This window comes from Bos indicus, chromosome 12 (genome assembly GCF_029378745.1).
Source record: "Bos indicus isolate NIAB-ARS_2022 breed Sahiwal x Tharparkar chromosome 12, NIAB-ARS_B.indTharparkar_mat_pri_1.0, whole genome shotgun sequence".
Classification (NCBI taxonomy): domain Eukaryota; kingdom Metazoa; phylum Chordata; class Mammalia; order Artiodactyla; family Bovidae; genus Bos; species Bos indicus.
The window spans coordinates 18,303,323-18,591,680 of record NC_091771.1 but is presented as its reverse complement, the minus strand read 5'-3'; the positions used below and the strand labels follow the sequence as shown (position 1 = coordinate 18,591,680).

General features: G+C 43.3%; 1 protein-coding gene and 2 long non-coding RNA genes across 5 annotated transcripts; 1 reads left to right on the top strand and 2 right to left on the bottom strand.

Annotated features, from left to right (window-relative positions):
- Positions 1-61,823: 61,823 nt before the first annotated feature.
- On the top strand, positions 61,824-159,014 carry LOC139186184 (uncharacterized). Of its 2 annotated transcripts, XR_011569689.1 has the most exons (6): positions 61,824-62,116; positions 62,237-62,306; positions 71,499-71,570; positions 91,414-91,489; positions 95,001-95,098; positions 156,112-159,014. It is a non-coding gene; the product is annotated as an uncharacterized lncRNA (long non-coding RNA). The 2 variants fall into 2 exon arrangements; XR_011569688.1 differs by lacking the exon at positions 71,499-71,570 and having other exon boundaries at positions 61,831-62,116.
- LOC139186185 (uncharacterized) lies at positions 127,426-166,519 on the bottom strand. 2 transcript variants are annotated; one of them, XR_011569691.1, is made up of 4 exons: positions 166,338-166,519; positions 156,169-156,248; positions 155,907-155,975; positions 127,426-140,084 (listed from the first exon to the last, which is right to left on the bottom strand). It is a non-coding gene; the product is annotated as an uncharacterized lncRNA (long non-coding RNA). The 2 variants fall into 2 exon arrangements; XR_011569690.1 differs by lacking the exon at positions 166,338-166,519 and adding an exon at positions 159,728-162,285.
- Positions 166,520-224,233: 57,714 nt separating this feature from the next.
- CYSLTR2 (cysteinyl leukotriene receptor 2) lies at positions 224,234-244,513 on the bottom strand. The gene is made up of 4 exons (XM_019971287.2): positions 244,133-244,513; positions 230,080-230,378; positions 227,043-228,077; positions 224,234-224,927 (listed from the first exon to the last, which is right to left on the bottom strand). Exons 3-4 carry the CDS (start codon positions 228,074-228,076, stop codon positions 224,858-224,860), a joined length of 1,104 nt encoding a protein of 367 aa, XP_019826846.1. The 5' UTR covers position 228,077; positions 230,080-230,378; positions 244,133-244,513; the 3' UTR covers positions 224,234-224,857.
- Positions 244,514-288,358: the final 43,845 nt, after the last annotated feature.

Below are 288,358 nucleotides of genomic sequence, written 5' to 3'. Positions count from 1 at the left end.
TGACAATTATCCTTATTAGAAGCAGAAAAGGAGAAAAGACAGAGATACATAAGAAGGCTACATGAAGATGGAAGCAGGGACAGGAGTTCTGCAGTCCCAAGACCAAGAACACCAAGGGCTGCAGAGAAGCTAAGAGAGAGGCATGGGAGGGATTCTGCCTCAGAACTTCCAGAGGGAATCGTCTCTGCCAACATCTTGATTTCTAGACTCAACAAAAAAAATTTGTGTTGTTTTGAGCCAACAAGTTTGTGATAATTTGTTATGGAAGCCCTAAGAAACCAATACACTAGATGTGACTTTGGGGTTAACTAACCCTCTATATTTTAGTCTCTGCCTCTATAAAAAGAAGAGGATATTATTACCTACTCCTAGAGTTATTGTGATGACTCAGTGAGATAATACTTGTAAAGTGCTTCTGGCACACAGTGAGAGCTCCATATGTGTTGGCAATCATTATTACCGTACTTATGGTTCAAGTTGATTTCTAATTTATCAATATTGTGATTACTTGCATAATTACCTCCCTTGCCTTTTTTATTAGGGAGATCTTTTACCTTTAAAAGGAGTAGAAGAGGGAAGGAGAGGGCCCATCATGCAGATGAATCACTCCTCCCAATATTGTTAATTGCAGAAACCATATGGACCCCAGAACTTCTGCTTCTATGGCAAGAGCATAGTATACATTCCTCGAGGGGCTGCCAAAGGCTTGGTTGGAGCAGTAAGGACTTTAAATATTGTTTACAGACTATAACTTTTATCAAGCTAGGTTATTTATATCTCCCCAAGTTGATGGAAATCCCAGCAGTCCTCCAGGGCAAAGATTCATAGAACCATGCTCCTTTCCCCTCCAAAAAAAAAAAACACCCCTGTCTTAAAATTGTGCTTGGGGGAACTATTTCTTTAGGTCTTTTTAAAGAACATTATATTTAATAACAGTCTAAAGTTTTTTTCATAAAGTTCTTATAGATATGTATTACATTTATTCTTAAGTTTCGAGCTTGCTTCTATTTCTAAATTATATTTTCTGGTTTGCTGAAAATTAAAAACATTTTTTTCCTTTTTATTGTTTTTGTTTTTGCTTTTATTTTTACTGAAGTACAGTTGATTTTCAGTGTTGTGTTAGTTTGCAGGAACTAAGATCTGGTGCAGCCAGAAAAAGAAAAAAAAAGTGGTATAAATTGCCTCCAAAATCGAAAATAAAAGCCCACCACGTGTCGTGCCACTTTTTTAGTGGTTGATGGTAGAAGGTGCAGCAACTTGTTTTTCTTTTTGGCCTGGATAGATTTCTCAGCATGTTCTAGTTCATGGGAATCCGGAAACTTAACTGAGGAGATGGGTGCCTGAATTTTCATGGGGTTCATCTTTCACCTTCTGGTTTACATTCTCACACATTTTCTCCATGTCTATGTCAGCACAATCAACAACGCTTGCACTTCTTTAAGCCATTTTCTCCTGAATCACCCTATGTACTTTCCCCTTTTGAACACGATGAGACCTAACCTTGTAGGTACCTGGTGACAACAAGGAACATTGAGGCAAATTCGTCAGGAGGATGAGTGGCACTTTATAAGGCAACTGCCTCAGATGATGTTATTATGGGGTATTCAAGCAAGGAATAGAGAGTCTCCGTAGACAGGAAGGGGCTTCCCTTGTGGCTCAGCTGGTAAAGAATTGCCTTCAGTGCGGGAGACCTGGGTTCGATCCCTGGGTTGGGAAGATTCCCTGGAGAAGGGAAAGGAGTCACACTCCAGTATTCTGGCCTGGAGAATTCCATGGACCATATAGTCTATGGAGTCGCAAAGAGTCCGACCTGACTGAGCAACTTTCGCTTCACTTTAGACATGTAGGGCAGGCTCCTTCTACTGGTGAGAGAATCTCGAAGTGATTTAGTAATGGTGATGGTGGCAGGGCCTGTGTGGGGGAGCTGGTTAAAATTCTCATCTTCTGAACCCAAGCAGACATCTCCATTCCAAACCTCGTCTTATTCTTATCCAATCAATTCCTTTACTTTTACATTAGAGACTTAGGCAGACTGTGAATTCAATTTACATTGTAATTCTGCAACCTGTATTGTTAAATTTTGCATTCAGTTTTCAAAGATATTTGCCTGTGGCTACCAGAGGAAAACAACAGAATAGGAAACACTAGAGATCTCTTCAAGAAAATTAGAGATACCAAGGGAACATTTCATGCAAAGATGGGCTCGATAAAGGACAGAAATGGTATGGACCTAACAGAAGCAGAAGATATCAAGAAGAGGTGGCAAGAATACACAGAAGAACTGTACAAAAAAGATCTTCATGACCCAGATAATCACGATGGTGTGATCACTGACCTAGAGCCAGACATCCTGGAATGTGAAGTCAAGTGGGCCTTAGAAAGCATCACTACGAACAAAGCTAGGGGAGGTGATGTAATTCCATTGAGCTATTTCAAATCCTGAAAGATGATGCTGTGAAAGTGCTGCACTCAATATGCCAGCAAATTTGGAAAACTCAGCAGTGGCCACAGGACTGGAAAAGGTCAGTTTTCATTCCAGTCCCAAAGAAAGGCAATGCCAAAGAATGCTCAAACTACCACACAATTGCACTCATCTCACATGCTAGTAAAGTAATGCTCAAAATTCTCCAAGCCAGGCTTTAGCAATACGTGAACTGTGAACTTCCAGATGTTCAAGCTGGATTTAGAAAAGGCAGAGGAACCAGAGATCAAATTGCCAACATCCACTGATCATTGAAAAAGCAAGAGAGTGCCAGAAAAACATCTATTTCTGCTTTATTGCCTATGCCAAAGCCTTTGACTGTGTGGATCACAATAAACTGTGGAAAATTCTTCAAGAGATGGGAATACCAGACCACCTGATCTGCCTCTTGAGAAATTTATATACAGGTCAGGAAGCAACAGTTAGAACTGGACATGGAACAGCAGACTGGTTCCAAATAGGAAAAGGAGTATGTCAAGGCTGTATATTGTCACCCTGCTTATTTAACTTATATGCAGAGTCATCATGAGAAACGTGGGAGTGGAAGAAACACAAGCTGGAATCAAGATTGCCAGGAGAAATATCAATAACCTCAGATATAAAGATGACACCACCCTTATGGCAGAAAGTGAAGAGGAACTAAAAAGCCTCTTGATGAAAGTGAAAGTGGAGAGTGAAAAGTTGGCTTAAAGCTCGACATTCAGAAAATGAAGATCATGGCATCTAGTCCCATCACTTCATGGGAAATAGATGGGGAAACAGTGGAAACAGTGTCAGACTTTATTTTTTTGGGCTCCAAAATCGCTGCAGATGGTGACTGCAGCCATGAAATTAAAAGACGCTTACCCCTTGGAAGGAAAGTTAGGTCCAACCTAGATAGCATATTCAAAAGCAGAGACATTACTTTGCCAACAAAGGTCCGTCTAGACAAGGCTATGGTTTTTCCTGTGGTCATGTATGGATATGAGAGTTGGACTGTGAAGAAGGCTGAGCGCCAAAGAATTGATGCTTTTGAACTGTAGTGTTGGAGAAGACTCTTGAGAGTCCCTTGGACTGCAAGGAGATCCAACCAGTCCATTCTGAAGGAGATCAGCCCTGGGATTTCTTTGGAAGGAATGATGCTAAAGCTGAAACTCCAGTACTTTGGCCACCTCATGCGAAGAGTTGACTCATTGGAAAAGACTCTGATGCTGGGAGGGACTGGGGGCAGGAGGAGAAGGGGATGACAGAGGATGAGATGGCTGGATGGCATCACTGACTCGATGGATGTGAGTCTGAGTCAACTCCGGGAGTTGGTGATGGACAGGGAGGCCTGGTGTGCTGCGATTCATGGGGTCGCAAAGAGTCGGACATGACTGAGCGACTGAACTGAACTGAACCAGATATAAGAGATTCTTTCAGGGATAGAACAGAAATTACCTGATAATCTGTGACAAGCTGGAGTGTGTAGAGACCTGGAGTCGTAATTTTCTTTCTGTAACTGCTCCCTTTGCACTCAGAAGAATCCATTCAATGCCACAATCCTTGTAGTCAACATAACAATCAAGTGAAGCAATCATTTGTGTCTCCAAAGTACTTCATCCATTGAGAACTTACCATAACCAACCACAGGTATAATTTGATTAACTGTACTACCAATGCATGAATCACTAGTATTCACTCTAGGCACTACATTCAAGCTCAAGGACACAACCAAATCAGTCCCCTAAATCATAGTTTTAATAATTTCCCTTAGAAATTTCTGGTATTAATTCATGTGTAGTTGATGTCTCAGGAGACAGACTTTATACAAGTTATTTTAACAGAGATAATTTAATATAAAGAGTGATTAACTAGGTATTAAATTGATAATTATGTGGGACTTCCCTGGTGGTCCAGTGATTACGACTGCCTTCCAATGGAGGTGGTGTGGGTTTGAGCCCTGGTCACGGGAGCTAAGATTCCACATGGCTCTCAGCCAAAAAAACCAAAACATAAAACAGAAACAAAATGTAACAAACTCAATCAAGACTTTAAAAATGGTCCACATTAAAAAAAAAACTTAAAAAAACATTTATTTATGGCTGTGTCACGCCTTAGAGGCAGCACGAGGGATCTCTGTTGTGTCATGTGGAATCTTCAGTTGCTGCCCCTGGACTCTCTCTAGTTGTAGTACAGGGGTTCCAGAGCACACAGGCTTAGTTGCTCCGAGGCACGCGGGATCTTAGTGTCCCCACCAGGGATCGAACCCACATCCCCTGCATTGCAAGGCAGATTCTGAACCACTGGACCACGAGGAAAGTCCCAAAATAATCTTAAAAGAAAATTTTTATAACTAGGTAACAGAAGAGGTAGAACGAGAACACTAATACATCATGAAGACAGCAACTGGGGGGACAGTTTCCATCTTTGTGGCTGGGCAATCAAAGGGAAGAACCTGGAGTTATTAAAACTCAAAAATTTGGAGGAGACGCCTCCCACCGCCCCCCCAGCTGTGAGTAGGAACTCACACCACTGGGAAGGGGACACAGTTTGTCTGTGACGTCTCTGAACCTGAAGGAGAAGCCCTGTGGAGGTGGGGCCCAGACTCCTGAGGTGGGGACACTAGCCAGTTGGTGCTCGTGCCTCTAAGGGAGTGTAATGAGGTTTGTCTGTGAGTGTTGGAAAAATTGCAAACTCATTGAACTACTGGGACGGGAAGCGACTGAAGCTGCCGGGATGTAGGATGATAGTCACAGGAGCCGGAAACAGACAAGAAGCAAAGAGGAAGCAAACAGGAAGTGCAAGTCCTTTCTTCTTCCTCCAGCCTTGCGGTCTCCCTCTAGTGCTGCCTTATGGTGAGTCTGACAGGGAACCAGGTGGCAAAGCAGAAATGTGGTTTGCAAGGTCCTGGCATGGGCACTACAAAGCAGAGAATGGAAGGATATGTTCGAAGTTATGGGACAACTGTTCAGACCCCTGTTTGACTCTCTTTCTTACGATTTTCTTATTACCCTGAGTGAGTAATACTCTGAGACAGCAAAGCAATGAGAGAATTGAAGAAACATTTATTTACAAACCATTAGCAATAATTATCACTTTAGTAGAGGTAACTATTTACTCAGAAATCCAGTGTTATAAAACAAAAGCCTTTAAAGGATTGTGCTTATTGCTTATAAGAACTGGAATGTATATCCCAATGACAGAAGTCTTGAAGGCTGGAAAAAAGGTAGAATTGAATGGTTTAATTAGAAGGAAAAATAATAAAGAAAAATGCAACTTGGAATTTCATTTAAACATAGATTTATTTGTGTTCTTATTGTGTAATTTGCAGCCATTTGACATTCTACTGATTCCTTATAAAATCTTGAAACTTACTGTGAGAAAACTCTTTTAAAAGGCAAAATTCAAATTTAATTGATACCACACTAATAGAGAAAGGCTCTCATTCTTTATAACTTAAGATACATTTGTTCCAATTCAGTGATTCATAGTAGATTCATGGCTGATGAAGTTCGCCTTAAAAATAAGGAACAAAATATGGAAACATTTTAGTCAGAGAGAAGTTTCCTACAGGGTCTAATTGCAAGGATTCTCTGTAATTAAACTGTTCTTAGTGTTGGCTTAAGTTTTAATAAGCTGATGTCTAACTTTCCCATGATTATCCTTATTCAAAACAAATCAGACTTAAGAAAAATGTTTTTTTTCCCCTGAAACTGCAGTGCATTTCAAAGACAGATATACTTAAAATGTATTCAAATTATAAAATGTAGTACCAAGTGCTGCATTTAGCCCTTAATGCATTTAGTATTTCCAAAGCAGTCTTACAACTTTTTTTTTTTAGCATTGTCATAAATCATAACACAGATGGTGTTTCTTGATATCTTTCAGTCAGATTTCAGTCCTGTGTCATAGCAGCAACCTCTATCAATATGGTTTTTTGGTATGTGGCTTCATTTTGCTGTTGACAAGGCTGATATAAACAAGCTGTGTAATTTACTCTACTACTGAATAAATCACACGTGAACATTTAAGTTTAGCTGTGCCAGCCTGATAGTCTGGCAAGTGTTTTTGTCTGCATAGAGAATATTTGACATTTCAGCTCAACCCAGACAAACAAAAACAAATGCTTGAATTTATTCTCCTGTGTCTGGAGAAGAGTGAAATGTGGTTTAGCTCTAAGTTCAATAATGAGGTTAAGGAGTCATACTTTCTATGGGTCTTTCTAGGCAAGTTGTTTTTGAGGAAACCCCAAGTCTTCTCCTGATAAGGGAAATGATATCTTATGGTGATTTTGATGTAAGCATGAGTCTGTGATTGAAACCTAGGATGCTTGATTACCTATTGGTAAAATGTGTACATCCTGAACTTCTCTTGCTAGGAGGAATTAGTTAAGCACCTCCTGGGTATAGGAATGACACAGGACAGGTATGCCCAGAGTCTCTTACATTATTGAGGAGATGTTTTTGTCTTCCTCATTTCTTTAGATTCTAAGGTGACGGTTGGGTGATGAGTGTGTTGAAAAGATGCACATGAAAATATGCTCAACATCATTAGTCATTAGGGAAATGCAAACCAAAACCATAATGAGATAATACTTTACACCAGCTAGCTTGGCTATAATGAAAAGGAAGGAAAAATAAATGTTGGTCAGGATGTAGAGCAATTGGAACTCTCATATATTGCTGATGGGAATGCAAAGTGATACAGCAGCCCTAGAAAACACTTTGAAAGTGAAAGTTAGTCTCTCAGTTGTGTCTGACTCTTTGTGACCCCATGGACTGTAGCCTGTCAGGCTCCTCTGTCCATGGGGATTCTCCAGGCAAGAGTACTGGAGTGGGTTGCCATTTCCTTCTTCAGGGGAATCTTCCAAAATCAGGGATTGAACCCAGGTCTCCTGCACTGCAGGCAGGAGCCTGCAATTTACTATTTGAGCCACCAGGGAAGCCCAGAAAACACTTCAGTAGTTCTTTAAAAGGTTAAAGATAGAATTAGTATATGATTCTATGTACATACCCAAGAGACCTGAAAATAAATGTACACACAAAAGCCTGTATGTGAATGTTCACAGCACTAGAATTCTTAACAGCCCCAAAGTAGAGACAATGGAAGTGTTAATGGATGAATGGATAAAGAAAAGGTAGATCCATGCAATGAAACATTATTGAGCAAGAAAGAAGAAAGACACATGTATGTGCCAATACATGCGGCAGCATGGTTGAACCTTGAAAACAGAAGGCCAGCTGAAGGAAGCCAGATAGATTGTCTGATTCCATCTATATGAACTGTCCAAGTCTGCAAATTCATGGAAACAGACAATAGATTAGTGGTTGACAGAGATTTGAGGGTTGGTTGGTATGAGATTTCTTTTAGGGTAATGAAAATGTTCTGGAGTGAACGGTAGTGGAGACAAAACTCTGTGAATAATACTGAGAATTAAAGTTTGTAGTTTAAGAGGATGAACTTTAGGGTACTGAATTATATCTTAATAAAGCTAGTACTCCCCCCCCCACTTTTTTCTTTTGTTTTGTTTTGGCTGAAAATCTTACAGGATCTTAATTCCCTAAAGAGGGTTTGAACCCACACTGTCAGCAGTGAAAACACTGAGTCCTAACTACTGGACCACCAGGGAATTCCCAATAAAGCCATTATTTAAAAGAAAAAAATAAGGTGGCATCGGGTGTGAACCCCACACTTGCATGAGACTAGAAGTAAATGCCTCATTAAATTTTGACCCCTGGGTATCTTGCTTGCCTCTCCCTAGTCTGGGCCCCACAGAGACACGATGGAACTCTGCCATTGGCCTGGTATTACATTTTGAGTCTTATCCTTTGTTTACTTGTACTGATTCATTTTCATAACCCTAATTCCCCACATTGCTGTCCGCTGACTGGCCCTCCCCAGAAGCCTATGACCTCCTTTGCCAATCCTGATTGGAAGATGAGGTCTGCACCTGTCTTGTTCCGAGGCAGCCAGGGTGCCTCGTGTGTAGTAGGTGTTCCAATACCTGTTGAACAGAAGCCATTTTCTTAGAAAATGTCATCCAATGACTTCCTATCACTTTCAAGTTAAAATTCATACTTCTTCCTGGGTTGGCATGTAAGGTCCTTGGGACTGTACCCTTATCAGGCTGTTCCATCTCCTGCTGTCTTGCTATTTGGAGCTCCTTGCATAATATTCCTGTTACACTGAACCTTTTGTAGGTTGCTGAATACATCATACTTTGGCCACTTGATGAGAAGAGCTGACTCACTAGGAAAAAAAAAAAAGACATGATGCTGGGAAAGATTGGGGGCAGGAGGAGAAGGGGACCCCAGAGGATGAGATGGCTGGATGGCATCACCGACGCAATGGACACGAGTTGGAGCAAGCTCTGGGAGTTGGTGATGGACAGGGAAGCTTGGCGTGCTGCAGTCCATGGGGTTGTAAACAGTCAGACACGACTGAGCAACTGAATGACGATGACAAATGCTTCATAAGCTTTCCTTTCTGCCTTTGCATTTGTTCCTCCTTTTCCTGGAACATTCTCCCCCAGTAGTAGCTCAGATCCTACTCAATCCTTCTTCCTTCCCCCGTCCCTCATGGATGTCAGATCTGCATCCGAGTCTGTCTAAGGTTTTTTCTGCTGTCTCTGACTTCAGGCTTGTTCTCTTTCACAGACTTTTTCTCCAGCAAACCTCTTGTTTTCCTAATCCTCTTGTGGTATCTGCTTCTCCATGAACTTGAAGTAATAGACTAGCTTAACAGTCACACCTTCATTTTTATTCTTGCACTGGTTTTCACTCCCCCAGAAATTATACCGTGGGCCCTAACTGATCATTCTAAATTTAATAGCTTAACTTTCTTTCCAGATAACATGAAGACTTCTGATTCTTACACTGCATTTGTTCACATTCCTCACCAATATGGTATAAATGTTAAATCTTTGTTTTAAACATTAATAATATAGTATTATTAGTATTATTAATATAGTAATTATTACTATATAAGTATTATTGTTGTTTCATATGATCTTAATTTACATTTATGTACATATTTATTATTTTCAATGCACTTCTTTTCTTCCATTTGCAATCACTTTCTTTTGGCCTGAAGTACATCCTTAAGCTTGGACTGAGGAGATCAAACCAGTCAATCCTAAAGGAAGTCAACCCTGAATATTCATTGGAAGGACTGATGCTGAAGCTCCAATACTTTGGCCACATTATGTGAAGAGCCTACTCATTGGAAAAGACCCTGATGCTAGGGAAGATTGAGGGCAAAAGGAGAAGGAGACAGCAGAGGATGAGATGGTTAGGCAGCATCACTGACTCACTGGACATGAATCTGAGCAAACTCCAGGAGATAGTGAAGGACAGAAGAACCTGGTTGCTGCAGTCCATGGGGCTGCAAAGAGCTGAACATGACTTAATGACTGAACAACAATAATACCTTAGCATTTCCTTCCTTGAGGTCCTGCTAGTGGCTGACTCTTTCTGTTTTTGTTTATATAATGTCTTCATGTTGACTTTGTTATTGATAGGTAATTTCACTGGATGTAGAATTCTAGGATGGTAGTTATTTTCCACAACTTAAGGATGGTGAGAACTGGAGAGCTAGAAGGGTGTGTTTGTTGACTGAATAATCCAGTGAAGCAAAGGGCTTGTGATAGAGAAAAATTTATTGAAATCAAGGAAAATCGGCAATGTCAGTTAGTTAGGAAAGAGGGGGAAAGTAGGTTACATATTGGAGTTGCTGTGGGCAGATAAGAAAAACCTGCTTGGGTGTGGGTGGGTGAAGGAAAAGAATCAAAGAATTTCAATAAGAGATGTTTATCTATTCTTAGAGTGGGAAGATAAGAGCCCAGCTGGAACTCCTATCTAGGCCAACCTAGCTACCTGCACACAGACCTCCTCCCCTCCTTCCTCTTCAGGGGTATTTCTCTCATGTATCATCAAATTTCCCCTTACCACTGGATAATTCTCAATGTTAAAATTTCTTTTTTTTTAAATTATGTATTTATTGTTTTTGGCCGTGCTGGGTCTTCGATGCGGTGCAGGCTTTTCTCTAGTTGTGGCTAGCGGGGGCTACTCTCTAGTCGTGGCGTGCAGGCTTCTCACTGCAGTGGCTTCTCTTCCTGTGGAGCACGGGCTCTAGGTGTGTGGGCTTCATTAGTTGTGGCTCCCAGGCTCTAGAGCACAGGCTCAGTATTTGTGGAGCATGGGCTTAGTTGCTGCTCAGCATGTGGGATCTTCCTGGACGAAAGGGATCGAACCTGTGTCTCCTGCATTGGCAGGTGGATTCTTCACCACTGAACCACCAGGAAAGCCCTCATTCCCATTAAAAAAAAAAAAAAAAAAGCTTATTTATTTATTTGGCTGTACCAAATCTTAGTTGCGACATGTGGGATCTAGTTTCCTGACTAAGGATTGAACCCAGGCCCCCTGAGTTAGGAGCATGGAGTCTTAGCCACTAGACCATCAGGGAAGTCCTGGATCATTCTGATTAGCATTCAAAGAAGTTATAGTGTCTTCCATCAAAATAATTGCCCTATAACTTCCCCATCCCTCTCCAACTACAGCTATGTTTCTCTCTCCCATTAATAATGTTTGACAGAATTGCCTCCACTCACTGTTCCTATTGATACTTTCATTTCTTCTCATCCTCCTTTGAATTTATCTCAATCAGGTTTTTGCCCCATTACTTCACTGGAACAGTTCTTCTAAAGACTGTTATCGATCAACCCACAAATTGCCAAATCTGCAGGTCAATTCTCAGTCCTTATTTTACTTACTCTCTTAGCAGCTTTTGAAAACAATCTTCCTTCCTCCTTGAAACAATGCCTTCCAGCACACCACTTTCTCACTTCCTCTATTCAACACCTCCTCTTAAAAGACTAATGGGTGTTTCACATGTAATATGTACGATATTTAACTTCTGATTTCCGCCTACAAACCTCATCTATCTCTATCCTTCCAGTTGCTCAGGCACTCAAGGTCAACTTTAATTCTTTCTTCATCTCACATCAAATCCATTGGCCAAATCCAATTGGTACCATCTTTCAAACAAATTCAGAATTTGACCACTTCTTCACCTCAACTGATGCCCTGACTGCAGCCACCATGATCTCTTCCCTGGGTTATTGCAAGTGTCCCCTAACTCTTCTTTCTGATGTTACTCTTGGCTCCTCCCAGCTCCTTGTCTTAGTCTATTCTCAGCACAGCAGCCTTTTAAAACCTAAAGATTCTTTTAAAATCAAAGGTTATGTCTTTTCAACATTTTCCATTGGCTTCCCATCTACTCCAGAGCAAAAGCCTCAGCCCCCCAGCCCCTATTACCTCTTTGATCTCTCCTACAGATCGCTGCTGGTCTCTCTGATCATATTGGTCTCCCGATTATCCCTTGACCACACCAAGCCCACTTTTGTTCTAGGACCTTTGCATCTCCTTTTCTCTGTAAGACACGCTTTTTTGCCCTCCAAGAGCCTTATAGTTTACTCTCTCACTCCTTCAGTTCTCTGCTCAGATGTCACATTGTCAAAGAGGTCTTGCTTTTTAACCCTTTCGAAAATGGTACCTCCTCCCTTCACTCTCTTACATTGCTCCATGCTCATTTTATCATTGCCACATGTTATATTTGTATATTATCTGACTCCCCCTTCTACTATGACTGCGTCTGTCTTGCTTACTGCTATGTCTCCAAAGCCTAGAATAGTTTGAGGTACATTACTGGATGCTTTAAAAGTATCTGTTGTATGAACAAATGATTCCCTTCAGAGAGGAAAACAACATTGCAAAGTCACTGAAGTCCTTTTAGGTGCAGTATCCAGGACAACATCCATGGTGTAAGCTTTCCAGCCATGGCCAAGGATTTGGAATCCAGCAAAGTGAACTAAGAGCATGAGCCCCCGAGGTAGTGGGCTGTCCAAGTGTTAGTAAAATAGCTAAAGCTGAATTAGCCCAGTGGAAATCTGAGGAGCTCATGCCAGCCTGTCACTTGTGTCCCGTGTGTGTTGAGTGTGGCTTCTGAGATTCCTCCCTGCAGAACCAGAGTTGCTCCTGCTGTGATGTAGGGACGTTTGGTTGCCAGTACCATTTTGTGTAGGACTGGGGAGATGGGTGCAGTGGGATGCAGTTGAGTTGCTCCCAAATTCTTCTGTGTTGCTACAGTGATGAGATAAAGAAACCAGCAAAGAAAGTGAACAAGGTAGTTTATTTTTAATCAAATAAATATGCTGATCCCTCTGTCTCTTTTTAACATTTCAGCACTATATCTGAGTGCCTTTGAAAATGATGAAATATTATTGGAATTTGACAGCTTAAGGCAACTAATATTTATTGAGTAATTAGCCTTCATCTGGATATTACAAGAGTGGGAATTGAATCAATCAAAATCACTAAACATTGCCTTGAACAAAGCAATATGGTTAAATGTTTTAAAAGACAGAAATAGAACCTGGGTCATTGGTTCATGTAGTCATTGGATGTCCACTGTGGAGACCTCTGTAAGACTGACTGTTGACTTTCTGCATTCCTCGTGCTCAGAGCCTGAAATACTGTAGAGTTCTTTGTGAAATTGTTTTCCAGTCTCCCCTGCTGGTAGGGAGGCTGTTAGGCACTAAAGCCAATCTCTGCAGTGGAGAATGGTTTTCTCTCTAGAATTTTATGGTTTTGAGCAAATAAACCAATACTCAACATTTTCTTTTGTTTCTCTGTAATTCTTTTAGAGATTTACCAACATATCTTTTTGATCTACTGATAACCATTCAATGTATTTTTCAGAGATATCAATAGGCTTTCCAGAGAGTCTACCAAGTTCTTTTCTGAGGCTGTTGATAAATAATCAAAGTAACAACATAAACCTTGTTTATGGCCACCTGATGCAAACAGCTGACTCGTTGGAAAAGACCCTGATGCTGGGGAAGATTGAAGGCAGAAGGAGAAGAGGGTGACACAGGATGAGATGTTTGGATGGCATCACTGATTGATTAGAAATGAACTTGGGCAAACTCCTGGAGATGGTGAGGGACAGAGAAGCCTGGTGTGCTGCAGTCCATGTAGTCGTGAAGTCGGACATGACTTGGTGACTGAACGACAACATAAACAAATTCCATCTCTAGCTCATTCCACTCCCAGAGAAAGGTCTAAGGAACTACAGAATAGACAAAATCTGGTCTGGTGAGGCCAAGAAAAAACTACAAGCAGGCAAATAGCTATTACCTGAATTCGAAAAATGTGTGCCCTCTGGGTAAGAATTAGAAAACCGTCCCATTCTTTCTCCAAGATTGACAGAGCTGAGCCTGGAGCACCCAGTTTGGTGAGTGGAGCCAGACCCATACTTGGCATCCCTTCCACCCTTTCTGGGCTCCTTGAGATCCCTTTGCTTGGGTGTAGTCACATGGTGCTGTTACCAGACCGAACTGGGGTCTGCTTGTTCACTAGGCAGCAAAGTCAATTCACTCACAACAGGTTGCGGTGAAGGAAAGCACAATGTTTATTGTGGGGTCAAGCAAGGAGTACGGGCAGTTCAAGATCAAAAGGTCTGAACTCCTTGATGGTTTAGGTGGAAGAATTTTTAAAGGCAAAATTTGGGGTGAGGGTTGTAGGGTGTGTAATTTTCTTTGGATTGGTTGGTGGTGAAATAGTGGGGTGGTGCTCCAGGAATCTTGTCCTCAGCCTGAAGTTACCATCCTCCCTCTGGGCGAGGGCCTTAGTTCCTTTAGAAAAATTCAAAGACATATTTGTATGTGGATCCCTTGAGGAGGAACCAGGACTCTGTTTTATTGCTGCTCTATTGTTGCACAGCTTTTCCTTTGTTTCTGCATCCCCTTATTTCCCAATTAATAACTGTTTGAATATACCCTTTGGAACTCAAGGAAAGTCTAGAAAGCTGAAGTCTTTAACCTACAGACAAGAAATGGGGCTTTTGTATTGGGAGGGCCCCCCCAGCTTTCAGTGGCTGGAAAGTTTGAGTTTTTGTTCAGCTGCTAACCTGCCAAGGCAGAAGCCACAGGAGATGCAAGTTCAATATCTGGGTTGGGAAGATTTCCCTGGAGGAGGAAATGGCAACCCACTCCAGTATTCTTGCCTGGGGAATCCTGTGGACAGAGGAGCCTGGTAGACTTCACAGTCCACGGGGTCACCAAGAGTTGGACATGACTGAACATGCACGCAAAGACAAATCCTTGGCTGGGGAACAGATAGCTGCATGTTGAAGCTCCTTTGCTGAATTTTTCTCCAACAAAAATCCCAAGTGGGAGACTTCAAGTTGCAGGGCCTTAGTGTGTGCATCACAGGGTACAGTGATCGAGGGAGTAAGATGAATGCTTTGTTCTCAACACCATGTTTAAAATAGCATATGTTACTGTCTTCTCTAGATCTTTCTTGCTTGATCTTTCCATTGCACTCATCTATTTGATGGCCCACCACAGTGGTTCAGTTTCATAGCTTCTGCTTTTTTTCCAGTTTCCTTATAGGTCTGAACAGGTATATTTTATTTTATTTTATTATTTTTTTTTTTTGTTAACAATTCAGGGTTTTATTACATGAATATTTTATTATTCTCTATTTGTTTTTTTTGTTTTTTTTTTTTACTGTCTGGCACAGGCAGCTGTATTCTTTTTTTTTTTTTTATTCAATTTTAATTAAAAAAAAATTATACATGTGTTCCCCATCCTGAACCCTCCTCCCTCCTCCCTCCCCATACCATCCCTCTGGGTCGTCCCAGTGCACCAGCCCCAAGCATCCAGCATCGTGCATTGAACCTGGACTGGCATCTCGTTTCATACATGACATTTCACATGTTTCAATGCCATTCTCCCAAATCTTCCCACCCTCTTCCTCTCCCACAGAGTCCATAAGCCTGTTCTATACATCAGTGTCTCTTTTGCTGTCTCATATACAGGGTTATCGTTACCATCTTTATATATGCGTTAGTATACTGTATTGGTGTTTGTCCTTCTGGCTTACTTCACTCTGTATAATAGGCTCCAGTTCCATCCACCTCATTAGAACTGATTCAAATGTACAGGTATATTTTAATAGACAAGCACATGGCTTACCGATGATCATACACCTAACGAGTGTACAATCCACAGGAATGGGCGCTTGTTCTCTTACGTCTTTTTTCAGAATATCAAGAAGTGTTTGATCTAAAAGCAAGGGTTCTTGATGAAACAAACCTGAGTTCAAGTCTCAGGCCTTTCCCTTACTAACTATGTGATTCTGGGAAGTTGCTAACTACAAGAGCCTCCTTTTCTTCATGAGGATTAAATAAGAAAGCATGTAAGTGCTCTATTAAGCCCAGGGCCTGATGTACAGCAAGCATTCAAACTTTAGAAGCTCTCTCTGTCATCATAGTTAATATAAAAAGTACCCTGCCCATGGCAGATCTTGCCAATCAATCATAGTATGTACTACAGCTTGGCCTCAGAATACTTTCCAAAAGTAGATTTTAAGTAGTCACTACTAAGGGGTTGGCCTGGTCAACCAGGCAAGGTTATTAATACTTGTGTAAATATAAGGTATCCTGTTGTGGGGACAGTGGGGTAGTGTGGGCCAAGCCAGGAAAGGTTGGGGCTAGAAGCCCACTCAGGGACAAGAAGGTGTGTTGGAACAAGAGGGAGGAGACAGACTTGGTACTGTGAGTCAAAAGTATGAGGCCACATCCTTAAAAAACCAAAGACAGAGCTCCTACGTGATCCAGAAACTCCACTCCTGGGCATATATTCAGAAAACATGAAAACTCTAATTCAGAAAGATACATGAGATATGTATGTATGAAAGTGAAAGTTGCTCAGTTGTGTCCAACTCTTTGTGACTCCATGGATTATACAGTCCATGGAATTTTCCAGGCCAGAATACTGTAGTGGGTAGCCTTTCCCTTCTCCGGGGGATCTTCCCAACCCAGGAATTGAACCCAGGTCTCCTGCATTGCAGGCAGATTCTTTACCAGCTGAGCTACAAGGGAAGCTCAAGAATACTGGTGTGGGTAGCCTATCCCATCTCCAGCAGATTTTCCCAACCCAGGAATCGAACAGGGGTCCCCTGCATTGCAGGTGGATTCTTTAGCAACTGAACTATCAGGGAAACCTGATATATATGTATATACCACATCAAAAGGAAGATGTGGTATACGAGTTGAGTTGAGTTGAGTTGAGTTGAATTCAGTCACTCAGTTGTATCCGACTCTTTGCGACCCCATGGACCACAGCATGCCAGGCCTCCCTGTCCATCACCAACTCCAGAGTTTACTCAAACTCATGTCCATTGAGTCAGTGATCCCATCCAACCATCTCATCCTGTTGTTCCCTTCTCCTCCCACCTTCAATCTTTCCCAGCATCAGGGTCTTTTCCAACAAGTCGGTTCTTTGCATTAGGTGGCCAAAGTTTTGGAGTTTCAGCTTCAGCATCAGTCCTTCCAATGAATATTCAGGACTGATTTCCTTTAGGATGGACTGGTTGGATCTCCTTGCAGTCCAAGGAACTCTCAAGAGTCTTCTCCAACACCATAGTTCAAAAGCATCAATTCTTCGGTGTTCGGCTTTCTTTAGAGTCCAACTCTCACATCCATACATGACTACTGGAAAAACCATAACCTTGACTAGATGGACCTTTGCTGGCAAAGTAATGTCTCTGCTTTTTAATATGCTGTCTGGGTTGGTCATAACCTTTCTTCCAAGGAGCAAGCATCTTTTAATTTCATGGCTACAGTCACCATCTGCAGTGATTTTGGAGCCCAAAAAATAAAGTCAGCCACTGTTTCCACTGTTTCCCCATCTATTTGCCATGAAGTGATGGGATCAGATGCCTGGATCTTAGTTTTCTGAATGTTAAGTTTTAAGCCAGCATTTTCACTCTCCTCTTTCACTTTCATCAAGAGGCTCTTCAGTTCCTTTTCACTTTCTGCCATAACGGTGGTGTCACCTGCATATCTGAGGTTATTGATATTTCTCCTGGCAATCTTGATTCCAGCTTGTGCTTCATCCAGTCCAGCGTTTCTCATGGTGTCCTCTGCATATAAGTTAAATAAGCAGGGTGACAATATACAGCCTTGATGTATTCCTTTTCCTATTTGGAACCAGTCTGTTGTTCCATGTCCAGTTCTAACTGTTGCTACTTGACCTGCTTACAGATTTCTCAGGAGGCAGGTCAGATGGTCTGGTATTCCCATCTCTTTCAGAATTTTCCACAGTTTGTTGTGATCCACACAGTCAAAGGCTTTAGCATAGTCAATAAAGCAGAAGTAGATGTGATATATATAATGGAATATTACTCAGCCATAAAAGAGGATGAAATAATGGCATTTACAGAAACACGGATTGGCCTAGAGAATACCAAACTAAGTGAAGTAAGTGAGACAGAGGCAGCTATTATATGATATCACTTATATGTGGAATCTAAAAAGCAATACAAATGAATTTATTCACAAAACAGAAACGGATTCACGAAGAAAACAAACTTATGTTTACCAAAGAAGGATTAATTAGGAGTATGAGTGTAACAGATATGAACAACTACAGATAAAATAGATAAGCAACAAGGATTTACTGTATAACACAGGGAACTATATTCAATATCTTGTAATAACCTATAATGGAAAATAATCTAAAAAATAAAACTAAACTGCTTTTCTGAAAACCTGAAACTAAAACAATATTGTGAATCAACTATACTTCAATCAAAAAAAAAAAATGAGTATGAAGTCATGCTGTTGCTGCTGCCGCTAAGTTGCTTCAGTCGTGTCCGACTCTGTGCGACCGCATAGACCGCAGCCCACTAGGCTCCCACGTCCCTGGGATTCTCCAGACAAGAACACTGGAGTGGGTTGCCATTTCCTTCTCCAATGCATGAAAGTGAAAAGTGAAAGTGAAGTCGCTCAGTTGTGTCCGACTCCTAGCAACCCCATGGACTGCAGCCTACCAGGCTCCTCGGTCCACGGGATTCTCCAGGTGAGAATACTGGAGTGGGGTGCCATCGCCGTCTCCGATGAAGTCATGATTAGGGGCCAAACCAAAGGGACGAAATTAAAAAAGAAATCTGAGAAGGAGAGCCAGAAAGAAGTTTGAAAATTCCTATGATGACTGGGAGTCTGGATGTTCAGTTAAATGCAGGCCCAGGGGAGAAGGAGGACAGTGAAATCCAGACAAAGGACTCCTAGAATGGTGACCTGCAGTTGTTGACGTGAGTGTGAATCCTCCCAGCAGTGCCCCAAGCTATAACTTGGCTTATAGACAGGTGCGGGTAGTCTTCTGACCTTGTTTGCGACTGTGTGAAAGTGAAAGTGATAGTCGTTCAGTCATGTTCAGGTCTCTGTGATCCCATGAACTGTAGCCCACCAGACTCCTCTGTCCATGGAATTCTCCAGGCAAGAATACTGGAGTGGGTTGCCATTCCCTTCTCCAGGAGATCTTCCGGACCCAGGAATGGAACCGGCATTTCTTGTGCCTCCTGCATTGAGGATTCTTTACCTTCTGAGCCACTGGGGAAGTCCTTGTGACTATGTATTACTTACAGTATAAGACACGGCTACTTCCATGACCGGACTGCTGTTAACCCATTTTCTGGTACATAGATGAAAATAGTATTTGTTTAAGGTCAATGTTCCCTTATCTATCTGGATCCTCAGTTCCAAAAGGAATCCATACATTTGATAAACAATCCCACTTTGAATTTCACAGGAAATTGAAATGTATTTTGGTCTTTTGAGCTGGACTGCAATGTGTTTTCCTATAGGCATATGCTTTACTTGGGAGCAAATGTAATCTTAGTGGAAGGATTCTACATTTAAAAATTTGAAGAAGTGTATAACTCAAATATTTTGTCCTACTGTCCTTGAGAATTCTAAGGAATTTTGAATATTCCAGTTCAGTTCATTCAGTCATGTTCGACTCTTTGCGACCCCATGGACTGCAGCACGTCAGGCCTCCCTATCACCGACTCCCAGAGTTTACTCAAACTCATGTCCATTGAGTCAGTGATGCCATCCAACCATCTCATCCTCTGTCATCCCCTTCTCCTCCTGCCTTCAATCTTTCCCAGCATCAGGGTCTTTTCCAATGAGCAGCTCTTCACGTCAGGTGGCTAAAGTATTGAATTGAATATCCCAGATTATTTTAAATCCTGAAGAGGTGTGAAATTTTTTTGAATATAATTACTATAATTACAGTTTAAAAAGATACCTGAAAAATGTTTATGTTTACCAATGTTTATTTGGTAAGTTAACCATTGCACAATATCGGTTCTTTGAAAGAATGACCATGAAGTCGTGAGCAACTGATTTTCAAAGAAGCATTGTTCATTTAGAGAAGATAAACAGTTTGTAGAAAAACAAAGAGTTCCTCTTATAGGCTACATAACTCCATCTGAAGCTAGTTTATTGAAAATGTGGCAACATCATATGAGAAAGAAACCTCTAACCTGTGCATCCTTATCTGTCTCGAGGACAGTTTCTTTCCTTATAAGCTAGTTAGAAGGTTCTAGGGAGCCGGCCGTGGCACAGAGCTTGAGTGTATCCTAGACTAGGTTGCTCTGCCCTTTCCCTGTCCAGCTCTGTTTCACAGGGGCTGATCCCTGAAGCCTGCATCTCCCAGGCTTTCTTGCCTTTTGGTGTCTGACTCGATTTGGCCAAGGGGAGGCTGCGGTGGGAGATAGAAGAGCAGGAAGGAGATGCAAGGCTCTCTTCATCATCTTTTTTTTTTTTTTTAAACATGTATTTTTAAAAATTATTTTCTCACTGCTGTGGCTTCTCTTGTTTCAGAACATGGGCTCTAGAGCACTGGATCAGTAGTTGCGATGCATAGGCTTTGCTGCTCTGAGGCATGTAGGATCTTTCCAGACCAGGGATTGAACCCATGTCCTCCTCATTGCCAGGCAGATTCCTTTCCACTATGCCACAAGGGAAGCCCCCTTCTTCATCTTGACAGTGTCTTCTTTCTCCTCTCCTGGCATAGATAGCTCTCAGCCTCTTCCTGCTCCCTTGTCCCCTTATTCTTTATAAGCATCTCCTTCAATAAATATTTGCATCTCTGATTCCATCTCAACCCCTGCTTCCCAGAAAACCCAGACCAACACTGATATCTTCAGAGACCAGCAACAGGTCAGGGTTGACATTTTTGCTAGGAAAAACAAAACCGAAACATCACCATTCTGTTAAAGAAAGGCTTAAGATTTCACTTATTTTGGTAGTTATGTAACAGAAAGGAAAGGGGCAGGGCACCACTGTTGAAAGAATGACGTAGCCCAAGGATACAACATACACCCATTAGAATCAAACGGGACCAAGATGGCAGACAAGACTAGACCTTGATCCTCAATCAGCAAGTGAAATGACACACCCAGAGGCGCCATGACAGTTCCAAAGTGAAAGTCGCTCAGTCGTGTCTGACTCTGCGACCCATGTACTATATAGTCCATGGAATTCTCTAGGCCAGAATACTGGAGTGGGGACCCTTTCCCTTCTCCAGGGGATCTTCCCAACACAGGGATCGAACCCAAGTCTCCTGCCTGCAGATTCTTTACCAGTTTAGCCACCTGGGAAGCCCAAGAATCCTGGAGTGGGTAGCCTATACCTTCTCCAGTGGATCTTCCCTATCCAGGAATTGAACCGAGGTCTCCTGCATTGCAGGCAGATTCTGTACCAATTGAGCTATTGGGGAAACCCATGACAGTTCCAAGGCACTATCAAAAGACCAGGGAGTAGGCGGTAGCCCAATTCCTGAAAATCTCCACCCTTTCTCCAAAATAGATGGAATAACCCTCCCACTCATTAGCATATTTTACCCAGCCTATAAAAACTAATCACACTGCATTTGCCCTCTTCGATGGCCCATACTCTGTTTGTGGCGTGTGCTTCTCTCTGAATCTGAATAAATCCACTTCTTACCTATCACTTTGTCTCTCACTGAATTCTTTCTGCAATGAGGCATCAAGAACCCGAGCTTCATTAGGTCCTGAAAACAGATACCATGGGTTTTGGTTGGGTTTGAGTCCCAGCACATGTGTTCAAGTTCCAGTCCAAGGTAAACACTTTCAGTTAGACCAGAAATACCCAGATAAAGTGTCATGTTGTTTTATTTTTGGTTTATCTCAGGTCCTAAAGTGTTTAATTTTTCCTCCAACAGTGGGTTGTGCTGTGCACACTTATTGCACGAAGACACGAGGGCACAGCACAGTTTCTACGAGTTCTGCTTTCACTCAAATTGCCAGAGGTGTTGTGAGCAGACATTAGAGGAAAAAGGCAGCTGAGTCAGTGCTGTTTGTCCCAAAGGTCTTTGTGATAGGTGGAAAAAACAGCCCCTCAAAGATCTCCATGTCCTAATCTCTAATACTTGTGAATGTTACCTGCATGGAAAAGAGACTTGGAGGTGTGATTACATCAAGGAACCTAAGATGAGGAGATTATCCTGGACTATCCAGGTGGGCCAGTGAAGTCACCAGGGTTTTATTAGAGAGGAGGGCCAGTCATGTTACACTGCTGGTTTTGAAGATGGAGGAAGGGTTCACAACCAAGGGATACAAGCAGCCCCTAGAAGTAGAAACAAAGGCAAGGAAGTGGCTTATCCTCCAGAACCTCCAGAAGGAGTGTGGTCCTGTGCATACCTTGATTTCAGCTTCAGTTCAGTTCAGTTATTCAGTCGTGTCCAACTCTTTGCGACCCCATGAACCGCAGCACACCAGGCCTCCCTGTCCATCACCAACTCCCAGAGTTATCCAAACTCATGTCCATGGTTAGATGAACCATCTCATCCTCTGTCATCCCCTTCTCCTCCTGCCTTCAATCTTTCCCAACATTTCAGCTTAGTGAGAGTGATTCTTGACCTCTGACCCCCAGAATATTAAGATAATAAATTTGTGTTGTTTTGAGCCACTGCATTTGTGGTGACGTGTTAGAGCAGCAATGGGAAACAAGTACAGTCCTATTCAGGCTTGTAATTTTATCTTCTTTGGCACGTCCTGACATTCAGCATTTACTCACGGGCTCTGAAAAGTTTCATACCAAAGATGTCTCTTGGGCCCATCTCTATGTCATCATTTCATTCATTAACTCAAAAATGTCAATGTAGCATAGTTGATTAAGACTCAACCAGGTTTGCACTTTATGGGCTTCCCCAGTGGCTCAGTAGTAAAATTCCACCTGTGTTGCAGGAGATGCTGGAGACTTGGGTTCAGTCCCTGGGTTGGGAAGATTCCCCTGGAGAAGGAAATGGCAACCCACTCCAATATTCTTGCCTGGAAAATCCCATGGATAGAGGAGCCTGGTGGGGTCGCAAAGAGTCAGATATGACTGAGCGCACACGACCACTGCCATTTCTTGGTTCTGTGACATTGGGCAAGTTACTTAACCACCCTGGGTTTCAATTTTCCCATCTTCGAAATGGGAAAGGGTTTAGAAAATTATGGGCTTTAGCAGCCTGGATGGGAGGGGTGTTTGGGGAGAATGGATACATGACTCCCTTTGCTGTTTATCTGAAACTATCACAGAATTGTTAACTGACTACACCTCAATACACGGAGAAGGCAATGGCACCCCACTCCAGTACTCTTGCCTGGAAAATCCCATGGACGGAGGAGCCTGGTAGGCTGCAGTCCATGGGGTTGCGAAGAGTCGGATACGACTGAGCGACTTCGTTTTCACTTTTCCCTTTCATGCATTGGAGAAGGAAATGGCAACCCACTCCAGTGTTCTTGCCTGGAGAATCCCAGGGACGGGGGAGCCTGGTGGGCTGCCGTCTATGGGGTCGCACAGAGTCGGACATGACTGAAGCGACTTAGCAGCAGCATACCCTAATACAAAGAGAAAAGATAAGAATAAATATTTATTCACACACACACATACACGTGTATGTATACATATATGACATTACGGCTTTTGGGCCAAACCCATCTTCTTGTCTCTTTTTACTAATACAGTTTACCTGGAACACAGCCATGTAATTGGTTTACATATTGTCTGTCTATGACTGCTTCCACACTGTAACAGTGGTGTTGAGTAGTTGTGACAGAGATCATTTGGTTATAGTACCTGAAATATTTACTATCTCACCCTTTAATAGAAAGCTTGCAGATCCCTGAAATAGAATAGATATTATCTACATCATGGCATTTTTATGAAGCTGAAGTTAGCCATGAACTCAAGAGGAGTTCTTGACACATAATAAGACCTTAGTAAATACTAGCTAGTGTTTTTAATACCATCATTGTATAATGTATTATTATCACCGTCATTATTGGGCAATTCAGCACCAACTCGACAGCAGACATTGTGGGTCCTCACTAGCCCTGCTGTCACTGCTGGGACTGACTCCTCCTTGAGTCTGAACTACAGGGTTTCTCCTGGAGTTCTCTCTGTCCACATCAATGCCCACTTCCAGGTTTTGGGCTGCCTTTAGCCTAGACCAGGGGAGACAGTAGGGGGAAATATAAGGGAAATATAATTAATTCACTGTGGATTTGAGGGTACTTTGAAATCGGTTTTCTCCCCTAATCTGCCTACCACTCTTTACAGAATCCTCAAATGACTGCCCCATGCATTCTGTATTCAGTGAAAGAAACAGGTAGCATGTGCTTATTCCATCTTATCTGAAACTAGAACCTCTCTATGCAGTTTAGTATCGTAAATTTTAAGGCAAGATGCTAATTATTTCTGGGATTATTAAAAAATATTATGACTTGGTTCCTGTCTTTAAAAAAGTTTAATGGAGGGATTTCCCTGGTGGTCCAGTGGTTAAGAATTTGCCTTTCAATGCAAGGTCGAAGGTTCAATCCCTGGTGGGGGAACTAAAATCCCACATGCCAAGAGACAACTCAGCTTGAGTGCCACAACTAGAGAAGCTCACGCAATGCAAGGAAGAGCCCACACTTTGCAACGAAGACCCAGTGCAGCCAAAAAAACAAAGCTCGGTGGAAGGTAAGAGGTCAGGATAATCCCCACATGTCAGAGTTTGGTCTTTTTTTTCCCCTGTGTATATGTGGGGAAAGGTTAAAGAGTGGGTTGAGCTCTCAGCCAAATGAAACTAGTAGGGAGCAGGTTAGGGTTAGGGCTATAGTCCATGGGGTCACAAAAGAGTCGGACAGGACTTAGTGACTAATCAACAACACAATAAGCACCCAACATTCTCCACAGTAGGGTTCTCTAGTCAAAAGCTGTATTTTCAAGTGTGGCTTAGACTGGGAGGCTCCAGCAAGGCTCTGGATTCATTTCCGCTTGAAAACAGAAGGGCAGTGTCTCTGTTCATTTGGAATAGAATAGAATGGGCCTGAGAGAGGCCTTGACTGGGCTGTTTCAGCAGCAAACCTTGCAGGCTAGCTTACCTCACAGGTTCAGCAAGAGAAAAAGCCGAGCATGACTATCTATCTTTTATATCGCACAGTAAGTTGGCCCACTATTAAATACAGTGCAGTTAGTATTTAATCTCTAATCAGATTGGCAATTCTCCTTCCCTTTGGGGAGGAGCTTGTAATAAACTGGAGAGAGGAATAAGAAATGTTATTGGACACTCCTTTATCTATGGGAGAATTTGACTTCCCAAAAGGGATGAAAGTGATTTTGTACATTTGAACAGAGAAACTCCAAAGGATATTAACCCATGTTAATACTTCCTGGATTTATGGTAGTAAACATAAATGAATGTCTGTTCCCCAGGCAATTTTGAACAGAGTCCAAACTTCCTCTTTAATACCTATGCTTGCCCAGAATTGTTTTCATAAAAGAGTGACAAACACATCCCTTGGTTGGTTTTCTCAAAAGCCCTCAAGTGAACTTCGATCTCCTCTGCAGGTCACGTCAGAGACAGCTGAAACCTTTAGGCCTTTCTGGAGCTCCTCAGGGCCAAGCTGAGGACAATTTGCGCAGCAGAATAAATAATGATAGTGATTGATTATAATGCATAAAATAAGACAAATAACCAAGAATCCATATTGATGTTAATAAATAATTGAGTAAATAATGAGAGGGAGAGAGAGAACTGCTCTTCCTTATGGACTACCAGTTAAAGAATGGAGAAGGAATGACTGAAATAGAAAAACCACTCTTTTGCAAACACTTCTGTAATAGTTGTTTCAAGTACCATCAGTGGATGGTAAAATCAGCAGAGAAGACATCATGAGAAACAGATATTTGCACAATTTCCCTCTCAAGACATTCTTAATGTAAAAGGAAAATAGTAACTTTTATTTATTTTTTTAAAGACTTTTTTTTTTTGATGTGGTCTATTTTTAAGGTCTTCATTGAATTTGTTACAGTATTGTTTCTATTTTCTGTTTTGGTTTCTTGGCTTCAAGGCGTGTGGGATCTTAGCTGCCCGACCAGGGATGGAACCCACACCCTTTGCATTGGAAGGCTAAGTCTTAACCACTGGACCACCAGGGAAACCCCACATAGTAACTTTTAAAAGTATAAACCTGGCAGAAATCCCTTTAACCAAGTAATCAAAGTTAACATCACCACAATAAGACATGCAGATATCATGTACCTCCTGGTCTGATGCACTAAAAAGGTTGAACTTCTGTATTCTTGCCCCCAAAATGCATAAACTCAACTAATCATGAGAAAGATCAGACAAATTTAAACTGAGAGATATCCTACAAAATAACGGACTCTATTGGATACTTTCATAAAAGTCTGAATGACTTTTCCAAATTGAGTAGACCAGGAGACATGACGGCTAACTGTAACATGGGGTCCTGGCTTGGTTCCTGAACCAGAAAAAGGACATAGGTAGAACAACTGGTGAAACTGAAGTAAGATCTATGGATTGTTAGTTTTATTGTACCAGTGTCAATGTTCTAGTTTTAACCATTTTATTACAGTTATGTAAAATGATAAAATCTGGGGAAGCTGAGTGTAGGGGATATGAAACTCCCTGTACATACAGTCCATGGAATTCTCCAGGCCAGAACACTGGAGTGGGTAGCCTTTCTCTTCTCCAGAGGATCTTCCCAACCCAGGAATCAAACCCAGGTCTCCTGCATTGCAGGCAGATTCTTTACCAGCTGAGCCACAAAGGGAAGCCCTTCTTGAAGTCTAAAATTGTTTTAAAATTAAAAGTTAGAGAATAAAGTCTTTCTGAATTCTGTGAAGAAATTCCCTCTCCTTTAGATTTATGCAATGAAGTAGGGCAGAAATTATACAGAAGATAAAAATTTGGTATATGCCATTAAATATTTTGTAGCATAGATTAGGTATATAATTTGTAATTGATGAAACATAGTCTATAGGTTCATTTTAAAACAAAGTTGGATATTAAACCTTTAATTAGGAATTTAATGCCCTAATATGACTTTAAGTCTGTGAAGAAACAATTTTAAGCTTACATAATTTTGACTTAAGCCACTGTTTCTAGAAAAGCAATCCCTGCAAAATGGGAGTGGTCCACAACGAATTGTATTTGTCAGAGGCTAAGTAAATTGATAGAATCTGACTTGCAGGGAGGTTCTAACCATCTTGATTTTTTTTTCTTTCTGATTACAAATCATCAATGATTTCGATAGATAAACTTAATTGCAGCTAAAGTGTGGCCATCATACTGAAGGACTTTGGGGCATATGTCATTATGCAAGAATGCTTTGATTAAAAACAATGGAAAAGAAAGACAAAACCTAATTCAGTTCTGGCTTCTGAGAATAATTTTTAATCTGAAGGTCTCAGAATCAACAGGGACATTCTTTGGGAAGATTCATTACCTGAAAAGACACTTTTGTTCATTCAGGAGCATGTATTACAAGAACCAAGGAAGACGTATGAGAACATGCCAAGACTCTCCAAAAGGAAATGACATTGGGCATAGACGTTATTCCTGTCTGCTTTGCATGATGAATGTATTCCCAGATCCTGTGCTACAGAATACCAATCTATTGATTTTGGGAAGCACAGAGCCCTTAGTACTGGGTAACAGGAATGGAAATGGTGTGATAGTTCGTGTGATGGTCAGTGTGTATGGAGGTGGAAGTCACTTGCAAATACTCAGGTGAATTTGTGAATTTTGTAAAAATGCTGGTTTATTTTCTTGGGCAACACTAATCATGAGTAGAAGCTAACTTGCAGAGTGCTTGCTACCTGTTAGGCTCTGTGCTGCACACTTTCTGTGTAATTCATGTAATCATCACCGCAACCCTACAGGGTAGATACTAATGGAGAGCTCTACTTTACAGATGAGGAAACTGAGATCTGGCAGTAACTTAACCTGCCAAGTGGGTGAATCTGGGCGGCCTGAGTTATGCTTTTAGCCACTGTACTATATTTAATGTAGGGCTTCCCAGGTGGCACACTGGTGAAGGATCTACCTGCAAGTGCAGGAGACGTGGGTTTGATTCCTGGGTTGGAAAGATCCCCTGGAGAAGGAAATGGCTTCTCACTCCAGTATTCTTGCCTGGAAAGTCCCATGGACACAGGAGCACGGTGGGCTACAGTCCATGGGTCACAAAAGAGTTGGGCATGACTGAGCGACTGAGCACGCATACTTAATACAAACTTCCTTGGTTTATTATGTTCACTTTTCTCTTCTGACCATATGCTAGCCATGTTCTACTGGTTCTGGATATATAGTAAGTACAATCAGCATTTTATAAGCACTTTATAAAAATTAAATCATTTAATTCCCATAACTAACTGGTGTGTGAATTTCAATGTCTTTGTTTTGCAAACTGAGGTTAAGTAAAAGTCCTAAGTCCCTAGCAATTAATTAGCCAAGGTGAGAGTAGCTATTAGAGAGACAGAACTTCTATTCTTCCCTCTCCCCTCACTTTTTTTTTCACACGCGGGATTCTCCTTCCCCCACCAAGGACTCAACCCAAGCCGCCCGCGTTGGGAGCGCACAGTCTTAACCAGTGGACGGCCAGAGAAGTCTTCAGGGCTCCTATTCTTTTTTTCTTATTTTTTTGGCTGCATCTCTTGACATACAGGATGTTAGTTCCCCGACCACGCACCAAACCCTCGCACACTGGGAACATGGAGTCTTAACCACTGGACTGCCAGGAAAATCCCTAGGGCTCTGATTCTTAAACGCTGCTCTGTGCTAACTTTGGAGGATGTGGCAGATTGCTTTTCCTCACAACCCAAGTTTGTTCTCCCCCTTCTTCCCTATTGTGGAGTTTGGGGTGAATAAAAGGCCCTGCTGTAGGGGCTTTGTTAACCAGATGCCCTTGAAGTTAGATTTGGCCATTCAACTAAGCTCTAGCCAATGGAATGTAAGCAGAGGCGAGTCTTAAATTTCCATCAAAAAATTGGCCAGACTTCTCTCTTTCCTGTGGGGGAAAGCAGAGTTGCCAAGCTGGTCTGGATCTGCCGGACTGTGATACCAAATTTGTTCTGACTGAGGATAAGTCATAGCCCTTAAACAACTACTCTCTCCCGCATCATCTGAAGTATTCTAATGACAAATGTTTCCTGCCTTCTGACAAAGATGTTTTGTTTTTTTTCTTACAGCAGCTCAACTTCTACCACAACATCAAATGGTTCAATAGTCAAGTACTAGAACCGAATATAATATTCCAAGCAGTCACCTATGAATTCGGGATCTAAGCATTCTGAGAACAACCGCTGCCTAGAGATGTTCTAGGTTCATTAGTTTGTGGACAGAAATATTGCTGTTCATTCGACTGTGATTTCCCAATGACCTGTGTAACTTTTATCATGCATCCATTAAAAATTATGGGGCAGAATACTACTTAATGACACAGAAGGGAAGATGTTCATGATATTTTCTAAGTGAAAAAAGTGCCTTCCAAAATGATAGGTCAAGTATGACCCCTGGTTTATAATAGTAGATCTCATTACATTGAGTAATTACAGATTTTTACTTCCTCTTTCTTGACTTATTTGTATTACAATATTTTTTTCAATAAAATCATATTATTTTTATTAAAAAATTTAAAAGATGAAATAAAGGTGGAATGTATAGTATATATCTGTGAGTGTGAATATGTGTATATATGCTGGGCTGTGCTGTGCTCAGTTGCTTCAGTCGTGTAGAGCTCTTTGCAACCCTATGGACTATAGCCCACCAGGCTCCTCTGTCCGTGGGATTCTCCAGGCAAGAACACTGGAGTGGGTTGCCATTTCCTTCTCCAGGGGATCTTTCCCACTCAGAGATCGAACCTGTGTCTCTTATGTCTCCTGCAATGGGAGGCAGGTTCTTTATCACCGGTGTCACCTGGGAAGCCCCGTTTGTGTGTGTGTGTGTGTGTGTGTATATATATATATATATATAGCAGCTCTTTATGGAAAAAAATTATATATATAAAATTATGTATATAATGTATATGTAATTATGTGTATTTACATGTGTATATATATATATATACACCTGTGTGAAATAGAGATGCTCTAACAAATTAAACTGAAAAATATCTTGGCTTAGAGAACTAGAGCTTTAGTTCTTGCTCATGTAACGGAGCAGAGAGCAGGTTCCAAGGTGGCTGGTGGGGGCTCTACTCCCTACAGTCATTCAGGGGCTCAGGCTGACAGAGGCTCTGCTTCATTGAATAAGTGGCTTTCAGGTCACCATAGTCATCTTCATTCCCACCAGCAGGAGTGAAGAAAGAGCCCAGAGAAATGCACATGGCAGGTTTTTTAGGGTCAGGCACACATTCTACTCACATTCTATTGTCTAGAACTCAGTCTTGCCACATCCAACCATGCCCCGTCGTCATCAACTTAAGACGCAATATCATAGTTCCCAGTTATTCACTCAGGTTGAATAAATAATTGAACAATATGACTTTTTATTTCTCATTGTTAGATTATTTTTTGGTTCAAACTTAGTGCTGCTAAAAGATAATTTATCAATTTTCCTGTCAATTTTTTTTTCCATAAAGAGCGGGAATAAGAATCTTCTCTCCCCAAAGATTCAGGACCTAGCCTGTTGTACTTCAGCTTTGTAACAATCATATTGATTCACTTTGGTATTATGTTCTAACTAAGTTTCATTTCAGAGCAAGTGGCACCTATTATTTACAGGTCAGGAAAATAGTTGACATTCAGTCCCGTCTCTGGGGTGAAACTAATGAATTGTGAGATTGGGTCATGGTGAATACATTACTCTGAAATTGTGGAATTCAGATGTTTGATATTTTCTTTTTTGAATCTGTTTGCTCTCTGTGACTCCCTGCTGTTTGCCTTTTGATTTTATAAATTGTATGAAATAAGCTCTTTGCATCCTCATATCTACCCTCGTCTTTTCTAACCTCTCCTCAAGTAAAAGGGTAGTTTGTTAAATACTGAACATAATCCAAAGAATCAAGTGAGATTGATTTCCTTGAGTGATGGTTACAATAAATTTCTTCTGATCAAGGATAACTCCCAACTCCTTAAGCAACTTCTCCCTCTCACCCAGTCTGAAATATTCTGATGACAGAAATGTTTTCTGTATTCTGATCATGTTATTCTGATATTGAAAGAGAGGAAGCAGTTAGGAGATGTGAAATTCTGAGTCAGGAGAGTAAGAGTGAGGGATGAATAGCCTTGAAGCTTTAAGAATTAAGGTTAGGAAAAATGAAAGATTATGAACAATGTTTTGAAAGCGAATTCATGTCTCAGAGGACAGTGAAGAAAAAGAACCAAGATCTGAAATGTACAGATGTGAGAGTTGGACCATAAAGAAGGTTGAGCGCCGAAGAATTGATGCCTTCTAACTGTGGTGCTGAAGAAGACTCTTGAGAGTCCTTTTGACTGAAAGGAGAGCAAACCAGTCAATTTTAAAAGAAATCAACCCTGAATATTCATTGAAAGGACTGATGCTAAAGCTGAAGCTCCAACACTTTGGCCACTTGATGCAAAGTGATGGCTCTTTGGGAAAGACCTTCATGCTGGGAAAGATTGAAGGCAAAAGGTGAGATGGTGAGATAGTATCATTGACTCAATGGACATGAATTTGAGCAAACTCTAGGAGGTAGTGGAGTCAGAGGAGCTGGCATGCTACAGTCCATGGAGTCAAAAAGAGTTGAACATGACTTAGCAACTGGACAATAATAACAACTGAAATGTATGGTTTAAACAAATAGAACTGCTTGTAAAAGTGGGTTTCCCAACACTCAAGAACCTATCAAGTCTTGTCTTCCTTCTCATGTCCTCCTTTTCAACATATCCCTCTCCATCATTCATAAATTCTCTTTCTTTTCTCTCCTTCTCCTTTCCCAGACTTTCTTACCTGTTCCTTTCACACACCTGTTTTTTCCTGGCACCATCCTCAACTCTCTACACCTCTTTCTCACACCTTAAGGTAGCCACAAAATGGAATGGTATAATCTAAAATACATACATTTATTTACAAATAATTTTAAGCTCTAAATGTCAGTGTCCACATTAGGATCCGGACATCCAAAGATGAACAAAGTATATTAATGATTCCTGATCTCAAATAACTCATAGTCTATGTGGTCAAATGCTTCCACTCTTTGGGAGTATGAAAGGCAGAAAAGATAATTTTACCAAGGAAAAGCTTCCCTGATTCTCCCTGGAAAATAAGGGGACAGGTAGGCTTAACAGATAATTAAGATTTTCCTAGGTAGAAAAGGAGGGAAGACACTTTCAGGCAGAGGGAACAGCATATAAACTCTTTTTTATTTTTCTTTGAAAAGAGATTTCCCAGTACTGAATGAATTTCTTCAAAAATTATCGAAGAGAAAGGATTTCCTTTCTTATCTATTCTGAGATATGTTACACTGACTAGTGATGTCAAAGCAAGATTTTCCTATCTATAACCCAGTTATTTAGAATTCCTATCTCTTGAGAACACAGCTGAACATCAAGCAATAAGCAGACAAAGATATCAGGGTAGCCAAGAGTTTCGCTGCAAAGTGTCTTGGATTAATGAAGAACCATTCAGTCGGCCTCTTTCTGGTTATTACAGACATCGTTCTAACAAAGCAATCAGAGACAGTCATATGGGGTGAGATCAGAGAAAGACCTGAGAGTTTGACCTATTTCAGGCAGACTTACTAGGAGTTGTTGTTTAGTCACTAAGTTGTGTCTGACTCTTTTTGCAACCCTATTAACTGTAGCCTGCCAGGCTCCTCTATCCATGGGATTTCCCAGGCAAGAATACTGGAGTGGGTTGCCATTTCTTTCTCCAGGGGACCTTCTTGTCCCAGGGATTGAACCCATATCTCCTGCACTGGTGAGCAAATTCTTTACCACTGAGCCACCAGGAAAGCCCTTACTAGGAGCAGTAAAAAGTAATGGTGAGAACTCTGAGAGTCTAAAAAGAATCATAAAAACTAGCAGTGGGTTCCAAAGCTCCAATCACAGCTGCCCTGAGACCACTGCATGAGAAGTCAAAGAAGCTGGCCTGCTTTGGTCCGCTCTGCACAGTTAGCTAGTTGCACTGATGTTCTCAGTGATGATAATGGGTCATTTACAAAGGAGGTTAAATTCAGTTCCATGTGCTCTGCCTTAGAAAGCAGCTTATGATTAATTTTAGAAAAAGCGCCACCTAAGGTAGCTAAAATTTTCTTTTGAAATGTACTGCTGTATCCTAAAATAGTCTGCTCTATTAATTCCTTGCAAGGTTTTCTGATCTTATTATATATTCCTTAAAAATCACTCTACGTACATTTTGCCTTTAAAAAAAAAACTCCTATCTTAAAAAATAACTCTTTTAACTGTCTTTACAACTTAAATCAAGCAGTTAACTGGCAGGGTCGGGGAAAGATACAGGCACCAGAGCCTTCTTCCTGCCCGTTGGAGTCACCACCAAGCTTGGGTCTGCACAGAGATGAGCCGGAGCATGCTGCCTAGGAGAGGGGTAACATTCTAGGGGAAGGACCACATTAAACCAGATAGTTGAACATTTAATTTCAAATGAAAAATCAAAGTATGTTCAAAGCCCTGTTTACATTTAACCACCATTTGTTTATATAAAAGAATCACTGGCAGGGAGCCATCTTGGATTAGACTGAATCCCTGAAGCCTTAGCATGGCCACTTCTGAATATTTTGCTGAAGATCAGAGCCTCCTTGACCACTTCTTTCTGGATTGTTTTTCTGCTGCTCAGTCTTTTGACTTGACTAACTTTAGGGACATGCAACCCATATTTGGAGCTTCCCTGGTGGTTCAGATAGTAAAGAATTTGCCTGCAATGTGGGAGACCTGGGTTCGATTCCTGGTCCGGAAGATCCCCTGGAGAAGGAAATGGCAAACCACTCCAGTATTCTTGCCTGGAAAATCCCATGGACAGAGGAGCCTGGTGGCCTATAGACCATGGGGTTGCAAAGAACTGGACACGCCTGAGCGACTAGCACTTTCACTTTCATACAACACGTGTTCATTTGGGGCTCTATAGGAGAAATAGGCAAGGAAACTGGGGTCCGGGCAGAGATGAAAGAGGCATTTGTCTTGCCCCTCCAAGAGTTTGGTGGGGCCCAAAGGATGTTCACAGAGAATTCAGGTCAAGGTATAATGTGAAGAGCGTGATAAAAACTACAAACAAAATGGTATTACAAGCACTGGTGGAGTGAGATTATTTTCAGCCCAGCAGTCAGTGGCTTAGGGGTTGAATCAGGGAAGATTTTGTAAATGAAGAATATGGAAACTTAGTCTTAAGGCTAGGTATGATTTCAAAGAGGAAAGATGACAAGGAAGACTTCTCTGGGTGCTAGAGGGGACAGTATGTGTGAAAGCATGGGGTTAAGAAAGCACATTATTATTAGAGGCTTCCCTGGTGGCTCAGTGGTAAAGAATCCACCTGCCAATGCAGAAGAAATGGGTTTGATCCCCGGGTGGGGAACATTGCACCTGCCGCAGAGCAACTTCTGAGCCTGTGCTCTAGAGCTGGTGAGTCCTAACTACTGAACTCACATGTTGCGGCTACTGAGCCCATGCACCCGAGAGCCCAAGCTGCCCAACAAGAGAAGCCCCCACAAGAAGAAGCCTGTGTACCGCAATTAGAGAGTGGCCCCCACTTGCAGCAACTAGAGAAAACCCTCCCACAGCAATGAAGACCCAGCACAGCCAAAAAAATAAATGAATAAATCTTTAAGAAAGGACACGTTAGGTTTCAAGAATCAGGTTTTGAAGTGTGCAAAGATGGAGAGGGATTGCTATCGGAAAGAACCCTAGGCAGGGAGCCCGGAGCTAGGCTGTGGGGTGCTATGCCTCGGGCCTCACCTGTGGGCAGTGAGATGTGGGGGAGGAACACTTTGTGGCACCTGCGTTATAGCCAGTGTTGCCGCCCAAAGTGGAAGAGCATCTGCTCCTTTCACGTGATTGGAGAAAGCTGGAGCTGGAAGCTCGAGACTCGGAGCAAGAAGTGAGAAAGAGCAAAACAAATATTGCACAGCAACACATATATGTGGAATCTAGAGAAATGGTATAGATGAACCTATCTCCAAGGCAGGAGTAGGGATGCAGACGCAGAGGATGGATTTGTGGACATGGTGGGGGGGAGGGGAGAGTGGGACCAGCTGGGAGAGCAGGACTGACATATATACTACCAGGGAGAAAGCGGATAGCTAGTGGGAACCTGCTGCAAAGCATAGGAAGCTCAGCTCGGTGCCCTGTGACGACCTAGAGGGGTGGGATGGGAGAGGGGAGGGAGGGGATGTATGTATGCATATGGCAGATTCACATCATTGTATAGCAGAAACTGACACCACATTGTAAAGCAATTTATTTCAATTTTTTAAAAAGAAGAAGCTCTCTCAAGCACCCCTCCCTCTCAAGCCTCCCTTCTATCTCTTGAGGCCCATGGCTGAAGACCCCATGGTCTGGGTGACCCAGCATGGCCTGTGCTCAGCTTCTGCGAAGCCCCTTCTCCACTACGTGCCCCCACTCCAGGAACACAAGCACCTTCATTCTTGAGCCCCATCAACACTGGCCTCTTTGACCACTACCTTAGGGTCTTCTGCTTCATGAATGAACTGATTTCAGCTCCCCCGAACTAGATATAAACTCCTGGAAGGCACGAATTGGTTCTTTTGCTTCTTTTGTTTACCCCCATTTGGTGACAGGTGCATAGTAGGCTTGCAAGAAAAAGGTCTTATTTTGTATACCAGCCCACTTTCCTCCCCACAAAATGGCTGAAGAAAGAGTATTAATACAGCAAGCTACTTAATCCTTTAAAGATTCCCAAGAAAAAAGCTATAGTTGTCAAATAACTTAGATGGTTTTCCTTCAATTAGCAGCTTTGATTGCATGCATATTTTTAGATTTCTGTTGAAGGTATAGAAGTCCCCAGAGTGCCAGTGGCCGCTTATACCCACTTCTTGGCCAATATTTTTTTACCAGGCCCTGAGTCATAGCTCTGAAATCAATTCCGCCCTTTACTGCAAAATCATTACAGGGCCAAGAAAAATGATCCTTGCTGTTTAATCAGCGGGGGTGCTGGAAAATCAGGAGACATTGATACTGTACTGTGTGATAAAGGTCTGAATGAAGTATGCCACCCAGAGACGTGAAGGATGTGATCATGTTCAATCTCAAGCCTGGCTCTAAAATGAACTCAAAGGAAATGGTGTTCTGTTGCACTCTGTGTAATGCACAGAATCACAAATTTTTTGCACATTCAATTTCTCGCAGAGTCTTTTAAATCTTTCTTACCCAAATAAAAAGAACATTCTAAAGATGAAGCATGATCATAAGAAACTGAACCTAGGTATAAAATGATGTCAATCTACTGCCAATTTTTTTGGTGTGCTATCCTCCTTAGTTTAAAAAATGAAGTTGGACTCCAAGAAAACGATGAGAGAGCAAAGATAAAATATTCCCCATGCAATCAGAAAAATCACAGAACTGAGGAGACTCCAGTAGGAAGACATCACTGTTCTTGCTGTATCATACAAGCCAACAGCTATAAGACTAAGGCTAGGGAAAGATGGGAATTCAAGAGCTGGGGAGGAAATGGGTCATTTCTTCATCTTTTCCTGGAAACCCTGATGCCTTAACTGGAGACCCTAAATGAAGGCTTGGTCACCAATTCCCAACTTCAGTACGTCAGAGCCAGGATGGAAGGGACCATAAGACATAAAGCCTGATAGTTTAAATAAGGACCTGCTTCTGGCCTCTTTATTTGGGGGTAGTTTTGGGGCCTGTAGAATCAGAACCTCTGAGCCCATGGTCAGTCTACAACTCCTTCAGGTTCATGGGATTTCCTGCTGTTTGCATTGTGAGTTACTGAGATCAGAGCCCTCTTTACCAAACCATGGCAAATAGATGGGGATACAGTGGAAACAGTGTCAGACTTTATTTTGGGGGGCTCCAAGATCACTGCAGATGTTGATTGCAGCCATGAAATTAAAAGACGCTTACTCCTTGGAAGGAAAATTATGACCAACCTAGATAGCATATTCAAAAGCAAAGATATTACTTTGTCAACAAAGGTCCGTCTAGTCAAGGCTATGGTTTTTCCTGTGGTCATGTATGGATGTGAGAGTTGGACTGTGAAGAAAGCTGAGTGCCGAAGAATTGATGCTTTTGAACTGTGGTGTTGGAGAAGACTCTTGAGAGTCCGTTGGACTGCAAGGAGATCCAACCAGTCCATCCTAAAGGAGATCAGCCGTGGGTGTTCATTGGAAGGACTGATGCTAAAGCTGAAACTCCAATACTTTGGCCACCTGATGCCAAGAGTTGACTCATTGGAAAAGACCCTGATGCTGGGAGGGATTGGGGGCAGGAGGAAAAGGGGACCACAGAGGATGAGATGGTTGGATGGCATCACCAACTCGATGGACATGAGTTTGAGTAAACTCTGGGAGCTGGTGATGGACAGGGAGGCCTGGCGTGCTGTGATTCATGGGGTCGCAAAGAGTCAGACAGGACTGAGCGACTGAACTGAACTGAACTTTCTGGATTGTTCCCATCAATCAGTCTCTTGCTTTGACTAACTTAGGGCCATGGAACAAATACTCATTTAGTACTCTGGGACACACATACTAGGAACTGGGTTGGGGGGAACTAAGATGAATAAGATATTTTTTGTTTGTTTGTTTTTGCCCCTGGGTAGGTTTGGAGTTGGGGATGGGAAAGGATGATCACAGAGAATTCTGTACAAATACCTCTGTAACTAACCTATGCATAGGTTGCTGCTGCTGCTGCTGCTAAGTCACTTCAGTCGTGTCCAACTCTGTGCGACCCCATAGACGGCAGCCCACCAGGCTCCCCTGTCCCTGGGATTCTCCAGGCAAGAACACTGGAGTGGGTTGCCATTTCCTTCTCCAGTGCATGAAAGTGAAAAGTGAAAGTGAAGTCACTCAGTCGTGTCTGACTCTCAGCGACCCCATGGACTGTAGCCCACCAGGCTCCTCCATCCATGGGATTTTCCAGGTAAGAGTGCTGGAATGGGGTGCCCTAAATTAGCCTATGCATGCTCTCTTGCTGGGCCAGTGGAGATACTCTCTTTGAAGATCTTGGCCATGGAGCCCATGGAGAGAGAGGCACAGTAGGGTGACCAGGGAGCTTGTTTATTTCCCCTCCTTGACAATAAGGTACTAATCTTGTTTATCTTTATGGGTCTTGATCTGTGGACAGTGACTGCACATACTGCTCTCTCAGCAATTATTTGCAGTTGCTGCTAATAATAATGGGGCTTTCCAGGTGGCGCTAGTGGAAAAGAACCCACCTGCCAATGCAGGAGACACAAGAGATGTGGGTTCGATCCCTGGGTCAGGAAGGTTCCCTGAAGGAGGAAATGGCAACCTGCTCTAGTATTCTTGCCTGGAAAATTTCATGGGCAGAGGAACCTGGCTGGCTACGGTCCACGGGGCCACTGAAGCACAGCCAAACAACAACAACAGTAATAACCATTTATACGCACCCAGAACTTTTCATGCATTATTTTCAGCAAATCATTATGAAAATCCTTCTGAAGTAGATACCACTATTTTCATTTTTCAGACGGGTCTTTCAGAGATCAGAAGCCCTACAGAGTATCTGGATAGTATGTCCTCGTCATCACAGATAGACAAGGGTATGCTTTGGATAATTTAAAAAAGCATTGGTTTCTAGTTCTTTCATCAATTTATCCATTTAACAAACTCTTATTGAGTGCTAGGACTATGTGCTAGGAGGCCCCAAGATAAGAAATAGAAGCAGAACAAAGTGTTTTAAGACATAGTTCCTTGTTTTGAAAAATTCCTTTTTATGCAAAGGAGATAGACACATGAACCAACAATTTTATTTCAAAGCCCTTAATGGGACTATTGAGCAGAACCACCTGCCTAATTAACAAGTTATGAAAAACACGGTATTCTAAAACATTTGTGATGCTAATTATGAGACTATTTACAAAAGTATCTGAAAATGGTTTAGGTGTAAGGAGATAAGTCTTTATTCTAATTATAAATTTTTTTTCCTGTGATACCGTTTTCTAAGATGATAGTACCGCTGTTGACGTTTAGTTCTCCCGGTGTTTTTGTTTTATAGAAACAACTTGATGGAAACCTAATAGCTCTTTCGAAACACTCTTTAAATTTTCTTCTTGTCATTCTTCCAAATACTTTCTCTCAGCACATTTTTTCTTTCAGATATTTTATGGTCAGCATTTTAGAGACAGCTTCCTTTTTAATTTGGATCTTGGCACCTTAAAAATAGGGCTTGATAAAGGAACGTGCTACAGTTCCTTCTGCAATCTTGAACTGCCTAAGACTGCCCTCTTAATAACGCTTCACATTTATCTTAGTACTTAAGAGTTTGCAAAGTGCTTTCCTATGCATTATCTTAATGAACCTTCTTGATTACTTGATGGGATAGGCTAGAAAGTATTCTTATTGCTGTTTTTATTAGTGCTACAAAAACAATACATGAAGACAGAAAACCACCCAACAATACAGACAATTACAAAATAAAATTTTTTTAAAAAAAAGGGCTTCCCTAGTGGCTCAGATGATAATAAAAATCTGCCTGCAGCGCGGGAGACCAGGGTTTGATCCCTGGGTTGGGAAGATCCCCTGGGGAAGAGAATGGCTACCCATTCCAGTATTCTTGCCTGGAGAATTGCATGGACAGAGGAGTCTGGTGGGCTACAGTCCATGGGGTTGCAGAGTCTGATGACTGAGCGACTAAAAAAAAAAATCTCTTCCCAGACCTTTCCTCATTTTCAACTGCTTTTCTTTTCTCTTCTGGTACTTTTCTCTATAATATCAAATAATAGCATTTGGTCATTTCTTCGCTTGTCAGCCTTAGGTAGAATCTAAGAATCTAAATGGATTCCTTTCTGTCAAAGTGAGAAATTTAGCTTATTTATAATACCTTCCTCTTTCACTCAACTTTTTGCTAGTTATATATTTATTTTAGTTCTTCACTGCATATCTTTATAATACTAAATAACATAGTGCTTAAAGTCTGGAATGCTTCATATTTCAATTTTAGAAAAAATAGATTTACCCATTTTATGGCAGATGAAGAATTTTCACTCTTTACCTCATCAAAGAATATTATCCTTTACCTCATCTCTCTCCCTTTTACTCCAAACTTCTGTTAGTCCTATCATTACTTTGTATGTTAAGAATTTAAATTTTTACCTTGTAAGCTGTAACTATAATTAATTCTTACATGCTTTGTCTATGGGTTGATTAAAAAAATTAAAACATGATACTTATTCTAATAGGATTATGAAAATACCATGCACTGTATATAGTTCATGAGGTCAAAAAAGAGTTGGACAGGACTTAACAACATCTAATTAGTGATTAGTTACACAGCGGTGAAAGTAGTCTTGTAATTAAACCTATGTAATTTAAAGGAGAATGTTTAAGTGTCAAAGTCAAATGAGATGTAGGTGATATTGATTGTCCAAAATTGGACTACAATACCGCAATTTGGATCACATTTGGATCTATTGTTTTCTGTTTTTTTACAGCTTTTTGTTTTTCCTAGAGTTTTAAATTGCTTAACTTTCCCCCTATGTTGTCATTTCACTTTACAGCCATGTCTCAGCTGCAATCAGCATTGGCTTCTAAGAGCTAATAAGTGCCCACTTTTCCAGAGAATTGTCCTGGGCCTAATGGAAGCTGCCTTTCCAGGGAGGTTACCCCTTCTCACACAAGCCTGTAGCTGGTTGACTGTCTGAATGACTGACACTGGGGCAGTAGACCAGTTTACTGGGAGATGGGGCCCATTCTCTCCCGCAATTTGTGATCCCTATTTCCCTGTGGAGTTACTATACAGCTTGTATTGAGCAGAGCCACATTTTCGCTTTTTTTTTTTTTTAATCTTTTATTATTTCCCTCATTCTCCTTCTCCAAAGAGCGTTTCCTCAATAAATCACTTGTAACAGAATCCTCGTCTTAAGCTCTGCTGGCATTATCAACTAAATATTTTTCCTCCTCAAAAATTTTTCTTTTGAAGTCCTGATCCCTACTGTGATGGTATTAGGAGGTGGGGCCTTTGGGAGGTAATTAAGTTCAGATGAGGTCATGAGGTTGGAGCCCTCATGAAGGGATTAGTGTCCTTTTAAGAAAAAAAAAAGTGTCCAGAGCCCTTCCTCTCTCTCCATCCAAACACACCACAAAAAAGTGAGTGAGCAAACAGCAAGAAATTTTATCTGCAAGCCAAGAAGAGGACTCTTACCAGACACCAAATCTGCCAACACCTCAATCTTAACTTCCCAGCCTCCAGAACTGTGAGTAATAAACGTCTGTTGTTTAACTCACCCGGTCTACGATTTTTTGTGATAGCAGCCCAAGCTGATGAAGACAGCTAGGATATCCAGTCCAAGACGGTTTTGATAGAAGATCACAAGTCCTCACCAAATCACTTACAATTACATAGCTGTTTTTTTTTAAACCTTACTATGTATTTTAAAGGGATCCACTTTCTTCTTGAATACATTTTTTGTTAGAATCCTCTGACTTCTAAGTTTGGATCAACTGCTCTCTAGGTATACCGTGGATCTAAAATACTGAAATTTCTTCGCCTCACTTCTGGGTTATATCCCCTAATATTTGTATCATACCGTACAGTTTCCTATTTCTTGGATTCCCTTTTGTGTTAAAAGAACATGTAATAAAATTTACAGCAATTGTCACAAAACTTGGACAGGGGCTTAATTTTGTGAGTCATAACAAGTATGAAAATCTGTTTTCACTGACGTTATGATTGACAGTTTGGCCAAACATATAATTCTTGTTTCAAAATAATTTTCCTTCATCCTTTAAAACGCAATTCTGCATTGTGTTTTAGTTGCTAAGGTTGCTGATGAAAAATCCAATGTCAATCTGATTCTCTGGGGGTGGGTAGGAAATCTATTATTTGTTCCTGAAGTTTAAAAATTTTTTTTATCCCTTTCAGTTTCCTGAACTTTCATCTATTTGGTCACTCAATGGGCTTTTTCACTCTGACAGCTCCAGCCTTTCTTCAGCTCTACGAAATTTCCTTGAATTATTTTTTTTAATTGTTAAAGCTCCTTTGTTTTTTTCTACCTCTTTCTGGATTTCCTCTTAGATGCATAATGACTCTCCTGGATTTATCTTTTGTATTTCTCTTAGTCCCCACCTCCACTCCATATTTTAAAATTATGCTCTACTCTCTGGGAAGTTTTCACAATTTTACCTTCATCTTGGTGTCCTTCTTTGGGGCTGTTTTGATTTTTTTCTCAATTATGAGGACTCCTTAGCTTTCCATTTATATTTATGAATAAAGTACTAGATTATTATTGTGAAGATCTGGCACAACTTGCCCCTGGGGTATGTGCGGTTCATGGAGAGGGAGAAAAGTAGTCTGCTTCTATAATGGATGTTTAGTGTGAGCATGCTCAGTCACTCAGTCGTGTCCGACTCTTTGTAACCCCATGGACTGAAGCCTGCCAGGCTCTTCTGTCTATGGAATTTTCCAGGCAAGAATACTGGAGTGGATTGCCATTTCCTTCTCCAGGGGATCTTCCCCACCCAGGTGAATCATGCTTATTGTCATCTGCAGCTCACTTTTGTTCTCATATCTGCTAACTCTGGGCTTAGAGTTTCTTCTGATCTTACAGGGAGGAACAATTTCAGCTCCTGTCTCTGCTGCAGTCTCCTGCGTGGGTCCTGGGCTGTCACTTCCTCTCTCAACATGAGTCATTTCCAAGGCTTTAGTTTTTGATACTGTTATGGCTGTGTCCTCCTCATACATCTTTATTATTGATCTAAGGGATATCTGGGAGGAGAGCGAGGTCAGCGTGTGTGTGCTTTCTACCCTCCTGAATGAGATCTTGATCACTGCCATTTTCTAGTTCCCAAAACATGGGCACTGAGTGATTAAATGCTTTGTCTAATAACTAGTAAGCTGTGGTGAAAACTAGAATCCCGGTTTTCTGTCACCTAATGCTCTTTCCATTTCTCTGTACCTTTTTACCACCTCTTGTCCTCTCAGTCCTTATCAGTGGAATTTGAGACAGCTGAGCAGGAATGTTTACAAGCAGATTTTTGCGCATGTATCTCATTAGAGCCAGATGTGAGAACAGATAATGTATTTGTATTTGCTCTGAATGTTTTTCCCGAGTCAGTGTTGCTCTCCCTCTCTTCTTGGGCTTACGCACAAACATCAGAGATAAAGAGATTTGGAAAGTTTTTAGTTTTAAAATCATTGTGAGTCACTTGCAATAAGAGCTTTAAAATCAATTAGTTGACTAGGGGGAAAAATCTCTTTAAAAAATCCTCATTATGACCTGTGAACATCACATTTATTAGGGCCTAGTTTGGTTCTAATTTCTGAAAACTAGCTTTGTGTGGGATGAAGGAAAGATATATAAATTACTTTTGTCCACTGTGTAGTCAAAGAATACAACTCCCTTAACCTCATTCAGATCTACCTAATATTTTTCCTCTCGCAACCAGTTTTTGTACCCATTAATTATTAAAAAATGAAAGCTGGAACATGGAATTATGGCTGTTATTAGACACATAGGGCCTATTAAATAAAGTAGATTAAAATTTCTCACTTTCATTTTGAGAAAACTATGGTTAATATGAAAGAAATAGTGGATAAAGTAGGGATTCCTTTACATCAGGGAATCGGAGAGCAGAGAGTAACAATTCACTCATTCAATGAATGAGTATCTATTGAGTATCTCCTACTATATTCAGGCATTGTTGGAAATTTGGGACAAAAACAGATAAAATGGTGAGCATCTAGTAAAGAAGGCCTGTATGACGCAAATAATATTGATGGTCAACACCGAAATCAGATTGATTATATTCTTTGCAGCCAAAGATGGAGAAGCTCTATACAGTCAACAAAAACAAGACCAGGAGCTGACTGTGGCTCAGATCATGAGCTCCTTATTGCCCAACTCAAATTGAAGAAAGTAGGGAAAACCACTAGACCATTCAGGTATGACCTAAATCAAATCCCTTATGATTATACAGTGGAAGTGAGAATAGATTTAAGGGCCTAGATCTAATAGATAGAGTGCCTGATGAGCTATGGAATGAGGTTGGTGACACTGTACAGGAGGCAGGGATCAAGACCATCCCCATGGAAAAGAAATGCAAAAAAAGCAAAATGGCTGTCTGGGGAGGCCTTACAAATAGCTGTGAAAAGAAGAGAAGCGAAAAGCAAAGGAGAAAAGGAAAGATATAAATATCTGAATTCAGAGTTCCAAAGAATAGCAAGAAGAGATAAGAAAGCCTTCTTCAGTGATCAATGCAAAGAAATAGAGGAAAACAACAGAATGGGAAAGACTAGAGATCTCTTCAAGAAAATCAGAGACACCAAAGGAACATTTCATGAAAAGATGGGCTCGATAAAGGACAGAAATGGTATGGACCTAACAGAAGCAGAAGATATTAAGAAGAGATGGCAAGAATACACAGAAGAACTGTACAAAAAAGATCTTCACGACCCAGATAATCACGATGGTGTGATCACTGACCTAGAGCCAGACATCCTGGAATGTGAAGTCAAGTGGGCCTTAGAAAGCATCACTACGCCCAAAAGTCTACAAATAATAAATGCTGGAGAGGGTGTGGAGAAAAGGGAACCCTCTTACACTGTTGGTGGGAATGCAAACTAGTACAGCCACTATGGAGAACAGTGTGGAGATTCCTTAAAAAAGTGGAAATAGAACTGCCTTATGATCCAGCAATCCCACTGCTGGGCATACACACTGAGGAAACCAGAAGGGAAAGAGACACGTGTACCCCAATGTTCATCGCAGCACTGTTTATAATAGCCAGGACATGGAAGCAACCTAGATGCCCATCAGCAGATGAATGGATAAGAAAGCTATGGTACATATACACAATGGAGTATTACTCAGCCATTAAAAAGAATACATTTGAATCAGTTCTAATGAGGTGGATGAAACTGGAGCCTATTATACAGAGTGAAGTAAGCCAGAAGGAAAAACATCAATACAGTATACTAACGCATATATATGGAATTTAGAAAGATGGTAACAATAACCCTGTGTACGAGACAGCAAAGGAGACACTGATGTATAGAACAGTCTTATGGACTCTGTGGTAGAGGGAGAGGGTGGGAAGATTTGGGAGAATGACATTGAAACATGTAAAATATCATGTAAGAAACAAGTTGCCAGTCCAGGTTCGATGCACTATACTGGATGCTTGGGGCTAGTGCCCTGGGACGACCCAGAGGGATGGTATGGGGAGGGAGGAGGGAGGAGGGTTCAGGATGGGAAACACATGTATGCCTGTGGCGGATTCATTTTGATATTTGGCAAAACTAATACAATTATGTAAAGTTTAAAAATAAAATAAAATTTAAAAAAAAAAAAAAAAAAGAAGAGAAAGCATCAGTACGAACAAAGCTAGTGGAGGTGATGGAATTCCGGTTGAGCTATTTCAAATCCTGAAAGATGATGCTGTGAAAGTGCTGCACTGAATATGCCAGCAAATTTGGAAAACTCAGCAGTGGCCACAGGACTGGAAAAGGTAAGTTTTCATTCCAATCCCAAAGAAAGGCAATGCCAAAGAATGCTCAAACTACCGCACAATTGCACTCATCTCACACGCTAGTAAAGTAATGCTTAAAATTCTCCAAGCCAGGCTTCAGCAATATGTGAACTGTGAACTTCCTGATGTTCAAGCTGGTTTTAGAAAAGGCAGGGGAACCAGAGATCCAATTGCCAACATCCGCTGGATCATGGAAAAAGCAAGAGAGTTCCAGAAAAACATCTATTTCTGCTTTCTTGACTATGCCAAAGCCTTTGACTCTGTGGATCATAATAAACTGTGGAAAATTCTTCAAGAGATGGGAATACCAGACCACCTGATCTGCCTCTTGAGAAACCTGTATGCAGGTCAGGAAGCAACAGTTAGAACTGGACATGGAACAGCAGACTGGTTCCAAATAGGAAAAGGAGTACATCAAGGCTGTATATTGTCACCCTGTTTATTTAACTTATATGCAGAGTACATCATGAGAAACGCTGGACTGGAAGAAACACAAGCTGGAATTAAGATTGCAGGGAGAAATATCAATAACCTCAGATATGCAGATGACACCACCCTTATGGCAGAAAGTGAAGAGGAACTAAAAAGCCTCTTGATGAAAGTGAAAGTGGAGAGTGAAAAAGTTGGCTTAAAGCTCAACATTCAGAAAACAAAGATCATGGAATCCGGTCCCATCACTTCATGGGAAATAGATGGGGAAACAGTGGAAACAGTGTCAGACTTCATTTTTCTGGGCTCCAAAATCACTGCAGATGGTGACTGCAGCCATGAAATTAAAAGACGCTTACTCCTTGGAAGGAAAGTTATGACCAACCTAGATAGCATATTCAAAAGCAGAGACATTACTTTGCCCACAAAGGTTTGTCTAGTCAAGGCTATGGTTTTTCCTGTGGTCATGTATGGATGTGAGAGTTGGACTGTGAAGAAGGCTGAGCACCGAAGAATTGATGCTTTTGAACTGTGGTGTTGGAGAAGACTCTTGAGAGTCCGTTGGACTGCAGGGAGATCCAAGCAGTCCATTCTGAAGGAGATCAGCCCTGGGATTTCTTTGGAAGGAATGATGCTAAAGCTGAAACTCCAGTACTTTGGCCACCTCATGTGAAGAGTTGACTCATTGGAAAAGACTCTGATGCTGGGAGGGATTGGGGGGCAAGAGGAGAGATGAGATGGCTGGATGGCATCACTGACTCGATAGACATGAGTCTGAGTGAACTCCGGGAGCTGGTGATGGACAGGGAGGCCTGGCGTGCTGCGATTCATGGGGTCGCAGAGTCAGACACGACTGAGCGACTGATCTGATCTGATGGTAACATAATGAACTAGGAAGACACCATGAAGGGAAAGTCCACACACAGAACCATGGATAACTGGGGGAAGGCAGTCAGAGAAGGCTTTTCTGAAGCAGGGACTAAATGAGTTCTAAATGGGAGGGAGCAGGGTCAAAAGGGAAGAGAATTTTAGGAAAGGGAACAGAAGATGAAAGGGCCCCACAACAGGAGGGGGCATGGTCTAGACTGAGAAGAGCCAGAGCAGCTGTAGAAGGGAGAAGAATCCACAGCACAAGAGCCCGTGAGCCTGGGCAGCAGGGAAAGACACTGAAGATGGTGTGGGGGTCTGACTGGATTTGTGCTCAGAAAAACCGTTCTGTATCATGAGGTACAAGCTGGGGATGGGCTACAGAGGACCTAGCAGGTCAGCTGGAAGACCATACTAGTAATTCAAGTGAACAATGGTGCTGACTTGGACAAAGGTCTTGTAGTCAAGATAAAAATGGGTGGATTCAAGCGATATTGAGACAATAGAATTTCTGGGGCTGGTGGTAGATTGAATACAGAGACAGTGTGCATCTGGACCTCAAGGATGACTGGTTTCTCACAGGTGGAGGAAACACCATATTTTGGGAGTATGGTGATTAAGATGAGCTTGAGAATGGATACTATACCAGCAGTTCAGAATGAGGGTTGGACTGCTGTATTTAAAACGGATAACCAACAAGGACCTACTGTAAAGCACAGGGAACTCTGCTCAATGTTATGTGGCAGCCTGGATGGGAGGGAAGTTTGGGGGAGAATGGATACATGTATATGTATGACTGAGTCCCTATCATATCATTGTGTATCGGCTATAACCCAATACAAAATTAGAAGTTTTGTTTTTTTTAAAGGATGAGTGTTGGGATGAGAAATGGCTTTTTAAGGTAAGGGAAAAGATGGAAACAAAAGACACAGGGGTAATATAACCCAGAGTACAACAAAACTGGAAGAGCATGAGGAAAGGATTAGGGTAGGCGGGAGAAGAGAAATGTGAGTAAGAAGTTAGAAAGGCTGGAAAGATAGGTTAAAGCTAGATTTTTCTAGAGCTGTGAGGGCCATCTAAGGAGTCTTGGCTTTATTTCTAGACAGTGGGCTCCAGAGATTGAGAAGATTAAAGTGAATGGAGCCATGGCTCTAAGATTTCAAGCCTGAGTGTGTAGAAGACTAGTGGGCTATTCTCAAGAATGGATAAGACAGCAAAAACACGTGATTTAGAGGGGCTGATAGTGCTAAAGAATCTGCCTGCCAATTCAGGAGATGTAAGAGAAGTGGGTTCAATCCCTGGGTCTGGAAGATGCCCTGGAGGAGGAAATGGCACCCCACTCCAGTATTCTTGCTGAGAAAATCCCCTGGATAGGGAAGCCTGGTGAGCTACAGTCCATGGAGTCACAAAGAGTTGGACATGACTGAGCATCTGAGCCCTAAAGGGGCTGTCAAGACAGCCAAGGAGAAACATTTACCAGGCATTTGAAAATACATGACTTGAAGCTCAGGATTGGAGGAGTGTATTTGGAAGTCATCTCCAAATAGTTAAAGCTGGGATGGGGAAAGGGGAATGTTGATGAAATCACTAAAGAATTAAGAGTAAGGATTTCAGAAGACAGACCCAGATGAGAATCTCAGGAAATGCATCATTCAAAGGGCATAAAGAAGAAGTGTTGTCAATAACAGGAGTACGGATGAAGCTGACGGAGAGGCAGGAAATGAGTGGGAGGGGAGTGACGTCAGTCAAAGCAGGGGATCAGCTTTGTAGGATGGGGATCAGAATTGTAGGAGGGACAGGGTTAATAGTGTTAAATGACTGTTCAGGTCATAAGATTGAGAAATCTGGGAAAAAGCTCGTTAGGCTTGAGGCAGAGAAGCAGAAAAGACAGGACCAATCAGAACTGAAGGGAGATAGGGACTGGCTCAGGAAATGCTTGTTGAATGAAAGAAGGCTGGAAAGTGGGCCGGCCTCCCTGCCAGGGAAAGCTCTCAGTGGTACCTCTAGAGCTTATTTTTTAATATTTTTCTTACTAACTGTATTCACTTACACTTGGCTGTCCTGGGTCTTAGTTGCTGCACAGGCTTTTCTCCAGTTGTGGTGCACGGGCTTCTCACTGTGGTGGCCCCTCTCCTTGTGGAGCAGGGGCTCTAGGGCACAAGGGGCTTCGGTAGTCGCAGCAGGTGGTCTCAGTGGTTTCGGCTCCAGGCACTAGAGCACAGGCTTAGTAGTTATGGTGCACGGGCTTGGTTGCTCCATGCATGTGGGATCTTCCTAGATCAGGGATTGAACCCATGTCCCCTGCATTGACAGGTGGACTCTTCACTACTGAACCACCAGAGAAGCCCTAGAGTTTTAATTTGTAGCTGCGCATCTTCCATTGTTTTTAATTGTGTTCTGAAGACCATAAAATAATGCAGCCGGAATGATTATTCACCCCTAGGTCTTTTCTGGTCATTGTTTGATATTCAATGTAAAGTTATTGTAAAAGTTGTATTTAATCCACTGACTCAGTGACCTGGGAAGTTTGGCTTCCATTTAATGGCTGCACGAATGACTGATTGGGCTCCAGGTCTTGATGCAGTTGACATACTGATACCTGGCACTTCTTCCCACACAGGCTCCTTAGGTAGCACAGGAAACAGACAGGGATCTAAGGTACCTGTAAAAGGAGGGCTTCTCTGACCATTTGTACTCTTTGGGGTGGATTACAGAAGCAAGGAAGGGAACTTTCAGATGTTACTAGATTACTTTCAGTTTAATAGAGAGTTCTCGTTGGAAATGCATCCAAAGGACTAGGATGAGTAGCTGGCTGTTGTCAGTAGGTGATTTGGTGGCTGCACAAGCTGCAGAATCTGCATAGCTACACAATAAGACATACTTACATTTCTCTATATGTTCTAGAAATGGAAATCTGCAATGGAAATGAAAGAGCATGGTTCTGCTGTAACATCTTCCTGACACTCCTAATCAAAGCACATCATTACAGCTGCAAATATCCATGGAAAGGGCAAAGACAGGGGATGGGGAAACTAGTGTTTAAATCTCTGCCTTGCACCTATTAGTATGACCCTGGGGATGTTACTTCACATTTCTGGGTTTCAGATTTATCATTTAAAAGCAGAAAGTATGGGACTTCCCTGGTGGTCCAGTAGTTAAGAGTCTGCACTTGCACTTCAGGGAACATGGGTTCGATCTCTGGTCAGGGAATTAAGATCCCAAATGCTGCATGCAGTTCAGCCAGTTCAGTTGCTCAGTCTTGTCTGACTCTTTGTGGCCCATGGACTGCAGCACGCCAGGCCTCCCTGTCCATCACCAACTCCGGGAGCTTGCTCAAATTCATGTCCATTGAGTCAGTGATGCCATCCAACCATCTCAAACTCTGTCGTCCCCTTCTCCTCCCGCCTTCAATCTTGCCCAGCATCAGAGTCTTTTCCAATGAGTCAGTTCTTCCCATCAGGTGGCCCAAGTATTGGAGCTTCAGCTTCAGCATCAGTCCTTCCAATGAATATTCAGGACTGATTTCCTTTAGGATGGGCTGGTTGGATCTCCTTGCAGTCCAAGGGACTCTCAAGAGTCTTCTCCAACACCACAGTTCAAAGGTATCAGTTCTTCAGCACTCAGCTTTCTTTATAGTCCAACTCTCACATCCATACATGACCACTGGAAAAACCATAGCTTTGACTAGATGGTCCTCTGTTGGCAAAATAATGTCTCTGCTTTATAATATGCTGTCTAGGTTGGTCATAATTTTTCTTCCAAGGAGTAAGCATCATTTAATTTCATGGCTGCAGACACCATCTGCAGAGCTGCATGGCATGGCCAAAATATATATTTTTTTCATTTAAAAATAAAAACAAGAAGTAACATGTTGATGACTCCCAAATCTACACTTCTCCCAAGCTCACTACCCTGATATTCAACTGCCTCTTGGACATTATGTAGGTGTTTCATGGGCAACTCAATTTGTTTGTCCAAAATCAAACTCATCTTTACCCCTACCCTAGATAAAACAAAGTATTGCTCTTTCTGCAGGTTTCTAACTAATTTCATAAACTGGAAACTTGAGTGGCATCTTTGGTATATCTTCTGCCCCTCTCCATTTTCAGTTCACCACCATGTCTTATCGACATCATTCTCCAGCTGTCTGTCCATCCTGACTTTCACTATAATACTGATGTTTTCCTGTCTGGACCTCTCATCTCCTGCCACTTGCCCTCTTGTATCTTATACTGCAGCCACACTGAGCTGCTTTTAGTCCTTGAGATGTACCATGGGCTTACTTTCCACTTGACCTTTGACACAGTGGTTCTCTTTGCCTGGAATGCTCTGGCCATATTGCATCCTTTTCTATCTTCTGTTTAAATGCTATTTCCTTTGGGAACCTTCACTCATCCCCACCGCCCTCTGGACCAGGTTAGGTGACCCCACTCACCAATTCCATAATACTTGTGATATTGCCCCTACTATAGCACTTGTCAAAGTCTATTTTGGAGACTTGACTAATTGCTTATTTTCTTGCTAAACCCTTAGTTCAGGAATTGTATCAAAAAAAAAAAAAAAAAAAAGGAATTGTATCCATCTTGTTTACTAGTGGGGCTTCCCTGGTGGCTCAGATGGTAAAGAATCCACTTGCAATGCAGGAGACCCATGTTCGATCCCTGGGTTGGGAAGATGCTATGGAGAAGGGAATGGCTACCTGCTCCAGTATTCTTGCCTGGAGAATCCCATGGACAGAGGAGCCTGGCAGGCTACAGTCAATAAGGTTGCAAAGAGTAGGACATGACTGAGTGACTGAACAACAACAGTGGATTTTAATAATACTAAGTAGTATTTTTTGAGTACTTAATACGTATTAAGTACTTTACATGCGTTATCTTGCCTAATTCTCATAACAATCCTATGAAACAGACATATTATTACTGTCTGTATTAGGCAAATAAGGAGAACAAGGTTTAAAGAACTAAAAATAAAAACATTGTCCAAGGTCTTCTCAGCAGTGATTTTCCAAGATAGCTGCCAATGATCCTTCCTTCTAGTGGTAGTACCGTGGTGAAGTCCCCTCTCACACTGAATCAGGACTGACCAGTGTGACCGGTAGAAAATGGCAGAGGTGATGGTCATGCAACTTCCAAGGCAAGATCGTTGTGGCCTCTGCCTTGCTCCCATGGCTCACTTGCTCTGGGGTAAGCCAGTTGCAAAGTCATCAGATCACTTAAGCTGCCTGGGGAACCCATATGGAAGGAAACCAGTCTCCCTGCCAATAGCCTACAGCACCTTGCCATATGAGTGAGCTACCTGGGAAACAATTCCCAGGCCCAGTCTAGTCTTCAGCTGACTGCAACCCCATGAGAGACCTTGGGCCAGAATCACTTAGCCAAACTGCTCCCAAATTTCTGAACTACAGAAGCTGTGGAAGATGAAAAACGATTATTACTGTTGTAAGCCTGACAGTTTGGGGGTAATTTGTTTCACAGAAGTGGATAACTCGTAGACAGTTCAGTGGCACGCGTGTGTGCTAAGTCACTTCAGTCGTGTCCAACTCTGTGTGACCCCATGGACTGTAGCCCACTGGGGTCCTCTGTCTGTGGGATTCTCCAGGAAAGAATACTGGAGTGGGTTGCCAAGCTCTCCTCCAGGGGATCTTCCCAACCCAGGGATCGAACCTGCATCTCTTATATCTTCTGCATTGCAGGAGGGTTCTTTACCACTAGCACCATCTGGGAAGCCCCAGTTCAATGGCAGAACCAGGATTTTCTCCCAGGTCTGACTCCAAAATGCTCTTAACCATGAGCGCTCTATTTTCTTACACACTCATTTTTAACACAAAGAGTTAAAAATGATAGTTATGCAAGCATCTCACAAACTTTCTGTCACAGATGACAAAACAGAGGCACAGAGAGATTTAGAAATTAATTGGTGAATTCAAGTTTTGACATCAGGTGGCCTAATTTTAAGAGCTGTGCTCTTTGTTACCATACTGAGCTAACATTATAATCAGAACAGTCTTTCAGGAAAATTAATCTGGAGTTGGTCTGCTAGATGGAATGGAAAGGAAAGAGCATGAAAGTGTGGTCCTTGACTGGGAGGCTACTGTGATTATCAAAGAGAATATTATTTGAGAGAAATCAAGACCTCTGTCATGGAGAGCAACTCAAACTATTTCTCAAAGTATCTTTGAGTACTATTTTTAAAATAAAATTTTAATCTTTCATTGATATTATTTTTGTTTCTTAAAGAATTGTTTATTTGCTTATATACTTTTGGCTATGCTGGCTCTTTGTTGCTGCATGCGGACTTTCTCTAGTTGCGGCGATCGAGGGCTACCCTTTGCTGCGGTGTGAGGGCTTCTCATTGCAGTGGCTCCTCTTGTTGTGGAGCAGGGGTTCGGGCTCAGCAGTTGGGGTGCATCAGCTTAGCTGCCCTATGGTAAGCGGGATTTTCTTGGAGCTACGATAGAACCCGTGTCCCCTGCGTTGGCAGGTGGATTCTTAACCACTGGACTTCCAGGGAAGTCCTCTTTGATTACTGTTATTGCCTATTGAAGATTTGGATGGGCAGGCCATTGATCTTTAATAATACAATATTTCTCAAATTGCAATAATCTCTACTTATCACTCAGTATTCTAGAAAGAGATTAACCATGATCATTTTCCAACCGGAGAAGGCAATGGCAACCCACTCCAGTACTCTTGCCTGGAAAATCCCATGGATGGAGGAGCCTGGTAGGCTGCAGTCCATGGGGTCACGAAGAGTTGGACATGACTGAAGTGACTTAGCAGCAGCAACAGCATTGTCCAACCTGACCTCCCAAATGGTGGGAGTTGGGCCAGCTGAAGACTGTCGTCAGCATTCTCTACAATGTGTAATTTCTATTTTCCTGCAACATTCAATATTTATTATTAGCTATATTTAATTTATTTTTTTAATTGGAGGATAATTGCTTTATAATGTTGTGTTGGTTTCTGTGGTACAGCAATGTGAATCAGTCATGAGCATACATATATCCCGTCCTTCTGGAGCCTCCCTCCCACCCACCTCCAATATTAATTTTTATATCAAAATATTTGTACTGCTGTTTTTTAAAAAAAAATTTAAGTTTTTATTTTGTATTGAGTATAGCCAATTAACAATGTTGTGATAGTTTCAGCTGAACAGTGATGAAATGAGACTTAGCCATACACATATATGTATTCATTCTCCCCCAAACTCCTCTCCTATCCAAGTTGCCACATAACATTGAGTAGAGTTCTCTGTGCTGTACAATAGTCCTTACTGGTTATCCATTTTTAAATATAGCAGTGTATGCACTCTGTTTTAGATTCTTTTCCCAGTAGGTTATTACAGAGTATTGAGCAGAGTTCCCTGTGCTCTACAGTGGGTCCTTGTTGGTTATCCATTTTAAATACTGCAATGTGTACATGTCCATCCCAAGCTCCCCATCCTGCCCCCAACACCCTTGGCAACCATAAGGTCATTCTCTAAGCCTGTAAGTCTCTTTCTGTTTTGTGGTTCCACTGTTTTTAAAAGAGGAAGGAGAATGGACCAAGATTTTCTGCCTTTAAGGTAAGCTAACAGATCAGTGATAATTGAAATGAGAAATCCTGGTGCAGGAAGAGAACTGATTGTGCTCTGTCCTTGGTAGAGTTTTGAGTCATTCATGCAGTACAGTGTCTGGAGAGTTCTAGTGAGTCATGCATTGCTAACTATGGCAGAAAATGTATTTTCTAAAGCTGTCTGTTATGACTCATGTCTTTCAGTGGGCATCAGCAGATGTTGGTGCCCTGTTGACCGGTGATCTGATAGAAAGTTTCTCAGAGGGATCTGTGACACAGTTTCCCTCTTGGATCAATCTGGCACGGGTCCTTTCATTCGGCTTGCAAGATGCTTGTATTAACATTATTTTGGCCTTGGTGTTAAAAAGATTGTTTAGTAACAAAAATGGAGCATTTGGATATTGTGGCAGCTGGGAGGAAAGCTCTTATTTTAAAATGAAACAACCGAGTGAATGTTTTTTACAGCGATTCATTCTTCATGTGGGGAACATTTCTTTGTATATATATTCTCTCTCTATTGGATACGTGAAGCAGTTTTGCCTTCAATATTTAGGGAGAATTTCCTAGTGAGCGATTTGGGAACAATATCTATAAATGATAAAGATAGGTTCCCCTGCAAAATAAGCAGTATGGAAACTATTAGGATTGAATGTTAGGAACCACTTGGATTCTACTCCTAACTGGGTCAGAGTCTGTGTATAACCTTAAGCTATTCACGTAATCTTTTTTAAACTTAGGTTTTCTGTCTGAAATAGTCAGAAAATTGCTTACCTATTTAGCCAAGGCAGAAACAATTTCCTGATAGGAAGATGACTCAGCAGCCTGAGGAGGCAATGTAGCCTCTTGTCCTGGAAGTCTTCGGGGAGACGGAGGCAGCCAGCTGCCTGGATGGATTAAAGTGTAGTGCTTGAAGACTGGAGACCAGAACACGCAAATGAAGCCTGACCTTTAGGAGCAGTAAAGAGATGTAGTCATTAAGGTCATGTGGTTTGCCAGGCACTGAGCTAGATTCTGAGAGATAATGGTGAACCAGATGTACCCAAAGTTTCTGCCCTTATGATGTTTATTGTTAAAGCTGCTTTGTGCATGTTTGAGATGATTCAGAGAGAGGTTCTATTATTTTTATTATTTTAGTCTCTGGATCTGAGGCTTTTTTTTTTTTTTTTTTCCTTTTAAAATATGGGATCATGCAGGGTCACTGCTCAAGAAATACAATGTGGGAGTCTTACAGGAGAGGAGTCTGATGTTGTGTGGGGTATTGCTAAAACAGGCCTTGTTTACACAGGGCTTAACTACCGCAACTCAGATGGGAGTAATGGAGTCACACTGGCATTGCCAATTACCTGAGATGAGAGTTGGGGGGAGAGTTTAACATATATCACAGGGACTTTCGGGTCAAAGTTAATGGGACCTCCACTGCCCCCAGAGGGGCTTTTCACCAATGTGCCGATGTCCAACTTAGATGATGATTATGGGGCTGCAGGAATTGAACCATGGATTCTGAACACACGAGCCGTTCATTTTCAGTGGTCAGGAGCATGTCCAGTGGTGGTGTCCAGACAGTGTAGTGGTATCACTGGTCTTGCACCAAGGTCTTGTTTAGAGCTCACATCTTGCAAAGCAGTAGTTCTTCCTACCTTAAGAAATTTGAAAGCTCCTTCTCTTGCCTTTGTGCCTGTTGCTCATGCAGGGGAAAGCTGCCACAGGGGCTGAGATGAGGGTGGTGGAGAGAGCGCTGCAGCATCAGACAACAGGTCCTTCGAACAGATATCAGCTGGCTGGGGTATCCCAAGTCTTTCAGTGTTATTGGCTCATTTGTTCCATTATAGTTTTAATTTTTTAATTGCAATATTTGCTTTACTGAAGGGGTCAGAACCGAACCCACGGTATCTCAGAGGTCTGCCTGTACCCCAAAGAATGGGAAGCTGAGTCTCGAAGAGATACTTGTAAACTCACATTCACAGACTGCTATTCATGATAGCCCCAAAGTGGAAGCAACCCAAGTGTCGGTGGACAGATGCTTGGACCAGCGAAATGTAATCTAAACATACAGTGGAATATCACTCAGCCCGAAGTGTTAGTCCCTCAGTCGTGTCTGACTCTTTGCGACCAATGGACGATAGCCTGCCAGCCCCCTCTGTTCATGGAATTCTCCAGGCAAGAATACTGGAGTGGGTTGTCATTTCCTTCCCCAGGGGATCTTTGTGGCCAGGGGTCAGGGACGGCGAGTTAGTGTTTCCTGGGGACGGAGTTTCAGTTCAGGAAGATGAGAAGGTTCTGGAGTTGTTGGTGGTTTGTGGTGGCTGCCCAGCAAAGTCAAAGTACTTGATGCTACTGAGCTGTGCACTTAACAATGGTTAAAATGGTACATTTTTTAAAAATGTGTTTTTACAGTTGAAAACTGCTGCCTGCTGTAGTTCTTCTGGCACAGGTACCCTGGGAGGAGCCCGGCTGGGGGGCCCAGTGGGGCCCTGTGGATCGATGCTCCCTGCTTGGCTCCCACCATCCAAGGCCATGGACTGGCTCCTGGGGGTGCCAGCTCCCTCCCTGGTCTAGTCTAGCAGGATGAGGCCCGCTGGGGTTTGACTGCACCTTGATGTTGGCCTGAGACACCTAGTTGCTGATGGCGCCTTGGCCCTTGGCAAGGACATGCTCTGCGAGGCTAGTCCCAAGAGGCTGTGGCCAGGCCCTGAGCCATGGCTGCTACTGGATAAGCTCACGGGGGAGGTGGCAGGCAATGTGCTCTGTTCAGCCTACTGCATGGACACGTGGCTTGGATGGCTGCGGATCTGGGCCATGCCCACGGGATCAGTGAGGCTGCCCTGGGGAGTGCAGTTCCTGGGCAGAGCCACTCGGGGACAGACCTCGGGGGCCCAGCATCGTGCTCCGGGTTGGCTGGGCAGGAGCGGGGACTGCATGTTCTGAGTGGAGTCCCATATTGTGGCCAGGTAGACTGGGTTCCTGGGCAGGATCTCCTGGCACTGGGTGCACTCGGCTGCCTTGCCCTTGCTGAGGTCGTCCAGGGAGCACTGGGTCAGGTGGTGGTTCTTCTCCAGCACCTTCTGGATGGTTCGCTGCATGATGCCCTCCCCTTTGCCTCTTGGCCTGGCCAGGGACATAGCGGTGGATGCCCCATTATAGTTTTTCAATTAAATGATTTTTAATTATAATTTTTAAATGAAAATGATTCCAAAGCCTATCCTACTTTCTCATGATTATTATTTTTTTTTAAACTGAAGTGTATAGTTGATTCACAGTGTGTTAATTTCTGCTGTACAGCAAAATAATTCAGTTATACTTGTATATTACATTCTCTTTTATACTCTCTTCCATTATGGTTTATTTCAGGACACTGAATATAGTTTCGTATGCTGTACAGTTGGACCTTATTGCTTATCCATTCTATATATAATAGTTTGCATCTGCTTATCCCAAACTCCAATCCATCCTTCCCCAGGCCCCTTCCCCCTTGGCAACCATAAGCTGTTCTCTATGTGAGTCTGTTCCATAAATATGTTTGTTTGTACCGTATTTTAGATTCCACGCATAAGTGATATCATACGGTATTTGTCTTTCACTTTTTGGTGTACTTCATTTAGTATGATAATCTCTAAGTCTCTCTGTGTTGCTGCAAATGGCATTATTTCATTCTTTTTTTATGGTTGAGAAGTATTCTGTTGTGTATGTGTACCACATCCTTCCTATCCATTCATTTGTTGATGGGCATTTAGGCTGTTTCCATGTCTTGGCTGTTGCGCACAGTGCTTGTGAACATAGGGGTGCACGCATCATTTCAAATTAAAGTTTCGTCTGGATATATGCCCAGAAGTGGGATTGCCGGATCATATAGTAATTCTATTTTTAGCTTTTTGAGGAACCTCCATTCTGTTTTCCATAGTAGCTGCACCAACTTGCATGCCCAGCAACACTGTAGAAGAGTTCCCTTTTCTCCACACCCTCTCCAGCATTTATTTGTAGACTTAATGATTGCCATTTGGACTGGTGTGAGGTGGTTTTGATTTGTATTTATCTAATAATTAATGATGTTGAGCATCTTTTCAAGTGCTTTTGCTCATCTGTATGTCTTCTTTAGAAAAATGTCTATTTAGGGCTTCTGCTCATTTTTCAACTGGGTTGCTTGTTTTTGTGGTGGTGGTGGTGGTTGAGTTTTATTCTGTTTGTATTTCATGATTCTTAAGGGTTTACATTTCTGAGATTCTACAACAAATGGTGACTATCTGATACAGGAATGTAAAAAAATCAAATCTCTTGCCAGAAATCAAATATTAAACTATTATCAAGTCTTTGTTCTACACTGTCTTCCTGCTTCTTCTACAACTGGAAACACTAGGCTGTTTCTGGTGTTTGGTGTAAGTGTCCCCAAAACTGTACGTAAGACTAGATTAGGAAAAGTCACCCTCACATCCGCCATCTTTAGAGCTGATAAATCCTGAGTAATGATTTGTAACTGTGAACCTGAAAATTTGGGGACATACTATGCTAAATTAAGGCAATCAAACTATAAACTCATCAGATTAGTTTAAACTATAAACCCATATTAGTCTGTTTGACGATACAGGCTAGTTCGTTGGTATTTGCACTGTGTAAAGGAAGATGGTTTACACAAGGAAATACATTGCAAAGAACTCAGAAAATATTTGAAGGGAAGTTGTTGAGTTTGATAATAACAGCCACCAAAATCATCTCTCTTATTCCTTTGTCTTTGGTTCCTGGATAACAGTAATCTTCCCGCTTAAATCTGACTCTCTAGGTACCACACAGAGACCAGTGGGAAATTCCAGTGTTCTTGATGGTTACATTTCTCAATGAAAAATAATAGATGTTCCAGTTTATATATTATTCTTTTGTGAATTTTATTAATGTTAACTGGAACCCTAAAGCCTAACAGTCTCTAGGCATACCAATAGAACAGACCCTTTAGTCATAAAGTTGAGGACTAGACTCTAAATGAGATGACCAAGGACACTGTCATCCCCCGAGACCCTGACTGGCTCCCAGCCTAGACAAGAGCTCTGTCTCAGCTTTCTTTTACTGCCACGTGTTGGATTGATAACATGCTTTGAGAAGGCAATGTCAGAACCTTAATGTTCTGAGCCAAAATCATCTGGTGGCACAGGCTGGCAACCTGAATATGTTTTTCAGTTGAAACTAGCACGTGGTCGCAGTAGTCACCACAGCAACGGTGTGGCTGGAACCCTTAGGGATTTTCGGCTGAGGAATAGGGCAGCTGTGAGGATGGCTTCTACTGGAATTAATGGTGACTAACTTATAGGATTAGCCTCCTGGGAATCCTTCATGCTTTTTTTCTAGTAGACATAAATACACACTGTGATTGTTCTTCAACATGAAACACTTCTCTTGACTTTCATTCGATACTACGACTCTTTTTCCTCTTCTAGATTTTACAAATGTTAAGTAAATCTTCATAAGGGGCTCCAATTTAAAGAGAGGGAGAAAGGTGAAGACTTTGTTTTAGGCTACAGAAAAACATAGGTTTTATCTCATTTTCAACCCTGCATTCCTGAGTTTTCCTTTTGTTATCTACCTACTGCGTTGTACTTATCTCCAGATTGAAAGAAAGGCAAAAAAAAAGATGTTAAGGGGAGTAGAACAGTGAACTTGAAGAGTTGTTTAGAATCTATTCTATGAAATTAGAGTCTTTTATGTTTTTTTTTCACACTATAGACATACCAGTGCTAACATCAAATTGATAACACTTAAATTCATATCAAAAACCAAAGACTGGGGGAAAAAATCAGGAAAGCTTTATAACAGATTTCAGACATGTATTCAAAATTTTCCGTAATGGCTTAATATTGGGGAAAAAAAGAAAGATAAATAAGATAGGTATCTGTCATGAGAGTGGTGGCTACAAAATTATATGAGAATAATAAGCAGTATTTTTCAATAGATTAGTGTTTGGAAATACATATGGAGTATATTGTCACTGAAAAATATATTATGTTGGAAAGTTATGCTTTTTATGCAGCTCTAAAGATAATTATGATTAGAATCTAGAAAATAGAAAATAACTTTGTTTTCCCCCCTGGCTTTGTTGAGTAAAATTGGCAAATAAAAACTGTATATATTTTAGGTGTGCAATGTGATGTTTTGATATATGTATATCTTTTGAAATGATTACCACAGCCAAGTTGATGAAGATATTCCTCATTTCATATAGTCAGCACTTTTTGTTAGTGTGGTAGGAACACTTAAGATCTATTCTCTTAGAAAACTTTAAGTATGCAATAGTGTATTATTAACTATAGTCACCGTGCTGTACATCAGATCCTCAGAAATGAAGTCAGTGTGATAACCATTTGCTTATTGATTGCATTTAGAATTCAGTCATAACAACCTTTTTGGTTGTTAAGGTGCAGTGACGTTGCAGGTATTACTGTAGTGAATGTGAATAAAATATGCTTAACTGGTACTCTGGGCTTCCCAGGTGGCTCAATGGGTAAATTATCTGCCTGCAACACAGGTTCAACCCCTGGGTCAGGAAGATCCCCTGGAGGAGGGTCATGGCAAGTCACCCCAGTATTCTTACCTGGAGAATCCTGTGGACAGAAGACCCTGGCAGGCTACAGTCCATAGGGTGGCAAAAAGTCAAACATGATTGAAGCAACTTAGCACGCACACAATTGATACTCAAGGAATGGTTCAAATTGTTAAAAAAAAAAAAAAAAACTTCAAGGAGCACAGATCTGAGAATGAAAGGTAAGGACATCTAGACACAGGGCTTATTGATGGTGTTTATCACATACTAATGTAAGTTCATAGACTGAAGTGAGGTGCCATCTTGGTGAAATAGACTATGGTCAACAGGGCAGAGCCAAAGATGGTGACTTATTTAAGGTGCTTGTGACTTAGAGCAAATAATTGACTCACCATGTGGGCTCTTCAACCAGGGATTGAACCTGTGCCCCCTGCTATTGGACCACCAAGAAAGTCCCTAGGTGCTATTTGGAAAGGCTTCAGTTTAGTGATTAAAGAGATAGCCGTGGGGCAGGATAAAGGTCTGTCCATAAGGACTAGCACTAATGATGAATGTGGCCTGTTTCCTAGTTTAGCCTGGAAACGTGGCTTTCAAGTCTCTTGTTTTATTTAGTGTTTAATTATTGCGCCTCTGGAGTAAAACCTCTTTTAGCCCCGTCAGCAGTTGGTGACCCTTAAGTATATCATGCATTGCTCAAATAGCATTCCCAGAGATCAAGGAATTTGCACAAATACAAAATTAACAGGCATCTCTACTGAAAAGTTCACCTACCTGACACTTTCAGAGAATGAGATGGGTTTTCCAAATAAGGTCAGGACCTTCCCCGAGGTGAAGGGCCTTGGGCAACCCAGTCAGTGTAGGTTCCTGAGATAATCAATCACACTGGAAAGGAGACCCTCTGCCAGCATCTTTCATGGGCCTCTTGGATTATCTTTATTCAAGACAGAAATTTTTACACTGAATTTTAAAATGTTCCAAAATAGAAGAGTGTGGTGTAGCACCACCATGGGACCGAGGAAAACTGGGTCCATTGCCCTCCCCAAGGCATGGATCTAACTGGAATTTACCCTGTAAAAGGCCAAACTCATTTTAATTTAGCCATTGTTGTTCCAATATCTGCTCCCACTTCCTGTTAATTGCCTCTTTTCTAGGAAGAAGTGTCCTGAGAAGTTGAAACAATATCGTAAGTCCAGTTTCACTCTAGTAACACAACTGCGTGTGTGTGCTAAGTCTCTTCAGTCATGTCCAACTCTTGGCGACCCTATGGACCATGCCTGCCAGGCTCCTCTGTCCTCGGAATTGTCCAGGCAGGAACACTGGACTGGGTTGCCGTGAGACATAAATCAACCAACCTCACCCCCAAAAGGGCTTACCACTGATTCTTCCATAATTCCAGTTTCCACACGGAAAACTACTTTCAGACATAAATTGCATTTTAACATGGGTTTTACTCATGGTTTTACTCTTTTTATTCATCTTAGATTACTGATATGAATGACTTCAAGTACGTAGTCACTCTTTCAACCATTTGTCTTTGTCTTTCCCAGGTGTATCTAAAGCTGTGAGGTGAGAGAATGAAATACTTGTGGGATGATGACTTGTTCTGTGCTTCCTTTTTATCTAGCCCAAGTTCTCCATCAAAGGATCAGAAACAAGCTTTGAGGAAAAGAAGAAACAAGCTCTGTTTGTTTCAGGTATTTAATAGTTCTTTGTTGGTTTGCATGATGAAGGATGTCAACAACCACTGTTGTATTTTTGTAAAGAAAATTTCTTCGAGTTAGACTATTTGATACTGGGTTGTCGATGGTGGCGGTGGGGGGTGGGGAGCCTGTTATGGCCCCTCCTCGGGGGAGAAGTGTGTATTTCAGCTCCCCCCAACCCCCATACTACAGTCTATGATTTAAGAGTTTCAGATGACAGGAAGAGAAAGAAAAACGTTTGTTCTTTTCTCTTAGGTATTCTTAGAAATGCCAACTCATTTTTCTGGAGTATATATAGCACAGGTTAACAAGAAAATGAGTCACTTCCAGCCCTGCGTGGGAACTATGACACAGTAGTAGCACAGCTTCCTTACTGTAGCCTGCGAGCAACATCCTCTTGAGTTTTTAACGTCACAATTGAATTACCAAATGGAGAGTGAGTGAGGCTAGGAGAAGGGTTGTCATCAAAGTTAATTGGATACACATTTATTATTTTTTTAATAAATATTTATTTTTCTTTTTTTAAAATGGATACACATTTAATAATAACATAAGGAATTATTGTGCTGAATGGCAATTAAGTATAAATGGTGCTCAGTCTACAGAACTGAGCTCAATTCTGAGTATACCGTGGGCAAGTGGGGCTCAATAGGCAAGGATCAGGGTGTGGGGGTCAGTAGATGGAAAATCACCAAAAGGAAACATCAGGGGTACAGAGGCATTCTGGCTAAACCAACTTGATAATATTTTTGCTGAAGGCAGGGCCCTGGGGATGAAGAATTTGTGCAGATATGGAGGGTGAGGTTCTTGGTCAACTAACATGGCAGCATTTTTGCTAAAACTAGGTGATGAAAAGATGGACACAGAATTTCAGTGGTTGGCTCCTAGTTGAGAAGAAAGTTCTGAGGAACCTGACCAAAGTTGGGTCAAGGAAATAGTCTCTTTTTTAAAAAATTAAATAATTAATTAATATATATTTGTGGCTGTGCTGAGTGTTCGTGGCTGTGTGGACTTTCTCTAGTTGTGTCGAGTGGGAGCTTCTCCTGAGCTGTGGCGCACGGGCTTCTTACGGAAGTGGCTTCTCTGGTTGTGGAGCACGGGCTCTAGAGTACACGGGCTTCAGTAGTTGTGGCGCATGGGCTAACTTGCTCCACGGCATGTGGGGTCTTCCTGGACCAGGGATCGAAGCGGTGTTCCCCACATTGCAAGGCAGATTCTTAACCAGTGGACCACCAGCGAAGCCTGAGGAGATGGTCTTTGTCATGCCTCCTGTGTCCTGCCACAGTTCTCTTTTCTCTGAACCACTCACCCATTTCTGCTGATGGTCCCCAGTCTCTATATCAAATCTAAGTCTGGACAAAAGCAATCACAAGAATGGCAAACAGATTTCAGAGAGGCTAGCCCAGCTTGATTGGCAATAGCTTCCAGCTCAAATGAAGAGATGCTATAGGATAGGAAAAGATGCTGCAGCCAGCACCCCCTGGGACATACCAAGGTTGATAAAGCTTAAGATTTGCACAGCTTACAAACAGACGTGACCACACTAACAGATTGTCAGGGCCTTGGAAGGGGCCTTTGCAAAAGAAGGGTCTTAAAGCTTAGCTTCCTGGTAGATCTGCCTCTGACTGAAACACAGACATTTCTCACTCTGATCCACACCCTAGATCTCAGTGGCCCATTGTTCTTGCAACTAATCCAAATTATCTTTCCTTTATGGCTAGTGCTCCTTGTGTCCTCCCTGAGATATCTTTGCCTATCGTGATGACATTTTCCTTTCCTCCTCTCTAATAATCAAGGTACCCAGACATCATTGTCATCCTCCTTCTCCTAGTATTTATTAAAGCCCTGGTGTACACCTGGCAAGGTATTAAGAACTTCTACTGTGTTATCTCTTTTAGCCCTCATAGCCACTTAGATGGCAGATACTATTGCAGTCATTCCTACTAGACTGAGTTGGGCAATGAGGCTTAGAATGGTTGGCCACTTGCTCAGGGTTAACTTGCTCAAGAGCCAGTAAGTGGCAGAACGAGGTTTTAAACCCAAAGTCTAAGTTCTTAACCCACCACGTAGTACTGCCAAAAGAATTAGTTTGGATTTATGGAATCTGTCTGCAGTGCAGAGACCCAGGTTCGATTCCTGGGTTGGGAAGATCCCCTGGAGAAGGAAATGGCAATCCACTGCAGTATTCTTGTCTGGAGAATCCCGTGGACAGAGGAGCCTGGCAGGCTACCGTCCATGGGGTTGCAAGAGTTGGACACAACTTAGCAACTAAACCACCACCATGAAATTTAAGGCAAGAGAGAAGAGAGAAGAGATGTGATAAGTCTAAAGCCCTTCCTTATGACTACATTAGTGGCTGTTTCCTTATAAGACAGTTTGGCCACACTTGAAATCAAAAGTACTTTGCTACCATGAATCTCAGATACGGCTTCCATCATTTAGTATTATAGCTTCAGTTTCTGTCTGTCCCTTTTGATAAATCTTGAGCTCCTTGAAGGAGCTCAGTTATCCTCTTTTATCTAGTGGAGGATTTGGCATCCAGTAGGACTCAATAAAATTTTGTTATAAGAGGGCAGCTGGGGAGTTTACAAGGGTTGCAATCAGAACATTGGTTTTGATATTTAATCCTGCTGCCTACAGGCTTTTTGATACTGGGCAAAGCATTTAACCTCTCTGGGGGTCTGTGCTGCTCCATTTCTAGAATATGGATGATTATTTCTTTAGAGCATTAGGGGATCTAAATGACCACATATATGTGAAGACCTTTTGAAATTGCAAAACTCTACCTAAATGTGAAGTGGGCTTTCCAGCTGGCTCAGTGGTAAAGAATTCACCTGCCAACAACGCAGGAGATGAGAATTTCATCCTGGGTTGGGAAGATCCCCTAGAAAAGGAAATGGCAACCCACTCCAGTATTCGTGCCTGGAGAATCCCATGGACAGAGGAGCCTGGTGGCTTATAGTCCATGGGGTTGCAAAGAGTTGAACACGACTGAGCGACTAAACAATTACAACAAAATGTGAAGTATATCTGAGTATTGCTCCTGTTTTCAATGTCAGCTGCTGACACAATGCCTTTTCTGGCCCAGCATCCTGGGATGGTTGACAGTCTCCTAAGCTCATTTGTCTCCCCAGCACCCGGCAGTGTTCCTTCAGGGTGGTAGGTGCTACTAATCAGTATTGCCCATGTCACACAGAAAATCTGCTTCATTTAGAGTTGACTGTAACAAGATCGATGGATTTGAGGTTTATATTCTTTCATGTCTTCTGCCCACGTTTGCTCTAGGTCCTAAGGAGATGTTAAATGAGCATAAATCTGGGTAACTATTAGGAAGAGGAAAGAAAGTAAGGGTCTACACAGCTCAGGTTGCAGATAATTGGCTTCTTCGCTATTGAAGGTTAAGTATAGTGACTCACCAAAGCACAATGTTCTTCCTAACAGTCTTTATCATCGACATTTAACTGGGTTTGCTAAATGCAGCAGAGAACATAAAAACCTTAGGAAGCTGACATCTGAAAAAGCTTTTAGAAAGGAATGAATAAAAGATTCAAGAATTTCTTCAAATTTAACATTCACCACAAATTCAGCCTTCTTGTGCTTTTATTTTTTCTTATAATCAACTTTTCATTTTGGAGAAAAGTTTTTCTTTTTTAAAAAATTCCTGTAGACTATATCTTCAATCATGACAAATTCTCTCAAGATATTCTGAACACCTACTACTCTGCAAAGATAGGTACGATTTACAACTGTCTTCTTTTCTTTTTAAAGATTTATTCATTCAAGTCCAGATGATGGTTTTACCAAAAGGATTTTAGCTATACAAAGCTAACAATGCTATATTTAGTATAAGCTTGACACTTTCTTTTGGACAATCATATAAAGAACAATATGAATATTGAGAATCATTAAATTGTATGTAGGAAAAAATGTTTACAAAATTATAAAAGTTCTCTTGACTCAGTAATTCTGTTTTTAGTAAACAATCTTGAGGAAATATTGAGGGAGATGGCATTTCGCATAACAGTGAAAAACTGGGAAAAACTGAAAGGCCCAACTTTAGGGAGATGGTTAACTAAATTATTGTTTATTGAATAAACTGCAGCCATTAGAATGCTATTTTCCAAAAAATTAATTACAGGAAAAAATGCTTGCTAACATAATATCTAGTGAAAAGCCAAGTATATGTATTTTTATATTATAGGCATCCTACTTAGAAAATATATACATATTTATGTAGAAAAAAGACCTCTGTCCATGGGATTTCCCAGGCAAGAATATTGGAGTGGGTAGCCATTCCCTTCCCCAGGGGATATTCCCGACCCAGGGATTTGACCTGGTCTCCTACATTGCAGGAGGATTCTTTACCAGTTGAATCACCAAGGAAGCTCAACTGAAAGGAAACCCACCAATATATTAGTGATTGAGGTTATATTATTATATAATATAGTGATATTATATTATATTGAGGTTAACTGTGTGTAAGATTCATTTTTGGTTTAATTAAAAAATTTTTTTTTGTATTTCCCAGATTTTCTGCAATGAGAATGTTTAAAATTTATAATCAGACACATGTACAGGGGGAACACATGTACACCCATGGCTGACTCATGTCAATGTATGGCAAAACCCACCACAATATTGTAAAGTAGTTAGCCTCCAATTAAAATAAATAAATTAATTTTAAAAATTTACAATCATAAAAAAGAGTTACTTTAAACATGCCTAACACAATATTTATAGTTATTACACAGCAGATGGTGACTGCAGCCATGAAATAAAAAGATGCTTGCTCCTTGGAAGGAAAGTTTATGACCAACCTAGACAGCATAATAAAAAGCAGAGACATTACTTTGCCAACAAAGGTCCGTCTAGTTAAGACTATGGTTTTTCCAGTAGTCATGTATGGATGTGAGAGTTGGACTATAAAGAAAGCTGGGCACTGAAGAATTGATGCTTTTGAACTGTGGTGTTGGAGAAGACTCTTGAGAGTCCCTTGGACTGCAAGGAGATCCAACCAGTCCATCCTAAAGGAAATCAGTCCTGAATATTCATTGGAAGGACAGATGCTGAAGCTGAAACTCCAACACTTGGGCTACCTGATGGGAAGAACTGACTCATTTGAAAAGACCCTGATGCTGGGAAAGATTGAAGGCGGGAGGAGAAGGGGACGACAGAGGATGAGATGATTGGATGGCATTACCAACTCAATGGACATGAGTTTGAGTAAACTCCGGGAATTGGTGATGGATAGGGAAGCCTGGTGTGCTGTAGTTCATGGGGTTGCAAAGAGTCGGACACGACTGACCGACTGAACTGAACTGAACTCAACACTGTCAGATTCTTACATTATGATAAAATGTTGAAAGCTTTATATTTCTCCTGAGATGGCTTCCTATACATGTTTATTTCCTGATTTTGTATGTCCACTTGACTGGATAGACCACAGAATTTTCTGGAAGAGTTCCATAAATCCTTCAGCCCAATAAAGCACTTTCCATGTCCCCCTTTGTTGGGTTCTCAATCCCAATTAGAACAGACTGGGGCTGTGTGTAGGAAGGGCAGGAAGGACTGATGACCTAGTTTAGTGAAGAGAGGTTAGTAGCTGGTTATGGCAGGTCATGGGTTTCAATCCCAACTGCATCTGTCACTAGCCACTACGTCTCTGCAGCTCTGTTTCCATGCGTGGGTTAACTGACATAATGGTGGTTAGCGTGATGTCTGGCACTATAGTAAGCACTCAGTAAGAGTTAGCTTTTGCGTATGTGTTGCGTGTGCATGCTCACTTGGTTGCTTAGTCGTGTCTGACCCCCAAGGACCAAAGCCCTCCGGGGGTCTCAGTCCATGGGATTTCCCAGACAAGAATATTGGAGTGGGTAGCCATTCCCTCCTCTAGGGGATACCTTCCCAACCCAGGGATCGAACCCCTGGTCCCCCTGTCTCCTGCATTGCAGGCAGATTCTTTACCACTGAGCCACCAGGGAAGCCCATAAAAGTTAGCTTTTACTGAACTTCAAAAGAAGTAGAACCCTTTCATCAACTCTGCAGGCAAGAGTTAGAACAATCTCAGCAGATGTAGTCAACTAGTTGTCCTCTTGGTAGGAAGGAAGCAATTAATGGGGTGGACTCTTTGTGTTTTGTTGTTATTGCGGGTGGGGAGGGAGGCGGGGCTCAGAAAGCCCCATAAGGGCTGTGCCCGGGGAAGCACAGAGTTGGAGGCGCCAGATCAAGTGTTGTAAAAGAAGATTCAATTTTGGAGGGGCAGTGTAGGGACAGAATTGGGCAGAGCTAGGTGACAAGTGTTTTAGGGACACCCGACTGGGAGTGTGAGAGCTGCTCATGTTCCTGAGTTTCCCAGACATCTTGGCCCAATGCACAAGGAGAGGAGGCCACCCCTGCTCTGGTCACTGTCCCCTCCTCTGCAGCACAATGCTTCCTTCTTCTGAACCTGCCTCTCAGGGAGAGTGAGGCATAGATAATTCTGGTCACACTGATGAACTACTTAACCTGGGGGGAGCCCTCCTCCCACCCCTCACCAGGGTGGAGTGTCAGGGACAACAAGCTGTGGAGAGCGTCACTCCTCCACTTTTTGCTGCCAAAGGTGATGGATGCTGTTTCGTTGGTTCAAAAGTGTGTTCACGTGCACTCAGGGGAAACGAAGCAGCGAGAAGCGTCCAGGCGGCAGAAAAGTCAGGAATTTGACATCTGTGGTTTTGAAGTGCTTAGAAAAAAATCAGTTCCCTGAATGGTTTGTAAAAGAGGATCCTTGTCCTCTGTGATAGGAAAATTCGAATTAAAAAGAAAAGTGACATGCTTTGGTAATACAGCATTGGAGAGTGAATTTTAGAGAAATCAGATTTCCTTTTTAAGGACGTCTGGGGAGTTCCGCTGGTTCTCGGCAGACCCAAGCAGCAGAATGAGGCTAAAATCAGTCTAATCATTTGCCACCTGACTGGCAGCTCAGCGGGACAGGAGAAAGGTGGTCAGCTCAAAGCCACCATTTGGCTTGGCTCATATGCAGTGGGTCAGGGACAAATTTCAGCCTGGGTTGACTTTATTTATATAATTCTTTTTTATCTTTGTTTTTACATTTCTTATTGTATAGCTATACAATATTATATAAGCTCCTGCTGCTGCTGCTAAGTCGCTTCTACAGGTGTACAATAGAGTTAGTTACAATTTATATATTTATATATAATTTATATATATTATAATTTATATTCTCCATTTATAGTTGTTATAAAATAATGGCTATATTCCCTGTGTTGTACAGCATATGCTTGCAGCTTATTTTATACCTAACAGTTTATACTTCCTGGTTGACTTTAAATAGTGCCTGTTCCAGCTGCCAGGCACTGATTCTCATTCTCATCTGAATTTAGTTGTAGTATCCTTTTGTGTGATCAGTTGCTCAGTTGTCTCCAACTCTGCGACCCCATAGACTGTAACCCACCCAGCTCTTCTGTCCATGGGATTCTCCAGGCAAGAATACTGGAGTGGGTAACCATTCCCTTCTCTAGGGGATCATCCTGACCCAGGGATTGAACCCGCAACTCTTACGTCTCCTGAATCTTTTTACCTCTGGTAAATAAGAATTGTTTCTCCAGTAAGAATCTGACATCAAAGGCCCGAATAATAATCCAGGAAAACTCAGGCCTCTGATGGCAATTGTGGAGAATTGGTAGAGGAGGCTATTTACTTACGAAAATATCTTCTTTCCGTGGTTTGTAAATTGTGAGACAGGCAATGTCTTCCTGCTCCCTGACTCCAGGCCTTTCCTTTCATCTGGAAGTCTCCCTTCAGATTGTAACGAAATACTTTGCATTTGAAAAAGCTCTCCTACTGAATACTAACTTCTTTGGGATTTCAAGGCTTTTTCTTTAAGAACTCTGTTAAAATGCATGGGATTCCCAGGTGGCTCATTGATAAAGAATCTGCCTGCCAATGCAGGAGACTTGGGTTCGATCCCTGGGTTGGGAAGGTCCCCTGGAGGAGGAAATGGCAACCCACTCCAGTATTCTTGCCTGGAAAATTCCATAGACAGAGGAACCTGGCGGGCTATAGTCTGTGGGGTCGCACAATTGGATATGACTGAACATGTTCGCACATTCAAATGCAAGCATTCCAGGAAGGAGCCAAGTCTGCAGTGCTGACAGTTAATACTTTATCACCATCAGTCAGAATTACTTTAGCAAACATTTACTGAGTCCTTCCTACCTACTTATTTATATGTTTATTTGTTCATTTGTTTATTTAAAAAGTCGGGTTTATTGAGGTATAATTTACATACAGTCAGGTTTATGCTTTTTAATGTACAGTTAGTTCCGTGCCTTTTGGAAAAAATACAGCAGTCATGTAACTAACCCTACAACCGCGGTATTAAACATTTCACTTTGGGGATGGTCCCAGTGCCTGGCGACAGTGCACCTGTTTTCTGTCCCCTTTAGTTTTGCCTTTTCCAGTCCTTATTATTATTTTTTAATGTTTTATTGGAGTACAGTTGATTTGCAGTGTTGTTAGTTTCTGCTGTACAGCAAAGTGAATCAGTTATACATACACAAATCCACTCTTTTCTAGATTCCTTTCCCACACAGGATATTACAGAGTACTGAGTACAGTTCCCGTGCTATTCAGTAGATCCTTACTAGTTATCTATTTTATACATAGTACTGTGTATACGCCGATCCCAAACTCTGACTTTATCCCTCCCTTGGCCCTCTACCTCTGCTCTCCCCCTGGATAACCATAAGTTTGTTTTCCGTTAGTACGTCTGTGCCAGTCCTTATTATTTATAAAAATAAAACACCCTGTCCTTAAAAAATGACCCCAAACTGTATTCGACTCTGTTTGCAGTCTAGCTTATTAACCATGTCCCCTGAGGAGAGTATGGATAACCCCTCAGACTCATTTCCAGTCTCTATAGCCAGCCAAACACTTGTTAACCGGGGAGCCAGTGAATGGGATCTGGGGAAGGAGAGAAGAGACCAGGGAGGGTGGGCATGTTGGGGGCAGAGCCATTGACTTAGGAAGTACACAGTAAGTCCCTACACACTAACCTTCAAGCTGCAAACTTTCAAAGATGCAAACGTGCGTTCCATCAATGTCAAGCATGAGTGAAATTCCAGCTTACCCTCCTATTGCTGACGACCCTTCAGCTCTACCATCTCTCATCTCCTCTCTCTCCTCCAGCTCTTCTTGCCTGTTCACTTGATGCCAGCCCCTATATGCCAGCTGTTGTATTGTGCTACTATACTTTTCAAGGTACTGTACTGTAAGATTAAAAATGTTTTCCTTATTTTTTATGTTTGTTTTTTAATGTATTATTTGTGTGAAAAGTATTATAAACCCATTACATTACAGTAGTATGTAGCCAATTGTGTTAGTTGGGTACCAAGGCTAACTTTGTTGGACTGAATGAACAAATTGGACTTATGAACGCACTCTGGGAATGCAACTTGTTCTTATGTAGGGAACTTACTGTATTCATCTGGCCGCCAGCCCTGCAGGTGGGCAAGTCACAGAGCACTCTTCACCCGGGCTCCTGTTGGCCCTCTCATCCAAAAAAATAAAGCCAGGTCAGAGGCAGACTGTCAGCTTTATGAGGATGGATCCCCTCTCTTGGTCTCTATCATCCCCTTTTACCCATTTGGTGGCATCTGCTGTGAGTGACTCTGCTTGTGGTGGGTCAGGGACAGAGGAGGGTAGAATCGTTCCCACATTTCTGGCCGCAGAGACTGGGTAGGTGATGGTGCCAGGAATAAAGGAGGAAAATGAGGAGAAATAATATTTTTTGCACTTCTTCCATGTCCCAAGCACACATGATTTCATTTAGTCCTCTCGTGCATCAGATGAGCCTCTGAGCCAGAGGCCAGTCCACGCCAGCTCTGTTCTCCCACCCCATGTTGCGCAGCATCGATCGTGACTGTGACTGTCGGTTTGCCCCTTAACTCCTTCCTCACCCTCCCTCTCTTTCCTCCTCACTGCTCTGTCTTCATTCAGTCTCATCATCTCTTGTCTGGATGCTTGCAATCATCTATTAGGATTCTCTCCACTCCAGCCTGGTCCTCATTTATCCCTTTTGTGGCTACCAAGTTATTTTTCCCAAAAGCAAATTGGATCTTATTTGTTCCCTGCTTAGATTTCCTCTGTGACTTCCCATTATCCTCAGCGAAAAGTGACAACTCTCTGACTCCTGGTAAACAAGGACCCCTGATCCAGTGCAAGCCCCTTTCCCTATCTCCTCTATTGCACCCAGAAATCTGCTAGTTCATGCTCATCTTCTCCTCCTCCCTTTCCTAGCCATTCTCTGGACTGCACAGTTCTTTCTTGTCTAGATGCAATATTACCCTCTCCTGTTCCCTCTCCAAACATACTGTTGACCTCTCCTTCCCTTGTTCTTCACAGCATCTTGACTATGTTCTATTACAGCCTTTGTGTGTGCATGTGTGTTCAGTCACTTACGTCGTGTTCCATTCTTTGCGACCCTATGGACTGTAGCTTGCCAGGCTTCTCTGTCCGTGGGGATTCTTGAGGCAAGAATACTTGGGTGGGTTGCCATGCCCTCCTCCAGGGGATCTTCCCAACTCAGCGATCGAACTCGAGTCTCTTATATCTCTTGCATTGGCAGGTGGGTTCTTTGCCACCAGCGCCACCTGGGAAGCCCCATTACAGCCCTTACCAGAGTTTATTGCACTCATGTGCTCACAGCTCTGCCTTGTGATCACTCTTTTCCCTGCCTTTCTTACAATTCTTAGTAACTGGCAAAATCCCACTTGGTTTTACTTTTTTTAAAGGATTTTAAAAAAACACTTATTTTTATATATTTATTTGGCTCTGCTGAGTGTTAGTTGCAGCACAAAGGACCTTTGATCTTTGTTGTGGCATGCAGGAATTTTAGTTACAGCATGCAAACTCTTAGTTGTGGCATATGGCATCTAGTTCCCTGACCAAGGATCAAACCCAGTCCCCTGCATTGGGAGCGTGGAGTCTTAGCCACTGGATCACCAGGGAAGTCCCTCAAGGACCCATTTAAATTCTTGCTCTCCACAACATGACTATCTCAAAGAGTTAAAGCTTGAACATAGAAAATTGGCTGATACTCAAGCCCATGCTGCTTCTACAGCATAAACTGTAGAGGCACATTTGGGAAGAAAGACGATTTTACTGGGAGTGTGTTGTATTTGAGATGCGTGGGGTCACTGAGGCGACTGTGTGTAGTAGACAATTGGAAAGGACAGCGTGTACTCGGAAAGCAGTTTGGGGTTGGTTTTCAGTAAATAACTCTGTTTGGTAGACCCGAAGCACGCTTAGCTTTGGAGGCTCTTTTCCACATCATATAAAATATATCAAAATAACTCATGTACAATATTTTAAATAGGTAATTATATGAGTTACATTGCAGACCACTCACATGATTTAAAGACTGTTGATTAAACATTAATTTTTTTTTTCTCGTGTTTGGCTGCACTGTGGGGGCATGCAAGATCTTAGTTCCCTGACCTGTGATTGAACCTGTGCCCCCTGCACTGGAAGAGAGTTGTCTTAACCTCTGGACTGCCAGGGAAGTCCCTGACTAAACATTTATTCATTTCAGTTTTCAGTTTTCCCCCCTTCCTCTTTTTTTTCCTTCCTCCTTCCCCTTCTCTCTCAAATATTTCCTTGACATTTGAAAAGATACGGTACTTCTTATACCAGCACCCAATAAGCTGTCCCAAATAAAGAGAGTTATGCCAATACAAGTATCTAGATTCCTCTGTAAACTCAGCCTCAAGGCAAATCTCTACTTCTCCCTGTAGAGAAATTCTGGTGTCTCTGCTGGGTTTGGATCAATGATGTTCCTTTATCAAATGAGAAGACGGCTGAGAAAATCCAAGAGAACCCTAACATTTGAAGTATCTGACAGAGGAATAGGGGTCTGGAGAGAGGGCCAAGAGCCTAGAGGTATACCAGATAGTAAAGGGTGGAGGGTTTCTAAAAAAGAAAAGGTCAGTTTCCTTTTTAGAAAGAGGGAAGAGGGGTTTGGTATGAAAAAATGGAAAATAGTTCCTTGACAGGCAATTTAGGAGCCATTGGTGGGCAAAGCTAGGTCATCTCAAGATGACACAGGAGAGGGAGCTAATTGAGCAGACCAAGTGTAGACAATATTTTAAAGACACTAGACCGTTAAGGGAAGAAAGGAGAGATACAGGGCATAACTAGATGCATTGCAGTTTGCTTTGATTTGTGATGGGGAAGCCAAAAGATGCTGAAGGAGGCTGAGGGGAAGGAGCCAGTGGAAAGCATGAACATGGGTCATGGAAAGCATGAGTTATCCATACTCAGCGCAGGCCAACCCATTTATTTCTACTCAGTCCCACTGCTCCTGTACTCAAGGACATTGCTCCAGTAATGTTCTGTTTCTGTTACCTCCCAGTAAACCTCTTTCAAGGTGTTGTGTTGAGGAGGAAAAGAGAAAGCCAGGCAATGGCTTGAAAGGGGAACATGAATTCCAAAAATTTTGTTTTTAAGATGAGAGAAAACTCCATGGGTTTGTATGTGGCTGGGAAAGATCCAGGAGAAAGGAAAAAACTTGTGAAAAAAAGAAAAGTGAAAGTGTTAGTCACTCAGCTGTGTCGGACTCTGCAACCCCACGGACTGATGCTTCCCTGGTGGCTCAGACGATAAGGAATCTGCCCGCAATGCAGGAGACCTGGGTTTGATCCCTGGGTCAGGAAGATTTCCTGGAGAAGGGAATGGCAACCCACTCCAGTATTCTTACCTGGAGAATTTCATGGACAGAGAAGCCCAGCAGGCTACAGTCCATGGGGTTGCAAAGAGTCATACATGACTGAACAACTAACACTTCCACTCTTCATTTTTTCACAAGTTTTTTTCACTTTTCCTGGATCTTTCCCAGCCACATACAAACCCACTAAGATTTCTTTCACCTTAAAAACAAAATCTTTTGAATTCATGTTCCCCTTTCAAGCCATTGCCTGGTTTCTCTTTTCCTTCTCAACACAGCACCTTGAAAGAGGTTTACTGTATTTATTGTCTCTAACTCCTCATCTCTCATTCTCTCCTGCATTAACTCCAGTAAGTGCTAGTGGGGTCGGGAGGTGTGCCCACCTTTCTATTGAAAGTTCCCCGTCAAGGTTATCAAAGACATCAGGTGGCTAAATTCAGCAGTCAATGAAAATCCTCATTTCCTGCTGATGTATTTGCAGCATTTTAGAGGTGTGATCACTCTTATCCTGACACACTCTGTTCACTTGACCTCCAGTCTTGTCTTTTTTGGTCTATACTCACTTCTATGGTGATTTCACCCTAATCTCCTGATTTAAATACTAGTCTGGACTTCTCCCCAGGGTTCCAACTTGATGTTCAACTTCTCCACTTGGATGTCTAATGAGCATTCAAAACTGAGCTCCTGAAAGTCTACCCCATACCTGATCCTTCCAAGACCTTCCTCATCCCAGCAGATAACAACTCCATTCTTGCAACTGTCAAAGCTCAAAGCTTCAGAGTTATCTTTGACTCTTCTCTTATTCTCATTGGAGAAGGCAATGGCAACCCACTCCAGTACTCTTGCCTGGAAACTCCCATGGACAGAGGATCCTGGTAGGCTACAGTCCATGGGGTCACAAAGAGTTGGACACGACTTATTCTCATGCCCTGTGTCTATTAATTAGTAAGTACTGTTGGTGTCCATTCAAAATATATCCAGCACCTGATCACTTCCTGCCACCTCCACTGCTAACACCCTAGTGACTAGGGACTTTCCAGAGCACCATATCTTTCACCTGGATCTGCTACATCAGCCTCCTAGCTGGGCTCCCTCCCTCTACCCTTGTGTTTTTCAATCTAGTCTCAGCACAGCAGCCAGGATGTTCCTATTAAAGTGTAATTCAGGAACTTCCCTCATGGTCCAGTGGTTAAGAATCCACCTTCCAATGCAGGGGACATGGGTTCAGTCCCTGGACAGGGAACTAAGATCCCACATGCAATTAAGGCCACATGTTGCAACGACTGAGCCTGAGTTCTGGAGTCCGAACCACAACGAAGAGCCCATGTGCTGCAACTAAGACCCAAGACAGCCAATAAATACATAAATACATTAAAAAAATAAAAGTGCAATTCAGATCACATTACTTCTCTGGCAAAACCTCCCATGGCTTCCCGGATCACTCTGAAGAAAAGCCAGCTTTGCCATGATTTCCTTTCATTGGCTCCTTCACATACCTTGAGCGCACATTTGTCTGACTCCAAGGTCTTTGTACTTACTTCTGCCTGAAATGTTCACTCCCTTGCCTCCTTCAGGGTTTTAAGCATCACCTTCTTAGGGTGACACCGACCCCTCTATTCAAAGTTGCAGCATTCTTTCCTGGATACATGACTTTCTATCCTTTGCTTTGTCTTTTCCTCGGGGAAAGGACTTCTATTTTATCCCCTGTGATTGATCCAGCACCTAGGCCCTTGCTTGGCACTTAGGATATTGAACGAATGAGAGCGATCCCACTGGAGGACAGAGGGATTATTAATAGATGAAGGCTCAGAAGGGAGCACGTGGAAAGACAGATGTAAAAAAAAACACTACATTTTTATCTAAAGAGACAGGGCAGAGTAGGGAACCAAGAAAACTCCTGATACCATCATTTGCACGTCGACTGAAGCAGATCAATACCAGTATGTCACCTTTCCTATGCATTTCTATTTTTTTAAGGCTTTTATCTCTAATTGTCGTGGGACAAAAACTTTGTCCCTCTGTTAAAAGAATTGCATGTGCTATTAAGAAGATTGGTGGAGATTTACTCACAAACCACAGAAGCCTTCTTGACCTTGACATTGTCTTACACCTGAGATAAACCAGCTTTATTCTTAAGACCTGTCATCCTGAAGCATAAAACAAGTCTTCTTTTTATTACCATTATTAGTAGTAGAGTGTTGGCTTGCCCAGTTGTGAGTCTGAACTCTAGACATTCTAAGCACTGGTCCCAGTGTATCCTTTCCAGCTTTGGACCCAAGACTCATCATATCCTGAGGAATCAGAGCTAATGTTGCTAAACTCTTTTTCTTCTCTGAGTGTCCCTTTCTTCCCCTTCAACATGAAAATCCTGCCGATAATCCCCACAAACAATCACAAGCCCCAAATCACAGATTTTCTTTGACCTCAGGTCTTTAACACTTAACCGTAAGGGAAGTGAGCAATTACATAACTGCTCAAGGACAACTGTAGGGGTAGGGGACAGCAAAGATGGAAGGAGAGACGACCATGAAGAAGACTGCATGCCTAAAGGAGTAAGCAGGAAACTGAGGAAGCTTGTCTGTGCTTGATTTTCTTCATCAGATTAATTTTGTTCTAAGTTTTATCTAAGTATAACCACGAACCCTCTATAAGAGCTAAGCATATATAAGCCACTTACGATATTGGTTTTATTACTTTGCACTCATCCCTCATATTCTTGAGACTGCATACTTTTTGCAACTAGAAAATAAAGAGGGAGTATTTTCAGGAAACCAAAGATAAGCATGGTCTTCTGTGGGTGAGGTGAATTCATAAAGTTCAAGGGATTTTAACCCTTGCTTCATCAGTAGATTACCGAGTATTTAGCAGGTTTCTGCTGTGAATGACTTGTATTGCTACCAAAGATAGATCACTTTGACCTTTTCATGCTTCTGTTTGTTTGAGCATAGTAACAAATGGGCTTCCCTGGTGGCTCAGTTAGATCCCCTGGAGAAGGAAATGGCAACCCACTCCAGTATTCTTGCCTGAAAAATTCCACGGACAGAGGAGCTTGGTGGGCTACAGTCCATGGGGTCCCAAAGAGTCAGACACGACTGAGTGGCTTCACTCACTTCACTGGTGGCACAGTGGTAAAGAATCTACCTGCCAATTCAGGAGACACAGATTCGATTCCTGGGTCCAGAAGATCCCCTGGAGAAGGAAATGGCAATCCAATCCAGTACTGTTGCCTGAGAAATCCCATGGACAGAAGAACCTGGTGGGTACAGTCCATGAGATCACAAAAGAGTCAGATACAACTTATAAACTAAACAACAGCAAAGGAGTAGCAAATAGGGGTGAGATGACTGTGAGAAGCCATGGTGGTAAAATAAAGCAAGAGACATGCAGGCACCTTCGTTGAGGTTGGAAAGAACGGAAATGATGCAACAAGTTCTCATTGTCTTTTGTTGATGCACCATAAGGACCTATATTAAAGGACTTTTAAATGAACTTGGTTTGGGGTCCACTCTAGTAGTTTTGATGCCAAATAGATTTTGACCTTTAGGTGTCTCCATTTCAGAGAAGAAAATTCTTGGAAGAGGTACCCTCAAAAAGATCAATTAGACAACTCGGGCTACACATCCTTTCTTTGAATTCCAGTAATATCACAGGAATACCCTGTGATTGCTATTTGCTATGCAAAGCCTGCATGGTAGATCTAAGAAGATTGTTCTATTGACAGTAAAATGTGACCATCATAGCCAAGTTCCTTAAAAACATACCAGATCAGAGTTTTCACACAACCCATAATTTATTACTCCGCGCTGCCTCTTTTGTGGAAAATGAGAAGTTTATTTTTAAAACTCCTAAGTATAAAGGGTTATAAAGGTTGTATATTTCAGTTTTAAATACTGAGATTCTATTCTGTAATAGGACACAGAACAATAGTCTTAAGCCTCTAATTGTATAAAATGGAGGCATATTAAAGATTAACCTCATTTGCTTTCCTTACTGTGGCCCGTGTTTTATTTCTAATATTCTTTCCTAGTTGGATGTGGTCAAGATACTAGAGTTCATTCTATACCATGTAGCTGTAAGCCCCACAGTTGTTCCCACTGGCGGTGGACGGCTCTGTGTTACTGGTTTTGGTCACTTCATACTCATATGTAAGCTGTATTATTAATCTCAAGACGATATGAGGTCAAACACACACATTCAATGTTGGATTTGGACCTTGGGTCCTCTGCAGGATTTGAAATGTGAAATTTAATCTTTCAGTATTCTATAAAGGAAAACCAATATTGTTTCTTGTACAAATACAGCCCGAATAAAATTTGAAACTTCAGCTTCCTAGCACTAAGCACCCTCCCTCCATTAAAACATGGTTTCTTATCAAAAGAAATAAACTTGGAAAAGTCAGTTTGGTTCTAGAGAAATCCCGTGGTTTCTTCTTATATTGTATACGTGTTGAATGAGGGACTTGTTGAAAGGCATTGATCCCAAAATAACAAAAGAAGAATGGAGGAGAATTTATTATTCCCAGTGTTCTCTTTACTCTTCTTTCTAAGAGTTGGAGGGAGGGCAGTTTCTGTCTGCATCAGACAGAAAACCAAACAGGTAAATTAGTTGGACATGCTTACTATTAATACTTTAAAGTAGCCCAAAGTCCAGGTTTCCCTGGAGAAATGCCCCAGTGAATATGTTAGGATTCTACAGACAAGTGAAATAGGGAATCCCCTTTTCATGGCTCTGGCCACATGAGACTTAGAAACAACAACAAAATGAGAAGCTACCTCTTGTCTCGTTTTCCCAGGGCTAAATGAATCCTATTTCCAGCTTTGTGTATAGCACCCACTCTGTAGCTATTGCCCTCTAAGCAGTCTATCCTGTCACCCCTACAGGGCAGGGCTCTAGGCTTGATTTCTGACCCTAAATGAGCATTTGAGATGTGAAGGACAATATATCACAGAAATGGACTTTCCAGTGAAAAGGAAACTTATCCTTTCAAATGAATTTGGATTTTACTTTCCTCTCCCCTGTCTCTAACTGTTTAGAAATAAGTTTAGTTTATTTTAAGAAACTTTGCACTTGTATGTCAGTAACAAAGACTCTCAGTTGAGACTTGAAAAATGCTTCCATGTCCCAACTTTTAAAGGAAATTTAGAGTCAACTCTCCATGAACTTGGGAGTAACTAGTTAGTCCAGTGGTTCTTGGGTTCCTTAGATGCAGAGCCTTCCTTAAAGAACCACGCATTTTGAGATATCCCTTTCCTATTCCGAAATGAAATTCACAGGTAATGCGATCTAACTATACAGATAAAAAATAAATGTGAAATACCACCTGTCATATGAAAGAGAAATGTAAAGAATATAACCTGATATGTATGTCAACATGTACATGGCTAAACTGGAAGATAAATTCTACAGATTTCCAAAACACTTCATGGGGAGGAGAACTAAGCTGGGTGAGACCACTTAGTGCTCTGTTCTCGCCCGTGCTGGATGGTGCAACAAGTGATTGACAAGTAAATTCTTTGTGACTTAGAGCAGGTTACTTTTTTCTCTGAGCTGGAGTGTCCTCATATTGAAATGAGAACACTGCTTATTTGTCAGGAATGCTGCCTGTATCACTTACCATCACATACGAAGCACTTAGGACCACATCTAGCCCATAGTAGGATCTCAGTGAATGTTGATTCTCATTGTCTTCTCGGAGGAGTCCAAGTTACTGCGAGTCCAAGTGTTAGTCGTCCTCTTTGCAAGGTTTACCTGGCTGGGCTTAGTGCTTTTCTACTGGGGGAAATGAGAAGTGGGAGTAATTCAAAGACCAAAGTGTTAAAGAAACAGTGACTTTTACTGCTCCCCACTGCTCCCTCCCCTTCTCCAAGTAGGTGAAATTAACATGGGTCAAATTGCCCTTGCGACTCCCCAGCCCAGTCTTTTCATGCTAGGGACCTTATGCAGATTCCAACTACCTGTCATGGGAGGTAAGGGCACTTTGCAAGCTGTTGTTAGGTGGTTGAGGCCTGGATTGTGATTTGGAAAGCAATCTGAAGTCTCTGCTTCTCTAGGATAAAGGTTTATGATGGTGAGCCATTTGTAGGGGCAGGTAGAGCTGGTGGAGAAGAAGAGAGGTGGTAAATAGTTCCTCCATTCTCGGCTATTTATGCTGTTAGCACCCTATGCTAACTATAAAGCAGAAACCAAGGAGGCTTTCTTTTTAATCTCTAGAAACAACATGCCAGTTCCTTTTTAAAACTAGTAGCCTCCAAATAAAATCCTCTAAAATATTTTGGAGGTGAAACATGCAGCTCTCTTAAGAAAACAATTCAGGCTATAGTCTATGTTTGCAGTTTGGGAAAAGATTATTTTTGTTGTTGTTTAGTGAACAGAGAGGAGATTTTAAGGTAGATGTTCTCCCCCCTGTTCATTTAGAGATCCCTGCAAACAGTGATGTTTTAACCATCATGTTTTCATGTTTTAGAAAGCTTAGCAGGATGAAGTCCTTATTCTGCGTTGCCAAACAAGATCCTTTAAAAATTATCTGGAGCAGCAAATGTCATCCTCTATTTTATACCCTCATAAACAACCTCAAATGGATGAAAAGCACTTGTTGGGGGTGGGTGGAGGCAGGCCTCTCTGGTTACTGCCTCTTCTAGGTTTCCCTTCTCTGTCTGATTCTGCTTTTTGATAAGAGATCAGGTAACCATGACAACGCTGCACAGTGGAAGTCCTTTCATTTCTGTGCTTTACATAATTCTGAAAATAAATCTGCTACCTGTTTGACATTTGCTTCCTTTTCTTACAAACTTTATTTTTTTTTTTTCCTTTAATCTTAGCACAGTATCTCCTGAAAGAAACTTGCTACTTCAGAGGATCTGCTTCCACCAATGTACTTCCTGTTGGTAGCAGGGTGGACTTTGCATTCTCTGGGGCTTGGATTCCCACTGGAAATTCTCCCCACACACACTTCAAACTAAATTGTAGCTCTATTATCCAGTTATTGAAGAGTAGCAAGACTGTGATGGTTCACGGGGATCTTTTCTGATTTCAGACTCACACAGTTCAAGTCTATGTCATCCAAAGTGGCAGCTGTTGTTATTAGGCCAGTCCCTAGAACTCAGCATCACAGGGCTGGTTTCATAATGGATAATTCTCGTAGGAATCTTCCTAAAGTCCACGGTGGATTTGAAGCATTGGTTTTACACTCAGATTTTGATAGTGTGAAAAGACAGTTTAACCTAATCTTCCTTGAAACATCAAGACTGAAATATCATTTAACATGTGATTCTTGACCATCTGCCCTTGCAACGAGAGTGTGTATTGTACACACTTGGAAATGTTAGAAAATTTTTTTGGAAATGTTAGAATTTTGTTGTTGCTGTTGTTGTTGTTGTTCAGTCGCTCAGTTGTGTCTGACTTCTGGAAATGCTATGGACTGCAGCATGCCAGACTTCCCTGTCCTTCACTATCTCCTGGAGTTTGCTCAAACGCATGTCCATTGAGTTGATAATGCCATCAACCATCTCATCCTCTGTCACCCCTTTCTCCTGCTGCCCTCAATCTTTCCCAGCATCAGGGTCTTTTCCAATGAATCTACTCTTCGCATCAGGTGGCCAAAGTATTGGCGCTTCAGCATCAGCATCAGTCCTTCCAATGAATATTCAGGACTGATTTCTTTTAGGATTGACTGGTTGGATCTCCTTGCAGTCCAAGGGACTCTCAAGAGTCTTCTCCAGCACCACAGTTCAAAAGCATAAATTCTTTGGTGCTCAGCCTTCTTCGTGGTCCAACTCTCACATTCATACATGACTACCAGAAAAATTTTGAGCCATCCCCAAAGACTGATTCCTTCTTTTTCCCTCTCTCCCTCCCTTCTCTCTCTCTCCCTTTCTCCTATCAGTGAGAAGAAAGATTTGATTCCATGCTGTAAATTCTGGAGACTTCCAGACTTCCCCAGTAATGAAGTCTTCTCCTACAATAAAGGAAATGATTCAGTTTTTTTTTTTTTTTTTGGTTTTGTTTCCTACATTAATGGCTTCATGGAGATTCAGAAATTTGAATGCTGTATAGCTCTTGGTTGGATGGGAGGAAAGTATCATTAGGGTCAGAAGCAGGTCATTGTTTTGAAAGCAGACCTGGTTCTTACCGTTACACACTGATTTGGATTGTGTGCAGGCGAACTGTTATTGATTGGGTTTATTTCCCTAATGGTTGCGTTCTGCTCTCTCGGGATCTTTAATGTACAAGACACATAGAGCTTTCCCCTGCATGTCTGCCGATTAAGTGTTATTGAGTTTAATGAGTCTATTCAACAGCACCCAACTCTCTAGTCTTTACTCAGACAATCTCCTAGGAGTTGGAGCTCAGAGAAAGGACTGCAGAAAGAAACCTACTAATTTGAATAACCTTATATTTGCTTTCAAGTTCAGGCTTGTTCTCCCTGGAACATAAGACAGTTGGTGTGTAATTACATGAAGTGTAATCATATCACTGTCATTCAAAATGACTGGACATTCAAATGACCTTTATTCGAAACGACTGGGCTAAGCTCAGGGTCTCTGTGCATACTGCAGAGGTTTTGCCTTGACTAAAGGTGGTAGCAGAGAGTTAGAGTGAATCTAGCCTATGTCAGCTCAGGGGGAAGGTGCCTTTTTCTAACTCCCCCAAAGACTCTGCCTATGATGGCTTTGGATGAAGTGGTTTTGGTACCTCACTGTTCACATTCAACCACCTGGGTAAACAATGTCTCACTGTTCAGTTCAGTTCAGTCACGCAGTCGTTTCCGACTCTTTGCGACCCCAAGAATTGCAGCATGCCAGGCCTCCCTGTCCATCACCAACTCCCGGAGTTCACCCAAACTCATGTGCATCAAGTCAGTGATGCCATCCAGCCATCTCATCCTCTGTCGTCCCCTTCTCCTCCTGCCCCCAATCCCTCCAAGCATCAGGGTCTTTTCCAATTAGTCAGCTCTTCGCATGAGGTGGTCAAAGTATTGGTGTTTCAGCCTCAGCATCAGTCCTTCCAATGAACACCCAGGACTGGTCTCCTTTAGGATGGACTGGTTGGATCTCCTTGCAGTCCAAGGGACTCTCAAGAGTCTTCTCCAACAGAACAGTTCAAAAGCATCAATTCTTCAGCGCTCAGCTTTCTTCACAGTCCAAATCTCACATCCATACATGACCACGGGAAAAACCATAGCCTTGACTAGACGGACCTTTGTTAGCAAAGTAACATCTCTGCTTTTTAATATGCTATCTAGGTTGGTCATAACTTTCCTTCCAAGGAGTAACTGTCTTTTAATTTCCTGGCTGCAATCACCATCTGCAGTGATTGTGGAGCCCAAAAAAATACAGTCTGACACTGTTTCCCCATCTATTTCCCATGAAGTGATGGGACTAGATGCCAAGATCTTCATTTTCTGAATGTTGAGCTTTAAGCCAACTTTTTCACTCTCCTCTTTCACTTTCATCAAGAGGCTTTTTAGTTCCTCTTCACTTTCTGCCATAAGGGTGGTGTCATCTGCATAGCTGAGGTTATTGATATTTCTCCCTGCAATCTTAATTCCAGCTTGTGCTTCTTCCAGCCCAGTGTTTCTTATGATGTACTCTGCATAAAGTTAAATAAGCAGAGTGACAATATACAGCCTTGACATACTCCTTTTCCTATTTGGAACCAGTCTGTTGTTCCATGTCCAGTTCTAACTGTTGCTTCCTGACCTGCATATGGGTTTCTCAAGAGGCAGGTCAGGTGGTCTGGTATTTCCGTCTCTTTCAGAATTTTCCACAGTTTATTGTGATCCACACAGTCAAAGGCTTTGGCATAGTCAATAAAGCAGAAATAGATGGTTTTTTTGGAACTCTCTTGCTTTTTCCATGATCCAGCAGATGTTGGCAATTTGACCTCTGGTTCCTCTGCCTTATCTAAATCCAGCTTGAACATCTGGAAGTTCACGGTTCACGTATTGCTGAAGTCTGGCTTGGAGAATTTTGAGCATTACTTTACTAGCGTGTGCTGCTGCTGCTGCTGCTGCTAAGTTGCTTCAGTCATGTTCGACTCTGCGCGACCCCATAGACAGCAGCCCACCAGGCTCCCCTGTCCCTGGGATTCTCCAGGCAAGAACACTGGAGTGGGTTGCCATTACCTTCTCCAATGCGTGAAAATGAAAAGTGAAAGTGAAGTCACTCGGTCGTGTCCAACTCCTAGCGAGCCCATGGACTGCAGCCTACCAGGCTCCTCCATCCATGGGATTTTCCAAGCAAGAGTACTGGAGTGGGTTGCCATTGCCTTCTCCCTACTAGCATGTGAGATTGAGATGAGTGTAACTGTGCAGTAGTTTGAGCATTCTTTGGCATTGCCTTTCTTTGGGATTGGAATGAAAACTGACCTTTTCCAGTCCTGTGGCCACTGCTGAGTTTTCCAAATTTGCTGGCATATTGAGTGCAGCACTTTCACAGCATCATCTTTCAGGATTTGAAAGAGCTCAACTGGAATTCCATCACCTCCACTAGCTTCATTCGTAGTGATGCTTTCTAAGGCCCACTTGACTTCACATTCCAGGATGTCTGGCTCTAGGTCAGTGATCACACCATCGTGATTATCTGGGTCGTGAAGATCTTTTTTGTACAGTTCTTCTGTGTATTCTGGCCATCTCTTCTTAATATCTTCTGCTTCTGTTAGGTCCATACCATTTCTGTCCTTTATCGAGCCCATCTTTGCATGAAATGTTCCCTTGGTATCTCTAATTTTCTTGAAGAGATCTCTAGTCTTTCCCATTCAGTTGTTTTCCTCTATTTCTTTGCATTGATCACTGAGGAAGGCTTCCTTCTCTCTCCTTGCTATTCTTTGGAACTCTGCATTCGAGTTCCAAAATATCTTCCCAAAATGGGAATATCTTTCATTTTCTCCTTTACTTTTTGCTTCTCTTCTTTTTGCAGCTATTTGTAAGGCCTCCTCAGACAACCATTTTGCTTTTTTGCATTTCTTTTTCATGGGGATGGTCTTGATCCCTGTCTCCTGTTCAGCTCAGATCAGTCGCTCAGTCATGTCCGACTCTTTGCGACCCCATGAATCACAGCACGCCAGGCCTCTCTGTCCATCACAAACTCCTGGAGTTCACTCAGACTCATGTCCATCGAGTCAGTGATGCCATCCAGCCATCTCATCCTCTGTCGTCCCCTTCTCCTCCTGCCCCCAATCCCTCCAAGCATCAGAGTCTTTTCCACTGAGTCAGCTTTTCGCATGAGGTGGCCAAAGTACTGGAGTTTCAACTTCAGCATCATTCCCTCCAAAGAAATCCCAGGGCTGATCTCCTTCAGAATGGACTGGTTGGATCTCCTTGCAGTCCAAGGGACTCTCAAGAGTCTTCTCCAACACCACAGTTCAAAAGCATCAATTCTTTGGTGTTCAGCCTTCTTCACAGTCCAACTCTCACATCCATACATGACCACAGGAAAAACCATAGCCTTGACTAGATGGACCTTTGTTGGCAAAGTAATGTCTCTGCTTTTGAATATGCTATCTAGGTTGGTCATAACTTTCCTTCCAAGGAGTAAGCGTCTTTTAATTTCATGGCTGCAGTCACCATCTGCAGTGATTTTGGAGCCCCCAAAAATAAAGTCTGACACTGTTTCCACTGTTTCCCCATCTATTTCCCATGAAGTGATGGGACCAGATGCCAAGATCTTCATTTTCTGAATGTTGAGCTTTAAGCCAACTTTTTCACTCTCCTCTTTTACTTTCATCAAGAGGCTTTTTAGTTCCTCTTCACTTTCTGCCATAAGGGTGGTGTCATCTGCATATCTGAGGTTATTGATATTTCTCCCGGCAATCTTGATTCCAGCTTGTGCTTCTTCCAGTCCAGCGTTTCTCATGATGTACTTCGCATATAAGTTAAATAAGCAGGGTGACAATATACAACCTTGATGTACTCCTTTTCCTATTTGGAACCAGTCTGTTGTTCCATGTCCAGTTCTAACTGTTGCTTCAATGTCACAAACCTCCATCCATAGATCATCAGGCACTCTGTCTATCAGATCTAGTCCCTTGAATCTATTTCTCCGTTCCACTGTATAATCATAAGGGATTTGATTTAGGTCATACCTGAATGGTCTAGTGGTTTTCCCTACTTTCTTCAATTTAAGTCTGAATTTGGCAATAAGGAGTTCATGATCTGAGCCACAGTCAGCTCCCAGTCTTGTTTTTGCTGACTGTATAGAGCTTCTCCATCTTTGGCTGCAAAGAATATAATCAATCTGATTTCGGTGTTGACCATCTGGTGATGTCCATGTGTACAGTCTTCTCTTGTGTTGTTGGAAGAGGGTGTTTGCTATGACCAGTGCATTCTCTTGGCAAAACTCTATTAGCCTTTGCCCTGCTTCATTCTGTACTCCAAGGCCAAATTTACCTGTTACTGCAGATGTTTTTTGACTTCCTACTTTTGCCTTCCAGTCCCCTGTAATGAAAAGGACATCTTTTTGGGGTGTTAGTTCTAAAAGATCTTGTAGGTCTTCATAGAACCATTCAACTTCAGCTTCTTCAGCATAACTGGTTGGGGCATAGACTTGGATTACTGTGATATTGAATGGTTTGCCTTGGAAACGAACAGAGATCATTCTGTTGTTTTTGAGATTGCATCCAAGGACTGCATTTCTGACTCTTTTGTTGACCATGATGGCTACTCCATTTCTTGTAAGGGATTCCTGCCCACAGTAGTAGATATAATGGTCATCTGAGTTAAATTCACCCATTCCAGTCCATTTCAGTTCCCTGATTCCTAGAATGTCGACATTCACTCTTGCCATCTCCTGTTTGACCACTTCCAATTTGCCTTGATTCATGGACCTAACATTCCAGGTTCCTATGCAATATTGCTCTTTACAGCATCAGATCTTGAGTCTATCACCAGTCATATCCACAACTGGGTATTGTTTTTGCTTTGGCTCCCTTCATTCTTTCTGGAGCTATTTCTTCACTGATCTCCTGTAGCATATTGGGCACCTACCGACCTGGGGAGTTCCCTCTTCCAGTATCCTATCATTTTGCCTTTTTATACTGTTCATGGGGTTCTCTAGGCAAGAATACCCAAGTAAAACAGTAGGTGTTGAGAGAGGGCATCAGAGGGCAGACACACTGAAACCATAATCACAGAAAACTAGCCAATCTGATCACACGGACCACAGCCTTGTCTAACTCAATGAAACTAAGCCATGCCGTGTGGGGCCACCCAAGATGGCCAGGTCATGGTGGAGAGGTCTGACAGAATGTGGTCCACTGGAGAAGGGAATGGCAAACCACTTCAGTATTCTTGCCTTGAGAACCCCATGAACAGTATGAAAAGGCAAAATGATAGGATACTGAAAGAGGAATTCCCCAGGTCTCACTGTTAGGATGCTATAATGATGAGCAGGGGAAATGAGTAAAAAGATATAAGGTGGAGGTAAAAAGGAAAAATAAATGCACAGACATCTGAATATCATAACACATTATTGACTGGAGACATTAACGCCACAGGCATTGGTTTCTGCAAAAATCCCCCAGTCAATGGTGTGTTAACCTGACTGTTAGATAACCAATATCTGGTTGAATTCCAGATTTGGTGTGACCTGGGGGGCCTCTTTATGTTACTTATGTCTGTGACTTTGATTCCTCATCTTTCCTACCTTATGGAACTGTTGTGGGGCTTCCCAGGGGCACAGTGGTAAGGAATCTGCCTGCCAATGCAGGAGACACAGGAGACTCAGGTTCGATTTCTGGGTCAGGAAGATGCCCTGGAGTAGGAAATGTCAACCCACTCCAGTATTCTTGTCTGAAAAATCCCATGGACAGAGGAGCCTGGCGGGTTACAGTCCCTGGGGTGGCAAAGAGTCGGACACAACTGAACACACACTCACCTTATACAGCTGTTGTGAGGATTCCTTGAGATAATGAACATAGAGCTCTTGGTGCAGTGCTCAGCAAACAGTAAGTGCTCAGTGAAAGTTTTCAGGATTGCCACTCCGCTCTCCCAGTCCCTGACTGTAATTTAGTCTTTACTGGCCACTTTGTAGGAGCTGATAGTCTGTGACACCACATGGGGTACAGGGAGAAGAGGAAGGGAAACTGGAGTGTGGGGAATGAATACAGCATACGGGATGGGACTCGCAGCATGTCGGGCTACAGGGGGGTTTAATCAGCAACACATTTAACCAGGAAGAATCTTTAAAACTCAGACTAGATTTATCTAGGTTTCTGTTCTGGTAATTTTTGTAAATCATATCTTATGATTCTAAATACACAAGAAATCTGCAGATTTCTCTGAAGGTGGTAAAGAGTTTGATTCTGATAATTTCTGCTTGTGAATTCGAAAAGTAGAGGGCAGGTTATATTTACATCTCTGTCTCTGACTACCAAGACTATCGCTCACATCAGAGGAGGAGTAAATCTTCTGTCCCTTGTTGTTCAGTGTGGTCATCTGACCCCAGTGTCCACTATGGGCAGTGACCATATAATACTCAAGGAAACAGGGCTGAGGCTTTCCCCTGTCCACATTTAAATACAGCGTACGTATTTTTGTCTTCCAAACCTAACTGGAAACCAACTGGCTTTACAACTGGATATTTAGCCTTAATGGTTTCCCACGATCACTCTCAATGCTGTACTTATATACTATTTAAGTTCTCTAGTGAGGGGAAATTCGAGGCTTAGAAATATGCTTACTTGCTCTAAACAAAATGCCACAATGCCATCTGAAAACCCTTTGAGAACCATCTGAAGCAAATGTGTCTAACTTGGTTGAATTCAATCCCTGGGTCAGAAAGAGCCCCTGGAGAAGGAAATGGCAACCCACTGCAGTATTCTTGCCTGGAGAATCCCATGGACAGAGGAGCCTGGTGGGAGCCCCTGGTGGCACAGAGGAGTCCATGGGGTCGCAGAGGTCACAGAGTCAGACACAATTGAAGTGACAGAGTACAGCACGTAGGAATCCCTAGTTTTAAGCTAATTTGGTTGTTTGGGGATTTTTTTTTTTTCCAGCCTCAAGAATGACAGGAAGAGCACTGGCCCAGAGTTGGACCTGAGCTGTAGAATCTGATCTGTTTCTAAGTGATCTTGGGCACAGTGTCTTCCAGCCTCAGTTTTGTCAGACGTGAAATGGGAGGTTGAACAATTGTCTTTAATAGGGCTGGCTTCACAATGAGGCCCAGTGTAAAACGAAAATGCAGGACCCCTTGTTCAAATGGCAGGAGCAATGAAAGGTATATAACATGGCACATTTCCTTTCTTCCAAGTGTTCTCAAGTTGTCATGGTGGTTTTTTTTGTTGTTGTTGTATCATGCTTGTTGTTGTTATTGTACTGCATGGCTTATGGGATCTTAGTTCTCTGACTAGGAGTTGAACCTGTGCCCCTTGTAGAGGAAGGGTGGAGGAGTGTGAACCACTGGACCACCACGAAAGTCCCAGAGGTTTAAAATTTGCTTTTAAATTTGCTATTTAATGTCATTCTAAGTGAAATCAGAATTTTAAATTATTAATGTGGATTTTATCATTCGTCTTTACATTATGCAATTTTTAAATACAAATGTGACAGCGTTTAACTTCTGTGGAATCACAATTTGCAATTAGAACATAGGGGTCACATGCGTATGTCTTTCATTCTTAGAATGGTGGGTACAGTGCACAAACCAAACTCAGCTGTTTTCATTTCACTTCTTGATATGAGTACCTCCGATTAACACCTTCTATCTTCACTTTACTGATGAGTAAGAAAGGATGCAAAGGAAAGGGACCCAGGGAGGGTCCTGTCTTTCCCTTTCTTCTATGTCGTCATCTTCAGCGGAAGTAGTGAGCCGATACACGGAAGTTACGCAAGTCTGAGGGGATGGGATAGGTTTTCTTGGTTGCTCCTACTCAGAACTCCTTTGCCATCTTTCTGTGTTGGAAGCGAGTTCCATTTCTAATAAAAAAGGGTGGTATCTCTGGGGCTGTCATTCCCCTCCCCTCACCTACTTAGTTGTAGAAGGAACTCGCTTACCTCCTGGTCCTTCTGAGCCTTGCAGAACCCCCATGCGTCGTGGGTCACCAGAACTCTGTGCTTACGGGACATCAGGATCTTTTTGCTGTGTGTGAAGGGGGCGGCAGGGGACTCTGGACACACATACTGCACGTCCCCCCTCTGCTCCGATATCCTGTGCCCTTCGCTTACAAAACAGAAGTTAAAAGATGAAATAATTAAGAAGTTCAAGACGGATGGCAATCACAGAATAAAACAGAGGGTGGGGCCCTTCTGAGCAGCGGGGCTTTGTGTGGCTCCATAGGTTTCCCCAGCCCCGGGAGGCGGCCCTGATCTGGAAGTCTCTAGATCTCTTATAATCATCTGATTGCATCATGACTTTATTCATTCCTGGACATGTTCTATCTTTGCAGAGTGACTGTTTAGAGTGACTCCAACTTAAGGAATTGTCGATCTGGTCATCACATTAAAGAAAGTCAGCCTATTAAGGTATACTTTATGTAACTTTGTGTGTGTTAGTGTCTCAGTCCTGTCTGACTCTTTTTGACCTCATGAATTGTAGCCTGCCAGACTCCTCTGTCCATGGGATTCTCCAGGCAAGAATACTGGAGAGGGTAGCCATTTCTTTCTCCATAACTTTACATCAGTGTAATTCACTCACTGCAAATGAACAGCTTGATCATTTTTAGCAAATGTATCCAGTTGTGCACCTATCACATCAGTCCAGTTTGAGAACACCGTCATCACGCCCTAAAGTTACTTGTGCCCACAGCAGAGCATTTCTATGCCCACCCAAGCCCAGGCATCACTTCCCATCATGAAATATTAATATAGCAGCCTCTTTGGACAAATTTGCAGTGGCAGTTCTGTGTCTATGAGGCAACTAGTGATTCAGACACAAGGGCATTACAGGAACATTGGCTCACATAAGGATACCCAAGGCATGGAAATTGATTGGAGAGGTTCCTGTGCCACTCATGAAGTACCTTTCAGTGGATTTAAAAACCGTGCCTGAATGCCACAACTAAGCCCTGGCTCAGCCAAATAAGTAATTTTTTTAAAAAAAAAGGTTTTCCTCCTTCAGATAGAGTCAGCTCCATGGCTTAGAAAGCTCAGCCTGGGCTACACTTTTATCTCCAATTCCCCCACGACCTACACTCGAAGCTTGGGGCTCCTTTGTCAGATACAACCTGCAGGTATAGCCCAGTGGTCTTAGGAAAAGTACTGTTATCAAGAGTGGGGAATGGCAGCTTAGACCCCTTCTCAGTACTAAACCTGGGTACCATATTAACTTTTCTGAACTTCTGTTTCCACATCTACCCAGTGAGGACAGTAGAATTTACCTTGCTGAGTTGTGAGAACAGTGTGGCAGGCGGCAATATACATTTAGAGGCTCCAAAATGTGCAGAGTGCTCCAAACTTAGCAATTGTTTTTACTGGCTGAAAAGTATTACAGGTGCTGTTATTTTCAGCACTGTATCCCAGGAGCAACAGCAATCCAGGAGTGTCTGGTTCCCTCTTTAACTCTTAAATTACCAAGTGTTTTCTTTCTTTTTTAAAAAAATACTTATTTATTTAGCTGCACCAGGTCTTCGTTGCAGCACAGGGGATCTTTAGTTATAGCATCTGGGATCTAGTTCTCCAGCCAGGGATTGAACCCAGGGCCCCTGCATTGGGAGTGTGGAGTCTTAGCCACTGGACCACCAGGGCAGTCCTGCAAATGCTTTCAGCTGAGTTCATTGATAGACTCTACTCTCAACTCTATTTCCAATTATAGAACAAAACATTAATGGGTACCTAGAATTTCATTTTAAAAATTCAATCCATGGACGAGTGCTGAAATACAGGTACTCCAGGAATTTACCCTTCATTTTCTCCTTCCTATTTTTCCTTTCATTTAACCAAAAAACTTTGAAAATGCCAGAAAGGTTCTGCCAATAGCTAGTTTTTTCATGCTAGCCAAATCATTTGCCTTCTCTGGGTATCAATTTCTTCCTTTATGAAATGAAGAGTATGGACTATAGATATTCTAAGGGTTTCTTCCGGTTCTAAAATGCTGTGGTCAGTGCTTACCTCTGGGGAAGAAGGAAACACACTCATACAAAGAAAAGCCCTGGTCTATTTAAATCGAATTTCTTTTTACCATGTCTTTCTGTTCCTTTTTTTTTTTTTCTATTTGCAATAAAATTTGTGGGTATTGTACCTGATCAGATCCCAGCTGTGATGTCACAGCAGGAAGGAGCATCAATCTTTGGGTCCCTCTCACTCCCAGTCTTTTCAGATTGTTGGGAAGCAGCCTCCTGGCTCAGTGTGGCTCCTGGGTGTCATCATGGAGTAAGTAGGGCAGGTTTGCTGTGAAAAGGGGAGAAGTGAGGAGTAGAGAGGGCAGAGTCTACACTGGGCAGATGATGCCCGCATGTGCATCCTGACAGATGAAAGTGCTGTAAGCATTTATCATTCTTGACTCTGAGTTGTAACAGGATGTGATTGCATTTATTGCTTTTTCTGATTAAAAAATAATTAAGGAAAGTTTTGCCCTTTTTTTCTTTTTAATTTTTTAATTGAAGGATAATTGCTTTACAGAGTTTTGTGGTTTTCTGTCATACATCAGCAAGTATCAGCCATAGGTACACCCATGTCCCCTCCCTCCTGAACCTCCCTCCTATCTCCCTCCCCATCCCACCCTTCAGCCCATCACAGAGCCCCAGTTTGAATTCCCTGAGTCATACAGCAAATTCCCATGGGCTATCTATTTTACACATGGTAATGTAAATTTCTGTGTTATTCTCTCCATACATCTCCCCTTCTCCTGCCTCTCCTCCCCCATGTCCATAGGTCTATTCTCTGTGTCTGTTTCTCCATTGCTGCCCTGAAAATAAATCATCAGTGCCATCTTTTTAGATTCCATATATATGTGTCAGTATATGGTATTTATATTTCTCTTTCTGACTTACTTCACTCTGTATAATAGTTCATCCACCTCATTAGAACTGACTCAAACGTGTTCCTTTTTATGGTGGAGTAATATTCCATTGTGTATATGTACCGCAGTTTCTTTATCCATTCCTCTGTCGATGGACACCTAGGTTGCTTCCATGTTCTAGCTATTGTAAATAGTGCTGCGATGAACAGTGGGGTACATGTGTCTTTTTCAGTTTTGGTTTCCTCGGGGTATATGCCTAGGACTGGGATTGCTGGGTCACATGGTGGTTTTGTTTCCAGCTTTTTAAGGAATCTCCATACCATCTTCCATAGTGGCTGTATCAGTTTACATTCCCACCAGCAGTGCAAGAGTGTTCCCTTTTCTTCACACCCTCTCCAGCATTTATTGCTTGTAGACTTCTTCATGATGGCCATTCTGACTGATGTGAGGCAGTATCTCATTGTAGTTTTGATTTGCATTTCTTTAATAGTGAGTGATGTTTAGCATCTTTTCAAGTGCTTGTTAGCCACCTGTATGTCTTCTTTGGAGAAATGTCTCTTCAGGTCCCTTTCCCACTTTTTGATTGGGTTGTTTGCTTTTCTAGGTTTTGCCCTTTTTATGAATGACATCTCTGCCTTGGTTTTTATAATGTGTGTGTGTTCAGTTGTTTTGTGTCCGACTCTTTGTGACCCCATGGACCGTAGCCCACCAGGCTCCTCTGCCCATGGGATTCTCCAGGCAAGAATTCTGGAGTGGGTTGCCATGCCCTCCTCCAGGGGATCTTCCCGATCCAGGGATCAAACCCTTGTTTCTTTATGTCTCCTGCTTTGGTAAGCGGGATCTTTACCACTAGAGCTACCTGGGAAGCCCTTTTTAAAATGAAAAGTAATTAAAAAATAAAGATGACATGTCTGGAGAAGTGAAAGGAACTTTGAAAAGGATTCGTGTGCACTTCTTTCTTTTTAAAACTTTTTACAGTGGAATACACAAAAGCAGAAAGAATAACATGCAATAACAATTACCCATCACCCATAATCAACAGTTATTCACTCTGGCCAATCTTGGTTTTTTCTGCAGTGTTCCTGCTACTCACTACCACTCTGTAGATTGTTCTGCAGTAAATCCCACACATCATATCAGTTCAACTCTAGTGCTTTAGTATGTATCTCTAAAATGTAAGTACTTTTTAATAAAAGCACAATCAGAATATAATTATCATGCCTAAAGAAGAGAACAATTGATTAATGTTAGCAAATAGTCACTAGTCATATTTTTCCAATTATCTAAATTTTTCCACAGCCTGTTTAGGATCCATACCATTGCTAGCAGTAAAGAACCCACCTGCCAAATACAGGAGACGTAAGAGACATGGGTTCGATCCCTGGGTCTGGAGGATCCCCTGGAGGAGGACGTGGCAACCACTCCAGTATTCTTGCCTGGAGAATTCCATGGACAGAGGAGCCTGTCCATAGGGTTGCAAAGAGTCAGATAACTGAAGTGACCTAGCATGCATGCATGCAAGGTCCATATATTGTAATCTGTAAATTGGTCTCCTGAGTCACTAATCCAGTGGTTCTCAAAGTGTGGGTCCCAGACAAGCATCATTACTACCAGCTAGGATCTTCTTAGAAATGCAGTTTCTCTGGCATTAGTAGCCAAGACCTACTGAGTCAGAAACTTTGAAGGTGGGACACTGCAAGCTGCCTTCTAGGTGATTCTGATATAAAGTTTGGAAGTGCTGCTCTAATCTTTGTTTCTCTCTCAGTAGATCTGTTGAAAGCACTGATTGTGTGGTCATTATACACTTCCCCATAGGTTGGATTTTGCCAGTTGTGTTCCTATAGGAATGCAACAATTGTTTTTTAAGCAAACGGAATGATAGTAAATGTGCTCTCTCCAAATGGATCAATTCACTTAAGGTAGCACAGCAGTTAGCATAATGAGCCACTATCAGCCAACGGTATAAGTTACTGTTTGTTCTGCCGGTTTGAAAGTGTGACTAAGAGAAACCAATGGATGTTTGAAACTATTTGGACTTTATTTTTATTGTTAGAATTATAAATATCCCATTTTTGGACTTGTTAGCATGCCTATTATGCCAAATAGCAGACTTATTAACACATATTAAAAAGCTGACACACCCAACGGCATGATGCCAGGTCAGCTGTTTGGCTCCCTGATTCCCACCTCCCTGCTCTCCTCCCAGTTTATAGAGTCTCTTGCCCATGGGTGATTCCATGCTACCAGAGTGATGTCATTGACTTGACGTCACTTGATTGCTGGCACAGTCAGCAGTCAAGAGCCAATAGGAGCTGGCTCCATCACACCACTGGCTCAGCCTTTTAGAATCTGGTCTTTATGGCCACAGTAACTTGTGTAGTTTAGGCAAAACTCACTATTTTCCTTCATCTATGTGAATCTAAACTAAGGTGCATGTGATAGTTGATTTTACTTGTTAACTTGGCTGGGCCACATGTCTAGATATTTGGTTAAACCGTATTTTAGGTATTTCTGTGAAGATGTTTTATGGAGGACATTAACATTTAAATCAGTGGACATTTAACATTTAAATCTGCTTGGAGTAAAGCAGATTGCTCCCTGCAATGTGGGTGAGCCTCATCTAATCAGTTGAAAGTCTTAAGTGAAGAATGACTTTCCCTGAGGAAGAGAAAATTTCGCCTTTGGACTCAAACTGCAACATCAGTTCTTCTCTGAGTCTCCAGCCTGCTAGCCTGTTCTGCAACTTTTGGTCTCACCAAGTCTCTACAATCTTGTGAGCCAATTCCTTAAAATAATCTCTCTCCTTCTCTTTCTCTCTCTCTCTCTGACTCCCTCTTCCCCTGCTCCTTGCTTTCTTTCTCTCTCCAAATGTATATGCATATACATATACATACACTCTGTTGGTTGGTTCTATTTATGTTCCATAAAGCTAATTTTTCATAGAACTTAAATATTTTTTTTTTAATTGGGTTGACCAAAAAGTTCATCCCAATAAAGAAGTTAGTCATAACTCTGACTTTCAGTTCAGTTCAGTTCAGTCGCTCAGTCATGTCCGACTCTTTGCGACCCCATGAATTGCAGCACGCCAGGCCTCCCTGACCATCACCAACTCCTGGAGTTCACTCAGACTCACGTCCATCGAGTCAGTGATGCCATCCAGCCATCTCATCCTCTGTCGTCCCCTTCTCCTCCTGCCCCCAATCCCTCCCAGCATCAGAGTCTTTTCCAATGAGTCAACTCTTTGTATGAGGTGGCCAAAGTACTGGAGTTTCAGTTTTAGCATCATTCCTTCCAAAGAAATCCCAGGGCTGATCTCCTTCAGAATGGACTGGTTGGATCTCCTTGCAGTCCAAGGGACTCTCAAGAATCTCCTCCAACACCACAGTTCAAAAGCATCAATTCTTCGGCGCTCAGCCTTCTTCAAAGTCCAACTCTCACATCCATACATGACCACAGGAAAAACCATAGCCTTGACTAGATGGACCTTTGTTGGCAAATTGGTCATAACTTTCCTTCCAAGGAGTAAGCGTCTTTTAATTTTATGGCTGCAGTCACCATCTGCAGTGATTTTGGAGCCCCCAAAAATAAAGTCTGACACTGTTTCCACTGTTTCCCCATCTGTTCCCCATGAAGTGATGGGACTGGATGCCATGATCTTTGTTTTCTGAATGTTGAGTTTTAAGCCAACTTTTTCACTCTCCTCTTTCACCTTCATCAAGAGGCTTTTTAATTCCTCTTCACTTTCTGCCATAAGGCTGGTGTCATTATAACCCTGTAATAGACTGAGATCTGTGATTGGACAAAGACTAATTTAAGGGCCATTTTCCCCCAAGCATCTTTCTATTGGCTTTTCTACAGCACTTGAAACTCCTACCTCATTTACATAAGGTGAGGCCTTGATACTTGCAGGCATACTCAGGTGCTAATTTGTGTCTGACTCTTTGCAACCCTGTGGACTGTAGCCCACCAGACTCCTCTGTCCATGAGATTTCCCAGGCAAGAATACTGGAGGGGGTTGCCTCTCTAGGGGATTTTGGAGATTTCCTCCTCCAGGGGATCTTCCCAACCCAGGGATTAAACCCGCATCTCTTGCATTGGCAGGCTGATTCTTTACCACTGTGCCACCAGGGAAGCCCCTAAGGCCTTGATAGCTCCTGTTAAAATATGGAGCAGGACAGCAATCAGGCTAGTATCAGCTGTCAGCATCTTAATGGGCTATATGTGCAGATTTTTTGTCCAATCACCCCTGAGAAATCTGTGCAGACAAGTTCTAAATGTGGTCCCCTGGAAGCTAGAAGTCCTCATGAAGCCCTATCTAGGACACAGGTGGGCCTCTGTTCACTAATTTATGTACTTGAGTACATCCCGACTAGCTCTGGAAAGGATTTAAGATGGCTTTCAAAGAAATAAGTAGTACAGCAAGGCCAGAGGAATTGAAAAAAAGTGAGGCGAAGGGAAAATGATGGTAGAAGATGGAACCGGGAGCAAGGGAAATGTGCAAATTAGATTTCCTGAAAGCTATGTGCTTCCAGAGGTGTGTTATACAATTGAGTTAAAAACTTCTAGGAGAATGTGTGAAGGGGGCTAAAGGGAGTCATATAACATAAAAGATAAAGAGTTAATCTGTTGCTTAGATAAGTCCAAGTCCTTTGGTCATTAAGGCCAGAGTGAGTTTTCTTCAGTAGGTCTTCCAAGAGAAAACTCTGGATAATGTGAACAAGTATGTCTTTGCAACACCTTTGGACTAAATGAAGTGACTCACTTCAAAGGACCCCTTTGATCACACTCTTCACTTAGCCAAGAGGATTATATCGAAGTGCAATTCAGTAGAAGTACTTTTCGGGTACCTGCCATGATACATCCCAGGTGTAAAGTCACTAGTGATCTGGTTTCATCCAGGGATAAGTTATAAATTATCTAGCTCTTCTCAAGTGCCAGTCTGGCAGACAGTGATGAAAGTTCCATGGGTTCATGATGAAAATTAAAAAAACAGTGCAGTCACTAGTGAATTTTCCATAACACTAACTTCCCATAAGACTTCAGTGTAAAATACTGTCCTTAAAAGAAAAAAAAAAAAAAAAAGACTGTCCTTTTGTTATATCCTTACTTGGTAAAAATAAGTCAGCAACCTATGTCAGTAAACAGCATGAAAAAAAATTTTTTTTTAAACTAGCCTGTGAAATATAAAAATCTGGGAAACCACTGACCTAAGAGAATGGAAAGACACACAATCCTCCATGAATATTATTTTTCTCAGCAAGGCTTTTGGTATCTTCATAACTTGCAGCAATATGCTAGAAATCATACCCTCTGATGAATATCTGGTATGCAGCTCTCCAACGTTACAAGTCTAATACAAAACCATACGTTTTAAAAATCAGTCAATCTGGAGGTAGCACTGATATACTGTTGCAAAAATTTAGGAACCAGACAAGGACCATGCCTAACTGGAAACCACCGCCACTGTTGCTCTGAGTTGAACCAAGGGAGGGCTGGGCCAAGAGTGTCCTCGGGATGTTATTTTGAATGTTCACTACCTCACGGACATATAGGTGAGAGAGATTCCCAAGTTTTACACCATTGAGCACTGCTGCAATAATTCTAATTTGAGAATTATTTTAAAGTAGACATAACCAAGTAGACTGTTAAACATCTGAACCACACAACAGCAGCAACCAACATTGCCAACAAAAGCTACACAGTAATAAAACCTACAGAATCCTTTGCTTTGAGTCACTGGGCTTTTTTAGTTTCTCGAGAAGTAAGCAACTGTTTGTTAACAGATGATATCATCTGGTAGACAGGACGTGGTCCATATATAGATAGTTAATATTTCTTGGGGCTTCCCTGGTGGCTCAGAAATTAAGAATCCATCTGTAGTGCAGGAGACTCAGGTTCAATCTCTGGGTTGGGTAGATCCCCTGGAGAAGGAAATGGCAACCCACTCCAGTATTCTTGCCAGGAAAAGCTCATGGACAGAGGAGCCTGGTAGGCTGTGGTCCATGGGGTTGCAGAGTCAGACACAACTGAAGCAACTGAGCAATATTTCTTGAGCACTGTTTTAAACATTTTATGTGTAAATACCTTCAATCTTGACAACAACCTTATGAGATATGAATCATTATTATTATATCCCCAATTTACAGATGAACAAACTGAGGCCAAGAGCTATTAAATAAATGTCATCCAATGACTACGAGGTAGAACCAGGTTTCAAACTCTGGTAGAGTAACCCCAGAGACCATACTTAGAACAAGATGCTTCATTGACTCTGTAACTAGCTAATACATCTGGAGAAAGCTAGGAGTTGATTGCTAGAAATGATGCCTTTGATCTTAGGACAGTTCATTTGTGACCATTCTTTCTGGAAGTTACCAAATGACAAGGACAATTTTCTTGGAAGGCCATTTCTAGCCTGTGTTAATAAAATTGTATCATCTTCAGATAAGAAGGTGCTTCTTGTACTGTTCTTTAGAGTCCTTGACCTCAAGCTCATTAGAAGCAGCATCAAATTGTTTCAATATGAGCTGAAAACAAGGGGGATGGGGAGTGGAGTGTGACTCTGGGGCTCAGAACATATCTTCACTCTACACACACATTTTTTTTAATTTTATTTTTAATTGGAGGATAATCAGTTTACAATATTGTGATGGTTTCTGCCATACATCAACACAAATCATCATCGGTATATACTTGTCCCCTCTCTCTTAAACCTCCCTCCCACCTCCCTCCCCATCCTACCCCTCTAGGTTGTCACAAAGCGCTGGTTTACACACAAAATTTTATTGGTTTGGCCAGGTCACCCCTGAATCTCTGGCTTATAGAAGGTACTGGGTGGCAACCTCTGTGTGAACGTCAATATCTGTTGTGTCTCTGTTGAATTCTGGTACTCTCACCCACATTGAATTCTATTCCACTGAGTCAAAGAGTTAAGAAAGATTAAAAATAAATTGCAATCTCTCTTTTATTAGGCCTACCCAATGTCTTCCAAGAAAAGAGCATAAAGAATGGTCAGCAGCAGTTAGCTGTGCCTATTGCTGACCTCCTGGGATGGAGGCAGAAGCAGCAGACAGCTCATTATCAGTGTGTTCCCCTGAGTGCTGGGGGCCGCCATGTTGCACTTTCAGCCCGGAAGCCCTCCAATCTCTCACCCCAACCCCCGACTCCAATTTTTAAGTTGTCATCATGACAATACTCACTCCATGCCCTTCTGGTCTCTGGTCTGCTGTACAGGCTGTCTCCAGCCAGTGAGTCAATAGAAGTTCAAAGTATTTGCAAGTGAGGAAATCATGGTTTCCCAGAGCCGGTAAGTGTCTAGCTTTTGAGACCATTCTCCCCAATTTCCGTGAGTCCAAATATCTTTTTTCTTTCATTTGGCTGTGCCAGATTTTAGTTGTGCTGTGTGAACTCTAGTTGCAGCATGCATGATCTAGTGTCCTGACCAGGGATTGAACCTGGGCCTGATGCACTGGGTTTGCAGAGTCTTAGCCAACGGAGCACCAGGGAAGTCCCCTAATATCATGCTTCTGCCTGCAACCTTTGGGAAGAGTTTAATCTCTTTGTTTTGGGTTGCTCAGGGGATCTGTTCTCCTTCTACTTCAAATACTTCTTTTTCAACTCACACTTTTCTCTGATTTCCTAACCTAGGCTTTCTTTCTTTCTGACCAGCACTGTGGCGTCTTTGTTCTCTTTGACTGAAAGTCCTAAAAGTCTCAGAGTCCCTCCTGGGGAAAACGATCTTGTTTATCCATAGTTATCAGTCCTGTCATTGATGCAGGAACATGCAGTAAACTATCCACAAGAGGCCAGTACAAACAGTGGATGCTTCTCACCACAGGGGAGGGACAGGGATCCAGAAATAAAGCTACAGGGGCACAGAGGACAAATTTGCCTGGTCCCCAAATTGTTACTTTTGACTTGCCAGAGGAACATTAAACATTCACACACAGACTCGTTCAACAAATGTTTATTGTAAAGTACTGTGCTCAAGCCAGTCATGGAGTTACTTGGGCTCTGCCTTTAAGGAGTTTTTGGTCTAGCAGGAAAACTGTGGCATGCATTGTACAACACAAAGATTATGTTACAGGGACTTCTGTGGCAGTCAGGAGCAGTCCCTGTCTTCCAGTTAAGGGGGTGCAGGCTTGATTCCTGGTCCCAGAGCTAAGATCCCACGTGCCTCATGGTCAAAAAGCCAAAACATAAAACAATATTGTGACAAATTCAATAAAGACTTTAAAACATGATCCACATTTTTAAAAAGTCTTTAAAAAAGAGATTATATCATAGGCAGAAAGTGATACAGCTCTAAGAAATGTACAAATAAAGTGCCGTGGGTGCCTAGATTACTTCACTGAAAAATCTGAAATGAATCAAAATTTTAAGAAGTAGGAATAAGGATTTATAGTGGGAGTGAATTTAAAGGTCAGCTAGTTCATCTGATTCACTTTGTAGATGTCACAAACTATCAAAATGCATTTTTTAAGAAGTGAGACACAAACCCAAGTTTATTAGTAATTATATTACAGAGCAAATGCACTAAGTTAAAAAAGAAAAGTATGTTAAGAATGGATTTCAAATACTTAGGTATTTTATTTTGGTTTTTATTTTTACTTTTGGCTGTGGTAGGTCCTTGGTGCCTGCGAACGGGCCTTCTCCAGTTGCCAAAAAAATGCATTTTAAAAAGTAAAAAAGGAGATATACAGTTTAATTGTGACAAAATTGGTCTAAAACATAAGCCCCTGCATTTCTAGCCTGGAGCTATTTTCTCTACACCAAGCAGCTTTCCCCAATAAGCCAAGAACATGTGGACCACAAATTGAATCTAAATTAGCAATAGCCAGCAAAGCTGTTGTTTTAAAAATGGGGATGACCATATTAATTGGAGAACGTCTCAGAAAATACGGGAAAGAACTCTCTGGTTGTATTTGGCATTGATTCATTTCTTGTTATAAGAAACTACATCCAAAAGAGAGCTATAAAAATAAAGGAATAAGAAATGAGACCCTAAGAACGGTTATGGAAATCAGAGTTAGTCTGAAAAAAAGAATGTTAATGGGGGAATTCTTCAGCCTTCAGGGATCAGGAGGTCCCCCAACAGCTGTTCTCCATTTCTCCAGAAGGTAGAAAACAAGAGAAAATAGACTTGACTATCAAGCAGAAAAGATGAAGTCAGATGTAAGGAACAGGCCCCTGATCTGAAGATTCTAATACACACAGACAGAGGAAACTGCAGGATCCTGTGGCTTGTCTTTCTCTTTCAGTCTCAGGAAAGGGAACCAACGCCTTTCCTAGAAGTTCTGTAGACCTGGCTGCAAGTGAGGATGGAGTCATTTAAACCTTTTAAGGATTCCTCCCGGTATTTGGAAGATTATTCCAAGTCCAACACCCTTACTCTATTTGATCTTACAAATGAGGGGAAAACAAAAAGATAAAAATAAAATGCTGCTTAATATTTCCTGGCAATTATAAACAGAATTGTGGTGGTTTAATTGTTAAGTCGTGTCTGACTCTTTTGTGAACCCATGGACTGTAGTCTGCCAGGCTCTTTTCTCCATGGAATTTTCCCTGCAAGGACACTGGAGTGGGTTGTTATTTCCTTCTCCAGGGGATCTTCCTAGCTCAGGGAAGAAACCCATGTCTTCTGTATCTCCTACATTACAGGCAGATTCCTTACCACTGAGCCACCCGAGAAGCTGCTGCTGCTAAGTCGCTTCAGTCATGTCTGACTCTGTGCGACCCCATAGACGGCAGCCCACCAGGCTCCCCTGTCCCTGGGATTCTCCAGGCAAGAACTGGAGTGGGTTGCCATTTCCTTCTCCATTGCATGAAAAGTGAAAAGTGAAAATGAAGTCGCTCAGTCATGTCCGACTCTTAGCGACCCCATGGACTGCGGCCCACCAGGCTCCTCTGTCCATGGGATTTTCCAGGCAAGAGTGCTGGAGTGGGGTGCCATTGCCTTCTCCAACCCGAGAAGCTGGAGCTACACAAATAGAGTGGGATCAGACATTTCCATAAGGTGTCTGATCTAAAATTGCTAAAGAGGGGTCTTGTTTTGCAAATAGCCATTTTGAGTCAAGGCTAAACATGAGACTGAGAAGGAGCCATGCTAGTTTCTCAAGCCTTTCCATGGAATTCCAGAGCCTTCCCATTCTCACTCTTTCCTTTCCCAGACTATCGTTTCTTTTTTTTTTTTTTTTTTTTATTTTTAAACTTTACAATATTGTATTAGTTTTGCCCAACATCGAAATGAATCCGCCACAGGTATACCCGTTCTCCCCATCCTGAACCCTCCTCCCTCCTCCCTCCCCATACCCTCCCTCTGGGCCATCCCAGTGCACCAGCCCCAAGCATCCAGCATCGTGCATCGAACCTGGACTGGCGACTCGTCTCATACATGATATTACACATGTTTCAATGCCATTCTCCCAAATCTTCCCACCCTCTCCCTCTGCCACAGAGTCCACAAGACTGATCTATACATCAGTGTCTCTTTTGCTGTCTCGTACACAGGGTTATTGTTACCATCTTTCTAAATTCCATATACATGCGTTAGTATACTGTATTGGTGTTTTTCTTTCTGGCTTACTTCACTCTGTATAATAGGTTCCAGTTTCATCCACCTCATTAGAACTGATTCAAATGTATTCTTTTTAATGGCTGAGTAATACACTATTGTGTATATGTACCACAGCTTTCTTATCCATTCATCTGCTGATGGGCATCTAGGTTGCTTCCATGTCCTGGCTATTATAAACAGTGCTGCGATGAACATTGGGGTACATGTGTCTCTTTCCCTTCTGGTTTCCTCAGTGTGTATGCCCAGCAGTGGGATTGCTGGATCATAAGGCAGTTCTATTTCCACTTTTTTAAGGAATCTCCACACTGTTCTCCATAGTGGCTGTACTAGTTTGCATTCCCACCAACAGTGTAAGAGGGTTCCCTTTTCTCCACACCCTCTCCAGCATTTATTGCTTGTAGACTTTTGGATCACAGCCATTCTGACTGGCGTGAAATGGTACCTCATAGTGGTTTTGATTTGCATTTCTCTGATAATGAGTGATGTTGAGCATCTTTTCATGTGTTTGTTAGCCATCTGTATGTCTTCTTTGGAGAAATGTCTATTTAGTTCTTTGGCCCATTTTTTGATTGGGTCATTTATTTTTCTGGAGTTGAACTGTAGGAGTTGCTTGTATATTTTTGAGATTAGTTGTTTGTCAGTTGCTTCATTTGCTATTTTCTGAAAACATCTTTCAGGTGTCGATGAATCCTCAGAATTATTAACTGAGGATGGCATAAGTCCCTGGTTCCAAAACCTGGGCATAGAATTATCTGGAAAGTTGAAAATAAAATATAAAAGTCTAGGTCTTACTCCAGAGCTTCTTATTTAGTAGGCGGGGGTGGCGGGGTGGCGGGGGGGGGGGTGGGGGGGGTGGGGGGACTCTCCAGGTGGTCCCAATGACCAGGTCTAAGGATAATTAACTTGTGATATTTTCCTCTCCTGAGGTATTTTCACTTTAAGAAGGATCTCTTAAAGACCTCAGAGAGTTTCAAATCCCCAGTAATTCCGAGATGGTGAAATCCCTGCTGCAGGTGGTCAGAGAAGTCATTTTGGGGATTTCATCCCCTGAATTGTTCCACATGGACTCCACCTACTCTGCAGACTTGGTCGTGACCTTGGCTTTGCAAAGGGGAGTGTCGCCCTTGCATGGGAATAATTCTAAGGAAAGGAGCAGAACCGAAAATCCTGGGACAAGTGACAGCGGTCCTTAGGGAGGGATGAAGTGAAATGCAAGGCAGGCAGACCAGCAGACTGTTTTGGGGGCTCTGCATGGGTTGTGTAAATCCCTCTAGCCTGCTGTTTTGTATTCTTTTGTGAAATGGCCAGTTAGGTGTGGCCAGAAAAGGTGACAGCGGAAAGGCTCAGGAAAAAATAAAGTTTGTTATACTCACAGGTCCATAAGAGCACAGCACGCCACGCAAGGCTACATGGGAAAATCATCAGGGTAGCCAGGAGGCAGAAGGCAAGAGGGAGGGGAAACTTTAGCTCAGAGACTTTATTGGTGTTTCCTTGGCAAAAGCAACGCAGAGCAGGGTCAACAGTTTAGGATTGCCTACTTTGAGTAAGTTCTGTAGGCTTTGGGCTCTCGGGGTGGTCCCTAGAAGCCTGGAACTTGGCTCAGGGATGACGAAGGCAGAGGAATATTGCATTCTGGGGCCTGTGGGCCCGATAGAGGAAGTAGAGCTCTGGACCGGTTAGTTTGCATAACAAGGGCATGTTCCTGACTGGGTCCTTTTTCCTGTCTCTACAAATTAGCTAGCCCAGGTAGACAGTCTCTCCCCAGCCAGAAAGGTTTTCTAAAGATGTCAAAACATTATAAAAAACCCCAAATTAAAAATATTTAAGGACAATTGGTTTCTTATCTGAGGGACTTTATCACTATTATTTTTATTTTATTTTTTACCACACCCCATGAGCTGGTCCCCATAGTGTGATAGGTTGCTGAAATTGTTGAAATTCTAGATTTGCCAATTTTCCTCCCGTCTTGAGACATTAAAAAAAAAAAAAAATTAGCTTAGGAAACTAAAGGACAATAAGAAACAAGCCTGCAAGGAAATAGACTATGAATTGTTGACTGAACCTTAAAGCTCAGACTTTCAACACTGATCCTCAGCCCGGACAGATAATCAGAGCTGTTCTGAGAAATTCCTTGCTTTGTAAATTGGAGTATTTGAGTATCACACTGACAGGAACTCAATATTTTTCTTGGAAGGATTTGGTCAGCCTAAACTGGCCGTTCATTAGTAAATGGAGTCATGCCCAGGTAGTGATTACCAGCTAGTGTTTATCTCAACTACAGTGTGGCAGAATCTTAGTTGTTCTTCTAAAAATCTCTTCTTCCCTTCTTATTAACTGGTCACCTAACTGCCTAGTTAGAGACTGAATTTCCCAGTCAACTTTGCAGCTAGCATGACTGTGATTCTATTGTCCCTCAATCAGTAAACTTGGGGATGATCTGATGCTAGTGACTTCAGCTTAAGCTAATTGAAAGAAAATTGCTTGCCTAGGACTCTCGTTCATTAAATGGAAAGCACACCTACCAGAGAGTCAGCTGCAGTCATGGAGAAGAGGCTAATGCCCCACGGGAGCAGATCAATGAGATGGAAGGAACCTGGGACCCTGAGGCATCTCCCAGAATCCAGCCAACCTAGCAACCGAAGTACTCCCCTTGGGACTTTTACAGAAGAAATAAACTTCTGTTTTATTTAAACCTTGTATTGTGGATCTCTTTGTTATGACTGCAGAGTCATTATCTAATTAATATACATAGTTATAAGTTGCCACTTTTTTTTTTTTTTCCTAGAAGGAATTACGGTTTTCACAGAAACAGAGAATCTTAGAATGTAGAAGACTCCCATGCAGGAGTCCCCTCTACACTAAGCCTTCAGGAGGTCACTCGGGCTCTCTAACCCTTTTGTGATGGGATCTATACCTCTTCACCAGGTGGCCCAGACCATGGGGCTGCTTTGTCTATACTGTGGATGAAGAATGTTGCCTACCATGTCAGTAAACAAAGGATGTTGTAGCCATCAAGCCACCAGCCTCTGCAGCTAACCCCAAAGATGTACCCTGAGGGGATTCAGGATGGAGAAAGCAGGATACTGGCCTTAGATAGTTAAGGTGCTTATCAAAGGAACAAGGTCAATAAGCCCAGGCTCCAGTATCTTCCCCTACACAGGAAAGCACTAAATCCGTTAACTTGAGATCTAGTTTTCTTTAATCAACAGTAATCTTTTAATGTTCCCACTACCTGCTTTTTCGTTTGTTTGGTTTTTTGCAAAATTCCTATATATCCTGGCTCCTCCCTGATCTCTTCCCTAGAGCAATCTGAGAGGCTGTCTCCTGGGCTTAAGTCCTCAGTAAATCCACTGAATGAAATGTAATTCTCAGCTTTTAGATTGTGCAGATTTTCAGTACACAATACTTTTATATCTTCCTCCTGTGGCCAACGGTGTAGTGTGTTGCTGCAAAACTAATTGGCCTATGAAACATGTAACCCCTCCCTCCCCTAAGTATGGTCTTGTAACAACCATTCTAGGAGATGTTCCTCAGATACAGCATTTTGGAGCCAAATAAATTTTGAAAATACTTACACTATACCTACCTCTAAAGAGTATATATTAATATTTCAGGTGTAGAAAAGTCTGAAATAAATTTGTTTAACTTGGTTTAATCCAGATTTTATTAAACATATTTGGCTATAAACCATCCCTAATCTAAAAAATTAATTTTTCCTGAATAATATCCATCCCTATCATGTAAAACTAATGTGTTATATAAAACACATTTAGAAAATACAGATCTAACCCATGACCTGGCCTTAATTGGCACTGTTTCCTAGACCACTGAGCAGGTCAGTCACAGACACACAGAATGTTAACTCCACACTGGATAGAAAAATGTTGGAATTTGTTTATATTGCTTGGTTATTGGATGTGAGCCCAGTCAGTAGTAAACAGGAAATGTTTTTATTTGAGAATATAGCAAGAACTCCAGAGACAAAGGAAATACACACCCCAAATAAAATCCTTACCCAACAAACCATGAACACATAACTCAACTCTTCCTTCCCACAATTCCCTTTTACAGGGCTTACTAATAGAGAATCTAATCTTCACTGATAAGAAAACCTCGTTTGTCCTCTGTGTAATCTCAGCCTGGTTTAGTAGGAAGTATATGGACTCTGGAGTCAAACAGCTTGATTTGAATCCCACTTACTGTCTTTGTGATTTTTAGAAAAAGTTGTTTATTCTAACTGAGGCTTAATTTCCTTTTTTATAAAGTGGGAATAAAAATACCTCATTATGGGGGACTTCTCTGGTGGTCCAGTGGTTAAGACTTTGTCTTCCAATACGGGGTGTGAGGGGTCGATCCCTGTAGGATCCCACATGCCTGGTGGCCAAAAAACCAAAACATAAAACAGAAGAAATATTGTAACAAATTTAAAAAAGACTTTAAAAATGGTCCACATCAAAGAAAATCTTAAAAATATCTCATGTTTGCAGGGATTAAGTAAGAATGCCAGCAGAGCCCCCACACAAAGCACCTGGCAAATAGTAGGAGTTAAAAAAAAAAAGAATTATCTCAACTTCTCTATTCTCACCTCACCCTCCTCTTTGTAGATATTTCTATTTCAGATTGACCTTTCCATATATTTCGTTACTATAGGATGCGTGCCATATTCCTTAGCCAAATCCAAGAAATTTATTTAACATCTGTTTAAAATTAATAAATATAACTTGTTCATCTTGCTGCCCAGATAAAGTCTTTCTCTTCCGGATAGTTGTTATAGGATATGAATAGTTAGGCCCCCTCTTCTGTTCAATGAAATTTTTGAGTTCTATCATTGAGGGTGCTATGGTGCCTTTTTACTATAATAATTGATTAATACTTGAAGAATATCAAAGACAGACACATTAACATTTTTCAACTAAATTGGATTTTCCCTCTTTATGGGGACAGGATATTGTGTCTATAATTAATTTTTCATTTATTCCCCTACAACTCTGTTTTAACAGATGTGAGCAGTAAGTGCCACTGAAAGTCAAAACTACACTTTGAGTAACCAAAGAATTTTTCAGGAACTGAAAGAGGTCAAAAGGTTAACTAATGGTTAGGGATTTGTTTGAAGTTCTGTTGGTTCATCACATTTGTAAAAGGCAAAAGTTTTGTTTGTGGCTATCATCGAGTAGCTTATGACAGACCCTCCCCTGAGCACAATTATAAGAGCTGAAGAGCAATTTTTAAAAGAACTCAGCTATTTAAAGATACCAGAAAACAACCATGGCAGCCAGGACTTCAAGGGCCAAAATTCCAGAGATAGCCCTTGACATAAGAATCTGATAAAAACGGAACAAGAAAAGAATGTTACAGGCTTTTCACACTCATGAGCCTAGTTGCAGAAATCATAAACAAAATATTAACAAATAGAATTCAATATTATATATAAAGTGAATTAATTATCATGACCAAGTTGAGCTTATTCTAGGAATGCATGATTGTTTAACATTAGAAAAATCAACCAATGCAATTTTCTGTCTTAACAGAATAAAGGGGGAAAATTATATGATGATCTCAATAGATGCAGCATAATTATTTGGTAAATTTCAGCTTCCCAAAGGACTTGCAGAAAGCTAGAAACAGAAAGAAATTTCTTTAATTTAAAATTAAAAATGTTTCTGCAACAACCTACATCAAACTTTGTACTTAATGGGGAAATATTAAAAGCTTTTCTCCTGAGATCAGTAATAAGTCAGAGATGACTGCATCAGTTCTAATCAACATTTTATTAGAGTTTCCGGGCAATGAAATCAGGACCAAAAAATAAAGAAATATCATAAAGACTTGAAAGGAATATATAAAACCATCATGATATGCATATAATATAATTTAGTACATTGAAAACTCATAAAAATAAACTTAAAATTAAAAAATGAATTTAACAAAGTCTCTGGATACAAGGTCAATATACAAAATTCAACTGTATATCTGAACATTAGAAAGAAACAAGCAGAAATAAAACTTTTTAACGATATCATTTATATTAGCATAAAACATACTTATTCAAATATGTGTTATACCTCTATATCCAAACCCACAAAACACTAGGAACAGAAATCAAAGAAGACTTAAATAATAGATTTAGTCTTCTTAAATATACCATACTCATGGATTGAAAGACTCAAAACTGAAAAGCAGTTCTCCCCAAACTGATTTATAAACTTCATGGAATTTCAATCAAAACTTTGTAGAGTTTGTGTGCACATATGTGTGTTAACTGACAGATTGCTTCTGAATTTTACAGGGAACAACTTAGGGCCAAGAATAATCAAGACAATCTTGAAGAATCAAATTGGGAACTTATCTTGATGAATATAAAGACTTATACAATGCAACAGTAATTACGGGGGCTTCCCAGGTGGCGCTAGTGATAAAGAAGCCGCCTGCCAATGCAGGTCAGAGGTAACAGATGCGATTCTGTCCCTGGGTCCCTAGGTCGGGAAGATCCCCTGGGGGAGGAATGGCAACCCACTCCAGTATTCTTGCCTGGAGAATCCCATGGACAGAGGAGCCTGGTGGGCTACAGTCCGTGGGGTCGCAAAAAGTTGGACATGACTGAGTGACTAACACACACAGTAATTAGGACAGTGTGGTATTATGCAAGGAGAGACAAACAGGTTAAAGGGGAAAAAAAGGGTTCAGAAATAGAGGAACACCTATTACGCCGTTTGATTCATAACAAAGATAACTACGGAAAAACAGTGGAAATGTATATAGTCTTTTCAGTAGATAATACTAAGCCAATTGGACATCTAACTGGAAAAAATAAATATTGATTTCTACTTTGCACCATTCATTACACCAATTCTAAGTTGATTGTGGACTTAAGTGTGAAAATAACATAGGAATGTAACATTGGAATATGCAAAGATATCTTTCATGGATTACCAAAAGTATTAGGCATAAATGAAAAAATGGATAAATTGGGATTATTAAAGTTAAGAACTTTACTAAAAAAAAGATGAGAACCAAAAAGCAAGCCTCAGATATGGCTATTTATAATACATATATCTGATATATCCAGACTTGATATGTGTGTAATCTCTTCAAGAAAATTAGAGATACCAAGGGAACATTTCATGCAAAGATGGGCTCTTTATTGAGACAGAAATGGTATGGACCTAACAGAAGCAGAAGATATTAAGAAGAGGTGGCAAGAATACACAGAAGAACAGTACAAAAAAGATCTTCACGACCCAGATAATCACGATGGTGTGATCACTGACCTAGAGCCAGACATCCTGGAATGTGAAGTCAAGTGGGCCTTAGAAAGCATCAGTACGAACGAAGCTAGTGGAGGTGATGGAATTCCAGTTGAGCTATTTCAAATCCTAAAAGATGATGCTATGAAAGTGATGCACTCAATATGCCAGCAAATTTGGAAAACTCAGCGGTGGCCACAGGACTGGAAAAGGTCAGTTTTCATTCCAGTCCCAAAGAAAGGCAATGCCAAAGAATGCTCAAGCTACCGCACAATTGCACTCATCTCACATGCTAGTAAAGTAATGCTCAAAATTCTCCAAGCCAGGCTTTAGCAATACGTGAACTGTGAACTTTCCAGATGTTCAAGCTGGTTTGAGAAAAGGCAGAGGAACCACAGATCAAATTGCCAACATCCACTGGATCATAGAAAAAGCAAGAGAGTTCCAGAAAAACATCTATTTCTGCTCTATTGACTATGCCAAAGCCTTTGACTGTGTGGATCACAATAAACTGTGGAAAATTCTGAAAGACATGGGAGTACCAGACCACCTGACCTGCCTCTTGAGAAACCTATATGCAGGTCAGGAAGCAACAGTTAGAACTGGACATGGAACAACAGACTGGTTCCAAATAGGAAAAGGAGTACGTCAAGGCTGTATATTGTCACCCTGCTTATTTAACTTACATGCAGAGTACATCATGAGAAATGCTGGGCTGGAAGAAGCACAAGCTGGAATCAAGATTGCTGGGAGAAATATCAATAACCTCAGATATGCAGATGACACAACCCTTATGGCAGAAAGTGAAGAGGAACTAAAAAGCCTCTTGATGAAAGTGAAAGAGGAGAGTGAAAAAGTTGGCTTAAAGCTCAACATTCAGAAAATGAAGATCATGGCATCTAGTCCCATCACTTCATGGGAAATAGATGGGGAAACAGTGGAAACAGTGTCAGACTTCATTTTGGGGGGCTCCAAAATCACTGCAGATGGTGATTGCAGCCAGGAAATTAAAAGACTCTTAGTCCTTGGAAGGAAAGTTATGACCAACCTAGATAGCATATTAAAAAGCAGAGACATTACTTTGCCAACAAAGGTCCATCTAGTCAAGGCTATGGTTTTTCCAGTGGTCATGTATGGATGTGAGAGTTGGACTGTGAAGAAAGCTGAGTGCCAAAGAATTGATGCTTTTGAACTGTGGTGTTGGAGAAGACTCTTGAGAGTCCCTTGGACTGCAAGGAGATCCAACCAGTCCATTCTGAAGGAGATCAGCCCTGGGTGTTCTTTGGAAGGAATGATGCTAAAGCTGAAACTCCAGTACTTTGGCCACCTCATGCGAAGAGTTGACTCATTGGAAAAGCCTCTGATGCTGGGAGGGATTGGGGGCAGGAGGAGAAGGGGACGACAGAGGATGAGATGGCTGGATGGCATCACTGACTCGATGAACGTGAGTTTGAGTGAACTCCGGGAGTTGGTGATGGACAGGGAGGCCTGGCGTGCTGCGATTCATGGGGTGGCAAAGAGTCGGACACGACTGAGAGACTGAACTAAACTGAATAACTCCTATAAATCAATAAGAAAAAATGGATATTACTACTCTCTCTCCTTTCCCCAAAAATGGACCAAAGTTTTCTGCAGGCATTTCACCCAGGAGGAGATCCAAATGGTCAACAGATGTATGAAAATGTGCTCCACATCATTAGTTATGAGGTAAATGCAAATTAAAGTCATGGTAAGAAAGCACCCCCCACGTACCTTTCTTAGGAATATTCTAGAGGAAATGTTCTGCTAAAGTTAGAAATTAAACCAAGACAGAGGATCCAGAAAACCAAAGAGCCTACACAAGATGGGGTGCCGGGTATTCCCGGGAGAATGGTCACTGGGGAGCACAGTGGAGACCAGTGTATAGCAGGTTGTGAAAACAGCTGGTCCAGACGGAAGCAGCTCAGAAGTTTCTGGGAGATCTGTCTTCAAGAATATGAAATTTGTTCCACACCTTTAGGAGTTTTAAAATACAATATAGACACAACTATAGGGAATTTGAGTTGGATTTGTGATTATGCATGGAAAATTGGTCTTCCCAGGTGGCGCAGTGGTAAAGAATCTTCCTGCCAATGCAGGAGACGCAAGAGACCCAGGTTGTATACCTGCATCAGGAAGATCCCCTGGAGTAGGAAGCGTCAACCCACTCCAGTATTCTTGCCGGGAAATTTCTATGGACAGAGGAGTCCATGGGGTCACAAAGAGTCAGATACGACTGAGCAACAGCACACATGCACACACATAGAAAATTTAGCAAAATAAAAACATAGTAATTATTAACTTCGGGGAAAAGAAAACAGAAAGGAAAAGCAATTATGATACACTTCATAGCTCAACTGTAAATAATATTTATGTCATCAAATTAAATATTGATTACCGATCTAAACAGAATTATAATATAACTACACAGAGAGAAGAGAGGATTGGAAAATGTGTGTTTTCTGTTTCAAGCTATACCTGAGATTGAAACAATAAAATATTTAGAGATATTAAAGTAAATGATAGAATCAGTTAAAAACATTTTTAAAAGTAACTATTTTGGGGGATTAGGAAAAGGAGGGCAGGTGAGAATGGCTATTTTTCGTAATAGTCTTGTAGAACTATTTGACTGGAAGCATGTTCAGTTCAATTCAGTTCAGTCGATCAGTCGTGTCCGACTCTTTGCCACCCCATGAATTGCAGCACGCCAGGCCTCCCTGTCCATCACCAACTCCCGGAGTTCACTCAAACTCACGTCCATCAAGTCAGTGATGCCATCCAGCCATCTCAAACTCTGTTGTCCCCTTCTCCTCCTGCCCCCAATCCCTCCCAGCATCAGAGTCTTTTCCAATGAGTCAACTCTTCGCATGAGGTGGCCAAAGTACTGGAGTTTCAGCTTTAGCATCAGTCCTTCCAAAGAAATCCCAGGGCTGATCTCCTTCAGAATGGACTGGTTGGATCTCTTTGCAGTCCAAGGGACTCTCAAGAGTCTTCTCCAACACCACAGTTCAAAAGCATCAATTCTTCAGTGCTCAGTTTTCTTCACAGTCCAACTCTCACATCCATACATGACCACTGGAAAACCCATAGCCTTGACTAGACGGACCTTTGTTGGCAAAGTAATGTCTCTGCTTTTCAATATGCTATCTAGGAAGCATGTTAAATTGTGATAAAAATAGAAACAAACAAAAAAGAAAACTATGGAAAGGCCTGAATTTTCTGTGACCTGTAACTTCTCAGGACATGATTTGTAAAATAAAGGGATAAGTAATCTTCTATTCTGGATGATCTCTGGCCCAATAAATTTGTGTTAAGCTGCTTAGTTCTAACTTCAAAATGCTTAACATCCCAGGAAATGATGTCAAATTTTAGACTTGAAAGGGTTAATGACGTCATGGAGTTAAATCCCTCAGTTTCCAAACAGGAAACCCTGAGAAGCCATGTCTGTGCTTTCTTTACAGGCAGCAGCCCCTGAGTGGCTGGGAACACACTGGGACATGAGTATTCATCTCTTGATCCAAACACCCTTTCTATTTTACCCCAACACCAGGGAGAGACCAAAAAATCAGAGAAGCATAACTGCCCTGCCCCGCCCCACCCCGCTGCCCCCAGTTCTTAGAATATCATTTCCTGTGGTTGAGCAGGAAAAGTCATTTGATTGAAGCCTCTCCCATCCACCCCACCCACCTCCTTGATAGATTTGTGTGTCTAACTCTAATTGCATCAAAAGGTCAAAGGCGAGAGAAGCCCATTTCTAATACAGAGATAAATCCAACTTCCCAATGCAGAGATTACACCAGAACCAATTTTATTGTGTGTCACCAAGCCTTCCCTGAGGCCATTAGTAATTTTCCAGACTTCGGTCCCACACTGAGTCTGCAGCTGAATCAATGCTGGGGTTATAACAGAGATGCAGAGCGAGCCCATAAAGCACAAGCCGATCCTCAGACGGTGTTACAGGCGACATTCTGCCTAGAGCACACTCTGTATGCGGTGAACCTCTTCCCTTCCCCCAGTCACTTTGCTGTGCTGGCCTGGATGCAAACATAAGAGGGACATCTAAGAGCAGTTACTAAGGAGACAAAACAGGTGCTTGGCGTGAGTCATCCTCTTTGGAAGGAATCTGGGTAAATTTTCTAGGGTGGAAGCTTCAGTGGTGATTAATTCACTTTTGACATCCATTTCAATGCACAGGGGCTGAAGAATTAATTTCAAATTAAACTGTACGTTTTTTTTTCCCCGCCACATTGGCAGGTGAAAGTAGAAAATGATTCACTGCAGTCTCGTCTGGGGTTACAAGAATCCCTCTGCTCTGCTGGGGGAAGGAGCGACAGAGGCAGAAGCTGCTGGTTGCCTAGATGGCTCTGCCTCTGGGCTGAGGAACAGCGTGGGTGACTAATCAGTCATTTGGCTCAGCAGAAAGAGCTGGGGAAAGGACCGGGTGTTAAAATGCTCCTAACCTGTGCTAAGTCCTACAGAACAGCCAGTCCCATTCAGGCAGTCAATCTTGATAAACCAGGTAAAGGATTTGGAATGGGAGACAGGGCTTCCGTGGTGGCACAGTGGTAAAGAATCGGCCTGCCAGTGCAGGAGACGCAGGAGCCAAGAGTTCGAGCCCTGCGTCAGTAAGATCCTCTGGAGAAGGAAATGACAACCCACTCCAGTATTCTTGCCTGGAAGATCCTGTTAACAGAGGAGTCTGGTGGGCTACAGTCCATAGGGTCGCAAGGAGTGACTGAGAACTCACGTGATGGGGGTAGGAGAGAAGAGAGAATACAATTTAGATTTGACTTTCATCCTGGGAGGCAGCACAATCAGATCAGTGATAATTACCATCCCAAGAATGCCAGGTAATGGCTCTGGGTCCTCAACCTTTCTGAGCATGGGTAATATGGGAACAATGCCTGCGTCAAAGGTTGTTGTAAGGACTTACACAGAGCATGCTCCTAGAAAATTGTGGTATTCCTGTCCCTTCTCCTATGAGTTATGAACACAAGTTTAGATAAAAATCATAAATCCACCTCTAGAAAGGGGCATTTGGTCACTTGGAATGCTTAAGGAAACTCTAACCCCCCTAAAAGGAGTCCAAAATTTCTGCTCAAACACCTCTAGTAAAGAGGGAATTTCCATTTCCAGAAGGAAGTCCTCTTTTAAAAAAATTTTTGACTGTGCTACATGGCATGTGGGATCGTAGTTCCCCGCCCAGGGATCGAACCTGCAACCCCTGACTGGAAGCACAGAGTCTCAGTCACTGGACCTCCAGGGAAGTCCCATAGAAAACAACATTTTAATCTTCTGATAATTATTTTGGAAAGTCCTTTACCTGTATGTCTCAGTTTGAGCCCCTAGGACCACAGAGAATAAACTAGTCTAATCACTTCCACGGGAAGCACAACACTTTTCTTCCTAACATGATATGCAACTTTCTCCCATCATTCTGATGGCTGTTTCTTCAAGAGTTTATAGCAGAGAACTGTCATCTAGCTACCTAAATCCATTCTTCCATCCCTTTGTTACTATAGAATTATAGTTAGGAGATTTAGTTAATTAGCTGAGCCACCTAGTTGCAATTCTTGGTCAGCACTTCAAGACGGTGGAAATGTCCTTCCTCTGCTCCCTCAGTTGTAACCAGGTCATTGTAGTAACCCTGTTTCAACACCATTGTTGTTGTTGTCGAGTCGTTAATTCATGTCCAACTCTTTTTGTGACCCCATGGCCTGTAGCCTTCCAGGTTCCTCTGCCCACGGGATTTCCCAGGCAAGAATACTAGAGTGGGTTGCCATTTCCTTCTCCAGGGCATCTTCCCAACTGAGGGACTGAACCCACATCTGCATTGGCAGGCAGATTCTTTACCACTGAGCCACCAGGGAAGCCCCAGTAGATGATAATGCCCTGGTGGATGACAAAACAATGATTGTGGAAGGAACCTGGTTCTCCAAATGACCACGTGGAACAGAGCCACTTACCATCTTAGAATACTCACCTGGTGCTGTTGATGCGAGAGAAGCAAGTTTCTTTTTTCCTTAAGCCATTGACTCAATAGATCTCATTGTATCAGCAGCCTGTTGTTCAGTTGCTAAGTCGTGCCTGACTCTTCGTGACCCCTTGGACTGCAGCACACTAGGCTCTCCTAGTAGACCCTAACTAAGACAGATCCTCTCCAGGTGTTCCCAAGAAATGGGTGCAATAATCAGGTGGTGGTATGGTTTCACTAGAGCAAAGACACTTATTTTTGTTTTGCCAGATACTATTGCATTTTACAAAAGGAATATAGGACTAATTATTCTTGTGTAGTCACATCATACTGGCTGTGAAAAGTGAAAGTCCGACTCTTTGCGGCTCCGTGAACTATATAGTCCATGAAATTCTCCAGGCCAGAATACTGGAGTGGGTAGCTTTGCCCTTCTACAAGTGATCTTCCCAACCTAGTGTTTGAACCAAGGTCTCCTGCATTGCAGGCAGATTCTTTACCAGCTGAGCCACAAGAGAAGCCCAAGAATACTGGAGTGGGTAGCCTATCCCTTCTCCAGCGGATCTTCCCAACCCAGGAATTGAACCGGGGTCTTCTGCATTGCAGGTGGATTCTTTACCAACTGAGCTACCAGGGAAGCCCTGGCGGTACAGTAAGCTAAAACCTTACAACATTTTTTCCTGTGTTGTTGCTGAACTGCACAGCCTCCAACCAATACTTGTGGAATGGGTTTTTGAATGCAAAGGAAATCCCTTATACTTATCATCCTTATTAAATCTCAACTTGACAGATAGAATCCATCCTCTAGTTTGCCAAGATCCTATTGTTTTCTGGTTGTCAGCCACTCTCTTGGTTCCTCCTCTCAACTTCCAGTGATCCGTATTTTTGAGCACCATGCCAGCTATAGCCTTTGATTAGCTTCATCTTTTGATACTTGGGTTAAGGAATAAAATACTTTACATATATTTTTCCTGCAAAAATGAACCTAGAGTTCTCAGTCTACATCTTAACAATATGATTATGATCCCCTGTGATGCAAGTAATAAATAATACTCATAGGGTTGCCCCTGATATGGTGCCCTACAAGACAGTACAAAAACGCCAGTGAATATCACCATGCTGGGAACATACTCAGTTCAGAGCCTCTTTCCTCTCTTGCAGGTGATGTCAAAACCTTGTCCACCCACAGGGGTACACTGCTTATTTCTAAATGGAAAAACGGTCCAACTCTGAGTTCCTTTTGTTCCTTTCTCACTTGTAGACATACATCTGCAGACACAAACTTATTAAAAAGTGTGTTACCATTTTAATTATCTGTCATCTGTAAATGGACACGTTAATGTAGCAAGCTAATTAAAAATTAACGACACAGCATCACTCCGAAGCTAAAAGCCAAGTTTTAGCTTCTAGTAATTGTTTGAGATTAGAGTACAGTTACTGAATAAAAATAGTCTGATTCTGTTTAATTCAGTAGAAATGAAGGAGCTGATGATACTTGCCAGAGGTAGCTGGAATTAGCACATAAGTTACCTTACATTTCTGTGTGTTTCTGTTGCCAAACAGAATGCCAGTGCTGACCGAATACTGGGTGGGAGGCGCAGTCTTAGACTTGGACCTGTTCCAAGACCCCTGCTAGGCTCTGTGCTTCTGTAGAACCACTGCCTTCCCTTGCCCTAGGGCCCCACCATCGCCTCTTGAATCCCCAGGCTTATTAGGAAGTTTCCAGCTGGTTGTGCCCAGGACTCCAATGCTAGGCTAACTTAAGCTAGTGGCCTTCAGAAGGTAGATGTGATCCATACCCAGAGGATCAAAAACATACCGAGCCATCAAGGACATGATGGCCTGTGTTTTGAGTCCTGTTGGAGTGAATTCAGCATTACTAAATTTTAGGAGTCCCACATTGTAGACAGACGCGTTACTGTTTGAGCCACCAGGGAAGTCATAAATTTTAGGAGTAGAATGAACTCCAGAGATCCTGGAGGGATTTGGTATGCTCCCATAAACTAAGAACCTTATCAACCATGCCTGCAGCAGCGTGGAGGTTCCATAAAGCATGACCTCTAAACTCCAGCTGTCATTTGTTAGATTCTTCTAGTTTCTCTGCCTTAGCCTCAGAGAAAAACACTTAAAAAATTGACCCATGGTGACTACTTAGGAAGTTCTTTCCATTTTAGGGGCTCTTCCACATTTATCTGCATAGCTTCTTTATGTGTCTTATTTTGTAATCTGAATAAAATGGTGTGGGAAATAGTAACTACCTGTGGTTTCCGTCGAAGCTGTGCCTTTTGCCACTAGCCCATCTTTTCTTTGTCTTGTTTTCCCATCCAGTTCCCACATGCTTCTCTGTAGACTGGGCAAAACCACCATGGTTCCTTCCCAGCCGGAAGAAAACATTTCATCTTTTAAAGTTTTTCCATTGGATGATGTACATATCCAAAGCCTAATCTGGTCCTCCTCCTATGTTCGCTTGTCTTAGTGGATGGCACTATTATGGGTTTTTACCTCAGAGATAATTTATTCAGCCATGTCCAATCTACCAATAAGCCCATCAAAGGCATTCTTCATTTCTGTTACAGTGTTTTGTTTTGTTTTATCTCTAGCAATTTTTTTTTTGATTCTTTCATAGGATTTCCATCTCTCTGCTTACATTGCCCATCTGTTCTTGCGTGTTGTCTACTTTACCCATCAAAATCCTTAGTATATTAATCATAGTTGTTTTAAATTTCCTGTCTGATAATTTCAACATCCCTACCATGTCTGATGTGTGTGTGTTTTGCTTGTAATTTTTCCTTGGTGCGTGGACAAGATGGACTGGGTAAAAGAAACTGCTGTAAATAATCCTTTACTAATCTGATGGTGACGTGTGTGTGTGTGTGTGTGTGTGGCGGGTGTGTTCTATCATCCTGTGATTACGTAGATCTCAGTGTTTTTAGTGCCTGTGTCTGCTAACTGTGAACTTTGCAAGTGTTTCTGCTTTTTCTTCCCCCTTTAGTGTGACCGAGTGGCTAAAGCAGTCTGGAGTTGGGTATTTCCCTTCCCCCAGGTCAGTTAGGCTCTGATCACATCCCAGCAGGTTAGGTCTGGTTAACTAGTTGCCCCTAAGGGCAGGCTTTGTTGAGAACACAGTGCTCTGACATGTTTCACAATGGTTTCTTTCCTCCTTTGGCTGGAGGCACAAGGGGATTTTTTTTTTTCTTCTGATGTTTATTGTGGGAACCTGATCAAGCTCCTGGAGGTAAGTCTCACCATAATCGGGGCCCCTGTGTGACTGGCTCACCCTGGAGTTTTTAACTCTTGGAACTGTTCACTCCACATCTCCAGCAACTCACTTATGACAGTTCAGATTTTCTAACCCCACTACTGGCTTCCATAGGTTTCTTTATCTCTTCTTCTTTTCTTCCTATAATTTACCGAAAGCTGTATTATAAAAAATTTTTTACAATTCAGCTTGATATGGTGGATTAATGTTTTTATTTTTTATTGCAGAATGATCGCTTTACAATGTTGTGCTGGTTTCTGCCGTACAACAGCGTGAATCAATGTTGACTCAACAACGCGAGTCAACCATAACTATATACATATAGCCCCTCTTTCTTGAGTCTCTCTGCTTCCCCGCCACCATCCCACTCCTCTAGGCCATCACAGAGCGCCAGACTGGGCCCCCTGCGGAAGCGTCGGCTTCCCGCTGGCTATCTGTTTACACAGGACAGGGTGTGCATGTCAGCACCGCCGCCTCAGCTCGTCCCGCCCTCTCCTTCCCCTGCGGGGTCCACAGTCTCTTCTCTGTGTCTCTGTCTCCATTCCTTCCCTGTAAATAGGTTCATCAGGACCGTTTTGCACAGGTTTCTGCTCACAAGTTTCTGGCCCCATAAGCTGAACTGCTCTGCATTCTCTTGTCTCTCTAACAGTTTGCGCTGTGTCCCCCTCTCTCATGTGGATCCAAGAAGAGTTGGTGATTTTTCCGCCTATTCAGCTTGCTACTTGTTGTTAGAATTGACTGGGAACCCCCAAGCTCCTTACATGCAGAACTGGAAACTGACAGTCCTCTTGTTATGAGTTTTTAATGAGTTTGGGAATCCATCTAGTTGTGTGATTCATAAACTAGAATCTCATCTCCACATCACCTCCTGAGCCTGTTGACACTTACCTCCTAAATATCCCTTGGACTGTTCCCTTTCCCTCCTTTGTTGTCTCCACACTGGTCCAAGCCACCTCACCTCCTCACTGCTCTCAGCAACGCCCACTGTGGACCTCCTGTTCCACACACTGGAGCCAGAGCAGTACTTCCAGAGCAGAAATCTCTGTATTACTAACCTTCTTTTGAAACCCTTGTGGCCAAAGGACAGTGAGACCTTGCCCATGGAAAGCCCCTAAATGGACAGAAAGAATTTCCAGATTCTGCAACAAAGATGCAGAAAAGTCTTAAATATAGCCCAGCAAGAATTTCATCACTCAGGATGGGTAATGTGGACTTCTGAGTCGGCAGAATTGTTTCCTTAACCTGGGTGGGCAAATAAATACCGGAAGGCTCACAGTTCAGGGCCTTTCACACTTAAAGGACTGACCTCTCTGATAGGCTGCTGACCACAGCTGATACCCTGAGAAGCAGAGAGGGAGACTCAGGAGGTGTCTTTTTTTAAGTCTTAATTGAATTTGTTACAATTTTCCTTCTGTTTTATGTTTTGAATCTTAGCTCCCAGCCAGGGGTAGAACACATACCCCCTGCACTGGAAGGCGAAGTCTTTTTTTAAAAAAATAATTCAATTAATTTATTATATTTTTTGGCTGTGCTGGGTTTTGGGTGCTGCGTGGGCTTTTCTCTAGTTGCAGAGAGCAGGGGCTAATCTCTAGTTGTGGTTCACAGGTTTCTCGTTGCTGGGGCTTCTCTCATTGCACAGTGTGGGCTCTAGGGTGCCCAGATTTCAGTAGTTGCAGCTGTGGGCTCAGTGGTTGCGGCACACAGGCCTAGTTGCTCCATGGCATGTGGAATCTTCCCGGATCAGGGATAGAACCTGTGTCTCCTGCATTATTAAATGTGCATTAATTTTTTTAAACACCATCCTTTTAGAGAAGGGGGACAAAAAGAAGCAAATGTAGACAAATATGGGAAACCTATTGAAAATGTGCTCATTTTCCCTGTACCCCTCGACTCCCCCATCCTGCAACACAAAATCAGTGCAGCTCACGTTTTCATCAAAATTCGGCTGTAACTCAAAAAGCATTGGTAGGTGGGTTCTTTACCACTGAGCCACCAGGGAAGCCCTCAGGAGGCGAAGTCTTAACCATTGGATCACCAGGGAAGTCCTGCTGCTGCTGCTGCTAAGTCGCTTCAGTCGTGTCCGACTCTGTGTGACCCCCATAGACGGCAGCCCACCAGGCTCCACTGTCCCTGGGACTCTCCAGGCAAGAACACTGGAGTGGGTTGCCATTTCCTTCTCCAATGCATGAAAGTGAAAAGTGAAAGTGAAGTCGCTCAGTCGTATCTGACTCTTAGCGACCCCATGGACTGCAGCCTACCAGGCTCCTCCATCCGTAGGATTTTCCAGGCAAGAGCACTGGAGTGGGGTGCCATTCCCTTCTCTGAGGGAAGTCCTAGGAGGTGTCTTTTGTCCATGTTGTTCTTATATGCACCATGATGCTTCAAAGTGCTTGTGAGGGGAACTGGTTGGGGCCCACAGGTTTCATGGTTCCTACCCACAAGCCCAGCCCTCGTTCCAGGGCCTAAGAAACCTTTCAATGGTTTCTCATGACTCTTAGGATAAGGCAGACGCCTCAACTGTGGTCCTTGGCTGGGTTTTCAGGTTCCTGTCCTGCCCTGCTTCCCCTCCCTCCCTCTCTCCAGATCCAGTGACTTCCCAGTTCTGTGTATCTGCCACTCTCTCCCACCCCAGAGCTCTTCTTTTAGTCAGGGATACTTTTTTTCTGCTTTTCTCAGCTACATCACTTGCACACATCTTTCTGATCTTAGCTCAAGGACCATTTCTTCAGAGATGTTCCTGAGCTGTCTAACTACTCAAATCCCAGTGTAGGTTTTTATAGCATCTTATATCTTTTCCTGACATTGGTCACCATTGTAGTTTGCATGTGTGCGTGCTAAGTCACTTCAGTTGTATCAGACTCTGTGTGACCCCATGGACTGTAGCCCCCCAGACTCCTCTGTCCATGGGGAGTCTCCAGGCAAGAATACTGGAGTGGGTTGCTGTGTCCTCCTCCAGGGAATTTTCCTGACCCAGGGATTGAACCCATGTCTCTTATGTCTCCTGCATTGGCAGGTGGGTTTTCTACCACTAGTAACACCTGGAGAGCCCTGTAGTTTGTATATCTGTATAATTATCAGTATCTGTTCCTCCATGAAGGCAAAGACAATGGCTTGTTTTGCTTATTTTCATTTTCTCTGTGCCTGGCTTGGTGCTTAGCCATGGGAGGCACTCAGCGAATGTAATGAGTGAATGAGTGAATGCCTGTGTATTGGTTATAAAGAGGAATCATTGCGTAACTGACATTTTCTTTCCTTTTTTTGGATGGGGTTTGGCTGTTCATCAGCAAGTATTTATTGAGCTTGTATGAGGCAGAGAGTATTGTTTGTTGCTCTATTTTGTAATAGTCCCATGGTATGTGGTATGTGAATTCTGTGCTGTGATTCCAAGGAAGACAAATGAGGTATACAAATAAGGTGTAAGAGGCTGATCTTCTTCATCATCTTTACGCAAAATGCTAGCATAAAAGAAGTAACCAGAGACCAACAAACAAGTGATGAAATTGCTTCCAAAAATAACACAAGTTAGTGATGGAGCTCAGAGTGATGGAAGGAAAGTTACCAACCGCTCCCTCTCCCTTCAGCCACTTTGTACATTTCTGTTAAGAGTTTCTCTGTTCTAGGTAAGTGTAGTGTGACCTGGGGACACACAGTGAGTAGTACGGAGGGAGTGTTACATAATACATCACAGGCAGCCAGTGGAAGTCGCTGTAAGTTTCTCTCACCGGGAGAGAGAGAGAGAGAAGCCATTCTCCAGCAGGGCCCTGGAGAGGGTCCCCATCTGCAGGCCTGTGACCCAGCACAAAGGGAACAGTTGTCTCATTCCCCTGCTATAGGCTGCTGCTGGTTTAGAGGCATGCCCTGTTTTCACCACTCATTAGCGTGGACTGCATGTCCTTACTGAGTGGTTGTGTAACAGCAAAAGTGATTCAAGGGGAATTTAAGGCAGAAGGCTTGTTTACCAAACGTTAACTTTGGTCCGAGTACTGAGGCACTGATGTGTGCCATATGCAGCAACACAGTTTTGTTGGCCAGAGCGGGCACTGTGTAGACAAACCTCCTCCTTCCTGGGAAGGAGGTTTGGCTGGTACAGAAGAGCCTGAAATGAAGGCTGAGCCTGAAGCCCTCCCTGATGGCCAGGGGAATATAGTGAAACAAGGACTCACTTGGTAAATATCCGATGCCTGTTGAACGGCATGTGTGTCTTACTGGAGAAATACTGTGCATCTTAACAGCATTTTTTTGTGGAGAACATGCTGTTTTGTTGATTGTTAAACCAGTTGCATAAGAACACACACACACACACTTATTTATTCCAGACGTCTACTGGAAACCCAGTGTAGTCTCATTTGGACCTGATTTCCAGGGATGGTAATAGACTATCTCTTCACACTTCACCTTCATTAAGTATTTTGGAGATCATGAAATTAACTTCCCAAATAGTTTTTAAAAACCCCAAATCACGGATGAGTTAGCCCCAGAATAATACCCTTTCAAAAGATGTGGATGAAGAAGTGAACCAAGGGAAGTGGGAATTTGTGAGGTATCGTGGAAATGTGGAGTTGTGAGAATTTTAATATCAAAAGGATCAGTCATGGGTTTGAGAATATTTTTAATAGATTCTATTTTGTAGTTTTAGATTCATAGCAAAATTGAGCAGAGTTTTCCCATATATCTCAAGCATGCAGAGCCTCTATCATTCTGGATCAGTCATGGATTTTGAAACATAAGATAATGGGTAGGAAATGGCCATTTATTGATTTTGTCTGTCCAACATCAATGCCCTTCCATAGCATCCTGATTTCACTGGAAAGAAGTGTCCTTCCCCCATGGATATTGTCCTCATGGCATAGAGAAGACATCCCTTCCTCTAAGCCGCAGGGGTCCCCAACCTCTGGCATCTAATGCCTGATGCTCTGTAGTGGAGCTGATGTAACAATAATAGACATACAGTGCTCAATAAACACAATGCACTTGAATCATCCCAAAGCCATCCCCCACCCCCCGCCCCAGTCCATGGAAAAACTGTCTTCCACGAAAGTAGTCCTCAGTGCCAAAAAGGCTGGGGACAACCGCTCTAAAGGAACCTGAAAGGAACCTACCCCTCCCTCTCCCTCCAGGTCGGATGGCACATGATCTGGGCTCAACCGATCAGACTCACTGTCTCAGGAACTGGAATCTTGACAAAGTGTTGAAAGGACACAAGAAAGGGGCCACAGGGACCTGAAGCAGTGACCCACCGCACTGCGTGGCTGTGGCTCTTCTTTTACCTGGTCTTCTGGAAACCCTCGGTTCCTGCCGATTTTAATGGTTTAATGCCTACAGCCCCTTGTTGATTCTCTGAGCCCTCACGTCCTTCCAAGAAATGCCTTTGGCTTAAGATTGCCAGAGTTGTTGTTCAGTTGCTAAATCATGTTTGACTCTTTGCGACCCCATGGACTGCAGTACACCATGCTTCCCTGTCCTTCACCATCTCCTGGAGCTTGCTCAAACTCATGTCCGTTGAATCGGCGATGCTATCTAACCATCTCATCCTCTGTTGCCCCCTTCTCCTCCTGCCTTTAATCTTTCCCAGCATCAGGGTCTTTTCCAATGAGTCGGCTCTTTACATCAGGTGACCAAAGTATTGGAGGTTCAGGTTCAGCATCAGTCCTTCCCATGAATATTCAGGGTTGGTTTCCTTTAGGATTGACTGGTTTGAACTCCTTGTTGTCCAAGGGACTCTCAAGAGTCTTCTCCAACACCACAACTTGAAAGCATGAATTCTTTGGTGCTCAGTCTTCTTTATGAGTTGCTGACTAATACGCAAGTGGTAAGTTAGTAAGAAGGTTGTTGAGATGGTAAGACATTAAAAAACGACTCAAGAGTGTATGCTCAGGAGGAAACGGCAGGGCTGGGGAAATTCGGAGCCAGAGTCAGAGGGCGCTTTTGGGTCAGGTTTCCATGAAGATGAGAGAAATGAGAGATGGGAAACTTCTCAGGTTTCAAGGTAGACTTCAGAGTCAAAATAAAGCTACCTTACCTCCCCACACTGAGTCATCAAGGACATCAAGGAAAACAGCACTACTGTGGCAGCAAGACAGAAAAGACAAGTTTTTTCATAGTGGAATCAATATGGAAAATGATACATCGTGTTTGGAATAATTCAAAAAGTGAACCGCTTCCAAAAAAAAAAACCAAATATAAAAAAAATGACTTCCCTCAAGGCTCAGTGATTAGGACTACATGTTTTCACTGCCAAAGACCTGGGTTCAACCCCTCATTGGGGAACTAAGATCCCACAAGCTTCGAGGTGTGGCCAAAAAAAAAAAAAAAAAAGTGAATAGAGGAAGGTGAGGGAACTCAGAGATAAGCAAATAGGAGGCAGCAACTACCTCCCACCCTTGTCTGGAAGGACAAAAGAAGGAGGTGGTAGAACTATGATGGTAGGTGGGTGGGACATGGGTGGGGGAGACTCCTGCACTGTGATGGCAAGAACTTTGGAGAGACCTCCTGACAGGTGGGAGCAGGAATTGCAGTCGATGTAGCAGGAGATGTAGTAACTCCCAGAGGTACCATTTCCGTGGTCTGGAGAGAAGGTAGGAAATGCACGGGCTTCTCCTCCCATCCTGCCTTCTGGTCTTCTAATGCCTGCCATTGGCTGAACCCTGCTGGTGACCAGGTAATGGGAATCTGGAAATTTCAGCCTGCAGGGAAAGGCAGATGAGAGCCTATACACAATGACTCCACTGAGTAGAAATGTGGTTGTCTAGCTAGAGAGGCCTCCTAATATTCAAAGACAAGATCTGGAGAGGAGTCATATAACATGACTGAAACTAGAGCTGTCTGGAAAAGACTGCTCCTATTAATTTCCTAACAAATGATCACAAATAGATTGGCTGAAACATTACACATTTATTCTTTCACATTCTGGGAGTCAGAAGTCTAAAATCAGTTTCACTGAGCTAGAGTCAGAGTGTTACCCGGGCTGGTTTATTCTAGAGGCTTCAGAGGAAGATCTATTTCATTTCTGTTTTCAGCTTCTAGAGGCTGCCTTCATTCCTTGGCTTGTGGCCCCTTCCTCAAATCACTCCAACCTCTTCCTTGCATCATTACACCTCCTTCTTTGGCACTCACCTTCTGCCTGCCTCTAATAAGAACTATTTGTAATTCCGTTGAGCCTATCAGGAAAATTTAGGATCATCTATCCATCTCAAGACCCTCAACATAGTCATATCTTCAGAGTGCTTGTTGCCATATAAGATCACATATTCGAAGTGTCCAGGATTAGGACATGAACATCTCTGGGGGCCATTACTCAGACTACCACATGTGCATACTTGGAGCTGAGTCAAACTATGGGTCTTCCTTGGGACTGGGAATAGTCATTCGTTTTACAGCTTGAGTCCTGAGATCTGGCTCATCACAGTGAGACAGGACACACTGCACTTTGCACAGGTGCTGTACTGCTGTGGAATTGACATCTCAGCGGAGAAGGAAGTTTGAGTGGGACTCTCAGAGGGAGGTTGTTTGGATTAAACATTCTCTTTGGTCCCTCTTTGGCTGAGTCACCCAGTTCAACATCAGGGACAGAATGAAACCACCTGCAAGGCCACCTCCTTTGCTTCATTTCCTCTTGTTTCACACCAGCTGTAAAGCTGCAACCACACAGCATGAAGAAGGTATGAGAGGAGTGCAGAATCTAATTGGATCTGCCAGGAAGTGGTGTGGTCTACGAATAATCAGAAGAGAATCTACCATTCAATGGGGTACATGAGAAAATAGCTTAGCCTGGGTTAGGGTTTGAAAACTTGAGATCATCACATAAGGGAATGACATAAAGTATAACTTTAAACCTGGATCGACTCAACTCATCTGTAGGATATAGGATTTGATGTCTTTTATTGTCAAAGAGTCTATCCCCGAAAGGCTCAGAATGTCTTTCAGTGACTCAGAAAGAATCCTCTTAGATTTATTCATCCCCCATTCCTGCCTACTGACTTCAGATCCATGATCAATAAGCAATCTCAGGCTGCCTGAGATGATGATCCTGTTGTGGTCACTGGCAAGGCAATTGCCTCAACTCTCTATAGGAAACTATAAGATAAGAAGAACTGAAAGCAGAGATGACAAAACCATATATGAACACATGCGTACTAAGTATGGGAGTATTTCATGGGTGCTTGCCAATAAAAGTACATGTGATACCTTAGAGAATTTAGCGTATTAGAGAAACTGACAGCTTAGTCCTACGCCCTTGATTTAAAATGTATAATTGGTTTTAGGCTTGCCTTTTAAGCATAACGCATAAGAAAAATGGACCTTGCCTGTAAGTGGTATTATACTGTTTAAAAGGACTTACGTTTTAATTCACTAGATGGACAAAAGTTTCTAATAATACTTCTTCTGGTTGTAAGTTCTTCCCTTTAGGCATTTGAAGGGCTTAAAAAGCAATCAAATACAATACTTTTAAATTAACTTCTTTAATTAATTTCTTCTATAATTAATGAAGTTTAAAATTCTAAAAGGGGGACTTTCCTTGTTGTCCAGTGGTTAGGTCTCAGCATTTTCATCTCAGGGGGCATGGGTTCGATCCCTTGTCTGGAAACTAAGATCCCATAAGTGGCAAGGCATGGCCAAATAAATAAGTAAAATGTTTAGAGGGATCTGATTAAGTTTGTAAATGGGATTTATTGTTAGAATGTTCAGTGTGAGTGGATCAAGTACCCATCAAAGGCCTTCTTGTTTTTATTTTACTCAATTTACCAGACTTATAAATAGCCTAATAAGATTTTTAAGTGAAACCTCAGGCCATAATGTAAACAACATTTTAAATTTATCAATCAACTAGTTTAATTTTATGGGCTTCCCTGGTGGCTCAGTAGTAAAGACTCTGTCTGCCAATGCAGGAGATGTAGGAGACGTGAGTTTGATCCCTGGATTGGGAAAATCCCCTGGAGAAGGAAATGGCAACCCACTCGAGTATGTTTGCCTGGAGAATCCCATAGACAGAGGAGACTGGCGGGCTACAGTCCATGGGGTAGCAAAGAGTTGGACACGATTAAGCATGCATGCACATCAGTAGTTTAATTTTAAACTTGATAACTATTAATATTATTTCCTGTGCACCACTCCAGTATCAGAATACTCACACTGACAGCTCACAAACCTATATGGGAAAGCTCAGGGCTGGATTAGCTCGGAGTTCTCTCCAGCAGAAAGCAATTTAACTAGGATTACACTGATGGAGATTTCGAGAAGGCTGCCCAACACATAACATTTCATGTTGGAGATTTCTGATATGCTGCAAATCACATATCTACTCCCAAGCGTGGCCTTCAATTCATCCTTACCATTGTCACCTCTGTGTCAAGACCTGCCATTCTGTTCTGAATTGATCTGTTTGGTTGGTTTTCCAGCCACCCCCAAAACAAACTTGGTTCTCAAACTCTCTCCTTTATGGACATACCTCATCATGCTTCTACTCTGTGGGTCTGGAGCAACTGTTTGCTTTTCAGTTTTGCTTTGAAGTCTGTAGCACAGAGATTGATTCAGTTTCGCATCTCTCTCTCCAAGTTTACAGCTTGTTTATGATTTCCTACTTTGCATCTATTAGATCGTTGTCTTTTTTCCTCATCCTCCTGTCTGATTCATGACATTTTGCTTTGCTTTGGAATCAATCTCTCAGGAAGTACTTGGTGAGGTTTTGTGTTGATGACATAAGATGAACATGAACGGCATTTTGTGTTGCAAAGGAAAAAGGATTGCATTTGTGTATTTTGGAGTCATGCAAGGAAAGTGAGCTTCTGTATGATTGTGGGGTGAAAGTGACAGGATCTCGTCTAATTTTTAAGGCAGCAGGGAAAACAAATTTAGACTGAAATGGGCAGAATGGAGCTGAAAGGCATCCTATTACCTGAGCATTAGGGCAGAGAGCTAATCAATCTCAGACAGCCCCGCCAGCTCACATTTTCCAGGTCATCTGTCTTATCACTCCATTGTGTAACTCAGGACAATTCATAGCCTGCTCATGGTCATTTTGTATTCATGTTTTTCAGAGTATGTGCTGAAAAGCTCAAATTCAGCTGATTTTGCTGAGTTCCTCATGTGTGCATTTGTCTTCTTTTTTTGCCTTGATTATTTTGCAATAGGAAATTTACTCTGACTTTAGAAACCCGTCTGAGGCAGGTAATATTTGGGGATCTCACTTGAAACTGATACAAAATATACAAATATAGAGGGGGTTCCTCTATGGGTCAGAGGGTAGAGAATCCATCTGCAATGCAGGAGACACAGGAGATGTGGCTTTAATCCCTGAGTCTGGAGGAGGAAATGGCTACCCACTCCAGTATTCTTGCCTGGAGAATCCCATGGACAGAGAAACCTGGTGGGCTACAGTCCATGGGGTCGCAAGAGTTGGACATGACTGAACACACACACACACACACACACACACACACACACACAAATATAGAATGAATGATGAAGTCTTAGGGGCATTAGCTTCATTTTCATCTGGGAAAATTGATCCACATTATTTCCACACTCAAGATACCCTCACATTTATGATAAGGCACCCCCATATGAACTGCTCTTTCACAGGGAGCTTGTGTTTACATATGAGACTAAATAGTTCAGGAGATTGTTGTTTTGTTGCTCAGTTGTGTCCAGCTCTTGCGACCTCACAGACTATAGCCAGCCAGGAACCTCTGTCCATGAAATTTCCCAGGCAAGAATACTGGAGTGGGTTGCCATTTCCTCCTCCAGGGGATCTTCCCAATCCAAGGTCGAATCTGCCTCTCCCACATTGGCAGGCAGATTTTTTTTTTACCACTGAGCCACCAGGGAAGCCAGGGAGAGAGCAGGGATTGCAGATAGAACAAGAAAACAAGATAGGCCATGAGTTAATAAATGTTGGAGTGGGTGATGAGTTCATGAGGGTGCATCATACTGGCAACTTTTGTTTACACCTGGAAGACTCTGATGCTGGGAAAGACTAAGAGCAGGAGAACAAGGGAGTGGCAGAGGATGAGATGGCTGGATGGCATCACCAACTCAATGGACATGAGTTTGAGCAAACTCTGGGAGCTGGTGAGGGACAGGGAAGCCTGGTGTGCTGCAGTCCATGGGGTCGCAAAGAGTTGGGACATGACTTAGCAACTCAACAACAACATCATAATAACATAAACTTTAGTTTTCCCTACTGCTCAGAATATAGTCTAAACTCCCTGACAAAATTATCACTCTAAGCACTTCTCTGGTGCCCAGTGGCTAAGGCTCCATGCTCCCAATGCAGGGGGCCCAGGTTTGATCCCCGATCAGGGAACTAGATCCCACATGCCACCACTAAGATCCAGCACGGTCAAATAAATAAACAAATATTTTAAAAATAGAATAAATGAAAAGTCAGTTTCACCAAAAACGTCAATTTTGTTTAAGAAAAAAACAAACAAAAATTATCACTTCATATACTTGACAGAAGGTATTCCTTGGGCAAACCATAAATCATGGTTTAAAATTTTAAAAATTATAGCCCATAACTAATTTACAGTCTTAAAAATAATTTGCAAATGGTAAAGAAAATATGCATTTTAAACAATTCTTATCAAATCTAAAAATTTCCTCTAACATCTTGTTAGCTGTGGCAAAAACGGGGTAATTTTTCACTAAAATTCTCATTCTCTTCTTCCTTGGCTACATTTCATAGACTTTTTGCCTCTGGGTGGGGCAGTATGACTAGTAGCCTTTGAGGGAAGTAGAGGTGTCACCCACAGACCAGGCAGTTAAAAGTTGGGGTGCTCTTCCTGTGCAATCTTCTTTCAGTTCAGTTCAGTCACTCAGTCATGTCTGACTCTTTGCAACCCCATGAACTACAGCACGCCAGGCCTCCCTGTCCATCACCAACTCCTGGAGTTCACCCAAACCCATGTCTATCGAGTTGGTGATGCCATCCAGCCATCTCATCCTCTGTCGTCCTCTTCTCCTCTTGCCCCCAATCCTTCCCAGCATCAGGGTCCTTTCCAATGAGTCAGCTCTTGGCATCAGGTGGCCAAAGTACTGGAGTTTCAGCTTTAGCATCATTCCTTCCAAAGAACACCCAGGACTGATCTCCTTTAGGATGGACTGGTTGGATCTCCTTGCAGTCCAAGGGACTCTCAAGAGTCTTCTCCAACACCACAGTTCAAAAGCATCAATTCTTCAGTGCTCCGCTTTCTTTAAAGTTCAACTCTCACATCCATACATGACCACTGGAAAAACCACAGCCTTGACTAGACGGACCTTTGTTGGCAAAGTAATGTCTCTGCTTTTTAATATGCTGTCTAGGTTGGTCATAACTTTCCTTCCGAGGAGTAAGCGTCTTTTAATTTCATGGTTGCAATCACCATCTGCAGTGATTTTGGAGCCCCAAAAAATAAAGTCTGACACTGTTTCCACTGTTTCCCCATCTATTTCCCATGAAGTGATGGGACCAGATGCCATGACCTTCGTTTTCTGAAGGTTGAGCTTTAAGATCCAGTGGTGAACCTCAGAGCTCTTCTAAGATGGCAGAACCTTTGACTCAAAGCAGCCTGGGCCCCTGAGTGATTGTGTGGAGCAGAGCTCCCTGCTGACACTCACTGGAGTGTGAAAGTGAAATCACTCAGTCATGTCTCACTCTTCACGACCAAGGGACTATACTGTCCATGGAATTCTCCAGGCCAGAATACTGGAGTGGGTAGCCGTTCCCTTCTCCAGGGGATCGTCCCAACCCAGGTATCAAATCCAGGTCTCCCACACTGCAGGTGAATTCTTTACCAGCTGAGCCACCATGAGCAGTAAAAACATCTATCATGTTGAGCCACTAACATTTTGATGTCATTACTGCAGTTATTTTGCCCTGATGAAGATATTGTATAAGCATTAGTACTTGCTTAGGAAAATGACTCTGAATGCTAACTAACTGGCGTTTTCCCCCTCCAGAATGGTTTCAGTGGTCTTATAGCTCTGACAGTGTGTGGGGAAAAAAAAAGTTTACACACGTCCTTGCCAACATTGACTATTATCCTATTTAATTTTTTTTTGCCAACTTATGTTTAATATAAAGAAGTATTTTATTCTTTGATTTTGCATTCCTCTCATTATTAATGAGGTTGAATATCTTATTTATATACAAGTTAACCATTCTGATTTTCCCTTCTATACATTGTTCGTTCATATGATTTGCCCATTTTTAAAATTGGGATCTCAAGTTTTTTTCTTATTATTTTACTAGTGTTCCTTGAAATACTAATCTTTTATGATTTTTTGACTTGCAAATATTTTTTCCCAACCTTACACTCAATTATTAAGTTTTTCTATTGTGCTGTTTGTTGAAAAGAATTCCTTAACTTTGATGTAGTCAGATCCATAATTTTTGTCTTGTGTTTAGTACTTTTGAAGTCTCTCCTGGGAAACTATTTGTACTCCAGTGTGACAGAGGTAGGATCTGACACTTTTCCATTTATATTTTTAATCAATCTGGAATGTTTCTTTGTACACAGAGTGAGTGAGGTAGGAATAAATTTCATTATTCTCATTATGTGAAAAAGGCCAGAATTTCCCACAGTATTTCCCATAGAAGATGAACCACATGAGATGTTAAGTGGGCAGCAGAAAAAAAAAGAGTTCCGTGGTTAAATACATGCGAGATAAATCTGATTAAACAATGGCAAATACACTTTTAACCTCCATATCTTTTCTGAGTCTTTAATGATTGCCAGGAGAAATATCAATAACCTCAGATATGCAGATGACACCACCCTTATGGCAGAAAGTGAAGAGGAACTCAAAAGCCTCTTGATGAAAGTAAAAGAGGAGAGTGAAAAAGTTGGCTTAAAGCTCAACATTCAGAAAACGAAGATCATGGCATCTGGTCCCATCACTTCATGGGAAATAGATGGGGAAACAGTGGAAACAGTGGCAGACTCTATTTTGGGGGGCTCCAAAATCACTGCAGATGGTGATTGCAGCCATGAAATTAAAAGATGCTTACTCCTTGGAAAGAAAGTTATGACCAACCTAGACAGCATATTAAAAAGCAGAGACATTACTTTGCCAACAAAGGTCCGTCTAGTCAAGGCTGTGGTTTTTCCAGTGGTCGTGTATGGATGTGAGAGTTGGACTGTGAAGAAAGCTGAGCACTGAAGAATTGATGCTCCTGAACTGTGGTGTTGGAGAAGACTCTTGAGAGTCCCTTGGACTGCAAAGAGATCCAACCAGTCCATCCTAAAGGAGATCAGTCCTGGGTGTTCCTTGGTAGGACTGATGCTGAAGCTGAAACTCCAATACTTTGGCCACCTCATGCAAAGAGTTGACTCATTGGAAAAGACCCTGATGCTGGGAGGGATTGGGGGCATGAGGAGAAGAGGACAACAGAGGATGAGATGGCTGGATGGCATCACAGACTCGATGGACATGAGTTTGAGTAAATTCTGGGAGTTGGTGATGGCCAGGGAGGCCTGGTGTGCTGCGATTCATGGGGTTGCAAAGAGTCAGACATGACTGAGTGACTGAACTGAACTGAACGGATACATTTTGAACATTCAGGGAGATTCCATAGCAGGGTTAGGCAAACTACCCACCAGTCCATGGGCCAAAACTGGCCCGTGGTCTCTTTTTTTGTACAACCGCAAGCAGTATTTGTCACATTATAAAAAGGTTGAGAAGAAGATGCAGCCAGGCAGGGGGAGGAAGAGAAGGAAGAGGGAGGCAGGAGGGGGAAGAAGGGGAACATGTAACAGAGATCATACGTGGTCCACGAAGCCTAAAATATTTGCTGGCTGGCCCTTTCTAGGAAAAGTTTGCCCATCACTAGTCTAAAAGGTGTTCAACATAAACTGATCCCAGAACCTTTAGCATGAAGGTGGTCTCATGGCGCTTGATTTCTGCCACACAAATACCAGGAAGCACTGACCTCAGCTAGGTTGAAACCATATTAACAAAAGCAAAAAATCTGGTGATTTTTCCAATTAATTTGAATGCTGTAGAGTCACAAAATTATTAAAGATTTAGTTGACCTTATTGGTCGTTCAGTCACAACCTTCTACCCAAAGTGGGTCCAATCAATAAAAACACGACTGCAGAACAGAAACACATCTGGAAACACCTCCACACACATTTCTTTCCCCGAAGCCATTCTGCCAACTACACTGACACTGCGGTCTGTCTGCGCTTCTGCTTCAGCCCACTCACTCTGAACTCTAAATTCTATTTTTATTTTTCCATTGCTTCGAGGTTGCTGAAAATATTGATAAACCTTCCATTTCACAGCCTTGCACTCCTGCTTTTTTCCTGAAATTGTTTCTTAAGGGATCTATCTAAGATGGTTTCCTTTCTATATATATTTAAAAACACTTTGAAAGAGACAGATTAGAAATTATTTACTATGTGAATTTCTAATTACTGCAAAACAGTTATGGGGTAGGACAATGGGACAAGAATCAACACAATGGACCAGTGGATAAGGTGCAGAAATTTTGAAGATGTTTATCCTCTTGACTGAATCTGTATAAAAGGATTCTCTGCCTTTTAGAGATGAACTTTGGGAAGAGACATGGAGAATTTAGAAAGTTCCCCCAATATGCAGCCAAAATAATTAGGTGGTTAAAAAGGAGTGTGAGGGGTACTTTGAATGTGAGCTAGACATGTATCCAAAGAATGAAGTTTCAGTTCAGTTCAGTTGCTCAGTTGTGTCCAACTGTTTGCAACCCCATGGACTGCAACACACCAGGCCTCCCTGTCCATCGACAATACTTGGAGCTTGCTCAAACTCATGTGCATCGAGTCAGTGATACCATCCAACCATCTCATCCTCTGTCGTCCCCTTCTCCTCCTGCCTTCAATCTTTCTTAGCATCAGTGTCTTTTCCAGTGAGTCAGTTCTTCACATCAGGTGGCCAAAGTATAGGAGCTTCAGTTTCACTATCAGTCCTTCCAATGAATATTCAGGACTGATTTCCTTTAGGATGGACTGGTTGAATCTCCTTGCAGTCCAAGGGACTCTAAAGAGTCTTCTCCAACACTACAGTTCAAAAGCATCAGTTCTTCAGTGCTCAGCTTTCTTTATGGTCTAACTCTCACATTTATACATGGCTACCGGAAAAAACATAGCTTTGCCTAGATGAACCTTTGTTGGCAAAGTAATGTCTCTGCTTTTTAATATGCTGTCTAGGTTGGTCATAGCTTTCCTTCCAAGGAGCAAGCGTCCTTTAATTTCACGGCTGCAGTTACCATATGCAATGATTTTGGGAGCCCCCCAAAATAAAGTATCTCACTGTTTCCATTGTTTCCCCGTCTATTTGCCATGAAGTGATGGGACCAGATGCCATGATCTTCGTTTTTTTTAATGCTGAGTTTTAAACCAGCTTTTTCACTCTCCTCTTTCACTTTCATTAAGAGGCTCTTTAGTTCCTCTTCGCTTTTGCCATAAGGGTGGTGTCATCTGCATATCTGAGGTTACTGATATTTCCCCCTGCAATCTTGATTCCAGCTTGTGCTCATCCAGCCCAGCATTTCTCATGATGTACTCTGCATATAAGTTAAATAAGCAGGGTGACAATATACAGCCTTGACGTACTCCTTTCCCAATTTAGAAGGAGAAAAATATACAATTTATAGTGGTGAAAACTGGCAAAAACTACCTGAACCAGATGAATAAGGTTAACTTTACTAGTGATGGCCTGTAACTGATTGTACCCCCATCACGATATGATGAGAATGGTACTTCACCTCTGTGGTATTCTTTCCAAAATCCTATAACCACAGTTTTCTCTTAAGGAAAGCAACAGACCAACCCAGATAGGGGGACATGCTACAAAATCTTTAACTCATATGCCTCGAAACCTATCAAGGTCAAGGGGGTGGAAAAAAAAAACAAGGAAAAACTGAGAAATTTTCAGTGGAAGACAAGAACATACTAAGGAAACATGTCAACTAAATGCAAAGTGGTATTCTGGGTTGGTTCCTGGAATAGGAAAATAACTTGAAGGAAAACCTGGTGAAATCAGAATAAGATTTGGAGTTCAGTTAACAGAACGTGCCAGCGTTGGTTTCTTAATTTTCACTAATGGAGTCTCATTGTGTGGGATGGTAGCAAGCGGGTGCTGGAACTGGGAGAGGGGAGTGAATATAGGAAACCTCTGTAATATTTTTACAATTCTCTTGCAAATCTAAAACTGTGCTAAAGTATGATAAGATGTTTATTTAAAAAATGAAATTGGAGGGGGAACAGAAAACATGTGAAACAGTGGTGAATGGTGATGGTATTAGGAAGTGTTCAGTTGTGGAGTGCAGACTGAATTCTTCAGGCGTTCAAAGCAGAGAGAGTAGTAAGGGCTGAGGTGGAAGTTTTCATGGAGCGTTGGATGGGAAAATGAGCACCTTACAGATGACGGGGGCAACATGAGTGGATGGAGGGCTGAAGGAGTCCTGCTCAGGGACCAACGCAAACGAGCTCACCAGAGCTGTGTGGGCAGAGGTCAGAAGGAGATGGGTTTGGACAGGTAGTGTGAAGCCAGGCAGGGCTGGAGCTCCTGGATAGGAGGGGCTGCTCAGAACAGATGTGTCTGTATAAAACCACTGAGGAATTATTGGAAAGGAAAAGATCTTTATTGGCCAGAGGAGAGAAAGCATGGTTAATAGTTCTCTGCAGGCACCTTAATCATTTTAATAACTGGGAGGTGCAAATTATAAATGAAAAATAAAAGTCTTGTAATAGGTAAAGTGCTTTTTTTTTCCCTTCAATATTTGGCTGCACCTTGAGGCCAGTGGGATCTTAGTCCCCTGATCAGGGATTGAACCTGCACTCTTGGCAGTGAAAGCATGGAGTCCTAACCACTGGACCACAAGGGAATTTCATAAAATGCATTGCTATGAAGGGGAATAAGCAGCCCTTTTGCATGGGCATGATGATCTGATTGTGTGCGGTAAGGGAGACTTAAATTAGACAAGATACAGTGCCTTTTGATTGAGAAGCCATTAAGTCTTAGAATACACCATGAGGGCTGGCATAGAATCTCTTACAGAGATGGGAATACAGATCAGGCTGGAGGGCTGGTGTACCTTGTCGGCAGGATAACCCTTTACTCCAGGTTTCTACCAGATCTATGGCTCTGTGATTTGAAAAACAGTTTTGAAGACCTGGGTCATGGCTCCTGGTGAAAAAAATCAATGACTGTACAGGGCTTTCCCACTTAGCTTTTCATTTTTACATTCTTAGGTCAAGCTGGTGACCGTAACACTCAGGAAAATGATAGACTGCCCTGCTCAGAGCTCTGGGAAATCGGAGGAGAAATAGAGTGCGTTCCTTTGGGTGCCTGGCTCTTTGGGGCCTGGCCTATGGCATTCCTGCTAACCCTCATGGGTCTCACCAGCTGTTGATATGATGAATCCATTGCTTCTGATTCTGAATATGCTCTTTGATCCAGTCACTCTTGGCTACACATAGTCTGTTACAAAGAGCAGGAGCAGGCTTTCAGAGACGCAGAGAAGCTTCCATGAACATCTGCTGAGTCTCACAAGCTTCCGGTCCCAGGGGAAGGACATCATTTCTCAATCACAGCCTCTGAGATTTTTTTGCATCCATCCCATACAAGCAAGAGTTTTTCTGGTAGCTCATTTCCCTGGTATGCTTTCTGGAAAAGCAAATAAAACTCTCTCATCATCTCGACTTACACGCTCTTTCTGTTATCCACATGTTGCTGCTGTGAATAAGACATAGCTTGGGTTCCTACAGATACAGAGAGCCATGGAGAAGATGGGGGCCTTCTGGGTAGGAGCAGATGTGTTTATGTCCTAGCTGTGTCAGACTGATGGGGTCCTTGAGGCTGTCACAAGTGACACAAGCTGATTTTTTTCCCTTATCACACTGAGATCTCCCCTCCTGCCAACATAGCATCCTCTGGCCATCACAACAGGCAGACAACACTGTTATCTTGCCTCCAGTCAGAATGCTCTTTCACTGGCTCCCTGGGAAATGAGGTCTACCTTTACTGATGTCAGGGGGAGGGTAGGTAGGAGGGTGATGGTGGGGTCAGCAAGCTGAGCTGCTTCCACGGCTCCAGCTTAGAAGAGGGGTTCAGGCTCACCATTCCCCGTGGCTCCTGAGAAAACAAAAAGTGAAAGTTAAAACCACCACCTATTACCCATCACTGCTTCTGTGATTCATAGAAACTGTACCCTGAGAGCAGCATATATACATCAATCACTTAAATGGAGGGTAGCATTTCAATGTTTTGTTTCATCTCTAACTTCTTCTCTACCCTCTTCCCCATCCCCACTTCCAGATGATGCTTTTGCCCTTCTCTTATTACTGACATTCTCTACACAGTGTCTGAGATGATGCTCGATAAATGGAGTAAGGTTGACTCTCCATGAGAAGAGAGGTGTCTATTAAGATACAGCTATAGAATTCAAGCTCTTGAGGGAAATGGAACAAAATATCAATAGAAGATATTGACCACTGAATTCAGGGACCATATAATTTGGCAAGATGGAGACCGTAGGTGGCCTTGCCTAGAGTAGTCACAATGGAGTGCTGGGGAGAGGATCTCAGTTAAGTTGGTTTGAGGAAGGAAAATGTAGGAAGGAAGTGGAGACACTGACCATGGGCTAAAGGTCATGTCAAAGGGCATGAAGTCAAGGGAGGGTTTTAGAGGCTACTAAAGCATGCCTGTCTGCTGGTGTTGATGCTGTTTGCTGATCTAGGGAAAAAGAGAGAACTGATGAGACCCATTCATTTCTTTTTCTTACTTTTAAAAAAAGCAAAGTCCGTTGAGAAGGATTCAATTTCACTTCATGGCCACTGCTCTTTCTACTAGTTTATAACTCTGTCGGGGTGGAAATCATATCTGATCCACTTCTGCATTTCAAAAAGTGCTTGGACATCAGGTCCATCGGGGCAGGGATCAGGACCGCCTTTATTCTCATTGTGCCTGTTGTGGCATTGAGCAATTGCTTAAAGGATGACGGCGTGAGCACAGGCATGAGTGGGCTCAACTATCTACTTTATGGAGTTTCTGTCGGAAATTTTGAATCATGAACTGCCTTCTTTCCTCTGCCTCTGTCAGTTCTAAAAACTTTCTCTCTAAAACACAGACTCATACTCAGGAAACATTAAATTTAATATACACCTAGAAAAACAGGTTTGTTGCAAAGGAACCTACCTGTAAGTTTCAAGTTCCCAGTAGGACTGATTTTGGGGGGTTTTCCTCCATTTTGGAATATCTTTTAGTTACAGTTTTCTGTTGTTTGGCCATGCTGTGCAGCTTGTGGGATCTTAGTTTCCCAACCAGGGATAGAACCTGGGCCCACGCAGCGAAAGCAGCACATCCTAACCACTGGATCTCCAGGGAACTCCCTCATCATAGTTTGCTTTATAAAGTGTGTTCTCACCTGTCATCTCAAGCTTTTATCAGTCCTGAAGCGAAGTGAGGGTCGGATATGATTCCCATTTTAGAAATGGGGAAGCAGAGACCCAGAGGACTTCAATTTCCTTGAGTTCACACAGCTCATTGCTGCAGATCAGGAACTTGACCTCAGATATTCTTGCCCTCCGTTTAATGAATTAGTATTTAAGTTCTCAATTTAGTAAGAGCTCTTCACCCACATCCTGTGACTCACAGGACCCACTCCTGTTTTTCTTCCACTTGTCTCATTTCTGTGCAAAGCAATGACAAATCTGTATTTCTCCAGGGCGGGCCGTGGTTCATCAAAGCTTCTGCTGAGTTTTAACCTTTTCTAATACTTGAGGCAGATGGGACAGGCCATAATAAGGCTGACTTTGCTTCATGGGAATTGCTGGGTTGGACCAGACACCATGCATCCAGCCTGGAGGCTGAATCCTCCAGTGGCATTTAGGGTTTTGTGATATGTGGGCTTCTGAGCAGGCAGGCAGGGGCTGAAGCACTACTGTTTACCAAATCAAAGCAGATGTTCCACTCTAAAAGGTGAGGTGGAGGCCCCTCCCCTCTGAAATCTGTTTTAAAATGTGTCAATCTGGGAAATGTAGGCTCCAGATACATACACCTGAGACTCTGTTACGAGACAAGCTTGACTAATGGGCTTCCCTGGTGGCTCAGCTGGGAAAGAACCCACCTGCCAATGCAGGAGACAAAAGAGACTGGGGTTTGATCCCTGGGTCAGGAAGATCCCCTGGAGAAGGCAACAACAGACACAAGAGCCTATTGTATCTTCTGGGAAATGAAATAAACATAAGGATAAACTAAAGACAGTGAATATTAGAGATACTGAGTTTAGATTCACTCATACATATGTCTAGGACATACTCTTGGTTAAGTGTTGGGCTGACATATGAGCACAATGAAGTGAAAGTCATTCAGTCGTGTCCGACTCTTTGTGACCCCATGGACTATATAGTCCGTGGAATTCTCCAGGTCAGAATACTGGAGTGGGTAGCCTTTCCCTTCTCCAGGGGATCTTCCAACCCAGGATCAAACCCAGGTCTCCCACATTTCAGGCGGATTCTTTACCAGCGGAGCAACGAGGGAAGCCTGACATATGAACACAGCAGATTCAATCGCACAAGCCATCCAGTGTTTACAGACCAGCCAATTTATTAAAAGACTCAAAATGTGAACAACTGGATTACATTGCTGCACTCTATCAACTCCTAAAGGGATATGTGGTTCTGTTTCTTTTGTTTTTCCTTTTCTTAATTTTAGTTTTATTGAGGCATAATTGACATAAAATTGTAGGATGTGCATAGTGTACAGAATGGTGATTTGATATACATATACATTGCATGGGGCTTCCCAGGTGACTCAGATAGTAAAGAATCTGCCTGCAATAACCCTGGGTTGGGAAGATCCTCTGGAGAAGGGATAGGCTACCCACCGAAGTATTCTTCCCTGGAGAATTCCATGGACAAAGGACCCTGGTGGGCTACAGTCTAGAGGGTTGAAAAGAGTTGGACACAACTGAGTGACTAACACTTTCACTTTTCATACATTGCATTGTTTCTTTATTTTTTAATCTATCATAAAATAGAGTTAGCTGAAGCATTTAACATTGTCAGAAGTTGACCACTTCAGTGAAATAAGGATGTACATAAGAATATACATGCATTTCTATATACATTTTGTCTTCACCTAATCATGAAGGAGTTTAGTGGAAGAGTTGATGATTATTGAGCTTGAATCGACTTATTTCCTCCTTTCACCCTCTTTCCTCACACTGAACACACACTCTGTGTTAGACCCTTCTCTAAGTATTGGGGATACAGTAGTGAATACAGTGGACATGGCCCTTGGCTTTACGGAACTTATAGTTGAGGTGGGGAGAGTATAGTGGATGGGTTGATTGGAATTATGTAGATAATTAATTATAGTGTTTGTAAAAACTGCATAGAAATGTTAAGTGTTTGAACAGGGAAGACAGAGCAATGGATACATTCAATGGATATGTGAGCTGAATCAACAGAGCTGGTGATTCATTCGATATGGGTGGGGGTGATATTTGATATGGGAGGGTAGGTAAGGGGTCAAGGACGGGACTGGATGATTAGCTGGATGGATGGTGGGAGACGATGGAGGAGGAACAGACTAGTAAGAAAAAAATCCAAGGGAAACTGGATTTTTTTCTGGGTGAAGATATCCTATACTGATTTCCCTTCCTCTCTCTCTCTCTCTCTGTCTCTCTCTCCAGTATCTTCATTCCCACCCCGCTCCACCCCACAAAGAAAAGAGAATTTCTGAAAGTCCTTTTTTGATTCCCCAAAAGAAAATTATTATCTCAATGAGCCAGAAAGACAGGTCCAGAAAAAGCCTGTTGTGCAGGCTTTTCCACTCCTGATTGTAAGTGGCACTCTAATCTCACCCTTTGTAGGAACCATGATGGTGATCTGCTTCTCCATTTAATGGCCTGCCAGCCTGTCTTTTCCTTGTTATGTCCTATATTGTGAGCTTCCTGAAGGTCAGGGTAGCGTTCATTTTTTTTTTTTTTTTTTGTCTCCCTCCATCTAAATAGAGCATGGCATTTAGTAGGTAACAATAATTATTTGTTGAATTGAATGATATGAATGCTGGCTACAATGAACTTGGGTTCTTTTATGCTTGCCTAGACTTTACATGATCTTCTTAAGCACTGTGTATTTCTGCGTGTGGCTCCTTTTAAGGAAGGGGTGTGTCTATCTTTCCAACCACTGCCTCTCCAATCCTGATATATGGTTAAGTTCAAAAATACTTGTTCAAGAGCGGTGGTTGCCAGATGGGAGGAGGGTTGGGGATGAGTAAAACATGAAAAGGGTTTTAGGAGGTACAAGTTTCCAGTTGCAAACTAAATAAATCACGGGGATATAAAGTATGGCATGGTGACAAGGGTCAATGAGAGTGGAGAGCATACTTGAAAGTTGCCGAGACAGTAAGTCCTCAAAGTTAACTTTGTGCGGTGACAGGTGGTAACTAGACGTACTGTGGCAAACATTTCACAATATCCACAAATATAAAACCTATACGTGGTATACCTGAAACCAATATAATGTTATATGCCAGTTAGATCTCAGTAAATTTGTTTTTTTTTAATACTTGCTCCATTTTTTAAAAGAAGAGGGCAAAGTTATTAAAAACCTCCGAAAGCATTCTGCATATTACGCGGGTAAGGGAACGACAACACCAACAAAGTATGCCACTGATGAAACTGAAGAGCCTCAGAAGTACTGCTGAGGTTTATTTTATATATTTAATTGATTTATTTATTTTTTGGCTGCACTGTGAGACATGTGGGATCTTAACTTCCCAACCCGGGACAGAACTGATGCTCTGAAATGAGGAGTCTTAACCACTGGACTGCCAGGCAAGTTCCCATTACGGTTCATTATACAGTCGAGTGTTTTTACCCATAGGCTGACCATCTTTCGATTACATGAGTTTGATTCAGATATTAGACCCTAAATTAATTTTCACAGTCAACAAGAATGGACAAATTTGACATTTTGATTCTCAAACTAGAAAGGATGGTGGGTTTTCTTCATTGGTTTTCAATGATGTTCTGCAGAGTCTTTGGGGTTTCTTGGAAATCTTGAGCAAGCCAGTTGGGTGGGGCTCTGACCTGTTACTTCTGCCTTCACACAGTGTACCTCATCTGTATTTATTTTTCTTACGTACCTGTAAAATTTCCTTTGAAGAACAAGTTCAATGACTTTAAAGAAAAAAGAAAACCAAAATCCACCGTCAGATAACAACCTAACACTGTTCTCAAATAATGATAATATTCCTACATGTAAATTTCTTGCCTGAGAAGTGATGGTGGCATCTGCTTATCTTTGGGAAACAACAGCTTAGTGTCCTAGAAAGTACACAAATCATTATCAGTTCAAACATCAGAAAGTTACAGATGTGCTTGTAAAATGCACATTTCTAACCATTGCATTTTTTCTTTTTTTTAACTTGCCTGTTTTCTGGTTTAGGCTTCCCAACGGCTTGCCTCTTTTCTTGTGTCTACTTTCCATTGTGAACTCTTTGAGAGCAGTAGCAATAACTTTGGTTTCTTTTGAGGTTAGCACAGTGCCTAGCACAATAAAGTTATACTGAATAAATAAACGGATGTTTGGGTGCATGAACGGATGGATGGACTAGTAGAAGAGTGACTGTGACGGAACACAAATGCCTGAGCCTTGGTAACTTTTTTCTAATCCTGTCTCAGCAATCCTGTTTGGTAAGACCATGAATAAATTGATTTTGTATCTCATTATACTAAATATAAAAATTAAAAATAGAGTGTGTTTTACAAATTAAGGATAATGAGTCACTGTTTCTTGGGAATAGAGAGTGCATGAACAAATTAATTACAAAGTCTTATGTTATTATCATTATAATGTTAATTATAAGATGTAGCTGCTGTTGATGAAACTAACCCAGGAAAGAAAGGTTATATGAGCAGTTGGTTCACATTTTGGGCCAATATTCTGGTGAACAAAATTATTGTTTATGACACAGAGGACCTCAGACCAAAGTTTGACAGAATATAGGCTGTATTGGGTTTCTGCAGATTCAGTAACAGCAATGACCTAGTAGCCAAAGGAGACATTGAAAACCAAGGCAGATTTGAAGAGGAAGAGCCAACAGTTGTGAAGGGTAAAGATTTCCATCTCTTGTCAACTGCTATGCTGGATGAATGTACGTCTGTGTGAATAAATTTAGTAGAACTTATTAAGTTGTTTTCCTGTGCAAGAGCTAGTGCTGAAGGAAATGAGAGATGAGTTACTAAGTCAGGGGAGACGAGACATAAACATATAACAAAGGAAGTATGAAGGCCACAAGAGAAATAGTGTTCAGTGGGATGAGAATTCATGGGGAGGAGAATAATCTTACTCTAAATATTGCTTATTACTTGGATTACTTATGCCTTGGTTTTCAAATAAAATAAAACCTTTCATCTTCTCAATAGAGCCTTTAGAATAAATAAATTTGTAGAGAGTATTTCTGGCAAAGGTATGCATTCCCCAAAGAAGGAGGCCATTTTCATACACAACTGTGTTTCTTCGTTGGGACAGCCGGCTCCATTTCGTTTCCATCATGTCATGAAGGCTCTTGACATTGCAAAGTTGTCCCTGATTCTGGGTCAAAATTGAATCATCAGATTGACTGACCTCGTCACACCATGTGTTTTGAATTAAAAAATTTGTGTGTGCGTGTGTGTGTGTGTGTTTAGCACATGAAAACGAGGACTCCCCAGGCCCCACATTCTTTGTTATTCCTACATTTACCAATGTTTTCACAATTCTGTGAAAACAACGTATCTCTGATATATTCAAAGTACCTCATTTTTACAAGGCAGGATATTAATATAATCTAGAAAGACTAAGTTGATATGTGTACTCCTCCAAAAAACAACAGTAACTTTTGACCTTCATGCAAATCTTTCGATTGGAAGGGGTTAGTTCAGTTTTCAATTTAGAAAAAAAAAGGATAAATAGATGATAGATCTAAAAGAAAGTTTGAAGAAAAAAAGACATATATAATCTCATCCTAACTTAATACACAATTTTTTATTTTCATGCATTTCCTTCCAGTTATTTTTTTCTTCATGTCATTACCTTCCACTCATTCCTAACTCACCCTACTTGATTCTTCTTCCACCGGGCCACCAAAATTGCTCCTATCAAGTCACCAATGGCCTCAGCGGCTTGCTTTCAGTCCTCGTTTGCCTGATCTGCCAAGTCGAGGCCCCATCTCTTTCTTTCTTATTCTCTGTGTTCTAACACTTTGGGTTGACTGACTTTGGGTCCACTGTGTTCTTTTCTGTTAATGGTTTCTGCCCTCTGTGTTCTCTGTTCTGTCTTACTTAGAACTCCTACTATCAGATCTCCTGGATTAATTCTCTAGTTTTCTTACCTTTAATGTCTGATTTCCTGTCCCTTTTCATGGCTGGGATATTCTCTTATCTCTCTGAGGATATCGATGATTTTTTTTTTTTCCTTCTCCAAGCATAGTCTTTGTTTTTTCCAAGTTACTTTTTAACTGAGTATTTATTTTGGTCTTAGTCTTTCAAGATAACGACTGTCCATATGTGTGCTCACTTAGATGTTTCAGTAAGTTTGTAACTGAGAGATTGGGAGCTCTGAGAATGTGGATGGTATTGACAAAGCATTGTGGTTTGCCTGGGACTCCTAAGTTTTAATACTAAATGTCCCTTGAACTAGGGAACCCCTCAGTCCTAGCTAAGGTCACCCCCTGGATGTCAGATCATCTAGAGGGTGAACTGTCTGGAAAGTTCCTAGGGAGCCCAATGTCAGTGTCTTCATTTCCTTTTTCGGTGAGTTGGCAGATTCCCCAAAGCATACTATTCCAATTTCCTGCATGGAGGTCAAAGCCCTGCCTTCGAACATTCTTGGACTTTAGTTGAGGGAGTGCAGCAGGGATTGTCAGCTTCCAATATGAAAATAGCCTCTTAATCTCACTTCAGCTGTGTCTGGATTTTCCTGTTCACTGTTTACTGAGTGCTTGCCATGTGGCAGGCACTGTTTTTAAGCACGGGAGAGGCTACAGAGGATAAGACACAAAAATATCTGCCCCTGTGATGCATGTACGAAAACAGGCAATCAGTTAATTCTTAAAAATTATGATTTGTCAAAAAGAGATAAATGCTTTGAATTAAAAAAAAAAAACAAAAAAACAGGAGTGAAGGAAAGATAGAGCTAGGGTGAAGTGAAGCGAAAGTCACTCAGTCGTGTTGGACTCTGCAACCCCATGGACCGTAGCCCATCCACTGGCAGGCAGGGTCTTTACCACTAGCACCACCCGGGAAACCCCTTATTTTATAAATAGTAGTAGGTATATTGGACACAACTGAGTGACTAATACTCACACATGCATATGAATTTAGGGCTTCCCAGGTGATGCTGAGTAAAGAACCTGTCTGCCAATGCAGGAGACATAAGAGATGCAGGTTTGATCCCTGGGTGGGGAAGATCCCCTGGAGGAGGGGATGGCAACCCACTCCAGTATTCTTGCTTGGAGAACCCCATGGACAGAGAAGCCTGGCAGGCAACTGTCCAGGGAGTCACAAAGAGTCGGACACGACCGAAGCAACTTAGCACACCCACACACATATGAATTTAAGGCTATTTTAAATAGAGTGATCAGAGAAGATCTTACTGCGAGGACGACATTGAGCAAAGACCTGAGGGGTGTAGGTGGTGCTGGAGGAAGAGCCTCCCAAGCAAAGGGAATGAGCAAGGTCCCCGAGGCAGGAACGTGCCTGATGTCTTTGGGTATGGCTATAGCATGATGTGTGGGCTTCCCTGGTAGCTCAGCTGGTAAAGAATCTGCCTGCAAGGTAGGAAACCCCAGGTCAATTCCTGGGTTGGGAAGAGCCCCTGGAGAAGGGATAGGCTACCCACTCCAGTATTCTTGGGCTTCCCTGGGTGGCTGAGAGGGTAAAGTTCCACCTGCAATATAGGAGACCTGGATTCGATCTCTGGGTTGAGAAGATCCCCTGGAGGTGGGCTTGGCAACCCACCTCAGTATTTCTGCCTGGAGAATCCCCATGGACAGAGGAGTTGCAAAGAGTCGGACACAACTGAATGACTAAGCACAGCACAGCACTGCATAGTGCGAAAGGAGGTGACTAGTCATTTTAATTTTTATGTGTAAAATAGACTGCATGGGCTAAGAGAAGAACGAGTAACCCAGTTAGGAAACCATTGTATCACTCCAGTCAAATCATGGTGGTGCCTTGGACCAGGGCCAAACTGTGACCAAATTGCTGCTGAGAAATGGCTAGTTTCCAGATATGTTTTCTGGATTCACTAATGGATTGGTTCTGAGGAGACAGAGAAAGGAGGGAATGAAGGATTGACTCCAAGGGTCATAGTCTGAGCATCTGGAAGAATGGAATTGCTATTTACTGACACGGGGGAGACTATAGGGAAGCAGGTTTGGAAGAGACATCATGAGTTACGTTTTACACGCCATATTTGAGACATCTATGGAATGTATGTGTGGAGTAATAAGTGCTGTTTAAGTCTGGGGTTACGTGGTTCTGCACCCAATTCCAACGTGTGGAGGGGCAGCTCCCCCTGCCCTCCCACATCGTCAAGGAATGCTGGGGGCGTCAGCTGGATGTACTATAACCCAACTCAATTCAGACCCCATTTTTGCAGAGGTGACTCAGGCCATAAAGAATCTGCCTGCAATGCAGGGTTTGATTCCTGGCTCAGGAAGATCCCCTGAAGAAGGAAATGGCAACCCCATCCAATATTCTTCCCTGGGAAATCCCATGGATAGAGGAGCCTGGTGAGTTACAGTCCAAGGGGTTGCAAAGAGTCAGACATGACTGAGAAATAGCATCAGACTCCACAGGCAAAGAGTTCAATCCCACAAGACCACTTTCCACTTCAGGTACCAATCACAAGTCCAGTTTGGTCCCTGTGCTTCTGACTAATTGGCCATAACTGAGAGGTCCTCATGACCCTACTTGGGTTCAATTAATTTGCTAGAAAGGCTCACAGAACTCAAAAATCCTGTTTACTCACTAGGTTGCTTGTTTATTATTAAGGATATTAAAGGGTATGAATCAATAGCCAGATGAAGAGATACATAAATGGGACTTCCCTGGGGGTCCAGTGGTTAAGACTTCACCTTCCAACACAGAGGGTGAGGGTTCCATCCCTGGTGGGGAGTTAAGATCCCACCTGGTTCATGGGCAAAAAAATAAAACAAAACAGAAACAATATTGTAACAAATTCAATAAAGACTTTAAAAATGGTCCATTAAAAAAAAAAAAAAAAGACCTTAAAAAAAAAAAGAGAGAGAGATACATAGTATAAGTTTCCAAACAAAGGAGCTTCTGTTCTCATGGAGTTTTGGGGCCCAGCACAGTTGCTTGGACTGCAAGGAGATCCAACCAGTCCATTCTCAAGGAGATCAGCCCTGGGAGTTCTTTGGAAGGAATGATGCTAAAGCTGAAACTCCAGTACTTTAGCCACCTCATGCGAAGAGCTGACTCATTGGAATAGACTCTGATGCTGGGAGGGATTGGGGGCAGGAGGAGAAGGGGACGACAGAGGATGAGATGGCTGGATGGCATCACTGACTGGATGGACGTGAGGATGAGTAAACTCCGGGAGTTGGTGATGGACAGGGAGGCCTGGCGTGCTGCGATTCATGGGGTCACAAAGAGTCGGACACGACTGAGCGACTGAACTGAACTGAACTGAACAGTGGCACATGGGAGTGTTCTGTTTCCTCAACCTGAAAACTCTCAGAAAACTTATTCTTTTTTGATGGAGGCTTCATTACATAGGCATGATTAATTAAATCATTGACCATTGGTGATTGATTCAGCCTCCAGCCCTTCTTCATTCCCTGCAGATCAGTCCTAATCCTCTATTTCTGGTTGGTTACCCTGGCAACCAGCATCCATTCTTAGGTGCTTTCCAGAAGTTGCCTCATTAACATAAACCCAGTTGTGGTAGAAAAGCCTTTTGTGTGTGTGTGTGTGAATTTCACCTTTACGGCTCTGAAGTGGTTTCAGGGACTGAGCACAAGAGACCAAATATAACAAAAGATGCTCCTACTGCTCTTCCAGCTCAGGAAACTCCACGGGTTTGGGGAGCTGTGAGCCAGGGACTGTGGACAAAGACCAAATAAATATTAAAAATATATTTTGGTCATCTGAAGGACCAAATGCAAATTTCTTATAAATCACAATATTGTAGGTACTCAAGGAAGAGGCTGGAGACATAAACTCCAGGGATGGCACTGAAGGTCATGAGGCTGGGTGAGATTGCCTAGGGAATAATACAGATTGAGCAGTGGACTAAGCATGGAACGTACATCAACATTCAGAGGATGAGGAGATGAGAAGTAACTAGCTCAGGAAACCGAGAAGGAGGGACCAGTTAAGAAGATAGAGAATCAAGGGAGAGAATTATCTAGAAGTCAACTGAAAACAAAAATGCTTCAAGAAAGAGTGATGAACTGTTGTCAGGTGCTGCTGGAAGAGCCCTCTAGTTCAGAGACACTTTGATCCATTTGGTCCAGAGAGCTTGTGGGGCATATTCTCCTGCACCAAACTGCCAATCATCTACCAGGGTCAGAGGAGGGACAGTCACCGGCTTGAGCAGAATAGGAAAGAATAATGGGAAATGGGATATCAAAGTGCTTCTTAGATTGTCCACACTTCCCTTGTTCCAGTGGCCCCCTCCAGTCATTTCACTTTTAAGTGAATGCCACTGATTTCTGAGCCTTAAAAAGTAGCCTCCTTGGGACTTCCCTGGTGGTCCAGTGGTTAAGAATCCACCTGCCAATATGGGGAACATGGGTTCTATCCCTGGTCTGGGGAGATTCCACACGCTGTGGGGGCAACTAAGCCCTTGTGCTACGAGTACTGAAGCCCATGCCCCCTGGATCCTGTGCTCTACCGCAAGGGAAGACACCACAAAGAGAAGCCTGTGCGCTGCAACTAGAGAAAGCCCTGGAGCAGCAATGAAGACCCAGCCCAGCCAACGATGGACAATACATATAACTTAAAAAAAGAAGCCTCCAATAGACTGATTCATACTTTGCCCCCACTGCCTTCTTAGGAATCTGCTTTCTCTGATGTGCTATGTCATTTACTTCTTGATGATCTACTACTTCCAGACTTCGCTAATAAAATTGCTATTGTCTCCTTTTACTCTGGTCCTTGTGGACTTAAGCCTCTTAAAAAGATCCTTCCACTGTCACTTAGGGAAGGAGTAATAATGGATGCACATATCCAGCCCATCTTCTTCACCTGGAAGCTGTGATCACCGTTTTTGATGGTGTGAGGTTGTCAACTATCTGGGCGTATATCATTTACTTAACTGTTCGCCAATTTGGACATTTGGGTTGCTTCCAATGACACATAATACTATGCAGTAAATCTTCTTGCATATAACATTGTTCATGATTAGGATTTTTTTTTTTTTTTGCTCTGGATCAATTCCCAGAATGTAATAACTGGGTAGAGAGATATTAGAATTTGATACAGTAAAAGGCCGTATAGTGAATAGTTCAAAGCATAGTCTCTGGTGTGTAAGTCAGAGCGCTTTTGTCTAGATACCTGATCTGCCATTTGCTAGCGGTGTGACCTTGGGTAAGTTTCTTAAACTCTGTGTGTTCCAGTGTCCTCATCTGTCAAATAGTAATAATACTAGTAGTATTACTGAGAGGAGAAGGGTAGGTTAACACATGTAACCCCCTGTGACTGATACACAGTAAGTTAAGTCAATAAATATTCTCACTACCATCATTGTGATCACCATCATGACATTGATAAGTATTGCCAAGCTGCTCTTCAAAAGGGGATCAACTTCAATGCCATCAGCAATGTGTAACTGTGCCCATGTAAACACTTCTTTGCCAACCAAACTCAGTAATCATTGTAAAAGGCTCTTAAACAAGACTGTCTTAAACTCCTCTATAGTTTTTGTAATAAAAAAAATGGACTACAGGACTTCATTGTTAGTGTTCCGGTCTATACAAGGAAAATCTTAGCAAATTATGTGCAAATTCTGATACAGGGGCTTCAGATGGGGGAAGTCACATCATACTTGGATTTGACTTGAGCAAAATCAATTATATCCCTGGACAGGAGAAGGAGAAGAGAAAGAGAAAAAAATTTAAACCTATAGTGATTTTTTTCTAACCAATCCACTCAAAGAATATCTGTGAGTTTGAGATGGAAAGTTGAATGTGATTTTCCTCAGTTAGTCTGAGTTTTTTTTTTTTCCCCCTAAACTTTTAATCTTGTATTGAAGTATAGACGATTGACAATGTTATAATAGTTTTAGGTGGACAGCAAAGGGACTCAGCCATATATATACAAATATCCATTTCTCCCCCAAACTCCCCTCCCATCCAGGCTGCCACATAACATTGAGCAGAGTTCCCTGTGCTCTGCAGTAGGTCCTTGCTGGATATCCATTTTAAATACAGCAGTGTGTCCATGCCTAACCCAAAGTGCCTAACTATCCCATCCCCCTGGCAACCATAAGTTCGTTCTCTGTGAGTCTCTTCCTGTTTTGTAAGTAAATATGCCATTTGTAGTATGAGCATCTCATGTGGATTGTGATTATACAGTTTTAAATCGATTTTCATGCCACATGCCTCCCAGAGCCAAGACAACGTGGTTGGCCACTGTTTTGAGAGCTGCTGTATCAGTGTATTCCTAAGTGATGTTCAAGAAACACTTTGATCATGTGTGAGACTGTCACCACATCCAAAAGTCTGTAGACAAAAATGATGACATCATTTTTGGTCTGTGGCTTAACATTTTTTTTTTTTTTCTGTTTGAGGCTTTTGATATTGAACCAGCTAGGTGATTTTCACTGATGCTATGCTGGCTTTGGATCCAGACACACTTCCTTTCTTTGTTTGCCTGGCAAATTTAAAGCCATCCTTCAAGATTCAGCTCAGGCCAGAAGACTTCGCAGATCCTGTTGACACCTTAAGCCACTGTGTTCAGACCATCACATGCGGACCTCTAGTATAGCAGTTTTGAGTCATATTGTTTGTATGTCTCTCTCCACTGTTCTGTGAGCTTCTCCAAGACAGGGACTGTGTAGTAGCAATTTTTGTACCCCTGTGCTGTGCTGTGCTGTGCTGTGCTGTGATTAGTCGCTCAGTCATGCCTGACTTTCTGCAACCCCAAGGACTGTAACCCACCAGGCCCCTTTGTCCATGGGGGTTCTCCAGGCAAGAATACTGGAGTGGGTTGCCATGCCCTCCTCCAGGGGATCTTCCCAATCCAGGAATCGAACCTGGGTCTCCTTCATTGCAGGCAGATTCTTTACCAGCTGAGCTACCAAGGAAGCCTAGTGAAATGCCAGGAACATAGGAGACGTTCAATACAAACTCTTGATTGAATGAATGAGAAATGGAAATTGAGATAGAAGGAGAATCATGTATGGATGTGTCACAACATCCAGGGGAAATGAAAACTCATCAACAAGAGTAGTAGTAACTACTCACTATTAAAGACTAGCATGGTCCAGTAGCTAGGAATCTGCCTTCCAATGCAGGGGATGTGGGTTTGATCCCTGGTTGGGGAACTAAGACCCCACATACCACCAGGCAACTAAGCCCATGTGCTACAACCAGAGAAGCCCAGGAGCTGCAATGAAGATCCTGAGTCACAGTTAAGACTCAATACAAAAAAAAAAAAAAAAAAAAAGACTCAATGCAGCCAAATAGACAGATAGATAAATGTTTTTTTTTTTTTTGAAAAACAGAGACTATCTGTATTCCAAAAGCCCCATATGAATTATAATCTTTCTTGTAAATCATTTAACTTATTTTACAGATGAAGACAAGCCAGTCTCAGAAATTATGTATCTTGTCCAAAGTCCCCTGGCTAGGAAGATGGGAGCAAGGATTTGAACCCAGTTTGTGTATCTCCATCACTCTCTTCCAGTTCCCCGATTCCATCCTATCAGAGGTAGAAGAGGAATCAAGTGGGATGATCAGAAAGCATCCACTGAATTTGGCTATTAGGAGGAACTGCCCCTTGCTGATTTTAAGGGGCACACACCTATCTGTCCAACTTTATTTTGGACCCTGTGTGTCCAGCTTTATTTTTGACCCTGGTAATGAAGCTCCTGGTCACAAAGTATGTTGTCAGAACACAGCTCTTCATTAACAGAAGTGCCATTGAGTATCCTTCAAAAGATCATCATGTTCTCAAAAGGAAGCACAAGTTTACTATGGAGATATGGGTCATGATGTTGCTCAAGGGACACAGGCCTGGAACTCAGGGACAACTAGGAAACATGTCCTTGCATCAGGCTGGAAGTGAGCCAGGTGCCTGAACAGAACTTTCTGGAGAGGACTGAGGGTGAGGGAAGAATGCACAGACATGGATGTGTGTGTTTGTGTGTGTATGGGGGGGTGGGGGTGGGGGGAGTTGGAGTGGGCAGGGATGGGTGTCATCCTTGAGATGAGTGCCCAAGGACTGATGACGGCAGGAAAAGCTGATGTCTGAGCTAGTGAGAATGCATCTCTTTACATAGCACTGGGACAATGACTAAAGTCCACTTGCTTGCCCGATTAAAATATGATGCTGATGCACTGCTAAATGGAAGCTTGCTAAGTGTGAGTCATGATGACAAACCACTGTAACAAGAGATACTGAAACCCTTCCCCTCCTATACTCAAAGTCGTTGTTGGCGATGATGCTTCCAAAATTAAAACTCTCCGCAGTTCTTTTATTTATAACTTTCCTAAATCAAATGTAGCAGGGTGGTCTTGGCCCAACCTGTGTGGGAGTTGGACTGTGGAAACAGAGTGACTCCTTTTGGACCCCCAGTAAGTTGTAGGTGATGGAGATGAGGACTTCCTTTTGGCTGAATGGAGAAAGGAGAGGTTGGGGGCTCGGGCACAGAGTTTTTAATGCAGAAAGTATGGACGGGATCCAAGAATTTGCATTTCTAACTAAAAACTTACCAGGTTGTACTGATGTTGCAGATCCAGGGACACTTTTAGAACCATTGATCTAACCATTGCTCTTGACTCCTGAGAACAAATACAGATAAGCTTACCATAAAGATACTGCTTAATCTGTAAAACCCACCAAACTCCAAGAGTTACAAATAAAGTCTTCACATTAGCCACTACAAAAGAGTCACTCTCTCTCTCACTGTATTTCCAGGTTGAGACAATTTCCAGACAAGAGGTCCTTGAATAGAAGAAGGCCATGACCACTTACAGAAGGAACGTGCAATCGTCTGACGTGTCCTTTGTTGCATATCTTCCTGCAGCTTCTCCAAAGGGTCCTGTGGTCACTTACTAGAAGAAGAAAACATATCTAGTCTAACTGGAACATTAGACACTATCTCTAAGCAACATTAATTTTCAGGGATCCAGAATGCCACTCTCATCTACAGAGTGGAGGCTTATCAGGGCCACGCAACAGATGGAGATTTAACCTAAAGTCACCTCACAGTAGACCCCATAGTTATTGCCCTAGCTTTTTACTGTATTGATATCATAGATTTACTTAGCAGTCTTCAGAATCCCCTCATTGGGTCCCTGACCCATGGAATAAATCTATTCTCATTGGAAAGGTCAGTGAGAAACCTCTGACTCAGTAAATCAAATGCAATGCCTCATCCTTGATAAAACTGAACACATAAATACCATTATTATAGACCTGAAATGATATAGGAGTGGGGTTATTCTCACATTCTCATTGGATTGCCCTTTTGGTAGTATTACAAGTGGTAGATTTTGGATCATGACAACAATTTGTTGTAAGCTTAACCAGGGAATAATGACAAATTGGAACTGCTCTTCTGGATGTGGTCTCTTCAGGAAAGTGAATATATACATCCCATCCCATTGAAGCATCCCATCCCATTGAAGCAACTTAGCAGCAGCAGCAACATACATCCCACGGCATCAGAAGGCAGCTGTTGATCTCTATTCCCGAAAACAGAAAATATGTGGAGTCGTTTGCTTTCACCTAGTGACTCCGGGAGATAGTGGAGGGCAGAGGAGCCTGGTGTGTTGTAGTCCACCGGGTCGCAAAGAGTTGGACATGACTTAGCAACTGAACAACGGGGAGGAGGGCAGTATACCTTTCGTGTATTGCCCAGGGACACATCAACTTCCTGTCCTGTGCCTCACAAGTCAGTCTGCAGGGGCTTTGATTATCCCTGTCATCATCTTACAGAAGATCACACCATTTCACGACACTGATGAGATAGACTTCTGGGAGCAGAAAGTTTCTGGAGCTCAATATACTTTGCTATGAATGAGGGGATTGGGAGACAGACAGTCATGAAGATACTAGGCTTGAGAGGCCAGAAGGCTGAGGCAGGATGGGATACCATTACAAGTCAACACCTTGTTGCTACATCTTGTAACCCCTGCCACTAAGGGAAAAGAAAACGCTTAGTGGAAATGTTTGGATTTTGTAGAAAACCTATACCACCTTTGGGTGTTCTGTTTCTGCTCACTACACATTGAAAGACAAGCAGCTTTAAGTAGAGCCGGGGGCAAGAGAATTCTCTCCAGCTGATTGTGATGGCAGAGCAACAAGGCTCCAAGGGTTTGTTGCGAAGTGTCACGTGGAATGAAGCCTGTAGGGAATCTCAAGGGGACTGCCACAGACGCGGTCCCTAAGGCTTTCTAGCCAGTGAAGGCACTGTTCACCTTTGAAAAACATCTCCTGCTTGCTGGTCAGCCCTGTTAAAGACTGATCGTGGGGGACGTCCTTGGTGGTCCAGTGGCTAAAAGACTACATGCTCCCAATGCAGAGGACCCGGGTTTGACCCCTGGTCTGGGAACTAGATCCCACATGCTGCACCTAAGAGTTCCCAGGCTGCAACTAAAAATGCTACATGCTGAAATGAAGACCTAGTGCAGACAAATAAATAAATTTAGAAAAGGAGAAACACTAATAATGGGACAATAGGCAATCGGGTCGTCTTGACTCTTCAGTTATATTTTTTTCTGTATTTTCTTCACTATGGTGTCATGTTCATATTTTAACTATTTTTCCTCTTTTCTCTTCCCATCTCCATGATTTTGAATAGAATGAGTTGGTAGTGGTTGCCTTAACTATTGTGTGTGTGCTCAGTTGCTCAGTCGTGCCCAATTCTCTGTGACCCCGTGGACTGTAGCCCACCAGGCTCCTCTGTCCATGGGGATTCTCCAGGCAAGAATACTGGAGTGGGTTGCCATTTCCTACTCCAGGGGATATTCTGGACCCAGGGATCAAATCCACATCTCCTGGGTCTCCTGCATTGGCAGGTGGATTCTTTTCCACTGAGCCACCTGGGAAACCCCCTTTAATTACCACTAAATCTTTACTCCTTTAATATCTAGTCCATAGGATATTATGGGTATTCTAGAAAATTACCACAGATATTCCTCTTCTAGAGACAGAAGAGTCCCACTGAGACTTCCAGGTCATGAGCGGGATGCAGTCCCTGATAAGCTTTGGTGTTGCCATCTTTCTGAGGAAGGAGTGAAAGATTGTCCGACTGTGTGAGGGATGGTTACACTTCATCAGGTAGAAGCATTCGGGATGAAGAAGAGTGTCTGTTACTGCTGGATAGCCAAAGGGGTGGACGGTCGTGGGCGTTTGTTATTCCTACAAACAATGCCTCAGACTCTGCTCAGTGCAAAGTGCAATACCCAATGCCCAGCGGCTGAAGCAGAACGCCTCCTCTATACCAGCTCTCAGGCCCCTTCTGGAGCCTTGCCCTTGTCTACAGCCGATCACAATTCCAAATGTCCAATGCAATTTTAATAAATTGCTTTTGTACTTACACCCATTTACATAGTTATTTTCTACTGCGTCTAGCTGAGAATCCTGTCCAATCTTCTCATTAAAACAACTGCTGGCCACCTTCATAAATTAGGAGGGGGATTTCTTGGGTAATAGTTACAAACCTTCTTGTCACTGTATAGGGCTATCTCCCACTGCATATTAAATAAACTGACATTCTAATTCAAATACTGTTCTCTTGTAAGTTTGGTTTGCATGAATCCAACCTTCTGGGTCTAGTATGCTCTGGTTACATTAATAAAATCCTAGTGACTTTGTGACAGCTGACTATGAGGTTCTGTCTGAGTGGTGGCCTCTGATCTACTAAGATCTCTATCTCTTTCGTCTTCAGCCCCAAAATCATGCCATGACTGCCTCCTGGAATTCACATCTCCAGGGTGCATTCACGTCCTTTCTCTCACTTATTCCCCTACAACAAGGCAGGCAGGCATTTTTACCTACAGCCTACAGGTGAACAATGAAAGCTAAGCGTGCAACCAGCTGAGGCTTCCCTGGTGGCTCAGTTGGTAAAGAATCCACCTGCATTGCAGGAGACTGCCTGCAATGCAGGTAACCTAGATTCAATCCCTGGGTTGGGAAGATCCCCTGGAGAAGGAAATGGCAACCCACTCCGGTTTTCTTGCTTGGGAAGTCCCACGGACAGAAGAGACTGCCAGGTTACAGGCCATGGGGTCACAAGAGTTGGACACCACTGAGCAACTGAACCACCACCTCCATCATTCAACCAGCTAGAGATAAAAGAACTAAAGAAAAGATACATCAACAAACTAGTAAGAAGAAGATCAGAACCCAGAACTTGGGTCTTTGGATTCATGGATCAGCCTACTGCAGAGGGTGCTTTGCTTCGTTTATCAAATCCAAATCGGGCACAGTAATGGGGGGGATGCCTGTATATGGAGCTGGTACCATCCGCGCCCATCAAAAAATACCTGTGGAGATCGCAAGAGCTACTTCAGTGAGTGTGACTTACTTCTAGGTGCCTTGAGCTTCTACACCTTGTGTGCTCTGCTTGTTTCTGTTTCTGCTGTTTTGAGCTCCTGTTCTCTTTGCTCTGGTGTCCTTTGATTCTCATCTTCATGTAACTTTTAGGTTGCCCTTGCCATAGCCAGATTCATACAAAATCAACGCCACGAGCACCAGCACCCTGGGATGATACATTGAGCCCGCTGGGGTGTGGAAGATTTCACTTTTCAGAACCCGGAGGGTGAAGCACAGAGGCAAGCCGGTTCAAAGAGGTTCTGTGTCGGCTAGTGAGAGACGTTTTCATCTCTTCACAAATGATTTATGCCAAGTAGACAGTAGCAAAATTATGCAGATCACCACAGGAACAAAAGTCTCATGAAAATAAACCTCTCACTGAAAGGCTCCTTTTCTGAAAGTCTACAGAAAGGGAGCCTAAACCTTTTAGGCTGTTCAGGTACATGCTGTGCACATACATGGTTTTATCCCTTTTGAGTTTGCTTTTAGTTCCCACTCTGACTTTATTCTGGGACCCACCTGTCTTTGAAATTGCCACTTAATTTACATTGCCACCATCTGAAATTTACCAGCAGACCCTACATTACCTACATTATCCTTTCAGAAACTTAGAAGCCCTCAGTATTTTGTAGTTTGCTTTTTACATAGAAAAGCATTTCCAGGTTGTTTTTTTTAAATATTGTCTATACTTTAAAACCAAAATTACCAGGTTTCTATGACGCATAAGGTGTACTGTTAACCTCTAAAGAGAATCAATCAAGATTTTCTAGCAGCTCTTACCCTTGCTGCTTCCTCTCAGTGGCAGTGTTTTTCACTCAGTCATTTATTCAATTGGCATATATTAATCTTCTGCTAAGGTTTCATCCCTATATGAAATGGCATTGTGTCTAAAAAGGAGACATGAGGGGGACTTCCCTAGTGGCCCAGTGGCGAAGACCCCTCACTCCCAATGCAGGAGGCCTGTATTCAATCCCTGGTTGGGAAACTAGATCCCACATGCCACAGCTGAAGAGTTCAAGTGCTTCAGCTAAAGATCCCGAGTGACAAAATGAAGGTCCAAGACCCCACGTGCTGTGACGAGGACCCAGTGCAGCCAAAACAATCAACAAACAAAAATGAATATTTTTTAAAGAGGAGAAAAAATGATGCTTTCTAATTGGGATTTACCACCTTCTTGGGTTGTGAGCCACAACCGGAGCTCACATAGAATACAATGTAATCATATAAACACATCCCCTGTGTGTTCAGAGAAATAAAAATCATCTGTGTTTGCTGGTACATAATCTGTAGGACACACCCTTTCGAGGTAGCTCTAGTGATAAAGAACCTGCCTGGCAACACAAAGAGATGTAAGAGACACAGTTTCAGTCCCTGGTTCGGGAAGATCCCCTGGAGGAGGACATAAAATCCAAGGACAGAAGAGCCTGGTGGGCTACAGTCCATAGGGTCACACAGAGTCGGACACGACTCTGAGCAGCGCACCATCACTGACAACACCCGCTACCCTGCGTTGGCTGCGAGTTCTCTGTCAACCACTGGGGGCCCAGAACTTCCTGACTCAGCTGGCGGCCTCTCCACATCCCTAAGTGCTCCAACTCTCTCCCTTTCAATTGCCACCAGGAAGGCAAACTTCCCAATCACGTGGCAGAAGCTGAGCCAGCCACAGCAGCTCACATCTATGAAATGCAGTATGACCACATATGCTGTCTTTTTTTCCAATCAGAGGGAGGAACTTTCATCTTTCTAAAGAAAGGAACCATTTTTGAGGGGGGATCTATTAAGAATTTTTTTTTTTTGTAACTTCTGGATGAATTTCTTTTCTAGTTTTACATTAAAGTCTAGTATTTCTCTTAGCAGGAGTTACAGCTTCAATTTAGATAAACTGGCTTCTGGGACACATTAATAACTTGAGTTCTCTGAAACTGACATGAATGGAAGTGGAAAGATTACATATTCACATTTGAGGATTTTAACTACAAGATGTAAACAGAAAACTTATTCGTTTAAATAGAATTTTGATGGGCCCTCGAATGCTCTCCACCAATGTTGTGGGTCATCTGTTACTTTTATTTCTGACTTTATCAACCCATCCTCTTTCCTCTCCTTAAAGTTCAAGTCAAACCAAGGGGTATGTAAACGGGCTGTGGTTGACCACATGAGCCCGAGTTTCTTTTCTATGGTTGACTCATCTGGCAAGGCTAAATCATTTTAGATTCATACAAGAAAGTCTGCTTACTTTTATTGTCTCCTTGAAAATACCAATCAAATTCAGATAGGGCCCTCTGCTGTTAGGCTTTCCTTGCAAATGGCCTCAGCTCTTAGAGGCTGGTATATTCCATCTCGAAGAACCCATAGCACATGCCACAACTTCAATAAAGTGGAAGTCGGTCAGGCAGTCTATTTATCTAATTTATCTGTCTATCCATCTTTCTATCTTCTGCTCAAACATGTATTGTTCACTTAACAAGCCATGCCAAACATAGTGCTGGGCATATAGATATACAGATGAATAACACGGAAACAGAGATACTAGTGTAGTAGGGAGAGAGATGGGGAAACACACTATGGTATGGGCTTCCCTGATGGCTCAGCAAGTAAAGAATCTGCCTGCAATGCAGGAGACACAGGAGACCTGGGTTCGATCCCTGGGTTGGGGAGATCCCTTGGAGAAGGAAATGGCAACACATTCCAGTATTCTTGCCTGAAAAATCCCGTGGACAGAGGAGCCTGGTGGGCTACAATCCACTGGGTCCAAAGAGTCAGACACGACTAAGCATGAGCATGGAAAGTATAGTGTTGGTCTCTGCTTTTAACTCTGTTTTCAGTCTTACATTTTGGTGCCTAGAATAGAGCAGGCACTCAAATCATTATTGAGCAAATTGGTGAAAATCACAGAGGCCAGTGTCGTTGGAGCGAAGTGAACGAGAGAGGGAGAGCTGTGGATGAGGGCAGAGAGAAGGGAGGGTGGAACTGGGTGGGTGAGGTGTGGATGGCGTGAGGCTCTGTAGGGGATATAGGGCTATTACTCCAAGAAAGATGGGAAACAATAGAAGAGTTTGGGCAAAGGAGTGTCATGCTCTGACTTCAATTTGGAGTGTCCCTCTGGTTGCTGTGGGGAGAACAGACTGCAGTGAGAGCAGGTGAGAGGCTCCTGCAATAATCCAGAGGGGAGGGGACGTCCCTGGTGGTCCACTGGTTAAGTCTTCACACTGCCAATGCATGGAACACAGGTTTGGTCCTTGGTCAGGCAACTAAGATCCCACATGCTTGGCAGTGCAGCCCAACAATCAGGAAAAAAAAAAAAGACAGGAAAGAGATGCTGAGGCTTGAACCAGCGCTGCAGGAAGTGAGCAGCACTCAAATCTGGAAATGGTTTGACGGTATAGGCGATGGGATTTACTGGTAGATTTGATGTGAGCAGTGAAAGGAAGACAGGAGAGTCAGGATGACTCTAAGCTGTTTGGCCTGAGAATCCAGAAGGATGATGTCCCCCACCCCCAATATCTACCAGCTAACGCCTTACTTTCTTGAGTTTTCTGCCTAAGTGTCTCTTTATCATCAGAGGCCTTCTTTGACCATGTGTAGCAATCATCAAGGCTGTCACACACATTCAGTTCTCTCTTCTTAGGAAGATGGTACGATTGCTCTTTCCACGTCCTGTGTAACTCAGGCGTGATCATGTGATTTATCTGGGCCAGTGAAAAGTGAGCAGAGAGGACCTGGATTTCACCATTTTCAGGTGAAATCCTTAGCACTGGTGCCTGCTTCCTCTCCTTTTCTTTAGCCTCTGCCAAAGCAATGTTTGCTTGGGAGCTCTGCTCAGTATTCTGTAATAATCTAAATGGGAAAAGAGTTTGAAAAAGAATACATACATGTATATATGTAACTGAGTCACCTTGCTGTACACCTTAAACTAATACAGCATTGTTAATCAACTATGTTCCAATATAAAATAAAAAAAAAGAGAAATGTTTGCTTGGGCTTATCTTCAGAGTGAGGAACGTGGAGCTAGGCCCTAGATGACCCTCCATAATCAAGGAGCGTGACTAAAAGCAAATCTTTGTTTTAAAACTAAGATTTTAGGGGGCTGTTTTTTAATTGCAACATAAGCCATCTTATCCTGACTGATACATCACCCTAAATAAAACAGAATTCTCAACCCCTTCCTCAATCCCCCAGCCCTCTTACTTTTACAACATCCTAACAGTATACACAGGCAAAAGGAGAAGGGGGCAGCAGAGGATGAGATGGTTAGATGGCATCACTGATGCGATGGATGAGCAAACTCTGGGAGATAGTAGGGGATAGGGAAGCTTGGCGTGCTGCAGTCGCAAAGAGTCAAACATGACTCAGAGACTGAACAACAGCATAGTATATAATGATTTTCTTTCCTTTGCTTTGCATTCCCACCCCCTTTTATTTGAATGAATGCTCCATGAGGATGGAGACACAGTCTGATGTGTTCACTGCTGTCTCCAGCACTTAGAACAGTGTCTGGCTCACAGCAGGTTGTCAGGCTGCAACCACGGGCCTGCAAGCCCTGTCCTTGCCCAATCACAAGACCAAAGATAGAGCCCAGGGCCAGCAACAGAGACAGCAGTGACTTGATGGACGGGGGACTCACGTGTCTGAAGCAAAGACCTGGGGTGACACTCCACCGAGAAAGATGGTGGGCAGGATATAGCAGTAGTCTTCACTACTGGGGAAGAGGGAGATTACCTGTTATGGGGGTTACCAGGGAAACCAGCAGACCGGTGTGCCTTATTGCCCCATTGCTAAACTATCACAGGGTAGGTAGTGCTGATGTAAAGATTAGAACCATCGCTAGTTGGGGCCAGGGGCAAGTACACAGGCATTTACTGGTTAGGCTCATGAAGAAGAGGAAAGGTCTATCAGGTGAGTAGGGTAGAGGTGAAGCAGCGACCGGTTGAACAGGAGCTGCTCAGAGAGCGAGAGAACAGCCATCTTGGGTGGCCTGCTCACACAGGTGCTAAGGAAACACTAGTTCTGTGAATGAACAAATGTCTGGCACATCAGGGACCGCTTTCCAAAACAGACAGCACAGAAATTGTATCTCCATGGATGCACAGGAGTGTGCCAGCAGAAGGAAATAGACTGGGGAAAGATTTGGCCTGTCCAGGGAACCCTGAGGAGTCCAGCATGGTTAGAATGTGGGTGAGTAAAGACAGCTGTGGAAGGAATTAGGGTTTGGGGAGATGGAGTGAAGGAAGGAAGATGAGACTAGGGAGATAGGCTGGGGGTTTTCCCTGGTGGTCCAGTAGTTAAGAATCCGTTTTCCAATGCAGAGGACACAGGTTTGACCCCTGGTGAGGGAACTAAGATCCCACATGCAGAAGGACAACTAAGGCTGTGCTGCGACTACTGAGCTTAAACCACAACTAGAGAGAAGCCCACGCTCTGCAACAAAACGCTTGCGTGCTACATCTAGGACACAATGCAGCGAAATAAGTAAATAAATATTCTTTAAAAAAAAAGAGAGAGAGAGGTTGGATCTAGTTTCTGAAGGGCCTTGTATGCCCTCCTAATACACTTGAACTTCATTTTTTGAGCAGTGAAGAATCAATGGAGTTTTTAAATTAGGAAGTGACAAGATCAGTTTTGATTCTGCCTGAACAAATTACTTTCAGGGAGAAATCTCTGCCTAGATAATATTCTCATTTCTCTTTGCCCACTGCAGCTATGTCACCCTTCATTAAATCATTCATTCGTTATTTCCCCCCAACAAATGTTTACTGCTTGTTTATGAACAACGTACTGTGTAAGGGGCATGAAGAACAAACAGGAGTAAAGGACACTCCTTACTCTAAATGAGCTTTCCTAATCCAGAGTTCAAATCTAGCAACATAAAGGGTGACTACGCAAGCCATGTGAGCAAAATTCTGCACTGGGGTCTCTGGCCCCTGTGACCCTTTCTTTCCATCAACATATCCACTCTGGTTCCACATACGACATTCTCTTAAGTTCACTTTAGAGTTTCACAACCTTCTCTTCCAAAAGAAACCATCATTGTTTCATCATTGCTATCACCGTCCTCAACATCATCATATCATCCTCACAAAACAGCAGAAAGTTAGCATTTATCTAACACTTGACAGTTTACAAATCTCTTTGATATACATTACCTCATTTAGCCCTGACAAGAACCCTAAGAAGTATTGTTATCATCACCTTACAAATGAAAAACCAAACCAAAACTAAGCATGTGGTTATGAGAAGTGGCAACTCGTCCAGAATCACATACTCAGAAGGGCCTGAAATCCAGGTCAGGTGAACAGAGAGAAGAAATGACCCACACCGCACTTGCAGATTTTCTAGCTTCTAGTTTCCCACTTTGTTTCTCCCTCAGGACAACAAATATTTTCTGAGCATCTATGATGTTTCAGACACAGCCTTGGGGCTGCAGAAGGAATGGTAAAAGAAAACACACAGGGTCTCTGCATTCTTGGAACCTAGCAGCGTTTATAGTCTGGCTTTGGGGGAGTGGGATGGGGAAGCAGGGGGAGCTTTCCCTTTTACTGCCACTCCTGACAAACTGGTGAGGGAGGGCTTTCTCCCAATTGGTTCAAGGACAGAACGGGCACCTGCTCACTGTTTCTCCACCTCTGCAGCGGCCCTCTCCTTAGCCAATGTGTTTGTTTCCTCCGGATTAAGCACAAACGTGCTGGATCCTGCTGTTTCTGCACTCTCTCGCTGGCAGCGGACTCTAAAGTGTTCTAACAGTCAGAAGGTCCTCAGAAAGTCTATGTTACTGGTCTCTTTCCTCACCACACTTTCCTTTCTGTGGCCTGAGCTACTGGAATCTTGGTCACCTCTCAGGGCTGTCTATTGCTCAGGCAAGGGGCGGGGCTCGGTCACCAAGGGGTGGAGCTCGGTCACCAAGGGGCGGGGCTCGGTCACCAACGGGTGGAGTTCACAGCAAAAGCACCTTCGTCACCAGGCTTATTATTCTGCACTGGGAGCCCCACCTGAAAGCATTTTGCAATTTTTTTCCGAGCTTACTGCTCAGCAAGCCTAGTTCTCTGAGCTAACAGCCATTTCTGACCCTGCCATCTCTTGCTCTTTAGTGCTTGTTCTGCTGCTCTTCCTCCAGGGCTGGGCTGCCCAGAGGGCACTACAGTCTGGAGGCACCCAGTAAACAATTCCTTATCACTAACATTCCCCCAGCCCCGCTGGAGATGTCTGCAGGTGACAGCGTAGCCTTCTGACGCCAGCCTGAGGGAGGCTTACTCTGCTATGCAGAATAATCGGCTATGCAGATTCTATCTAAAATGGGAAAAAATAATTTCTAACCACGGACTAGACTTTTGATCTGAAGGGTGAAATTAACGTGGCCAACCAGGCCTGAATTATCAGACTGTCTAGGTCTGGCCTGGGGACCTTAAATGACAATAGCAGAGAGGATCTGTGGCTAACAGGGGATCTGTGGGTGGTCTCCCTTGTCATTCAGTCGCAAAGGGTCGTATCCGTCGGATGACTCTGCGAGCCCATGGACTGCAGGACGCCAGGCTTCCCTGTCCTTCACTATCTCCCGGGGTCTGCTCAAACTTATGACCACTGATGCCATCCAACCATCCTCTGTCGCCCTCTTCTCCTCTTGCCTTCAGCCTTTCCCAGCATCAAGGTCTTTTCCAATGAGTCGCCTCTTAGCATCAGGGGTTCTCATAGTCATCACAGCTCACATTTTCTCACTTTCTGTTTGATCCATTTACTGACCCGGGTGACAATGGAAGCCGGGAACTGAGAACTCAATTGTTTGGCACTGGACAGTTCCTTACAGGGGAGGTGACACGGGTGTTTGTGGGGTTCAGACCATGCCTCCGTCTAGCTCTGTACCAAAGAGTCCCTCTCTCCACCCATGCATGACCTCTGCCAGTGGGGCTAACCTGTGGGGAGCATCTGAAAATTCTCCATCCCTAAATCCTAAAAGCATGATCTTCCCCTGGGGCAGGTGTGGGGAGTTGGGGGTGAGCTGCAGTTATTGGAAGTGAGATGGAAGCAGGCAGAGAAGAGTGTAACTTCTTGTCTGGAAAATAAGCATGGTCAAGAGGTGAAACTCAGCAAGAGTGGTGGAAGAAAGGGATGGTGGTATGTGTTTCTTTTTTAAAAAAATGAAAATAACAAGATTTCCAATTATCATTACAAACTCACTGTGAAAAAATTGGAAAATAAAAAAAGAAGAACTACAAAGAAAATACTCATAATGTGGCTACCCACCCCAGTGTTCTTGCTTGGAGAGTTCCGTGGACAGAGGAGCCTGGCAGTCTACAGTCCATGGGGTCATGAGGAGTCAGACACGACTGAGCCACTTTCACTTTTTACTTTCATAAGGAAAATGGGGCTTCCTAGTGGTGTGAGTGGTAAAGAACCTGCTTGCCAATGCAGGAGATTTAAGAGATGCAGGTTCAATCCCTGGGTTGGGAAGATTCCCTGTAGAGGAGCATGGCAGCCCACTCCAATATTCTTGCCTGGAGAATCTGATGGACAGAGGAGCCTGGTGGGTTACAGTCCATTGAGTCGCAAAGAATCAGACATGACTGAAGTGACTTAGCACAGTCCTATGTAATATTTTGAAATTTCGCTTTTGACTTTTTTCTCAGTCCCTAAATACATAAATAGGGACTTCCCTAATGGGCCAGTGGTTAGAACTCCACCCTTCCACTGCTGGGGGCCTAGGTTTGATCTCTGGTTGACCCTGGAGAAGGAAACAGCACCCCACTCCAGTACTCTTGGCTGGAGAATCCCATGGACAGAGGAGCCTGGTAGGTTACAGTCCATGGGGTCACAAAGAGTCGGAAACGACTGAGCGACTTCACTTCACTTTGCGGAACTAAGATCCCATAAGCTGATTGCTGTGGTCAAAAAAAAAGAAAAAGGAAAAACAGAAAGAATTCATCATAAATACACAAATTCCTTCCTGCTTTTGAATATGCAAAATATTTTCAACTTTATGATGATAAGTAACTTGGTGATGAACATTTTTGTTCCCAAATATTTCTCTAAATTATTTCATCATGGTGCCTTTCCTCATGACAGAGAATGAAAACATCCCAAGGGGAAATGAGAGTGGGTCTTTCTGGAAGTTGGATGGTGGGCAGACCCCCTGGGAGGAGGGCAGAAATGTCAGAGTTCACAGAGATCAAGAGCTTGTGTGCACTTCTGTCTCCTGTGTGCTTATACTATTGCAGTTTCAGAATATATTCTCTTCGCTTTAGCTTGATTTTATTTGGCAATTGGCCAAAGCCTTCATTGTCCGGAGTATTATTGTGTGCATTGATAAACTCCCCAGGCTGCCCAACCCTTTTCTATCAGGGAGAGGCGGGAAGATAAAATTGGCATTTCCCACACCTCCTGGTACTTAGGCTCCAGGATGTGGTTTGGAGGGTGCCAATCACAGAGGACTTCCCTGGTGGCTCAGTTGGTAAAGAGTCTGCCTATAATGCTGGAGACCTGGGTTCGATCCCTGGGCCGGGAAGATCCCCTAGAGAAGGAAATGGCAACCCACTCCAGTACTCTTGCCTGGAAAATCCCATGGACGGAGGATCCTGGTAGGCTACAGTCCATGGGATTGTAGCCTCCTGTAGATCCCATCTACAGTCCATGGGATTGCAGGGTCGGACACGACTGAACAACTTCACTTAATAACAGGTAGAACAGAGTTTGGAACCTAATCAGGAGGCAGAGGCGGGGGGGGGGGGGGCGGGGAAGGAGGAAGCAGGCATTCATTTTGCATTACAAATAAGGATCAAGTTCCATCTGCCTCTCCTCCCCGCCTCCCCACAATCCTGTTTTCCTCCCTACCCCAACCCAGAGGGAACCAAAGCTATCAGATTGCTGTGCCCCTGGGTCGGGGAAGATCCCCTGGAGGAGGAAATGCCACCCACTCCAGTATTCTTGCCTGGAGAATCCCACGGACAGAGGCGGCTGGGGGGCTACAGTCCATGGGGTCACAAAGAGTCAGACACGACCGAGTGACTGAGCACATACATACATACATTCTATTTTTGGTTTGATTCCCCAGTTTTTTATTATGATAAAATATGTGTATCATAAAATTCACCATTTTTAAGTGTACTGATCAACAGTATTAAACACTTTCATAACGTGCCACCATCCATCTCCAGAAGTGTTCCTTCTTCACAAACTAGTACTCCTCGTCTATTAAACATTAACTCCCCACTCCCCACACTCCCTGGCAACCACCATTCTGCTTTCCACCTCTATGATTTGGACTATTCTAAGCACCTCATATAAGAGGAACCATACTGCGTGTGTCTTTTAGTGGCTGACTTATTTCACTATGTCACTTAGCATAGCGTGCTGAAGGTTCATCCATGTTGCAGCATGTGCCAGAATTTCCTCCCTTCTAAAGGATGAATAATCTTCCATTGTAGGGCTTCCCTGGTGCTTCAGACAGTAAAGTATCTGCCTGTAATGCAGGACACCCAGGTTTGATCCCTGGGTTGGGAAGAGACCCTGGAGAAAGGAATGGTTACCCACTCCAGTATTCTTGCCTGGAAAATCCCATGGACAGAGGAGCCTGGCACACTACAGTCCATGGGATCTCAAAGAGTCGGACACGCCTGAGCAACTGAACAACAATATTCCATTTTGCCTATCTATTCATCCATCCATGGACACTTGGGTGGCTTCCACGTTTTAGCTGTTGTGAGTAATGCTCTCGTGAGCATGCTTGCAGGGTATCACTGATACTGAGGCCTGTAATGCTTATCACAGTCTCCGGAACAGTCTCGCACATTGCCCGTGGTGATACACGGAGGCCCTTACTACTCTTACCCTGCCCTCTAAGCTCATCTATAGATGGGGTTATTCTATTACAGTCTCGTGGGATTGAGATCATTTTGTCGCCACTGCAGGATGTGTCTGCTTTTGAGAGATGCCAATGCACTCCATGCTGCACTTTTTTTCCTTTAATAATTCTTTTGGGGAAATGAAAACCTTTATTTTGAGAACTTCAAGTACACAGTTGATTGGGTAGAGTCAATCTCTGTCTTTTTTTTTTTTTTTGGCCCCACGTAGGGTTTCAGTTCCCCAACCAGGAATCAAACCTGGGTCTCCTGCATTGGAAGTTTGGCGTCTTAACCACGGACCACCAGGGAAGTCCCTGTGCTGTATTTCTAAACGGGCCTTTTGAAAGAAGCCCACCGCACTGTGTGCTCCTATCTCATAAGACCACTTGATACTTATAATTTAAGATGCTGAATATGGGCATGAGTTTCCTGCTAAATTTTTCCTGAAAGAACCACTTCTCTGTGTAATTGTGGATACTTCTACTTTTCAAAGGTTTTGCATATAAGAGGCGAAAATTAAGCTAATGCCCTCAAAATAGGAATTTTCAAATGAAGTGAGTTATGCTGGTTAGCATGCTCTGTTTAAGGAAAAGGAATATATGTTCCCATTTTCAAAAAGGCCTTTTGAGTAACTCAGGCTATCACAGGATGGAGAAAGAATGTGACTGGGAGTCAGAGAGCCACTCTGACCCCTGCCCATTATTAGCAGTGAGAAAGAAAGCACTGTAATATTTCTTATATTTCTATTTACCTCTTAAGGTTGTTAAGCTTTAATAAGATCATGTATGGAAGTGCTGCACTCAGAGACATACCATTCATTCTTGTCTTCCTTCCAGTGTCATTCTAAATTCATCATCTATTTCTTGAGTACCAGCTCTGTGCCAGCAGGACTTGTATAGGCTTCAGGGTAAAGGGACACGTCAGAGAGTCAGTCCCACCTTCGGAGCATTTTAATTTAATTAATTAATTTATTTATTTATTGGCCTTGCCACATGGCATGTGGGATCTTAGTTCCCCGACCAGGGATCGAACCCATGCCCTCTGCAATGGAAGCATGGGAGCCCTAACCACTGGACTGCCAGGGAATTTTCCAGAGGGTTTTTTAACTAGTGAGAAAGGCTATAGCTAAGTAAAGAGAATAATAAGTACGAAAATAACATTATGGCCAGGAGCCACATGTCCTAGCACAGAAAACGAGAGGGACCTTCACAGAGGGTTGTGTAAGCTGGGTCTTGAAGGATGGGAATGAGTTCACCAGGCAGGTAAGAAGAACAGGTGTGATAAAGCAAAGAAGAAAGAGCACGGAGAATTCTAAAACTGATGAGTATTTTTCTTTCTTCTAGAGAATGCCTGGTCCAGAATTCTCACAGTTTCACCTCTGGCTGGCATCTGTTCAAATCTCTGGGCACTGCATTCAATGGAGAAGCCAGGGATTATGAAGGCCCGTCGCAGGCTGGAGCTTCATGCATGAGCCCAGGGCTCCATGTCTCCCTGGAAAAGACTTAGCTTGTCCTTTTCTCCCCGTTACCTTTTCATGGGAAAACTAAGTAAATCACCATGGTGGTGTGCGGCAGTCCTGCCTGTCACTGTTGATCATGAGAGATTTTTCTCTCTGGAATCAGATCATTTAATCTCATTTCTAAAAGTGGTGTTCAGGTATTGGGTGGGTGGGTGCTGCTAATAATAACAAATGATCAATGATTCTTCCAGCAAAGACAGGAGGAAGTCATCTAGTGGACAGAAAAGTCTGTTCCTCCAGGTCTATTTAATTAAGAAAATTCCAGAGCATGAATCAGTTTGTCATTCAAAGTGGCCATTCCCAAATATAGTTCTTATGTCCCTATGCTCTTTTATAAACCTCTGGCATCTGCCAGCTGCTGCAGGTGAGACAGGAATGTTTATATCCAGGCAGAAGGGCAAAAACATGATTGAAAACGAACAGCCTGAAGCCAGTGTGAAATACTGAAAGAAAAAGAAAAAGCACAATCAACTTTTTGCTGTGTAGTTTAAAAGTAACTCCAGTCCAGTTGTAGCTGAGAGATGACTCACCCTGTCCACAGAAGCATCAAGAGAGGCAAAGCAGGAGGGATGAACAAAAACAAGATTCTGTTTTACATAATTCTCATTTTCATGCAAAGAGCTATTCTGACCGCTCATGAAATTAGCCAGCAATTTAACTACCTCATTATTTAGAGTGTTAGGCAAAGTGCACCAGATTTTTCTAGATAAGGATTATGACAGCTGGTCAGTAAGAAGACTGTCATAGGCCATATCCTACCATCTAGAACACCAAGGAGTGCCCAAGCTCCTTTAGAAGCCTGGGAGGAGCCATGCATACAAATCCTTTGGTTGCAACTTGAGACCCACTCACGTGACCTCAGAGAAGGGGCCCAGGAATCACTCCCTGATCAGGTGATTCACAATCTTGATTACACATTCACCTCACCCGAGAGGTTTTTCAAACTACTGAGACCTGGTTCTCACTCAAGAGATTCTCATTTATTCAGTGTGAAGTGCGACCTGGGGAGCAGGATTTTTTTTTTTCTTTTAATGTCCTCAGGTAATTCTGACAGACAGCCGCGTCTGAGAACCACTGATAGAAATATATAAGAACCGGAACTATAACAGAAAGATTCCAGGAAGCAAAACAATCAGGGCTACCCGCATCACACGGCTTCAGAATTAGTCACGAGGTGTTCTGTGTGAATGGCGCCCCCTGGAGGGCAACTCTGGATGTGTAAGCCTACAGTCGTATTGATGGGTCCTCCATCCTGTTCCTTGGGGACAGGGGAACTGATTGTTCCTCAAGTCTTGAACGCTGCCTCACGCTCTTTCATGATAGCTGTGTTCCTCGTCGCTTAAGTCTCTCCATTTCCCAATTTCAAACCTCTAAGAGAAGAGTTTAGTATAGCCAGCTCACCTTTTTAAGACAGATGACCAAAAAATCACTTGCTTCTGACCACCCCAATCCATCACGCTGCTGCTGCTGCTGAGTCGAGAGTGGGGCAACAAGTGGTGCCGGTCATTAAGGGTCAGAGCTTTGGGCACGAAATTTTCCCTCAGGAAGTGTGGGTAGGAAGGTGATGACTGGTATCTTTAACACAGTGAGCTTGGCAGAGGCTGGCCGATTTCATTCACAAGGCTGACTGTAGAATTAATTGAGCAAATTAAGACACTTTGAGAGTGAAAGTCTGCTACTAATAACAACAACATTGGGGGAATCCCTGGTGGCTCATTGGTTAAGACCTCATGCTCCCAGTGCCGGGGTTCTGGGTTTGATCTCTGATCTGGAAACTAGATCCCACATGTGACAACAATTAATAAAATGACCCTGAGGGCATAACTAAGACGTGGCAGTGTTCGTGGGTGCTGCCGCATCAGTCAAGTCAGACTCCTTGCAACCCTGTGGACTGTAGCTCACCAAGTTCCTCCGTCCATGGGATTCTCCAGGCAAGAATGCTGGAATGGGTTGCCATGCCCTCCTCCAGGGGATCTTAGCGACCTTGGGATTGAATCTGTGTCTCTTTCCTCTCCTGCATTGGCAGATGGGTTCTTTATCACTGGCGCCACCTGGGAAGCCCCAAGACGTGCTCAGCCAAATAAATAATATTAAAATAACAGCAATAAGAACATGAGGGCAGGAGGTATAAACTGAACAGTTCTGGGCAAAGTGCTACATATGGTCACCCTAGTTTGGCTTAAATTTTGATAGAAAAGGAGAGGAAAGGATCAAGATAAAATTTCAGGATATGGATATAGAAAGTAATCTTGTGTTACAGAAGAAGAACCATAGTGAAGACTATGAGGATGTGAATAAATATACTCAGGCAACTTCTAAGGCTTCCCAGGTGGCGCTGGTGGTAAAGAACCCACCTGCCAATGCAGGAGACATATAAAAGACTCCAGTTCAATCCCTGGGTTGGGAAAATCCCCTGGAGAAAAGGCATGGCAACCCACTCCAGTATTCTTGCCAGGAGAATCCCATGGACAAGAGAGCCTGGTGGGCTATAGTCCATAGGGTCGCAGAGTCAGACACGACCAAAGCAACTTAGCACAGCACAGCAACTTCTCCTATAAGGGATAGGAATTGCTGGGGAGGAGGGTCCCCTCATTAAGGTAGTTCTAGATATGCAAATTGCCCACCTAAGGTGTATTAATTTCCTAATTAACAAATTACCACAAATTTGATGGCCTAAAGAAATAGAAATAGATTCTGTCACAGTTCTAGAAGGCTAGGAGTCTGAATTCAAATGCCCCAAGGTCTAGTGAAGAAGACTCTAGGGGAGAATCCTTCCTTGCAGTTTCTGGAACCTCTTGGCAGTCATCAGCTTGTGGTTGCATCCGTCCAGCATTCGCTTCTGCCTTCAGATGGCCATCCCTTCTTTTCCATCCATGTTGAATCCTCTTCTGTCTCCTATAAAGACCCTTGGCATTGGATTTAGGGCCCACCCTGCTAATTCAATAATATCTCATTTTAACATTCTTAATTTAATGACATTGGCAAAGACCCTTTTTCCAAATTAGGTCACACTCACAGACTCTAGGTGGACATTTCTTTGGGGAGCCACCCCTCAATCTACCATATCGGGTGTGGACCTCAGAGGCAGCTTCACTTAGAACAATATGGTCTGAAGACAAACAAGTGCTCAAGAATCCATTTTCAGGCACCATATGTTAGATTCTATGTTGCAAGTAGCTGGAAACCCATATAAAATCGGCCTAAACAAGAAAGCAAACTTATGGGCTCATGAAATATCAAGATAGAGGGCTACCTTCAGGTGAAGCTTGAACCAGCAGCTCAGTCATGTTTCATTGCAAGCCTACAGTTTGCTCTCCATAGACTTAATTCCTTATAAAGCTAGCTTTTCACTTGTGATCTAACAATGGTAGCCTGTAACTACTGGAGCTGCAAATATTCTTGTTCAGGATCTCCAGGAAAGGAGAGTTTGTGCATACTTGTGCTAAGTCGCTTCAGTCATGTCTGACTCTTTGCAACCCCATGGACTATAGCCCACCAGGCTCTGTCCATGGGATTCTCTAGGCAAGAATACTGGAGTGGGGGTAAGGAGAATTTACTTTTCAGTAATGCAAACTGAATCACTGAAATTAAACCTGTTTGGCTTTCATTGGTCTGACTTGGCTTGAGGTGATGGAACACTCCTATGTCAATTGGGACTCACCTCTGGAGTTGGGATGGGGTCAATCCAACCTGAACTACATGACTAAGACCTAAGAGACTGTTTAAGAGAAGGAAAGTAATAAGGATGCTGGAGACAAAACCAGCATCAGGCATCACATAAAGAAAATGAGAAACTAATGACTGGAAGTAATATTTTTGGAGTGCTTATCATGTACCGTGTGCTACACCTGAATTAGAGCCCATGTTCACAACAGCTGTAAGAGATATTGCAATGATCCCCACTTTACAGATTAAGAAACAAAGACATGAGGTGTTACGTAGCTTACTCAGAGCCACACAGCTAGTCAGTATATTATTCTGAAGGCACCAAGGACTGTCACAATCAAATGTATCTTAGAAATATCATTCTGGTAGTACCAAGGAGGAAGAACTGGAAGAACAAGAAGAGCTGCCAGGAGCCCAGTAATTCAGATCAGCGGCAATGAGGACCTGAACCAGAACAGGGACCAAGGAAAAGGAAAGTGAGGTCGCTCAGTCGTGTCTGACTCTTTGCGACCCCATGGACTGTAGCCTCCCAGTCTCCTCTGTCCATGGGATTTTCCAGGCAAGGGTACTGGAGTGGGTTGCCATTTCCTTCTCCAGAGGATCTTCCTGACCCAGGGATCAAACCCGGTCTCCCATATTGCAGGCAGATGCTTTACCGTCTGAGCCAGCAGGGAAGCCAGGACCAAGGAGGGAGAGAAGGAACCAGTGTGAGAAATACCGAGGAAGTAGAATCAGTAGGGGCTTCCCAGGTGGACTAGTGGTAAAGGACTCATCTGCCAATGCAGGAGACATAAGAAATTTGGGTTCGGTCCCTGGGTCAGGAAGATCCCCTGGAGGAAGGAATGGCAACCCACCCCAGTATTCTTGCCCTGAGAATCCATGGACAAAGGAGCCTGGGGGGCTACAGTCCATGGGGTTGCAAAGAGTTGGACACAACTAAAGCAACTTAGCATGCACACAGAATCAGTGGACTTGGTTATTGTGTGTGAATGCACAGAATAGGAATCATTCATGAGCCCCAGGTCTCTAACTTGAGTGACTCAGCTAATTCACTGCCATTAACTGAAATTGAATAATGGCTTATATTTACAGAGGGCTTACTTTATACAAAGCACTTCACTGGGGCTTGCTCATTTCATCTTCACAATATTCTTCTAATGCTAAATGATAAACAACCGAAAAATCTCAGGAGATTCATCAACAAGCAATGTGTGTCTGTGAGTGGGAGACAGAGGTCAGCTAAGATATAGGTGAGGAAGTTTGGCTCTGCCTCACCTGTTTCTTATCCTCCTTTTGGGACCTCCACTCTTACCAGATGATAGCACTTATTGCAAAGATGTACCTACTCTAAGATAGTGTAATATTGACTTATTGTTGTTTAGCTGCTCAATCATGTCCAACTCTTTGCGATCCCATGGACTGTAGCCCACCAGCCTCCTCTGTCCATGGAATTCTCCAGGCAAGAATACTGGAGTGGGTTGCCAAGCCCTCCTCCAGGGGATCTTCACGACCCAGGGATTGAACCCATATCTCAGGTGGATTCTTTACCACTGAGCCACCAGAGAAACCCAATAGGGACAGATAAATAAAGCAAGGGAATTTTTCCCAAAAGAGAGTTGGTAAAGGGCATGAATAAATGGAAACTTTGTCATTGTTATTGGCAGTATAAATCAATACAATCAGTTTATAGAGCAATTATACAATATCTAGTAAGGATATAGGTGTCTATGACCTATGACCCACCAGTTCCACTCATGAGTGAAAAGAACATAATGCTAGTTATATGAAAACCTGATTATGACAGAGGTGGCATTAAGAATCAGTGGAGAAAGGATGGGCTCTCTAATAAGTAGCATCAGTACATTACATCAGAGAAGGCAATGGCACCCCACCCCAGTACTCTTGCCTGGAAAACCCCATGGACGGAGGAGCCTGGTAGGCTGTAGTCCATGGGGTCGCTAAGAGTCAGACACGACTGAGCAACTTCACTTTCACTTTTCACTTGCATGCACTGGAGAAGGAAATAGCAACCCACTCCAGTGTTCTTGCCTGGAGAATCCCAGGGATGGCAGAGCCTGGTGGGCTGCCGTCTATGGGGTCGCACAGAGTCGGACACGACTGAAGCGACTTAGCAGCAGCAGCAGCAGCAATATATTACATATAAAAAGTTGAAATTAGATACTTATCATATGCACAAAATAGATTTCAAGTGGATAAAAGATCTAAAATTATCTTTATGAGAATGTCTTATGAATTTGAGATGGGAAAGGACTTTTTGCAAAGTCACAAATCATTAAGGGAAACATTGATACATTTGATTATTAAAATTAAAAACCTCTGTTCAACAACTTACCCAAGCATCATAGCTAACATGGCCTTTAACTGACAATCGTTTAGTTTCCAGAATATATAGAGAACTTTCATAAATCTGTAAAAAGAAATGCAAACTACAAAGTACTGAAACAGGCAGAAGATATTAAACAAAATATTTTTGATGCTTGAATTGCTGATATGCATATGAAAGTTTTCTCAACTACACTAGGAATCAAGGGGGAAAAAATTAAAATCACAATGAGATATTTCACTCCCTGTCAATGCGGCAAAGATGAAAAAGTCTGATGTTATCAAGAGTTGGCAAGGAGAAAAAATATTAACGTCATGGACTTTTATTTTTTAAGCTGGGGAATTTTTATGGATTAAAGGGAATTAAAGAAGACTAAAGATATATGGCAATTAAATACAATGTTCAATCCCTGATTAGATTCTGGACTGGAGGAAAAATTACGAAGAGCACTATTAGCTCAGTGGAGAACTTTGAATCTGGCCTATATAATAGGTAATAGAGTTATCTCAGTGTTTAATTTCCTGAATGTAATAATTACATTATGTTATGTAGGATAATATCTTTGTTCTAGGATAGATACATACATATTTAAAATTTTATTTGTATTTATTAAATATCTTTATTTATGTCTGTATACATGTGTTTAAATATATGTATCATTTGGAAACAGAACACAAAAGGCCAAGAAACTTTGAAAAGAAAGGGAGAACAAATGTAGCAAAATGTTAGTAACTGTTGAAATAAAGAAGATACATGTGTTCATGGTAGCATTTTGGCAACATTTCTGTAAGTTTGAATTTTTTTTCCATATAGAGGAAGCAAGGACATGAAAAAATGGAAACCTTGACATTGTTATTGGCCATATAAATTGATACAACCACTTCAGAAAACAATTTGGCAATGTCTAGTGAAGTCAAAGATATCTAATTCTATAACCTACCAATTTTGCTCTGGACATATTTTTCAAATTGCACAGTAGATGTGTATAAGACAGGTCACTGCGGTATTGTTTTTGCAGGAGAAAAAAAAAAAAAGAGGATAACAAAATGTTCACAAATCACAGAAAAACATAAAGCAACCATCTATTCTTAGAGTGAATGAGCTAGTCCTATGCGTATCAATATTTTAAAATCTCAAAAATAATATTATTGAGTGAAGAAAGCAATTTACAGAAAGATCAGTGCAGTAATATGTCATTTTTATACTGCTAAAACAGTTCAAAAACAGCACTAAATCTTGTTTATGGATTCATACATATGTAGTCAATGTTTAAAACTATTGAAGATGATAAACATTAAAATTCAAGATTGTGAAGAGAGACGGGGATGAGATTTGGAGCTTTTGCCCCCAAGGAATCTTCAGCCGTATCTGTAATTTACATCTTAAGAAGAAGAATTTGGGAACAGTACAGTGAAATGTTAACCTGTGACAAAGTGGGTGAGAGAGGAGAGATGTTTGTTATATAGTCTCTCAATTTTACCATGAGCATAAAATATTCACAATACGTTTTTGAGATCTTTAGCAAGACAGGACCAGGAAATAGGCATTTTTTTCGGCTCTTAGAGGAGGCATACTAAACACTTGCTATAAACTCAGGCGATGGAGCTCTCAGGAGAGGCTGATTTCGGAAAGTATCTCTTGCCAAGGCAGCCAGTTCACTGCAGTGCTTTGGTGCCCATGGGGAGCACTAAATTGACACTGGGAGCAGTGCTTTGACATTGCATCTCTATCGTCTAAAAACTGCACACATCTATATCTGCAAGGGATTTAGGACAACGGCTGTGAGCTTCAGCCTTACAGTGCCACACACCTAAGGGAAGACAAACGGCCTGAAATAAATTGTGAAAAAGCTTGCTGACTGTGGAGTTCCTCCCTGGAAGAATTCCCAGCCCTCACTGAGAATCAGAGGGAGCATCAGGAAAGGGGCCAGAGGGACGGCCCCCAACTCCTTGCTCTAAACAGGGATCTCTAGTCAGGCATACACAGGCTCCAAAAGAAGCCCCATGGGGGAAGTTGCCAATGTTGCTTTGACAGCCTCAGCCATGCCCACTGTCCCAGACTCGTGTCCTGTCTTGGAACATAGTTGAGAACAGGAGCTAACAACTGGGATTGAATGGACCCCCCTCCCCCAGCTCTTAAATACAGGTCAGTTGTATGGTTTAAAGCATCGGTCCCCAACCTTTCTGGCACCAGGCATGGGTTTTGTGGAAGACTATTTTTTCCATGGAAGGCCGTGGTGGTCCAGACGGTAATGCAAGCAACGAGGGTCCTACTCACCTGTTGCTGGGCGGCCTGGTTCCTAACAGGCCATGCACCAGGGGCTGGGGAAAGTGAAAAGTGTCAGTTGCTCAGTTGTATCCGACTCTTTGGGGCCCCATGGACTGTAGCCCGCCAGGCTCCTCTAACCATGGAATTCTCCAGGCAAGAACACCCCTGGTTTAAGGTGCTGCACTCTCCATCATGAGAAAAAAACAGGATATTTAAGATCATTTGGTAAACGTGTGGAATGGTGAGCATCTCTTCTGTGACAGGCGCTGGGCTAGACTGCACAGCCAAGGATAAACAAGAGCAAGTCGGGTTCTCAGGAAGTCCAGTGCAGGAGGCAGACAAATGGGTCAAAGGCAGAAAGTGGAACGTTCCGGTGTTCCAGGGTTCTAGCTGTGACAGAGTCCCCCGGCAGCAGAGAAGAGAGTGCCAGGAATGCAGATGGCGGCCATCGGGGTTCTGTAGAGGAAGCAGTGTCCGAGCTGATGACGCGTGGCCAGGAGCTCATGGGCAAAGCCTGCGTGTGTGTGAGAGCAACGTGAGCTGGGGCCCTGCCCTTGGAGGAAGATGGACAGGAGGGTTTCCCAGAGCCTTCAAGGCAAGCAATGCTGTATTTTTTTAATTTGTTTTTTTATTGGAGTATAGTTGCTTCACAATGTTGTGTTGGTTTCTGTTGTACAACATGAATCAGCGAGAAGTATGCATATGTCCCCTCCCCCTTGAGCCTCCCTCCCACCCCTCTAGGTCATCACAGAGCATCAGGGTGAGCCCCCGGTCTGATACAGATAGCTTCCCACTAGCTATCTACTTTACACATAGTAACATCTTACTATATATTGCTTTCACTCTGTGGGGCTGGAGAAGCCTCTTGAGAGTCCTTGGACTTCAAGGAGAGCAAACCTGTCAGTGCTACAGGAAATCAACTGTGCATATTAAATACTTAATAAATGTTCATTATCGTTATTGTTGTTAATACTGTGTCCATGTTTCTGATACCTTTTTTAAAAAATGTCATGTCCTGTCAATGCTTTTTCACTCTATCTTTTGCATACAGCCACTAGATAGACCCCGCTCAAAACTTTGCTTCCTGTGTTTGTATCATGAAGAAAGTAGGTATGGACTTCCCTGGCGGTCCAGTGGTTAAGACTTCGCCTTCCAATGCAGAGGGGCCAGGTTCCATCCCTGGCTGGGGAACAGATCCCACACGCCTTGTGAAGCGGTCAAAAGGAAAAAGGAAAGGAAAGGAAAGAGAAAAACAGGCATATTGGATATTCTTTCTCAAACCAGGGTTGCTCCCCTGGAGATCCTGACATCAGACTCCAGCTTCCACCCTCCCACCTCTGGTTAAGAAACCCCCACAGGGTCATCGCAGGCTTTTAAACAGGGAAGACACACAGCTAGATAAAGCTGTTTGCAGTATCACTTAATTATCTTGGGATCAAATTTATAACGTGTCCAAAATAGTCTATAAGCTCTTGGGTCTTCATTTGTCAATGGCCTGAATTTTTTATTTCTGAGGAGGTGACCCTCAGGCTTCCCAGGTCTATAGTACTACTCTGGGCCCAGGGACGGTGTATTTTATACGCTGTTGAAATAAGCCCTTGTCATTTTCTGGGCTAACACTCCCTGGATGAGTCAGTTATTCGTTTCCAAGCACTGCGGCCTCCGCAAGCCCTCTCAAGGGTCAGGCCGCTCTCCTCTCCGAGGGTCCCCGGCTCGGCTGCCACCTAGTGGCGAGTTCTGTAACAAAGGGCTCTTGAGACACTCTTCAAATGCGCCCTTGGAAACGAGACCCTCCGTTGCTGTGACTCATTCCAGGATGACAGTGCAAAAGATATTTACTCATCTTCTTAAAAGATGAGTAATCGGCTTCTGGCTGATGGGAGGCTGTCTTTGAAAAACAATCCGATTTTGTTTTCTTCAAATATGAATGTCAGGATTTTCTAAGCAAATTAATGATTTTTTTTCTCTTCAAATCCATTCCTGCAGGGGAAGGGCTAGGCCAGCATTGGGGGAGGGGTGGGCGTACTGCGAAGGATTGTCAAGCCTTTAGAACGGGCTGAGTTCTGTTGTAAGCACTCAGAACATCTCATCTGATCCTTATTTCAATCCTGAGGTAGGTCCTATAATAAAAACAAAGCTAGTAATTATTATTTATTGTCGTTGTTGTTTTATAAATGAGGGAATTAAGGCTTAGGGAGGTGTAACATTTCTTAGCTGGACTCAGTGACAAGACTGGGATTCTAACCCCGGTCTGTCTGACACCAGTACCTGTGTTCTTGACCATCCCACTCCTAAATGATTATTTTTCTGCACCTGCCTGGTTCCAACATCAGTTCATCCTGCAAATATTTGTCAGGGCTTCCCAGGTGGCTCAGTGATAAAGAATACGCCTGCCAAGCAGGAGATGCAGGAAACAGGAGTTTGATCCTTGGGTAGGGCAGGTCCCCTGGAGAAGGAATTGACACCCCACTCCAGTATTCTTGCCTGGGAAATCCCATGGACAGAGGAGCCTGGTGGGCTACAGTCCATGGGGTTGCAAAAGAGTCGGACGTGACTTGGCAACTGAGCATGCGTGCACACAAATATTTGTCAAGACCCTAAATGTTTCTTCTCTTGCATGTTGGTTATTCACAGTGATCCAAACACACACCCTTCCCTGATGAAGCTTACAGTCTAGTGGGAGATAAGAGAAAATGCTTTATAGCTTGATAAGTGCTGTGATAAGCTTAGCACAGGATGCTGGGGGCCATATATTTGAGTTGTTTACCGTGTAACCTGGGGGCAGTCAGATAGACTTCCTAGAGGAGGTGACCAAGGTAATTCTTACTGGATGAATTGGAATGGCACCCCACTCCAGTACTCTTGCTTGGAAAATCCCATGGACAGAGGAGCCTGTTAGGCTGCAATCCATGGGGTCGCTAAGAGTCGGACACGACTGAGCGACTTCACTTTCACTTTTCACTTTTCACTTTCATGCATTGGAGAAGGAAATGGCAACCCACTCCAGTGTTCTTGCCTGGAGAATCCCAGGGATGGGAGAGCCTGGTGGGCTGCCGTCTATGGGGTCGCACAGAGTCGGACACGACTGAAGGGACTTAGCATTAGCAAGGAAGGAGGGAATTAGAGAAGGATATTTCAGACAAAATAAGCAGCCAACACAAGTGACCTGAGGTCCAAGGTGGGAGCTGAGCACTGGGAGAACTCTTATAATCGGAGAGTTTCAGAAAGGGACCCAGGAGTTGGCTCATAGGGGTGCTGACTTTTGTTATCTGTGTCTGGCAGGATGCTGGCAACTTCATTCTGAAAGGAACACTGCTTTGCAGAGCAAAAGCTCTGAGAGAGAGGTAAGAAAGAAGCCTTCCCTTCCCCCTTGTAGCCTGAAACAGATGTGTGACTGTTGTCTTGAGCCTCAGCAGAAGCTCTGAGAGGCCTGATAAAGATGTTCTGTGTTAAAGCACTAGCTTCGGCCACAGTGGGCCTGGAGGACTGGCCCCATGTCATGTGGCCAAGACAGCACAGCACCCCATGTTACACCCTGGGTCAACCTCAAAGCCAAAGTTTGAAAGGATGAGTCTTGTTTTCCCTATTATTTATTTTTAAAATTTTGGGCCACACCATGGGACTTGTGGGATCTTAATTTCCCAACCAGGGTTTGAACTTGAGCCTCCAGCATTGGAAGGCAGAGTCTTAAACACTGGACCATGAGGGAAGTCCCTCGTCTTGCTATTAAACATAATTGCAGAGAAGAAGGAAACCACTGTGATGGAAGAGAAAGCTCCTTGCTGTGCACTGCTAGTACCTTCCACGGATGGTGAGAACCAACTACATGCTCTTCTCTAACAGGTGAGACCTTGGGAGGCCACCCTTCCTGCTGTTTTCTCCATGGTACTGCCCCCTTAAATGACACTTACTCCTTGGAAGAAAAGCTATGGGCAACCTAGACAGCATATTAAAAAGCAGAGACATTACTTTGCCAACAAAGGTCTGTCTAGTCAAAGCCATGGTTTTTCCAGTATTCATGTATAGATGTGAGAGTTGGACCATAAAGAAAGCTGAGCATCAAAGAATTGATGGTTTTGAATTCTGGTGTTGGAGAAGACTCTTGAGAGTCCCTTTGACTGCAAGGAGATCCAACCAGTCCATCCTAAATGAGATCAGTCCTGAATATTCATTGGAAGGACTGATGTTGAAGCTGAAACTCCAATACTTTGGCCACCTGAAGAACTGAGTCATTTGAAAAGACCCTGATGCTGGGAAAGATTGAGGGCAGGAGGAGAAGGGGATGACAGAGGATGAGACGGTTGGATGACATCTCTGACTTGATGGACATAAGTTTGAACAAGCTCCGGGAGTTGGTGATGGACAGGGAAGCCTGGTGTGCTGCGGTCTGTGGGGTCGCAGAGTCGGACACGACTGAGCGACTGAACTGGGCTGCCCCCTAGTGGCTTTCAGTATGACTAGCTGTTACTTGGATGCTTCTTGGGCAAACCCACTTTGCCGAATCATGAAGAACATCATTTACAGGTATGCAGTGTATTCAGTCAAGCAGATTTTGCTCCACACAGTGACTGGGCTATAGCTTAATCAGTCTCTCTCTTCTGTTTACTAGCTGCCTAGTGGGGCCGCTTCACTTTGGTGACACTTTTGACCTTTTTGTTAGACATTCCAGACTGAACCCTTTGATTGAGGTTGAACCGTTGTTCCATAACCTCCTGAATCCCAGCCCCGTATTTGTTTGTTTGTTTTTCCATATTTTTCTGTGTCTCTTAACCAAATCTTCCCTCCCCGGCCCTTTCTCTCCTCATGGAGAATTTCTCCCTCAGTGATTGCATTTTCTTTAAGTCTTTGTAGCAGCAATGGAAATCTTCAGTCTTAATGGCAGTGACAAGGGGCCATGTCATTAAGTCCCGAACAGGGGAATTTGTTATGGCAACTGGCTATGAAATAGCGAGGACTTGGCACCACTTTTTCTATTTGTGACTCATATTTAGAACCTTTTTAAACCACTTTCATAATGTGGTGGTTAAGAACAGTGACTTAAGTTCTGCCAGTTGAGTAATCTTAGACAATTTACTTAAGCTCTTCGTGCCTTCCTTTCTTCATCTGTAAACTGTCCTGAGACCAGTCCCTGGCCCACAGTAAGCACTATTGAGTCTTTTTTGGGGAGGGGATGGTGGGCCACACTGCGTGGCATGCAGGATCTTAGTTCTCCGACCAGGGATCAAACCCACGCCCCATGCAGTGGAAGCACGGAGACTATTGAACCTTTGCTACTGTTCCCTTTTCTGACTACTTCCCGTGGTCCCTCTAACCTTGATCAAATCATCACTTAATTCTCTTGTGTTAGGCTTCCCTGGTGGTCCAGTGGTTAAGAATCTGCCTTGCAATTTAGGGGACACCGGTTCTATCCCTGGTTCAGGAAGATCCCACATGCCTCAGAGCAACTAAGCCCATGAGCCACACCACTGAGCCCACGTGCTGAGCTACTGAAGCCCGTGTGCCCCAGAGCCTGTGCTCCACAACAGGAGAAACCACCGCAAAGAGATGCCCTTGTGCTTCAACTACAGAGTAACCCCTGCTCACCGCAGCTAGAGGAAACCCCTGCACAGCAATTAACCGTACTACAGGTAGAAAAGAGAGTTGAGAACTTAAACCGATTTTCTAAATACCGCTTTAGTTAATAAGATAATTACAATTACAGTTCCTTATTTTGCAGAAAATATTGACAGTATGCCATATCTAAAATGAAATTAATTCCAGATGAAGTAAAGATTTAAATAGAGAGGGAAAAGAAAGAGCATTAAGATAACATGTAAATAAACCCAGAAAATCTAGGGAAAACCTTCAAGAAAAAAACAGCACAGCCTAAATAAATAATTAAATTAAATATATATTTTTAAAATTTCCTCATGTGGAGGTTTGCCCTGTTCATTCTGGAGTGCCGTTCCTCGCTGTGACCACCCTATTCAAGAAAGCCCACATGAAGTAGGAAAGAGCCTGCTCGCACAGGCTCCTAGCTCATCCATCCTACCCCACAAAACCACGCTCTCACCTTCTCTAGGGCCCCCTTCCAAATGCCCAGCTGTGGACTCCTCTACTTATATGGCACCCATTTTTCTCTTCCAGTATTAGTTCTGAACCCTCTCCAGTAATCTTGAGTAGTAGGGGTAAGTAATTTATACTGGATAGCTTTATATTAGAATTTGTAACTTACACAACGCTGGAGACCAGTGTCCCATGGTGTGCTATTTTACACTTTCTGTCTTGGAGTCTGCTCCGTTTATTTGTGAATTTCTGCAGAGTTTGGATAGATGCCTACCTTGGTGTTTTCAGCATCTTCCATAAGCCTGAACAGAAGCCTGACATGACACGGCACGCCCATCACTTCCTTCTCTTCGAGAACTGCTCTGTGCAATAATAAAATGCTATTGCTTTTTAGTGATTTGTTTGTGACAAAAGAGCCAAAAATTATATCCTGCTGCAGAAAGATCATATTCGCCTTTAAAAACAAAATTCTATTTCTTTCAGGGGATAATTTGATTTTCTGTTTTATTCACGGATATTGCATTTTCATCTTTGTTTTCCTGAATTCTAGTATTCTAGTTCTCTCTGTTTTATCATGGAAGAGATGAGATTTTTAAGGCAAGAAATTTCAATGCTTGAGCTCGGTTTTATTTTTATCTTTGCAAGAGTGTAGGGGATAACATGGCCTTTCCTGATGTTAGCTCCTCTGCCTGCAGTAGGGACCATAGTAGACTTACCTGGAAGATGTGCCCTAGCGGCTCTGCAGCTGGGAAATGTTAAGGGTAAGTTTACAGCCACGACTGTTGGCAACAAGAAGAAATACTGAGCTATTAAGAAAAAGACATGAATACGGTAGATATGACATCAGAGCAGGTTGCCATGGTGTACATTCTAGGATTGAGTCCCCTGGCCACTGAGTGATTTCAGTTCATATACACTGCCTTCTCATAGTTGGATGGGAAACTGGGAACCTCATATAGGGCCTCCTCAGTAAACGGGATCGTGTGTTTCCTGCTTGTGAGATCCCAGGCTTCCCTGTCTCACCCTCAGCTGGCGGTGGCCCTGGGTACTCCTCGAGAGCACTATGTGTGAAATAGGTAGAGGCCAGCTGGGGGTGCGTCTGCACATCTCCCACAGGGAACCCTTGGCCCCACCCTGGGCCTGCTGCTCCTGTGCCATCTCTGGCTCCCTCGAGCCCTTTGCTGTTGGGCCTTAACCCTCGTCAACTCTCACTTCTTTCCCTTCTTTCTTGCTGCTTTGGAGAGAAAAGATACATACATAACATTTGCTTTTGACACCTAATTCCATTTTAAAGCCCTTTGTCTTTGTACTTATCATTGGTATAAATGATTTTAAAATCATTATATTGGATTTTTTTTCCCAATAAAATTAAACATGTATAGGACCTGTATGCTACAACCACAAAATACTGATGAAAGAAAGGATGAAAGATATAAAGAAATGGAGAGACATACCATGTTCATATTTGGAAGACTCAATGTAATAAAAATGTCAGTTCTCCTCACACTGATTTGCAGGTTTAATGCAATTCTTATCCAAATCCCAGCAAAATTTTTTTGTAGATATAGGCAAGTTTATTTTAAAAGTGATATGGAAGGACAAAAGAATTCGAAGAGCTAAAGCAATTATGAAAAAGAATAATGTGGAAGGAGTCACTCTACCTAATTTTAAAACTTATTACAGACTATAGTACTCAACTTCAGCCATCCTCTCCACTCGGATGCCACACAAATCATGTCTACAGCCTGGAATTCATTCTCAATTGCTTTCTGGAATCCCCAGGAAGTTGCTGGCCATTTTTACCTTTCACTTGGGGTTGTCTCACCAGACCTCAGATTTAACTTGTTTAAGCCAACTGTACCAACAAGTTCCAGATTTTCCGCCTTCACCCTATGATGTCATTGTCTCGCTTGCTGTTTCTGTAAGCCTACTATCTGCTTGCTCTCCAACTTGCATTTATCTGTCCCTTTTTTTTCTTTCCCTCTGTGGTCATCCTAGTTCCCATTCTTATGGTTTCATATCAGCTCTTTGTAATAGTCCTCAAACTACTGCCCCACCTTATATCTTCTCTCCTTAATGACAATCCCCTCTAAACACCACCACCAGTATAACTTTCCTAAAACTTTACTCTCACAATGCCATTTGTCTGCTCAAAAAACTTTCAGAGACTTCACTATTGAAAGGAATAAGCCAAACTCCTTAACTTAGAATTCAACCTCCTTTTTACTGAGCCCAATTAATCTTTGTAAGAGCTTCCCTGGTGGCTCAGATGGTAAAGCGTCTGCCTGCAATGCGGGAGACCCAGGATCGATCCCTGGGTTGGGACAATCTCCTGGAGAAGGAAAAGGCAACCCACTCCAGTATTCTTGCCTGGAGAATCCCGCGGACGGAGGAGCCTGGTAGGCTACAGTCCATGGGGTCTCAAAGAGTCAGACATGACTGAGTGACTTCACTTTCACTTTCTTTCTTCAGTCCTTGCAAACATGATTCCCACTGTTCTAAAAGAAGTGGACCGAGTAGGCTAGAGCACTCTCAATGCCTTAATCACCCTGGGGCAAATTCTCACTTGGGTGCCTTTGTTTCTTCAGCCTAAAATGCTTCCCCTGTTGACCTTTCTGCTTTCTCATTCCTGTAGATTCTTGAATGTCCCTCACAATTCTTAGTTTCCAGATACTGTCTCTGAACCTGCACAAACATTGATTTCTCTCTCACTGGCCACATTGCTAACACTGACCAAGTATACTTTCCCCATTTCATCCAGCACATTATGTCTGTATCCAGTTGTCTATCATAAGGACCCTGAGAACAGGGGCCATGACCTATATACACACACCAACTTACCTCGCACAGTCCTGCACACAGCCAGGGCTCAGGACACAGCTTTGGCACACTTATGTGTCTTGATGATAAGACTTTATAAAAGCTAAGTTGCTTTATCATGTTTCATTCTTTCTTAACCTTGGGTCTAAGACTACAGACTACAGACTATGAAGAAACCATGGAAAATTCGATATGAAGTGGTTAACATTTGTGCCAATGAGCTGTTGCTTTTCTGGAATAATCTGAACACTGTCTCTCAGAAAGTGTCATGGTTCTGCCAGTGGGGTCCATATAAGTCCAGAATGAGAAGTGACATCCAGCGTTTGCATAGGACTGGCTTTTGCAGACATTAAATTCAATAAAGATGCAGGACTTAAAAGCAACACTTCACAGGGAACTCTGCTCAATGTTACATGGAAGCCTAGATGGGAGGGGAGTTTGGGGGAGAACCGATGCATGTGCATGTGTGGCTGAGTCCCTCTGCTGTCCACCTGAAACTATCATAACATTGTTAATCAGCTATCAGTTCAATTCAGTCGCTCAGTCGTGTCCGACTCTTTGTGACCCCATGAATTGCAGCACACCAGGCCTCCCTGGCCATCACCAACTCCTGGACTTCACTCAGACTCACGTCCATCGAGTCAGTGATGCCATCCAGCCATCTCATCTTCTGTCTGTCCCCTTCTCCTCCTACCCCCAATCCCTCCCAGCATCAGAGGCTTTTCCAATGAGTCAACTCTTCACATGAGGTGGCCAAAGTACTGGAGTTTCAGCTTTAGCATTATTCCTTCCAAAGAAATCCCAGGGCTGATCTCCTTCAGAATGGACTGGTTGGATCTCCTTGCACTCCAAGGGATTCTCAAGAGTCTTCTCCAACACCACAGTTCAAAAGCATCAATTCTTCGGTGCTCAGCCTTCTTCACAGTCCAACTCTCACACCCATACATGACCACAGGAAAAACCATAGCCTTGACTAGATGGACCTTTGTTGGCAAAGTAATGTCTCTGCTTTTCAATATGCTATCTAGGTTGGTCATAACTTTCCTTCCAAGCAGTAAGCGTCTTTTAATTTCATGGCTGCAGTCACCATCTGCAGTGATTTTGGAGCCCCAAAAAATAGTCTGCCACTGTTTCCACCGTTTCCCCATCTACTTGCCATGAAGTGATGGGACCAGATGCCATGATCTTCGTTTTCTGAATGTTGAGCTTCAAGCCAACTTTTTCACTCTCCTCTTTCACTTTCATCAAGAGGCTTTTTAGTTCCTCTTCACTTTCTGCCATAAGGGTGGTGTCATCTGCATAGCTGAGGTTATTGATATTTCTCCCTGCAATCTTGATTCCAGCTTGTGTTTCTTCCAGCCCAGCGTTTCTCATGATGTACTCTGCATAGAAGTTAAATAAGCAGGGTGACAATATACAGCCTTGACGTACTCCTTTTCCTATTTGGAACCAGTCTGTTGTTCCATGTCCAGTTCTAACTGTTGCTTCCTGACCTGGATATAGGTTTCTCAAAAGGCAGGTCAGGTGGTCTGGTATTCCCATGTCTTTCAGAATTTTCCACAGTTTATTGTGATCCACACAGTCAAAGGCTTTGGCATAGTCAATAAAGCAGAAATAGATGTTTTTCTGGAACTCTTGCTTTTTCCATGATCCAGCGGATGTTGGCGATTTGATCTCTGGTTCCTCTGCCTTTTCTAAAACCAGCTTGAACATCTGGAAGTTCACGGTTCACGTATTGCTGAAGCCTGGCTTGGAGAATTTTGAGCATTACTTTACTAGCGTGTGAGATGAGTGCAATTGTGCAGTAGTTTGAGCATTCTTTGGCATTGCCTTTCTACTCCAATGCAAAATTAAAAGTTTAATAAGAAAAAAAAAGACACTTTCAGCAGTTGTGAAAACAAGGACTAAGTGGTCAACACTAGTACTCAAACTCATTCTCACCGAGTCGATGACGCCATCCAACCAGTGGGGTCTGCGGATGAGCAAAGTCGTTTCTTAACACACACAACAGCCTTTACTTGGGAGACAGCTCCTCGGTGATGAGGTTTGGAAACTCCTGCAAGAAATGATACGTGTTCCAACCAACACAGCACAAACCCTTCAGAAGGCAGAGTGGGAGAGACTCTGATCGTTAGCCTGCCCTGGCAGGCACTGAGGGTTCATGCAGAGTGCTTGCTCAGAGAAGGGTCAAGGGAAACTTGGCTCCCTGGAAGAGAACACGAAAGACTAGCTTCCCTGTTTTGCCTGGCACCCCACCCCAAACACACACATATTATCTAATTTAATCCCTGTTTCAATAAAAGGAAGCAGCATCTCCAAGAGGGTTCGGAAATGAATTGTCCAGGCTGTACAGCTCCTCAAGAGCAGGGCCACGTGCATGGATGCTGTGCTAAGTTGCTTTGGTCGTGTCTGACTCTGTGCGACCCTGTGGACTACAGCCCGCCAGGCTCCTCTGTCCAGGGCTGCTCAGACTCAAGGGTTCTGTCTCTAGGGCTCAGGACTGCTCTGTTGCAGATGCAACACTTTTCAGAAGAACCTATTCACCCTCTGGGAGAACTGAAGCTGTGCCCTCAGCAGCCTGGGCTGGCTGGCTCTGAGGTGTGAATTTCAGAGACACTAGGGGGCTGCCTGCTGACCCCCTAGACTCCCCCCTCACCCCCGCCACACCCCCTATTACCAGAGACTTGGAATTAAAACCAAAACCAAAGAAACAAGTCTTCCTAGTCCTTAACTGGAGATGTTGCAAAATGCAAATACTGTTACAAAAGGTGGAAGCACTGATTTAAATTTGTACTAAAGGGAAAATAGGAAACACAGCCAAATGGGAAGAGCGTGGGCTTTGGAGTCAGAACTGAGTTCAAACCTGGCTCTACCATATGTGAGCTGTGTGGCCTTGGGTTTGTTGATTCACCTCTCTGAGCCTCAGATTCCTCATCTACAAAGTAAGAATTACACTACTTACATCTAAGGGTGAGCAGAGAGATTACACGAGAAGTGCACAGAAGTGACCAGTACAGGGCCTGGCACATAATATATGCAGAATCCATGATAAGCGTTCTTTTTATGACTGTCACAACTTCTCAATATTTTTGAGTTCTGCAAAGTGTAATCTACAGAAGATAGAGAAAGGTGATCAGTTGACTTCAGTCCCACCATTTGGGAGCTCTGTAACCTTGGGCATATCACTTACCCTTTAAGCCCTAGATTCCTTACCGTAAAACCTGATCATTGTGAGGACCGAGGGAAATAACATGGTTTGTAACAGGAACATCTATGTCAATATGCAGGGAGGGTGGATATTTGAAAGTGAAGGGTAAACACAGTTATGTTTCATTTATGGTTATAACCTTACTGACTAGAGCACTAATTACAGGTCATAGAATGTTGATGGCAGAATCTTGCCTGAGTTGTAAAGAAATTTTGTGTTAATGCTTTGTCTCTATTAGTATGTTTATATATATAAATAGACACATAAATTGTATAGACATGTAATAATAAGTTGAGCAATGGTATCAGTTTGATTATGCATCACGTAAATCCAGCAATAATTTGTCCTTTTCTTTTGAACTTTTTATTTTGTATTGGGGTATGCAGAGAGCTGACTCATTTGAAAAGACCTTGATGCTGGGAAAGATTGAGGGCAGGAGGAGAAGGGGACGACAGAAGATGAGATGGTTGGATGGCATCACCGACACAATGGACATGGGTTTGGGTGAACTCCGGGAGTTGGTGACGGACAGGGAGGCCTGGGGTGCTGCAGTTCATAGGGTCACAAAGAGTCGGACACGACTGAGCGACTGAACTGAGCTGAGCTGAGCTAAACTGATAGCTGATTAACAATATTGTGATAGTTTCAGGTGAACAGTGAAGGGACTCAGTCATACATATACAGGTATCCATTCTCCCCCAAACCCCCCACCCATCCAGGCTGCCACATAACACTGAGCAGAGTTCCATGTGCTCTACAGTAGGTCCTTGTGAGTTGCCTATTTTAAATATAGCAGTGTATACATGTCCATCCCAAACTCCCTAACTGTCCCTTCCCCCTGGCAACCATGAATTCATTTTCTAAGTCTGTGAGTCTCTTTTTGTTTTGTAAGTAAGTTCATTCGTACCGTTTCTTTTTAGACTCCACATATAAGGGATGCCATACCGTATTTCTCCTTCTCTGTCTCGTTTGTCCTTTCCTTTTGAAGCACTTTCTAGCACTACCCTCGGGCCAGTCTGGGAATAAGTGCTGCTGTACATGTTGACGCAAAAATACAGCCTGACACTGCAAAGCTGGGCCACCAGACACACACACAGATGGAGCCCTGAGGACACAGTCAGCTCTGAAGGCGGCTCATCCCTGAACAGATCTGAAAAGCCAGGATGGGTATGAACACATTCATAGACATGGGTTCCTGTGAGGCAACCAGAAGCCAACTCTGAAAAAGCCATTCGAGAGTTTTCCCAGACTGCAGGCAGATGCTGGGGCTCTGGGGGTGGGGGGTGGGGGGTGTCCGGCAACCCAGCCCCTCTTTCAGGATCCTCACAGAGTCTAAAGGAAAAGCACCCTCTCTCATCTACCTTCTTCCATCTGCTGTAGCAAGGTGCTTAGTGTTCATCACTTTGCCACAAATCCCTGGGCTGTGTTTTACTAATGGATTCTCTTCCCTCCAGAGAATTTGCTCGTCTGGCCTGGCATCCCTCACAGTGTTACTCCAGAGAAGTGAATACAGTCTTTTAGGATGCAAAGAAGTGCAATGAGGGGAAACACAGATTGTTTTATGGAGCGATTGGCCAAGCAGATGTAGTTAGCAGCTATCAAGCCCTTGAAATATGAAAATTAATTAAATTCAATTTGATGAGTGAGAATAATCACTTCAACAGGTTAATTCAATAAATAACCCTTCACATAAGGGAAACAAACATTTCAATTTGGGGGATTATTTGGAGGATGGCTGAAATGCAAAACTATCCAAGTTTTGAAGAGAATGGTATTGACGATAATGAAGCGAGGCCTGAGGGTCAAACCAGCAGGACTCTTGCTTCTGACCACTGGGTGGGTTCTCACTTTCCACCAACTAAAAGTGTTCTGATCCCCCAGAGTGTATCCCCCTTCCAGTATTCATGTCCCCTTGCTGCTGGAACAAATTACCAGGAACCTGGTGGCTTCAAACGGTATTCACTTTTGTTCTCTTTTGGGTCCATAGATCAGAAGTCCAATGTGGGTCCCACTGGGCTAAAATCAAAGGTGTCGGCAGGGTTGTCTTTCTTTTGGAGATTCTAGGGGAGAATCCGCTTCCTTGCCTTTTCCAGCTTCTAGAAGCCACTGACATTCCTGGCGAATGGCCCCCTCCTCCATCTTCCAAGTCAACAGCTTCCTATCTCTCTCCCTCCGACTCCTGCTTTCAGTTCAGCGCAGGTGCATTTAGCTCACATACATTTGTCAGAACCTACAGGAGTACAGCACCGAGTGAACCCTCAGGTGAGCTGTGAATTTAGGATGGTCACGATGTGTCTATGTAGGTTCATCCGTTGTAACAAATGTACCATCTGGTGGGAGATGTTGATGGCGGAGGAGGCTGTGGATATCTGGGAAAAGGAAGTATATAGGATATATCTGCACCTTCTGCTCAGTATTTGCTGTGAACCCTAAAACAGCTTTTAAAAATTAAATCTTGGGACTGAGACAGTCAATTTCTAGGTAGATTGATAAGAAGTCTGGGGTCCCTGAGGAGGAAAGAGAGTTCTGGGGCTCTCGAAGAGAAGACAGGAGTCTGGAATTCTAAAGGAGGAGGAAAGGATAAACATCTTTTTTTTTTCCCCTCTACATTCCTTAGTCTTAGTCACAGAAAATGTTTTTTTCTTTAAACCCAGAACTAATGATTAAACAACAATACAACTCAGCTTAAAGTCTGTATAAGGATTATAGAACAACAATGTATCCTGCTTGAGGACAGTTTCTCCTTCCTGTTATCTTAAAATGTATATTATGAGAGTGGGTCTGGTTCAGTTCAGTTGAGTTCAGTCTCTCAGTTGCGTCTGACTCTTTGTGACCCCATGGACCACAGCACGCCAGGCTTCCCTATCCATCACCAACTCCTGGAGTCTACTCAAACTCATGTCCATTGAGTTGATGATGCCATCCAACCATCTCATCCTCTGTCATCCCTTTCTCCTCTTGCCTTCAATCTTTCCCAGCATCAGGGTCTTTTCCAACGAGTCAGTTCTTTGAATCAGGTGACCAAAGTATTGGAGTTTCAGCTTCAGCATCAGTCCTTCCAATGAATATTCAGGACTGATTTCCTTTAGGATGAACTAGTTGGATCTCCTTAAAGTCTAAGGGACTCTCAAGTCTTCTCCAACACCACAGTTCAAAAGCATCAATTCTTCAGCACTCAGCTTGCTTTATACTCCAACTCACATCCATACATGACTACCGGAAAAACCACAGCCTTGACTAGACAGACCTTTGTTGGCAAAGTAATGTCTCTGCTTTTTTAATATGCTGTCTAGGTTGGTCATAACTTTTCTCCCAAGGAGTAAGTGTCTTTTAATTTTATGGCTGCAGTCACCAACTGCAGTGATTTTGGAGCCCAAAAAAATAGTCTGTCACTGCTTCCACTGTTTCCCCATCTGTTTGCCATGAAGTGATGGGACCAGATGCCATGATCTTAATTTTCTGAATGTTGAGCTTTAAGCCAACTTTTTCACTCTCCTCTTTCACTTTCATCAAGAGGCTCTTTAGTTCTTCGCTTTCTGCCATAAGGGTGGTGTCATCTGCATATCTGAGGTTATTGATATTTCTCCCAGCAATCTTGATTCCAGCGTGTGCTTCATCCAGCCCAGAGTTTCTCATGATGTACTCTGCATATAAGTTAAATAAACAGGGTGACAATATACAGCCTTGACATACTCCTTTCCCTATTTGGAACCAGTCTGTTGTTTATTGTAATAACTAATTTAAAAAGTATACAGCTTCCTTGCTAAGACTAGCAGATAGGGCGCTCTCTGCTCCTCTGATGTCTGTGTCAGAAGCGTTCTCTGTCCCTTTTCACTATAATGAAACTTTTCCCACACAGGAGCCCTGAGTGGTCAAGTCTGGTCTCTGGTCCTGAAGCTAAATCTTCTTTGGAGATCGCGAATCCAACATCGTTCACTGTAAGCTATCAGGACTTCCCTGGAAGTCCAGAGGTTAAGACTTCACCTTCCAATGCAAGCGGTGTGGGGAGCTAGGATCGCATCTGCCTCCTGGCCAAAAAAACCAAAAGGAATATTGCAACAAATTTGAGAAAGACTTGAAAAACGGTTCACATTAAAAAAAAAAAAAAAAAAAAACTTTGAAAAATAAACTAAAGTCTTGGGAGTTCCCTGGTGGTGCAGTGCTTAGGATTCCACACTTCCATGGCAGGGGGCACAGGTTTGATCCCTGGTCAGGGAACTAAGATCTTGCAAGCCAAGTAGTGTTGCTAAAAAAAACAAAACTTTTTTTTTAAGTCTTTTAAGAGAAGAATGAGCTGTGTGATGTTTGTGAAAACATTAGAAGGTACTGCATTAAATCTACCTTATTTCAACTTTATATCCTGAGAGCTGCACAAATCCCTGCCCCTGGTGGGAGCTGAATCTACCACAGAGACCATAGGGCAGCCAGGGTGTGGTGAAGGTTCATGCAACTCAAGGTCACCTTCCCTGTCAGCCCAGAGCAGAAGTAGGGAACCAGAGATGAGCAGTGTTCAGTGCCTTGTCAAGCACATCTGAACTGTCCCCCTTCAGGCCCACTAGAACACTACAAGGGAAATATTAACGTCTCCATTTTTAAAATGAGAAGAGTAGGGCTTGGAGAGATTAAGTAACTTGCCCAGCTACAGGTCGGAGGGCCTGGATTCCAACGCAGGTTTGTGTGGACCCAGAGCTTATGCCAGGCTTCCCCCTCAAGTCAGTAGAGAGGAGAAGACAGTCCTCTGTGGGTGTTCTGAGCTCTGGATGTGGAAAACGGGCAGAAAAATGGACCTGCAAACCAGGAGCGGCACCAAGGGCGGGGTTCAATGCTGAAGGCTGCCTTTCATATTCGTATAAAAGTCTGGTTGCTACTGGAAGAATTCCCATCCCTTGAAAGATTCCGGGGGTCCTTGTGGGCTCTCCCCGGAAGCGGGAACCTGGGTCTAAGGCCGCCGCAGGACACCAAGCGGTGCTGGAGCGGAGGCTGGCCGGCAGAGGGCACTGTGCAGACACGGTGAGCTCACGTCTCAATCACAGGACCCTGCCCAGTTCAGACGCAACAAGGGCCCAGTCAAGAGTGGAAAGAGGTCACTTTGAATTAAGTTTGTTTCTTTCTCTTGAGACAAAATAACACACACCGTATTTTTCAGAAATCCTTTAAGAGTGAAGTTTGCCTCTTGCAAAATTGCTAAACGTTGTGGGTTTCTTTCTCTTCCATAAGACTTCCTTTTGCCACAGTGGATGTCAGCAGATACTGCAGAAAAGTGGGTGGAATAGAGAACGCGGGCATGTCCAATCCCAGATCTGCCCCTTGTTAGAAGTGAGACTTTTCTCTGTACCTCTTTTGTGTCTTCTGTAAGCTGGAGAGCAAAGGCTTTATCTTACAGTCTGTTCTGAAGACTAAAGAGCAGGCACAGAGATAAGTACACAGTCTCTCAGTTTGCAATCATTTTGGTCTTATGACCTCTTTATAGCCTTAAAAAGTTATCACTCAAAGAGCTTTCTTTCTTTCTCTTTTTTTGCCGTGCTGTGAGGCTTGCAGGCATCTCAGTTCCCTAACCAGGGAGCGAACCCAGGTGCCTGGCAGTGAAAACGCTGGACCTAACTACTGGACAGACTCAGAATTTCCTCAAAGACCCTTCCTTTATGTGGGTTCTATCTTATTTTGTTGTTCATTTGCTAAGTTGTGTCTGACTCTTTGTGACCCCATGAGCTGCAGCACGCCAGGCTTCTATCATATTTACTACATTAAAAACTAAGATTCCCTTTTCAATTCAATTTCTCATTAAAATATCTATTTCATTAGGAAAAAATATTAATTTAGCAAGAAAAACTGTAAAGCAAATATTAAAAAAAGAGGAACCCGAAACATGTATGCTGCTGCTGCTGCTAAGTCACGTCAGTTTTGTCCAACTCTGTGCAACCCCACAGACGGCAGCCCACCAGGCTCCCCTGTCCCTGGGATTCTCCAGGCAAGAACACTGGAGTGGGTTGCCATTTCCTTCTCCAGTGCATGAAAGGAAAAAGTGAAAGTGAAGTCTCTCAGTCGTGTCTGACCCTCAACGACCTCATGGACTGCAGCGTACCAGGCTCCTCCATCCATGGGATTTACCAGGCAAGAGTACTGGAGTGGGTTGCCATTGCCTTCTCTGAAACATGTATAAATATATATCAATTTTAAAAATATGGATCAATTTTTAAAGTAAGCAAAAATATATATCAATTAGCCCATCACATGCTGACTTAAAAATGTTTTTATGAAAAATAACTATATTTTCAAAATAAAAAATAGAAGAGAGATGTTTTCCATTTTTGCAAATGTCTTTAATGTCTGACATTCACACATATGTTGTACATGCAGACTGTTGTGATGTCACATGTCAGTAATCTCTAGAAAAACTTATTGTAGATTAGTGAAACGATGGGAGTGCAAAATGCAAATAACATCCTAGTGAGGGCTTGCCAGATGGTGCTAGTGGTAAAGACCCGCTTGCCAAGCAGGAGACAGAAGAAATGTCAGTGCCATCCCTAGATCTGGAAGATTCCCTGGAAAAGGGCATGGCAACCCACTCCAGTATTCTTGCCTGGAGAATCCCATGGACAGAGAAGCCTGGTGGGCTACAGTTTCCGTTCAGTTCAGTTCAGTCACTCAGTCATGTCTGACTCTTTGCGACCCCATGAACTGCAGCATGCCAGGCCTCCCTGTCCATCACCAACTCCAGGAGTTCACTCAGACTCACGTCCATCTAATCAGTGATACCATCCAGCCATCTCATCCTCTGTTGTCCCCTTCTCCTCCTACCCCCAATCCCTCCCACCAATGAGTCAACTCTTTGCATGAGGTGGCCAAAGTACTGGAGTTTCAGCTTTAGCATCATTCCTTCCAAAGAACACCCAGGACTGATCTCCTTCAGAATGGACTGGTTGGATCTCTGCAGTCCAAGGGACTCTCAAGAGTCTTCTCCAACACCACAGTTCAAAAGCATCAATTCTTCGGCGCTCAGCTTTCTTCACAGTCCAACTCTCACATCCATACATGACCACTGGAAAAACCATAGCCTTGACTAGACGGACCTTTGTTGGCAAAGTAATGTCTCTGCTTTTGAATACGCTATCTAGGTTGGTCATAACTTTTCTTCCAAGGAGTAAGCGTATTTTAATTTCATGGCTGCAGTCACCATCTGCAGTGATTTTGGAACCCCCCCAAAAAAAGTCTGACACTGTTTCCACTGTTTTCCCATCTATTTCCCATGATGTGATGGGACCAGATGCCATGATCTTCGTTTTCTGAATGTTGAGCTTTAACCCAACTTTTTCACTCTCCACTTTCACTTTCATCAAGAGGCTTTTTAGTTCCTCTTCACTTTCTGCCATAAGGGTGGTGTCATCTGCATATCTGAGGTTACTGATATTTCTCCCGGCAATCTTGATTCCAGCTTGTACTTCTTCCAGCCCAGCATTTCTCATGATGTACTCTACATATAAGTTAAATAAGCAGGGTGACAATATACAGCCTTGGCGTACTCCTTTTCCTGTTTGGAACCAGTCTGTTGTTCCATGTCCAGTTCTAACTGTTGCTTCCTGACCTGCATACAAATTTCTCAAGAGGCAGGTCAGGTGGTCTGGTATTCCCATCTCTTTCAGAATTTTCCACAGTTTATTGTGATCCATACAGTCAAAGGCTTTGGCATAGTCAATAAAGCAGAAATAAATGTTTTTCTGCAACTCTCTTGCTTTTTCCATGATCCAGCAGATGTTGGCAATTTGGTCTCTGGTTCCTCTGCCTTTTCTAAAACCAGCTTGAACATCTGGAAGTTCACGGTTCGCATATTGCTGAAGCCTGGTGTGGAGAATTTTGAGCATTACTTTACTAGCATGTGAGATGAGTGCAATTGTGCAGTAGTTTGAGCATTCTTTGGCATTGCCTTTCTTTGGGATTGGATTGAAAACTGACCTTTTCCAGTCCTGTGGCCACTGCTGAGTTTTCCAAATTTGCTGGCATATTGAGTGCAGCACTTTCACAGCATCATCTTTCAGGATTTGAAATAGCTCAACTGGAATTCTGTCACCTCCACTAGCTTTGTTCGTACTGATGCTTTCTAAGGCCCACTTGACTTCACATTCCAGGATATCTGGCTCTAGTGATCACACCATCGTGATTATCTGGGTTGTGAAGATCTTTTTTGTACAGTTCTTCTGTGTATTCTTGCCACCTCTTCTTAATATCTTCTGCTTCTGTTAGGTCCCTACCATTTCTATCCTTTATCGAGCCCATCTTTGCATGAAATGTTCCCTTGGTATCTCTAATTTTCTTGAAGAGATCTCTAGTCTTTCCCATTCAGTTGTTTTCCTCTATTTCTTTGCATTGATCACTGAGAAAGGCTTTCTTATCTCTTCTTGCTATTCTTTGGAACTCTGCATTCAGATGTTTATATCTTTCCTTTTCTCCTTTGCTTTTTGCTTCTCTTCTTTTCACTGCTATTTGTAAGGCCTCCCCAGACAGCCATTTTGCTTTTTTGCATTTCTTTTCCATGGGGATGGTCTTGATCCCTGTCTCCTGTACAATGTCACGAACCTCATTCCATAGTTCATCAGGCAGTCTATCAGATCTAGTCCCTTAAATCTATTTCTCACTTCCACTGTATAATCATAAGGGATTTAAGTCATACCTGAATGGCCTAGTGGTTTTCCCTACTTTCTTCAATTTCAGTCTGAATTTGGCAATAAGGAGTTCATGGTCTGAGCCACAGTCAGCTCTTGATCTTGTTTTTGTTGACTGTTTAGAGCTTCTCCCTCTTTGGCTGCAAAGAATAGAATCAATCTGATTTCAGTGTTGACCATCTGGTGATGTCCATGTGTAGAGTCTTCTCTTGTGTTGTTGGAAGAGGGTGTTTGTTATGACCAGTGCATTTTCTTGGCAAATCTCTATTAGTCTTTGTCCTGCCTCATTCCATATTCCAAGGCCAAATTTTCCTGTTACTCCAGGTGTTTCTTGACTTCCTACTTTTGCATTCCAGTCCCCTGTAATGAAAAGGACATCTTTTTTGGGTGTTAGTTCTAAAAGGTCTTTTAGGTCTTCATAGAACCGTTCAACTTCAGCTTCTTCAGCGTTACTGGTTGGGGCATAGACTTGGATTACTGTGATATTGAATGGTTTGCCTTGGGAACAAACAGAGATCATTCTGTCGTTCTTGAGATTGCATCCAAATACTGCATTTCGGACTCTTTTGTTGACCATGATGGCTACTCTATTTCTTCTGAGGGACTCCTGCCCGCAGTAGTAGATATAATGGTCATCTGAGTTAAATTCACCCATTCCAGTCCATTTCAGTTCCCCGATTCCTAGAATGTTGACATTCACTCTTGCCATCTGTTGTTTGACCACTTCTAGTTTGCCTTGATTCATGGACCTGACATTCCAGGTTCCTATGCAATATTGCTCTTTACAGCATCAGACCTTGCTTCTATCACCAGTCACATCCACAACTGTGTATTGTTTTTGCTTTGGCTCCATCCCTTCATTCTTTCTGGAGTTATTTCTCCACTGATCTCCAGTAGCATATTGGGCACCTACTGACCTGGGGAGTTCCTCTTTCAGTATCCTATCAGTTTGCCTTTTCATACTGTTCACGGGGTTCTCAAAGCAAGAATATTGAAGTGGTTTGCCATTCCCTTCTCCAGTGGACCACATTCTGTCAGATCTCTCCACCATGACCCGCCCATCTTGGGTTGCCCCACGGGCATGCCTTAGTTTCATTGAATTAGACAAGGCTGTGGTCCTAGTGTGATTAGATTGACTAGTTTTCTGTGAGTATGGTTTCAGTGTGTCTGCCCTCTGATGCCCTCTTGCAACACCTACCGTCTTACTTGGGTTTCTCTTACCTTGGACGTGGGGTATCTCTTCACGGCTGCTCCAGCAAAGCACAGCCTCTGCTCCTTGCCTTGGATAAGGGGTATCTCCTCACCGCCGCCCCTCCTGACCTGGAGCATGGAATAGCTCCTCTAGGCCCTCCTGCGCCAGCGCAGCCACCGCTCCTTGGAGGTGGGGTTGCTCCTCCCGGCCGCCGCCCCTGGTCTCGGACATGGGGTAGCTCCTCCTGGCTGCCCATGCTAAGTGCGCCAGTCGCAGCTGGCTACAGTTTATAGGGTGGCAAAGACACAAACAACCAAAGCGACTCAGTACACACACACACTTTCTGTGGAAATGGTTTTGATCCAGGTACTCATGAGTGATAGTGATTACATTGTTCCTGTGAACTAAAGATGCCTAACTTGAGAGTTTCAAGTTAAGTCTTGTTTGGGGCAAAATGAGGACTGCAACCTGAGAGATAGCACCTCAATTCTAGAGCCTGCTCCAAAGAGGTAGTAGGGAAAAGTCAATATATAAGATTTTGGTGAAAGGAGTGTTCAGTGTAGTCAAGCTCTTACTTTACAAGAGCTTTTCTGCTAGTCACGAGGACCTGATGTCATCATGCAGGGATTTAGTGTTTTTCTAGATGTGAAAACATGCAAAGATTGGGATCATGAAATCAGTTCCTGAAAATATTTAACTATCTAAAGACCTGTCCCTCCAGATTCCCTGGCGCACAGAGTGCCTCACTCCACCCTGAACTCCCTCAGGGGTGTTAAAGGTCAACAGCAGCAGCACAGGGTGCGGTCTCCGCAGAGGCAGATGGCAAATGCCCTTGTTGCAATTGTTCAGTCACTGGCAAATGTTCTTGCCAAGTGCCAATCTATAGTTGACCTTCCCCAAAAGAGTTCCTCCCAATCTGGGGTGACTGCTCCAGCATGTAACACAGGACACTCTGTTCACAGGAGGTAAGCTGGTCCTTGGAGAAAGTGTCTGACACAAGGGCTATGAGAATTTTCACTCAGCATGCAAAGAGCCTGATGAAAAATTAAGTCATGGATGAAATGACTCAGATCCTGCACAGCTGGAATAAGCCTGAGTTCAACAGTGCTCCCGGTGAGTGCCAAGGTGATATCTATCTTGAACTTACAAAATCCAGAAATCATAAAAAAGAAAGAAATTCTGCCATTTGCACCTAAGTGTTTGGACCTAGAGAATATTAAGTTTAGTGAAATAAGTCAGACAGAAAAGGACAAATGCTAAAAATAGAACTACCATATGACTCAGCAATTCTACTCCTGGGTATATATCTGGAAAAAAATGAGAACAGTACTGTAATTATCAGAGAAGGCAATGGCACCCCACTCCAGTACTCTTGCCTGGAAAATCCCATGGATGGAGGAGCCTGGGAGGCTGCAGTCCATGGGGTCGCTAAGAGTCGGGCATGACAGAGTGACTTCACTTTCACTTTTCACTTTCATGCATTGGAGAAGGAAATGGCAACCCACTGCAGCGTCTTGCCTGGAGAATCCCAGGGATGGGGTAGCCTGGTGGGCTGCCGTCTACGGGATCACACAGAGTCGGACACGACTGAAGTGACTTAGCAGCAGCAGCAACTGTAATTACAAAAGATACAAACATCTCAGTGTTTAAAACAGCACTATTTTTAATAGCCAAGACATGGAAGCAATCCAAGTGCCCACTGACAGATGATTGGATTAAAGAGATGGTGTGTGTGTGTGTGTGTGTGGTGTGTGTGTGTGTGTGTGTGTGTGTGTGTGTTGGAATATTACTCAGCCATAAAAAGAATGAAATACTACCATTTGGAGCACCATGAATGGATAACAGAGTATTATGTTTAGTGAAATAAGTCAGACAGTGTTTGCTGTATATCACTTACATGTGAACGGAGAAGGCAATGGCACCCCACTCCAGTACTTTGCCTGGAGAATCCCATGGACGGAGGAGCCTGGTGGGCTGCAGTCCATGGGGTCGTGAAGAGTCGGACACGACTGAGCGACTTCACTTTCACTTTTCACTTTCATGCATTGGAGAAGGAAATGGCAACCCACTCCAGTGTTCTTGCCTGGAGAATCCCAGGGACGGGGGAGCCTGGGGGGCTGCTGTCTATGGGGTCGCACAGAGTTGGACACGACTGAAGTGACTTAGCAGCAGCAGCAGCAGTCTTCTCTATAACCCTCATTTCTCACCGAGTGAGGACATGTATCAGGCCCACCTCCTTAATATCCTCCCAGCTCCATTGAAAAACCCCTTGACATAAGCGACCTCATTTTATTTCACCTTTCATGTGGGTGAGGTCTGTCTTCCTGACTTGTAGACAACTACCTTCTCACTGGGTCCTCATATGGCCTTTCCTCTGTTTGCATGGTGGGCATGTGTGTGTGTGGGGACCCCAGCTTGAATCCTTTCCACCAACTTCTGGCTCTCTCCCTGTCCAGCCCCACATCTCCACTTAAGCCCTTTTTACCCTCTCCTCTCTCCTCTGCTTGCAGTAGACTGCCCTTTGCATGTCAGGGCCATGCTGGGCTCTTGCATATACAGTAATTAAGATGCAAAGTGAGTAACATTTGTACCCATTTTCCAGACCAGAAAAATAAAGCACAAAGGAATTAAGTAATTTGCCCAGGTTACTTCGTCAAAGCTAAGTTTTTTCCAGTAGTCGTGTTTGGATGTGAGAGTTGGACCATAAAGAAGGCTGAGTGCTGAAGAATTGATGCTTTCCAATTGTGGTGCTGGAGAAGACTCTTGAGAGTCCCTTGGACAGCAAGGTGATCAAACCAGTTAATCCTAAAGGAAATCTACCATGAATACTCATTGGAAAGACTGATGCTAAAGCTGAAGCTCCAATCCTTTGGCCACCTGATGCAAAGAACTGACTCATTGGAAAAGACCCTGATGCTGGGAAAGATTGAGGGCAGGAGGAGTAGAAGGTGACAAAGGATGAGATGGATGGATGGCATCACCGACTTGATGGACAGGAGCTTGAGCAAACTCTAGGAGATAGTGAAGGATAGGGAAGCCTGGCATGCTGCAGCCCATGGGGTCGCAAAGAATCAGACATAACTGAACAACTGTATAACAACAGCCAGGTTCCTATGGCCAATTACCACTGGGACCAGGCTGTGACCCTATGGCTGCCTGACTTTCCATTTCATCACGGATGCCTCTTTTAAGCAGCTCTCTCATTTGGGCACTGTCCATCTTCAATGTATTTACCGTGTGCCACCTTTGATAGGTCTCATCTCATACATACCTACCCAGTGCCCTCTAAACAAATCTTCCAACAGACTACAAGTTGATGGAGTCCGTGTGATGTGCCAGGAATTGCCCTAGGACCTGGGAGAGAGTGGTGAGCAGGCCTTCTCTCACAGAGCTTCTAATCTCTTCCTTTTTGCACTGATCCTGGGGCTCATTCAGGCACTTTCACTTCATCTGCTGTCTTCTGCCTTTTTATTCCAGAGGCACTTTTATCTTGGGCACATATGGACAGGACAATGGATTGCCTTGTGCTGTGTATTTCGCAAACCCCTCCCAGCCTCTCCTCTCTCAAGGCAACGCCTGCCATTGCCAGTTTGGTTCCTGGCCTTTAAGAGGTCAGCTGGCCCTGAGCCTCCTGCTTTTCCTCATCCACCCCCCTACCCCCTACCATTTCAGGGGAAAGCCACCATTTCGGGGAATCTGGACTTTCTGGAACTTTCATACAACTCATGGCAGCCCGCCACCCATTATCTGCAGAAAGCAGGAAGCTGACATGGCCCTAGAGGCTGTGGGGTGATGCTGGTCAAGGTCGGTCTGAGATGAGAGAGCTCCGTGAGGCCAAGGGCAGGCCAGAGGCCCCTGAGAGCAGCACCTAAGTGAGGAAGAGCCAGCTCAGGAAACAGGAAACAGGTTAAGTGCCTCATTCATTCATTTAGTGCCTTCCTTGTCTCAGGGACTATTCTAGACCTGGGCTACAATGAAGAGAACCAACAAATCTGCCTTTGGGAGGTTTATAGTATACTGGGGAAGACAAACCATAAACCAATAAATATATACAAGAGTGTCAGGTGGTGATAAATACAAGGAGAAATAAAACAGTGTGTGGGGACAGAGCTGATGGACATGAGGGGAGGGTGTGGGTAGAGTGGTTTTGGGTAGTGTCGTAAGAGAAGAGCCTTTCTAGGGGGGAGGAGTGGCATTTAAGTGAAGTAATACATGAAGAAAGCTGAGCGACAAAGAATTGATGCATTAGAATTGTGGTGCTGGAGAAGACTCTTGAGAGTCCCTTGGGCTGCAAGGAGATCAAACCAGTCCATCCTAAAGGAAGTCAGTCCTGAATATTCATTGGAAGGACTGATGCTGAAGCTGAAACTCCAATACTTTGGCCACCTGATGCAAAGAGCTGACTCGTTGGAAAAGACCCTGATGCTGGGAAGGATTGAGGACAGGAGGAGATGGGGGCCGACAGAGGATGAGATGGTTTGATGGCATCGTCAACTGAATGGACATGAGTTTGAGCAAACTCTGGGAGATGGTGAAGGACAGGGAAGCCTGGTGTGCTGTAGTCCATGGGGTCACAAAGAGTTAGACACGATTTAGTGACTCAACAACAATAAATGAAGTAAGAGAGTGGTCCACATGAATACCTGATGGAGAGATTCCAAGCAGAGGAAATAGCTGTTGCAAAGTCCCTGTGGTGGGAGCGTGCTTGTTGGCCTCATGTGGAAGGAAGCAGGAGACCAGCATTGCTAGAGGGAGTTAGAGAGAAGAGGGGTCAGGAGTGAGGGTGAGGGAGGGCACGGAGTCAGAGCCCCAAACCTGGAGGGGCTTATGAGTTACAGAAGGCTGTTAGGATTTGAGCCCAGGACTTCTGTTCCCAGGTAGAGGGCTCTTTACACTGTGCCATGCTGCCTCTGCAAGAAGTTATCATGGGACTTCCCTGGAGGTCCAGTGATTGGGACACTGCTCATCCAATGCAGGGGCCATGGGTTCAATCCCTAGTTAGGGAACTAAGATCCCACATGCCTTGTGGTGAGGCAAACAAAAAAAAAAGTCGTAAGAGAGAGTCTGGCTTTGAAGATCAGCAGAAATGATGCTTTGGACTCTGTATGTTCTTCCCTTCAGTTTGCTTGCAAACCAACCAACAATCAGAGTGAAAGTTATGCACAAGATCAAAAATACAAAGAACAAAGCTTCCTAACACCTTTCTTAGTCTTCATAGACTCAATAAACTGCATATCCCAAGCTCTGAGTTCATACAGCCCACGAGGAGAGTGGAATCTGCCATCAAGAAGCATCCAGAACCATTGGGCTGAGGAGGGTCCTGTTGCCTTCAGGGGCTTGGCCTCCACTTAGTTGTTGCATTCTCCTATGGATGAACTATGTCAACACCAAAATCCATATGTTCAAGCCCTACTGCCAATATGACTTTACTTGGAGACAGGACCTGAAGGAGGTAATTAAGTTCCTAAGGGTGGACCCTAATCTGATATGACTGGTGTCCTTATAAGAAGAAGAGAGCAGAGCCCCCTTCCCACCCTATTCCCCCAACTCCCTCACACTCTGTGCAAACAGAAAAGGCCATGTGAGGATACAGGCAGCAGGCAGTCATCTACAAGTCAGGAAGAGAGACCTCACCAGTGTGAAAGGTGAAATAAAATGGGATCACTTATACTAAGGGGCTTTCAGTGGAGCTGGGAGGACATCAAGGTGGGCCTGATGTATGTCCTCACTCGGTGGGACTGCGAACTTTTGAGCTAGGCCAAGTTGCAAATATTCCAACAACTCTGCAAGAATACTTGCAACTTGCTCCAGTTAACAGGCTTCTGTCTAGTGACCGCCTTAGCAACCAAATCTTGTGTAGCCAAGGCAAGCTTTCTGCACCAACATCAATAAAATTTTTTTGTAAACAACTTATGCAAGCATTTCCTTTTGTATTTAAAAACACCCTGACTGTCACTTCCTTAGGGGACACTCTTTAGGTTTCTAATCAAATCTGTGTACCCTGAATTGCAATTCTTTGATCCCAGATAAACAGTTTGATTGATCATTGCCTCCTGAGAATATAATGTTGACACCAGGAACCAATCTTGATAGCACCTTGATCTTGGACTTCTATCTTCCAAAACTGTAAGAAAATGTAGTTTAAGCCACCCAATCTGTGGAATTTTGTTATGGCTGCCTTAGCTCATACACATCCCAGTGAGTTATTTGTGTATTCTGTTTATTATGCATCACTTGACCTCTGGCAGGCCTGGCAATGGCTTACCTCTCCATCAGATTAGAGAAGAAGGAACCCTCTGACTAATAGGAAATGCAGCTTTGCTTGCAGGAGGGTTGAGCAAGGGGCTGTTTGGAATCCAAGATACTATAACTTGTTTATGCTTCTATTTCTTCATCTGTAAAACTGGAGAAGATAATACCAGTGCTTTGAGGAAAGTTCTAAATATAAAATCCAGTTGAATAAATAGCTGTTGACATAATTTATGCATAAGGTCTTGTGCTGGGAAGGATGTAAGGGTAAATATGTACATTTCACTTGTGGGAAATTTTTCTTGATAGTAAGGTGCATTGTTCAGTAGCTGTAGAATTATTTTTTTAATTAATTAATTTATTTTAATTGGAGGCTAATTACTTTACAATATTGTGGTGGTTTTTTGCCATACATTGACATGAATCAGGCACTGGTGTACATGTGTCCCCCATCCTGAACCCCCCTCCTACCTCCCTCCCCATCCCATTCCTCAGGGTTGTTCCAGTACACCAGCTTCGAGTACCCTGTTTCATGCATCAAACTTGGACTGGCGATCTATTTCACACATGGTAATATACATGTTTCAATGCTATTCTCTCAAGTCATCCCACCCTTGCCTTATCCCACAGAGTCCAAAAGTCTATTCTTTATATCTGTGTCTCTTTGGCTGTCTCACATATAGGCTCATCATTACCATCTTTGTAAGTTCCATATATATGCATTAATTTGCTGTATTGCTGTTTTTCTTTCTGACTTACTTCACTTTGTATAATAGGCTCCACTTTCATCCACCTCATTAGAACTGATTCAAATGCATTCTTTTTAATAGCTGAGTAATATTCCATTGTGTATATGTACCATAAGGTTCTTATCCATTCATCTGCTGATGGACATCTAGGTTGATTCCATGTCCTGGCTATTGTAAACAGTGCTTTGATAAACATTGGGGTACACGTGTCTCTTTCAATTCTGGTTTCCTCAGTGTGTATGTCCAGCAGTGGGATTGCTGAGTCATATGGCAGTTCTATTTCCAGTTTTTCAAGGAAATCTCCACACTGTGGCTGTACTAGTTTGCATTCCCACCAACAGTGTAAGAGTTCCCTTTTCTCCACACTGTCTCCAGCATTTATTGCTTGTAGACTTTTGGATAGCAGCCATTCTGACCAGCATGAGATGGCTCCTCATTGTGGTTTTGATTTGCATTTCTCTGATAATGAGTTATGCTGAGCATCTTTTCATGTGTTTGTTAGCCATCTGTATGTCTTCTTTGGAGAAATGTCTGTTTACTTCTTTGGCCCATTTTTTGATTGGGTCATTTATTTTTCTGGTATTGAGTTGCATGAGCTGCTTGTATGTTTTTGAGACTAACAGAATTAATTTTTGACATTTTTAAAAGAGGAGGATTTTTCCCCCATAATGTTAACAATCTTATTACTTGCTTAGTGTAAACTTAACTGATTTTTAATCACTATGATACTTTAAATATTGTCTCTTAAGGTGTTAAAACATTTACAAGTCTAATATATTTGTGACTTCAACTTAACATTTAGAAGTATTAGATTAAATAGATTTGCAATGTCTAAATATTTGAAACAATTCACTTTATTAAATTTATATATTTGATTTATTAGTTATGTAATTAGCCTGAGGATATTTAGAGGATTGTTGATTATTTAACATTCAAATAAATGGTGGTCATTTAACACATTGCATGTGTAAGATCATTTCAGGCTTCCCAGGCGGCGCAGTGGTAAAGAATCCACCTGCCAATGCAGAAGATGCAGGACACTCAGGTTGGATCCCTGGGTCAGGAAGTTCCCCTGGAGGAGGAAATGGCAACTCATTCCAGTATTCTTGCCTGGAAAATCCCATGGACAGAGGAGCCTGGAGGCTACAGTCCATGGGCTCAAAAAAGAGTCAGACATGACTTAGGGACTTAACTACCACTACCACCCCAATGGCCTAAACCTAAAATTCCTGCAAAATGACTGTGTTCAAGTTGATTTATAGATAGAGGTTGATGGTATTTAGATCAGAGCATTTCACAAAAACCACAAAGGCTGGAACTTTCATCCAATGCTTGAAATGTTTCCCTTTTGACCTACAAAATGACCCCACACACTCACACACACACACACACACACACACACACACACACACTGAGCTGGGATTCTTTATGTTTCCCTCTTTCATTACTATCTTACAATACTATGAAAGTTCAAATGTTCTGACCCTGCAGTTTGATGGAATTCAGGACACAATATATCAAAATATGGCATCTTGGCATATTGAATATTTGGAGCCGAGAAAATTTGAAAGAACAGCAAAAGCAGGAAGGTCACTCCAATGCTTTCCTTGACCCCTCTTCCCTGAAAACTCCTCACAAAACTTTCATGTTAGGGGTGCCCTTCTCATACCCACAGGAAAGAGGCATTCTTCTCTCTGAAGATAAAGGGACTCCAAGAAGAATCTGAATAGAACTTGCCAGGTTTCTCCCAGTTTACTCCACTCATCTCATATTCCTTAACCTGTCATACTTCTGCTAGCTCTTTATCAAACCTAGCATGAAAACACTCAGGTCTAAACATTTCTTCCAGGTCTTCAATTCCTTCATTTCCTGTGACATGTAACAGTTATATTAAATAATTGTGTATATGCTCTTTCTTGTTTATCTGTTCTAATGTGTGTTTTTCCAATACCACAAAGCAGTAAACTCAGTTCTAAGCTAATAAAGTAATGCTCAAAATTCTCCAAGCCAGGCTTCAGCAATACGTGAACCATGAATTTCCAGATGTTCAAGCTGGTTTTAGAAAAGGCAGAGGAACCAGAGATCAAATTGCCAACACCTGCTGGTCCATGGAAAAAGCAAGAGAGTTCCAGAAAAACATCTATTTCTGCTTTATTGACTATGCCAAAGCCTTTGACTGTGTGGATCACAATAAACTGTGGAAAAATCTGAAAGAGATGGGAATACCAGACCACCTGACCTGCCTCTTGAGAAACCTATATGTAGGTCAGGAAGCAACAGTTAGAACTGGACATGGAACAACAGACTGGTTCCAAACAGGAAAAGGAGTACGTCAAGGCTGTATATTGTCACCCTGCTTATTTAACTTCTATGCAGAGTACATCATGAGAAACGCTGGACTGGAAGAAGCACAAGCTGGAATCAAGATTGCCAGGAGAAATATCAATAACCTCAGCTATGCAGATGACACCACCCTTATGGCAGAAAGTGAAGAGGAACTAAAAAGCCTCTTGATGAAAGTGAAAGAGGAGAGTGAAAAAGTTGGCTTGAAGCTCAACATTCAGAAAATGAAGATCATGGCATTAGGCCCCATCACTTCATGGGAAATAGATGGGAAAACAGAGGAAACAGTGGCAGACTTTTTTTTTTTTGGGCTCCAAAACCACTGTAGATGGTGATTGCAGCCATGGAATTAAAAGACGCTTACTCCTTGGAAGGAAAGTTATGACCAACCTAGATAGCATATTCAAAAGCAGAGACATTACTTTGCCAACAAAGGTCTGTCTAGTCAAGGCTATGGTTTTTCCAGTGGTCATGTATGGATGTGAGAGTTGGACTGTGAAGAAAGCTGAGCGCCGAAGAATTGATGCTCCTGAACTGTGGTGTTGGAGAAGACTCTTGAGAGTCCCTTGGACTGCAAGGAGATCCAACCAGTCCATTCTGAAGGAGATCAGCCCTGGGATTTCTTTGGAAGGAATGATGCTAAAGCTGAAACTCCAGTACTTTGGCCACCTCATGTGAAGAGTTGACTCATTGGAAAAGATTCTGATGCTGGGAGCGATTGGGGGCAGGAGGAAAAAGGGATGACAGAGGATGAGAGGGGTGGATGGCATCACCGACTGGATGGACGTGAGTCTGAGTGAACTCCGGGAGTTGGTGATGGACAGGGAGGCCTGGCGTGCTGCGATTCATGGGGTCGCAAAGAGTCGGACATGACTGAGCGGCTGAACTGAACTGAACTGAACCCTATCTACCTGGCTGTTGTTCAGTCGCTCAGTCATGTCCAACTCTTTGCAACCCCAAGGACTGCAGCACGCCAGCCTTCCCTTTCCATCAGCATCTCCCGGAGTTTGCTCAAAATTATGTCCGTTAAGTTGGTGACATCATCCAACCATCTCATCCTCTGTCATCCCATTCTCCTCCTGGCTTATATCTTTCCCAACATCAGGTCTTTTTCAATAAGTCCACTCTTTGCATCAGGTGGGCAAAGTGTTGGAGCTTCAGCTTCAGCATCAGTCCTTCCAGTGAATATTCAGGACTGATTTGCTTTAGGAGGGACTGGTTGGATCTCCTTGCAATCCAAGGGACTCTCAAGAGTCTTTTCCAACACCACAGTTCCAAAGCATCAATTCTTCAGCGATCAGCTTTCTTTATGGTCCAACTCTCACATCCATACACAAATACTAGAAAAACCATAGCTTTGACTAGACAGACCTTTATCTACCCGGAGAGAGCATCATATTCCCAGATTAAGGGCTCAGTCTCTCAAGACTGCCCTCCTCCATCCCATGTGAGATGTCAGTTGCAAATCCAAGTTGTTACCTGTGCTTCCTGTTGTTACCTGTTAACTGGCTATACATTGGAGGGTCCCCTGACCTCCTCCTTCAGTTTGGTTAAGTTGCTAAAGTGTTAGCTAAGTCACTTTAGTCATGTCTGACTCTATTCAACTCTGTGGACGGTAGCTCACCAGGCTCCGCTGTCCATGGGCTTCTCCAGGAAAGAATACTGCAATGGGTTGCTATGCCCTTCTCCAGGGGATCTTCCTGACCCAGGGATGGAACCTCCGTCTCTCATGTCTCCTGCATTGGCAGGTGGATTCTTTACCACTAGTACCACCTGGGAAGCCCATAGTGGCTCACAAAACTAGGAGAAGCATTTACTTATATTTACCAGTTTATTGAGTTTCTCTGGTGTCTCAGTGGTAAAGGATCTGCCTGCCAATGCAGGAGACCTGGGTTCGATGCCTGGGTCAGGAAGATCCCTTTGAGAAGAAAATAGTAATCCACTCCAGTATTCTTGCCTGGAAAATCCCATGGGCAGAGGAGCCTGGTGGGCTACAGCCCATGGGGTCACAGAAGAGTTGGACAGGACTTTGAGACTAAAGAACAACAAAGAGTTTATTAGGGAATTCCCAGGTCATCCGAGTGGTTAAGGCTCTGAGCTTTCACTGCAGGGGCCCAGATTTGACCCCTGGTCAGGTAACTAAGATCCCACAGGCCTGACAGGGCAGCCAAAAAACAAAAGAGACAGATTTCTGATCATTTGGGGAAAAAAAAAGGAAGAATATTAAAGGGTACAGATGAACGGCCAGATGAAGAGGTACAGAGGGATCCAGAAGGGTCCCAAGTGCAGAGTGTCTGTCTCCATGGAGCTGTTTGTGCACTGTCCTCTCCGCACGTGTCCCAGACACTCATCACCCTAGATGTTCATCAGCTTTCACTGTTCAAGGGCATTTCCGGTGTTTCATCTGTAGCCCCACCCACTCCACCCCCGCGTCTAGTGGATAGTGCTGAAAGTTCCAACCCTTAATCACTTTGTCTTTCTAGTGACTTCCCTCTGCCCCTCTCCCAGTCACCCCAAGGCTGTCTAGGGATCCTACTCTAAGGCACCTCGTAAGCATAAACTCTGTGTCCTTGAAAGGGGCACTTGTGAGAAACACACTCTTATAGCTCAGGGAATGGCAAGAGATCCCAGTTCGATTCCTGGGTCGGCAAGACCCACTGGAAAAGGGAAAGGCTACCCACTCCAGTATTCTGGCCTGGAGAATTCCATGCACTATCCAGTCCATGGGGTCGCAAAGCGACTGAGCGACTTTTCTTTCAAGCTAGGATCCAGGGACAAAAAACAAATAGATTTCTTATTTTACTGCATCCATCTTCATCAGTTTAATTAAAAAACTCTCTTTTCTCCCCTACTGGTTCACTCTACTACAATAAGCACGACTCATTGAATGCCTCCTCTGTAGCCAGTACTTGGCTAGCTAATGTCATACAGATTATCATCTTCACAACACTGTGAGATTTCAATATTTTCAGTTTTACAGATTAGAAAGTCAAAGGTTCTAGAGATTGCCTTCCTTGCCCGTGAATCCAGAGCCACAGTTCAAATGCTGGTCTCCCAGACTGTGAGTCCACAACCTCCCTCCCCATCCCCACTCCCAACTCCTCCACCCTCTACCCACCCCAACTCCACCCACCTCCCCCGACTCCCCCATACTCCTACTAAACTGTTTTTGAGAACCTTAGCTTTGAGTCTTGTATGTGACCCATAGCTTAGTCCTCACTATTCTGAGTGCAGCCTTGTGGTAAAATGAAAAAAAAAAAAAAAAAAAGCAACACGAAATAAACCCCATAACCTCTGGTTTAAGGTTATGCATTTCAAGCTTCCCTAAAGAACCAATAGTCAGGACTGAATTCAACCAGCTTTGGATCACTCTTAATTTCTAGCACACAGCTTCGAGAGTCTAACCTTTCTCGTTTGAGATTATGGCTCTATTGCCATATTTCTGGAAATGGCTAACTATATTTATGAAACAAGCTGTTTATAGATGCCTGCATTTGAGAAGAGGTTAAGGAGACTCAGAGTAGCTTTGAGTCATAATAAATTAAGCTCCCGTGACATAACTTCATACATAAAGAGGACAGAAGTCGTGTTCCAGGAGCCCTTGGGGGACACGTGGAGGCATTCCGGGAGGCTTGCTGGTCACTCATCACATGAGCTGATGCCAACATCAGAGCTCCCTCTGTCCAGCATTGCATTACACTCAGCATAATCACTGCAATCTTTTAAGTAGGAACTCGAGTGTGCCCTATTTTCAGAACGCTCAAAATAGCAAAATTCAAAGAACAGAAAAATCAGGGACTAACGTCACAAATTAATTATTTACTTTAAGGAAAGATTCACTGCCTGGCTTCGTTTAAGGGGCAGACTCCCCAAAGGCATTTAACATGTAAGTTGATTAATATGAACTCTGTTTATGCAAAACATCTAGTAGCATAGAATAGCTGACATTTCTGCGGGGGCTGGTGGGTTTCAAAAGGATTTGACGTGGGTTTTCAAGTGACAAGGATTTTGTCATCAGGATCACTTTGCAAGATGGGAGTGAGTATTGTCGTTCCAGTGTTACAGATGAGAAAACCAAGCCAAGAGAGCTAAGTCCTTGGCCTGAGGTCACATAGCTGGAAAGTGTCTGAGATGATGTTAGACCCCAGGTCGTGGGACTCTTCATTAAAACACTCTTTCCTTTATAAGCACACTTCTTTTTTAGAGTTATTTTTCCCTTTGTAGCAGAACTCAGATACTTAAGAGCTATTTTGGAGTATATTAAAATTTTAAACGGAGAACTGTTTATAAAAAATGATTGACTTCCCAAGAGGGTAACTGGAGATCTGTGTGGTTCTGAAAAGAGGATCTAAAAATATGCTTCATCCAAATAACTGATGAAGCTTAAAAAAAAAAAAAAAAAAAAGACGATCATCCCAGACTACAATTATACTCAATAAGAATTTCCAGGTATGGGTTTGTTTGTTTTTCTTTAAAGAGGTGAGTCAGCTACAACTAAAAAGCACAAGTTCAAATGTGGCCAGAGTGAGGAAATCTGAGGATAGCTGAAAAGACCGAGATTTTCAAAGTAAATGGCTCCTATGCTCGTAGATTTATGTCATTTCCTTGCAGGAAAACTTAATAAAATTAATTTGCACTTAACTCCTCTAGCAGAGAAGAATGAATCATTTATAATTGAAGACAATCAAGAATAAGTTCTGTTTAGCTTTAGAACATGGTTCTATATTTATGCTGAAGATCTAGCCTATAAGCTACTTCTAGAGTGACAGTTCTCACACACAGGTGGCTTAGTCATTGTATTAATTAATACCACTTCTCTCAGAAGTTTGTCATGGTTTCCCATGGCCCCCTAAATACCTGTAAGTCCACCAGTCCACATTAGAGTGCTTACAGTTTTCAAAAAGCACCAGATTTTATTTGTGTCTTTATCCATGTCCCTCAATTAAAATTCCCTTTACTTTTTTCTTCCTCGGTGTCTGCCTGCTAATTTCTGTCTGTGGGTTGACTGGACTCAGCTGGGGAGTTCTCACTTGGGGAGTTTCCTGGGTGGTATCTGGAGGGAAGCTGGGGATGGAGTCATCTGAAACCTCGGCTGTCCCCCGGGGAGGGCTCATTCATGTGGCTGGCAGTTGATGCTGGCTATTGGTTGGAACTTGGCCAGGCCTGCCAACCAAAACACCTTCATGTTATCTCTCCAGGTAGTTTGGTCTTCTCACAGAATGACAGTCACGTTCTAAGAGTGAGCATCTCAAGAGCAATTGTCCAAAAGACTCAGGCAGAAGCCTCAAGGCTTGTCATGACCGAGTCTTGGAAGTCCCAGAATGTCACTTCTGCTGTATGCTGTTGTCCAAGCAAATTACTAAGCCCAGACCAGATTCAAGAGATAGGAAATTAGATTCCACTTTTTGATGTGATGAACACTATGCAATCACAGATCAAGAAGGACTCAATGCTGACCTTTCTGGAGAAGGTCTACAATACCTTTAAATAAAGCTAGAACACTTCCGTAAGTGATGCCAAAACTTGGCCTCTGTGTGCCGGTGCCAAACTGAATCTCAGAGACAGAGTTTTGGGTGGAAGTAGAAAACAGTAGCTTTATTGCTTTGCCAGGAAGAGGGGAACATAGCTAACGCCCTCAAAACTGTGTCCCAACATGGGGGATTTGGTGAGGAGCTTTTATAGCAATGGTTCAAGCGGGGGTTGCTGATAAGGGTCAGGGTGTGTGCAGGGCCTACATTCCTTTAATCTGGGCTTAGGTGATCTCCTGATGAGCTTCCGTGGTTTTCAGGATTATCAGACTGTGACCTTCTCTCTGGAATGAAGGGTGCTTCATCAAGTGGTTAACATCTTCCATTTGTTGGGGGTTTTAGTTTTGCAGAAGAGCTCAAAGATATTGTTATATTTATCCTTTGAGATGGGACAGGATCCTGTCCCAGCACTGTATTATTGTTTCTTAACTGCTCCTCCCTTGTTTCTGCATTGCCTTCCTTCCCTAATTAGCAGCCCTTTGAACTTGCTCTTTGGAACTCAGAGAAGGTCATGGAGACTGAAGCCTATTCCCTACAAACAAGAAACAAGGGACACAGAAAGGCTTTCATGCCCAGGATCCCCATAGGGTCTTACTTGGTTTCATAAGCTCCATTCTCAGTGTAAGAGCAAATAAGAAACAGACATCAGACAGAAGTAATAGACTTTGTCTGTATGGACCCCTGAGGTGTAGGTGGAAAATTTGAACCACAAGCCAGTTCTTGGGGAATTATGGCCAGAATTTTCATTATCTGTGTGGTGTAAAAAAGAAATCCAGTAATGAATTTAATCTAATGTGGTCATAGGATTGCAATGCATTCAAGAACCTGGCAGAAAATAAGAGCAAAACCTCTGTGGAGGAAAGTCAGTATGAGCCTCAGAATTTTTTCACTGGTCAAAATCCAAAGTATAGGAGCCCAGGGTCACTTCATCCCCCAGATAACTCCCTCCCCACTCCCATTCTCTACAAATAGGATCTCTATTTTCAACATCTTTTCCAAGAAGAAAAGTGAATTCTCTATAGAAAGCCATCTCCCTTACTGATATCCCTCCTAACACATCTTTGACTAGTTTGATATGATCTCTACTCCAGTTCCTGGTGGCTCAGATGGTAAAGACTCTGCTTGCATTGTGGGAGACTCAGGTTCAATCCCTGGATTGGGAGGATCCCCTGGAGAAGGGAATGGCTACCCATTCCAGCATTCTTGCCTGGAGAATTCCATGGACAGGGGATCCTGGCGGACTACAGTCCATGGGGTCTCAAAGAGTTGGACACGACTGAGCGACTACCACATCACTACTCCAGCCTAAATTACAAATCAGCTTAACTAAATAAAAAACAGAGAATTGGTCATTTAAAATAGTTACAAAATAGAATGCCATTTGCCTTTTAGGCCCCATGGTAAAAGCAGAGTCCCAGAATCATAATTCTACTGAAGTTTACACAACAAAAATCTTTACTCTCCATTGAACAATATATGTACTTATTTGAGGAAATACTTAACCTCTCAAATAAAAAGGACTGTATCCAAAACCTCAGACACTCTTGGCTTTCACTTTGGTAAATCAAGAGCTCCCTTTTATTTTACTGTTCAAGGACAATGTTCTTCACCCCACTGGGAAAAGGAAGTCTTGGGAAAAAAGAAAAGTAAATCATTAAGTTCCTCTCTCTTATAAACACACACACACCATAGACTTAAAGATACTAACTCACAACGCTTTCATCACTACTCATCCCAAGGTTCCTTGGTTGCTCCCAGTATCCCCGGCTTTATTTAGGCTGACCCTTGGAAAGTTATTGAGATTTCTGTGCTGTGTTGTGCTCAGTTGCTTTAGACATGTCCAACTCTTTGCAACCCCATAAACTGCAGCCCATCAGGCTTCTCTGTCCATGGGATTCTCCAGACAAGAATACTGGAGTGGGTTGCCATGCCCTTCTCCAGGGCATCTTCTCCATGAGGGGATCAAACCCATGTCTCCTGCGACTCCTGCATTGCAGGTGGATTCTTTACTGCTGAGCCTGGGAAGCCCCCATTGAGATTTTTAATTGCCATTTAAAAATCTCTAAGACTGTACAATAAAAACATGTGTTTTAGCTTTCACCCTTCTTTGAGAACATCATTCCTTCCACCCTGCTCAGTTGCTGGGTCTGTCAAATGGATTCAGATTATGTCCATTATGGATGGCTGGCTGGCTGGGGGTTCTCTTTCCACTTCACTTACAACACAGAATATGTGGTCTCTGTAAGCACCATTTCGACCTGTCCTTAGGGTCACAAAGAGTTGGACATGACTGAAGCCACTTAGCATGCAACCCTAATCCCTCTTTCTTTTGCCATTCATCTTTCTATTTATTTCTTTTTATTGAAGTATACTTGAGAAGACTCTTGAGAATCCCTTGGACTGCAAGGAGATCCAACCAGTCCATTCTAAAGGAGATCAGTCCTGGGTGTTCTTTGGAAGGAATGATGCTAAAGCTGTACTTTGGCCACCTCATGCAAAGAGTTTGACTCATTGGAAAAGACTCTGATGCTGGGAGGGATTGGGGGCAAGAGGAGAAGGGGATGACAGAGGATGAGATGGCTGGATGGCATCACTGACTGGATGGACATGAGTTTGAGTGAACTCCGGGAATTGGTGATGGACAGGGAGGCCTGGTGTGCTGCGATTCATGGGGTCGCAAAGAGTCGGACACGACTGAGCAACTGAACTGAACTGAACTGATATGTGATTTACATATTGTATAGTTTCAGATGTACAGCACAGTCATTCATTATTTTTATTTATTATACTCAATTTAAAGTTGTTACAAAATAATGGCTATATTTCCCTGTGCTGCATAATACATCCTTGTTGATTGTTTATTTAGTATGTTCAGTTCAGTTCAGTCACTCAGTTGCGTCCAACTCTTTGTGACCCCATGAACCACAGCACGCCAGGCTTCCCTGTCCATCACCAACTCCTGGAGTTTACCCAAACTCATGTCCACTGAGTCGGTGATGCCATCTAACCATCTCATCCTCTGTTGTCCCCTTCTCCTCCTGCCTTCCATCTTTCCCAACATCAGGGGCTTTTCAAATGAGTTAGCTCTTCCCATAAGGTGGCCAAAATATTGGAGTTTCAGCTTCAACAGCAGTCCTTCCAATGAACACCCAGGACTGATCTCCTTTAGGATGGACTGGTTGGATCTCCTTGCAGTCCAAGGGACACTCAAGAGTCTTCTCCAACACCACAGTTCAAAAGCATCAATTCTTCGGTGCTCAGCTTTCTTTATAGTACAACTCACATCCATACGTGACCACTGGAAAAACCATAGCCTTGACTAGATGGACCTTTGTTGGCAAAGTAATGTCTCTGCTTTTCAATATGCTGTCTAGGCTGGTCATAACTTTCCTTCAAGGAGTAAGCATCTTTTAATTTCCTGGCTGCAATCACCATCTGCAGTGATTTTGGAGCCCAAAAAAATAAAGTCAGCCACTGTTTCTGCTGTTTCCCCATCTATTTCCCATTAAGTAATGGTACCAGATGCCATGATCTTAGTTTTCTGAATGTTGAGCTTTAAGCCAACTTTTTCACTCTCCTCTTTCACTTTCATCGAGAGGCTCTTTAGTTCTTCTTCACTTTCTGCCATAAGGGTGGTGACATCTGCATAGCTGAGGTTATTGATACTTTTCCCAGAAATCTTGATTCCAGCTTTTGTAAGTAGCATCCCCTTATTTCTATCCCACCCGTCCACTTTTCCCTCTCCCCACTGGTAACCACTAGTTTGCTCTCTATACCATGAGTTGGTTTCTGTTTTGTTAAACACTTGTGATCGATTTATGGCTTCCACGTAGATAAGATCCCTTAATTTCTTGTAGGGTAGGTTTAGCATTGATGAACAACATTCGCTTTTGCTCACTTGAGAAATCTTTATCTCTCCTTCTATTCTATTATTTATGTGTTTTGCTGCACTGGGTCCTAGTTGTGGCATGCAGAATCTAGTTCCCTGACCAGGGATCGAACCTGGGGCCCTCGGCATTGGGAGTGTGGAGTCTTAACCACTGGACCACTAGGGACGTCTCTCCTTCTATTCCAAATGATGCTCTTGCTGGGTAGAGTATAGCAGGTTGCAGGATTTTCCCTTCAACACTTTAAGTATATCATTCCACTCCCTCTGGCCTGTGAAGTTTCTCCTGAAAAATCAGCTTATAACCTTTAGGGTTTCTCTTGTACATGATTCTGTTTTTTTCTTGCTGCCTTTGGAATTCTCTATCTTTTAACTTTTGCCATTTTAATTATTATATGTCTTGGTGTGGGTCTGTGTGGGACCATCTTGTTTGGAACCTTCTGTGCTTCCTGTACCTGGTTATCTGTTTCCTTCTTCAGTTTTGGGAATTTTTCAGCCATTATTTCATCAAATACATTTTCAAACCCTTTCCCGCATTTCTTTCTGGAACCATTATAACATGAATATTGGTACACTTGATGCTGTCTCAGACGGTCCTCATTTTTTAAATTTATTTTTCTTTTTGCTGTTCTGATTGGGTGGTTTATGCATTCATTCTTCTATATCACATAGTCTACTCTTAATTCCTGCTAGTGTGTTTTATTATATTCTTCATTTCTGACTGATGTTTTTCTTTTTCTTTTTTTGACTGATGTTTTTCTATAGATTCTGTTTCCTTGTTAAAATTCTCACTGTTTTTATCTGTTCTGTTCCCTAATCCAGTTACCATACTTATTACTACTCTTTGCTTCATTAGTTGTCTTTTTAGGGGATTTTCTCTTGCTCTTTCAATTGAAACAAATTTCTCTCTTTTTCTTTTGCTTATCTTTCTCTGTCTCTGTGAAATTAGGAGAAACAGTTACCTACATGAAGGGGTCTTGAAGGGATATCCTAGTGTTGGGTCACACCTGTACCCACTGCATGTGCCACTGGCTTTGGTGGGAGACCCGGATCTGAACATGTGTGTGCTAAGTTGCTTCAGTAATGTCATACTCTGTGTGACCCTATGGACTGTACCAGCCCACCAGGCTCCCCAGTCCATGGAATTCTCCAGGCAAGAATACTGGAGTGGGTTGCCAGTGCCCTCCTCCAGGGGATATGAACACAAATTCCATCTTCCTCGGGATGTGCTGGCAGCTATCGTCTTGGCAGGAGGTGGGGCTGGAGGTGGAGGGGCGAGAGTCAGAGCCCAGTGTGTGTGTGTGTTTGTGTGTGTGTGTGGGGGGGGTGGTTCTTCTCTGCTCAGTGGCTGTCACTTCCCTATTGGGGCTTGGGGTGGGTCCCAAGTTGCTTGAGCGGAAGCCCTGAGGGTCGGATCCAAGCTGGCTCTAATCCCTGTAAGCGTCTGCTCTGCCGGCTCCCAGAACTAGCACCCCACCCCAGAGGGGAGCAGAGCTGGAGCAACAAGGGCTTGTGCGGGCGCTCAGCATGGCTGGCAGCCTGGGCTGTGGGATGCAGATGCTTCTACTTCTGCTGAGCTGCCTGTGGAAATAATGGCTGTGTCCCGCCCCCAGCCCCAACACACACACACTCAGATACCACTGGGGGATCTGAGCCTCCTTTGTCCCTCACAGCCTAGTTCTCCTTTGACCTTGGCCACCCTGCGCCAGCACTGCAGGAGCCCTTGCCCCAGCATGGAGCTGCATTGTGAAGCAAGCTGGGCTGGAGCAATCTGTGGTTCAGGCGGGGGCGACTGTGGAAAACCACCCAGTCACCTGTGCAGTTTCAACCCACCCTCTCTTTCCACCCTGATAAAATATTGTGTACATGTTTCTCACGAGTGGAGTCCAGTCTTCCCACAGTCCTCCTCTTAGTCTTACCAGGCCTCCAAGCAGCCAAAGGGATGCATCTTCCTGGTGTCCAACCCCAGGGCAGGAGTGCCTAATATGTGGTTCTAACTGCTCACTCCCCAGGGAGGGTCTCCACACACATAATCTCCCTTCTCTTCCGAGTCCCAGTAGCTTCTCTTCCCTTCCTACCTGTTTCCGCGTGGATCTTTCTTATAGCTTTGATTGTAGACGAGTGTTCCTGCCAGTCTCCAGTTAGTTTTCAGTCAGAATTGTTCCACGTGTGGATGAATTTTGGATGTGTTTGTGGGGGGAAGTGAGGTCTGCATCCTCCTACTCTGCCATTTTGATCTCCTCCCCTCAACGCCCTCTTGAGGTGTAGACTCTGTTTGTCCTCACTCAGTCAGAGCAATCCCTTATTTCTTGGTTTTTTAAGGAGCTGGTGTGTAATCTGAGTTGTTTAGTCACTAAGAGTCACGTCTGACTTGTTTTTGAGCCCATGGACTGTAGCCCACCAGGCTCCTCTGTCCGAGGGATTTCCCAGGCAAAAATATTAGAGTAGGTTTCTGTTTCCTTCTCCAGGGGATCTTCCCAACCCAGGGATCGAATCTGGGTCTCCTGTATTGGCAGGGGTGTTCTTTATCATGGAACCACCAGGGAAGCCCATGTAATCTGAGTAGGTCTATCAGAAGGAAGCCGGTGATTTTGTTAGATGACTTGGGCAGGAGATACTATTTCTTTTTTTTTTTTTTTTTTGAGAAGGAAATGGCAACCCACTCCAGTACTCTTGCCTAGAAAATCCCGTGGACCGAGGAGCCTGGTGTCCATGGGGTCGAAAAGAGTCGGACACGACTGAGCGACTTCACTTTCACTTTCTTGGATACAAGTAAGGAAGCATGCAGCCCCTGGCTGTTTTGCAATCAGCTTGTTTCCATGAGGTGATTCAGCCTTGGGACCAAGCCCAAACCTGAAGAGGAAGCCTCAAAGACATCCTGACTGAATAGGACCTGAAGCCCAGCTTTCCTTTGTATGGTTCAGTTATGTAATATAGTGACTGTTTAAACCCTTGTAGTTGGGTTTTCTGTTACTTGTAACTAAAAAAAAATTCTAACATGCCAAATCACCCCTGACCCCAGACTCCCCTTATCTCAAAATGGAACTTCCATTGCATGGCAAGGCTGGGTGGGGCCCAGATCCAAATGTACTCCTTTTCTTCTTTCCTTTCTTCTCTCAGTGTTCAATTTCCATTTCTGGTAGCCTTTCTTTTCTTCCTTGTCTTTTTTATTTTTTAAGGAAAAATTAATTCTAATTTTAAATTTTAATTTTGACTTAATTTTTATTTTATTTCAGCAATACACAGTCACAAATTAGACAGTTAAATAGTTATTAAAAGGAAAAGAGAAATCCCCACCCTATCTTCCCATATCCAACTTCTCTCCAAAGGCAATCCTATCAATTATTTTTACTGTTTATTCTGCACTTTAGCTTCTATTGTTAAATAACATTTTTATACAGGTAGTTATCATTCTTTAGCTTTAATTATTATGCATTTTCTGTGATAAGGGCCATAGATTTCTTATACCCCTCCCTCCACACACACAACCTCTCTCCCTCATTTCCTGAAAAAAATTATATCACAGTATTTTGCTATTTATATTCTCTATGTAAATATTGTTCACAGCTGAACCATGTAGTGTACTATGGTTTTATTTCCATTCTTGAACATCAGTTTCTTTCCCCCTAGTATTTAATAATTGCTTTCTCTTTTAACTTGCTTATTTTCCTGTGTATTTTTACCAGTTCATCCCACGCTATCCAAAAAAGACATAAATCTCTCCAACACGTGTAAATCAATCAATTTCTTATTTTTCTGCTACACACCAACGTCCTAGGAATTTTCTTCATCTTTATCCTGTGTTGGAGTCTCTGCTTTCTAGATGTCATGTTTTCCTTTATCTTGGTTTATTCTCTTATTTTGGAGAAGCAAACTCTCCTGTAGGGTTCTGTTAAAAAATGCAAAGGTGTTGAAAATGTTGAGACCTTTCATACTGAAAATGTTTCTATCTACCCTCTCATTTACTGTTGCTTTTTCATGTTCTGGCCCTTTTCTCCGATGTGTAGTAGTCATTGACTGCTGTCCTGTAGAAGGATCCTCCAGGCATGTGTCTTGATAAGGTGTGTGTCTGTCAGCATTCTGGTAGCTGAGTGACCAAAGAACTCTGAGGCTCCTCTTCACTATGAGGACTTCCCCTCAGTCTCTTCCTAGTTTCAGAACACCACCTCCTTCCCACCCTCCACTCTATCTTGGGGCTAATTCCAAAGAGAGAAACTTCAGCCTTCAGTCTTTTCATGAGAGTAAGAAGGGGTAGGTACCTGATGAGGGAAGAAAGCTTTCACTTAAGACAGTCAAGTAATGTCCCTGGAGGGTTGCCAGGGAAACGGTGGGTGAAGCACCTAGCCAACCCCTCTGCACAGATGTTTTTAAAATTCTTGTGGAGCTCTATGAACTTGAACAAAATTCTTAATTTCTCTGGGCTTTAGTTCCTTCATCTGTAAAATGAAAATACAGGGCTTTGGTGTGAGGGTTAAGTGGGATTAATGGATGAGTAGTGCCTTGCACAGGCTTCTCTGGTGGCTCAGATGGTAAAGAATCCACCTGCAATGTGGGAGATCTGGGTTCAGTCCCTGGGTTGGGAATCCCCTGGAGGAGGGCATGGCAATCCACTTCAGTATTCTTGCTGGAGAATCCCCAAGGACAGCAGAGTATGGTGAGCTACAGTCCACAGGGTCACAAAGAGTCGGACATGACTGAGTGACGAAGCACAGCACAGCGCAGTGCCTTGCACAGTCTGCCCAGCACAGAGAGGGCACTCGATTGTTGACAGTACAGTGGTCATGGTGGTGGCAGTAGGTAGTCGACTTGGTTTTGCTTCAGTGGGCAGACAGGACCCCACCTCCCACAAACCAGTGCTTTTCTACACTCTCTCAGAAGAAAGCCACCCTTCTCATGTTCTGTCAAATGTTCATTGAATTTCATAGAATTTCAGGGGTACCACAATCTTTGTAACTTGCCTTCCAGCTTACCCTCTCTCTGAGTGCCCAACCAAACCCTTAGCACCATCTCCTTTATTCTGGAGGTTTATCCCATCCAAATGGATTAACTTGTAGGATGAGAACTGCAGTAAACAGCCTGAACCCAAATCTCAAGAGTAAAATTGACCCCCTTCTTTCCTATTCTGCACATAATCCCTCCACCCCGAGGGCAATGCCCCGCATCCTTCTCCTAATCTTCCTGTCTTTCCTAAGCCCCTGACAAGAGAAAGGCATAGCTTTTGCCTTTGGATTTTCATTTTGCACTAGAAATCCTCTCCTAGTGCAAAATGAAATTCTTTTTCCCCTTTCTCTCTTGTCCCAGGGCTTCTCTCCGTTTTTTCTCCCCTCAGTTCCTGTTGGGGACCTTGACTTTGCTTTGTTAGAGGGCAGATTTCCTCTTCACAATCTTTCCCCTGAATTCTAAGGATGCTTTTCTTATCTGTTCTGGGGCCTCCAATAGCTTTGTTAATTGGCTGTATCTCAGGAGAATGAGATGGTTATCATCACTGACTCAATGGACATGAATTTGAGCAAACTCTGGGAGTTGGTGAAGGACAGGGAAGCCTGGCATGCTGCAGTCCATGGGGTGGCAAAGAGTCAGATATATAATGACTGAACAACAATAACAACAGGAGATTGAAGAAGGACGAGGAACAAGAGAAGCTGGAAACGTTGGGGTTGTCTTAAAACTAAGCATTTAGAATGCCTAGTGGGCCAGAGATATGACTGATACAGAATTTGATGAGAAGCAGCAGCCACTGTGCTCAGCATATTCTCCCAGTCTGACATTTCTGGTTGCAAGACTCTAATGGGGATTTTTCCTGTTGTACTCCTTATTTAGGCTCAAACACTGAAGATACACCTAATGAAAAATTTGCAGTAGGTCTTATAATAAAATCATAGTCAATTAAATCTTGGGAATCGACCTTTGTTGGGAATGGTGTAAATAGATGGTCTTTTGGAGACCACATGTGAATGAAGGTGGACACAAGACGTAGGAACAGCCTCGCCCAAGAACCCCTTACCCTCTTGTTTCGTTTTTCAGCCACACACAGAAAGGAAAGCTGCACTTTGGTTCCTGTGGATGATCTTTCCTGAGTGCAGACTTTAGTCTGTCCTTAAAATTCTCCCCAGCAAAGTAATAAAGCAAAGGGTTGAAGCAGCTGTTGGCTGCCGCCAAAGCCAGTGTGATGGCCACAGCTTTATGCAGCGAGTCTCTGCATATATCCGCCGTCCACTGAAGCAGGTGGAGGGTTCTCAGTATATGATAGGGCAAGAAACACAGGAGGAAGATGACCAAGGCAATGATGATGGTGGTCAATGCCTTCCTGTGAGAAAGCCGCAGCCCTAATTCTGGGACCTCCGCCTTCAACAGAGCTCGAATGATCAGCATGTAGCAGATGCTGAGTGTGCAGAAGGGCAGCAGAAAGCCCACCACCAAGGCAATGTAGTTCATGGTCTTCAGTTTAGGAGCTTTATTACGATTCAGCTCCAAGCACAACGTGACATTGCCCTTCAGCTCAGAGCCATTGTTCAGAAGCGTTGTTGAGGAAGCCATGATAAAGATCCATATGATGCCACAAACAATCCAGGCATTCCTGACGCTAGTGGCATGAAGGAGCCGGAAGGGGTGAACGGTTGCCAGGAAACGCACCACACTCAACACAGTCAGGAAATAAATGCTGCTGTACATGTTGACATACATAGAGTAAGACATAATCCTGCAACTCAGGTCCCCAAATATCCAATTGGACCCTCTGAGGTAATAGTCCACCCTGAAGGGCAGTGTGGCTGTGAATAAGAGATCTGAAGTAGCCAGATTGAGCATGAAAATGTTCACAGATGTGGACTTCCTATAAGGTTGCACGAAAACATATATGGAAAAGCCATTTCCCAAGGCTCCCCAGATAAATATTACCAGGTACACGATGGGGTAAAATTCTCTCTTAAAGTCTTCAGCTGTGCAGTTCCTGTTGCTATGGTGATCACTGAAGGTGCTGTTGGTTTCCATTTCTGATGCGGATATGGATGGAGATAAGGACACAAGTTTTCTTTCCATGCTGAATCAAAAAGAAACAGATACAAAAGGTTGCTTCCTGCTCATTGCTTACATTTATCCAGGTTTTAATGAAACAGAGAGAAATACTAGCTTTTCTTTGAAACTTGAATCAAAAAATACTGGCTATGTCTTACCATATGCTTATTGTTTTACCATCTGTCTTCACTATATGTTTCATTTCATTTCATGATAAACTTCTAGAATGCAGAATAACCATTCATTTATTTGACTGAAGCTGAAGTCTCAGACTAGGGGAACTCTTGCCCAGGGTCCAGATGAAGATCATCTAAAACTTGTCTGTGACCCTGGAGAAAGTCATCAATTACACATCTTCTGCTTTGGAAGCTGACAAAGATTCTCTTCTTGATGAAACTCTAGCCAGGCTCCTCTGAGTCCTCGTCAACCAGGTGTCAACCTTGGCTCACGCTGACTTGAATAACAACTAACATAAAAACACTAACATAGTTTTGAACAACTCAAGACTGCATCTCGAGGATGACCATAACCTCCCCTTCTTACATAGCCTGAGAAAACTCAAGGCTGTCAAAAGAATTCAGTGTTTGTTCCAGCCAACACCTGGACATAGGGCCTCTGCCTCAAGCCTGTGTGGGAGGGTAGGAGCCTAATCTCGTAAGCACCAGTTAGAAAACCCAGATATTTTCCACCTTGACCCAACCCCTCCTTCCTATTTGTAATTTTTTAAATTCCCTGACTCTACTGAGCCCCTGCTCACTCCCTTCTCTCTCCTTTTTCTCATTCTCTTTTTAAAACACCTAGAGACTTCCTTGGAGAAGGCAATGGCAAACCACGCCAGTACTCTTGCCTGGAAAATCCCATGGACGGAGGAGCCTGGAGGGCAGCAGTCCATAGGGCCGCTGAGGGTCGGACACGACTGAGCGAATTCACTTTCACTTTTCACTTTCATGCATTGGAGAAGGAAATGGCAACCCACTCCAGTGTTCTTGCCTGGAGAATCCCAGGGACAGGGGAGCCTGGTGGGCTGCCGTCTATGGGGTCGCACAGAGTCGGACACGACTGAAGTGACTTAGCAGCAGCAGGGACTTCCTTGGTGGTCCAATGGGTAAGAATCTTCCTTGCAGTGCAGGGAATGTGGGTTTGATCCCTGGTCAGGGAAGATCCTACACGCCATGGAGTAACTGAGCTTGCGCCCTGCAACTGCTGAGCATGTACGCCATGACTGGAGAGTCTAAGTGCAGCAGTGAGAGATCCCATAGGATCCAACAAGGATCCTGTGTGTTGCAACTAAGACTCGGTACAGCCAAATAAATGAATAAGTAAGTATTTTTTTTTTAAATAAATAAGATAAAACATCTAGTTACTTCTGAGTTCAGTTCATGTTGGACTAGTATATTATTGAAAAAATTGCAATAGTATATGATTGAATAAAATCTGTCTTACCACTCTTAGAAGTGTGCAGGTTTGTTTATCTTTGACCAAGCATTGCTTTAAATGTAAATTTACTAGGCATAGTTGTCATGGATAATCACAAGGTTCTTAATTTCTTCTTTTCTAGTCAAAGAGAAATTTATACTGAACACTTCTTGCCTTACTTATGTAAATACTACAGGACAGCCCATAACTGCAGAGGTAGGGGCAGACTTCTAGATATCTAGGGGAAAAAACAAGTGGCTTGGGGGGACATAATTTCATTGTCTGGGTATGGTAGTCTGGGTCCCTATTTTACAGTTTTTTATAAGAACTAATAACCATTTTTGTTTCTGCAAAGTCCTCCATTTTTAAATCTAAGCCCCAAATTACCTAACACAAGCACAATTCCTGCAATAATTCTTTTCCAACACCCTCTTCCTGAGATATTCTGATTTCCCATGGTGTGCATTCTCCTTGATACAACAAGTCAATAAACTCAATGGTGTCCAACTACAGGGGTGTTCCTAAAGGCCTTTGACTAGAAGACACTGACCCTGAGAATTCACAGAATGATCTAAAAGAAGTATGGTAAAACATTAGTTAAATTAACCTACCCAAATGGATGCTTTGTAAATGTATTTCCGATACGGCAAATATGTTTTTCAATTCTCCTTCAGAGACTGATGTGAAGATGCAACTCAGAAAATACGGTTGGTATGTAAATAATGTAAAAGAAAAAAAAAAGTCTTTTCTTTAGTTCAGCACTTCCCAAAGTATCTTCCACAAACTACGAATTCCATGAGATGTTCTGTGTAAGGAAAGGCTTCTGTGTTCAAATCAGCCTGAGAGACACAGCAAGCTTTAGTATCCCTCTCTTGGAGATTCATAACACATGTCAAAGCTCAAGGAGGTCCTATAAGAAAAAAAAACAAGTCTGATTAATACAGGGTGTCCCTCTTTATTTTTTTTTACTCTGAAAACGTTTTTGCATATTGAAACATTCTACTATTCTACAGAACTAATGTTCTATAAAATCTTCCCTGTGAAATGCTGATGTTATTATATAACTTATCTAGAATATGATTTTGATAGATGAAGAAGATCCCTACTTAATGGGCCAGATCAACAAGCCAGGGTTCAAATGTCTGGAATTAAAGAGCTCTAAGTTACGTTGGGGGCTTCCTTGGTGGCTCAGACAGTAAAGCGTCTGCCTGCAATGCGGGAGACCCGGTTCGATCCCTGGGTTGGGAAGATCCCCTGGAGAAGGAAACGGCAACCCACTCCAGTACTTTTGCCTGGAAAATCCCGTGGACTGAGGAGCCTGGCGGGCTACAGTACATGGGATCACAAAGAGTCGGACACGACAGACTTCATTTTCACTTTCTACCTTTTATGTTAGAGTCAATTAAATTTGGAAGCACTTACTATTGGGGGAATGAGCATTTCTAAGCATCCATTCCTTTGTGAAATGAGAGTTGTATTAGTTTCCTAGGGCTTTTTAACAAAGTACCACAGGGAGTTCCCTGGTGGTCTAGTGGTTACAATTCAGCACTTTCACTGCTGTGTCGCAGATTCAATCCCCAAAGCCAATGCGGTGCAGTCAAAACAAACAAACAACAAATACACACACACAAAAAACACACACACGGGGCTTTGCTGGTGGCTCAGTGGCAAAGAATCTGCCTATCAATGTTCTTCCCTGTAGCTCAGACAGTAAAGAATCTGCCTGCAATGCAGGAGACCTGGGTTCGATCCCTGGGTCGGGAAGATCCTCTGGAGAAGGGAATGGCAATGCAGTCCAGTATTCTTGTCATGGAGAATCCCATGGATAGAGGAGCCTGGTGGGCTATGGTCCATGGGGTCGCAGAGTCAGACATGACTGAGCAGCTAACACTACTGCTATCAATGCAGGAGACATGGGTTCAATCCCTGGGTCAGGAAGATCCCCTGGAGAAGGAAATGCCAACCCACTCCAGCATTCTTGCCTGGAAGATTCCATGGACAGAGGAGACTGGTGGGCTGCAGTCCTTGAGGCTGAAAAGAATCAAACACCGCTGAGCATGCACACACAAGGAGGAAAGGGGTGGAATGGGAGAAATTGGGAGACTGGGATTGATACACACTATCAATACAATGTACAAAATACACAACTGTTGGGAGCACAGTGTGTAGCACAGGGAAATCTAATGCACTGTGATGTCCTACATGGGTTGTTGTTATTTAGTCTTTAAGTCCTGCCTAACTCTCCTGAGACCCCATGGACTGTAGCCCCCCAGGCTCCTCTGTCCATGGGATTTCCCAGGCAAGAGTACTGGAGTGGTTTGCCATTTGCTTCTCCAGGGGATCTTCCTGACCCAGGGATCAAACCTGCCTTTCCTGTACTGGCAGGTGGATTCTTTACCACTGAGCCACCTGGGAAGCCCATGTGTTCTATTACCAATGGCCTTTTTAGAAAAGGACAGAGTCCTGTCCATATGGCCCTGACTTTGGAGTCAGAACTTGGACAAAATCTTAGGAAAAGTTGATATCAGGAAAGGATCTAAAATAGTAGGTCTGTCTAGTCAAGGCTATGGTGAGAAAGTCTCAGTCAGCTTCTGTGAAGTGTTTGTTGCTGGAGGAAATCAGGGAGGAAAGACGCATTCTTTTCTCTGCAGACACCCCCTTAACTCTCAGCCCGTCTTCAAATGGGCTTCCATCTCTTCTTCTGTTCATTTCTTGTCCTATCTCCTCAAACTTCATACACCTGAACCAAGCTAGAGCAGAATGGACACTGAACCTGAAATTTGACTTCCAGCTCTCCCAATTTCTAGCTGTTAAGACCTTGCACCACTGGTCACAGTTATACCTGTATTTTTATAAATGAGAGTCAGCTAACGGAGCCATGCCACCAGGCCACAGACGGTGGAAAAAGCACAGAAGCCTGGGTCCTGCTCTGTCAGTTTCTAGATACATGTGGCCTTGGCTAACACATCACTTCGCTTATTTGGGGAAGTGTATCTGTGAAATGAGGATAATGCTCTCCGCTGACTCTAACAGAAAAGAGCTCCAAGAGAAGCAAATGCGGGTAAAGCACTTTGCAAACCATGAAGCTGGCATTATCGCTATAATTTTACTGCTCCTCAGTGCCAGGAAGCTGGGGACTGGATTTGCACTTCTTCAGGTATGTACCCGTGCTGTTTACTCTGCTACTTTTTTTTCCTCCTGGCCATGTCCTGCAGCATGTGAGATGTTAGTTTCACAATCAGGAATCAAACCTGTGGCCCTTGCATTGGAAGCATGGAGTCCTGAACACTGGACTGTCTACTCTGTTCTCTCCACCTTTCCCCCTCTTCTCCATCTTCCTCCTCCCCAGTCTGCAAGGTACCCAATTCTGTGTGTGTGTTTGTGCTTAGTCACCCAGTCATGTCCAACTCTTTGCGACCCCATGGACTGTAGCCTACCAGGCTCCTCTGTCCATGGGGACTCTCCAGGCAAGAATACTGGAATGGGTTTCCTTGCCCTTCTCCAGGGGATCTTCCCAACCCAGGGAACGAACCCAGGTCTCCTGCATTGCAGGCAGGTTCTTTACTGACTGAGCCACCAGGAAAGCCCAACTCTAGTCAAACCAAATCTTCTTCTTTAACACCTGCATCACCTTCTGCATGTCGCCTTACCCAACCGACACTTTTCATAGGTCTCTCTCATCACTCCTGCAGCTCTTGTAATGTCCTTGTTAAAGTTCACAGAAATGTCGGTGTAAGGAGCCAAATCTGCCACTTACAAGTTTGGGAATCTTGCACAAACAATTTATCTTCTCAGAGTCTCAGTTTCCTCATCTGTAAGTGGCATGATGACTTTAAGGTGTTTCACACTTTAAAGGTGAGGACTCAATGACATCAACTACCGTGATTAAATCTCAAAGTGTGGGCTTAGACCCATGATAAAGAGATGAAAAGGATCTCAGAGCATTAGTAAAAATATGAAAGGCTGGAAGTGAAAGTGAAGTCGCTCAGTCGTGTCCAACTCTTTGCGACCCCACGGACAGTAGTCTACCAGGCTCCGTCCATGGGATTCTCCAGGCAAGAATACTGGAGTGGGCTGCCATTTCCTTCTCCAGGGGATCTTCCCAACCCAAGGATCAAACCCGTGTCTCCTGCATTGCAGACAGACGCTTTACCGTCTGAGCCACCAGGGAACCCCCATGAAAGACTGAGAGGTGATTTAATGATAAAGATGCTGAAAGGATGACAGGGGTTCCCCTCTACTGCAGGCAAGCAGTACTAGAGCAGCAGGTGAGAGCTAAAGCTTTGGTTTGAAACCTGGTTCTTTCACTCACCAACTCTGTGGCCTTGGACCTTATCTCACTGAGCCTCAGTTCTTTATCAATAAAATGGAGATAACTAAAACAATAGTCCTTACTTGTCTAGGTTGCTGTGAGAATTAAGCAAGATAACCCATGAGGTTAGAACCTGGGTCACAGGAAACCTTGGAGAAAGCAACACTTGTTAGTGAAACTGAGCTCCCAGTGGGGCTCCTGGGCATGAAAGTCTTTCTGTCATTCCATTTCTTGCAGGAAACAGACTCCAGCCTCCATAACCTTCCATAAAGCTGGTTTTAGAAAAGGCAGAGGAACCAGAGATCAAATTGCTAACATCTGTTGGATCATCGAAATAGCAAGAGAGTTCCAAAAAAACATATATTTCTGCTTTATTGACTATGCCAAAGCCTTTGACTGTGTGGATCACAACAAACTGTGGAAAATTCTGAAAGAGATGGGAATACCAGACCACCTGACCTGCCTCTTGACAAATTTGTATGCAGGTCAGGAAGCAACAGTTAGAACTGGACATGGAACAACAGACTGGTTCCAAATAGGAAAAGGAGTACATCAAGGCTGTATATTGTCACCCTGCTTATTTAACTTATATGCAGAGTACATCATATGTACTCTGGGCTGGGCTGGATGAAGCACAAGCTGGAATCAAGATTGCTAGGAGAAATATCAATAACCCCAGCTATGCAGATGACACCACCCTTATGGCAGAAAGTGAAGAAGAACTAAAGAGCTTCTTGATGAAAGTGAAAGAGGAGAGTGAAAATTTTGGCTTAAAGCTCAACATTCAGAAAACTAAGATCATGGCATCCAGTCACATCACTTCATGGCAAACAGATAGGGAAACAGTGGAGACAGTGTCAGACTTTATTTTTTGGGGCTCCAAAATCACTGCAGATGGTGACTGCAGCCATGAAATAAAAAGATGCTTAACTCCTTGGGAGAAAAGTTATGACCAACCTAGACATCATATTCAAAAGCAGAGACATTACTTTGCCAACAAAGGTCTGTCTAGTCAAGGCTATGGTTTTTCCAGTAGTGATGGATGGATGTGAGAGTTGGACTATAAAGAAAGCTGAGTGCCAAAGAATTAATGCTTTTGAACTGTGGTGTTGGAGAAGACTCTTGAGAGTCCCTTGGACTGCAGGGAGATCCAACCTGTCCATCCTAAAGGAGACCAGTCCTGGGTGTTCATTGGAAGGACTGATGTTGAAGCTGAAACTCTACTACTTTGACCACCTGATGCGAAGAACTGACTCACCTGAAAAGACCCTGCTGCTGGGAAAGATTGAGGGCAGGAGGAGAAGGGGACGACAGAGGATGAGATGGGTGGATGGCATCACCGACTCAATGGACATGAGTTTGAGTAAACTCTGGGAGTTGGCAATGGACAGGGAGGCCTGGCCTGCTGCAGTCCATGGGGTCACAAAGAGTTGGACATGACTGAGGGACTGAACTGAACTGAACTGAGACCAGATTAGAGGAGTGTAGGCTCTGGACACACGCTAATCTTATCACCACTCCCACCCTTGAATCATTTGCTATAAAACTCCTCATCAAATCCTTCTGGGCTGGGATACACCATTTTGAGGGCAGGAGCCCATTGTGCCCCCTTTGCCTAGCAAAGCAATAAAGCTATTCTTTTCTACTTCACCCCAAACTTTGTCTCCAAGATTCATTTCAGCACCAGTGCACAGAGGCTGAGCTTTCAGCGTTATTTCACCATCAAGAATACTGGAGTGGGTAGCTATTCCCTTCTCAGGGTAGCCTCCCAACTCAGGAATCTAAACCAGGTCCCCTGCATTGAGGGTAGATTCTTTACTGTCTGAGTTACCAGGGAAGAATTAAAGAATTAACATTGTTAGTAGCTCAGTCATGTCCAACTCTTTGCAAACCCATGGACTGTAGCCCGCTAGGCTCTTCTGTCCAAGGAATTCTCCAGGCAAGAATACTGGAGTGGGTAACCATTTCCTTCTCCAGGGGGTCTTCCTGACTCAGGGATCAAACCTGGGTCTCCTGCATTTGCAAGCAGATTCTTTACCATCTGAGCCACCTGGAAAGCCCTTCTGTATCATTAGCTGTTATTACTGTAAAAGTTCATAGACTTAGCTCCCTGAAGTTGTACAAAGAGGACTCAACCCTCTGGATTGAAAGGTTTTACAGCCTCAGAATCCCAGAGGCCCCAAAGTGGTAGCTAATATACCCTCCAAAACAGAGAAGTATCAGTGAGTGCCTTGTTCTTGAAATCCAACCCTGCTAGCTCAGCCCTCAGTTGTAACAGGCTCCAAATGTCCAGGTGGAAATGTATAGCTTGAGACACTTCTTTAGCCTCCCAGAAACAGTCTTGTATTAATACTTATAGAGTTTTTCAAGGGCTAATGTGAATTAGATGCTTACAGATCAAAACAGAAATACAAACGAACAGATCTGAGATTACCATATCTTTTGAATGAGGAGCTGGTTTCTGGGCTTCTAAAATAAACAGGGGGCAGATGAGTGAACCACTCAGAGCCTTGTTCTATGGAGTCAGCATCTTGGAGTGTTCTGCCACTCTGATTCTCTGCCCCATCTGTCCCATAGTGCCAATGCCTCCCATCCTTTCCCGTACCACCAGCCTAATGGTCCTTTGTCTGCCAAATGCCATTTTCCTCCCACACTTCATAGCTATGATGTCAACCTGTCACTGAAAGAGGTGCTAGCGGATCTGCTATAAACCAGTAGGTGTTAAATAGCATTCAGGGCTTGGGAAGTTCCCCCAGGAGCAAATTCTCCAGTCTGTGCTGCCAAGATCTCTTTAACAGATCTGGGGCCCAGCGGGACCCCTCAACCAGAGTCCTGGGCCTGATAGGATGACACTGAAGCTTCCCCTCCAGGGCCTGACTTTCATTGTCTCCTCTCTGTCCTCTGCCTAGGAGTTCATGTGCACAAGTTACAAAGCTCGTAAGACCTGACCTCTCCTCCCAGATCCCAACCAAACTGTACCGGACTCACTCCAGGGCTTGGCAGACAGAAAAGTCAGTGTGCTCTTCATGAAATTTTCCAGGAATTCCTGGGGAGCTTGAAGACCCAAGGGACAGTCTTTGAATCTGGTCTCTGTCATCAGGGGAAGAGTTGAGTGAATTTTTGCAGCAAGGGTGGGAGTCCTTGTGGCAGAGGGCCCCTGTGGGAGACTGAATGCTCTGAGTAGTTTTCTACTTATAATTGCCTCCTCTCACTGGCTTCTTTTATAAGGAAGCTGCCTGGCCTGACTTCATCTCTCCGCAGATTTCTCAGGAACCCCACAGGATTTGGCAAACAGGAACGGGGAAAGTGTTAGTCACTCAGTTGTGTTTCTGACTCTTTGCAACCCTCTGGACTATATAGCCTGCCAGGCTCGTCTGTCTGTGGAATTCTCCAGGCAAGAATAATGGAGTGGGTTGCCATGCCCTCCTCCAGGGGATGTTCCTGATCTAGGGATGGAAGCCCTGGGAGCCACCAGAAACTTTCTTGCCTGGACTCAGCCTCAGGCTGCTTGAAATACTGTCTGTCAGGCCCCATGGGGGTGGGGTGCATATGCAGTGCACAGGAGCTCTGGCCTGCTGCGACCAAAAGGAGAACCTGATGCAGATACAGAGTGTGTGGTCAATGACATTCACCACCGCAAATGCAGGCGGGCAGACGCAGGAAGAAGAACCTCGAGAAGAAGCGTGTTGCCAGGGCCACCATCAGGGCAAAGATCAGCACGGATGCATGAAAGGTGACAATCTGGAGAGCACTGGCGTTGTCAAAATGTCAGCTCTTTGAGTCGCAGCGTCTTGCTGATGGTTTAGCAACAGCTGCCTTTTCTCTCTCTTTTGCCGACCACTTGTCCGGGTCAGTTAGCACATGCTCTTCCAAAATTCCATTCTCGAGAATTTCCCCGTGCCCAAAGGTGCCCATGGGTTATGGACATATATGGGGAGAGCTACGCCTTAGTACTGGAGTCTCTGCACAATTTTCTTATTTGATGTGCTATTTGGAGGAGAAAATGCTCCCAGAAAACAGTTTATCCCAGGGGACTGAACCCTAGGGGAGGGTTAACACCCAAGCCAGAGCCTTTCTGCCTCTGACAGCGAGATGCTTGGCTCACATCAGTGGACTGATTCAATGGACACGAACTTGGGCAAACTCCAGGAAAGAGTGAGGGACACGGAGGTCTGGTGTGCTGCAATCCATGCGGTTGCAAAGTGTTGGATACGACTGAGTGACTGAACAACAACAACAGCAGCAAAGCTGATTATGGATTTAATTTCATAAAGAATCTGAGCATTTAAAAAGTTGTTTTCTAATGCACTTCATCAGTCTATGAAGATTGGAAGTATCTGTTATTAACCCAATTTCTGATCCAAGAAACATCCAAGAAACGTCGCAGACTCATTCTGCAGCTGAGCCTCTGATTTCCAAGTCTTCTGATTCCAAAGACAGAAAACCAGCAAGTGTGATCTCAGAGGCCATTGCCCTACTCACCTCAGTAATTTCACAGGGGTTGTGTCAGCATCAGGACTCTTGCTGTCCACAATCCAAGTGACTACGAGACACAACTCAGGGGCTCCCCTAAAGCCCACTTATTCAAATGAAAACTCCCTCTCTGTCTTTCCCCTTCCACCTTAGCATTTCACCTTCCATTATTAAATTCACTTCTTGGAGCAAAGGAATTATTGATCAAGGTAGGTAGTTAAGCATCATATGATTCCTGGCAGGATACAGTGGCGGGATGAAGTCATAGAAAAATCTGGGGAGTAAATCCCAACAGGATCCAAACCCTAGCTCTAGCTCTTAGCGGTGGCCTGAGCATTTTCAGCAAGTACTCAGCCTTTCGGCATCACTGAGAGGACCAGGGAGACAACACCGTGAAAGAAACTGCACGGAGCCTGCACATCACACATTTTCAAGGCATCAGCAGCCTGTGCAAGCCTGGCTACTGCCAGGGGGAAGATAGTATGCCAGGTGCAGGATACCTGTAAAGAATGGTAAGAAAACTATAAGGCAGTGGTCTCCAGTCTTTCCTGCACCAGAGATGGGTTTCATGGAAGATAACTTTTCTGTGGACCAGGGCGGGGGTGATGGTTTCCGGATGATTCAGACATATCACATTAACTGCGCACTTTATGTCTATTATTATTATTACCTCAGCTCCACCTCAGATCATCAGGCATTAGATCCTGGAGGTTAGGAGATTAGGGTTACCCCTGCTGTAAAGGAAAGTAAGAAAGCTGTAAAGGATAAGAAGAAAATGTTTTCCTAGGTCTCAAAAAAATTGAAAATCAGGAGAATTGTCCAGGAAGGTGTCCTAACGAGCTGCCAGTAGCCTGGGGGACAGTGGACACAGGTGACCTAAAAGGGAGAGGTCAAAGGACAAAGCCCACTGCCGGCTCCCCCCACCCCTCAGCCCACAGCCCCAGCTCATTCTGCCACCCAATGTCTCCTTCAAGGAAGGCCTGCCTTGTTACCCAAGGTTCCCACTAGCCCCTCTTTCCACCCAGGGGCCCGCTCAAGGCCGCCCACGACAGGCTGTCATCTCTCCACCGCTGTCCTCAGAAAAATCCACTCCAGCCTCATAACTTAGTTCAATGCTCTGAACATACCAGACTCTGTCTTACCTACTTAGTCTGAACTCCAGTTCCTCACCTGGCCCTTTATTTGTGTGTGTGTGTGCTTAGTCATGTCTGACTCTTTGCAACCCTATGGACTGTATGTAGCCCACCAGGCTCCTCTGTCCATGGAATTTTCCAGGCAAGAATACTGGAGTGGGCTGCCATTTCCTACTCCAGGCTCTTTCTTACCAGCCTCAAGTTTCTTCCCAGAATCACTTCTAGAAAGAGCGTTCTCTGAGCCCTCTGGGTCTTGGCTGTTCCAGTGCTTCCTGTCTTCACACCACCCATGGGGCAGCCACTAGCTCCTGCTTATCCCTACCCCGCAGAGTGTTCACTCACTGAAGCAAGAACACCTTACTTGTCACTGCTGTATCCTGGGTCCTGGCATAGCTTGTGGCCATAAATGTGCACAAAGAAATAACCAGTGAGTGAGCAAATGAAACTATGATTCACCCACTCCCTGCTCATTTTATGTTTCATGATAGATATCTTCCAGGGAAAAAAAATTCTCAACGGTCTTTTACAACAGAATTGAAGAACTGACTCACTGGAAAAGACCCTGATGCTGAGAAAGACTGAAGGCAAAAGGAGAAGAGGGCGACAGAGGATGAGATGGTTGGATGGCATTACTGACTCAATGGACACGAGTTTGAGCAAACTCTGGGAGATAGTGAAGGACAGGGAAGCCTGGCGTGCTGCAGTCCATGGCGTCACAAAGAGTCGGACACGACTGAGCAACTGAACTGAACTGAACTGATGTCCAGGCATTTTTCCTCACAAACTTTTTGTCTCTGAAGTTCAAATCTAAGATCTGGGGACAGGAATGCATGTGAGTGCTTAGCCCCTCAGTTGTGTGTCTAACTCTTTGTGACCCTTTGGACTGTAGCCAGCCAGGCTCCTCCATCCACAGGGATTTTTTAGACAAGAATACTGGAGTGGGTTGCCATTTCCTCCTCCAGAGGATCTTGCTCATCCAGGGATCAAGCACACGTCTTCTGTGTCTCCTGCATTGCAGGTAGATTCTTTACCTGCTGAGTCATCGAGGACAGAAATATATCAGGTCAATGGCCTATAGGCAAGAGGAAGGTTGCAAAAGACACCCAGACATCATAGGAGGTGACTCTCTTTTTATCTCTGAGGGTTGCAAATTGTCTTTCTAGCTCTGGGCCAATAACTTCCACTGCAACTAACAAAGGAAGTCGCTTTCAAATCTCTCAGAATTTGCAAGACAACAAAATTCTAGTTGAGGTTAAGATTCAAAATAAAAGGAAACAAACTTATTTCAAAGAATCTGTGATGCCTTCAAGCATTTTTTAGATGATTGTGTTTCCCGTACTAGAGGAACAAACAAGCTAAAACTATAATCCCACAGGAAGACACTTACTTGGAGAATGGTGTTTTGTTTTTTCCATGATAAACATATTCTTGTTTTCATAACATGCAATAGAAATAATAACCGTGGACTGGACCCTTTTCAATTCTCCAAGCTTGATGAACATCGGGAGCAAATAGACTCCCCTTCCTACACCTTCTTCCTCTCTCTTCCTTTCGCTGCTCTTCCCCTGACTTATCCACATATCCCCCCTTCTTCTTGTTCTTCCTCAGATCTGCTTGCTTCTTTAAAACCTCTTCTTGAAATACTGAAGATGTAAAAAGCTTCTGCACTAACCCTGGCTCTTCCTGAGGATGCTCCAACTTTAAGATTCTTTGGTTCCAGGTTGCTGTTCCAGCTTCTATTACTTTCTCTGTCCAAGGAGTCAGCCCTTACTGCCACCAAGCCAGAGGAGAAGTTTTCCTTTAAAGATTGTCCAAGACTATACCCATTCTCCGTGGGTCAATTCACATAAAGAGGTTAATAGGTTCAATAGAGATAAAAAGAAGCTGTTAACTGAAGTTCACATTCATTGATGAATTAATGTATTTACACCTGCCCATTTATTCTTAGGGCTTCCCAGGTGACTCAGTGATAAAGAATTTGCCTGCCAACGCAGGAGACATAGGTTCGATCCCTGGGTTGGGAAGATCCTCTGGAGCAGGGAATGGCAACTCACTCCAGTATTCTTGCCTGGGAAATCCACAGAACAGAGGAGCCATGTGGGCTACAGTCTATGGCATTGCAAAAGAGTCGGACACGACTTAGCGATAAAAACATTTATTCTTAATGGAGCCCGTGTAGTGGGCTGTCTGCAGAGACTCCATCTTCAGCCGTTCTTCATCCAGCAGAAGGAATGAGACTCACACATAAGTAATTCCAACACAAAGAAGTAGTGGGCAGTTCCGTGAGGACACCATAGATACAGTGCTGTGGGTTCTGTTGTGGATTTGATAAGGCTCCACAGAAAAGCTGAAAAACCTAGGCCAATTCTTGACTTTCTCAACATTGCCCAGCTTGGCTGCTGTATAAACCAGAGCTCACTGGGTCATTGCACAATCACTTGTTAGGCTTCTACTGTCCAGATTTAGCCTTGGGGGATTAGCATGCCTCAGATGTCTGGTGAGCAACACAAACTAGGAAAGCAGGAAGCCCTGAGTCTGGAGCACACATGAGATACTCAAATGCCCAAGGTGATCCTGAAGTATAGCAATGTTGTTCAGTCACTAATCAGGTCCAACTCTTTGCAACATGGACTGCACGTTGCATGGACTGCAGCACGCCAGGCTTCCCTGTCCTTCGTTATCTCCCAGAGTTTGCTCAAACTCATGTCCATTGAGTCAGTGATGCCATCCAACCATCTCATCCTCTGTCGCCCTCTTCTCCTTTTGCCTTCAGTCTTTCTTAGCATCAGGGGCTTTTCCAATGCAATGAGTACACCACAAAAAATACATCACTTTCTTCCCAAATGAGTGATGTGTACGTGATGCGGGGTACCCTTGATGACCTCAGGTCAGGGAGGAAAGATGGCATCACGAATGAAAACATGTGTTTTGAGTTAGAGGGGAACTAGGTTTGACCCTCAGCTCTGCCTCTTGGTCACTCTTACTCCTGTGCTTCAAGACCTTCATCCGCAGAGGGAAGATTGGGCATTGATGAGGAAAACTGATACAATTAACTCAATGCCTGACACTTGGTAAGTTTCCAGGTGATGCTAGCTAACAATGATAAGAACATGCTAGCTAACAACAACAGGAACATTTGTGACAAGTATGAACAAAACTCATCAAGAATGAAAAGAAAGGCTTCTTTATGGCCAAGTAAAATGAGCTGGTACCATTTCATCTGGAGAAGAGCCAACCAGAAAGACAAGAACAATTCCATTCAATTTACTTCACATCTTTATTACACAAGCAATGAATGTGGTTAAAAAAAATAGTAAAGTAATACCAGCTGAAATAAACTTAAATTATAAGATTTACCACCAACCAGACACATACAAATGTTTGTGCCTTTACTTCCTTTCACTTTTCTTCAAATATACATATTTTCAAACAAAAATGAGTCCATATTTTAATGCTATTTTGTAACCTTGCTTTTTTCTTCCTGCTAAATCATAATCATTGCCATGTAAATAACTATTACATGTCAATGTCATGTAAAGAGCTAAAAGAATATGCAATTATATAGACATAACAAAATTTGAACAATGTTTTTCTACAATAACCATTACTCAAGATATATGTGCCCTGAATTGAACCAGATTGGGCCAGTTCTGGTTCGACCCTAGGAAAGATCCTGTGTCCTCTTGGCTGTACTTTCTTATTTTAAAGTAAGAGTTACACACTCCAGCACTCATGTGAATCAAATGAACGACTGTATGTGAAGGGATTTCATAGACAGTGAAGGCAGTATTGAAAGGGAGACTTAGACAGCTTGCTTGATAGTGCATCCCCTTTCCCTTAAAATGTATTGCTTTCAGGTATGGATCAGAGAGAGAGAAATATTACAAATAACCTAGGTTGGTTGTCATTATGCTTCTCACCCGCTAGAGCCACCTGAGAAATTTTTAAAAGTTAAAACAACAGCAACAACAACAGATGAGTGGCTCCTCACCAAAGTTAATTTTCAATTATTCTAAAGATAAGTTTCTAATCTCCCCAGAAGTGAATGATTCTGATGGAATGTACAGCCAGAGTTGAGAACCACTGGCTGAGGTCCCCAAAGGGTCACAAGCAGATTTTAAGCACACGGTCTCATACACACCTTCCCTCCCACTGTGCCTCTCAGTAAAACTGAAACTCAGTAAAACTGAGAGCTGAAATCTACATCCTCAAGTTTAACCTCCTCTCCTCAAAAAACAAGACTCTGAAAGGAAAAAAAATATATCTTATGTTATCAAATGACCCACTCTATGAAAAAAGGAAAGATGCTATATGACCCTATATAGGGGAATGCTTGGGCAAAGTACAGAAAATTTCCTCCATGTAATACTATGCAGCAATTTAAAATTATGATCATAAAGCATTTACAGCAATGTGGGAAAATGTATGCTGTAATGGAAAAAAGGAATATAAACGTATCTGTTGTGTACAAGCATGACTATGAAAATTAACTAAAATCATAGGTAGACGCACATAATAAATGGAAAGAAATAACCCCCAAAATATCAATAGCAGCTATCTCAGTGGTGGTTTTTGCTTCCTTCTACTTTTTTTGTACTTTCCCAATATTTTTTAAAGTACCATGTAGTAGAAAAAAGTTTATAGTAGAACAAAATAAACTTACTTTAAAAAATTATTCTTCTTCCTATGAAACATAGCAAAGCACAATTTTTAACAAGTTAACAGGGCAAAGATGAAAATGCTCACCTGAGTTTTCTTTCTTTCAGCTGCCGTGGCTCTGTATCCTCTGTCTCTGCTGTCTTCCTCCTCCAAGTAATTCAGTTTGCTTGTTTTAAAAAAAAGTGAAACAGCAAAGTGTATTTTATGAACAATGTCAGCCAATGGCAAGAGAAGAAGGAACTCTGGTCAGACAGCCATTTGTGCTGTAAGGAACTTTTGTGTCAGAGATGGTGCTGGCTTCCTTCTCAAGATAAAGAGTGAAGATTTCTACTTAGGGACCGCAGCTAAAGGAAGAAATCTGAATTAGCTCCTCCCCTCTCATTGTTTTTACTGGCATCTTTCACAAACAAGTCAAGGGGACGTGATGGGCTGGAGTCAGGAGTTTTAAGTGGCTTTAGTTCTCCGACATGTTTTTTGTTTCTATGACGACACTAAAATCAACACCACCTTATTAGTATAGCACTTCAAAGCTGTTCAGGGCAATTCCAACACCCACTTGCTTTTTCAACTTACTTGTACTTAGGCAGAGATATTATCCATTCTGGTGAAAATGCTGTCAAATGCTGTCATGGTATCCTCATTGCTCACTTAAAGGTCCCGTTTTAGTCCTCGTCTTCCTTCCTCAATTTGTTTTGCACAGTTAACCACTGTCTGTTTCTTGAAACTTTCTCCTCCTTGTTTCTCTGACTCTCTTGGTTCCTATTCTATTCCTTGGATTATTTCTTCTTTGCTTCCTTTCTGGTTCTCCTTCTTTTCTCCTTTTTCTAAATGTGAGCTTTTAGAAACCGACTACAAGACCAGAAGACACAACAGTCTGTCTTCTGATCTCTTCTCATCATATTCTGTTTTTATCTATATTACCCGCCTGGATGCATGCTCAGTCACCCTGTCATGTTTGACTTGCGACCCCAAGAAGTGTGGCCTGCCAGGTCCTTTGTCCATGGGGTTATCCCAGCAAGAACACTGCAGTGGGTTGCCATTTCCTCCTCCAGGGCATCTTCTTGACCCAGGAATTGAACCTGCATCTCTTGTGTCTCCTGAATTGGCAGGCAGATTCTTTACCACTGAGCCACTTGGGAAGCCCATATTATCCACATTCATGGATGTAATGTGTCCAAACAGAGCTTTTCTCTTCCCTACTCAAATGCACACTCTCTCATTTACCCAATCTAATGAAATGGCACCACAGTGATTCAGCCAGCCGATCTCACATAAAGCTAGAGGCCATCCTTAACTTCCCTCTTTCTCCCACAGCCAACACGCAAGCCAACAATTCCATTTGTTCTACCTGCAATATATGTTCTAAGTCTAACCATTTCTCACTTTCCCCATTTCGTTAATATCTTCAGCATTAATACTGCAATAACATTAGGCAAGAAATAAAACCCACACCTGTATTCTTGCCTGGAGAATCTCCATGGACAGAGGATCCTGAAGGGCTACAATCCATGGGGTTGCAGAGAGTCAGACATGACTGAGTGACTAAGCACAGCAAAAGGCATCCAAATTGGAAAGAAGGAAGTAAAATTATGTCTGTTCATAGATGATATAATCCTACACGCAGAAAATATTAAAGACTGCACATGCACAGAGACCTGACAGAACTAATAAAAAAAGTTTGCAAAATGGCAGTATACACAAAAATCAGTTGCATTCCTATGCACTAACAGTGATCAATCCAACAAGGAAATTTCATTTATAATAGCATCAGAAAATCCCCATAGGAATCAACTTAACCAAGGAGGTTAAAGATTTGTACATTGAAAATAAAACATGGCTGAAAAATATGAAAGACATAAATAAGTGGAAAGATATCCCATGTTCATGAATTGGAAGGCTTCATATTATTAGTATACTCCCCAAACTGATCTACAGATTCAGCACAATCCCTATCAACGGTGCTTTTTAGAGAAACAGAAAAAATCCATCCTAAAATTCAGGCTGTGAAAAAAATTCCCTGAAAATTCCAACAGCAAACAAAACCTGATTGCACAACTAAAGCTAAACTAAAATAATTTTAATTAAGCTAATTTATTTTGCAAGATGAACTTAACCTGAGTAAAATTGTTTTGACAAACTTCCCAAAAGCAAATTGTAAACTGGAGTCTTTTGGATCTGGAAGCAAGTTGAGATTTTGTAGAAGGCCCCTAGAACATTACAAAAGATTTATCTTGTCTTTTAAAGGAGATAAGTTAAACTGATTAGGTTTCTTTAATATGTTATATTAAGCTTTATGTTGTATTTGTATAGTTACATGCTATGTGTTCTAGGAGAAGGGGGCAACAGAGGATGAGATGGCTGGATGGCATCATAGATACAATGGACATGAGTTTGAGCAAACTCCAGGAGATAGTGAAGGACAGGGAAGCCTGATGAGCAATGGATCGAGGTTCATGATGTTGTACAGGAGACAGGGATCAAGATCATCCCCAAGAAAAAGAAATGCAAAAAAGCAAAATAGTTGTCTGAGGAAGCCTTACAACTAGCTGAGAAAAGAAGAGAAGCAAAAAGCAAAGGAGAAAAGGAAACATATACCCATTTGAATGCAGAGTTCCAAAGAATAGCAAGGAGAGATAAGAAAGCCTTCCTCAGTGATCAGTGCAAAGAAATAGAGGAAAACAACAGAATGGGAAAGACTAGAGATCTCTTCAAGAAAATTGGAGATACCAAGGGAACATTTCATGCAAAGATGGGCTCAATAAAGGACAGATGGTATGGACCTAACAGAAGCAGAAGATATTAAGAAGAGGTGGCAAGAATACACAGAACTATACAAAAAAGATCTTCATGACCCAGATAAATGACGGCGTGATCAGTCACCTAGAGCCAGACATCCTGGAATGTGAAGTCAACTGGGCCTCAGGAAGCATCACTATGAACAAAGCTAGTGGAGGTGATGGAATTCCAGTTGAGCTCTTTCAAATCCTGAAAGATGATGCTGTGAAAGTGCTGCACTCAATATGCCAGCAAATTTGGAAAACTCAGCAGTGGCCACAGGACTAGAAAAGGTCAGTTTTCATTCCAATCCCAAAGAAAGGCAATGCCAAAGAATGCTCAAACTACCGCACAATTGCACTCATCTTACATGCTGGCAAAGTACTACTCAAAATTCTCCAAGCCAGGCTTCAGCAATACGTGAACCATGAACTTCCTGATGTTCAAGCTGGGTTTAGAAAAGGCAGAGAAATCAGAGATCAAATTGCCAACATCTACTGGATCATTGAAAAAGCAAGAGAATTCCAGAAAAACACCTATTTCTGCTTTATTGATATGCCAAAGCCTTTACTGTGGGGATCACAACAAACTGGAAAATTCTGAAAGAGATGGGAATACCAGACCACCTGACCTGCCTTTTGAGAAATCTATATGCAGGTCATGGAACAACAGACTGGATCCAAATAGAAAAAGGAGTATGTCAAGCCTGTATATTGTCATCCTGCTTATTTAACTTATATGCAGAATACACCATGAGAAACGCTGGGCTGGAAGAAGCACAAGCTGGAATCAAGATTGCCGGGAGAAATATCAATAACCTCAGCTATGCAGATGACACCACCCCTATGGCAAAAAGTGAAGAAGAACTAAAGAGCTTCTTGATGAAAATGAAAGTGGAGAGTGAAAAAGTTGGCTTAAAGCTCAACATTCAGAAAACTAAGATCATGGCATCTGGTCCATCACTTCATGGGAAATAGATGTGGAAACAGTGGCAGATTTTATTTTTTGGGGCTCCAAAATCACTGCAGATGGTGACTGCAGCCATGAAATTAAAAGACCTTTACTCCTTGAAAGAAAAGCTATGGCCAACCTAGATAGCATATTTAAAAGCAAAGACATTACTTTGCCAACAAAGGTCTGTCTAGTCAAGGCTATGGTTTTCCCAGTAGTCATGTATGGATGTGAGAGTTGGACTATAAAGAAAGCTGAGCGCCAAAGAATTGATGGGTTTGAACTGTGGTGTTAGAGAAGACTCTTGAGAGTCCCTTGGACTTCTAGGAGATTCAACCTTTTCATTCTAAAGGAATTCAGTCCTGAATAGTCATTGGAAGGACTAATGTTGAAGCTGAAACTCCAGTACTTTGGCCACCTGATGTGAAGAACTGACTCATTTGAAAAGACCCTGATGCTGAGAAAGATTGAAGGCCGGAGGAGAAGGGGACGACAGAGAATGAGATAGTTGGATGGCATCACCAACTCAATGGACATGAGTTTGCATAAACTCTGGGAGTTGGTGATGGACAGGGAGGCCTGGCCTGCTGCAATCCATGGGGTCGCAAAGAGTCGGACACGACTGAGCGACTGAACTGAACTGAACTGAGGGAAGCCTGGCATGCTGCAGTCCGTGGGGTCACAAAAAGTTGGACATGACTGAGCAACTAAACAACATGTTCTAGAAATTAAAAAATATAAAATTCCTAAAATTCTGATATAATTGTCAACTACAAATTGGCACTTACCAATTGCCAATGACCGAACAACAGAGGCATTTGCCATCTGCTGTGGAGATTGAACCTCATGCTGCCATAGCTGTTGACCTGCAACACCCACGGAGGGAGTTCAGGGTGGAGTGAGGCACTCTGTGCTCCAGGGAATCTGGTGGGACAGGACTTTAGATAGTTGGATGTTTTTAGGAACAGATTTTATGGTCTCAATCCTTGCATCTCCTCATAGCTAGAGAAGCACTAAATCCCTTCATGGTGACACCAGATCCTCATGACTAACAAAAACCCTTTTGTAAAATGAGTGCTTCATCGTATTGAATGCACTTCACCAAAACGTTATATATTGACCTTCCCCCACTGCAGCTTTGGAGCAGCTTTCTGAGATGCTGCCTCCTGGGCTGCAGTCCTCATTTTGCCCCAAATACAACTTAACTCACAACTCTCAAGTTGTACATCTTTTTTTTTGGTCGACATAATGTTATCAGTCATAATGTTTAAATGTATGTCACAGAAATAACTAAATTTATTTGTCAATTGCCATTTTTTGTGTGTGTCTGTTTGTGCCCTTTCACTCAATCTATAATCATGGCTGTTTTTTAGTCTTTTGTCATTTCTCGATGGTTATTGCTTTACCCTGATGCTTTTGCAAAAGTGTTCTTGCAAAATTGCTTCAAAGATATTGCAAAATATCCTTGAAGAAATTCACAGAGAAGACCCTGATAAGTACTTTAGAATGAGGTTTTCTGATAACTTGAAGATCATAATAATAAACAAAGTAAGAATTTCTAAAACTCTGATGGAAAACTGATGAATTTATAAAACTGCTAATAACAGATCAAGATAAATAATAATTAATTGCTGCTGCTGCTGCTGCTAAGTCGCTTCAGTCGTGTCCGACTCTGTGCGACCCCAGAGACAGCAGCCCACCAGGCTCCCCTATCCCTGGGATTCTCCAAGCCAGAATTAATTACAGGCTACTAAATGAACTGATGAGGATGACTATAATTTTTATGACTTCATATAAAACACTGCTGCTTCTTTTATGTTTTACTTCTGGGACTCAGAGTACTCCCTTTTCTCCTCTCTTTAAAGTAATCTATCAATAACTTATGACAATTTGGTAAAGGGTATCTTTGCAACAAAAGTTAGCACACTTGCATTTTTCTCCTTACCTGATCCTTCCAGAATTTTGAATTTTTTATTAAAGATTTTTATTTTTCATGACAATGTTTGTATTTGTCTATGCTCAATAGAAATCTAATCTTACTGTTGGTCATGTCCAGCCCTTTTGCAACCCCTGGAGAAGGCAGTGGCACCCCACTCCAGTACTCTGGCCTGGAAAATCCCATGGATGGAGGAGCCTGGTGGGCGGCAGTCCATGGGGTCGCTAAGAGCCGGACACGACTGAGCGACTGCACTTTCACTTTTCACTTGCATGCATTGGAGAAGGAAATGGCAACCCACTCCAGTGTTCTTGCCTGGAGAATCCCAGGGACGGGGGAGCCTGGTGGGCTGCCGTCTATGGGGTCGCACAGAGTCAGACACAACTGAGGCGACTTAGCAGCAGCAGCAGCAGGACTGTAGCCTGCCAGGCTGCTCTATCCATGGGACTTCCCAGGCAAGAATACTGGAGTGGGTTGCCATGTCCTTCTCCAGGAGATCTTCGTGGATCGGGGATCGAACACAAGTCTCCTGAATAGGCAAGCAAATTCTTTATCATTGAGCCAGGGCACAATTGGACAAGTTCTTACCTTGACTTCTTAGCTTTAAGAGGTTTTTTTTTTTTCCCCCCATCTTTGCTTTTATTTATTTATTTTGAGAGTCTTTCGAAAGTTCAAGCTGCGATTCCTGACTAAAGTTATAGCAGAGATTTAAAATAATATAGTCAATCACTATTCGTGCTGCACTTATATAATCAGGTCAAGTTAATTGAAACTAAGCTTAATTTGCAAACAAATTCATCTTACTGTAATCAGCTGTATTTAAAAAAGAGCGAAAGATTATAGAGAGAAAAAATTGTATTTTATTAATATACCTTTTTGGATATCAGATTCTAGTGCTGTCATCTTTAAGGTTTTGTTTTCTACCTATTCACCGGAATGAAAACTGAATTCTTCTAGTTTCCTCCAATATTTGGCTGCTGCTGCTGCTGCTGCTGCTAAGCGCTTCAGTCGTGTCCGACTCTGTGCGATCCCATAGATGGAAACCAACCAGGCTCCCCCATCCCTGGGATTCTCCAGGCAATAGTACTGGAGTGGGCTGCCATTTCCTTCTCCAATATTTGGCTAGAACTTCCCAAATAAACATTTCTGATTTTTTCCCATTTTGACTTGTAAACAAAAACTGTCATTTTTCCCAAAGTCATGCAAGCCAAAGCTGGACAAGTTAAAATAAACTTCAGAGGAATCATCACAACAGCTCATGTGTGGTCCATTTTGTTCCTGTTGCTATGTGATCACTTAGAAAAATCACCCAAGATATTCACACTGCAAACCAGGGAAACCTATTGCTGCTGCTTGCCCGCCTTCCACCTGAAGAAGGGCAAACTCAACATCTGGAAATTTTCCCAACTGGCTGCTCTCCAAACTCAGAAGCTGAATTTATAATTTGCTCAGAAATGGAATTTACAATTTTATATTAACCTTTATTTTTCTTTTGTTTCCATGGAAACTACTCTCATTAAATTACCTGGTTGCTCACACTCTGTGCTGTATGCTCAGTCCCTTCAGTCGTGTCCAACTCTTTGTGGCCTCATGGACTGTAGCCCACCAGGCTCCACTGTCCATGGGATTCTCCAGGCAAGACTATTGGAGTAGGCTGCAATAGCTCCTTCTCCAGGGGATTTTTCCGACCCAGGGATTGAACCCACATCTCCTGCAAGTCTCCCTCATTGTACGTGGATTCTTTACTGCTGGGCCAGTGGGGAAGCCCAGCTTACACCCTATAGAAGCTTAATCTTAGTGGAAACTCACCTTCAATACCATCTCTTGAATTACAACATCCTCATGTTCATCTTGCAACCATGAGAATATGAGGATATGTGTTTGCTATTACCTCATGCTGAGTCCATGCAAATAAGTTTAAAAATTTAAACCCAATTACATGTTATCCAAAAAATTGTAAATAGACTTAGAGGTAAAACTTGCATCTGATTATAACCCATTTGAATTATTTAATTGCTTAAATCTTGTCTCCTGGGGAATCTCTGCTTCAGGAAACTTTCCAATCCTTGGCTATTAGTTTCCTTGTGGTTATCATATTAACTTCCTGAGGACATTGCATTCTCTTGAGGATTTTTAAAGCCTGTCAGAGCCGCTCTCATGCAAAGTGGTATCCATCACAATCAGACAACCGGGTGAAATCAACAATAACCTCATAAATAATGAAGATGATGACCACATGGCCCTTTGGCCTTATGATTCAACTAATGGACACAGCGAATATGCTATTCTTTGGCCCGACTATCCGCCAACAGTAGGTAAGTGAGAGTAATGCTATATCAGTTGGTGATACTCTCAGCCTGCTGAAAGAATGACGAAAAGGACCATATAAAAGGCTAAGCATGGAAGAATTGAAGCTTTTGACTGTGTGCAGAAGAAGACTCTTGAGAGTCCTTTGGACAACAAGGAAATCAAATCAGTCAATCCTAAAGGAACTCAACCCTGAATATAAATTGGAAGACTGATGCTTAAGTTGAAGCTCCAATACTTTGGCCACCTGATGTGAAGAGCAGACTCACTGGAAAAGGCCCTGATGCTGGGAAAGATTGAGGGCAGGAGGAGAAGGGGACAACAGATGCTGAGATGGTTGGATGGCATCACCAACTCAATGGACATGAGTTTGAGCAAACTTTGGGAGATGGTGAAGGACAGGGAAGCCTGGTGTGCTGCAGTCCATGGGATTGCCAAGAGCTAGACACGATTTAGTGACTAAACAACAATTAAAATAAAAAATAAATGGAGACCAGCCTTGAAAAACAAAACCAGTTTAGTTATATAAAGCTTAATTTCATTTACTGGCAAGACTAACACTGCTAGGGCCATTTCTTGCTTATGCCTCTGGAAATCATAAGTAAAACTTGAACTATTTCCCAAGACTGGTACGAGTCAATTACTGAAAATTCTAATATTTTATCCAATCACTGTGAAAAATGAACCAATCACTGTGAAGAATGAGCAGTTACTACTTTCTCCCTATAGAAGCTACTTTATAACAATATACTTTTGCGCCTCATTCCAGGTTTTGATTTGAATCCTCCCAGTCTGTAGTATCTTTTCAATATGTGCACAATAAACTTTTACTAATTACTACTTCAGGGATTCATTGGCTTTGCTTCAGCTATTCCTGAATGTTCAAAATGGAGAATTTAAAGGGACCCCTAAAGAGCCAAAACAATGTTTAAAAAGGAGAAAAAAGTTGGAGGTCAAACATTTCCTGATTTCAAAACTTACTACAAAACTACAATAATAAAAAAAATGTTTAGGGTTAGCATAAAGACAGATATATTGCTTACTGGTGCAGCTTAGAGAGCTGAGAAACAATCATTTTTTGACAAGATTGCCAAGACCACACTTAGGCCTGTGGACACTCCAGCCTTCATGTCTGTTTCACTGCCCCTGCAAACAGCCACTCTTGGCCGCCCTAGGCCACAGAGGTACACAAGATGTATGCTCCAATGCATCCAGGGAAAAGCGCACACAGCCCGTGGAAATATTTGACTGCGGGATTCTCAGGAAGGGGGCCGAGGGGATGGGCACATCCTTTAGCCCCACAGACTCCCAGCCCCCTTCTGACAGAAAGGGCTGGGAGAGGTCCAGAGCGGGGTGGATCGAAGCCTGACACCCAGGGCAGTGTCTCTCCATGCCCGAGGCTACCAGCAGTTCGGCCCTCAAGGTCCCACCTCAGCCTTTCCTTCTGGTCACATGTCCTGTTAAGGAGCCCTCTTGCTCCTTACCCACACTCCAGTCAAACTGAACTATTTGTTCATCTCCCAAAATAAAAAGCACTATTTTCAGGCTTCAGAGGAGTGCAAAATGGTAAGGAGTTTATTGTGTTGGGTAAAAATAAATAACAAATCCTTCCTTGAACTGTAAGAAGGCTTTGGTTGTTTTGCTTGTTTATAGTTTATTTGCTGGAACTATAAAAGATCTGGGGAAAAAAAAAAGATCATGATCCATATGAAGAAACAGAGGCTCAGACCTGCTGAACCCTTCACTTCCTCCCCAGTCCCTGCACACAGCTAGTAAATATTCCTCTAGGCCTGGATCCCAGAGCAAGGGTCTGAAAAGCTGCTAAGAGTCCATGATGCCTGCTTCCCCTTCTGCCCTCTGTTGACCTAGAGGCCGTAGGAAAGACAAGCTATCTCTGGATACATGCTCATCCTTGGACTCCTCCGTCCTGGAAACCAGTCAATTCAGTACTCAGCCCCAGTCCTTCCCAGCCCTGGTCTTGACCTTCCTCATCCATTCTGTAGCTCCCCCAAAATGACAAAAATCTTGAGACTTACATAGTACATAGCGGTACATGGTGTTAGTTGCTCAGTCATGTCCGACTGTGTGACCCCAAGGACTGTAGCCCGCCAGGTCCTCTGTCCATGGGATTTTCCAGGCAAGAATACAGGAGTTGTTGCCATTTCCTTCTCTAGGGGATCTTCCCAACCCAGGGATTGAACCCAAGTCTCCCACATTGCAAGCAGACTCTTTACCATCTGAGCCACCAGGGAAGACTTAAGGCAATGAAAATAAGTCTTCCTTGAGAGCTCTGGGCTGCTGCTACAAAGATGGAGAGGGAGGAGGCTCTTGGATCTATTGCCTGAATGTCCCATTGCTCTCTGGCCATGACTGTGGCCAGGACAGTGCGGTGGTCTGATCTTCACACTGAAGAACTGAGTATGAGGGCAGGCAGTTCTCTGTGCTGCTTCTTCGTGGAGCTGTGGAGAGGGGCTGAGGCCAAGCCTGTTGCTCTGAAAATAAGATTCTTCCTGAGCCTACGACTCTATTTCTAATATTTAATTAACTCACGTGGAAATTCACAGTGTACAAATACTACAACATTACTGTTCTTACTCTTAGGGGAAAAAAAAAGCTTGAAAAAATAATTCTATAATTGACCACTATAGATTTTCATTCCTTTCCCCTAAAGTCCAATAGATTGACTAATTTTGTTGTTCAGTCACTAAGTCATGTCTGACTCTTGCCACCCCATGGACTGCAGCACACCAGGCTTCCCTGTTGTTCACTATCTCCTGGAGTTTGCTCAAACTCAGGTCCATCAAGTTGGTGATGTCATCCAACCATCTCATCCTCTGTCATCCCTTTCTCCTCCTGCCTTCAATCTTTCCCAGTATAGGGGTCTTTCCCAGAGTCAGTTCTTAGAATTAGGTGGCCAAGGTATTGGAGTTTCAGCTTCATCAGCAATCCTTCCAATGAATATTCAGGATTGATTTCCTTTAGGGTTTACTGATTTGATCTCCTTGCTGTCCGAGGGACTCTCAAGAGTCTTGACTAATGTACATCTCATTAAAATGAAGTTAAAAGAAAATTCAACCCTCTACTTCCAGAGCTAGCTCTGCATGCCAGGTTTTCAAGGAGCAGAACAAGACTCTTTTTAAAGAATGATACGGAGAGAAAAGTTTCTTCTTCGTTTTTTTCCTCCCTACCTCAACATGTTAACCTCAGGGAAAGGAGAAATCTCTTCAAGATTTTATTTTTAGAATAGCCTAGGATTTCGAATAGCTATATAGACAGGATGAAAGGTACCCATTATAAACTCTTTCCTTGTACAACTTGATCTGAGGACACAAAGAAATAAAATCTCATTTTAATCAGATTTGCCAGGATGAAAAAATGAAATTGTTTGCAGTAGACAGGGAAAAAGTCCATGGCTTTAAAGAGAAGATAACCCTTAGCCAGCAGAGAAATGAATCAACACATTTTTCAACTTGTTACTCCTGATGACCTTGAGAAATAAATAGCAACAACAAAAATGGCAACATGTTCAATATACACAGTGCACAGAGAACTTCTCTGGAACTCTAAAGGGCCCGAAGAAGTCATCAATGATGAGAATCTAATTTTGAAGGAGATCTTTAAGTTTATTCCTGGATGACAAAGTGAGCTAAGGAGAAATGGGGCCAATTTCTTGCTGGTTACACTAAAACACTAGTCACAGGTTGTTGACTCAGACTTTTAGACATAGGCTTGGCTCAGTTGGTAAAGAATCTACCTGAGTTTGATCCCTGGGTCTGGAAGATATCCTGGAGACGGAAATGGCAATCCACTCCAGTCTTCTTGCCTGGAGAACCCCATAGACAGAGGAGCCCAGCAGGCTACAGTCTATGGGGGTCACAAAAGAGTCGGACACAAGCGATCAACTAAATCACCACCACCACCGCCAAGCTTGACTCTAGTATGCATGTTCTCACAAACACAAATCTGGGATTTCCAAATAATCAGAACCAGAGAGAGTAGCTTATTTTCAAAACACAAGGAAGAAATAAACAGGAATCATGTTTCTATTTCGGTCATTTGTTTTTGTTCAGTCTAAGTTGTGTCCAACTCTTTTTGACCCCACTGACTGCAGCACACCAGGCTTCCCTGTCCTTCACTATCTCCTGGAGTTTGCTCAAACTCATGTCCATTGAGTCGGTGATGCCAATCAACCATCGCATCCTCTGTCACCCTCTTCTCCTCCCACCTTCAATCTTTTCCCCGCACCAGGTGGTCATTTCCAATGAGTCAGCTCTTTGCACCATGTATTGGCCAAAGTATTGGAGCTTCAGCATCAGTCCTTCCAGTGAATATTCTGGGTTGACCTCGTTTAGGATTGGCTGTTTGATCTCCTTGCTGCCCAAGGGACTCTCAAGAGTCTTCTCCAACACCACAGCTCAAAAGCATCAATTCTTCAGCACTCAGACTTCTTTATAATCCAACTTTCACATCTATACATGACTGCTGGGAAAAAAAAAGCTTTGACTATACACATCTTTGTTAGCAAAGTGATGTCTCTGTTTTTAATATGCTGTCTAGTTTTGTCATAGCTTTTTTCCAAGGAGCAAGCGTCTTTTAATTTCATTGCTGCAGTCACCATCCTCAGTGATTTTGGAGCCCAAGAAAATAAAATTTGTCATTGTTTCCACTTTTTCCCCATCTATTTGCCATGAAGTGATGGGACCTGACGCCATGATCTTTGTTTTTTCAATGTTGAGTTTTAAGCCAGCTTTTTCACTCTCCTCTTTCACCTTCAAAAAGAGGCTCTTTAATTCCTCTTTGTTTTCTGCAATTAAAGTGGTATTGTCTATATATCATATTTATCCCGACAATCTTGATTTCAGCTTGTAAATCATTCAGTCTACCATTTCTCATGATGTACTCTGCATAGAAGTTCAATAAGCAGGGTGACAATATACAGCCTTGATGTGTTCCTTTCCCAATTTTGAACCAGTCTGTGTTCCACATCCATTTCTAACTGTTACATCTTGACCTGCATCCAGGTTACTCATGAGACAGGTAAGGTGGTCTGGTATTCCCATCTCTTGAAGAATTTCCCACAGTTTGTTGTGATCCACACAGTCAAAGGGTTTAGCATAGTTAATGAAGCAGAAGTTTTTCTGGAATTCCCTTGTTTTTTCTATGTTGCCAATTTGATCTCTGGTTTCTATGCCTTTTCTCAGTCCAACTTAGGTAATTAGCAAAGGGAAAAAAATGAAAGCAAAACTTGAAAACTCACGCAATTTAGAAAACAACAAACTCCATGTGCAGTTGGACTCATTCCGTGATAAGAGAAAAGAATTAGCCAGTGGAGTGGACTGAACGGTGCCACCAAAAACGTAACATCCTAACCCCAGAATCTGTACATGTTTTGGAGAAATGTTCTAAATTTATTCTGAATCAGATTAAATTATGTTCAGCATGGCTCAGTGCTTTGCAAATCAGAAGTCTTGGATATGTGTTAAAACACTTAACTGGTTTTGATGTTTATTCCTTAGTTATACCTGATACTCATCAGTTTAAGTCTACAAAAGGCAAGGCTGGTGTGCTTCACTGTGATGCGATGTGTGGTGAGGAGACCCTGAGCCAGCAATTGGCGAGTGAGGAATCCACAGAAAGCCTTTAGGACCTCCTTCCTCCCAGGCCATCTCTTGAGTGCCCACTCTTCAGGCATCCCTTGATGTTGAAGTAGAACAAAATCTACAACCAGAGTTTAATATTGCAGTGACTGGGCTTGTCCCAGTAACTTAAAATTTAAAAAACAAAAGCAGCAAAAAGTAAGCATACTGACAGTTAGAGTACTTCATCCTTGGGACTTCCCTGGTGGTCTGGTGGTTAAGACTTCCACTGAAGGGGGTGCAGATTCAATCCCTGGTCGGGGAACTAAGATCCCATATGCCACACGACACGGCCAGAAAGTTCAAGTTCTTCATCCTCTCCAGTGTGGCTTCTCTGATGTTCAGAAAGATCACCTAATACTGCCTTCTATGGCAAAAGTTGTGACTGATATAAGGATCCCAAGAGGAGGAATCACTCCTGGATTACTCAGGTGGGCTCAAAATGCAATCACAGGGATTGTTGTAACAGAGGGGCCGAGGGACTTCTGACAGAACCCCACAGGGGAGAAGGGCCCCTGAAGTGGACAGAGTGGATCCGCTGTCCTTGATTCTAACGGGAAGCCACAGAAGCTGGAAAAAACAAGGAAGGATTCCCCTGGAACCTCCGGAGGGTGCTTTCCCAACACCTTGATGTCAGAAAACTGGTTCCGGAAGTGTGAGAGAATAAATTTTTTGTTGTTTTAAGCCAAGCTAATGGCAACTTGTACGACAATCTTAGGGAGCTCATACACCTACCTTCTCCAACCTCGAGGACCTAAAATTCAGGAAGAAAGTGGTCAGTTGCCATGAACCATCCAAAGGTTTAATCCATAGAGGACTTAGTTTTTATTAAGATAAAAATTCTCTTATTTTAATATTTTGATTTTCAGTCTTTCTTGATTAATCCTCCCTTCAGAGACACAACTTTGCTTTCGAAAGAGGGCTGGCTCCGTGGAGAGATGCTGAGGCTCGAGGGAGCATTGTGTGCTGTGCTAAGTCACTCAGTTGTGTCCCACTCTTAGCAACCCCATGGACTGTAGCCCTCCAGGCTCCTCTGTCCACAGGATTCTCCAGGCAAGAATACTGGAGTGTGTTGCCACACCCTCCTCTAGGGGATCTTCCTCGCCCAGGGATTGAACCCGAGTCTCTTGGGTCTCCTGCATGTCTCTTGTGTCTCCAGCCAGGTTCTTTACCATGAGCACCACTTCGGAAGCCTGACATGAACATTAACAGCCACTATAGTCCAGCCAATCAGAGAGCAGGAAGAAGGAGATGGAGGAGAACCATGCTGCTGGCCAGTCACGTGACACATTACAGCGCCCCCTCCCCACCCCCAACACATACACACTTATCCCGTTGCAAAATACTTTTTTTTTTTTTTAATTATTTATTCATCTTTAACTGTGCTAGGTCTTTCTCGCTGCACTGTTCTCTAGTTGCCGGGAGCAGGGGGTTACCCTCCAGCCGCACTTCAGGGGCTTCTCATTGCTGTGGCTTCTCTTGTTGCGGAGCACAGGCTCTAGGGCACAGGCTCAGGACTTGTGGAGCAGAGGCTGTGCTGCTGTGAGGCATGTGGGATCTTCCCAGGGTAGGGATCAAGCCCATGTCTCCTGCACCTGCAGGCAGATTCTCTACTACTGAGCCACCAGGGAAACCCTGCAAAGTGCTTTTTAAAAAAACGTTGAGCAAATTGGTGATGCGTTGCTGAGTTGAGAAGTCTAACAGGAGGTTAATTTTCCTTGCAGAACATTGCATGGTAATGAGTCAGGAGACTCCAGGTCTAGACATCAAGGGGCCCAGCTGACAGTCTTGGCAAAGAAGCAAGTTCGTTTCCCTCAGTATGATGTGTACAATCGAGTTTACGCAGAGGTTTCTTTGTGAAGGGGGTAAACAGTGGAGCCTGGCAGGCTACAGTCTATGGGGTCGCAAAGAGTCAGACACGTCTGAGCGAAGATGGAGAAGCCCTCCTACTCTTCATTCCCTTATCAGACCCCCTTCCCCTCCTTTTCAGGCCCCCCTCTCTGAGCCCCTGAAAATCTCTTGCTGTCGATCCTGGACCTTTTAGAGGAAACAAAGTAGCTTTTGATAAATTAGGGGCTAAGAATATATCAGAACATAACAACATTCTGGAAAAAGCCCATAGAATTAGAGCCTAAACAAAACACACATACAGAAGAGAATCTAAACTCACTTGTTTAGTTTCAAATTTGGATTTGCTCATTGTTGCCTTCTGGTTTCCTTTCAATCCCAACCATGACATCGTGAGCCCAGCCTGACCAGCTCTCAAGTCTCTCTCCCTGCCCTGTGTGACTTCCGTCCTGGCAACTGGCTGCCTTCTTCATTCCCATCGGCTGAGGTGACAGATGGCTAGATAAGAACCCTGAAAAGAGAGTCAAGAGATAGTCTGGTCCAATGTCTTCAGGCTCTGTTGTGTGGTTTTGGAAACACACTGGAACTCCTCCATGGGGCAAGGGGAAGAAATTGAGGATACAAAGGCAAATATGACCAGTTACTACTGAACACAAGGATTTCTAGGATAAACTTAGTCTCCTTCCACAAATACCAGTTCTACGACTACTAGTAGTAATGTCAGCCGCTCATTTGTGTCTGACTCTTTGTGATCCCAAGGATGGTAACCCGCCAGGGTCCTCTGTCCATGGGATTTCCCAGGGAAAGGATACTGGAGTGGGTAACCATTCCCTTCTCCAAGGGATCTTCCCAACCCAGGGGTCAAACCCAGGTCTCCTGCACTGTAGGCAGAATCTTTGCCGGGTGAGCCACCAGGGAACCCCACCATCAATCATTCTAAAAAGCCCCCAAACACAGCATTTTCCTGCACTGCCTTCTGGATATTTTACTCTGTTGTTTGCTCCTTTGTCACTTCCCGTGTTTGACATACATTTTCATTCCACTTTTCCCTCACCATACACTTTAACAGATCTTCCCATGGCAGTATACACATTTTAATGACTGAACTCATCAACAAGAGGCACTACAGCTGGGAGAATAAACTGTCTTCATTGTTATCTGTTTTCCCCTGATGCATGAAGCTTTTCACAAATTTGGGGTGACAGACCGCTGTGGATGGCTCTGGGTTAGTTTCAGTAACAGAATGTAAGGAGGGAGTTCGTAAACATTAAGCTCAATAGAGCAGATAATGGAAACACTCTTGAAATAAATGACAAATGAGCTATCAGAAAATCCTAAAAAATGTTCTGTTCTCCACATTCCCTGAGTTGAATCTGAGGCCAGGGTTTTAAGAACTACTGATATAGGTGGCTGGGGGAGTGGAGTCTCCCCTGATACGATATCCCAAGTCCAAGAGCCCGGGGATGTGAAAAACCCTACTTCTTTCCAACTCTGGGCAGAGCGCATGCGCTGCAGGGGCGTGGTGTTGCCGGAATTCCGTGTTGCTTGGCGGGCTCAGACCTTGCACGCGCACTGACATTTAGACAGTGGTGCTGGCCTGATGGCGCAGTGGGCATGCTGTCTGTTCTCCTTTCCCATCTGTAGATGGAAGAATGACCCAGCTTGAGCAGAACGCCTCAGGGACATCGGAGAAACAGAGGCATGGGGCCGACTGGGGGCAAGGACAGGAGAGGAGGAGGTGGGTTGGAAACAAACTCACCCCAGATGAAGAGCTGGGAGCCAGACCGCTTCACTTGGTCCCTCTGCTCCAGAGGCTCTGGAGCCAGCTGGGTAACCCAGGGCCTGGGCCTGTTGACTCACAGCTGTGTTCCTGTCTCTCCCCTGTTCTTGCTCTTAGTGGGGCATGGAACTAGTGGAAGAAAGGGAGGAAAAAGCTATGGTATTTATTCTCATCTGCTCCTCATGTGACATTTCTTTCTTTTTTTTGGCAGTGCTGCATGGCATGCCAGGGGTTGAACCCAACCCCCCTGCAGTGGAAGTGCAGAGTCTTAACCACTGGACCACCAGGAAAGTCCCTCAGGTAGCTTTTCTGATGGCAGCTGTGTCTCCACTGTGGCTCCAGCTTCTGCCCACCCCACCACCTGCCATGGGTCCAACTTTTGCTGGGTGACCCCTGAACTTGGGGAAGGCCATGTTTGCCCTCTGTCCATGTAGCCCATAATGGTCACATGGGCTGTTAGTCTCAGTTACCCTAGTCTGTCTTTTCCTCTTTTGGTCTCTCAGCTCTTGCATCACCTGAGCAAACCTTTCCTGTTTTTTTTTTTTTTTTTTTAATTTGGTTGTCCCACATGGCATGTGGGATCTTAGTTCTCTGACCAGGGACTGAACCCCAGGCCCACAGCAGTGAAAGTGTGGAGTCCTACCCATTGGACTGCTAGAGAAGTCCCCAAACCTTCCCTGTTTTAAATATTCAGAATGGCTTCTGTGTTTCTGGTTAGTCTTTGGTGACTGTGTCACCAAGGTCCAGGTAAGCTGAGGGAGGGGCTTCCCTAACGAGCTCCTCATCTTTGAGGGATGTGTTCACCACACTCACTTCTCCAGCAGTCAGCTGCTGGCCACCCTTCACGTGCCAGGCCCGTGCCAGGCACTGCCACACACAGATTTCATGTAGTGATCTCAGTGACAGTGAAATACAGTCCTATCTCATAATATCTAAATGATAAGGATCCTGCATTTCAGAAAAGTTGAGTAATCATGCATGCGTGCCAAGTCACTTCAGTCGTGTCCAACTCTTTGCAACCCCATGGTCTGTATGCCACCAGGCTCCACAGTACATGGGATTCTCCAAAGTAAGAATACTGGAGTGGGTTGCCATTCCCTTCTCCCGGGGATCTTCCCCATCCAGGGATGGAACCCGAGTCCGTTTTGTCTCCTGCATTGGCAGCCAGGTTCATTACCTCTAGCCTGGGAAGCCTGAGTAATCATGCATCCTCCTATCATTAGCAAATACTAACAATACCAACTGTAGTTCCTTTGGCTATGATAAACCCATCCTGCCCATATTAGGAAATTTCTGCTTACTAACAGAACCAATAGCTTCTCTTAGCCTTGCTGAGCGTTTATGTGACACTCACATTCACTGAGCACCATTGTTTCCTCAGTTAAGCAGGCTTCTGTGCGTCTTAACAGCTTGAGGATGTGAGCAGCAAGGGCCTCTTGGACAGGCTAAACTAAAATGAAACTGGGCATGTGCAACAGAATAGATGGGCAAAGAAAACAAAACAAAAAACATGTATCATGCATTTAAGTACCTAATGAGAGCTTCTCTGGTGGCTCAGTGGTAAAGAATCCAACTGCCAGTGCAGGAGACGGGTTCAATCCTTGATCAGGGAAAATCCCACGTGCTGCCAGCGACTAAGCTCATGTACCATAACTATTGAACCTGTGCTCTAGAGCCTGGGAACCTCAACTACTGAGCCCACATGTTCCAGCTGAAGCCCCTGTGCCTTGGGGTCTGTGCTGCACGACAGGAGAAGCCACTGTAGTGAGAACCAGAGCCCCCAAACTAGAGAAAAACCCACCCAGAAATGAAGATCCAGCACAGCCCTAAATAAATAAATAAAATTAATAAAGTATCTCAAGAGTACTTTGCAGTACTCTAATAGCTGGAAGCACTGAGGGCAGGAGGAGAAGGGGATGACAGAGGATGAGATGATTGGATGGCATCACCAACTCGATGGACATGGATTTGGGTAGACTCCGGGAGTTGGTGATGGACAGGGAGGCCTGGCGTGCTGCGGTTCATGGGGTCACAGAGTCAGACACGACTGAGCGACTGAACTGAACTGAATAGCTGGAGACTTCAGAAATCTGCAAAGCCCGGGAAATTGTGTTATTTCATCCAAGTCATTAGGAAGGTCCAAGTACCAAGCCCTTGGAACTGCCCAGACCAGCCAATTCACTTTGCTTCTCAGAGACAAGCCAGGAGGCTCCTGTTGATGACAAGCCAGGGTGCAATTAGAGGCTGCTTTCTGTGCTGGTGGGGAACAGGGGAGCTTGATGCTATGGAAGGAAAGGAGCCTGGGCTCCATCCTGGTGGTGTGCAGGGAGGTGGGTTTGGTAAAGGTGTGGGTGCTGCAGATAAACAGATGGGAAATGCTTCTCCACATAACAGTGGAGAAGGCATTCTTCTTGTTGCCTTTTTTTTTTTCTTGCCACACCACGAGGCTTGTGGGATCTTAGTTCCATGATCAGGGATTGAACTCAAGCCCTCAGCAGTGAGAGCATGGAGTCCTAACCATTGGACAACCAGGGAATTTGCCAGGGAAGGCATTCTGAATTTCTCATACTCTAGGGATGTCAGTGCTTACAAATTCTTTCTGCTGGTGCACATAGAAACACTCTTCTGTTTTGATCATGTATAGTAATTAGGAGCCTGGAAGGATGAAACCCCAGAAAACCTAGTAGGGTGTGTTAAAAACCAGCTTGATGTAAGGCTGATGTTTTTTTCTTTCTGTGTAAAGTGATAGAAAAGAAAAAAATGAGTTTCTTCTCATGAGCCAGAATTAGAACAGCCAAGGTGTCTCTCTAGCCCCACTGTCTCCTAAAGCATGGTTGTTTTTATTCAGTTGCTAAGTCCTGTCCAACTCTTTGCAACCCCATAGACTGTAGCACACCAGGCTCCCCTGTCCTTCACTATCCCCGAGTTTGCTCAAACTCATGTCCGTTGAGTCAGTGATGCCATCCAACCATCCCATCCATTGCCGCCCTCTTCTCCTCCTGTCCTCAATCTTTTCTAGCATTAGGGTCTTTTCCAGTGAGTCAGCTCAAAGTCTAGTAGTTCAGATAAGACACTTATAGAAAAATTATACTCCAAGTAGAATGTGAAAGTTCTGCAGAGGAGATGATTAAATTTAGACTCCTTAATGTTGAGTTATCTTCTAGGCAGGTATTATGGCTGATTTTATGTATCAACTTGGCTAAGTTATGGTGCTCAGTTGTTTAGTCAAACACCAGTCTGGATGTTGCTGTGATGGTGTTTTTTCAGATGAGATGAACAATTAAATCAGCAGACTTTGAGCAAAGCTAATCATCCTGTATCATGTCTGTGTGGGCCTCATCCTATTAGTTGAAGGCCTTGAGAGCAAAGACTAAGATTCCCCAGAGTAGGAGGAATTTTCAAGATGGCAACACAGAAACCCTGCCTGAGATTCCAGCCTACTGCCCTGGGGGATTTGGACTCAAGACTACAACATAATTCTTACTAGAATTCCCAGCCTACTAGACTGTTTAGTGGTTTTTCAATTTGACCCCACATTCATGTGAACCAGTACCTTAAAATAAACTTCTGCGTGCCTGTGTCCTATTGGTTCTGTTTCTCTGGAGAAAACTGGATAAGTACAACATATGACATAACTGTATGAGAAATAAGTAAGACTGATATACAAGGAAGACAGTAGGCTAAAAACTGCTCTCTCTGGGGAATACAAATTCAGAGCATTTTTGAAGCGAGGTAGGGGTATATGGGAAATGGATGGGGAAATAGTGGAAACAGTGACAGACTTTATTTTTTTGGGCTCCAAAATCACTGCAGATGGTGATTGCAGCCATGAAATTAAAAGATGTTTACTCCTTGGAAGGAAAGTTATGACCAACCTAGATAGCATATTGAAGAGCAGAGATATTACATTGACAACAAAGGTCAAAAAGTCAAGGCTATGGTTTTTCCAGTGGTCATGTATGGATGTGGGAGTTGGATTGTAAAGAAAGCTGAGCGCCAAAGAATTGATGCTTTTGAACTGTGGTGTTAGAGAAGACTCTTGAGAGTCCCTTGGACTGCAAGAAGATCCACCCAGTCCATCCTAAAGGAGATCAGTCCTGGGTGTTCATTGGAAGGACTGATGCTAAAGCTGAAACTCCAGTACTTTGGCCACCTCATATGAAGAGTTGACTCATTGGAAAAGACCCTGATGCTGGGAGGGATTGGGGGCAGGAGGAGAAGGGGACGACAGAGGATGAGATGGCTGGATGGCATCAGCGACTCGATGGACATGAGTTTGAGTGAACTCTGGGAGTTGGTGATGGCCAGGGAGGCCTGGCATGCTGTGATTCATGGGGTCACAAAGAGTCGGACACGACTGGGTGACTGAACTGAACTGAGGGGATGTATAATAACCAAGCAATCAATCCAACTCTCTGCAAGTTTCTGATTTGGGGCCTCTTCAATCTCAGTTCCACATTGCATTAAAGCTTGTCTTCCATGGGGACTCTCCTGGTAGTCCAGTGGCTAAGACTCCACACTTGCAATGCGGGGGACCTGGATTCGATCCCTCGTCAGGGAACAAGATCCCACATGCAGCAACTAAGACCAAGGGCAGGCAAATAAATAAAATTAAAAAACAAAACAAACAAGCAAAAAAGAACTCAGACCTGCAGAGACTCTACAATTTCAAACAATCCTTTCAAGGAATTTACTTCACTGTCAACAGTGCATGCTAAGTTGCTTTGGTTGTGTCCGACACTTTGCAACACTATGGACCATGGGCCTCCAGGCTCCTTGGTCCATGGGATTCTCCAGGTGAGAATACTGGAGTGGGTTGCCACTTCCTTCTCCAGGGGATCTTCTCCACCCAGGGATCAAACCCTCATCTCTTATGTCTCCTGCATTGGTGAGTGGATTCTTTACCTCTAGCACCATCTGGGAAGCCCGACAATGGTGTGTAAGGCTTTTGATTTACCGTTTGGCACTTCATTGAAGCTGCCTGACATTCTAACACCTGGGTTATGCCCTCTCCAACTACAGTATAAACTTCTAGAACCTGCCATTCTAAACACAGTGAAAGTGAAAGCGAAGTCACTCAGTCATGCCTGACTGTTTGCAATCTCATGGATAGTAGCCTGCACCAAGCTCCTCCATCCATGGGATTTTCAAGGCAAGAGTATTAGAGTGGGTTGCCATTTGCTTCTCCAGGGAATCTTCCCACCCCAGGGATCGAACCAAGGTCTCTCACATGGTAGACAGATGCTTTACCGTCTGAGCCACCAGGACAGTAGGTGCTCAGTAAAATTGGTCAAATTGAATGAAATCAAATAAATCTGATCTGATCTGAAATATGTCTTCCCACGGACCTCAGATTACTCTGCTCAGTTCAGTTCAGTCACTCAGTCGTGTCCGACTCTTTGCGACCCCATGAATCGCAGCACGCCAGGCCTCCCTGTCCATCACCAACTCCCAGAGTTCACTCAGACACATGTCCATCAAGTCAGTGATGCCATCTAGCCATCTCATCCTCTGTTGTCCCCTTCTCCTCCTGCCCCCAATCCCTCCCAGCATCAGAGTCTTTTCCAATGAGTTAACTCTTTGAATGAGGTGGCCAAAGTACTGGAGTTTCAGCTTTAGCATCATTCCTTCCAAAGAAATCCCAGGGCTGATCTCCTTTAGGATGGACTGGTTGGATCTCCTTGCAGTCCAAGGGACTCTCAAGAGTCTTCTCCAACACCACAGTTCAGAAGCATCAATTCTTCAGTGCTCAGCTTTCTTCACAGTCCAACTCTCACATCCATACATGACCACTGGAAAAACCATAGCCTTGATTAGACGAATCTTTGTTGGCAAAGTAATGTCTCTGCTTTTGAATATGCTATCTAGGTTGGTCATAACTTTTCTTCCAAGGAGTAAGAGTCTTTTAATTTCATGGCTGCAGTCACCATCTGCAGTGATTTTGGAGCCCCCAAAATAAAGTCTGACACTGTTTCCACTGTTTCCCCATCTATTTCCCATGATGTGATGGGACCAGATGCCATGATCTTCGTTTTCTGAATGTTGAGCTTTAAGCCAACTTTTTCACTCTCCACTTTCACTTTCATCAAGAGGCTTTTAAGTTCCTCTTCACTTTCTGCCATAAGGGTGGTGTCATCTGCATATTTGAGGTTATTGATATTTCTCCCGGCAATCTTGATTCCAGCTTATGCTTCTTTCAGCCCAGCATTTCTCATGATGTACTCTGCATATAAGTTAAATAAGCAGGGTGACAATATACAGCCTTGGCGTACTCCTTTTCCTATTTGGAACCAATCTGTTGTTCTATGTCCAGTTCTAACTGTTGCTTCCTGACCTGCATACAAATTTCTCAAGAGGCAGATCAGGTGGTCTGGTATTCCCATCTCTTTCAGAATTTTCCAGTGTTTATTGTGATCCACACAGTCAAAGGCTTTGGCATAGTCAATAAAGCAGAAATAGATGTTTTTCTGGAACTCTCTTGCTTTTTTCATGATCCAGCGTGTGTTGGCAATTTGATCTCTGATTCCTCTGCCTTTTCTAAAACCAGCTTGAACATCAGGAAGTTCACAGTTCACATATTGCTGAAGCCTGGCTTGGAGAATTTTGAGCATTACTTTAGTAGTGTGTGAGATGAGTGCAATTGTGCGGTAGTTTGAGCATTCTTTGGCATTGCCTTTCTTTGGGATTGGAATGAACACTGACCTTTTCTAGTCCTGTGGCCACTGCTGAGTTTTCCAAATTTGCTGGCATATTGAGTGTAGCACTTTCACAGCATCATCTTTCAGGATTTGAAAGAGCTCAACTGGAATTCCATCACCTCCACTAGCTTTGTTCGTAGTGATGCTTTCTAAGGCCCACTTGACTTCACATTCCAGGATGTCTGGCTCTAGGTCAGTGATCATACCATCATGATCATCTGGGTTGTGAAGATCTTTTTTGTACAGTTCTTCTGTGTATTCTTGCCACCTCTTCTTAATATCTTCTGCTTCTGTTAGGTCCATACCATTTCTGTCCTTTATTGAGCCCATCTTTGCATGAAATGTTCCCTGGGTATCTGTAATTTTCTTGAAGAGATCTCTAGTCTTTCCCATTCTGTTGTTTTCCTCTATTTCTTTGCATTGATCGCTGAAGAAGGCTTTCTTATCTCTTCTTGCTATTCTTTGGAACTCTGCATTCAGATGCTTATATCTTTCTTTTTCTCCTTTGCTTTTCGCTTCTCTTCTTTTCACAGCTATTTGTAAGGCCTCCCCAGACAGCCATTTTGCTCTTTTGCATTTCTTTTTCATGGGGATGGTCTTGATCCCTGTCTCCTATACAATGTCACCAACCTCATTCCATAGTTCATCAGGCACTCTATCTATCAGATCTGGGCCCTTAAATCTATTTCTCACTTCCACTGTATAATCATAAGGGATTTGATTTAGGTCATACCTGAATGGTCTAGTGGTTTTCCCTACTTTCTTCAATTTCAGTCTGAATTTGGCAATAAGGAGTTCATGATCTGAGCCACAGTCAGCTCCCGGTCTTGTTTTTGCTGACTGTATAGAGCTTCTCCATCTTTGGCTGCAAAGAATATAATCAATCTGATTTCGGTGTTGACCATCTGGTGATGTCCATGTATAGTCTTCTCTTGTGTTGTTGGAAGAGGGTGTTTGTTATGACCAGTGCATTTTCTTGGCAAAACTCTACTATTAGTCTTTGCCCTGCCTCATTCCATATTCCAAGGCCAAATTTGCCTGTTACTCCAGGTGTTTCTTGACTTCCTACTTTTGCATTCCAGTCCCCTATAATGAAAAGGAAATCTTTTTTGGGTGTTAGTTCTAAAAGGTCTTGTAGGTCTTCACAGAATCATTCAACTTCAGCTTCTTCAGTGTTATTCGTTGAGGCATAGACTTGGATTACTGTGGTATTGAATGGTTTGGCTTGGAAACGAACAGAGATCATTCTGTCGTTTTTGAGATTGCATCCAAATACTGCATTTCGGACTCTTTTGTTGACCATGATGGCTACTCTATTTCTTCTGAGGGATTCCTGCCCGCAGTAGTAGATATAATGGTCATCGGAGTTAAATTCACCCATTCCAGTCCATTTTAGTTCCCTGATTCCTAGAATGTCAACATTCACTCTTGCCATCTGTTGTTTGACCACTTCCAGTTTGCCTTGATTCATGGACCTGACATTCCAGGTTCCTATGCAATATTGCTCTTTACAGCATCGGACCTTGCTTCTATCACCAGTCACATCCACAGCTGGGTATTGTTTTTGCTTTGGCTCCATCCCTTCATTCTTTCTGGAGTTATTTCTCCACTGATCTCCAGTGGTATATTGGGCACCTACTGACCTGGGGAGTTCCTCTTTCAGTATCATATCATTTTGCCTTTTCATACTGTTCATGGGGTTCTCAAGGCAAGAATACTGAAACTGGGAGGACCCCATGCCCGAAGGGCCCCAGCCAAGAGGAGTTACCCCACGTCCGAGGTGAGGGGCAGCAGTCGAGAGTGCCAGGCTGCAACAGTGCAGGAACAGCCTACAGGAACTACCCCGCGTCCGAGGTCAGGGGCGGCGGCCAGGAGGAGCTACCCCACGCCCCAAGCCCGAGGCCAGGGGCGGCGTCCGAGATCAGGGGCGGCGGCCAGGAGGACCAACCCCACGTCCAAGGAGCCGTGGCTGCACAGGTGCAGGAGGGCCCAGAGGAGCTATCCCACGTTGAAGGTCAGGAAGGGTGGCGGTGAGGAGATACCCCTCGTCCAAGGTAAGGAGCAGCGGCTGCGCTTTGCTGGAGCAGCTGTGAAGAGATACCCCACACCCAAGGTAAGAGAAACCCAAGTAAGACGGTTGGTGTTGCAAGAGGGCATCAAAGGGCAGACACACTGAAACCATACTCGCAGAAAACTAGTCAATCTAATCGCACTAGGACCACAACCTTGTCTAACTCAATGAAACTAAGCCATGCCCATGGGGCCACCCAAGATGGGCGGGTCATGGTGGAGACATCTGACAGAATGTGGTCCACTGGAGAAGGGAATGGCAAACCACTTCAGATTACTCTGCTAGAGGCTATTAAAGTCTCCGAAGTGACAGCTTTCAAGCAGGTCCAAGGGGACAGGAGATGATTTAGAAACTGCTCTTCCCTCTTTTTCCCCCCTCTCCCTCCCTCCACACTCATTACTAAATCCATCCTGCTCCCTCTTCCCCTCTGTACCTGGCTTCTGGCCCTTCTTTAGTCAACAGTTCCCAAGGACTGATAGAATGTAGGGCCTGGTGGGAGCAGAAAAGACCTGAACTCCAGCCTCTTGGCTTCTTGGCTGCAATGTTCACTTTCTCCACTCAGTCTCGGCCATCCCCTGGGAGCAGCCTCAGCTCCGTCTGCACCATTAACCACATGTTATCCAAATCCTTTATTTCAAACATCCTATTCATGCATGACCACCACTTCCTCAGCTCCTGACTCATTCATTCGTGTTCCTGCATTTCAGTTACACTTCAAAATCATAAGGTGCCCTGATGCTCAGTACACACATGCACACACACGCACACACACACAGCATACAAAAGAGCCACCCTTTCCATCTCTTCCATTCCCAGCTCAGAGTTCAGCATTCTAGCCCCTCTCCTACAAACAGCCCTGGTCTCCTGTCTCTCTCATGCCATTGAAGTCACTTGGCAGAACTCCAGCCCTAATTACACTCAACTGTCTGCCTACCTCATGTGGGCACTCCAGCTGCCAAAACCAGATGAAGAAAAGCAAACATCCTACTGCTTTTTTTGTTTTACTTTAAACTGATGATAGCTCTTAACTGGGTGGGTTTCCCTGGTGGCTCAGTGGTAAAGAACCCACCTGCCAACACAGGAGAAGTGGGTTTGATCCCTAAGTCAGGAAAATCTCCTAGAGAAGGAAATGGCAACCCACTCCAGTATTTTTGCCTCAGAAATCCCATGGACAGAGGCACCTGGCAGGCTATAGTCCATAGGGTCCCAAAGGGTTGAACATGACTGAGCAACTAAAGAACAACAACTTAGCTGGGCATTTTGCTTCCCCATGTGAATCCAGTCCCTTCTCTTGAATCAGATTATTTGGCATCTTCTCCTCCATCTTCAAACCTCCAAGAAACTTCCCCCCTCACTTTCAGCTTGTGACCTCATTTCAAACTCCATGGAGAAAATAGATAAATTAGATGAGAACTACCTCATTTTCCCACCACCAAACCCAGGACCTGTGTTGGGACCACACGTTTTGCCTTCTTGATTGATAGTGGGGAGTGAAGATGAGCACTCCTCTCCAAAACCAGCTCTCTCCTGTGCTCTCCTCCAACCACCTCTCTCTACTCAAGCTCCTGTTCCTACAGCATCAAGTTCTTCATCATTCCAATCAACATATTGATAGGCTTTAATAATGAAAGTGAAAGTGTTAATAACTCAGTTGTGTCTGATGTTTGCAACCCCATGGACTGTAGCCCTCCAGGCTCCTCTGTCCATGGGATTCTCCAGGCAAGAATACTGGAGTGGGTTGCCATTCCCTTCTCCAGGGGATCTTCCCAATGCAGGGATTGAACTGGGGTCTCCTGCATTACAGGCAGCTTCAATGAATTTCTTGACCCCACACCTTTCTGGCTGCTCGTCCATTTCTCTGTTCTTTAGAGCAAAGACACTGCCTATCTTTTTCATTCTACCCTCTCATCCTCCATTCTCTTACACAACCCCCCTTCCAGCCAGGCTTTTGTCCTCATCAACTCACTGAATGACTCTTAAGAAGATCAGTAGTGACAGCTCTCTTATCATATCCAGTGGTCAGTTCTCTGTCCACATCTTGTTCACCCTCAGCAGCCCTGGCCATTGACCATTGTTTCCTTCATGGACACATTATCTCTAGGTTCCAGGGCACCACAGTCTCTTCTTACACTGGTTGTCATCCTACTTGTGTGGCTACTTTCCACTCTCCACCCACCTGCATAATTTATTTATTTATCTGGCTGTGCTGGGTCTCAGTGGGCAGCATGCAAACTCTGAGTTGCAACACATGGGATCTAGTTCCCTGACTAGGGATGGAACCCAGGCTCCCTGCATTGGGAGCATGGAGTCTTAGCCACAGGACTATGAGGGAAGTCCTCTCCTGGCTTTTTAAAGCTTTTTATTATAGAAAATTTTCAATATGTACAAAAGTAAACAGAAGAGATACAAATATGATTGAATCCCTTTGCTGTCCACTTGAAACTATTACAACAGTGTTAATTGGCTCTATGGCAAGACAAAACAAAAAAAGGTTAATAAAAATAAAAGTACACAGAAGAGTCTAAAGAGTTCCCATGGTCTTATTGGTCAGCTGCCCTCATGATGTGTCTTGTTTTATCTATCTCCTACCCACTTCCTCCTTCTAAATTATTTGCAAGCCCCAAACATATTATTTCATTCTTAAATATTTCAGTATTCAGTATTCTCTAAATAAGAACTGTTTGGTAAGAAACATAACCACACCATTGTTATCACACTTGAGAAAAAAATGAACAACATTTAATATCATCAAATATCAATGACTACTCCTTACTGGCTGCCTTTGCTGTATCCCCTTGTCTACCATATCTCTCAATGTTGGAACTTCAAGCTGCATACTTTATTCACATCTCTTTTTATACTCTTTCCCTAGATGATCCCATCCAATTATAGAGCTTTAAATGCCATCTCTATGCTAAGACTCCCCTGAGTGCCACGTTTCTGTGGGCAATATTTTAACTTAAATTTTTAAAGACAACAGCAATTTTGATATGGCAAAAATGGGACCTTTGATTCTTTCTCCACCCACCCGCTATCCCATACCTGCTCAGCTCCCAGTCTCACCCATCCTTATAAATGGCGCTGCCATCTATATTTTCTCAGGTGAAAATCAGGCAATTAGCCTTGGTTCTTTTATTCTGCTTCTATCTCCTATGATGAGGACTCCTATTTGTCTCGATTTCACCTTCTTCCATAGTAATAGAAATTCTCCCCAGGCACCTGTGCAACCAGAATGAAGACTACATTTCCCAGCCTCTCTTGCAGCTAACTGTGGACTTATTACTTAGTTTTGGCCAACTGGATGTAAATAGAAGTGTTAAGTGACTAGTTTTTATCTCCTTATCATTTCTTCTGTTTCAATGTTTTGAATAGTGGTGCTGCCTTGGACCACAGGGCTTCCCTGGTGGCTCAGATGGTAAAGCATCTGCCTGCAATGCAGGAAACCCGGGTTCGATCCCTGGGTTGGGAAGATCCCCTGGAGAAGGAAATGGCAGCCCACTCTAGTATTCTTGCCTGGAAAATCCCATGGATGGCAGAGCCTGGTAGGCTACTGTCCATGGGGTCGCAAAGAGTCGGACACGACTGAGCAACTTCATACACTCACTCACTCACTCACCCACAAGGATGAGGGTTGCACCCTACGATGCCCTAACAGTGAGCTGTATGTGTATCATACACTGTCCCATCTGGAGACAGAATTTCAACAGGCAACGTGTCATATAAAGAATTATTAACTATTTATGGGAGGAGGGGAGCTCAGAGCTTCTTATATCACCATCTTGTTTGTCTTTGATTTCCCTTAAAGACTTTCTGTGACTTTTCAGTAAAGTAGGAGGCTAGGTATCTTGTTTGCTGATGAAGATGGATTAGCAAAATCTTCTCTGTGACTTTTTCTAAATTGAGTTACAAGAAAAGTATTGGATGGGGATAAGAATAAAGAAATAGGGCTTTCCTGGTGGCCAGTGGTTAAGAATCTGCCTGCCAATGCAGGGGACATGGATTTGATCCCTGGCCTGGGAAGGTCCCACATTCCACAAGGCAACTAAGCCCGTGCACCACAACTGCTGAGCCCACACACCTAGAGCCCATGCATGGCAACAACAGAAGCCACCGCTATGAGAAGTCCATGCACTGCGACTCTAGAGTAGCCCCCACTAGCGGCAACTAGAGGAAGTCCTCAGGCAGCATCAAAGACCCTGCACAGCCAGAAAATAAAAAGGATAAAGAATTGATCTCCACCCACTTCCATCAGGCCCTGAAATTAACTGGAATATTGCATCTTGTCAAAAGACCTTGAACCTACCCCTTCCAATCTCCTTTTTCTTCTCAACCCTCCTTACTGCAATATTGCAGCCACATCCCCTGGATATTTTATCAACAGAGGGAAGTGCACATAGGTTTCTCCTTTGGGATCCGTAGGAACATTTTAAACCACAAGTTTGGCTCAGTTGGAGGACCAAAGCCTTGAGTAGGTGTATACAGAGGGGTTTATCTAAAGACAAAGGCAACAAAAATTACCATGATTATAGAAAGCTGAGATGGAAGGAAAATTACAGGTATCTCACTTTCCTCAGCAACACTATTTCCTTTAATTCGTTCTCATGTGTGTTGATCAGTCTGGTGGTAAACACTTCACAGGTGGCATTTTAATCTTTTCCATGAGTCCCAGAATAGCACTTATAGCCCATAAGTATTTTCCCAACATTCAGTGTTATTTCCTTTTCTCAACCCTATGTTCCTAACTCAGAAGTGTTTGGGCCTTTTTATTTAGCCCGAGGTCTCCTAGGGCTTCACCGGGTCACTGGCTTCACCACCAAACAAATAAATAATTCCCAAGGTCCTTGGCTGGGCCAACTGCCCATCTCACATGAATTTGGCATTCCCCGGGAGTCATTGGCTAGCCTGCAGCACAGGAGAAAGGGGATGGTGCCTTAGTCCACTCACGTACTTCATGATCTCTGACCTCATGACCTCCTCCCCCTTCCCTAGGGGTCCATTAAGATAGAAACGAGAGTCCTGGGCTTCCCTGGTGGCTCAGTAGTAAAGAATCCTCCTGCCAATGCAGGAGACACAGGTTCGATCCCTGATCTGGGAAGATCCCACATGCCACGGAGCAACTGAGCCCAAGCACCTGGGCTCTGCAACAAGAGAAGCCACCACAGTGAGAAACCCGAGCACGGCAACTAGAGAGTAGCCCCCGTACAGCACAACTAGGGAAAAGCCCACATAGCAACAAAGACCCAGCACAGCCACATTAATAAATAAATAGAAACAAGAGTCCTAGAACCATTTTCAATATATCCAAATTGCTAACATTAATATATTTAGGTATAACATGCACTTGCACCTTCCAAGCTAAAACATCAGTCATCTCCTTAAACAGATAAGGTTAATGGTTAGTCACCATCTCTGTGGTTATTCTATGGGCTATCCACAAAATAAGCACCAACTCATAGTTTTTCCTCTGTTGCTCCTAACTCTTACATGATCCAAGTTTTACTAACGATTCCCACCTCTTCACGCCAGACCACAATTCTGAGAAAAGCCCTCTACCTAAGTATTTCCAGAAAATCCCTGGGTGTGTTTCACAGAAGTTCAGGTCCCCTCAGCTCTCTGCCACTTCTAGTCTCTTCATCAGTCTCAGCTCCCTCTGCTGGGCATTGCCACGTCCTTGGGGCCAGCTGACCTGGGTGGACACCTCTGCCTTTTTCTTTCAGGAGTGGTCACCTGACCTTGAGGGGCTTAGCGGTATGGTTGACTGTGGCCAAGAAGTGGACAATATGTCTATTACTATACTTCTTTAGCATGCTTAGCTGTTCAGTCATGTCCAACTCTTTGCATACTATTTACAGACCCCATGGACTATAGTCAGCCAGGCTTCTCGGTCCAAGGGATTTTTCAGGCAAGAATATTGAAGCGGGTTGCCATTTCCTCTTCCAGGGGATCGTCCCAACCCAGTGATTGAACCTGAGACTCCTGTGTTTCTGGGGTCCAGCCCCGGTGGATCCAGGGAATTCGAAGCGGGAACAGCGTCAGCGAGGATCAGGAAACAATTGCTTAATTAAATGTTAATTAAGGATATAAAGAGCGGTTAAATAAGGATAGCTCAGTGAGGAAATTCAGTGGAGAAAAGAGGCTGGATAATTCAGCCAGAAGGTGAGAGAAAGAACGACATGGGGAGACCAAGTTTTGGTGAACAAGGCCCGCACTTTATTTTCCAAAGTAGTTTTTATACCTTAAGTTATGCATAGAGGATAATGGGGGAAGGGGTAGAGACAGCAGTAAGCCAGGCTTTCTTCCTGCAAACTTATCATATGCAAAAGTTTAGGTGATTTGCATCATCTTCTGGCCTGAAGCCCTGTTAACATTTTAAGATCCTTTTTTCAGAAAACTTACTTTTCTCTAAAGGTGATTATTCCAAAGTCAGGCACCACCCTCTGAAAGCATTAGATAAAGTTGCATTCCTATAGGGCAAAGGTGTGATGGACTATAACAAGAAAAAGAATTAACTCGAGGGTCCAAGGTTACAAACATTAAAGCTACTACTTACATTTCTATACACCAATTATATTAATCAATACACTGCCAGGGACACAGCAGGTAAGGGATATGGAAACTTGGCAGCAAACATTGGCCCAACAAGTGAAAAACCCTTCACCAATACAATTTCTAATCAATCTTTTAACTGCTCAAAGGAATCTGTATTCAGACAGTTTAGAACATCTCATGCCTCTCACGGTTGTGAACTAAAACACTCTTGTCACGCCCAGGAACTTTATTAACTGGAGCTGTAATTTAACTCTTTTTCAGAGAGAGATGGTGGGGGACAGCCCCCCGTAAAGTCAGAGGTGTAGGTGAGAGCACAAAGCAGTAAAGCAGGCAGACTCTGGTTTTGGGGGTAGATGCTCAAGAATTTCCAGGGGGGACTCCTGAGGCTCGATCCCGCCTTTGCGTATGCCGAGCCTCCTTCCTCATGACCTTTGCCACCGGCGGAGTTCCTCACGCTGGCTCCCGGCACTGTGTCTCCTGCCTTGCGTGCAGATTCTTTACCCACTAAGCCATCAGGGAAGCCCATACTCCTTTAGAGGAACACCAAACAATGATGTTCATACCCCAATATGGTAACATTTTCAGTGAAACGGTTCTTTCTGTTGGCACTCAGTGTCCACCCCCCTTCCTGTCCTGCCTGCATCCCTATGATTCCTTCAGATCTGGACATGGGAGGCAGAGTCATGCACTGTATTGGGAATTACACCTCCTTCCACGGATGTGGTCCGTGTGACTGGGGCAGACTCTCCTTGCCTGGGTCCTGGGGAATTCTTGCTGAGGAGGCTTGTCAAACCTCTTGGCAAATTAAATTTTCACTGGGCCTGTCTATCAGGTTTCCAAATGTGATGGACCTTTTCTGACCCCCGGTGGTGGATAGAACTCAGGATCCTGTAAATTCAAAGCACCCTATAAAGCTGATCCCATGACTCTCTTCTCATAAATAATGGAACAGGCTTTGGGGAGATTAAGAGATTCATTCAAAGCTCTGTAGCCATGTCTTGATTAATTTAAAAAATCAATTAAGGGGCTTCCCTCGTGGTCCAGAGTTTAAGAATCTACCTTGCAACACAGGGGACTAGGATTCAACCCCTGGTAGGGGAGCTAGGATTTCACATACCCCACAGCAAGTAAGTCCACAGGCCACAACTAGAGAGTCCATGTGCCACAGTGAAAGATCCTGTATGACACAAAGAAAATTCTGTGTGTTGCAACTAAGACTGGATGCAGCGGAATAAATAACTTTGTTTAAACTTAGCAACTTAAATAAACAAATAATAAAACGCCAATAACAGGTCACACTTTCAGGCCAAATTAATCGGTCTGACTGGACTTCAGGCATTGGTATCAAAAAAGCCAGATAATTAATTAATACAGCTTTTGCAGTAGAAGATTTTTAAACTGGTGACTGAGGGCCATTGGAGTAGGGGGTGCGACTTTAGGGATCTGGATGTTGATGTCAGTGGGGCAGTTGGCTCGACTCCATGTTTCCACAATCACACCAGATGCTTCTACAGCTGCCAAAGCTCGGCGAGAACTCCACTGGAGGAAACCTGGTTTGTTTTCCTCTTCATTTTCAGTACAAACACACTGCTCTGAGGAACCGTTGTGAGACATTTGATTTAAGGCTGAAGATTAAGATGCAGGCCTGGTGTCCAACCATGGCTCCCCGGACCCCGGCGTGAATGAAGAGAGTGATTACTCTCAGGCAGCCTATGAGGACCAAGGCGATCCACAGTCCCAGAGTCTGCTTGGAAGTAACACAGATAGGAAATAGGAAACCTCATCACTCTGCTTCTTAGGGGAGGACAATAAAAGATGGGCGAGTAAAAGGAATTCCAGATGAAGAATGTTTAAGCTTGAAAGTGAGATCAATTACTCAAAATCTTTATGACTGTACCAGTCCACTGTCTCGACTGCAAAAGAGAGAAGCCAGCTTTAGAAGCTTAAGCAGAAGGGGATTCTGTCAGAAGTCCAGCTCCCATGGAGGACCTGAGAGAATTGTTAGGATGGCTGGAGAACCAGGCTTGGAAGAAGGGCGAGGAACAAAGGGCACCCAGCCACTCACCGCATCTGGGTCATTCAGGACAGCCTGGGCCGGGGGAAGCTGCTGCCACTGCTGCCCCTGAACGTCCCATGGCACCCCAGGCCTGCCCCCCAGCCGTGCCACCACCAGATACTGGCCTCTCTTACTGCCCACGGGCTGCTGGGCCCTGGACAAAGGAAGCCACTACCGCCACCAGAGCTGATTCCAAGCCGCTCTTGTTTGCATACCTCACTCCACCTTGGCCAGACTTGGGCCATGCGCCCCCCTCAGTAGGTGCTGAAGAAGCAGGAAAAGCACCCACCTGCCTTTTCAGCTCACCCACTAGTGGGTGGAACCCTGATTCCCAGCAACATTCACCCAGCACCTAGTTCCTTTGACATGGGAGGGGGGTTCAGACCATTGGTACCCACTGTACTCCTGTCTGGGGCTTCCCAGGTGGCACTATGGTAAAGAACAATGCAGGAGACATAAGAGACACACGTTCAATCCCTGGGTCAGGAAGGTCCCCTGGAGGAAGGCTTGACAACCCACTCCAGTATTCTTTCCTGGAGAATCCCATGGGCAGAGGAACCTGGCGGGCTACGGTCCACGGGGATGCAAAAGTTGGACATGACTCAAGTGACTTAACATGCACACACGCACTCAGCTCTTAGGTCTGCCATACTAGAATACCACAGATGGTGGCTTAAACAACACAGATTTTTTTCTGAAAGTTCTGGAGGCTGAAAGCCCAAGATGAAGGTGTGGATGGGCTTGGTTTCTCCTGAGGCCTCTCTTTCTCTCTGTGAACTCACTGTGCTGTCTCTGTGTGCATTCACATTTCCTCTTCTTGGCATCCCCCTGGTGGCCCAGTGGCTAAGACTCCACACTCAGTGCAGGGAGCCTGGGTTCGATCCCTGATTAGGGAACTAGATCCCACATGACTCAACTAAGATTGAAGATTCCACATGCCACAACTAATACCTGGTACATCCAAACAGAATTAAAATAAATAAATTTTTAAAAATAAAAAAAAAGCATTAAAGAAAATAAAACAATTCTTCTCTTACAAGGACCTCAGTCAGATAGGGTCCTTCCTAATGACCTCATTTTAATTTAATCACAGCGTTAATGGCTTGATCTCCAAACACAATCACATTCTGAGGCACTGGGTATTAGGCTTAAACACGTGAATTTGGGGGTGGACACATTTTGGCCAGCTGGAGAAGGAACTGGCTACCCACTTTAGTGTTCTTGCCTGCAAAATCCTGTGGATAGAGGACTCTGGTGGGCTGCAGTCCATGCTGTCATACATGCTGTCATAAAAAGAGTCGGACACGACTAAGTGACTAAGAAACAATAATTCAGTCAGCACCCTCCCAAACCAAAAAATGCCTAACCTTTGTGAGTGAAAACAGAGACAATAAGTAGGAATGGGATTGATATGGTGGCTCCCTGGTGACTCAGATATAGCTTCCCCAGTGGCTCAGACAATAAAGAATCCACCTGCAATTCAGGCGACCTGGGTTGGGAAGATCCCCTGGAGGAGGGCATGGCTACCACCCCAGTATTCTTGCCTGGAGAATCCCATGGACAGAGAAGCCTGGTGGGCTATAGTCCATGGGGTCCCACAGAGCTGGACGTGCCTGAGCAACTAAGCACAGCACAAGTTGATGTGTGTTCAAAGGCGGGACTATGTGTTATGTGCATGCTAAGTCACTTCAGTCGTGTCCAAAACTTTGTGACCCCATGGACTGTAGCCTGCCAGGCTCCTCTGTCCATGGGATTCTCCAGGCGAGAATACTGGAGTTGGTTGCCATGCCCTCCTCCAGGGGATCTTCCCCACCCAGGGATCAAACATGAGTCTCTTATATCTCCTGCATTAACAAGCATGATCTTTACCACTAGTGCCATATGGGAAGCCCAACACTTTAAAAGAAGACTTATTTGCTGCAGATGAGAGGGGGCAGTTCTTTGTGCCTCAGAAGTGCTTGCTGAATCCAGACACAGAAAAGGGACCACTGAAAGGTTGCTGTTGAATCACGCGAAGACACCGGGATTCTTGGCCCCCGGAGGAGAAGAATTCAATCCGGGGCCAGAGACGAGGCTTGATCGCTCAGAGCTTTTGTGTAATAAAGTTTTATTAAAGTATAAAGAAGATAGAAAAAGCTTCTGACATAGGCATCAGAAGGGGGCAGAAAGAGTACCTGCTTGCTAGTGTTAACAATGAAGTTATATACTCTCCAATGAATCCAAAGAATGTCTGGAGGTTGTAAAGACCTCATCAGACCTACTCCCATAATTTACATTTTAAGATAACAGAAGGTTTGATCCAGAGACTGTCCTTAGGCAAGATACATTATTGTTATATAATCCCAAGGAATGTAGAGAAAGAAAAAAAAGTTTGTCTTTTCTTCCTCCTTGAGAATTCCAGACCCCTCTCTCCTTGGGGAACCCTAGACTCCTTATCAACCTGCCTAGGAAATGACTCTCTCACCACGGGCCTCCTGCCTTAGGGCCTGGCAGGCTCAGAAAACTCTCATTCAAGGCCACAGTGACAAGAGTGGCAGGGACCCTCTTAAGTCTATTTCTTGGCACTGGAGGGAAAACTTTATATTTTTGGTGCTTACTTTAAATTTTTGCACAGTGATCTCTAAACGACTCTCTTGGTTTTCACCGTTTCTTCTGGACAAGTTTCTTAAGCACCTCCTGGCTCAGTTCTCTCATCTGAAAACAGGGATAATAGTACCTGCCTCCTGAGGCCGTGTGAGAATTTTTTTTTCCCTTGTAATTTATTTTGGCTGTGTTGGGTCTTCATGGCAGCGTGCAGGCTTAGTGGCCCTATGGCATGTGGGATCTGAGTTCCCTGACCAGGCATTGAACCTGCATCCCCTGCACTGGAAGGTGGACGCTTAACTACTGGATGATCAAAGAAGTCCCTGTGTGAGGACTGAGTGGGTTAATCTTGCAGAGACTGAGGACAGTATTGGACACACAGTAAATGCTACATAGGGCTTCCCCAGTGGCTCAGCGGTAAAGAATCTGCCTGCAATGCAGGAGCCGCAGGAGACATGGATTCATTCCCTAGGTTGGGAAGATCCCCTGGAGGAGGGCAAGGCAACCCACTCCAGTATTCTTGCCTGGAGAATCCCATGGCCAGAGGAACCTGGCAGGCTACAGTCCATGAAGTCACACTTAGCACTGAAGCAACTTAGCACGCACACACACGCACAAATGCTGCCTAGGTTAGTGGTTATTACTTTTATTCCAGGAGAGGTAAAAGAGGTCCCATGACTTCCTTCTCGGTTTTCTTTTATCCTTAGAAAGAGTTAACATTCAAGGACAGAATTAATTCCCTAGGACCCATCCACATACCTAAAATTTTGGCCAGAATTTTAAGTATTCACACAAGTATTTTCAAACAGTACAAACTTCTCTGGCTTTAGGACCAGTTTTTGAAAGTGTTACAGTCTGGCTGGTGAATATATGTACATGTGAAAGTTGAGTTACTGGTTCAGTCAACTCCTAGCCTGCGAGAAGAAGAAGACAGAGTCTTGAAAGCAGGAGAGAGAGATCAAGAAAGAGAGACTCTCAGAGCAGGAGCCAAAGGGAAAAGACACATGTTTTTGCTATATAGACAAACCAGAAACACAAATAAGTACCCGCCTTTGGTTAGTAAGGAAGTTGCCCAGCAGCGCCTCCTACAAAGGTGAAGGAAACCTGAAAAGTGCAGACCACCAAGGTGGGCGAGGAGAGACCAGCCTGGCTTCCTGAAGCCTGAGAGCCTGCTGAGAATAACACAGCACATCTGGGTACCCTGTTCTCCAGCTCACAGCAAGGGCTGGGCTCCGTCCCATCTGAGATGCATGGAAGACAGGAAATGTTTTTGGTAGGGTTTGGTTTGGTTTGGTTTTCCTTGAGCTCTGGAACCTCAAGAGAATGGAAAAAGGTAAATCCAGAGTCAGGTGTGTCCAGAACCAGAGGCTCTGGGAGGCGTGGAGGAGGCACCAGAGGCCGGGGGAGGAGGGACCCACCGGCTCTCGTACAGATGGCCTGAGTCTAGGGACGCTTCCCTGAGAGAACAGATTGCCTTTTCGGAAATGAGTCAGATTCATGGCCATCAAATAGAATTTCTAATTTTAGACTATTTCCTAGGAAATGACCAAGTTGAATCTTCAGTGCTAATCATCATCTGCTCTGAAACTTTTGAAGTTTTGTTTTTTTTTCCCATTGTTTTCCTTAGAAATCTGCCTTGGTGTTCAGCTTGGGAAATGGATAAAATTTCCTTCTTTGGAACCGAGCGCTGAATAGCTTTGGGACAGAGACAACCCCCATGTCACGTGATGCAACAATCCTGGTTCCACTGCTGGACTAGCTGTTATTTCCCTTTTGTATATACTGACCTCGATGGCAGGTGAAGGAAGAAAGAAAAATACAATTTGAGGGAAAGTGACACTAAAGCCAGTTTCCCTCTGCCTGGAATGTCCTTCTTCCTGCTTGATTTCTTCTCATCCTTTAGAGCTTGGTTTAAATATCACCTGCCCAGGGGACTTCTCAATTGCCTGTCTACCATAGATATATCCCCGTGACAGGTGATGGTGGGCCATGGTCTCCAGATATGGTCAAGCATCATTCTGGATGTGTTCAGTGAGGGTGTTCTCGGAGGAGATGCATATTTAGATCAGTGGCCTATGACCAAAGCAGGTGGGCTTCCCTAATGCGGGTGGATCTCAACCAGTCAAAGGCTTGAAAGAGACAAAGGCTGACCTCCCAGGAGCAATGGGGAATTCTGCCAGCAGATGGCCTCCAGACTTCATTGGCATCATCAGCTCCTCCCAGTTCTAGAGCAGACTCAGATTGCAGGTCTTTCCTGAGTCTTCAGCCTGCTCCTCCCCGACCCCCGACTGCATTAGATTCTGGACTCCCCAAGCCTTCACAGTTGGGTTAGCCAATTCCTTAAAGTAAGTCTCTTTCTGTCTATGTGTGTGCCAAGTCGCTTCAGTCATGTCTGACTCTTGTGAACCTATGGACTGTAGCCCACCAGGCTCCTCTGTCCATGGGATTCTCCAGGCAAGAATACTGGAGTGGGTTGCCATGTTCGCCTCCAGGGGATCTTCCCAACACAGGGATCGAACCTGTGTCTCTCCCATCAAACTTGCATTGGCAAGTGGGTTCTTTACCACTAGTACCACCTGGAGACCCCTTCTGTCTATATGCACACATCCTATTGGCTCTGTTTTGCTGGAGAACCCTGACCAATACACTCTCTCTGCACACACACACCCTTATTCTTTTCCTCAGTCTTTGTCCACGTCCTTCAGAAGCCCGCACCAACATGCAGCTGTGTTGTTCAGTGTTTCACCTGTTTCTTCAGTGTCTTTACCAAACAAAAGCTCCCCCAGGGCTGAACAGGTCTGCCTGGCCCCCCCGCCTTGTGAACAGGTCTGCTTGCTCCCCCTGCCTTGTGAACAGGTCTGCCTGCTCCCCCTGCCTTGTGATCAGGTCTGCCTGCTCACCCTGCCTTGTGTTCTCAGAAGTGCTGTGAACACAGCAGATGTTGCAGATCTTGGTTGAATGAGTGGATGGTTAAGCTTATCTGATAGACTACGGGCTAGGGGAATTCCTATATGCAAATCAAAGTTCTAACATGTGTGGGAGTATTGTTTTAAAACTACAGTGCATGTTCAATAAACTACATACCTAGGGGAAAAAAAAATATAAGACTTCTCTGGTGGTCCAGCAGTTAAGACTCCATGCTTCCACTGCAGGGGGCACAGAGTCCATCCCTGGTCAGGGAATGATGATCCCACATGCCATGCAGCATGGCAAAAAGATATTTTAAAATTTTTAAAAATGATCACAACCATAGTGAGGGGCCATTTCATACCCACAAGGATGGATGACTGTAGTCTCACATACACACAGAGCTAAGAATAACAAGTGTTGGTTAGGAGATCAGAATGCCGATGGTGCAGCTACTGAAAAGCAATTTTTCAGTTCCTTAGAAAGTTAAACATAGAGTGATCCTTTGACCAGAAATTCCATTTCTTGACTATACCCAAGAGAGATGAAACTTATGCACAAATGTTCATAGCAGCCTTAGTCATAATGGCTAAAATCTGGAAACAACTCAATGTCCATCAGCAGCTGAAAGGATAAACAAAATGTGGTATATCCATATTTGGATACATTGGTGATGGTTGTACAGCCTTGTATACTTACTAGATGCCCCTGAACTGCATACTTTTAAATGGTGAGTTTTATGGTATGTTAAATGTCTCAATTAAAATAATAAAAGGCAAAAAAAAAAAAAAAATGCTCTCAAGAGATGAGCTCTGTGGGCTTCATGTGCAGAATGTAGCCTCAAGTTAAGTGGAAAGTACAGCATCCCAACCACTCCCTTAAGCCCCTCTACCATGGGGATTCCCTGGTGGCCCAGTGGTCATGACTCTGCACCTCCACTGCAGGAAGCCTGGGTTCCATTCCTGGTCAGGGAACTGATATTCCTGAGAGCTTGGGGCACAGCCAGAAACAAAAAAAGACCCTCCATTGTGTAAGCAAGGGCATCTCTAAAATGAGGGTTACACTTACTGGCATAAGGATGGTAATATTAATACGATTCTCTATTTCTCGTTTTGGCCTGTGAATACACTTAGAGGTGAGTTATCATTCTCAAGACTCAGCCATTATTTTTTAGATTCATTTATTTGTTTTTGGTTGTGATGGGTCTTCACTGCTGTGCGCAGGCTTTCTCTGGTGAGCAGGGACTGCTCTTCATTGCGGTGTGAGAGCCTCTCATTGAGGGACGTCTTGTTGCAGAGCAGGGGTTCTAGGAGCTGGGGCTTCAGGAGTTGCAGTACACAGGTTCAGTAGTTGAAGCTCAGGCGCCCTAGAGTGCAGGCTCAGTACTTGTGGTGCGTGGGCTTAGTGACTCTGAGCATGTGGGATCTTCCCAGACTAGGATTGAACCCGTGTCCCCTGTGTGGGTAGGCAGATTCCTATCCACTGTGTCACCAGGGAAGCCCTCACTTAGCCATTATTTAAGAAACTGTAGCTGTAGCCTGTTTGAAAACCATGAGTCAAAACCCACAAGAGAATGTAACAGTACCAAGTGTGGCTCTTGGGAAATGACACTTTCGGCTGCCCGCAAAAATAAAATGAAACTCCCCACTTTGTCAGCTTCCTGGAGGAGCACTGGAGACATTTATCACGAGTCCAACCTTGACCACAAAAGCCAGATTTCCTGCTTGTCCCCACCCTCTCCACCGCGTGCTCTGGCTACTTCCCGTTGCTAAGTCTGCCCCGTGGTACCCTGTCCGTAAAGGCAGTGGAAGACAAGCTGAGTGCAAGATTCAAATCCAAGTTTGTCTGAGGATAGCGTTGGAGAAATCGGGCACTGTGTTATTTAAGCTCACGAGTGTCTGTATTCATTTTGTAGCACTGTCCGAGGAAAGGACTTTTCATTTGGGGTACGTTTCTCAAAAACTATTACACTTCCAATGTTCTCTAATTTTGTGTCAAGCCCAAACATCTTGTTATTCTTAACTAACGATTACCCTCAACCCCTCATTTCTGACAGTGCGTCTGTGTTTCCCATGGGTGAATTTAAACTGTTTTCTGTTCAGAAAGGAACACTTACCAAGCTGTGACATCAGGACCCATCAGCCAGTGCTGGAGCAGATGACTGAGTGCTTGGACACAAATCACCAGAGAAGAACAGCCTCTATCCTGGCTGAACCACCTGTCCCCAAGGCGATTCCACACCTCCAGGGCAGGTGTCAGAGCTTCAGGCCACGGCCTCTTGGCCTGGGCTGTGGTTCTATGTTCTTTGGAACCAATACAATGCAGCTGCATATGTTCACCAGGCACCTTCCCGTCTAGTCAACCCTGACCATCCAGTCCTGGGCCGCGCTGGAAGCCGCCTTCACCCTCCATCGATGCCAAGACCTCTCATGGCGGACACAGTTAGATTTCTCAGTCTGACTTTGGCTGCTGGTTTGCCTTCACTTGACTCAGTGTTGGGTTTTCACTCACTGGTGACAGCAGCCAGCCCTTCCTTTCCCTCCACTCTCACTTCTACCCCTACTCCTTGCCTGTATGCTTTTTAAGATGGTAGTAATCAGCATTGTTATGACAACAGCCAACATCTATTCAGTGTTAATAATGTGTTTTACATAGGATTATTTCTCTAAGCCTCACAAAACTCAATGAGGCAGACATCACCTTTTTATAAGGAAATTTAAACAGAGAGAGACAACAAAAATCCCCAACTTCATATAGCTAATGGATGGAATTGTCAGAGCTTGAACCCAGGCATTTTCCCTCAAGGACTCGGGCTGCCGATCTGACTGGATTTCACCATGTACCCTCCCCTTCCCACACCCTCCACCCCCCCACACCGACGACCCCGATGTTTTCTTTGTGACAATAGATATAATGGCAAATATAACTGTAACCAATGGATGGCATCACTGACTCAATGGACATGAGTTTGAGCAAGCTCGGGGAGTTGGTGATAGACAGGGAGGCCTGGAGTGCTGCAGTCCATGGGGTTGCAAAGAGTCGGACACGACTGAATGACTAAACTCAACTGATCATTACAACCAGGAAATAGGTCACTACTTGTTTCTACTGCCCAACTCAAATTAGAGGCACAAGGCAAATTAAACTATATTCTGACTGTTGTGGATATAATCTACTCCTTCCTTCCTTCATTCATTCTTTCATTCCTTCCATTTATCCTTCCAAATAATAGACTTGGGACAAGATGGCGACCTCACAAACATGGGGTCATGGGGGATTGTGTCACACAGCAAGCACAAGGTCAGCTTTGGCATCTGCTCACTGACCAACTAGTCCAGATCTGGGTGATTTACCAGTGGCGGATGCAGGCGAACACATCCTCAAAGGTCACTGATGGTGATGTTTCTTCACTTCTTTGGAAATGTCTAGGAAAAGTTGGTTCTCTTTCTGTCATCCCAGTAAAATCATGCAACATAGATTGGGACTTGAACTCATGGTCCTTTCATAGAGATCACACACCTGGTCTTAGGACTTAATGAAGCTCAGGTTCTTCATGTCTCATCACAGAAAGAATTCAGTGAGAGACAAAGTGGTAGGCAAGAAGTGGATTTATTTAGAAAGAAGTACACTCCACAGAGGAGAAGGCAATGGCAACCCACTCCAGTACTCTTGCCTGGAGAATCCCATGGACAGAGGAGCCTGGTGGGCTGCAGTCCATGGGTTTCGAAGAGTCAGACACAACTGGGCGACTTCACTTTCACATTTCACTTTAATGCATTGGAGAAGGAAATGGCAATCCACTCCAGTGTTCTTGCCTGGAGAATCCCAGGGATGGGGCAGCCTCGTGGGCTGCCATCTCTGGGGTCACACAGAGTTGGACACGACTGAAGCGACTTAGCAGCAGCAGCAGCAGCAGCACACTCCACAGAGTGTGGGCCATCTCAGAAGATGAGAGGCCCTGAAATATGGCATGATTAGTTTTTATGGGGTGGGTAATTTCATAGGCTAATGAGTGGGAAGATTATTCCAACTACTTCAGGGAAGGGGTGCGATTTCCCAGAATTAGGCCACCACCTACTTTTTTGGCCTTTTATGATCGGCCTCAGGAAGACTGCCTGGAGAAGGGAATGGCAACCCACTCCAGTATTCTTGCCTAGAGAATTCCATGGACAGAAGAGCCTGAGGGGCTACCATCCAGGGGGTTGCAAAGAGTTGG

What these genes read in the sequence shown, in the direction of transcription:
- CYSLTR2 (XM_019971287.2), bottom strand. Translation starts at nt 228,076, where the DNA reads ATGGAAAGAAAACTTGTGTCCTTATCTCCATCCATATCCGCATCAGAA. An exon ending in CTGAAAAACGAAACAAGAGG is followed by an intron (nt 224,928 to 227,042) that starts GTAAGGGGTTCT and finishes ATTTTTTAACAG; the next exon opens with AACCCTACAGGAGAGTTTGC.